The sequence below is a fragment of the Neolamprologus multifasciatus genome, chromosome 9, assembly GCF_963576455.1.
Source record: "Neolamprologus multifasciatus chromosome 9, fNeoMul1.2, whole genome shotgun sequence".
NCBI lineage: Eukaryota > Metazoa > Chordata > Actinopteri > Cichliformes > Cichlidae > Neolamprologus > Neolamprologus multifasciatus.
This window is the reverse complement of record NC_140447.1, coordinates 21,659,155-21,942,502: the sequence shown is the minus strand read 5'-3', so window position 1 is coordinate 21,942,502 and position 283,348 is coordinate 21,659,155. Positions and strand designations below refer to the sequence as shown.

At 40.9% G+C, this 283,348-nt stretch overlaps 12 protein-coding genes across 22 annotated transcripts; 4 read left to right on the top strand and 8 right to left on the bottom strand.

Annotated features, from left to right (window-relative positions):
• The first annotated feature begins 11,089 nt into the window (after positions 1–11,089).
• Positions 11,090–28,971, top strand: ankha (ANKH inorganic pyrophosphate transport regulator a). Of its 2 annotated transcripts, none has more exons than XM_085172790.1 (12): positions 11,090–11,679; positions 12,691–12,907; positions 13,119–13,237; positions 13,384–13,467; positions 13,552–13,722; positions 13,805–13,939; positions 14,539–14,631; positions 14,718–14,810; positions 19,687–19,816; positions 19,916–20,039; positions 20,231–20,330; positions 21,658–22,233. In XM_085172790.1, the coding sequence occupies exons 1-12, from the start codon at positions 11,584–11,586 to the stop codon at positions 21,673–21,675; spliced, it is 1,380 nt and encodes a 459-aa protein (XP_085028916.1). In that variant the 5' UTR covers positions 11,090–11,583; the 3' UTR covers positions 21,676–22,233. The 2 variants fall into 2 exon arrangements, with proteins under 2 accessions (XP_085028916.1, XP_085028915.1); XM_085172789.1 differs by lacking the exon at positions 21,658–22,233 and adding an exon at positions 22,368–28,971 and having other exon boundaries at positions 11,091–11,679.
• On the bottom strand, positions 24,404–50,394 carry LOC146511553 (uncharacterized). Of its 3 annotated transcripts, none has more exons than XM_085172787.1 (10): positions 50,271–50,394; positions 46,080–46,643; positions 42,842–43,060; positions 42,311–42,601; positions 41,858–41,922; positions 41,619–41,725; positions 41,360–41,503; positions 37,507–37,638; positions 28,418–28,687; positions 24,404–27,956 (listed from the first exon to the last, which is right to left on the bottom strand). In XM_085172787.1, the coding sequence occupies exons 2-10, from the start codon at positions 46,625–46,627 to the stop codon at positions 27,747–27,749; spliced, it is 1,986 nt and encodes a 661-aa protein (XP_085028913.1). In that variant the 5' UTR covers positions 46,628–46,643; positions 50,271–50,394; the 3' UTR covers positions 24,404–27,746. The 3 variants fall into 3 exon arrangements, with proteins under 3 accessions (XP_085028913.1, XP_085028912.1, XP_085028914.1); XM_085172786.1 differs by lacking the exon at positions 50,271–50,394 and adding an exon at positions 47,325–47,476; XM_085172788.1 differs by lacking the exons at positions 24,404–27,956; positions 28,418–28,687; positions 50,271–50,394 and adding exons at positions 34,615–36,937; positions 47,325–47,476.
• A 1,026-nt stretch (positions 50,395–51,420) lies between these two features.
• Positions 51,421–53,797, bottom strand: otulina (OTU deubiquitinase with linear linkage specificity a). Its single transcript, XM_085171841.1, has 3 exons — positions 53,585–53,797; positions 53,333–53,454; positions 51,421–52,091 (listed from the first exon to the last, which is right to left on the bottom strand). Exons 1-3 carry the CDS (start codon positions 53,696–53,698, stop codon positions 51,689–51,691), a joined length of 639 nt encoding a protein of 212 aa, XP_085027967.1. The 5' UTR covers positions 53,699–53,797; the 3' UTR covers positions 51,421–51,688.
• Positions 53,798–66,270: 12,473 nt separating this feature from the next.
• Positions 66,271–145,019, bottom strand: pou6f2 (POU class 6 homeobox 2). 4 transcript variants are annotated; one of them, XM_085172611.1, is made up of 11 exons: positions 144,922–145,019; positions 143,031–143,128; positions 135,324–135,511; positions 119,386–119,483; positions 114,026–114,245; positions 97,783–98,129; positions 84,935–85,072; positions 79,867–80,076; positions 77,983–78,136; positions 73,941–74,109; positions 66,271–69,578 (listed from the first exon to the last, which is right to left on the bottom strand). In XM_085172611.1, the coding sequence occupies exons 2-11, from the start codon at positions 143,114–143,116 to the stop codon at positions 69,071–69,073; spliced, it is 2,118 nt and encodes a 705-aa protein (XP_085028737.1). In that variant the 5' UTR covers positions 143,117–143,128; positions 144,922–145,019; the 3' UTR covers positions 66,271–69,070. The 4 variants fall into 4 exon arrangements, with proteins under 4 accessions (XP_085028737.1, XP_085028738.1, XP_085028740.1 ...); XM_085172612.1 differs by lacking the exon at positions 144,922–145,019 and adding an exon at positions 144,735–144,884; XM_085172614.1 differs by lacking the exons at positions 143,031–143,128; positions 144,922–145,019 and adding an exon at positions 138,174–138,360.
• Positions 145,020–145,059: 40 nt separating this feature from the next.
• Positions 145,060–165,846, top strand: vps41 (VPS41 subunit of HOPS complex). 2 transcript variants are annotated; one of them, XM_085172608.1, is made up of 28 exons: positions 145,061–145,237; positions 145,528–145,566; positions 151,079–151,186; positions 152,652–152,729; positions 155,238–155,312; positions 156,312–156,374; positions 156,464–156,529; positions 158,112–158,231; positions 158,317–158,463; positions 158,551–158,617; positions 159,359–159,456; positions 160,737–160,866; positions 161,002–161,117; positions 161,219–161,337; positions 161,701–161,782; positions 161,913–162,005; positions 162,089–162,216; positions 162,853–162,997; positions 163,098–163,139; positions 163,229–163,279; positions 163,364–163,501; positions 163,580–163,634; positions 163,715–163,855; positions 163,955–164,091; positions 165,038–165,137; positions 165,226–165,270; positions 165,364–165,443; positions 165,555–165,846. In XM_085172608.1, the coding sequence occupies exons 1-28, from the start codon at positions 145,217–145,219 to the stop codon at positions 165,633–165,635; spliced, it is 2,565 nt and encodes an 854-aa protein (XP_085028734.1). In that variant the 5' UTR covers positions 145,061–145,216; the 3' UTR covers positions 165,636–165,846. The 2 variants fall into 2 exon arrangements, with proteins under 2 accessions (XP_085028736.1, XP_085028734.1); XM_085172610.1 differs by lacking the exon at positions 145,528–145,566 and having other exon boundaries at positions 145,060–145,237.
• Positions 165,847–167,280: 1,434 nt separating this feature from the next.
• On the top strand, positions 167,281–185,955 carry LOC146511549 (uncharacterized). 3 transcript variants are annotated; one of them, XM_085173065.1, is made up of 10 exons: positions 167,281–167,390; positions 168,015–176,034; positions 176,115–176,181; positions 177,106–177,163; positions 177,265–177,373; positions 177,538–177,669; positions 178,227–178,316; positions 180,172–180,315; positions 180,597–180,781; positions 180,889–185,955. In XM_085173065.1, exons 1-10 carry the CDS (start codon positions 167,284–167,286, stop codon positions 181,055–181,057), a joined length of 9,081 nt encoding a protein of 3,026 aa, XP_085029191.1. In that variant the 5' UTR covers positions 167,281–167,283; the 3' UTR covers positions 181,058–185,955. The 3 variants fall into 3 exon arrangements, with proteins under 3 accessions (XP_085029191.1, XP_085029192.1, XP_085029193.1); XM_085173066.1 differs by lacking the exon at positions 167,281–167,390 and adding an exon at positions 167,393–167,472; XM_085173067.1 differs by lacking the exon at positions 167,281–167,390 and adding an exon at positions 167,507–167,826.
• LOC146511548 (uncharacterized) lies at positions 183,944–194,876 on the bottom strand. The gene is made up of 4 exons (XM_085173068.1): positions 194,728–194,876; positions 192,059–192,713; positions 191,492–191,648; positions 183,944–191,080 (listed from the first exon to the last, which is right to left on the bottom strand). The coding sequence occupies exons 2-4, from the start codon at positions 192,701–192,703 to the stop codon at positions 184,623–184,625; spliced, it is 7,260 nt and encodes a 2,419-aa protein (XP_085029194.1). The 5' UTR covers positions 192,704–192,713; positions 194,728–194,876; the 3' UTR covers positions 183,944–184,622.
• Positions 194,877–210,278: 15,402 nt separating this feature from the next.
• Positions 210,279–213,819, bottom strand: sox17 (SRY-box transcription factor 17). Its single transcript, XM_085172902.1, has 2 exons — positions 213,266–213,819; positions 210,279–212,941 (listed from the first exon to the last, which is right to left on the bottom strand). The coding sequence occupies exons 1-2, from the start codon at positions 213,561–213,563 to the stop codon at positions 212,046–212,048; spliced, it is 1,194 nt and encodes a 397-aa protein (XP_085029028.1). The 5' UTR covers positions 213,564–213,819; the 3' UTR covers positions 210,279–212,045.
• A 26,718-nt stretch (positions 213,820–240,537) lies between these two features.
• sox32 (SRY-box transcription factor 32) lies at positions 240,538–241,875 on the bottom strand. The gene is given in 2 exon segments (XM_085173614.1): positions 240,538–241,214; positions 241,363–241,875. Coding segments are annotated over 2 exon segments (984 nt in total). The 5' UTR covers positions 241,670–241,875.
• Positions 241,876–249,155: 7,280 nt separating this feature from the next.
• mrpl15 (mitochondrial ribosomal protein L15) lies at positions 249,156–251,972 on the bottom strand. The gene is made up of 5 exons (XM_085172903.1): positions 251,791–251,972; positions 251,499–251,656; positions 250,481–250,646; positions 249,716–249,839; positions 249,156–249,608 (listed from the first exon to the last, which is right to left on the bottom strand). Exons 1-5 carry the CDS (start codon positions 251,893–251,895, stop codon positions 249,271–249,273), a joined length of 891 nt encoding a protein of 296 aa, XP_085029029.1. The 5' UTR covers positions 251,896–251,972; the 3' UTR covers positions 249,156–249,270.
• Positions 251,973–253,132: 1,160 nt separating this feature from the next.
• LOC146511544 (acyl-protein thioesterase 1-like) lies at positions 253,133–257,245 on the top strand. Its single transcript, XM_085172904.1, has 9 exons — positions 253,133–253,493; positions 253,612–253,643; positions 253,748–253,813; positions 253,992–254,039; positions 254,131–254,201; positions 254,288–254,361; positions 256,069–256,170; positions 256,534–256,710; positions 256,800–257,245. The coding sequence occupies exons 1-9, from the start codon at positions 253,425–253,427 to the stop codon at positions 256,857–256,859; spliced, it is 699 nt and encodes a 232-aa protein (XP_085029030.1). The 5' UTR covers positions 253,133–253,424; the 3' UTR covers positions 256,860–257,245.
• A 670-nt stretch (positions 257,246–257,915) lies between these two features.
• On the bottom strand, positions 257,916–268,387 carry LOC146511543 (regulator of G-protein signaling 20-like). 2 transcript variants are annotated; one of them, XM_085172905.1, is made up of 5 exons: positions 268,216–268,387; positions 267,046–267,206; positions 261,300–261,383; positions 260,975–261,209; positions 257,916–258,824 (listed from the first exon to the last, which is right to left on the bottom strand). In XM_085172905.1, exons 2-5 carry the CDS (start codon positions 267,201–267,203, stop codon positions 258,630–258,632), a joined length of 672 nt encoding a protein of 223 aa, XP_085029031.1. In that variant the 5' UTR covers positions 267,204–267,206; positions 268,216–268,387; the 3' UTR covers positions 257,916–258,629. The 2 variants fall into 2 exon arrangements, with proteins under 2 accessions (XP_085029031.1, XP_085029032.1); XM_085172906.1 differs by lacking the exon at positions 268,216–268,387 and having other exon boundaries at positions 264,148–267,158.
• Between the last annotated feature and the right edge of the window lie 14,961 nt (positions 268,388–283,348).

Below are 283,348 nucleotides of genomic sequence, written 5' to 3'. Positions count from 1 at the left end.
ATGATTTATGCTGTAATAGTTTGTCACCTCACTTCACAGATATTACATAAATCCAAACCTAAATTCTCAGGTATGCACTTTAGATGTAGTATAAATATGGGTTCTTTTGTGCATCTGTCTTTGTATAAACGTGGGTTTCTTGGGGTATCATCTCTGCAATATAATGGCTAATATCTGGGGAATCACTGCCTTTAGATCCTGAATTGTGTTTACTAGTATCTAGTATCTGTGAGCAAACATCAAGCAGAATTTATAGAGGTCACCTTAAGCCAGGAAATACACTGCAACAGCACAGAAGTAGTACTCCTTTAGAAAAAAAATCACAAAGTTCCCCCCAATAAAACAACAAATAAAAGATATCACAACAGTGTAAAGCAAAATGCTACTTAAACAACAATTTAATTAAACGCTTGTCTATAAAAATGTCTTCAGCTGCTTTTTACAAGAGTCACTGGTGTCTTTACAGTGTGGAGACCGTGGAAGAGATGTCCACAAGCCCAATCCCCACGCGTTTTAAAGGTACGACCTTAGACGGTGTTACCTGATCTTAAAAATCTTAATAGCTTAATAAATATAGCAAAAAAAATAGAATAGCAAACATTAGATGGCATTAAGTGGCTCTCTATAAAACAGTGTGAAGCGTCGTGGACAGTGCAGTAAGGAATCATAATGTGTGTTCACATGTTGTGAGAGTGCAGGGCTGACATACAAGATGATTCTGTGTCGCATTATAGAGTTACTGCATGAGGTATGAAAGCTTTCCTCTATCTGTCCTCGTATCTGTTAGACAAGGTGCTTTCTGGTGACCTGTCCAGTAAGTGGGACAGTAGGTGGTCAGGATTATCCATGATGGACGACAGTTTGTTCAGTAACCTCATCTCCAAAAGTGCCCGGTGTGCAGCCAGTCACAGAGCCAGCCTCCCTGATGAATTTATTCAGTCCAATGCTGCCCTCCCAGAAATTTCTCATATTTTCATATGATTTCTCTTTTATGTCAGAGTGAAAAAAATATGCTTCTTCAATTCTTCCAGTGGCCAGGTTATTTATTTATTCATCTATCTGGTTATATTTGATCCATTGCATCAGAGTTAACGTAAAGCTAATTTGCACCTACAGTCCCTTGGGAGGTTACATGCAAAAGATCACAAAAATACGGAAAGTCAATGATAGAACAACTGCACGGCCATAAGCCTCGAACAACAAAAAACAGGCATCGATGTTTACGAGTCTGTGAGTCTTTCAGCAAATATTTCAGTCTGTTTATAAAGCTGGGGAGCCCTGGGTCTATTAGATATACAGTCTAGTATAAGTGGAGGTGTCTGCGGCTCAGGTGCTAGCCACAGACGCCTCATTTACTCGAACTGTTGAATTAATCGTGAGAACTGGTCTCCTTCTTGTGACCCACATCCTGCTCTTCTGGGCTTACCTCATTTCTGATCTGCTCACTCTCACGTGCAGCGCGTTCAGCAGAGGCGGGGATGTTGACATCTGCTTGTGGAGTTTAAGCTTTGATGGAAACTTGGAGCATTTCCTTTAATATAAACCTTTACCTGGACTTCACTTCACTTGCCTACATTTTACAGTTTTGGTTACATGATTCATGATGAAAATCAGTAAAAAAAAATTAATACAGCTAGCTCAGTTCAAAATGCTGGAACAGTAAATGGTTGCAAAGTTAATGAATGCAACTTGTTCATTATCCATCCATCCATCTTCTTCCACTTATTCAGTTTGGGATCACACAGACTGGAGCTTATTCCGGGCAAGTCATCAGTCTACTGCAGAGCTAACACAGAAAGCTACTCACACCACGTACAATTTAAGGTCACTGAATACTTGGTATGTTTAACATTGGCTGTGAAGACAGAGTCTAAAATGTCCACAATGTGGATCTAACAGCAGTTCTATTCTCTCTTTTATATTGGATCTTGGGGTTGTGTGACATAGTATAATACAGAAAAGTCAACGTCACTTTGCAGGAAACCAAAAATCCTGTATTCTACAGAAAGGAAAATCCACAAATGTGAAACACCGATGGAGTCTGATCGGCGCGACGCATAAAACTGCACTAAGAGATATAAAAAGAGACGGGCTGACACAAATAACTGGAGAAACCCAACAGCAGACACGCTGATAAATCCAGCATGTGTTTCTCTTCTCATGCAGCCGGGATGCCATTCAGCAGGATGATTCGGAATGAGGCGGGAAATCGATATCCGTGCAGCTTAGCTGGCGAGAGCAGGTTGCCAGCCAAGCAGTCAACAATGAGTTGACAACAGATGTGTCAGACAGCTAGAGAGCTAATTGTGTCATCAATTATTAACAGTGACAGCGGATGGTTATTGACGTAGCCTGCGAGAGCTAAACCACAGTGTTTTTGTGGCTTAGTCGTTGTTTCTTTCTTTTGCACTGGAAAAAACGATGACCCAAACTCCTGTGCAGGTTCAGGTTACTTTATTTGCAACCTGAAGGTGGATTTGTTGTGCAGGTAGGTGAGCCATCATTCCTCACATGGACATTTTCAAACAAACCCAGACAACAGATGAATACAAAGTAATCGAGAAGCAAATAAATAATAGATCAATCATACCACCATGTAGGATGTCAGTGTGTTTATCTGAGAGATTTTTATACATTCTGGTTCTGCTGAAGGTTTCTTCCTGTTAAAAGGGAGTTTTTCCTTCCCGCTGTCACCAAAGTGCTTGTTCGTAGGGGGACATGTGATTTCTGGGGTTTTCTCTGTGTTATTGTAGAGCCTTTACCTTACAATAAAGCACCTTGAGGTGACTGTTGTTGGGATTTGGTGTTATATAATTAAAATAGTGCTGTCAGCGTTAATCTCGTTAAAATGACGTTAACGCCATAACCGCATTAACGCGGCAAATCTCCGTTAGCGTTGATGCTAACAGAGGCATCGCAGTGGTTTCACTAGAAACCTATTGGCTCCCTCCAGAGTTTAAATATCTGCGACTCTCAACCTTTTGGTTTTAGAACTGAGGAAGCCTCTTGGGGTGAGGCAACTTCACGAAACTTAAAGAAAGTCCAGTTGCTTTCTTTCCAAGCTCCTTAGACTCCTGCTAACTGATCTAAAATCAAAACTGCTGCCAGCGTTCTTTAATTATAGTGAGTGAAACACTAGTGAGCATTCATGTCTGCTCACTCTTGTCTGACGAATAAGACTGGCGCAATCAGATAGCGCCCGAAACCGCATTGTGCAAGTTGCACCTCAGTAACATTCTTGCAAATCATTGCAGCAGCTTTAGCTTTGTTGTGCGATAGGTTTTATAAAAGCATGACATTTTCTACAGCTATAAAGGTCTGAATAATGCAAGCTTCCCTGCTCTTTGCACTTTATGGCTTTTTTACCTCTAGGCAAGGTGGATGCAGCATACATGACAATGGGTCATTTCTGCATTTCAATGAGTGCGCAACCTTTAGTGCAAACTGGGTCTGCTAGCTTGACAAAATTCCTCATATGGAGCTTTAACTTCTTCTCTGGAAGGAGGTGAAGTTGTTGTTCATGTGGGTGGTGAATAAAGGTGTGATAAAGATCCCAGCTATCACATTTTGCTTGTTTGGTTTAGTTTTCACACGCACACAAAAGTCAGAATGTGATGAATTGCAAGAAAGATTAAAGGCATGTAAACACAGGGGAGGAGGAAGAGAGAGGTGAGTGATGAACCTTTATTTGACACTGTTTACCCATTTCTCAGTTATCTTTGTCAAACATGTAGTTCCCCTCTGTGTATTTCAGTGCATGACTAACATGCAGTGACGTTAATGCCCGCTGTACATTCAACAGCAGCTGATTTTTTTTCCATACTAAATTTAGATATTTTGGTGAAGTTGGATGAAGCTCAGGTTTCCATTGCCTCGCTTAGACTTTATCGTAGATTTGAAGCTACATTCTTCATGCTGCAGTGCTGTGTAAAAGTCTTGAGCCACCCCTCTAAACCTCATTTATATTTTGCTGCTGTGAAGCTGGACTTTCTTGTTTTTTTTAAGGTGGTTGTGAGAAATAGTTCTCCAGGCCTTCTTTTTCTTTGGACATTGGCTTCTTTTTCACTCATTTTCAGTCCAGTCCTTGTACCGGACATTTTCTGAGGAATGTTTTTCTTGTTTCAAAGTTTCAAACTGAATCTTTAGGCACTAAAGTATATCTTCACCAGCAAGGTGGTTCCCAAAAAGCTATTAGCTGAAAAACTATTCTAAAAAACAACAACAACAGCTTGTGCTCATGTGTCTTTAAGTTTTAACAAAAGAGAGCAACACCAGTCTGTGTAACTTTTAATAAAGAGTAACAAGCACAGAGTCATTTACAGAGACCTGCCACAGTTACAGAATCACAATCAGAACATCACATGCACAAGATAGCTCATGTAGTTAAGTATATCTTGTATTAAAAGATTATATGGAGACAAAATACAATACTATGGATCTTTCCATTCAGCCAGGTCAGCATTAACACAGACAAGGGGACAATTTTACATGAAAAATTTCTCAAAATTGATGGAAATATGAAAGCAGAAAAGTATAATCAAGACAAGAAAGCTTATCTAAGCAAATTCAGGCTGTGTTGAATAATATAGGTGGCCATAGCGAATCGCTGCACCCATTTAATATTTTCCTAGCAAATAACAAGGTACAATAAGGTAGTTTAAACCCACTTATAGAGAGTTTAGCGAATTCAAAATAAGTTATAAAGACTAAAATAAAAGATAATAATAATAAATAATAAAAGTTATTAAACTAATATATGCAAAACTATAAAATAAGTTGAGTTTGGGACCAAGACTTAAACAGTTTCAGTCAGGTCAGTGTTCAGAACTGTTCGTCTGCTCCAAATGTGGCCACTAGGGGGCGAACTTTAACTTTACCATCCATCCGTCCATTCATTTACTCCTCTTCCTAACTGATCTAAAACCCAGACACATCGATTCAATGTACCACAACTAAATTCTTTCCTGTAAATATACATTAAAATACATCTTAGGTGACTTTGATTTGGTTTGATAGCAAAGAAATATAAGGTTTATGTGTGAAAAGAGCCCATAAAAGTGTATTAGTCACTTGTGCTCTTGAGCGTCTCTAAACTGTAGCATCATACTGCACAAAATCTCAAAAACCAATGAGTGTTAAGTATGGAAAATGTATTTCTTCTGATTCTTGCATAGTTCTATTATGTTTACAGTGCATCCATAATTTTACATTTATTTATTTTCCTTTGCACTTCCCATGCCTGCCTTTTTTTAAACATGACTATGTACTTTGTTGCACTGTGTGTGGGTGTAAAGCTTTTTATAATGTTTGTTTTGAAAAGTGCTTTGTAAATAAATTTTGTCACCCTTATATGTACACAGGAGCTACCAAGTAACAGAATTAATGTCGCAGGAGGTACATAAATGTCAAAGGACTGTCTTCATGTCAATATCAGAGATCACATCAAAAGTCACCAAATTGTTCAGCAACAAACCACAGCCTGAACTAAATGAAACCAGGTCCAGTATTTTCATACACAGTAATGTGCAAAAGTCTCGAGTCACCCATTATTTATTTATAGTTCATTTTTCGGTGAGCCAGACTTTTAGTTCTCCAGCTTTCTGAAGATCCTTCAAAGGTTTTCTTTGGACAATGGTTGCTTTTTCACTCATTTTCAGCCCTTGTACTCAGCCAGTTTCACAGGAGTGTTTTTCTTGTTTGTAAAACCACTGCGCACAGACCTATGAATCATTCAAGCATAAAAAGAACCACCTAACTCAAGAGATGAACCAGTATTGTGTCAACACATAACAGGCAACTTAGGAAAGAACCTATTTATTGTGTATGTATGCATTGTCTCTTTAGGCACTTTGTTACTAACAGCCTGTCACGAAACACACAGTTTCTTCCAATTTCTTTAGTTGAATATATGGAAAAATGAAAAAGAAAACACAGTTTGACAGGAATAAGTTAGTATTTCTGCACCAACATGGTGATTCCCAAAAAGATACAGTATAGTAAGTATAGTAAAGTAAAAACGTAGCATATCTCAGCATGTAGTGCAGTGAGTCCTTAAAAAGTTTGAGGAAACTAAACAAATGGAGGACAAGTGAAAAGGTGGCAGGCCTAATGTTATGTCTTTTAGAAATTATTATCTGGCCCTATATTTGATTATTCTACTGTTCACCAAAGCCTCATCACAAATGATCTCAATGGAAGAGCAATGACTCAGTTAAAGTAAAAGAGGTCAAACGGTGAGTGTCTACAGCCATCTGTAAAACACAGTGGAGGCTCTGTCATGGTTTGGAGATCTGATCCAACACCAAGAATTATGAAAGCAAGAAAGTACCATCAGATTTTGACCCACCATGCAAATCCATCTGGCAAACAGCTGATACAGTGAACGCATACCAAGATAGAAAAACATACAATGAGACACTATCAGTCACTCATTGACCTCCCCAGAGCCCGGACCTCAACATTATTGAAGCAGTGTGGGATCATGTTGACAGAGAACAGAATAAAAGGCAGCGAACATCCAAAAAGAAGAGCTTTGTATGCCCTTCAAGAATCCTGGAGAACTATTCCTGAAGCCTACTTAAAGAAATGACAAGAAAGCTTGACTAAGCTAAAGCTAGAATAAAAGTGGACAAACAAAATATTGACTTTCACACACCTTAAAATGGTAAAAATGCTGTTTTTCTTACCTTACATACTGTATTTCCATGTGTGTTTGCACACTTCAATAAATCGGTGCACCTAGAGTTTACCACAGTACTATAGAGTTACTAATCAGAGTATGGTTGCCCAGTCAAATCTCTTAACTTGACCAGCCCCTCCCCCACTATCCCTGTGAGGTCATGCACCTTGTTGAATAGAGTTTAGTGTGGGAGAAGTGGCTGATAAAGATGGACAAACAAAAGTGAAAATGTGGAGCTGACGGATAAATAGAAGAAGAAACTAGAAATAGATTGAGCAAAATGTGTCAAATGAATCATCATCTTAGCTGCTGCACTGTTAACAGTAGTACCAGGAACAGCTCATATAAAGCCCTGGCAGTCACAAAAAGGTGTTGTTGCTAGGTAGTTTTTTTTTTTCTTTTTGACTGATCATGGTGGGCCACCTGGACCAAATTGCCAGGGCCGTTTTTTTTGTCTGAGTCCAGGCCTGGTTGCAGCATTCACAAAGTAACACTCAAACACATTCTCAGACTTACCTGGTGACCACTCTGTCCTTTGTTATCCCACCCACTTAATGAGTCAGAGTACAAAGTTGGGAATACATTTCTTTACTGTTTTATCAAATAAAAACCCACAGATTTGTTTTATCATCGTGAAGAATCACGTGGACACAACTGGACGTAATGACAATCCAAATACAAAGTGCACTTGCAGATATGAGCAAACATCTGACTCTAGTTACAGCTGCATGGGAATGGCATGCCTGCTTGTAAATGGCTGTGTCAACTCTTAGAACCACCGCAGAGCCTCCCTCAGGCACCAATCAAAGGCACAAACAACTTTTGTGTTCTTTGACTGAGGATTACTCAGGCAGGGCTGCAGTCACGAGTCTTGACATTACAGGTTAAACAAAGTAAGCAAGAAAACTGAGGAATTTAAAAAGACAATGAGAGCAAGTCTAATTAACTATGATTGAAAATCTTAAACCAAAGCTAATAAGGTGACCTCAAGGTTTGGTTCTGTTTCCATGCTGAAAAAAAAAGCATCACATCGCACAGGCCTGTTCCTTTTAACCATATATGTCCTGGACTAAAGTGGCAAAAATAGATTTTTTTCCCCTTGTGTTACAGGTTTTCCCAGTTAATTAAAGGACTCATTATAGTGAAGCTGAGTCTGTTAATATAAATACTAAGACACTGTGTTTAAATAAAAAGTAACCAAATTTGACAGCTTAATATGGAGCTTAATATGGAGTAATATATTAATATGATAAAATGAAATGTCTCCCCCTTATCAGGAGCCTTTACTTTTAAAGGGATTTTGTCACTGTCACCAAACCGTACATCATAGCACCTCTCACTATTGGATTAGGTTTCAGCAGAAAGATCACATATTTGTGTGAACCACCAAAGCCTTCTGAAGAGTCAGCTGAATGGGAAGAAGGTGATTAGATGCCCTGCTGGGATAATAACCCGACCAAACGAGGAGATAGAAGCCGCTGACATTAAGACAAGGAAGCTCCTGACCATGCATGGAGGGTTTCAGCCCAAGTCCACCTCCCTGAGACTGTAAGCTTAGCGGAAGTAAGGTGGCCAAGGATTAGTCAGTGTCAAAACGACCGTCCAGGATGAGACGAACACCCGAACATACTTGAGTACATCACGAAGATGGCCACAACAGACCGCCTGCTTAGAGAATACTTCAGGGAGCAGAAACCTGAGAAAGAAGAGGAACAATGAGAAGAACCATGATGGAAGGACAGGCCCCTGCACGGTATGTACCACTGGCAGATAGAGTAAGTGGCTGGCATCCAGAAATCCAACCAGTGGCTGGACAAAGCTGGACTGAAAAAAGACAGCTCAGAGGTACTAATCATGGCAGCACAGGAACAAGCCCTGAGCACAAGATCCATAGAGGCTGAGGCCTATCACACAATTCAATTCAATTTTATTTATACTGCGCCAAATCACAACGACAGTCGCCTCAAGGCGCTTTATATTGTAAGGTGCACCCTACAATAATACATACGGAGAAAAACCCAACAATCAAATGAACCCCTATGAGCAAGCACTTTGGCGACAGTGGGAAGAAAAAACTCCCTTTTAACAGGAAGAAACCTCCGGCAGAAGCAGGCTCAGGGAGGGGCGGGGCCATCTGCTGCGACCGGTTGGGGTGAGAGAAGGAAGACAGGATAAAGACATGCTGTGGAAGAGAGACAGAGGTTAATAACAGATATGATTCAATGCAGAGAGGTCTGTTAATACATAGTGAGTGAGAAAGGTGACTGGAAAGGAAAAACTCAATGCATCATGGAAATCCCCCGGCAGCCTACGTCTATTGCAGCATAACTAAGGGAGGATTCAGGGTCACCTGGTCCAGCCCTAACTATATGCTTTAGCAAAAAGGAATTTTTTAAGCCTAATCTTAAAAGTAGAGATAGTGTCTGTCTCCCAAATCCAAACTGGAAGCTGGTTCCACTGAAAACTGAAGGCTCTGCCTCCCATTCTACTTTTAAATACTCTAGGAACAACAAGTAGGCCTGCAGAGCGAGAGCGAAGTGTTCTAATATGGTGATATGGTACTACAAGGTCATTAAGATGAGATGGGGCCTGATTATTTAAGACCTTGTATGTGAGGAGCTGGATTTTGAATTCAATTCTGGATTTAACAGGAAGCCAATGAAGGGAAGCCAAAACAGGAGAAATATGCTCTCTCTTTCTAGTCCCTGTCAGTACTCTTGCTGCAGCATTTTGGATTAGCTGAAGACTTTTCAGGGAGTTTTTTGGACATCCTGATAATAATGAATTACAGTAGTCCAGCCTGGAAGTAATAAATGCATGAACTAGTTTTTCAGCGTCACTCTGAGACAGGATTTTTCTAATTTTAGAGATGTTGCGCAAATGGAAGAAAGCAGTCCTACATATTTCTTTAATATCTGCATTGAAGGACATATGCTGGTCAAAAATGACTCCAAGGTTCCTCACAGTGTTACTGGAGGCCAAGGTAATGCCATCCAGAGTAAGAATCTGCTTAGATACCATATTTCTAAGATTTTCAGGGCCGAGTACAATAACCTCAGTTTTATCTGAATTAAGGAGCAGAAAGTTAGCGGCCATCCAGGTCTTTATGTCTTTAAGACATTCCTGCACCAGGCAAGACGCCCCTGAGAACTGGCTCCAGCAGATCCCAGGAACACATCAGAGATCTCTGTCCAAAAAAGTGCAGTCGTAGGACCTGACCAGCTCCCAGGCTGAGCCAAGCTTGAAGAATAAAGACCGGGTGAATGGGATATTATTTTAAATTATATTTAAATTATATATCTCCATCTCTCTCTCTCTATATATATATACACATATGTATATATGTGTATATATATATATATATATATATATATAGAGAGAGAGAGAGAGAGAGAGAGAGAGAGAAAGAGAGAGTGTAAAGGTATTCCTTACACAGAACCATATGCAGTATTTTACAACTACAGATAAAATTCATGATAGTTCATTGTTCAGACTGAGCAGAGAATATATATAGTTTTTGTTGTTATAAAGAAATAATCAGTTAACGACTTTGGTATAGTACGACTGGCATTCGAGATAGGTTCTTCTTCTTCACATTTTCCAGAGCAATCCAGTGGGCTGGATTGGACTATTAGCTGAGTCTATTCTGGTCCCTGAGCCTTAAGTTTCACACCCCTGGTTTAGAGGAATGTTTCCCCTCTTATCAGTTTTGTCACAAATTGTTTGTTAACTTGTCTGTAAAATTCTGCTGAACATGATCAAGCTTGGACTCACGTTTGGTAACTAAAGGGTCCATTCTGAAAGTGAGTGTATTATATTGAATTTATATGTGATTATTCGTTTTGAATCATATTTAGACACTACAACAGGTCATACAACTAACAAATTGCTAATTAGCTACTGGATAGTGCATTAAATTGAATCAAATGTTGACTACGTTTACAAACACCATATTATCATCCCATATATTACACAGTGAGCCAGTGGCACCCCATGAGAATGCTGTTGGTACACCCCTGTTCATCCAGTTGCACATTAAAATGTCTTTGTCCAGCAGGTGGCAGTGTATGTCTTTGTACGTTTACCCGTTTATGCTGCGTAAACCTAAGTGTCTTCAAAGCAGGTTTATTGTGCAACATAGAAGGATTTATGAGACCAAACTCCCCTCGTGGAGATACACCTGACATGCGTAGGTGTATATGATTGCTTTACTATGTGATTGCCCTCCAGAGTCCAGTTAGATTTACTTTCTTTTACGGTTGTGAATTTATTATTCATCTCTACCGAACCACCCCCTGCTGCTGGCTCTCCTGTGTGTCGCGTGCTCCGCCGTCATAAAAAGCCAGATTTATACTCGGCATGACGTCACGGCCGGGATGCCAGGCCCACGTGCGGGCAGCAGTGGGTTCCAGCCTCTGGGAGGGTCGAAAAGCAGCCGGACTGCTCCAGCACAGGCGCAGTGAAATCAAACACGACGCTGTCGGAAACTGATAATCCAGCCGAGCTGCTCCGGATTATCGCGTGTCCTTCTTCTGTTTTTTAAAAAGAAAATCCGAATCTACACCTCGGTTCGTCCCAGTCCCCTCCTTTTTTTGTTTGATGTCACCTCTCGTCCCCCCTCTCCTCTCCACCCCCTCGATGATGACGATTTTCGAGGAAGATGCGCCGGTGTGAGATTTTCATTGACCTTCGGATCCTCTCAGCAGCACCACAACCTCGTGAAGCGCAGCCGCTACCGGAGCGCCCCGGCTCCTCCCGCCGCCGCTGCCCCACTTAACCCCCCTCCGACGGCAGAAACACAGGTGGCTCCGACTGCCTCTCCTCGCCGCTAATCTTCTGCTTTTTCCTCCTCATCAATCAAGACCGAGGCAGATGCCCCTCGCTCTGTCATCCCGGCTTATACTATGGTGGAGTTTCCATCTCTCAGCCCTTACTGGCCTCTCATCCGCTTTTTGGTGCCTTTGGCTATCACCAATGTTGCCATCGACCTCGGAGAACAGGTAACGGCTCCGGCTGGCTTGTTTTCAGGTTACGGGAGGGGGGTAGGAAGACTCACGGCACCGCAGCTTTGGCTTTGCTAGCGGCGGCTAACGGCCGTTTTATTACTCCGCCGCTGTGAGGAGAGTGCTTCGGTGTGTCAACTAGCATCTTTTATTTATTTAGCGTTTTTTAAATGGCCCCAGAAAACACCGACCGCTTCCCCGAGCTGACACCAGTCATTTCGAGTCTCGTTTAGTCCCCCAAAAACGGCTGGTTTGGGGCTTCAACTGCGGCTAGCTTAGCCGTGAGGGGTGTCGTGTATGTGACTGTCGAGACATCCATTAGGTTTATGTACATTATTTAGCAAAAGAGGCGGATCTCTCACCCACACGAAGGGCCTGATGTTTTTTTCTTCTTCCTTTTTTTTATTCTGGAAAAAAAACAAACAATGTCGCCATTGCTGCCGTGAAACGCACTGAGCTGTCAGTGTTATTAACAGCACGCCTCTTTCCTGTCATTTATCAGTCAATCTGATCCACTCGCAGATGATAGAGAAAGGATTGAAACGCACCCGACATTTTCCTTTAATTGTCATATTTCCTGTCTGGACATTTCCTGTCCTTTCTTAGCCAAATGAGTGATCTCATGGCTGCTTTTTACCCCAGAGAGCCTGTGCAGATAGTGTGAGAATTAAAAACACACACACACGCACATAGAGGCTTGGAGATGTCAGGATTAAGCTTATGTAATGGCTCTGTAAATAGCACAGAGTCCTGCAAAAAGAGAAAGCAGCTGTAGTTGTGTTTTCTCAGGGTGACTGTGTGTGATCGCTTGTAAAGGACAGGCACATATTCCTTTGTTTTGTTGTGTGTTTTACTTATTTTTATTCATTGAAGGACGGTTAACGGCTGTGGTGCTGTCTGGCTAGAGATAAAGTTAGACCAAGTCACGCTCATGCGGGCTGGTCATGCCTCACGTGCTGTCTCACCTCTTCCTCTCCCCTCCCTCCCTCCATGCCATATCTTTTCCAGGCCCTCAACAGGGGCATAGCCACAGTCAAAGAGGATGCAGTGGAAATGCTGGCCAGCTACGGTCTGGCCTACTCCCTGATGAAGTTCTTCACCGGCCCAATGAGCGACTTCAAGAATGTGGGCTTGGTGTTTGTCAACAGCAAGCGGGACCGGAGGAAGGCTGTGTTCTGCATGGTGGCGGCCGGGGCCATCGCATTCATCCTGCATATCTTGATAGGTGTGTTTAAGGGTTCTTTGTGGACGCCTGATGACACGCTGTGCTTAAACCGCATCCTAAAAATGCGACGTTTTGGTGTTTGTGTGTCTGTACGCGCCAGACCTAAAGACTTCATTACTGCAGCTTTCACAAAACAATCGAGCATGGGAAGAAATCGTCTCATTAACCTCTTCTGACCCACCTGTGGCCCCCTTCCCCTTTTCTCCTGCAGCATACACAGATTTAGGATACTACATTATTAATAAGCTCCACCATGTGGATGAGTCTGTGGGGCATAAGACAAGGAAGGCCTTCTTGTACCTGGCTGCGTTTCCTTTGTTGGATGCAATGGTAAGCATTGGTTTAAACATACCAGGCGGGTTTTAATCAACTCTGTTTTGTTTTCTACAACACACCAGTATACGACCCGGCTGCGATTAGAAAATGGGCAAAATGCCGCTTTGTGTCTTAAGCTGACCTCTCTTTATTGTTTGAAGGCATGGATTCACGCAGGGATCCTTCTCAAGCACAAGTACAGCGTTATCGTCGGCTCTGCATCCATCTCTGACGTGGTGGCTCAGGTGACGAGACACACCCGCGTTCGCTTTCAGTCAAACTTTAATTCACCCGTGAGCGTGTTACGTGATCCCTCTCCTCTCCCGCAGATCGTCTTCGTGGCCATTCTCCTGCACAGTAACCTGGAATGCGTGGAGCCCTTACTCATCCCGATACTTTCGCTGTATATGGGGGCTTTGGTTCGTTTCAGCATCGTCGGGCTGGGTTACTACTGCAACATCCACGACAACATCCCGGACTCCAGCGGGCTTGACGTGGGGGTATGTGCTGACTTTTTTTTTTTTGCATGCTTTGTAATAATAAAACTAGTCTCAAGCACGTCTCCTCTCTCTGTCCCTGCAGGGCGACGCCACCATCAAAAAGATGCTGAGTTTCTGGTGGCCTCTCGCCCTCATCCTGGCCACTCAGCGCATCAGTCGACCCATCGTCAACCTCTTTGTGTCTCGTGACCTCAAGGGCACCAGTGATGCCACAGAGGTGAGCGCATCACTCGTGTTTATTGTATTGCTTTTAATTACGAACTTGCTGCAAACTGCTTCATATGCTATTCTATGCTAATTGTTGCGATGCTTTCACAGGATCGTAAAGAGAGACTTTCGCAGTCTAATTCCCCCCCCCCCCCCCCCCCCCCCCCTCAAGTTACTGCAGATGTAAAGCTAACAAACTCCCTCTGGAGCTTTCTGGCTTACAGAGATCCCCAACTACTAGAGACAATACAAAGCTGTTTACCAGAATGAACTGGAAATCATTGACAACACTGGCTGCCAGTGGTTTGGGTGATTCACCATGTACATGTGAAACTCAGGGCTTCATAACACTGAGTGAAAACATTCCTCCGTGGCTGTACTGTTCGCTGCCCATTGTTGTTCGGGACACAATAACAAGCTCAAGGCCGGTCGCAAACTTTTTCAAAACCCGAACGCTGCTGGGAAAGTGAGAGACGCATGTGCTCCTCTCGTGTCGGCTATTGTTAGGCCTCTATCATTAATTTAGCCGCGTGTGTGGCGCGGGTGGTATTTTCAGCACTAGCGCCGATGTGCTGATGACTTCTAGCTGTCGTGTCTTTGTCATTCCAGGCCGTTGCTGTGCTCACAGCCACATACCCGGTAGGCCACATGCCCTACGGTTGGCTGACTGAACTGAGAGCAGTATACCCAGCCTTTGACAAGGTAACTCAGACTGTCCCTGCTAGTGTTTACAGTAGAAATAAGTCTGCTTTTTGTCTAGAACACTAATGAGCTTCTCTCACTGGTAGAACAATCCCAGCAACAAGCTGAACGCTGGCAGCCTTGTCACCAAATCCCATATAAAGAAGTTTACATTCTGCTGTCTGGCGCTGTCACTCACGGTAAGATCTCGCGCTCTTTCTTTCTTTTTTTATGCGGGGGGCACAGTGCAGTCTTGAGCCACCCCTCACTTTATCATAATTTGCTTCCAAGGAGCCAGACTTGTAATTTTGCCAGAAGGTTTTTTGTTTGTTTGTTTTTTTGGACATTGGCTGCATTTTTTTTTTAAATCATTTTCAGTCCAGTCCTTGTACCTGACCATTTTCACAGGAATGTTAAGCCACTTGACACTTAGCTATAAATCAGTCAAGCAGGAAAAGGCACCAAACTCAACCAACTTGTTGTGTCTAGACATAACAGACCGCTTGGCAAACAACCAATGCTAGATTTTGTTACTAGCAGCTTTTCACGAAACATCATTTATTCCGGTGCTTTAACTTAAATATATGAAAAATGGCAAAGATGACACAGTAAGACAGACATTTTTTTCCACCAACAAGAAGGTTCACAAACAGCTATAAGCTGAAAGCTCTGCATGTGTTGGTGTGTTGTGCCAAAATTTGAGAAAATTGGACACATGAAGGACAAAGGAAGTGTCGTCTAATGTGGGGAAAAAAGTCTAGTAAAAACCTGACACAAGATCTACATCTGACCCTCCGGTCGATCTATCTATGGTTACTAAAGCCTCGTCAGAAATGGTCTCAGAAAAGACCAAGGTATGCTAAAGAGAGTTCATTAGAATCTTATATACTGTATTTCCACATGTGTTTGCACATGTTTCAATTAATGGCTGCAGCTATTTCTCATTTTCCTCTCAAAATATAAAGAAAAGAAAGGCGACTTTTGATTTTTGCACACCATACCGGATTATGTTGAAGCAATTTAACACATCCTTTTTTGTTGTTATTAGCTCAGAAACAAAAAAAGCACCTAGTTGCTCTGCAGGTGTTGCTGTAATTTAGCCCCACTATTACTTAAACGTGTTGCCTCACATTTCTAACTGATAGCTTGTATTGAGTTCCAGTGTGTGAGGTGCTGTTAGCTGATCATTACTGTGCTGCCCTGCAAAAAAAAAAGCTCCTAGCCCAAGCCAGGTATTCCTGTTTCACACACGGAAAACATGCAAATCTATATGGCAGCATTTCCTGATGTTTGTCTTTCAAAGACTAATCTTGAATGTGAAAGTGCAAACATCACTAACCTTTGCGTTTTTGTTTTGTTTTTTTCATTTTTTTGGCAGCCGCCTGCCTTGTTTGCCTACTTTTAATCTTGCCTCATCACGGGTTACAGATGCTGTCAGTCAGACCAACATGACCAACAAAACCGGTTCAGTGTTCTGCACAAACATGTTCAACATGGCTTTTGCATGTCTCTAACCCTGTTTGCTCTACACAAAGGTTCAGAGTGATCGACTTTTTAATGACTCATATGTACTCTTCCTTCGCTGTGCCGTTTTGGTTTCAGGTTGCAGGGAGACACATTAGGGTGGAATTTGTGAGCAGGCTAAGGGCCTATATTTATTTATTTATTTGTCCCAGTCCCACCCAAGTTTTAAGAGCATCACAAAATAGGCATTCACATAAAACATGTCATTTAACACATTTCAAAAGCCCCTTGCAGGTATGCTTTTTCTGCTAAATAATGAGTGCTCCTGCGTCATTATGCACGCGTCATTATGTTTCTCTGCTAAATGTCTGGACAGTTATGCCTTTAAATCAGCAAAAACGCTCTTCCTGATCATATTCGCCTTCTGTTCGGTATTAATGCGACGAGTGAGAATGAGCTTTTTCTTCAGTTAGCTGTCCTAACAGCTTGAATAAGAAAAACAGGAAGTTTGTGGCAAAGGTTGGGTCTTTTTTAAGGAGGAGGAGGAGAAGAATGGCACACCAGATGTTGAATCCCAGAGCTGTAAACATCTATGTGAGGGTGTGTGCTCGGCAAAGCACCATAGGCAGATAGGTACGGCCTGTTCTGCTGTGTCGAAAACAAGCCCTCGTGCTCTGACTTGTATTAATTACGCATGCAGGAAACGCAGCAGAGTGAAAACAACTGGAGGAGGTAGACGAGGCGTATCTGAGGAGGGGAGTGACTAACCTTACGTAACGGATAATTTCATCTTATGCAAACAGACCTTGCTGGGGTGTCTCACCTTGTTTAGAGTAACCACGGTTGAGTCAGGGGAGATTGGCGGCTTCGCTCGGGCCAGATAAATTGCTCGCCTCAAAATTTTTTTAGCTAAAGTAATGATAACTGGTGAGGCGACGCCAGGTGAAATCATCAAAAGACGTAATCGTCACCCAAACTTTGGTTCAGAGGATCAGAAATTTGAAACTTCCTGCGATGTTGAAAATACTGCAGAGCATTGTGTCTTACTATGTCTCCAACCCAAACAGCCATTAATCAAAGAAAAGCACCATGATGGTGAGCCACAGGCTTAAAGTGATGCATAGATAAACAGTGATTTAAATAAAGTGGACTGGTTGCAGTGATGGTGGGATTGGTCGTTATTCATTTTCAGATTAGCCGGCATGAGAAAGACCTGAGTGGGAGAATCTGGGTAGGTGGGTGCTGAGCTAGTGGCAGGTTTGAGCGATCACAACTGCTGGAACATCAGGTGTTGTTGTTTTTTTACTATTTGAAGTGTTTTTACTGGGCAAGAAAATCAATTCAATCTTGCACTTTTGACAGTTTTTAATTTTTAATTTTTGTGATGGTGTGTAGGGACAAATATCATGACTGACTCTGAAAGGCTCCATTCAACATGCCAGTGAACAGAAAAGGGACTTTTTACTCGTTCCTTGCCATAAATGAGCTGAGTCAAATGCTGCTGATTGAGAGCAATTATCATTGACCACAGAACCTAACTAAATTATAAAATTGTTGCCTTATAACTTTAATTTAAAAGCATCCAGACTGAGCGCCTTTCGCGTGCAAAAAGTTAGGACTTTACAGTCCAGTCGGCAACTTGGGGTGTAATTTCACAACATTTACTGTGTAATTCTTCTGAATCTGGAGGTGTAATTTTCAGTGCCTAAAAAGAGTAAACACTAGCTTTGGTAAGAAGAAGTAACAATGAGTACCTTTTTATTCACTAAGTTAGGAGGGGGAAAAAAGTCATCCTCCCTCCTTCAGTTTTCACAGCCATCCGCTGCACTGCATGTTTAACATCCTGGCTATGTAGTATTAATAATGTAATATTGAAACTTCTGGTTCCACCACAGAGTGCACCACACAGGACTGGAGTTTAAACCCAGAGTTCTCTGCATCTCTGTGGGATTAGTCATCATTCATTTTCAGATTAGATGGCATAAGAGAGACCTGAACGAGAGAATCTGGGTCGATGGGTGCTGAGCTAGAGGCAGGTTTACAGAGCGATGAAAACTAGAGCAGTAACAGGTGGGGGTTTTTTTTGTTTTTGTTTTTTTTCAGCTGGTGTTGCATTTTACATTTATCTGTTGAGACTAGTTTAGAGTGATAAGATGGGAAAAATCACTCTAAGATAGTGTGTTAGGTCTGTGACAATCTGGCAGCCTGTTCAGAGTGCACCTCGCATCAGAACTTCCCATGACCCTGAATTAGATTAATAGTTTTCACCTGTGGGTGAACTCTGTGGGGATTGAGCCCTACTGGAGATATTTCTTGTGTGTGATTATATCATTCTGCTTTCCATTTGTCAACTGTTTCAAAGTGTGGATCACCGCCTCACCCAGCAAGGCCAAATTTGTGTACGAGGAAGCTGGAATGCCCAGCAGAATTAATAGTCTGTTCTCTACTTATTCCGGTTTCAGAGAGGGCTAGGGTGACAGCATGTGACAGGAAGTAGTTACACAAAGCAGCAGGAAAGCATGTAGAGGTGAGCGAGGACTCCTCGGCTGAGAGTAGACTCAGCAAGTGAGGATGATTAAATATGACACCAGGTGATCGAGTGCATTTTATTGACATGCTGGTTGTCAGATGATCAGATCATCAGTGTTTTGTTCCAAGTTGAGACATTTCAGGAATCCTGAAAAACAGCTGGAGGACGGCAAGTACTTGTAGTTGGTAACAAATGGAGAGTGGCTGTTAGTTAGTCAAAACATGAATGCATCTCCGGGAACTCCAGAGGCATGAGCTATCAAGCAAATTTGACAAGGTCAGACTTTTTAGACAAAACATAAAAAACCCAGTCAGCGATGACTACGGGCGTGATAGCCTGTTATCAGCTTTCTCTGTTAACCCAGTCTTCCTGTTTCGGGCTCTGAGCACGCTCACATAAAAGGGGAGGAACTGAGCATAAAAAAATCTTTATTTTCTGCATGTGAATTCATTTGACTGTGCAGTGCATTTCGCTGCACTGTGCAGCATCCTTCTGGCATGACTTGGATTCAGCTCAACCGGTTGCACGTTGCAATCTGCATGACCTTTAAGGCATGCTTTAAGCTGAAAGAATCACTGAACACACACGACCTGTTCCCAGACCACGGTATGTGTTCCGCATTAGCTGTGATGACCTGCCACATTAAAGAGAGCGCTTGTGTTGTGACACTGAATACTCTAGCTTTAGGCTCAACATACCTCCCTCACTCATTAATCTCTCTTTATAGAAGAGCCCCTCTGATCTAAGTCCAAGTGCGGCGTGCAGAGAAACTGTTTTTACAATTCGAAACAAAGCGATGTATTATTCATGTTCAGATCAGTTTGCTGTCCTGTTTAACACTATTAATGATCCGCTCGCAGGGTAATTGCTTTGAGATGGCTACAGTAATGTTGCACGTGCTTCGGAAACGCCTTCTAGGAACAATAACGCCGTCCATCATGCGTTCGCTCGCTCGCTTGTTTTGTGGGAGCTTCAAAGGGGCCCGCGTCCGGTCCGAAGCCACTCGAGATAATGAACTAATGAAATCTAATGAGGCATAGCAGGGGATAAATTAATTTAGTCTTTGTTCGTTTCCTGCACAGCTTTGCTTTGTGGTGTTTTGGAGTCCTCATGTGTCAGAGAAGATCCTGGTTGATGTAATTGGAGTGGAGGATAGTTTCGCTAAGCTGTGCGTGGTCCCACTCAGGATTTTCTCCTTTTTCCCCCTGCCAGGTAAGACGTACCTTTTTTCTCTTTCAGCTTCATTTTTGCTTCCAGCTGTGTTTCGTTCGGACAAGCGAGGCAGTGTTTCTGTTTTCTGTGTGTTTGCAGTGACTGTTCGGGCTCATTTGACTGGATGGCTCATGACCCTGAAAAAGACCTTTGTGCTGGCCCCCAGCTCGGTTCTGCGCATCATTGTCCTCATCACCAGTCTAGTTGTGCTGCCTTATATGGGGTAAGCTGCCACTTCAGAGAGCACTGAGAGGTTCACAGAGGTCAGCGCTGTGAGTCAGGATTACAGTTATGCAATACGTAGCTGCGGTTTCTCACTTTTTACTCCTGACGGGCAAATTCACATCCGCACCGGTCCATGTTTAATTCACGGTGTTCAAAACTTAATCGGCTCCTTTTTTGTGCGTGTTTCAGGGTTCACGGGGCCACACTCGGGGTCGGATCCCTCCTCGCTGGTTTCATAGGGGAGTCCACAATGGTTGCTATAGCAGCCTGCTATGTTTATCGACAACAGGTGAGAACACCTGGACTGAGGTCATTCTAAACATGAGTACACACCTCTTTTTGCATTTCTTTTTCTTTTCTTTTTGCTTTTTACAGGTCTGTGAACCAATGGTGTGTGCCTCACTAATTATAATTTTCCTGTTTAGTCATTATCCTTCCATCAAAGCACACATGCGAGGAGAAGGCTTGGGCATTTTTATTTATCCCTGTGCATGGGCTTAAAGTGGACCTGCTATGCTTCTCCTTGCTTTCTCTCATTACTGTTGGATTACTGGTGGATGCTCACGTGAAACTTGGCAAGGTTTGAAATAACATGTTGGTGAACCACAAGCTCAGGCTTCAGACTGATCTCTGTGAGGTCAGTGACAGTGGCCATCCCTCAAGCTTCAGTCTTGCACTCTTAGAGATTAGTTAGCAACCACAGGTTGAATTCCCAGACCAGTTGGCAAGTGGCTTCTGGCAAAGACGGCGCTGCACACAAAAAAAAAATCCTCCTTGTCATTGCTTTGGTCACTAAAACACCAGAGTGACCCGTGGTTTGTTGGGAAGATGGCAACATGTCTGCAAACGCACTGCCCTCCTGTTAAACCGGAGTATTAACAGGATGATGAGTGATTGGTCATAAGGGATCATCTGATTGTTTGGATTTTATCTCTAATTTTGAAAATTGCATTACCTTTATAATATAAATTTATTTTTTTTTAATTTAAAGCAACAAATTAAATTGAAACTGTGAAGTCCAATTTACAAATTGAAAACAGAAAGTTTGCTTTCAAAATAAAAGTTTACTGCTTGCAGGTCAAGCTCAGCTTTTAATTTGAAGGTGAATGGTTTCACTACCAAAGCAGTCCAAGGAGGTTTTTAGTGCAGAAGCACTCTTTGTGATTTGTTACCTGTCAGGGAATTTTTTTTCCATAGCAACGAAGGTCACCGAGGGTCACGGTTTGTAGGCCTTTGTGACCGAGTCTAATACAGTCACCTCAGGTACAGAACTCACTGTTTAATGTTTCTGTTTACAAGGAGCAGCCAATCGGTAGAAAGCTTGCACAAAGGAGGAGGAGCTAAAACGACTTGTTGCAGACAGGTCGAACTAACAGCATGATTATTATGAAGGATTATTTTGAGCTGTAAGTTATGCAAAGCTCCTCTAGCAGAATTCTAGAATTAAAAAAAATATGAAGTTGACATCATCATAAAGTGTCACCTTTAATGTTCTGTTTGTCTTTAAAAAAAAAAAAGTAAAATTGAAAACGGTACAGCTTTAATAAACTTGTACTTGCTATTCTGTGACACCTCTCTGATTGTCAGAAATATAACATTCTCTTTGTTTATTTTAGGAAAATGTCAATTTGTGAGGACAGCCGGTTTCAGATGAACAACCTTGTTACTCCCGGCATCCTGTTGAAGCAGCAAGCTGCACCGTGTTCATGCTGTATTAAAAAAAAGTCTATCTGAAAACATGGCGTCTCTTCCATTTTAGGCAAATAAACAATCTCCAGCTTTGCTTTTTATGTTAAAGGAATATATATGCATGTCTTTCATGAATGGTGCATCATATTTTTCTACTCATTATGAATCAGTAGTCAGCCTGGCTTTGCATGAAGACATGAAGGAAAGTTGGTCTTTCCCTGTTTAAAGGAAACTAAATCTGCCTACAAGTAAGGCTAAAGCTCTCTGATTAACACCTTACAGCTCATTAATCCGCACAAAAACACCTAATTGGATAACATAACAGGCTGAGATCATAGCCAGAAGGCCGTGGTGTTTCTTGGCTAAAACGCTGTGCCCTCCTGGTGTTTGAGCCAGGCAGCTTCATGGTGAAATCATTGTGCTCAGCCAAGAAATAATCAGGCACAAACCTGCAAACTGCTTTTTTTACATGGTTTTTATCCAGATTAAACAGAGATGTAAGGTGTTAATTAGAGACTTTAGAGGTGCTGCTGGATGGATTTTGTAACCTCTGGACTCACAGTGGCTTCATTTTTACTCGTTTGATTCAGCACAGCAACGATTTTGTTTCCATTTCCCCCGTCTGCTTTGTCCGCAGAAAAACGAGATGTCCAACGAGCTGGTGGTGGAGGGCGAGAACTCGGCCCCCATGAGCGAGGTGTGCTCCAGGAATCAGATGGATGCCATCGAGGAGCTCCAGGAGGAGGATGAGGAGGAACAGGAGTGAGATCCGAGGGAGGAGGAGGAGGAAGGTAAAGCCGAGCTCAATATGGGACATACGGTGCTGGAGGAGAGGAGAGGGGACCCCCGAGTATGGTTTTGGTTTCAGAGGTCCCCTCGACAGAACTGAGGTCTTCTTCTTCACGTCGACCACCTCACCATTAATGCGCACACTGTAAAGAAAGCCATGCACCTCCACGTGTTCATCCATCAATGTAAATACCGTTAGCGTCTTCCGATCTTCAGTGCTCATAATCTGCGGGGCGTAATAATCATTTTCATGTGTTGGTAAACAAGGGAAATCGACACGGGAGAGCTCTTCCTCCTCAGCGGCGAGAATGGAAGCGTCTGTCGAGTGGTGGTGGAGTTGCCAAAAAAGAGTTCGTGTTCTTTAATCGACGATTAAGCAGCAAGGCCTGGCTTGGATTCAGATATAGACATACTGTGGGACTTGTTGGGTTGTGCAATCGTATTTTCCATACAACGGTGTACAGATTATTGTTGTTTTATATAGGTAATGCATCGTGTATATTTAATTGCCCAGGGGGGTCAGGAATCCCTCGTTATATATCACTGCGTGTTTCAAAACGAACCAAAACGCCAAAAAAATAGTTATGATTGTTCTCTTTCCATGCAGTCTGGGAGTCAACTTTTGTTTTGCCCAGCATTTTCCTGGTGGTATTCAGGCTGTCATATGTACTGTATATACTGTAAAGGCATTCTTATTTGGCAAATAAATTGCTTTATTAATAATCTTCATGCTTACCTGGAACTGGCTTTACCTTCTTGTTTCTTTGAGTCTAACAGATACCGCTGCAAAATCATGTTTATTTTTCTCCCCCTGAAGTGGATCTGTTATACATTTCTGTCATGTACACAGTGGTGGGTGCTCACAGTATCGATACACAGTACTTATTTGAAGCTTGGGCTATGTACAAGTAATCAATGAGGGTTTAATAACTTTAAAAATTATATTTTTTTCTTTCTCTTGTGTGTTGCTAAAGTTTAATAAAGGGGGTTTCCATATAAAAGCTACCTTTTTGCCGCTTCCTCGGGAGCAGGGTCGCTCCGCAAGTTTAAATTGATGGTTTTGCACCAGATGCCCCTCCTGATACAACCCCAAGGGGATCTGTCTTCAGCTGGAATCAAACCAGCAGCCTTTCACTTGTCAAATGTGTAAACAAGTCCATGTTATGTAGTCAGAAAATTTGGTTTTGTAAAATATTCCCACTACTCTGCAAGTTTGGAGGGTTTTAATTAAAAATGCCATTTTGGTTGTGAAATAAATTTTAATCTTGTGTTTATTCCTTTAGGAAAGCCAAACGTGGGAGACTGTTTTGTATGGAAGCTCATTTCTGCCACAGAAAAAATACATTTGAACAATAATTCCCAGGAAAGATTTTGATTCAAATATCTATATTTCGAGATAATTGACCTGAAATTTTAACTTTTCGATGGAAAATGTTTTTATTCAGTAGCAGAATAAAACTTCAGAGCTCCGTTTTCAGTGACCAGAGTCCAGACGGTGACTCAGTGACAGAGTAAAGTTTCACTCACTAGATTGCCATCAGTATTTTCAGAGAACAAAAGTTTTCAGCCTTTTTCCCCACATTTATATGCTTTTATATTTCCCGCTAACAGAAATATAAAAGCAGTTTCACACAACCAGTGAGTGAAAGTTAAACCTACTGTTCTCTCCCACAATAAGCAGGTAACCATTGTTAAATCTGCATTATACTCCGTCAGAGAGCGTGTATGAATGGATCCGAGAAAATGTAATTTATTGGTTACAAGTTCGGTTATGGCAGAATTTTTTTTTAGGCCTGTATTGTTTTATTTTTGGCTTTGAAAACTAAAGGGAACTGAATTTATAGTGGATTTTGGACTCTTTCAGCTTAGATTTTTTTTATTCATTATGACATTTGTGTCAGGGGTGAGGTTTAATAAGTTTAAAACATGTATTAAAATACAAACACTGTTTTCATAAATCTGTGCAAGTCTCATCGTGCGGGCTCTGTTGACAAATCTGACCAATCTTGCAAAACTTGTGATTACAAACTAATGTTTTTGTTGTTTTCCACATCTGAATTTGGTATTAACAAAATAAAAACGCTGGCAAGCAAAGGAAGCAGTGCTCACAAGCACCAGGTTCAGAAGTCAGGCGAGGGGCAACCAATCAGAAGAAAGTGGGCTTTTACTCTTTTCTGCCATAAAGACATCTGACAACCTCCCCCAGTACCCTAGATGGCCAGTGTTGACAATTCAGTATATATCTACAAAGATGTGGCTTTGTAGTTAAGAGTAATTTCCAGGTTTTTCCAAGGGTATAGACCTCTGATGCGTAGCCAGTCATTTTGTTCTGGAAGCAGGTCAGACACCAGTTCAGGAAAGAGAAACTAGGGTGACCCCAAGAAGGTATCCGAGGGTGAAGAGTTAAAATATGGAAGCCTTAAAGAGCTGGCCTGTTTTGCACAAGGATGAGCTGCATAAAGACCCAGTTTAAGATGCTTTTAAACTCATCCTCATCCTGTTTAACACAACTTTATTCTAATTGGCTGCCCCTTGCAAACTTGTGGGTGGAGCTTGTGAGATGACCATATTAGAGATATCCTCTCCCTCACTGACATCATGCAGAGCCAAGATTAGAAAAAAGAAAACTCGTAAATGGGATGAAAACGATTACTTGTGCATATGCTGAGCACACTGGCCCTATTTTAAATGAGCATCCACTATTGTAATAGTATACATAAGACAAAGAGGAAAGATCCACTTTAAGAACGTTTTTACACCGTTTTATTTTGTCTACAGACCTCAATCCAGAACTTTACCCCCACCCCCCCAAAAAAATCATTTTATTTAAATGCTGTCCAAAACTTTTGACAGTGCAAGAACATTCCTGCAAATGGCATAACATTTTCTTTTCTTTAATCACCTTTACCTGCTCTGGAATTAAGACATAAATGGCCTCTAATCACCAATATCCAACATTCATTCTTACTGTGCATTATTTCTAAGGCAACACGGAGGACCAAGCGAGCCTTTTCTGAGTCCAGCGGCTGGTGGTTGGGTCTGTTGCCAGTGTTAGCAGCAACATTGGCACATTTCTTCCCTTCAGAACAGCTTGGTTAAAAGGCAGCATGTTACACATTGAGTTTAACACACACATACACACAAAGTCAAACACACATGCACACACAGACTGCCACAAATCACACCTCTGACACAGAGGATGTGAGTAATCTTCTGATCGTCATCTGGTGTTGAACCTGATAAATCGTCCAACCCTTCATTGACTAATTCAGCTGCTTCACTTAATGAATTTAGACGGTCACACTTGTTTTAAAAAACAAAACAATAAATTAACACTCAAAGTGCCCAACATCCAGTGTAAATACCATCACCTAAAGTTTTTGGCGCTGTTGGCAGCTTCACTCAAAATTTTACATTTAAAAAACAAAACAAAAAAAGTCTGAGAAAATTTGGGCTTTTTTTCCTTCCAAAATGACACCCTGCAAAGGAATCTGCGTCTATCTCAGATAATCACAGGATATCCGATATGTACACATATCCAAATAGAAAACTGTGTATACAGTACAGTGTGTACAAGAACATGTAAACCAAATCTTGTACGTGGTCTTGAATCAGCATTTTGTTGTGTTGTTTTTTTTTTGTTTTTGTTTTTTTTAAAGGAATAGGTCAAGATTTTTGGGACGTGTGCTTATTTGCTGAGTTAGATATGTGAAGCAGGAGGCAGTCAGCTTAGCTTAGCATAAGGACTGTAAGCGGGCGGGAACAGCTAGCCGTTCTCTGCCAAAAACATAAACTGTATACAGAAGATGGACACAGTCACTGTGATGTTAGGTTTGCTTAATGGCCTTAAGCACTTTGGTTTTTGGGGCCAGATGTGTCAACATGTCAGCTAATGCTTGCAAGGTTATCCAGAAAGCTCCACATACAGACTGTATGGGTGCAGTGCATAGACGGATACGCTCCGTAATCAGTGCGACATTCAGGCAGTAACTCACTACAACTGCAGCAAAAACTTATTGAATGGGCCCTACTACACAGCAGAACATAATATTTGTCAAACAGTACCAGTTGACTAATTATTTAAATGTTGCCTCCCCGCTAATCAGCTGCTGAAATAGTGGGTTAAACAAGCAGCTAAAGCCAGGTTTGACCACATTCTGCACCAGGGTGTGCTTGCATGAATGAAAAAAGGACCTTTTCATTAACGCGGAATGTGTTTGCAGAATGAAAAAGGAGATTTTCATCTGTCTGGCCCACTTAAAATGAGTTTGACATCCCTGATTTAAGGTCTGCTCAATTCTAAAAGTTTTCTGAGTGATTTTTTTACCTTTTAGAAATGATGACTAGTCAGGAACATCTCTAATAAAAGGCCCAAAACAAAAATCATCAGTCTCTTGTGGACATCTGCAGGTTTCAGGTTACCACTTATTCCAAAGGTAAGAACATCCTCCCACCAGCACCTTTCCTTCAGAAGTATCTTAATTTAAGCCAACTAGCGATCACAGCAGAAGAGTTTGTCTTGTTTCTCTTTCCTGCTGATATTTAAACAGCTTTTTTATGATGGAGATTAAAACTGAGACCAGGCTCTTAATGTGCATTCACCTCTACGTCTGGTGGAGTGTGTGCACAGTGATAAAGATCGCTCATAATTTAAAGCAACAGATCTGTGATCCCTTTTTCATCTAACAGTCCAGACAGATGTGACCCATGCTCGGCACAGCTGCAGCAGCTGATTCGTGCTGATGCATGTGTGTCTGTCTAACCTGTTCTGCTCTCCTCAACAACATGGGTGTGTTTTTGCTGGCTTAGTCTCTGTTACATGAAATTTACATGTAAATTTAACAAAAGCCTGGCTTAAAATTTCTGAAGCCAATTATATAACCTGTTACTGATTTAGAAAGAGGATAAAATCATTGATTACCACAAAAGTCAATAGATAATAAAGGAAATGTAGAAAAGGCTAGCAAGGCGCCTCTGTCCAGAGAAGAAGAAAATCATAATGTGTCATTGATTTCTGTGTGGATTAAAGTAAAAAAACAAACAAACAAGTAAAAGTGCTGGTGGTTGTATGTTTGTACCCTTTACTTCCATTCTTTGTACTAAGCTAAGCAAACTTACTGCTGGCTGTCAATTAATAAGCACACTTCCCAAAACTATACCTTTAATTGATAAATCTTGATCAACCTGAGGGGTGTTTGTATGGCAGGAGGTTTTTCTGCAGTGGCAATCAGCTGGAGGGGAGCTCCTTTTGTGTTTCTGCAGCTTCTACAACGGGCACATTGTAGTGGCGATCATCCTCTGTGACGAGGCACACAGATTCCCAGTCGTCCCTATGGTCGTCCGGGTAGTAGGTGACAAACTCCTCTGTGTCTGCCTTGTACAGTCTGTAAACTTGAATGGTACATTGCAGGGCGTAGCCCAGCAGGAACATCTCCACCTGCCCAAGAGAGAAAACGCAAAGTGAGGGGGGAGGGGATAATTGCACAGTTACAGAGGAACTCCAGCAGACTTCTCAAACAGCTCCATGTTTGATCAGCTGCTTCAGCACAAAACATTTACGGGTGGAGTCTCTCTTTAGAAGCAGAGCTTGTAAAATCTGTTATTCAAAAAGTGAAAATAACAATTAAAACGCTCAGCAGTTGAAAACCACCTCCGCCCTGGGGCCAATGGTGCAACGCCACCATCACTCAAAACAAGCGGGGGAAAAAAACTGAGCAAGTGCCGGCATGTTTTACTATTCGGCTCTCACATGACAAAAATGTTAACACACCCACCTCGTGATGTTCAGCCCGAACTGTTGTTTTTGTTACTGAGTGTGACAGATGTTTACTCAGTGGGAAGAAAATTCCCAGCAACCTTTATCATAAAGTTGTCAAAAACAACAGAGACGCTTCCCACCTGCTCCAGACCTGCGGTCAGGCCCACGTGGCTGAGGTGGTTGGAGAGGAAAGAGCGTGGACAGTCGGAGGAGTCCCGCGCGAACAGCAGCCAGCAGAAGAGGGGGACGTCTTCACCGCCCTGCATGCAGCTGTGCAGCTCTGCTGCTCTGCTCAGCATCAGCAGCTTGAGAGCCTCCAGCAGACCGAGCTCCTCTTCTCCACCCTGAAACACTCGCTCACAGAGCTGCTGACGCTCAGCGTCGGTGGCACAGTCCACCGCTGCCTGCCACTGGAGACAAATGAAGTGTATCAGTCACTGAAGAGGTCTAAAACAGCTGGCTATACATGAGAATTTACTGCTTTTTTCAGACATAATTTCAGGTTATGGAACTTAAAGCTCAGATAATGAGGGCAGGTTGTTGGTAGAGATGGCACAATACCACTTTTTTATGTCCGATACCGATATCATAAATTTGGATATCTGCCGATATGATATGAATCCGATATAGTGTAATCAATAAAACTGTTTTTTAATATCTTGCTGCATTTTGTATAAGTTCATACTCACATTAACCCTCTGGTCTCTAACCTGGCCAACGGTGGCCACTTCACTTTTCGGTTTTCAACCATTTTTGTTCTGTTAATGCAAATGGAATGAAACTTTCCAAAGGTGTGCATTTTATTAAAATTTTTTATTTTTCAACATCAGCTCCTTAATAATGTCAATAATATTCACTATACACCACATTGTTCCCGTTTTACTGATCGTGGCCATTTTTGGCCAATTGAAACCCATTATAACCACCTTTTTTGATTCCTTGTTACTGGCAGTACTATAGCATGCAATTTAGGTAAAATTGCTTTCATTCTAAACTCAACACATGAAAATTGTAGTTTTTCATTTTTTCTACCACATGAGATCCTTGGCCCATTTTCTGCCAAGCAAGCAATTTCATGTAATATTCTTGGTTTCCACTAGGTGGGGTTGATGGGTTACCACACTCCAATGGACCAATATAATGAAACAATTTTGACATAGGTTTGGTCTTAAGGATCTGATAGTTTGTGTTTGTGCATGACATTGCAGCACAAACATGTATTTGCAAGATAGACTGGAATAAATAATGACGCATCAAACATTACATAGGCTGCAGTGAATTCCTGTGGATGCAGGATATTGAGCTTTGAGGTTCCCAGTCAAACTTAGCTTTGAAGCACATGTGAAAAGCACTTTTACTCTTGTATTTTTCATAAAAAGAGACCATACCCAAAATATTAACTCTAGAAACAAAAACAAAAACAAAAAAACCCCAATCACAGGACATTTTGCACAGTTCAAACCTGCAGCTGCAGCGCAAACAACAACAAACACTGTTTGTAAACGTGTCCTGGAGTTTATGCAGGTGCAGACGTTGCTACTGCTGTAAGTCAACCTAACAGCTTCCAGACCATTTATTCTGGCAATATGGCAAGAAGGTGGGAGTGTCCCCCCCCCCCCCCCCCCAGAGGGGACAAAGGGACCCCCTGATGATCCTCTAATCGCCTGAGCCAAGGTGTGAAACTGGGTGTGAACTCTGGCTGATTGGGAATCACACCCAGTTCAAAGCGTATAATATCTAAATTTGAATTATATTTTGGTTTTCATGACTAGGACTGGTGCTAATTTAAAAAATCAAGTCAATGAAAGTAGAAAAATGTTTTAATATATATGAATTTTATAGTATTTTGAAAACGTAAACATGGGTGGCCATTTTTGGCCACGAACAAAATGAGAGGGTTTTTTTGTTTTTCTGTCACAGCACAAAAAACCAAAGATACATAAAACTCATTGATACTTTTAATTATTGCTATGCATCTAACCTCCATCATGGTTAGAAAATAAATCAGTTTGCATGTATTATTTAGAAAAAAAATGGGGATTTTATGCTTTTATCCCTTTATCTCTTTATCCCTTTGTAAATCATTAAAATTATGTAATTTAACTGGTATTTAAAGGGTTAAAAGTCTGGATTTGAATTAAATTTTGGTCTTGATGAACAGCGCTGATACTAATCTAAAACATCAAGTCAATGAAAGTAGAAAAATGTTTTAATATATATGAATTTTATAGTATTTTGAAAACGTAAACATGGGTGGCCATTTTTGGCCACGAACAAAATGAGAGGGTTTTTTTGTTTTTCTGTCACAGCACAAAAAACCAAAGATACATAAAACTCATTGATACTTTTAATTATTGCTATGCATCTAACCTCCATCATGGTTAGAAAATAAATCAGTTTGCATGTATTATTTAGAAAAAAAATGGGGATTTTATGCTTTTATCCCTTTATCCCTTTATCCCTTTGTAAATCATTAAAATTATGTAATTTAACTGGTATTTAAAGGGTTAAAAGTCTGGATTTGAATTAAATTTTGGTCTTGATGAACAGCGCTGATACTAATCTAAAACATCAAGTCAATGAAAGTAGAAAAATGTTTTAATATATATGAATTTTATAGTATTTTGAAAACGTAAACATGGGTGGCCATTTTTGGCCACGAACAAAATGAGAGGGTTTTTTTGTTTTTCTGTCACAGCACAAAAAACCAAAGATACATAAAACTCATTGATACTTTTAATTATTGCTATGCATCTAACCTCCATCATGGTTAGAAAATAAATCAGTTTGCATGTATTATTTAGAAAAAAAATGGGGATTTTATGCTTTTATCCCTTTGTAAATCATTTAAATTATGTAATTTAACTGTGATTTAAAGGGTTAAAAGTCTGGATTTGAATTAAATTTTGGTCTTGATGAACAGCGCTGATACTAATCTAAAAAAATCATGTCAAAAAAAGTGGAAATTTTTCTTAATATATATGAATTTTATAGCATTTTGTAAATGTAAACAGGGGGTGGCCATTTTTGGAAGTTTTTATGTTTTTCTGTCACTGCACAAAAAAACAAAGATGCATAAAACTCATTGATACTTTTAATTATTGTTATACATCTAACCTCCACCATGGTTAGAAAGTAAATCAGATGGCATGTTTTATTTGGAAAAAAATTGGGGTTTTGTGATTTTTTTCCATTTATGAGTTCCTAGGATTATTTGATTTAACTGGTATTTAAAGGGTTAAAATTATGAATTTGAATGAAATTTTGGTCTTGATGAACAGCACTGGTACTAATCTAAAGAATCATGTCAAAAAAAGTGGAAATTTTTCTTAATATATATGAATTTTATAGCATTTTGTAAATGTAAACAGGGGGTGGCCATTTTTGGCCACGAACAAGCTGAGAGGAAGTTTTTATGTTTTTCTGTCACTGCACAAAAAAACAAAGATGTATAAAAGTCATTGATACTGTTAATTATTGCTATGCATCTAACCTCCATCATGGTTAGAAAGTAAATCAGATGGCATGTTTTATTTGGAAAAAAATTGGGGTTTTGTGATTTTTTTCCATTTATGAGTTCCTAGGATTATGTGATCTAACTGGTATTTAAAGGGTTAAAATTATGAATTTGAATGAAATTTTGATTTTCATGAACAGCACTGGTGCTAATCTAAAAAATCATGTCAAAAAAAGTGGGAATTTTTCTTAATATATATGAATTTTATAGCATTTTGTAAACGTAAACAAGGGGTGGCCATTTTTGGCCACGAACAAGCTGAGAGGAAGTTTTTATGTTTTTGCTCTCCCTGCACAAAAATAACAATGCATTATAATCAATGTTGATGTGGATCAATTACATGCCCCAGACTCTACTATTAATAATACAAGAAATTTCAGTAGCAATGCAATTATATAAAATTGCGAGATTTGAGGTTGTCTTCCAGCTAGTGCAGTGGACAAACAAACTGGTGTTTAAAGGGTTAAAAATGTAAAAAGTAATAATAATTTTATATTTATGAAAAGAACTGAAGTTACTTAAAAGCTTTATGCAAAAAAAATGGCAAAAAAACATAAAAATAATAAAAATTACAGACCTAATCTGTAGGTGGCCACTTTTGGCCACGAACAAGCTGAAAGGGTAGTGATTTTGAACAGGGTCAGAGGGTTAAAAAAAACAAATCAAAAAAACAAAACAAAACACTAAATCTATTCTGATAAACCTGTATGCAAAAAATACACTGCACCCAAAATATTTCATAGTTCAGCAACACTGAGCTAATAAACTTAAACCCACACCATCCTCCCTATTCTGGTATTTTAAAGAGTACTTAGCAGAAATATTAAACAACCCAACTAATAGGGTTGCCAACAAAAAAAAATAGGGAACCACCCTCCGCCTCGTGATGCTTAATCAACGTAATAAACTTTAATTTAATGCACGTGTAAAAATAAAATAAAATGCACAGAAATCAATTATTTTTCTACAATAATTAAATAGATTCAACATCTTTCTTCAACAGAATTGCAGACTGCACAGATGGTTCCCAAAGGAAAAAGTACCATAGCTTACTAGGGTATATTAGACTTAACAGTTACTATATACAGTAATGGACTTCTATACATTTTACGTCGGATTAAAACTTTGGGTGTAAGATTCAGATAATTATTTAATAAAAGCTAGACATTTTAAATGAGAATAAGAAAGAAAAGTATTTCATTGTGCCCCCTTTTCCCTGTTAATGCCCTATCTGCCCCCCTGGCTAAACTTTGCTAGATCTGCCCCTGCACAGTTACCATCCGTCAGCTACGTAGAAAAGGATCCTGGTGTAGAAAGTAATAATAAATAAATTCTAACAACAGCTTATCAAGCTTAAATGTGCTGCTGTTGTTTAGCCGCTGGTTTCCTCTTTCTGGTGCAAAGTGGGCCAAAAACAAACAAGAGAGACGGACTCGCGACAGAAAAGCCGATCAGCTGATCATTGATCAGTTTCATGATTGCAGTAACAACAGGAGAGGAGGGGGAGAGAAGAGGCAGTCGCTCCATATATCGGTTGTTAAGCTTAAAGTGGGAATGCTTTACAAACATTCAAAGATGAACTTACACACTTGCTTTACTTCTCTCTGGGTTAACTTTCTCGGAGATGAAATGCCGGTTTGGTAGCGACTGCCGAGAGGTCTCGCACGCCACAGCTGCTCTATCACGTGACACATACTGCTCCAACATGCTAGGGTCATGAGCTGAGTTACGCCGTGTCACAAGCAATGACCTTTTCTACAGTCATTGGTCGCAAGTTTTGTGAGGTGCTTTTGAGATATTTAATGAATCGGATTACATTTTTTATCTCTCTCCGATATCCGATCCAGTAATTTAGGTCAGTATCGGACCGATACGTAATATCGGATCGGTCCATCCCTAGTTGTTGGGATGGGGCAGCTGTGGTTAAGGAGGCACAGGGATGTGTTTGCTAATTGGAAGGTTGGGGGTAACTAGATCCTCCAGTCAGTCAAAGTGTTGCTGGTCAGGATGCTGAACCTCAAAACTGCCAATCAGAGAGTGTGTGTAAGATGGAAGTGCACTGCTCAAAAATGTTAAAGGAATACTTTACTTGTACAGACTGGGTAATGTGTTAGGAAGAAAAGGATGCCATGTTGTTTGATGGAAATAAGAAGTATCAAGCTACAGAGCGCTAAATTCAAAGAGTCCCCGAAAACTATTATACATACTACATATTGATGTGCCATCCTGCAAGAGTTAGAACTACTGTGCAACCTCTGTAGGGTCCAGGTATCACCTCATGGTACCAGTAGTGACACCTTGAAAAATGCTAAACAAGTGGAAAAAACTTAGAGAAGATGAGGAGGGGAAAAATTATTTTTGGGGTTGTCTAATTGTTGCCCCACTGGTAATGCCTCTTGGTAATTTCACGAACTCTAAAGCAGCTGAAACTAATTAACAACCCCCTCTGCCACTTCACTAACCAGATCAATAACACATAATTTAATTGACTTCAAGTGCTAGAGTAGAAAAGTACTGTAAGTCTTATTTGTTTATTTTAATCGAATTTTCTTTAAGGCAAAAATTCCTCTTTCTCTTATCACCTCCCATAATAGTATATAATCATTTTTGGCCAGACAGAACCTAATATCAATGCCATTATGACTCAAGAACAAACACAGGTGTCATGCATGATGGCTGATCAATAGAACACTAAATCTAGGATCAGTCATGATTTCCTGACAGGAATATTGGGACATTTTCTTTCTTTTGAGGTTTCTACAATGGTTCTGTTTTGAGTGTTTTTTTTTTTTTATTCTTCTTTTTTTTTCTCTCTCTCTCTTTCTTTCTTTCTTTCTTTCTTTCTTTTTAATAAAACCGGTCAGCAGTGTACAGCTGTAAACAAAGCAAACGAGAATCATGGTGCCAGTATAGTTGGGTGAAACTGTGGAATGAAGGAACAACAGTCAGACAGTATCATACAAATACTTCAGTTGGACTTGCTTGTTGACGTTTTACTGTCCCTTTTCCCCACTGGAAATCGCCAAGAAATATGACGTACATCTTTGGTCGGATTGTGTGATTGTGTTTCCAAACCCGACACAACAACAGAGGTTTTATTGCACAAGAATAGTGGGAACGTGTCTAGTGCCCTGAAGCCATCAGGAGACAGCTGTTTGAATGTTTTGTTACAAAGGAGATTACATCACCTGTAAGTAGGCAACAGGTCAAATCTGATAACCATCAAGAAGAAAGCATTGAGAGTCAGTGGAACAAAGGCACACTTAGTCACCAAAGTGTAAGCTGACGACAGTCCGGGACCTGGATGTTAAGTGTTAAGGATAAAAAAGCTTGATGCCCTTTATGACAATGCATTACTTTACACTCAACATTTTTCCACTTCATATAATTACTGTTACTATTTAACACTTGCTGTTTGCACCTGCCAAGGAGAACGGTTCTTAATGCAAATGTTCAGCATGTTAGTAATGATCCCTGGGTAACACAGACACACCCGATGAGCCTGTCACTTGTAGTTGGACTTCAAACAATCTGATCTTTGACTTTTCTCCAAATTGCACTAAGAACCCCTTTTTCCCTGCAGTTTCACATTTATTAAAATGCGTGTATGTCCTTCAGGTTTCTGTATCAGGGTGGCTATGGCTCAGAAGGTTGAATAAGTCACGTACAGACCAGAAAAATTTGGGGCATTTTCACCTTTATTGGATAGTGGAGCAGCGAACACACTGCTGCACTCTGGTCATGTGGTAGATGATCACTTGCTCATCCATTAAGCTAAACTGGCACCACAATGTCAATATTTTATAAAAAAAAATAAAATAAAAATAATGATAATTAAAAAACTCTGGGGAAACAATGAAGAAGAGGACTCATTTCGAGCAGATAAAATTAGCTAAGCAAACTTCAACTCAACCAAAAAGCAATCCAACACTGGACAGCTAAAGTTTAATTAAGTTAAACTCAAATACTACATATTAATTCAGAGCACGCCAACGGCTCAGTAACATGGGTAAAAAGCATCCTCCTTGCCTCTGATTGGTGAGTGTATTGAATTTTTTTCACATTCTGTAGCTGACTGCAACTTGTGGTGACTAAATGATTGCTCAGAGATTGAGGGTGTTGCACACTCACGAGCATCTTTGATCACAAGCTGATTGCACCTAAAGGGAATGCAACCTTTGTGCAAACAGTCACAGTCTGACTTGGACTGACTGCAGTCGCTCTCAGAGAGATTTTTGCACGTTTGCAAATAACTGCTTTCTAATTCATAAATGCAGGCAGATTGCCAGCATGTAGCCACCATCAGTCAGAATGAGTCTTTGTCAATGAGCAAATTGACTACTACGTTGCACGCACTCGGTAACTTGACATATCTTGGCTGAAAACATTTATTTGTTTGCATAATGACACATTCATTTGTTTACGACGGGAAGGTAGAAAAAAAATATAGGGCGGGTGTATTCAAATACAGCCGTCTCTTTGTGCAAAGAGACGGGTTCAAGCAAACCCGTCTCTTTGCACAACAGGTTTGCTTTGCCAACATTAGATGACCTAAGTAAGTTTTACTTTTATAGTGGCACCAAATAACTACTCATGATTTTACCTCAGAATCAGCACATTATCATAAGCATCCAGACTTTGACGAAACAATGTTAGGAAATGGGTCTGTCCAGAAGACAACACACCGATTTAGATGAGGTGATGTCATTTGTGCATAAAGAACTACAGCACAATGGACAGATTCAAGGATAACGCTGGACACCTTTGAGCTATTCAAATGGGATATGTGGTGCAGCAGGTCAATCCAACAGATTATTAAATAAACTGATCCTCACGGTGTGAAGCATCAAAGGGCAAAGTGTCGTAGGCGATGGCAGCACAGCAATAAAGGGCCAAATGCTATTTGACACATGGATTCTTGCGATAAATTGAAACCTTATGGTATAAAGATTAATGGCAGCACTGATGGTTTCAATAATTTTTTTGTATGGATGGAAGCATCAACAACAAATTACGACCCCAAGGTTGTTGTTGCGGGGAGATTTTTATTTTTTTTGTAAATACACCACTTTATAGTTTTCAAAGGTATGAAAATGACGCTTGTAGTTACTGATCTGTTCTTGACGTTGGTCCCCAGGCTGATCTGGTCAAAAAGGATCTTTTGTTGGTTATTTCCTTTATGATGATACACACTACGGAATCAGATATCACCATTTTTATCTATTGCAAAGCTGCTGTATTGAGTGTGTTTCCCCTATACACTTAAATGTACATGACACAAACTGCGCAGACTAGGAGACAGACCACAGATTATACTGTCAGATACACAGCTACAGCTACATCTCGTAACACAACAGAGGTCTGTAAACACCAGAATTCCTCATCCTACCAGGCAGCGACTGAATATAAATTCAACACCAAGCCTCAGACTGTTAAAGTGCTTTTATCAGTTCAGTTCCTGCTATTCCTCTAAATCCCCTCAGAGCATTACCAAGCTGCTTTAATGACACACAGGAAAAAAGAAGCCACACATCCTTTAGAAAACTACCTCCCTTTAACATATGGTAGCAATCAGCCAACCCTTCATGGTGAATATCAATACCCTCGAGTGTCCACAAATGGCATAAAAATAGCGCTGTGGTTTACGCTTATTATGTTTTCGAAATACTTTCTTATTGTGTGAGAGTTTCTGTGAAGGTCTGCAGCCAGTACCGTGTTACGGAGAAGTTCCATGTAGCCTTTAAGCTGCTGGACGGCATCTCCTGTCCCATCTCTCTGCAGGCACTCTCCAGGAAATGTCCACTGACTTATCAGCCCATCCTGAGCCTCCAGTTGTTTTGGCAGCTGTAAACACAAAGAATTACGTTATGTAACATTAACAGTGTTTACAAGAACCAAACCACTGACGGGGCGATGATCACTTCTGCAGTAAATTTTTGTTTATTTTCTACCAACAGCTGTATATAATTAATCATTCGATATTAGCAATGTGACTTCTCAAGCCAAGGAGTTAGTGACTATGTTGTCAGCATAAAATGGTGACAACTTGTGTCCATTTTTTGTTTATAAAATGGACACAAGTCGCAGGAAAATTGAAAACTGTTAACTAAGATATTACATTCTTAAAGTTACGCTGTGTAAAATTTTCACTGTTGGATTAGGTATATTGCAGATTGCAGTCAACCGAGGTTTGTTTTCTTATTCCTCCCAATTCAAATCAATTCAATTTTATTTATATAGCGCCAAATCACATCAACAGTCGCCTCAAGGTGCATTATTACTGTATATTACTATTCTTATTATATATATTGTATATCTTATTCATCTGTTCCTCTGTCTCTCCTGCTGCTTTGAGCATGTACATGACAAAAGAATTTCCCTCGGGATAAATGAAGTTATTCTTATTCTTATTATTCTTATTCTTATATTGTAAGGTGCACCCTACAATAATACATACAGACAAAAACCCAACAATCATATAACGCCCTATGAGCAAGCACTTTGGCGACAGTGGGAAGGAAAAACTCCCTTTTAACAGGAAGAAACCTCCGGCAAAACCAGGCTCAGGGTGGGGCGGCCATTGGCCGCGTCCGCTTGGAGAGAGAGAAGGCAGACAGAATAACTACAGTGCATAATACTAGCTACGGTGGCTGCTGTAGGACAAATAAGTTTTAGTTAGCCAAGACAGATAAAATAAAAAAAAATTACATTCAGACTGTACCCGGTAACGGGCACGGCCAGCCAGCCTGTTTCTACTAGTAAGTAAGTAAACTTTATTTATACAGCACCTTTCACAGGTCAAAAACCACAAAGTCCTTTGTAATAAAAACAGGCAAAAACAACAACAAAAAAACAAAACACTGGATGCAGAGCCACCTTGGAGGTTTTCTCCATCTGTAGAAGGCTGTTCTATTTTTACCTCAGCTATCAATGCCGGGTGAGATGCATCCACCTTTATTTACTCTGCAAGAGGCTCTTGCACTTTGTGAAATGAGTCCTGCAAGGACTCCATGAATCAGACAAGCTCACTTCTGACCAACAACAGCGATAATGAGGCGAGTTGATGAGGATATGCGGAAGTTTCTGCCAGTAAGGGCTGCTGTTTTTGCTGCTATTAGCTAGTGTTAGCCTCTGTTAGGTGCTATTTACTCCGGTAAGCCTCTGTTAGCTACAGTTAGCCTCTGTTAGCTACAGTTAGGTACTTTTAGCTGGTGTCGACATTGCTGGATCCTGACACTTAGTGAATAAACTCTTTTTGTGTGTTAGAGCTCTGACTTCAGTTCAGGAGATGAAGCTTGAGGTGAGGAGGAAGGGGATAGAAATTTGTCCCTTTCCTTCAGTTTTTCAGTTCTCTGCTGAAGGGGGCCCCTTCTCTGAGGTATGATGCTTCATGTCTTGAGTCTGAAGATCCAGGAACAAATATTAATGTCCTTTCAGAGCACACTAAGGCCTGAGACGTCTCTACTTCTCTGCTTTTGACACAATACTTATGTGCCCGGTCCCTAGCCCCAAATGTAAAACACCATGGGTAAGAAGGAAGATGTCATAAGGGAAATGCCCACTTTTATGTATTTTTTATTGATTAATTATATGTTTATGAGAACGCATCAAGTTGATGGAAGGTGTAATTACACACAGTTCTATGTATATTTATGAGTACAGTATCCTTTTTTTCTTTTAAATAACATACCTTTAACTATATGTGTACCAGTCAAGCTTGCAGGAGTAGTCACACCCCAAAAACCCATTCTGCTGCTGTGTAGGATGGATGGTTAACTCACGTCATGATGGTTAAGTCATGTATGACATTATACCCATACACACCCTGGGGATGACAAATGAAGCCACTTCCTGGTGTATACTGAGCTCTACCCTTGGAGGTGCTTATAGGTATAGGTGGTTTTTATTACCCTCAAAGCCCTGAGGCTGAATGCTATGTCTCCAAAAAGAAAAAAATAATACAATTTTAGCTTCCAGAATTTACTAAAACAACATATTGGAGACAGATTATTATGATCCTTTGTTTTGTAATAATTCTTAAACTATGCATTTCAAAACTTTTTGTGCACTTCTACCCCTTGATTAAAGTTCACATTCACTTCTCCTCAGACTGTAGCAGGATTACCTCAGCTGAACTTAATTTTGTTTATTCAGCTTGTTACTTAAATTACAACCAAAGTTCTTGGAAAGCCACGTAAGATTAAAAGAAAAATAAAACCACAATTTCTCCAGTCTTTGAACAACCATTTTACATAATCACAATCTCAGTATTGCGCATAAGGAAACCTAGTTTTGGTCTATAGCCAATTTCCCCTTTACTTTTATGAGCGGCAAATTTGATAAGTAATTAATCTAAACTTCATCAGCAGTTAAAGTTATGTATTATTAGGACTGGCTGCTTTGAGGTACAGTCTGGAGGACTTAAGATATTTATCTAACAAATACCATGCCATGACTAAGAACTCTGTTGCTATTCTTTGTGAGTGAAATTGTGTGGTTTATTACAAGTCTTTAGCACTAATTAGCAGGTAAGTGACATGGCAGGAAAACTACATATGCTTACCTGCTATTTCATGAGGTACAGCTGCTTGTTAAGAAAAATATCTCATCAGCCAATCACATGAAAGCAACTCAATGCACTTAGACATGATCAAGACGACCTCCTAAAGTCCAAAATAGGCATCAGAATGGGGAAGATTTAACAAACTTTGAAGGTGGCATAGTTTCTGGTAAAATGGTAAATGGCCTGTATTTATATAGCGCTTTACTAGCCCCTAAGGACCCCAAAGCGCTTTACACATCCAGTCATTCACCCATTCAGACACACATTCACACACTGGCGATGGTGAAGTCCCAACTCTTGAGCCACGATCGCCCACAGGCTGGTATAAGTATTTCAGAAACTATTGATCTGTTGGAATTTTCCCACAGAACCATCTCTTGGATTAACGGACACTGATCATTGGGTGAAAAATGCTTTGTTGATGTCAGAGGAGAATGGCCAGACTCCTCCGAACAGTAACTTTAATAACCACTCGTTACAAGCATGAGATGTGAAAGCGCATCTCTGAACGCACAACATGTTGAATCTCAAAGCAGCCAATTATCACCGTAATCAGCACTAACATAGTCACATGTTAGCCCCAGTCACATGGGATCCCCTGGTAAATCCTTGTGACTTCCAGGAACTGCTAAAAGACTGAAATTCAGATTGTCATTTAGTTTTTATTGGGGAATAGCAATTTTTCCTTAGCAACCAATGGTTGCCATGGAGTCGCCAAACTGCGCCTGTGTGACTGAGGTTTACGGTACATGGTACTTTTCTAATTCCTCTTTTGCACTGCTGCTGTGCCCAGTGTAAAGTCAGTTCTGCTTTGTTGCCTTTGGAGAACCGGCTCTCACACAAACCGGTCTGAACAGTTGCACAGAGCATGGCGGGTGGACAAAATGTGGAAGCTGCAATTTCTTACAGCAATCGCTGACAGCAGTGGTTTCAACTCTTGGCCATGCTGGGGCTGGTTTCAGCATGAGCTCTGAACGATAAGATGCAGAAGTGAAAATTTACCATGATGACGTCCTCATTCTGCAGCCACGCAGGCAGCTGGGTGCTGTGAGACAACACTTGGTACAGCGTGGCTCTGAGGGCACAGTAGTTGTCCCCCCTGACTCTTCGTACGCTGGCAAAGCTCTGGGACATCTCCTTATAACCCTGCACCAACACACGGGGACATTAGAGGAAACATCCTAGCCATTAACGTAAAAATAAATAAATAAGAACGGGCTTTAACCTGAAATGATTCTTCTGAGAAACTTCAGGCACCAACCTTTTTAATGAGAGCGCTTTTAGGAGTATTTCCCTTCCACTCCCTCTCACTGTACAACAGAATATTCACCACCGGTGACAAACTGCATCTGTCCTCCACCTTTAAAACTGAGCGAGGGATAGCAGAGAAAGGTGAGACGATGGGCAGAACAAAAAGACTATTGTCCAGATTTCAAATGACAGACAAAGGCTGCACTTGTTGAAAATCACTGATGCAATAGAAGCGGAGGATGTACTGACGTTTTGTCTCCAACTCGGGCTGTGACGCAGACAGCTCCTCTTCACCTCTGTACAAATCTTCTTCACTATGATAAAACAGAAACACTTATTTTTAATCAAACAACAACTTATTTTTGTGTATCCAAAGCCTGGTCCTGGATCTCCATATCGAGCAATTTTAAGTCAATGCCAACTGGGACAGGGACAACTTAATCTCACTAAAAATCCTCACACTTCAAATGTGTAAGTCCAGATTTCATTTTTCTGTGACATTTGCAAAAAAATTAAAAATAAATAAACATAACAAAGTTCACTATAAATACCAAACACATAATTTGTGTGTATTTTGCTACATTTTTGTCTCATAATCCCATCTGTTTCTTGGGTAAAAGTGGTTTTACCTCCTTTATTCTTTCAACAGATGCTGTGATTCAATTCAGGACTATAAAGTGAACAGAGGTGATCTTTACAGACCTGTCTTCCTTCTCCGTGGCCTCAGCCATAACATTCTTGGTTGCGCTCTCTGCCCGCTGCTCCTTTTTTCCTGTAACCTCCTCGCCTTCAGTATCTTTCACAGGTTCAGTCTCGGCCTCAGTTGGCCTCTCCTCTTTTATCTCTTCATCGTTCCGCTTGACCTTGGGGAGATCTTCATCGTTATCCTGCACTAACATTGGTTCCTGCTTGGTTTTCTCCACAGACACAACCTCCTCTGACATTGTAGGTGTATGCTCCGCATCTGACCTTTTATCTTCATCTAACGGCAAGCTGAAAAGAAAATGCATGTTTTGTGTATAAAGCCAAGTTTACCATTCAAGCCTTAAACTCAAACTTGCAAATGTGCAACTTAAGTCGTATTTAGAAATGTAAAGCACACATTTAGCTGTATGAAAACTGCAGGTATGAGGAGGGCTGACTGTCATAGAAGATGCAATGGTAAGAGTTCGCCCCCTAGTGGCCACAGTGCCACTCTGCCGCCATAAGTCCAGAGTTCACGTAAACAAATACCTTGTTTGTTTTGTTATTGCAAACTCTGAACCCACTGGCCTCTCTCTGGCGTCTGCTGGAGCTGTGGTTTCTGGCTCCTTCACTGAGCTGGCAGAGTCCTGTCCCTCACCGCTGTGGTCGAGTTCTGAGGGCTCCAATCCAGAAGACAACTGGGAGACATCATGGCTTTGTGGGTGTTCAGGACTGGCCTCCCTGCTGTTTGAATCATCTGTCCCGGCACTGAGCAGACAGCAATAAGAAAGGTAACAAAAATAAATGGACTATTGCTTGCACAAATGTAAAAGCAAGTGATTACACAGTCGTACATGTGTAATAATGTTCAGTAATAAAGCCATCCATAGAAGCCCCTATCACCACATGTCATACTTGAAAAACCAAAAGTAGTAAGTCAAGGCCTATAGAGCGTTAACAGCATGGTCATAAAATGTCCCTGATCAGTGATTCTGCAACAGTTTGATGGTCTAATGCGACCACAGATCTAAAAAGAAAAAAAAAGGAGGTTAATGATTAAAGGGATGGTGAACTTAGGACAAGAAGCAAACACAAAGAAAGAAAAGAGACACAGGATGCATGCCATGTCACATTTTAAACAGCTGTACTCCTCATTATGGTTCAACCTTTTTATCTGTGTTGGGAATAAACTGCATGGAAAGTGACTTATGGAGGGGACACACAATATAGGTGATGTATATACACAGGCGGGGTGGGTTTTTTTTTTTTTTCAGAAATCATGCTTAGATATGTTAAAAAACAAAAAGATAACTTTTGGAAATACTTACAGATTAGATGCTGCATTGTTAAAGATAATTTCATACACACAAAAATGTATGGATCTACTCAGTATCAAACACAAGGCATCCGCATTTCACAAATTATTTAATAGCATACAAACAGATGTCTGTAAAGCTCTCAGGATTATCTGGCAGAGGGACATTGGCTGTACAAATAATAATGATGGATGGTTAAAGATACTGTCACATAATAGGAAACATTAAAGAGTCATTATAAGATAGTACAGTTTTTTTTACTCCATCTAGCCTTTGTAGAACAGGTCTACTTACCAATTATTTATGTTGGAAATGTCAAGCAGAACCAGGACCCTTTATACATGCGATCTGGGACTGTAAATACGTTTCCCCATTTTGGAAAATAGAATTATAACACATAAGAAAGTGGCTGGGCATGGTGATACCCATGTCACCAAGACTATGCCTATTGGGGGAATCGGACAATAATACCTAATATTAAAACACCAAAATACAGTGATAGAGGTGGGAGTGGTCACAGATTATACAGATTATGTAATACCACTTCTGCTCCGGACATTAAAAACTGGTTGGAATTCATGCTGGAGAAAGTGTCATATGAACACCTGCTGGCCAAGCTAAATAACAATAGAGAACTTGAAGAAATCCTGGGAGTGCTTTCTCTCTTGCAACACTGGGACGATCAGTTTGTTTGTTTGACGATCAAACAAATAAAAACTTAAATGACAAAAAAAGAAAGAAAATAATTTAGCAGCTGTCCAAACCAGACACAGATGTGATTAGAAAATGTTACAATCCTCTAGAAACAATAAGACAGTCTTCTGTCTTTAAACCATTTTTAGGCCAAGCGGTTTTATCTGGATTATTATAATTGAGTAAACCACCAAAGTAAGACTGCAGCAAGCAGCGCTGGGAGTCACAGAGTAACTCACAATACTATCACAGTACTTTGACCCCCAGTGATTCTACAATACTTTATATATTGCAAGACATATGTGTAACAATACATCAGAAGAAAAAAATACCAGCGGTTGTCTGTGCTACCCTCAGCCTCCTAGTAAATGCACCTATGGTATAAATTTGAAAAATCTGAAAAGTTGATCTCTGACTCCGATGTCCGGGATTCACACTCGTCTGAGATTTAAGTAGCATCTGTGGTATCAGTTTCGAAATACTATGTTGCCTCGTTCTCCAATTATTGCATTCATAAACTTTTGTGTCCACACTTCACAGCTACCCGCCTGCCTGGCAGGGTGATCTCAATACCCCATCAGCTTTTCAGAGCTGAGAGGAGTAACCATGTGTTTATTCACTGTAATATATGTAATGATAATATTCACTCTAAACAGTGTGTTACTTCAAGTAAAGAGCTTTGTACTTTGTCTGCCTTCTTCGTAACTCCTAATCACTTGGAGGCTGTGTGCAGGTGGTAGTACAGTACTACTAACTGGAAGGTTTGCGGACTGCATGCTAAAGTATCCTTGGGCAAAATACTCAACCACACGATGATCCTGATACATCTTCTGGAGTGTGAATGTGCGTGAATGGGTTATGAGACATGTTGTGTAAACTGCTTTCTTAGTGCTTAAGTAGAAAAGGGCTATATAAAAACCAGTCACTTAGTTTACCCTCAATCGTTACCTCCAAAGGAGCGATTCAGTTTGTCTTTCTGTGGCAGGATTACTCAAAAAGATTTTGGCGTATTTGAAAGAAAATATGAACAGAGGTGTTTTTTTGCCCTCTAACTTGGAAGCGATTAACTTTTGGAACTGATCCCAATCTCAATCCAGGGATTTCACCACTGCTAGGTGGGACAAAATTGGACACTTGACATCACAATTCATATCAAACTAAAAATTTAAAAAAGAATAAACAAACTAATCTGCTTGGTATGAGAGGAATTTACAGCATTGGCGGAGCTATATCATCTTGAACCCAGAGTCATAAAGCAGATCCTCCGGTAAGTAAAGTTGTTGACAGACGTCTAGAGCAGCTTCCTGTTTTAGCAAAACGAACTACATTTGGCAGCAATGTATCAACACCTGTATGGCAAAGGGAAGTGATACAATACACATATCAATGTGTCCAACCACTAAAAGCAAAATAAATGTTTGGTGTTGCCGAAACTTGATTAAACAACCACCACGTGTAGAAGAACGTGTCGCATTTGTGTCACAATATTTTAATTTTAGACACTGGAGCTGTTAGAGAGAGTCTTACAGTATTTGACATTATACAGGTGCTAAGATATTGTGCAGGAAATGTCATGGTAAAACAAGCACACCAACATGTGCACACAACCAAGAAAGAAGCGCTTTAAGAAGTTCATATTTTCTTCTAAAAGAAATACAGACAATATATGACATTGAACTGCACTGGAACTTTCTATCCAGCTCTTCAGAATAAATATTAAAATCATTATAAAAGGGAAGCTAAATTCTAAGCTTACAGGTTAATTTCATGTAACTCACCATGTCAGAGGCTCAGGTTCAGGCTCCTGCTTTTCCACAGACACAGACGACAGCTGGGCTGCCGGGGCAGCTGCAGCCAGCATGTCTGACACTGGTGACACTTGGTGATATTCAGAAAACTCCCCTGATGGTTTAGCTGCAGCTTCAACAGTCACTTTTTCTTCTTCGTCATGATGAGTTGTGCTCGCTGCAGTTTGCTCTACTGTTGTGTTTGCCTCAGTTTGCGGAGTTTTTTCAAAGCAGACCACCTCAGGTGTCAGAGAGGTGCCCTCTGGGATTTTGTCCTGCGTGGGGGGGTTTTCTTCTATCTCTGGTGCTTTTAAAACTTCAGAATCCGCTTTGGCGTGCTCATCCTGCACAGACCCCAAAGCGCACTGCATTGGAAGTTGACAACTGTGAGCAGGAGATTCCTCTGTATCTTGTACTCCGGTGGCGTTTTCTTCAGACATCTTGCAGGGCGGAGGCATCTCTATTTGAATGACTTCCTGCTTCAAGGGTCCATTTTCCTGAGTGTTATTAGGCTCCTGCTCTCCGGTCTCAGGACTCATCTTCCGCTCCTCATCCCTAAGTGACGACACAGTATTCATTAGCAATGCCACAGAGCCTTGGCTACACCCTTTTCATGCCCAGAAAAACAATGTTTTGTGACCAAAGATAAGACGCTGTTGAAATGTTTCAGGATTCCTTCAACCCTGTAGGTGGAGAGGAAGCAGATAACCTTTGTTCAAAACATTATCTCTTTGATTACCAGTTAGTTCATGAAATGACAAATGTTTTGACTTCCACAAACACTTTAAGACCTTTGGAAGTCCCCCTCACCCCGTTTCTGATCTCAGTACTCTGTTTTGTGCTGTCATTGGGTCACATGGTGCATCCTACACAACCCACAGGGGAAAATCTAATCGTCGTTTTGTTTTCACCCATTTTCCAGCATTTAATGGTGCTTTTGTGACCACAGATGCAGGTACTGTCTGCATGTTTTAGATGCTTAAATCCAATATTACCGCAAACTCCAAAGCTTTCTTCAAGCATTTAAAAGTCTCAGCTGAAAGTGTTCTGAGTCAGCTCTAAAATTGTTTGTGGTCTGCTGCTTATGGAGGAACCTGAGAAACGAAACACTGCTGGGAAATCCTGTGAAAGTGTGTCTGTTGTACCAGATTAGGTCACCAAGTCTTATTAGCACCCAGCACCCTTCACACACTCAGACTTTGAGTTTCCCTGTCTGTGTTTTCCCAGTCATCTCACCTCATGCAATCATCTCCTTCAGGACCGCAATTGCCAGCCACAGCTTTACAGCCTGTGAACTGGGTGGCCTTCGAGTCACTGGTCAGCAAACCGCTTCTTTCCTCCAAACTGCCGCAAGGACTTTCATGGCGACAACAGCACCAGTTCCCCATCTGCTCGCTCCCTCAGCCTGGGAGGTCGGACAGGCTGTAGGCTGAAGAGGCCTCTGGTCCAAAGCAACCACAAGCGACCTGGCGAGTCGCCGAAACCTGAAGATTTCAGGACTCCATGATGACGACGGAGGGATAAGCTGCTGCTAACGCAAGGGAGAAACCATGTTTATGTCCTATAAAAAGTGTGTTGACAGCTAAAAGCACAGAATGAGTGATCAACACACTGACTGTGATCTAACACGTTACAGTTTGTTATGTAACAAGTTCCCGCTACTGTAATTACACAATTTGTTGTATTTAATAAAATACAATATTTTGGTACATGCAGATTTTGTCCATTATGAAGGATAAAGCTTTTATGTTCAACGGGGATTCATTTTCTCAAACACGATAAATATTTGGTTTTTCAAACATCCAGGAAACACAACACACAGATTTCTGTTAAATAAGGCAACAAAGACTTATTGTATTTACTGTAGGTGGACCTGAAAGGTCACATCCAACATGGAAAAACCCTGAGATATAACCAAACATGAATACCCCACAGTATTCATGTTTACATGTATAAACTATATAGAAAAGTTCAAGACTCCTTAAATGTTGCACAATGAGGCAATAAAGACAGCACCCAGCCAGACTGTGATAAAAATAAATAAATGAACAACAACTCTTATTTTTTTAAGTGAGGTTTAATTTACTTTTGTTTATAAAAATCACCAAAAATATTAGGAAAATCAATAAGCCACTCTTTCCTAAGGTAACAGACTATGTGCTAATTATATCTGAACCAATGAGTGTGCTCCTAAAGGCCCCCACTGAGCCAAGAAAAAGACCCAGAATTATCCCCTAACTGATGAATTTGTTAATAGATATTATTGGGTCAATCGCGGCTATATTGTTACGTCGCATAAAGAAGTTAAAATACATTCATCATGAGCACAAATGTCATGATGATTTTTGGCTTTTAATGATCTTTATGACAAGAATTGGATGTACAAGTTTGAATTTATTTGGGATTTTCTTTCTTTTTTTCTTTTAAATTGGCAAGGCCAAGGCCCATTAACTTCTGGTTAATGATCATGACCGACTACAATCGGTAGTTTCTCTTTGTCATCATAAAGAGGATTTGTTTGACAGCACTCATTGAGCTGACCTATACGCTGAACAACAGGAAAATCCAAGGAACTGAAGGTCTCTTGAAGCCATTTCTAAACAACCGCAGATTCCAAGATCATCATTTCAACCAGTTGTACATAAGTACCAGTTATTCAGATGTCACCATTTTGCCAAGATCTGGAAGACGACCCAAACGGACTCCCTTGGATGAGGGGAAATTGATTTGGATGTTCAGGAACCATGAAGGCTCAAGCCTGTCATGAACTGGAAATTGCTGAAATACCAGCATCATTCTCCACCATGAAGAGTTTTAAGTCTCCATGGACTGAGATGTTGCCGTCCGAGAAAGAAGCTCCTGCTCCAAAATTGACACCTTCAAGCTTGAATGAAATTTGCAACTGCCCACGTAGACAAGCCAAAAGCCTTCTGGATACATGTTTGATGGCCAGGCAAGATAGGGATTGAATATTTCTCCACAATGACAAGAGGTATGTGTGGAGGAGTAAAAGTGAAGCTTCCAGCTGTCAAGCATGGCAGTGATAGTATCACGCTCTGGGCTGTTTTCGTGTCAGTGGTAAATTGCACAAACTGAATAGAATTATGAAGTAGGACGACTACCTCCAAATTCTTCAACTCTACCTCAGATCAAAAACTAGACGATTGAAACTCGGACACAAGTCGGATGCTCCAGCAGGACAATGATCCCAAACATACATTTAGATAGGAAAAAGCAGGCTAACATTAAACTTCCTGAAAGGGCTTCCCAAATCCCTTATCTCCATCCTATTTGTGGACTACAACAGGTCTATGCCAGGAAACCAACAAATTTAAAAGAACTCTACGAATTCTGGCAAGAGGAGCGTTCACAAATCAAGCCAAAATTAAGTCAAATACTTGTTCATGGCAACCAAAAAGATCTGCTTAAGGTGCCACTTGTTAAGGGACAGTTTACCAAATATTAATGGGGTCAATGCATATATTTGAGGCTGAATGTATACTTTTGAGCACCCGATTCTTGGGTGGTTTTTTTTTTTTTTTTGCACAATCATTCCACCTTGGAAAAAGAAATCATTAAAAGCCCAGATTTAACGTGACATTTATGCACATGATGAGTGCATGCAAACCTCTGACCATATCTCCGTGTTGTCCAGTATGTGTAAACACTTTCTTTTCTTGCAGAAATAGATGTTTGTTATCATTTAGAAGTGATGTGATCCAACAGTGTGCCCCTAAGACCAATGTCCACAGCTGGGGGTGCACAGTCATGGCATGTCTTCAAGCTAATCAATAACATATAACATAAAAGAATAACACACAAATATTGATATGGGATTCTCTATACTCACTAGAGATTGAATATCATTCAGTATATAATTCAGTCCGACTGAAAATCATTCGGACTACAGACTGAATACATTACAGTATGGAAACGTGTGATCCTCACACAAAAACACCTTTTGGCAGCCTGTGATGAAGCACAGTAAAACAATGCAGTGGCAGTATGGCTAAAAACTCCTGTCGCGAGGGCATTTCTTTCTTCTTCTTTTTTTAAACCACACGACTTTATTAAATGAACACAGCTACACCTGTCAAACACGGCAAAGTAACGTTAATAATAACGGCTGCACACTTCTTAGCGGGTACAAATAAAAGACGAGGTCAGGTCGTGAAAACACACCTTGTTTTGGCTGTGCTGAAGTCAAACTCCTGGAGCTTTCAGCCTCGTTCCTGTTTCACTTTTGGTGAGCTGACGAGCTAGCCAGCTAGCTGCGGTAAACTTAAAATACAAGCATGCGTTCCCGGAGAGTGACTGGCGCTCACTGAAAACGCTGCTGCCGTGGTGGGTAGCTCTTCCTACGACTGCGCCGTTATCGCTTAATGCGGCACATTTCATAGGAAAGCGGGTTTTCGGAGCGTTTGACGCGGACCATCTGTTGGTACGAACCACCTTAGCTTAGCAGGAGCAGCGGGTCACGGCTTGGTCCGAGCGCATGACGTCATGCTCGTGTGCGCCGAGTTTTTTGATGCATTCAGGTGAAAGTAGGAATTTCGGAACACTTGTACAAATCGTTTTTTAGTCTTCACTCATCAAAACGTTTGACAGAAAATTAACTTAATTTAAGTCTTTCAAGCAGAAAGGCCAAACATTTACCGTTCACCGTGTTTAAATGTGAGTACGTGCTGCTTTTATTTGTTTTCATATCAAAGCCGATTTGATAAGGTTATGCTTTCGAGCTACAAAGGCAAGATGCAATTAAAGGCATCGCCGACAGCTCTCAGGACCAGAGTTGCTATGGTTGATATCTTATTAGTTTTTATGTTTATTTCCTATTGGCTTTTTGTTTTTAATTGATTTAAATTTTGCTTCAGTCTTTAATTGTTTGAAAACGTTTTATAAGACTTTTTTTTTTTTTAACTCACTCTCTCTCTCTATATATATATATATATATGTATTGACCTCCAACAAAAATGGAGGTCAATACTGATGGCTCTATCGCTGTCATTTTATTTGCTAAGACATTCTAGGATACTGAAAGTTAACTAAATTATTTCCTAAAAACTGAGTTCTATAGACCAGCGGTCCCCAACCCCCGGGCCTCGGACCGATCCGTGAGTTGTTTGGTACCGGGCCGCGAGAGTTGAGGCTCAGGTGTGAAATGTATGGTTTTCAGCGTTATTTTGTTATCGTTTTTCTCGTTAACTCGGTTTTCCTGGGTCTTTTCACGTGTGTTATGAATAAATCTTCTTTTTTTATTTATTTATTATTTTATTTATTTATTTATTTATTTATCTATTTATTTTGTTGTATTTATTCGCGACACCTTAAAGGCCGGTCCGTGAAAATATTGTCGGGCATAAACCGGTCCATGGCGCAAAAAAGGTTGGGGACCGCTGCTATAGACTATTCTCATTTTAGAGGCAACGATCCAAACATGCAGCAGGAAATTTGAGTTTATTTCCAAACGCTTTAAAATACAAAAATCCATAAGTATATAAAACATTATATACATCTTCATGTTTTTTTTGTGAGAAAGAGCTTCACACCAAGCCTATTTAGCGTCACAGTTTCAGTCATCACTCGAACCCTTTCAGTCACTACAGCTTCCTCAGTTCCTCTATGTGGCCGATGAGCTCCTGTGGCATTCCCAGTTCTGATACCAGGTCAACGCAGCACTGCAGGAGGAGGTGCAGCTCCTCAGTGGACCCCGAGCAGATCCTTTGTGGCCTGTGAGGAAAGTCCGAGTCCATTGTCTCTCCCTTCCTACAGCAGTCCGACTCTTCACAGCGCTGCTCGCAGCAGCCCCGGTCTGCCTGTTCCACCTCCAGGTCCTCCATGCTCTCGGAGACGTCGCTCACACTGGGCGGAGGATTCTCCAGAGCATTCTTGATACCGTTCGCTATTTTGTCTTCATGCTGCGTGACCCTGTGCAGAAGGTCAGTCACAGAGGATGGGACGGGCTTTTCCGGATGCTGGATCTGGCACCAGCACCATATAGCGCTGCGAGATACAAAGAAACAACAGAGTCACATTCAATGGCACACAAAGGACATTTCAATGACAGTCGGTACAAAAGAGACTCGGGATGTTTCTGTGCAAGAATGAGGCTGAAACCTCTGAGAGGATTTCCATGTGGCATGAACGAGCACTTCTCAATTACTGAGATTTTACTGTGGATGCTCTCTGTTATATTTGATTGTTTATCCTTAATATATCCTTCATTGAGCAATTATTACAATCTCGTGATTTTTTAGAAACTGAGGGGGAAAAACATAAATATCACTTTGTAAAAATTTCTCATTGGACAGTTTCTATTGGCAGGGACAATGACTGACTCTAAACTACATGATTATAGGCAGAGTCCATTCCTGTTGGTGCCTTTTTGGCTACTTTATACACATCCTATTTGAGTCAAGCCCACCTTTTATCAAGTATTCAGGCTGCTGCTGGTGTAACAGCGTGGTGTCATTTTTTTGGCACACTTTGGGCCTCTTAATACCAGCAACATTTAAATTGTTGTGCTTACCCAGCAGGATAACACACCATGCCACAAAGCTCAAATCACCTCAACTTTTCTTTCTCAAACGTAACAGTAAGTTTAGGGTGAAAATTCCCTCCACAGAATTCATGAATCTGCCAATTTTTGTCATTTTAATTTAATGTTTATTTGTGCAATACTGGTGGATGGACTGATAGATGAGGTCAGGCAGGAGTCTCTGTAATGAGAGGAGGGAGGTGGTGGAAGAGCCACCATGCCACCGTGTATGGGGCAATACAGTTAATCAAACTTTTAATCAAAACTATAATTTGTTTCCACGAATTATAAAATAAGGCAACAGATTTAATTTCTTCTTTTAAAAACTCCAGGGTAGACCCAGAATACTCTGGGCTGGACAGATTACATATCTGTCTGACCTAGGAATGCCTTAGAATCCCCCAGGAGGATCTGGGAATTGTGGCTGGGGTCTAGGAGCTCTGGGATTCCCTGCTTAGCCTACCTACCTACTCTCAACTCAACTTCGGATAAGAAGAAGACAATGCCTGGCTGAGATACATGTGCAATCAAGGAGCCCAAACCATGTATATCATGAAGTTTTAAATAGACATGTGTATAATCCCTTTAAAATGATGTCACTTTAATATGTGACATCTTATTAGATGTTATCATGTTATTGTAAGGAAAACAATATCACGTGACAAGTCACATGCGGGGCAGATGCATCATGTTATTGATGGTTTACCTGACGATTCCTCTGAGTCGTCCCACAGCCACAGTCTGAGCTGCTCCCTCATTGAAGCCCAGGCTGAATCCCACCTGAAGCGAGGCATCCTCACCGGTATCAACTCCGTCCACAAACCCGTCCTGAGAGAAAACATGAGCGAGTTAAACACAGAAGGGCATCACACCACAAACACACACACAGGACGTTTAGCACACAGAGCCGGTGTGAGTGAACATTTCAGGATCCGTTTTTGATGTGAGCTAACTTTACCCTCAGTCGCTTCTTCATGTTGGAGGTCCACTCCTTACTCTGTAAACTAAGCTCGTCCGCACTCTCGTCGAAGACATCGTCTCCGCTCACAGGCAGAGCTTTAACCCAGGACATGACGATTTAAAAGCAAAAACCCCGTTTTAAACGCACTGGCATCTAAGCTAGCTCCTGCTTCTTCTTCTACGGCAAGCGCGCTTTATCCTCGGTGGAAAACTGTATGTGCGTGCGCGCCACCCTCTGGCCTGGAGTACAAAAAGCCGTTAGTCATTCAATTCAACGGCAGTGCTACCGATACCAATACCGATACTTTTAATCTATAAAGGCGGCTTATGTAGGGGAGAGCAGTGTGTCATGATTTATGATGAGATAATCATCATCATTTTAATGACTGCTAAATCACGATTTAGCAGATTTAGCATGATTTTTACTTTCTACAGTACTTACTTAACATAGCAAAACACACTTGTCAGATTTTCGTGTATTTTGAAGCTGGGTTATTTGGAGACCTGGAATGTACCCATCCCTGAAGCACCTTGGTTCAGCTTGTATAGATTATCTACTATAGGCTATAAACAAAATACACATGAAAATCAACATAGAAAGGTTCAGACAACTTTCATAGTGTGTGTTTGAGGTATATGTGTATTTTTCCAAAATAAATAATTTAACATAATTCAATGAGCTACATAGTAAACTTACAGGATAGAAACAAAATATCAATCCTTTCACACTAATCTAATACCAGTACCAGTGTTGGTATCAATGCTATCGATATCTGAATTAATCCGCCTGCCTCTTCTGGGAGTGCCAAACTAATTTTAGTTCATGGGTGTCCAAATTCAGGAGCTGCGGGAGGAAATTAAAAAAACAAAACAAAAAAAAAAAACCACCACAATAACCTGTAAGAAAACAATAACAAAGAAGTCTTTGTATATGTATTAATAGGAAAAAGTTTATTGTCCATCTTGCAATGTCATGTCAGAAAGTGACACAGGTGATTGTGACATAAAGTAAAAAGTTAAAGTATATTGATCAAACTGGGCGTGATCTTAAAATTAAGAACTAAAAGTTAAAACAACAACAACAACAACAACAACAAAACCCACAAAATTCCAAGATAATGAAAACCAATAATAAATAAATGTAAACAAAAAACAAAGAAAGAAAAAAATACAGCTATCCACACCTTGGATAGGTCACCAGTCTATCCCAAGCCAAGTTACAGATAAGATGAATCATTCTGATCTCACATTCACGCTCTGCATAGTTACATCTTTGCTTTACTTGAAGGAAACAATTTGTGCAAAGGAACATTCTGAGCTTCTGCTTCACTGACAGCCTGTCTGTGATGGTTTGTATGCATACGCCTGAACCAAAAGTCAATTCAAGAAGGTCTTATTTTAAGGGAGGAATTTCCCTTTAAAGAACACTCTTCTTCGGTGGTATTGATGTGTAAAATGACATCCTAGGGTGCGCACTGCCACCTAGTTATTTTACCCAGCAGGCACTGACAGTTTGAGCCTGCAGAGGGCGCTGAAGACCTACTTTAAAACTGAGTGTGGTCCACACGCTACATCAACACCATCATCACCATCATCATCACTGTGGTTCAGCTCCGAAGGTTTCCTGCAGTCTGTTTGCTTTATTCTCGTCTTCTAATTCATTTTATATTTTATCTGTGTTTTTTTTTTTTAAATCATCATAATTACACAGAGGATGCTTCATCTGTTAGTACTGCTTATTTTGTTTTAATACTTAATAACGGCAACATACTTATACATACTTGAGTATGTAAACCATCATCATGTTTGATTGCAAGGTTTTTAAGATAAAATGGAAGGATTAAAAATATGGGTTTGGGCGTTTCTTTAGTGTTTGTAATTATGCACTGTCGAGAGGATTATTTGGAGAGGCAGCGATTAGCAAAAATTCTTACAGCATCCGAATTAAATCAAATAATAAGTCAAAACGTGGCTTGGGTGTGGCATATGTTTATATGTGACATATCAAGATCATATAAAAACCAGAACAACACAAAGAAGGAAAAATAAACAATAATGTAATTTTCCATGTAGCTCTTTAGGACATGTTGTAAAGGACTTTTTATTAGTGCTGTGCATTACTGCAACTTTTGGTATCGATCTGATACCGAGCACTATTGCCAATACCAGTACCAATATTGACACTTTTGACTTGGGAAACCAGCTTATGTAGGTGAGAGCAGTGTGTTATGATTTATCAGATGAATCATCATTCATTTGCAAATTGTGAACACATTTGATTGACCACTAATTCCCTGTGATTTAAAATTTTCACAATAATTATTTAACACAAACACACCTTTCAGCCGTCCATGCTTTTTAAAACTGTGAATGTAAATGTGCTACATACTATAAATAAAGTAGACCTGACATTCAACACAAAACGGTTCAGACATTTTTCATAGTGTCTGTTTAAGGTTTATTTTTTATTTAAAAAGATCTTCAAGGATAGAAACAAAGTATCGATCTTATCATGTTAGTATCAAACTAATACCAATATCAGCATTGGTATCATTATTTTGGTATCATTATTTGTATCGATCTGCCCACCTCTTCTTTTTTTTTCATTTAAAAAACAGCTGATTAGCAAAATGTGGAACAATATAAATGCAAAATAAATGAATCTTGTGTATTTCACAATAAAACATAATTTCAGTGTGAGAAACTGCTCAGACGCTGCTGCTTGAATCACAGTCTGGTGCATCTTTACAGCTTCCTGTTTAAGTTTTCAAAGAAAGAAATGTCATCCGTCATGACAAACACATTATTCACTCATCCATAATGCATCTCACCTCCCTTTTTCCCACTGTTGAGAAGAGAGAGTGGGAGAAATGGGGAAAAAATAAAACAAGCCCCTTGTTTTATTTTCAGATTTTCTCATTCTTCATGCCACGCTTTATGGAAAACACAGGAGAGAGTGGACAGCGGGTAAATGCATTTCACCTTGGTGGAGTGCATTTGCAGCCGTGGACAACAATGGCCTTGAGAATACTCTGAGGCCACGGTGGAGTTGTCTCTGTTCTGGAAATGGAGTCGGCCCGGAGGCCTCATTCGCGGCAGCCACACCTTCAGTCCCCCTCGCTCAAAGAGTCAAAACAACCAGCCAGGGCAATCACCTGACACATTTCCATCCAATTTCCACTGCAGAATGTGTTCATTTTCAGGCTAATGGCATGTCATTTTGCAGGAGCCTTTGGTCAAGAATTAATCCTGGAATCAAAACAGATTTTCCGGGGAGCAATCTTCCATCAAGTATTGATTTTTTTACACTCACAGAGCCTGTACTCCCTAATTTAACCTGACAGCCAGCAGCACAATGGACTGGGAGCACCTTGGCGTCTCACAGAGGGAGCTCTCCTCCTCCTCCTCCTCCTCCTTTTCTCCACGAAGTGAAAGAGAGATTGGGAATGGGGAAGAAAAAAAAAGGACTCCCTGATGTATAAAACAAAGAGCACTGGTTACAGAAAACAGAGAGCTAAAGCTTCCGTCTCTCTGTTTTACCTCTAATTATGTTTTCTAGGATAGTGCAACTTGGGCAGGTGAGGCTGAGAGGGGAAGAAGGGAGAGTGTTCTGGGGCCATCAGCTATCATTATGGGCCTGTTGACATCTGCCTGTCTTTGAGTGATTCTCATCTGTGATTTCCCCTGGTCATTTTCTGCAGATGCACGAAGAGGGGTTTCATCATGGCCCCATAAAAAAGGCCCAAAGTGTCCGCGCAGGCCTTCACTAATAAGAAAGCAAAGACGTGTCCGACCATGTCACACTCCTCTCCCATCCATATCCGCTCTCTTGATGCCTTCAGATATGCAATCATTCTCTTTTCTCTCCCTCTCCCCCTCTGTGTGTGCTGTAAGTATACTATACCCTACGTAGAGGTCAGTTGGATGAGAGGATGATGGAGGGCAGGGCCAGTCATTTTCCTCTAGCTCTTAAAGCTGCGATGACCCATGCGCAGAAGAGTTGCACTTTGCCAGAGGGCCTTTTCACGTGCTGTGTACAAACTACCTGACAGAAGGGAAACTGTTTCACTTTTTAATCTGCGGCGTGTAGCTCATGGTCGTCCATTTCAAGCAACATATGGAGCGACGTTTCTGTTTGGTCATGAGATTAGGTCACAAGTTTGCAGCACACGTCCCAGTGCTAAATGGATATGATGAGTCCCCAAACTCTTTATGCATAAATATGGTATACATGTTGTCCAAATCACCAGGGTTTCCAGTATACAGATGGGGGGGGGGGGGGGGGGGGGGGGTTCAGTATGGAAAGCAAAGGCAAAAGCTTGTGCTCATACATCTGGTGTTTTTTTCCCATTAAAAAAAAGGAAAACATCTTGATTTGGATTAAATTCCAGTTTATCCATTTTAAATAAAAGAAAGATCCGGTTAGTGTAGTCGTGACTTTTTCTGGAAAAAATCTGATGTTTAGAGAAATAAACTATTTTTTTCCCTTAGTTGCCAAGGCATCTGTCAGAGGACAAAGGATGCATGCCCTCAGCGTTGCTATGGCTTCTGCTCTAAGAGACTGTACAGACATAATTAAGGTGCAAAGTTCTTAAGTGTTTTATTTACATAGAGTATATATATAAATAGTCCTAACCCATTGAGATAAGAGATATATTGATACAGCAATTTAAATTTGTGACCAAATGTTTTATTTCATTTGATTTTGACTTATTACACAATTAAACCTGCTCAGAAAAAGTGTTACTTGTCCACTTTAATATCGGTCTTACTACTTATGCCAGCAACTTCTAAATGAATGGCACCAGATTCAGAGTAACAGCATTTTCAAAGACATCACCTGTGTCATTAAAATTGTAAAATTATGAGTGAAATTTTTGAAGCAAAGCATATAGTCTGTATACGAGAGATGGACATGGCCACTGTGACATCATCTGCCAGTTAGTGAAGTCACGTCATGAAGCCTTAGACTCACCTTTTTTTTGTAGTACAATCTTAAAGCATACCCAACTTTATTGTTTTTTTGGACTCTGGTGGGGTCTATATTAAAAAAAAAATAGATAACATGTTATGTTCTGAAGGACGTGAAACTAGTATTTACTAAAGTCATAGGCCGAGTGTGTCTTCTCATCAATCAAACTTCTTTTTGCACCTACAGAAGTCGCCCCCTGCTGGCACATTAACTCCACTTTTCAAACAAAGAAAATTGGATATATTTGTTTAAAGTTTGGAGGATTACACCAATCAGGCACAACATTTTGACCACCTGCCAAATATTGTGTTGGTGCCCCTTTTGCTGCCAGAACAGCACTGACCTGCCTATCCGGTCGTTAAGTCTGACGTCACTAGCCGTGTCTGGGCCTAAACTCCGCTGCAGGTCCATATATCAAACGATCACTATGGCATTACCGAGAGTTGAAAAACTGTCTAAAGTCTTTCATCTTTAATAAAATGATCAGCGTTCTGCTCTACCAGGTGTAACAATTGAGTTCAACATCCAGGCATCCATGAAAACGGAATTTATGACATTTAACGGAGTTAGAAGTTAGCAGGAAGTTAGCTCGCTAGCTTCTATCTAAATACAATATAGCATGTCCTGACTGCGGGGTTTTGGAAACAAATTAAAATGTACAGCTCTGTTATCACTTCCAACATAAATGAAGACAGAAAACTAAACAGCAGTGACGTTTGTAGGGTTCCTGAAGTTTGGCTAGCTGGTATATAATGATGTGCTACGTGACCGCTAGCGACACAACGATGTTAGCATAATATAAACAAGCTAACTTTTTTTCCACTCGATAAAAGTTAACGTGAGTGTTCTCGTTGGTCAGGAACAAATGTAATCGCATGGCAGGATGCTGTAAAAGGACCAAACTTCAGCCAGGAGAACAAGTGAGAAAATCCATCCACAATACGAGGTTAGTCATTCATATACTGCTGCATGGGCTGGGCTGTAGTTACATCCTAAGGTTTTAAAAACTGAGCTTAAATAAATGATTAGCGGTAATAAAAGCCGAGGGAGGTCAACGGTGATCACTGACTGTTTTAGGAGCTTTGTGAGATTAAATAGAAGAAAATACAAAACATTAAACATGTTAACAACACAAAAGCCATATTAAACGCAGACTACTTTAGGCCCGGAAGTAGGATTCGTCACGTCATCACTTAATGACCGGATTACTCCCTGTTCCAATTCTAATGCTCACATGACCATTGTTGGTATTTTTGGCGCTGCACAGCGGTCAGCATGGGCGCTCTGACCGGTCTCCAGCTGTGCATCCTCATACACAAAAAACTTTGATGCACTGTCTATTCTGACACCTTTCTATTGTTTCTATCAGAACAATTTGTTGGATCGGACCGGATGGGCCATCCTTCGCTTACCACTTGCACCACTGAGCTTCGACTGCCCATGACCTTTGTCTAATCCCTTTTCCTTCTTGGACCACTTTTCATCGATCACTTGCTCCCTAATATATCCTACTCGCTTCATAATCTTATGCCTGATTGGTGTAAGTCCCCTTTCTTTTTGTTGCATACTGTTAAATGTATTACTCTGTTTTCAAAAGTACTGCATCACCTACTTGTTACACCTACAGGAGCTGCCTGACCACGCCATGAAGCTCCCTGCACACAGTTTTTGTGCTGATGTTAATGCACAAAAACTTTATGCACAATGCACCTCAGCACTCTCATATCCCGCTGTGTAACTTTATGTGATCTGCAGTTTCGCACCAATTTGCTGTGGTTCCTAAACAATTCCACTTTGCAATAACACCACTTACAGCTGAAGGGAAGAAATTTCACAAACTGACTTGTTCCAAGAGCAGCATCCTGTTACAGCTCCACACTTGAATCGTGAGCTCTTTACACTAACCTATTCTTTCACAAATCTTTGTAAAGGTATAATAAAATATAACGCAAGGTCAAAGTAACATTATGTATTTAATCAGGAACAAAAATGAGTTTGTGATGGGGCCTTCAGCTATATTACACATAAAGCTTTTATTTTATTTTATTTTTACCAAATATCTAAGTGTCTGGCTGCTTACTCTGTTCAAAGTGATGCATTCAGTATTTGTATTTTTACGGCTAAAAGCTTGTATTAAAGAGCTGGATGTGAACTATTCATTGAAGCGTTATTGACCATTTTCTTTATAGATCGTGTTTGTGTGAAGCAGGTGGGAAGCAGAGTGAGCAGGCGCGCAGCTGCAGCTTCTCCCCAGGTTTGCTCGTGGTACTTTGCAAACACGCTCCCGCTCTAAAACAGAGACATCACAGCCTAAAGACATGCATTCAAAACCCGGGCTGCTAGAAAGTTAAATGGGCCGATGCAATCAGCTGCTCAAGTCAGACAGGTGTCTCTGTAAAGACCAGGCTATTAACTCCTCTACCTGCAAATACCTCGCATTGTGTCATTGCTAATAATGCTGAAAAAAAGGGCAGGGGAAAAAAAAACCCAAAACAGAAACAAGAGTGAAAGCAAAAGGGATCATATGCATGGCCAACCTCGATTGCATGTGAGGATTGGTAATTGCACCCCCAGAGGCATCTGGGTGTGCAGAGCAGCAAAGTGGGAGACGCCTGAGCAGCTCGGGCTTCACAGTCAGTGTACCAACATCTCAACCCCGAGGAGGAAGTGAAAACAAGAAGGCGGAGGAGCGGAGGGTGAGGGATATACAGACAGTTCATTTACCCAGAACATCAGCCCACCGCGCATTGTCTGAAAGATAAGGAAAGTGAATGCATCATGCCTGATGGAAAACAAAGGCAGCAATTTAAAACCATCTGCATCCAACACATGCACTCTCTCCCTCCACCTTTCTGTTTCTGTGTCCTGACTGATATTGAAACATAATCCATTTGGAGCGCCGACGTGTCATTATATTTCTGCTCCCTCTCCCCATTCAGGACAATTTCAGGTGGCTGCAGGTTGAACAGGAATGTTTTATTTCAACCAGTCAGACAGTCAAGAGTCTTCACTTTGAATCTGCTCAGAAGACAAAAAAAAAAAAAACCTCCCCAAAAAACTGAGATACAGAAACAGGACTTACAGTTTTACTTTAAATTCTTCTTAAGGAGACCTCAGTTGCTCCTGCTAGCTTCTGCAGGTTCAGAAATAAATATATATATATTTATATATAAAAAACAATCATTCACAAAGATTCCGAGATCAAAACTCGTCTTTACTGGGCGACTGTCTTTACTAGAAACATCACACACCACAAAGGCCTCTGACTACTGTATTCTGCACTTAGATCTTAGCAAAGAAAGAAGAAAAGAATCAAATGTAAGTTTTCCAAGAGTTTTCTTCAAAATGCGTGTTGAGTCTTCCTTTTGTTTTACTGTGTATTTCTCCAAGCCAGTGGTTCTCAAACTGTGGGGTGCAGGGGCCCCACTGGTGGGGCGTGGATGACCAGGGGGGTAAAACATGAAGGGAAAACGAAATGATATTTTACCAAAAAACACAACTTAGATGATTTTTTTATTGTTAACAAATGCTAAAAATTGGAGAGTGTGAACTTTTTTTGGCTTATGAATTTGGGCATGTGAGAGTTTGTGCAACACTGTAAAAGCATTTTCACTTATTATGCTTAATATCCTTCATTAGACACTCAGAGGAGTTCACTTATAACTCAATCTACTATAAAATCCTAAACGCTCAGAAGTGTTTGTTGGTGAAAAACATAAATACAGAACAGAATTATATTTGTTAACTCTTAGGTTTGGGAAGTTTAAAATATAAAAGATGTCAGAAGCTTGACCCACACTAAAGTAAGTATGTTCAAATTAAAATTTTAAGTATCATTTTAATATACTTTTAATGAAGACATTACTAATCCATGTAATCAGTTAGGTCTTTGGTCTTTTTCTAAAATATAAAGTTAGAAAGGAAGCTGGAAAAAAAGGTTAGATTATGGGAGCTTTTGTTTTTTTAAAAATCTACAAAAATCATTTTACAATAACTTATTTATTCGTTTTTTGACTAACTGTTTCAGCTTTACTGCATACTCAGTTACCAGGGGCAACAAACCTACCTTATTTTTCACCATCCTACTACCTGGTCAGGCACTTTTTTTTTTTTAAGATCTGTCTTAATTTCTAATCCTTGTTTAGATTCAACAAGGTGCTGGACAACATTTGTCAGAGATTTTGGTCCATATTGACATTAGAGCATCACACAGTTGCTGCAGATAGGTTGGCTTCATATCCAATGTGCCGTAGAGTTTTAAAAATGCTTAGTTGGTGCTAAGGGGCCCAAAATGTGCCAAGAAAATATCCCCTACACCGATGATATAAAGCAGGATGCATCCATGCTTTCGTGCTTACACTAAATTCTGACTCTACCATCTGAATGTGACAGCAGAAATGAAGACTCATTAGACCAGGAAAGATTTTCCAATGTGTTACTCTCCAGTTTGGTGACCCATAATGAATTGTAACCTCAGTTTCCTGTTCTTAGTTAACTGGAGTGTCATCTGGTGTGGTGTTCTGCTGCTGCTGCTGCAGAACACCACACCAGATGACACTTGTTACTTAACAAACTCAAATAGCTATTTGTTACTCTGGTTACAACGAGTGGTTATTTGACCTACCGACCTATCAGCTTGAAGCAGTTTGACCTCTTCTCCTCTGACATCAACAGGCATCTTCATCCAGAGAGATGCAACTCACTGGATATTTTCACTGGAGCACATCATGTTCAAAAGCACTTAAATGACCTTTCCTTCCCTTTCTGATGCTCAGTTTGAAATTTAGCAAGTCATCTTGATCATGTCCACATGCCTAAATGCATTTAACTGATGCCATGTGACTGGCTAATTAAATATCTACGTAAATGAGCAGTTGAACAGGTAAAATTGGCTGGCAAGCGTAGAAGAAGAGGTTGTCTTATGAAGATGATCAGCTTTGTAAATTTTAACCTTTGATTTTGCTCTTTTCTTTTTCTTTTTGTCTTCTGTTTTGTCTTATTCTGACATACAGTATCCCAAGCTGAAACTGAAAGAGCATTAATAAAGGTGCTCTAAGTGCATTCGTATCATTTTTTGAAAAGTTTTGTGAGTGTGAGGAGATTCCTTTGTATACATTCCTTTGATCAGCTAATAAAAAAACGCTTTCAAATGTTTATGATGTCTCAACATAGTTTGATTCCCTTTACAAAAAGTATGAAGAGCATCAACAACAGACAGGCTTTAGCAATAGGATTCAGCGTTCTTGATTCAACAAGATTTAAGTGGTTAAAACGTAAAAATTGCGCACAAATACGAACAAAACCTGTCAGCGTGACACATTCATACCCTATTCACGACCGATTCATGACTGATAAAAAGCTCGACATTTACTCCATAATATATGATGAGAGCTCCTTTTAACTGAGCCGTTAGACTTCAATCAAAAGCCGTGCGGTACTGCTGCAGAGAGAGGATGGAAAGTAAACTTTTATCAGCAGCAGAATACAAACAGCTCGAGAAAACAGATATGGGTCAGGAGCTGCATCTGCACAATTACATTGTTAATGGCAAAGACAATGAAAATGGCGCGGATGGAAAACAAAAGAATATCAAATAACTCGCTCGAGCTGCGTACACCTCAGCCATCGCTACTCAAAAATACATCCAGCGTTTTGAAATGAAGGGTGGAGAGGGAGTGAGCGAGAGGGCTGAAAGGAAGACAAAAAAGCATCTTGAACATCAGTTTTCAGTCTAATGTTAATAATTTATGTTGTCTGTGCTTTTTATTATTATTATTTATTTATTTACTACTTTCTTTTCAGCAGCCTGCCCATTTTTCAAAAGCATCATGGACAGGGAAGCTGTATCAAACTTTTGAGTTTAGTTTCAAAAGGCTTTCTCCCTGTTTATTTATATATTTCTCCTTCTTTACACTTGTCTTGTTGTTATTTGGTGAGGCGAACACATGAAGCTTTGATGAGAAGCAAACCTGACACGTATTCTTCTCTGGTGACCCCGAGCAAATGCAAATAAAGAGGTATGTATTAAGATACGCGACTCTTTTTTTTTACAGCGTCTTCTCTCATCAAAACACTTTAAATGGCCAGTTACATGCATTCATCCACTCTTCCATTAACAATAGGTCAAACGGGTCAAATAACTCTACATCACCTCTGATGTGGAAGTTTGTTCGGGGTGATTCAAGATGCACTTGACCATGACCTCCCAAAGAGAGAGTCAGGACAAGTGATTTTATTTGGCACTCTCAATAACTCCGACTTTGAAAAGATGAAAGGAGAAACAGAGATGTTTTTAAAAAAATATTTGTATGTTGCTCAAAACTTTGAACTCCACTGCACCTTGTACCCTGAAACACAAAATACGAGCTCAACGGTATTCAGGAGAAAATATAGTGTAACAAAAAAAAATTGTTTCAACTTGATGACATTTATTCAGAGTATTTACTGTCAATGATTAGTATCGTTTAAATATTTTGTGTAAAAATAGAGCAAACTGTAGCTACAAAGCCAAAATGGTTGCTGATGTTACTACCCTCTGCTAGCTTGTTACATTTTTTTCTCCATAATGACCTAATTTCAATTAAAAGATGTACAATAACAAACAGGTTAACCAACAGGGAAATAAATAGGCAATCTATCAAAATCAATCTAAACTGCATAAATTGCAGTAGAGACATAAGCTAATGTGGCTTATAACTGCCACTCGCCTATGCTAGTTGCCGTTAGCTGGACGTTAGCTAGAATTTTTAATTTAGCAGCAGAGCAGCACAGTGCCACGGTGGTTAATACTGTTGCCTTACAGCAAGAAGGTCCTGAATTTAATTCCACCATCAGGCCTGAGCTGTTTTATGTGGACTTTGCATGTGTTTGCGTGGGTTTTCTTCTGGTACAGTCCAAAATCTAAAAGTAGACAATTTTACCACTGTGAACATGTTCTCTCTTCTTTGTTCTCAAACATTGTTCTGTTATAGTGCTTATTGGGTGTTTTCCTGTCATCTTGTGGCTGCTGCTGCCTGTGGTCTCTGGAAGCAGGATTGACTCTGCTTGACATCCAACAACAGAAATCTTAGGTTAGTGTCTGAGTCCTGTTAAAAAAGGCTTGAGCTATTCAAGCTGAGAGGCTTGTTTGCACATATGCATTGTGGATAAACTTCCTGTATTTGATTGGAAACTGATGAGAGACCAGCATGCTAGGCAAGCTGCCACTAGCTCTACTTTCACTGTGCTGAGATCTGTTAGCATCTCTGCTTTGTGTGCAAACAGCATCATCATCTCAACAGATGAGTTTTCTCTTACTAACGACCTTGGTCAAAATGTGATGTAGAGAAGTTAGAGTGTGGCGCGAAATAAATTTTTATGAATTAATTGAGCACATTAGCAATGTCAGTTCCTGCCGATCATATTTCTAGTGGCTATTTTGGACGTCGTTTCATAGAAAAAGCATAACTATATTAGCTAAAACAATCACAGGTTCCCACACGTTACTATGTTCTGGCCTTAAATGACAGATTCTATCATAACACACAAACACAAAAGTCATGTCAAACAATTGTTTATTACTAATTATGGTACAAATCAATGTGACAGACTTGAAGCTTTTTTTTTAATTTTTGTTTTTTAGAAATACACAAAGTGCTGCTTAACTGACCAAACAGATATTGCTCTATAGATTACAGTTTTCAGTCTATATATAAAAACGAAAATAAAATAAATCAACCTCTGCAGGCTCTTCAGCTTTGGTTTCTAGTTCTTTGACTATGAACAAAATTTCAAGCCAGTTTGTCTGTGTTAGTAAAATTTCACAAACGTATTTAAGGGTGGTAAACAAATAATCCTAATTGAGCTAAGAGCAACATTACTGTAATCTCCTTTTTCCTCTATGTACGTCTACAGAGCTGTGGAAACTGAGAGGTGAACGTATGGCACAAAAAAAAAGAAAGAAATAATACTACAACAATATAAAAGAGATGACTCACATGTGGCTCAGGAGACCACTTCACAAAAATAAAACAATCATGTGTCACGTAATAAAAAGAAAACCCACAAGCCTCTCCTTCCCATTGAAGGTGAACATGGACACACACAGTGCAGAGTTGTCATCTTTTTCATCTTTTCTACTGACCTGCGGATGCTTGTATGGCATTTTTATGATTCTCACAAGAACAGTACTGAGGTAAACCTTGGATGAACTAATGTACAATTCTACTCTTCAATCCTTTTCTTCTCAGATTTTAAAGATTGTCAACATCATGAATCTATTTCTCTGTACAATGTGCATAACTATAGAGCTTTGGTCCAGCATTGAAAAGTTGAGCAAAGGCATGACTCCTTTCTGTGTCGTCCTTTATTTTTTGTTTTTGGTTTTGGTTACAGCTTTTATTGTTAAGCGTCACAACGGATCCACTGCTGCTTTCTAACATCTGTGCAGAGGTTTATTTCTTGGCCAAAGGTTTGCCTGAAGTTAAGTGTTTTTTTCTTCTTCTAGAAGCAAAATAAAAATGCACAAAATCTGTAAGTGTGAATGCATCGAAAAGAAAAACAAAACAAACATCTGTGAAAAGAAGTACAGCAGGAGCTGCTGTGGATGTGCAGATGAAAATTTAGTGAAATTCTCCACAGTCTGCGATTGCCTTTTCTGCCTTTTCAAGACAACCTCAGTGATTTCTTTAAAAACACAGACATGTAAAGCTTTTTCAAGTGTTTTTCTACCATTTACAGTGGGGGTGTGTTTTCCAGGCAGCGCAGAAGAACCTGGCAGTTCACAAAAAGGAGTGAAAAACTGAGATAACCAATGTGACATGAAAGGACATATATCGAGCAGACACATGATTCTGAATAAATTGCATCAAATTTCACCTCACTTCAAATTAAGTTCACTCACTCTGACATGTGACACTTATTCTCAGCATTCACCTATTTTTTTTTCATATGAGGGTTTTTGCAGGAGCCAAATATTTGCAGTGACGGTTTAAGAGGGTTTTCTTTCTCTTTTCTTTTTTTCCCCCCTGGATTATTGACATTTCTGACAAAGTAAGAGCGCGCAGGAATGGAGTGCGAATTACTCTAAAAATCAGTGGACTGAAATTGAACACTTCAAGTTAACCTCTTAAATTAAAAGGTGTAAGATAAAGGATGGTGTATTTTTTTGTTGTTGATTTTATGAGCATGACATTGACTTAGTTGAAAGGAATGCAAAATACAGTGGAAAAAGAGCAATTTGTCTTTGCAAAAGAACACACTGATGTTTGGTCAGTGGCAACAAAAAATGCTTCAACCACACGTTTGGCTCATTTCATGTAAAATAATTATGAAAATTCCGATTTTTAATGTTAATTTTGGCCTTCCTGGTGAAATTCATATACACTATCTTATCATGTGGTGCGATTTGAAGCATGCAGTAGCAAATCGGCTCAAAAAGAAAATACATTTTCATCACGGCAGACACTTTTTGGAGCTGTTTGACATGACAGTTTTGACTCTTTTTTTGTTGTTGTTTCGTTCAACTTGACCCACAGAATAAAACACTTTAGAAAAAGGGGAGAGAAAGTCGTGGGGACAGATAAATAAAAAGGTAAAATTTTCCCCCAGTCCTTGAGCTGAAGTTGTGTGTGTTCTTTGGCTATCAGGCTTTGGCAATAGAATGACACAGTAGCTCGAAACAAAGCTGCAGTAGACTTGACAGACACCGAAACCCCTCCTCCTCCTCCTCATCGTCATAGTTATCATGTGACAGTCCATAGTTTCTTAGTTTCTTTAGTCCATCCTTTGAATCCATCTCATTAACTTATTAATAAATACCTGTAAAAGTTGTACAAAGTTACACTGTGACTGAAAATATTTGCAGATGAAACACAAGTCGGAGGCAAACAACATTATTATGCAATTGTTTAACAGCAAAGGTTAAATTTTTTTTTTTATGTCCAAAAAGAGATTTTTTTTTAATCAGCGTGATTTCAATTTGAAGACAGCATTTTTCTTTTTTCCCTTTTTTAAATATTTACATACAAACAATGAAGAAAAAAGTAAGCGAGACAAAGATAAAATGTATACTCAACCTCACAGATATAGCTTAGATTCTGCCAGTACAAATGTAAAAATTTAGAGCACATTTACATTACAAAATTATTCAGATGCAACAGACTTTGGTAAATAGTGTTTCGATTTGGTATGATCTCTCTACTAAATCCCTCCTGGTGGGAACCAAAATTTGGGCGATAGTCTGGTCTGTAAGGCCAGAATCTAAAAACTCTTTGAAACAGCACACCGTATGTTTTTTACATAATTCTCAGATATTAATCTCTTTTTTCATGTTTTTGGTTTCGCCAAGGTAATTTACATAATTGTGGTAATCACACTGACAACACATAGTTTTTCGTTTGCAAACTCATGACTGTCCATCCGGGTGACTTGGGCAACATTTTGTCAGTTCTCATTTCGAGAGGAGTTCATCCACCTTTTGTTGTTTTTAATGGCTGCCACTTTTCCACTCCACTGTTTGGTCAGAGAGCTCGTTCATTTCGGGAGCTCCTCTAGAGAATCAGTGAGAGGGTCCATTGGTGCGGCAGCGCCGAGGTCGGGCTGTTTCAAACGCTTTATTGTGTTTTTCAAGGCTTGCCTCTTGTTGCAGAACCAGACACGCACCACCTCCCTGTCATAGTTCAGTTTCTCCGCTATTTCCGTCATTTCCTGTCCGGAGGGGTGCGTGTTCTTCTCAAAGTGGCTGTTGAGGATCTCGAGCGCCTGTGGGGTGAAAGAGGTCCTCCGCTTGCGTTTTTTCGAAGGTTCGCTGCCGATAAACTCAGTCAGGTTCTGCATGCCGGATCGGTGGCGGGCTTCAGCCTCGGCCATCCAGCGCTCCAGAACGGGCTTAATCTTCTGGGCGCTTTTAGGGGTGATGTCCAACTTCTCAAACCTGGCAGGATATAAAAGGCCAGGGTTCAGTTTGCCTGTAAGACTGTTACCTATAGTGTTCTCTTGGGCTTCCTGTGGTAGGAAAAAGTGGCTTCTCAGGATGGTGTGTCTGGGGAGAATTGAGAAAAAACAATCTTACTTAGGTGCCCTGCCAGAACAAGGGATAAGCTGCCTGCCTTTAAGTCTCCTCAACCAGAATGCCACAGGGACTGAGACTAACATCCAGGTGAACAAACTCTGCATCCTGCACCTGGACACACCTGAGCTGCAGCAGCTCGAGGCGATGCTTTGCCAGTGATGTGTTAATTTTCTGGACGAGGCTCTGGTTCTCTGTCCCAAACTGGCAATAGTGGAACAAGGAGATATTGCCAATGGCTAGCAATCGAAATATTTGCTCTTTTAAATATTTCTTATGAACCAAAATCACAAAACGAAAACGATCCAAATATCCAATTTCTTCTGCTCAGGTGAAATAAACCCCCACCCCACCTTCCCCCCCAAAAATCCACTTATGCATGCAGTTAAATATGGCACCATCATTTATTTACAAAAAGAGCTTGAATTATTCATCAAAATGTACATTTAATACATTTTTAACCTTTCTTTCATCTTCTAACAACCTCTCATTTTATATTTAATAAGAATACATTTACAAGTCCTGCAACTTTACTCATAATTCAGCCATTTCTCTGCATTTCTCAAGTCACAGGAAGTAAGACGAGAGGAAGGCAGAGTTTTTAAAAGCAATGCTAGCTGGCAGCTCAGCGACTGTCGGGTGCAGTTTGGACATGATATGAAGTCTGAATTAGATGATGTTTACTAAGAATGGAAGAACAGCTATTTAGGATTCAACATCATGTCATTTTGTTCAGGAGTTTGAATGGCAACAGCCCAAATATCAGTGTGTTCACTGCTTTTTTCCTTGTATGGAACTGAATAACAACAGTGCAGTTTGAGGTAGGTATTTGATATGAAAGACATGACAGAGTTCGGAAAATCTGTTAATAAACTAACAGCACATTTGCCTTTTTATTAAAGACACTAGTACTTTAACAAGTTTTTGAAAGAAATATCCATAACTGTGGACTTTGCGAGCCTTACGACAGTTTGTGTTCTGTAATCATTACAAAGTTGATCGTACGAAAATGTCCATGTTTCTAATAAAAGAAACCACAAACCGGGCAGCTAATATTTGCCGAAGATATTATTTGGACATAAAAACTTGATCCACAAAGCTGAAGTGACAATGTTTTGTGGCTATTTGTCACGTTGACAAAAAACATGAGAAGAAACGGCAGACGCTGCAGTTTTAATAAGTTTCCAACAAGTGTCCAATTACAGTACACCGCTATGAGCAGTTCCTTGACCACTAGTGATATTAGCATGGTAATTTCCATTTATTTCTTCAAAGTATGTCATAATTTTTTTAATAGCAGGTTATGGAAAGTGGCAGAAATTTAGATAGCGAGATGAGACATAACGACACACGATTCGGTTCTAATAACAGTTACTCTTAAAGGCCTTATTCCCAAACATTATGGGAACATGACAGGGACACAAGTGTTATTTTCAAATGTTTTTTAGTCTAAAAACCTACAAAGGTTAACTGTACCAAAAAAGTTGTAGTGCGGTTTTGTGGCTATTTCTCATTTTGACAAGAAAGAAAGTCACGGACACGACACTTTCAACATGTTTCCAAATGCATGTCCATTTAAAGTAGTCCAGTATCAGCAGTTTTTATTTAAGGAGAAAATCAGGATGTTTAATTACAATATTTTTATTTCTCTGGTCCAGGAAAATAAAAATCTTTATGACTTTTCTACCTCTTTCCATTAGTCTTTGCACTGGTGACTTGAGCATTCTATGGATTAACTCAGGATTTTTGCTTTTATTTGATAGCAGATTACAGAAGCAAAAATTTAGGTAGCAAGATGAAACATACCAAAATTTAGTCTCAAACCAGAGATGCTGTGGTTATGGTTTTAGTTAACCTTAAATTTAACTACATACCCAATAAATAAGGTCTACAGATGATTTGGTACTAACAACATCAACTCTTAAAACCATCACTTCCAAACATTATTGGATAAATGAGGACAGAAAGTGTTGGTTTCAAATGTTTTTCAGTGAAATAACTCTAGAAAGAAAGCTACACTGAAGCACTGCTCTCTGTGGAGCAAACAACGCAAAAAGAGACGGTTTTTAATAGCGAGGGAAACAGAGGCCCAGATGCCCATGCATGCATGAACTTTCTCTGTTTCTACACCTCGTTGGTGCATTCCTCTTTGTCGACAGGCGGTATTATTTATAACCCCGTCCTCCTCCTAAACACAGGAAAAAGAGGAGGGCTCCATACTGAGGGGAATACATTAGTAAATATGAAGAGTCACCAGAGACAGGACATTTCATGGATCAACAGGAACCGCGGATACTAAAATGAGTTGAGAGCTGCTCAGCTGGGGTATGCACTCCCCTCCTCTAGTGCATCAGCACGAGGGAGCGAGCCTCTCTGGCTCTTCTTAAAAGTACCTAAGGAGCTCTGCTTAGACATGCTGCATGTTTGGACTGAGTTACAGTTTGCTGCAGGGTTTACATTCAATACCTACAGAGAGCTATCTGAGTGGGACATACATACAATCAGGCTCGCCTCACTCTACTCTCATTTTTACATCTGGTTTATTACAAGTCCAGACTTTGTGTTCTTGTTTCCTTCTAAACTCTAAATGCAAAATTGTTGCAAAATGATGTCTCTTGACAGTTACCATCATAATTATTCAAAGACTAACACTGCTCATGTTGCTCGGCTTGTTTAGATTGATTTCGACTGTGTTGTTGTTAAGGCAAGTTTTTGCACGGCTGCATTATGTTGATGTTAAAATGTTTGGCTACTTTTGTTGAACCATTATGGAAATCTGAATTTAGTTTATAGCTATCATATGAGCCATATAAAACTATATATATGACTGGTGTTCTTCTTTCCTAAGCTTGTTATTTTTATTAACTGTTTGTTCACATCTGGATAAAAAATATGTTTAAACCATCAAATATTTTAAACCTGAGCTCAGCAGTTTGAAACAATTCAAAATATCCATCTTAAACCCTGTAATAAAAACAAAAGATAGCGATTTTATTTACTTTAAGTTTTCATTTAGCGTATTTTCCCAAAAGGGGCCACTCAGGCACATCCCTGGCTTGATGTTACCCTCATGTAAAGCCTGTGCCTGTTTAGATAAACTAATAAAGTGCCTGGAAACATTGTGAGCAATGAAAGCAGACAAGATGGAAGCATCTGTCAGTGTCTGTTCACTGTCTACGTCGGGAGCCGCAGCCCCAGAGCTACTGTGACGTCCCGTTTCCTCCTCAAACTTCATGTCTATGTTGATGTTAACTAAACTAAAGCATGTGAAGTTAGCCCCACTACTTAAAACATCTGGACATCATGTCGAGTGTCATACAAACAACAAAAAAATTGTCTTAACGGCATTAATAATAGCCCACAGAGTGTTTATTTTTGAAGCTAATGGCTTTTAATGTGTGTTATAAATATTTGAATTATGTCTGGCCGTAAATATTTCATGTGTGATTTGACGACTGTAAACATTAGTGCGGGCCTCATAAGAACCACCCGCTCCTGTAGTGTTTCACATTTTATCGGCTGTTTGATGTTGATGTGATGAAATTTTTAAAGGTGCGTGGCAGTGCCGTGTCACATAAACAGTACAGGTCATCAGCAAATGCACATGCACTTTGAAGGGACATTAAATTTAATACAGAAACAAGATTAGGGACTTTTATTGAAAGAGATGGATGCAAAACAGGAGAAGATTAGATTTGAGGAAAACAAAACCCAGTTAGCGTTAACTTCCATATCTAATCTGGACACTTAAAATACTTTTGTTTTCTATTTTACACTGTTTAGTTCTCTTTTAAAAGCAATATTTGGACACCATGTGGCCCAATTATTCTGTCTCAAAATGGAAACGTGGCTCATTTGGTATCTGCATGCAAAACGTCAGTCAAGTGGAACAACAGGAGGAACGAAACACTGATTGTCTGATAGTCTCATGAATGTATAATGTCCCATTTATGACTAAACTGTCCTCATGGAAGCAGTAAGACACGGCAGTCTTATTAATACATCATCGCCGTCAAGCTCCCTCATGTTCAGCCAGAGCGAACAGCACCGGGCCTTAGTAATTATTAAATGCTTTAAGTGCTCCGTGTAATACTTGCGTATGTATTTTGCATAAGTGACGGCCAGCTGTCATGTCAGGGGAAGGAGTTTAAGTAGAGACATGAGAGCTTCGTTTGTCAGCCAATTATGTATTTTAATATGTTAACGATGCCCGTTAAAACACGGATGAGAGCACCCGACAGCTCATTGAAGCTGCGCTGCTTTCACTGATTAGAAATACAGGTAGACAATAGTAGTCGAGTTGTTTTTATTTTTTCCCCCTGCGTTTGTCCTTACCTGCAGATGGCAGACTGGCTGTAAGCCGGCCCCTCGGCTGCGCTGAGCGCCTGGCCCACCTGAGTCTGTGTCAGGCCCAGGGACAGCCGGCGGATCTTGAATGCTTTGGCAAATTCACGAATCTCCTCCAGGTTGACCCCGTCCACCTCGCTGGGGGCGGTTTGCGGGTCTACAATACAACACACACATCTCATTTTATTAGCCCTCTGCTCACCTTATTTTTCAGAGTGAATGAGGCAAACATCCAACCATATGCGATCATGATGCCTCTAAACAACTTTAAAAAAAAATAGTCCTGCTCTGGGTCAGAACTTATTATTTCTCTCTACACATATCTGAGAAATGTTTTGAAGAATAAACTCATCTGAGGTTTGAATACAGGCGTGTTGTGGCTTTGGCTTTGGCAAGTGTAAATCTTTAATCTCACATATAAAAGCATATGGACAAAACACAGACGACACATGGCTTGTTAATTCAAAGGAAAGACAGATAGGTGCTGTGCTACTATAGCTCTCTGTATGAATACACATATATTTCGAAGCTGGCTTTCTCAGAAAAACATTAAAGAATGTATAAAGAAATTATTTCACCCATCTGACCCCCCAAGTCAACACAGTTCAAGCCTACAAAGCAGCGGCGAGCCTCGCTCACAAACGATACCCTGCTTTTACACAAAGAGAGGCTGTTTGTGAAGCTCCACATTTGAAAACTTCACTGAAGAATTTCCCCGCTAATAAAAAGTGATTTCACGTTGTACATCAATGTCAGGTGCCCTGGCATCCTGCTTACTAAAGCAAAGTTTGTGCCTCTGAATTATTCATCCTGGTCATTATCAATGAATTATTAAAGGAATCCTCCAAGCGTATTTAAGCAAAAATCTATGGGCCTGCCATCTCGCTGTGCCTCATAAGTGACGTGTAGCGTATGCGCCGTGCTCCATACGTGTGAACACACGGAGGACTCGCAGCTTCCTATCATCTTCACAGTGATGAGCATCCTCCCATCATTCCCACTGGAGCCTATTTGCGTAGCGGTTTGAAAGACTAGCGGCAGCCGGATCCATATTTTTCTTTACCCAAACACGATTTAAGATTAAAGACCTTCTCATTTACCTCACAATAATGAGAGGCCTCAAAAAAACAGACAGATTAGTGGACAAAAGGCTCAGTTTTAAAAGCACTGAAACAAAGAAAGGAAGGCTGACTTTTCTTTACAACAGTAATACACTTTTTACTCTTAATAATTACGACAGGACAAAAACAAGTGAAACAATCAATGTATCTGCTTGAAAGGAAAATTAGGAAGAAAATGCTGCCTCCATAAATTACAGGCTAGATTCGTGCTATTATGTGCCAATGTTTGTCTTTCAGTTCAGCAGAAAAATACTTCTTTTATGCTTTTATTTCTACTTGAAGTGCTAATAAGTGATGATGAAGTTTGTAGTGTAGAAATTTGGAAAACATGACTCAGAAAAGTGCGAACACCAGGCGAACCTGATGATCAGACATCCTATTTATCCGAACACGTGATTTGATCCCACGGGCCTCTGCAATCGCAAAAAGGTTTAGGCTATTTAAGCATCTTTGTTCTGGAAGCAGCTGTATGGATATGATGTAAAACAATGTTATTGTTGTTGCTTACGGTGATGAATCTACAGTATCTGCTTAATAGTACTCTGATTAACTGTTTCCTTTTCACAAAACCCAATAATGTCTACTTCAAATTAGGAAGGTGATCAATGATCATTACTCCTCCAAATAGCTGTCTGATCGCAATATATGCATCCGCACCTGCATTAGCTTAAATGAATCCAAACACTCTTCCAGATTATATTAAGGAGAGCACTTTTTTCTGCTTCAGTAGCTTAGCTGTCCTTCTCCACTCCAAATAAAAAAAATTAAAACAAACTCAATAAAAAATATTGCTGGCGTTAGTCCTTCTATTAAAAGAAATCCTGAGGTTTTCGATCTGTTTCTGGCACTTTGTTTTTGGCCAGCGAATGCTTCTGTCGCTCTGATTCTGTCACGGGATTTTGCTTTGCCTATGAATGCTGTAAGTGATATTGAGAGGAAGTGATATGGCTCGCACTCAGCATAAAACATTAATTTCATTTACCATACAAGTGGCCCGCTATGATTTTTGTCCTCATAAGATATTTTCTGAGCTGCAAGTAAACATAAACTAAACACAAGGTCCACAACAAGTTGATCAATGGCGACTTTTTTTTAAATTAGATTCAGTGGCATTGTAGCTGCCTTTGAAATGAGTTTACATGGAGCTTAAGAGAATCGACTCTGACAAATGAAATTTATCTGAATAAAACAGAGTTTTTAAAGGCAATAGCTGCACGCTGACAGGCTGTGGACCAGTGATTTATAAGGCCCTGCCAAAGCCCACGCGCTGGCAGAATGAAACTTATGCTCATTTTACATAACAGACGCCAGTTTGGATTGTCTAATAAACCAAAGAAATGACAGTAAAGGAAAAAATAAAACAATCCTAGCAGGCAGGGATCAGTCAAAAGCTGTCTACACTGAGAGTAATGAAGATGTGAAGTAGCGATGCTAAAGGTTTGTTTATTAAAATTAGAAAAAAAGGAGAAACATGTAGTTAATGCAGCAACGCAGACTTTGTTTTTATTTTCTCTGGTTTTAATATATTTGTTTCTGAGATTTCTGTCATTGATGTTGCAGTATTGGGCAAAAAATTTAAATTAACATCTCTTTCAGTGATTCTATTTATTTGAAAGGGACTATTTGTTAAATAGTTTTCTATTATATATATTTATTCTGTTCATATTAGATTGCAACAGTTTCCAAGTTTGAGTTTGTGTCAGCTTATGTTGACTCCTGATCGTTAAATCTTTTTATTATTGGTTATTCATATATAAATCCAGCTGCTTTAAATTCCAACTAGAACACCAAATGTTTTAATCCGCAGCTTTAAATTTTGTTCTCAATTTTGGTTTCTGTGTTGGATTTCCTTGTTTTGGTTTGGTTTTGATTGTTTAAAAATGCTGCTTTAGATCAGTTTTTAGTAGTCGTGTGTTATTGCGACTGGTACACGCCCATTTTATGGTTTTGTTTGCCCTGTGTTTTTAGCCTTTTATTAGGTAGTTGTTTTTGATTTTACTGTCATAAAATGAAAACTCTACAATGTTTTTATAAGGTATTATATGTGCATAAATGCTAGGCAATGTACTGCCATAGTATTGATGTACAGTATAGATGAGAACCTTCAGATGTACCTGTTTACCACATCAGGTTGCTCAGTTTGCAGACAGAGATTTTGTGTATTACAGAACGTTATGGTTGGTATTTCTTAAACTGCAAGTTCAGAGCATAGTCAAACTCTTATGGTTTTTTTATATATAGTTCAATAATGGCACTATTCTCTGTTTTTAATCATATTTATGCATTTTAAGGTTGTTTTTTAGTTCTTGCCTTCGCTTAGATGCTGACTTCATTAAGGTAGTATTTGGGAGAAGGCGTTTTTTTTCTTATTTTCTTTATTTCATTTTATCATTGTGACATGCTTATCTTCTCTCAGTTTTACTAAATTCTGTTGACATCTAAATATATTATTTCTACTTTTATTTCCTTATAAATGGACTTATATTGAGCAAAAACGTTAAATAAACATATAATAAATAAAGATTGTAGGTATAGAACAATGCAATAATGTAATGCAACCACACAAAGCATTTGATATAGACCTTTGTAGAGACCTTTGTCACAAAGCGCTGAGATGTGAACTAACACACGGAATGTTGTTACTTTTATTCTTTAAGAAAATAAGAGCATGCCTCAACTTGAAATAAAAACATCTCTGACAACTGGAGAAATCCGCAGTGTTATGTGGACTGAAACACTGGGGATAATGACAACACATTGCTCTTTCAGCGATCGACAACCTTCCACCTCGGCTGTATTGAATGACAAAAAAATATTTCCATGGCTACGTTCCGCTAGTTGTGTAATTCCTCTCGTTATAAATCACATTATAAAGCGCTGTGTTTCTCTGAGCTGTGTTGGACACTTACTGCTGACCAGCTGCCCCACGCTGAGAGCCGAGGAAGAGGAGGAGGTGGAGGAGGAAGAAGAGGCCTGGTGGAGAGGACTCTGTCTGTGGGGCATGTGGAGCAGGTTGGGCTGAGATGATGCGGGGCCTGTCTGACCCTGCTGAGCCTGAGGCAGCTGGACACAAACACAGAGAGAGAGAGAGAGAGAGAGCTGACACGATACACTGACAGCATGTTTTACTCTCTGTGCACATCGTCACAATAATCAGAATTTACAGTAATCATGTCATTATGGTGATTGGGCCACAATATCAAATCTAATCAATTAATCAGCAGCTATTAAATTAGCCACTTAGAAGGTGAATATAATTAGATTTATCTTGTACCTGATGATTACTGCCTGCAGTATTTGCACTGACAGAGCAAACTATAGTGCCAATAGTCTGCTCAATAGACTAGAGCAGTAGTTTACCACTGTATTTGGCAGTGAGGGTCTAAAAGGAAGCTTGTTCAGCTCAGGCACTCCACTGTCTCTGTGAGCTTTATAATCGCCTATCTGCAGAAAAACAATTAAGAATCTTCTTCTGCTCGTCATCTTGATGCTAATAACGGCAGCCTGAATCCAAAATAAAAACATGTGGACACAGCAGTCCCCGTATCAAACATAATTCATGATCTGCAGGCTACGTGCTCTGATGGAAAAAAAAAGAAACAGTGTATTTTCATGTTTTATGCACATTTGAATTGCTTTTACAAGATCAAGATGGTGTGTCTCCACTCTTAAAAGCTGTCTCCGCCATAAACTGGGCAGGCTTCTTCTTCTCCTTCTGTGCTATTAATTATTTTCTCTGTGGCATGTGTTTGTTTGGATGGTGGGGGGTGTCAACAGCAATGCACACACTGTCAGGACTGTTGACAGGCTCAGAGAATTATCTAGCTTCACTGGAAATATTCGAGACTGCAGGCTCTGACAACCGTAAATTATGCCCGCGGAACAATGTGTACATGCGGGGCTTTGAAGTGGAGACAAAAGCATAAACATTATTACAAATGCATTAATTCATTCAAGAGTATGATCTGCCATTCTCGGGGGGGAGGGACCCACAATTCGGTGTCCGCCCGCTAAGAGTTCATCCATCCTGGACTGTAGAGGCCTTCAATGTGAACCTTTACCCTATAATTCAGCCCTGACATCATCATTATCAAGTCAATAACTTTTCACTGTCGGCGTGAATGCATCTGGTGCTGCACGCGGAGGTGTTTGCTCGAGTGTTCCTACTTACAGTGTGAACTCAAAAAAAAGGGAAAAACAGAGCTGGGTTTTTGTGTGTCTCTCTTTAAATAAAACAAAATATTTCATGTTCAGGTCAGAAAGGACAAATCGTAAGGATGGAGAGTGTGACTGAGGCAGGAGGAGGAGGGTGAGTGAAACGGAAAGCAGGTGGAAAACAGAGTGAGGAGTGTTTCAGTTTTAAGTGGGGTGATGAAAAGTGGTGTGTTTTTTTTCTTATGTTGGGCTCTGCAGGGGTTTAGCAGTCTCGCTGAGACTGAAGCTGAAAGGTTGGTTGACAAGCACGCACACACACACATGTGTGCATTGTGAAAATTGTACCAGGAGCTACAATTTTCCAAGTGGAGTGATGCAAATGAGCATTATGAGTGTTGAAGCGGGAAAAATATGAGGTGTTTATCATAAAACAGAGCTGCCTTGGCTTTTGCTTTCATGAATAAACAGGCTAACTCTAGTTTGACTCCACTAGGTGTTGCTCATTCGACGGTTTTTAAAACACAGCTCGTGATCACTTGAGGAGTACGAGTTTAAGAATGTAATAAGCTGCTCTGCAAGCCTTCCTCCTTTTTATACGTGTGTGTGAGAGAGTGTTTGTACATGAGCATATATGTTACCTGCTGTCCAGGCTTGATTGGTGACAGCGTGATTCCCTGGGTGTTGATGACAGGCAGGATCTGATTGCCGATCACTGTGGCGATGATCTGGCCTTGAGCGTTGGTCAGAAGCTGAGGTGTAATTGGCTGTACCTGCAGTGCTGGGTTGCCACCCCCTGATTGGCTGGAGGGCCCTGCAGAGTTGGGCATCAGTGGGATTGTTCCAATTATCTACAAAGGGGGTAAGAGAGGAGACAAAATCAGCTGGGTGGTTTTAAAAAGTAGAAAGAGCGGAGAGGCTAAACGCTACTGGAGGTATCAGTTGTAATGATATCTACTGCTGTGAGTCTTTAGGCTTTTTTTTTATGTGTTTCTGATTGGAAATGAAGTCTAAACTGGTCATATCTCATGTTATGTGGTTAATGAGAGCGCTCTGCTTTTGAGCTGGTCTGTTTGTGATTCGGGGAGGAAAAAACATGCAGAAGTGTCCACTGATCATCTGTCACTGAGGTGGTTTTACAGCCTAGAGCAAGTGAAGCCAAAGCAGACTGCTGGGAGCGCACTGCAAAGGTCAGCGCTGAATACCTGTGTGTGTGATGGTGCACACCACTGAGTGTATTATCCATCACCAGGCCAAGACTGGGATGATTGTGAGTGTGTGTGTGTGTGTGTGTGTGTGTGTGTTTGTGCTTAAGTGTCTTTGTCTGTCTCTGGTGAGAAGCAGTGAGGCTGCTGAGAGACAGAGACCCCCATTTCACCCACTCACACACACACCAGGCCAGGCAGGAAGAAGTAGAGAGAACAAGTAAGAAAAGAAACAATAAGAGGAGAGAAGAGGAGCAGCAGAGAGTGAGACAGGACCCCGTGTCTCTAATTCAACTCTCAGGGTCCCAGGGGTACTTCACCCCTCCTCCTCCCTCCCTCCATCCCCTGCTCTCCTCTCCTCTGTGGCTGTAATCAGGAAGGGCAGATCAAAGGGGGCAGCAGAGTGTCACTGCAACATTTTAGCTCTCAGAGCTGCCAGAGTGTGGCCAAGAGTGGCGCTTTAGGGGGGACTTAGCGCCTCTTCACCATGATGAAGGTTAATGTCATCTGGGGACTGGTTCTGGGCAGCTCCTGAGCAGCAGTCGCCCTGGCCCCCCCGCTGGCCGCCCTCCTCCACCAAGCCTCATTACACCAGAGAGCAGCTCAACACGGATGAGACGCCCATCATTCTAAATTCTGTTATTTGGCAACCGGGCAAAGAGCTACTTTTGCTAAGATTGCACTGTCTTGGACGCTTTCTTTTTATGTTTATATTTCAGTCCGAACTTCTGCACCTCAGCCCAGAGCAAAGCAGAGGCACAGTCTTCTCTGGTCCCTAGCTCCTGTTTCCACCACCGCTAATGTGTTTTAGCGCACGGTCCGCCTCCCGCTACCCCCGTCTCTTTGACATAATAGGGAGGGATCAGCGAGAGAAAGGTGGGCCGACAATCTGTAATTCATCCCTGCCACGGCTCATTTGCTTACGTTGCTTCGCATTAGGGGAGAGATAATTTATCTCTCTCTCCGCGCTGGCTTTACAAATTCCCTGTAATGCTCTTCTGCCACTTAGCATATTTTATTGCCCTGCCTGACGCTTGTGTCTCCTGAGTCCCACTGATCCCGCTTTGCATGCCACGGTGGCAGGGAACTTGTTCCGCTCAATTATTCATCGTCATTGGACTAAGTGGTTGTTCTATAAGCATAATAAAAGAGCAGGCGACTGACAGCTTAGCTCTCATCCCAGTCCCGCTATGCCATCCTTCACCATCTGCATATCTCAGGCAGATGTTTCGTGGCGCTGTCACAACTCTTCACTCAGGCTGGAAGGGCAGGGCAGGGATGTGACAGTGTAGTGAAGTACCTCGGTGTTAACTTATGGTCAGGAGGGAGGGCTTTGTTGTATAAGCTTATGGGAAGTCCTGAATCAACTAATCCTATTTATTTTTCATTTCTGAGCACTGAGCCTCAATGATTTTTTTATGACCACAATTAATCTTTTAGCAGTGAGTGTTGAGCAGAACGCTTTGGTCAAAGGCCATCATTTAACCGTAATGCAAGAGACACTTTGTTATAGTAGAGCAAAATGAACCTCTCCTTTTCCTTATTTACCTTAAAAAACACGAGTCCCAAACAATTAGGTCAGTTTATGTGTGAGTAATCTCTGTCAGTCAAAACAACATTTTTCCTTCTAATCATTATCACTCCTCAGGAAACACCTGGAAAAAATGCACCTTTTCCTCCTCAGACACAGTTGTTATAGTTTCTTCAGTTCTCCTGCTTTTTTGCCTTAGCGGTGCAGGCTTGGTTATTGGAACAACTTTTTCCATATATAACAAAATGTGGGGATGGCATCGTGCAGACTGCAGGTAGCAAGCATAAGTTAATTGGTTGTGAACAAAAGTGAGTGGTGCACGTTTTACAAATTGAAAGCTACATTTTTTCCAAAACATACTTCTACACACGAGTGAATGAGTGAATGATGTTGTCTTTGGCAGTGAGCATAGAAGCCCCACCCACCAGCACTTCAGATCTTCTGTTTGTAAGGGACAGCCAATCAGAAGAAAGGTGGCTTAAAGAGCAGGGGGAGGGAGCTGAACTATGATTCAACCAAAGTTACTCTAGCAGTGAAGCTAGAAAATGTTTTCATGTGACAAACTAATTTATCTAGTTAACAGCACAGTTAAAGTCCTGTGTTTGAGTCTTTTTAGCAATTGCTAAAGCTATTATGATAATATATTTATATATGAAGCTACTCTGCTCATGTTTTCCGACTGTGTACTTCCAAACCTGCAGTCCCCTGAAGCAACCAGAAGTGAATTCTCTTACTCTACAGCTAGCCTGAATTTCATGGATAAATAAAATCATTTCCTATTTGAAAATGTCCAACTGTCGGTTTCTTTCATCACACAACCATTTCATAAATAAGCAGCCTTCAGGTACTCCTCCCATTGACTGCTAACTCCCTCTCCTCGCATGCCTTTCCGTTTTCTCACCTTTATTTGGCTTCCCATGTTTGCTTCCCTTTCCAGTTCGTGGAATGACATGTGAGAAACATGCCGCTATCCACACAGCAGAACTCATTAAGATTATGCTGCTCTTGTTTCCGCAGAAATGCCATCTCATCTCTCCGGCCAGGGCAATCTGTGTCTTTAGCCATGGTGGCCAGGCAATATCTCTGCCCATTTTCTCTCCACCACTGTTCATGCAGTGAATTGAAACTCGGGAAGAGAAAATGTTTGGGAAGTTTGGACTTGTGTCAACATACAAGTCTAAAGAAAGCTAACACTTACAGCAAATTAAAGCTTCAAACAGCAGACTAATAATGGTGCACCACAGAAGATATTTCCTGTTTCCTATCTGTCTCTATTCTATCTCTATTTCTTGTATTCATATACAATTAACTCTATATGGTATTGTGGCTCAGCTTCATCTGTTTTAACTAACTTTGCAGGTTAACAGCAAGTGCAACTCTTACCTGTTGCGTCAGTACATGATGTGAAAGGTAGAAGATGCTGGGAGAGATGTGAGGGAAGATGTTCATGCACAAAGCCAAGGAACCTGTCCTAATCATACCAGGATCATTTCAGGGTTTAAGTCAGGAAACAGCCCTTAATGTCCCCAGTGCTCAATGCAATTTTAACTGCATTTTAAAACAGCGAGAAAAGAATTTGCACCGAAGAGAAGAGGTTCACAAAACGGCCAGAGATTTGTTAAAAAAAAAAAAAAAAGATCTCAGGAGTGACAGTGACTTAATAATTGTGCCTTTTATCCGCAGCTGTTAATCACTGTTGCAGAGGCAGTGAGGATAAAAGAGCCTCATTGATTTCCCTTGGAGAATAAAAAAAAGCTTGGGCCAATATAATTAAGATTTAAAAACATACTGAACTCCAAACATCCACCAGGTCTGACACTTCTCAAGGTTCTCAGAGCGCTTGCTTATGAAAAGGTCTTTTGGGAGAGTTGGCAGAGGAGGTGGCACAGAGGCACAATTTAAATTCAAGGAAAGGTAACTTTTTACTCATGTATTACAGACATGACACATAACTTGTCCCTAAATTCAGTTTAAGACATATCTTAAAGATAATAGCTGCTCTCTAGTAAAGACAAAATAAAGCCGCTGTGTGTGTTTGTTAGACCTCCAGCCTTGTTTGAGGTATGCATTAGCCTGTATAATATCTTCTGTGGTTGGGGGGAAGGAGGAGCAGGACCTTCTGATAGGGCAGTGCATGTTTCAGAGCCCTCCGTCTGAATAATGCTGCGGAATAATGAGGTGGGGAGCAAAGGATGTAGCCTAAGGCTTTGACCGTCTCTGTGACCTGATTATGTCAGGGAGTGTCAGCCACCAAGACACTACAAAAGCACAGAGCATCCCGTCAAGTCCATATCCACAGTGATCTGTTCCCAGTGCTCCAGGCACCTTGTGAGCCAGGGAAGTCCATACTGTCTCATTAGCAACGTTTAGCATCAAGAGTTCGGACACACTTTACTATACGCAGTGAAGCGCGGTCGAACTGGTGGCTCTGAAATGCTCCTGCAGTCGGTTAATTTTAAAATCCAGCATGTTTTTGTGCTAAGAAATGTTTCAACATCAGCATACCGTGCAAGTGTGAAACAGTGATGAAACAGGGGTTAAAGTAAATAACACGATGTGGCACGAAAGGGCACGCGGTCCATACAATCTTCCTTTAATATGTGCTGTGTGCACCTGAGATAAGATGATTCATTAGATAAGGCCCTGCAATGACAAGCGTCATCGTTCAAGCCTCTGGCTACTGATGGAACAATTCTGCAGCCACCCTGTGAATATGACAAGGTCAGCATTTTGCTGCGCGTGAGGATAAAAGAAGGAAGGGTTTTGTTTATTCCCAAAATGCTTAACATGATGTGGGGTGGCTACTGGATTGTAGACAAACAACTTTAAGACTAGCTACTAGAAGTCTGCATGGAAAGATCAGACGGTTTATTCTGAGCTGCACTTTTTCATACGTGATAGATGAACTCCCAGCATCTTCTAGAGCTCTCTGGAGTTTTTATTCAGTCCTATATTTAAGCTCGTTGCACTCACCTGTCCTTGTGCGTTGGTGACCAGCTGCCCGGTGGCCCCTTGCAGGTTTGACAGGGCGTTGCCAAACACCTGTGAGCCGGCGATGGATCCCATGGCTGCTGCTGCCGCTACCGCCGCCTGGCTGGCCAGAGGATTCATCTGGAGAGGGCGAAGACATTGTTTGATGGCACCGGTGCAGATGTTTACAGCACAATACAGATTCCTACAGATGCAGGTTTACAGGCGTCACACTTTTGTTTATTGTTTGTGGGGCCAGAATAGGCCAACTGCAGTGAGGGCTGCACAGTCCATCATATAGTTCCCAGAGGTCTGTGCTCCTGGACCCAGTGGGAGGCTCGAGGGTAGGGAGGAGCAGCGAAAACAGGAGGGCGGTTGTGAATAAGTGGCCATTTTACCACTCTAAGTGCTTTCTCTGGCCCCCGGGGCTCCCCGCGGGCCGAGCCGAGTCTTTCCACCCGCAGCAATGACCCAACAGCTTCCCGCTCTCACAATAGAGCCAGGCGGCGTGGCCATGCATCACTGTATCGTAAAACCGCTTCAATATGCTTCGACTCAGAAATCCTCTGACTCACTGTTACAGCTGAAGCAGAGGAGGGTTAAAATGACCGTCTTTGCCCTCGCTGTAATGGACTCATCTGGTCTGGCCTGTGGTTGTGAAAAGAGGCTCGGTGCATCAGGGAGAGGTTGTAGAGCTCTGCCACATTGCTGAGATTACCCATATAAATCAAGCTAACCACTTATTAGGGGGCTGAAAATGCACTGCTGATTTGGTTGTAGTGCAGCAGAGCAAAGTCTTATTAGGTTGAGTAAGTAGATCAAAGACCAAGAAGAGATAAGAGACCTCCCAATTACTCAACAGAATAGAGAAATAATAGAAACACTGCTTAAGAAGCAGGCTGCCCGCTCCCCGCTGCTAATGCTGGTCGGGTACATGTTTAAATTAAAAGCAGGGTTTATTTACGAGATTTAAAATACAGCGTGCTGCGACAAAAAGTCTCCCCAGAAACATCAACTTTTCCACACTTTCTCTGCAGCGAATTCAGCTCTGTTCATGTGAGATCACCCAGTCGCCATTCATCTTTTACCGTACCCCACCACCATATATATATTATTACACTTTTCGAAATCAAATGATGAAAAAATGCCACCGAGCGATCGATACTTTTTCATTGACAGTAAAGGTTAAGCACATTAAGAATGACACTGCATTTGTCTTATGAAATCATATTTCATGTTGGTGGCCTCAAATTGGCCGTGATTGATATTGCCTCCTCTCGTCTGAAAGTCATCCAGTTTTTCCTCGATAATCGCAAGATTGTCTTTTATGTGTCCAGCAGTTGTTCTTTGGATATTAGAACATCTCAAAACGCTGAAAAACTGCACGCCTACTTTTAGCTCTATATATGTAGCATAAGAGAATTCAAGCTGAAATAAAGACTAACATAAGCAGCACAGCTACAGCACATCGACTACAGGCAGGATTATCTGAGTTTACAGTGCTGCTACATTAAAGAGCATCAATGTACAGAAGCAACAATGGGAGGTGCATGTACGTATCATATGGCAGCCAGTATTTCTTACACAATGTGTCATTTTTAGTATGTTTGAATCTCCATTATGTCTCCATTAGAAGATAAAAAACAAGAGTAAGACTTTACTCTTATATTTTCTCTAAAAGATGCATTTGCTTTTACTAAACTGCCCTTTGACCCACATCCTTGCTAAACACTGATAAATTATAATTCAAATTTCATGTGTACATTAATAATCTCAAGGGGCTGGAAGCATTTGGCAGTGTAAGCAATTAATTAGGTTTTATACATGACTACTTATCAGTGACATATTTAAAGGATTTTTCATTCAAAAATGTTTTTATTTTTTGCAGCAGTATTAAGTAGAATCAATAAAACCAACATTATTGTTATTTAACCAGTTTTGTTAATTGGGTTTCATTTTGTCAGACAGTCATAAATAACAGGGAAACACAGTAACACAGACTCACTGCCTTTACTGCATACACACCGATTGTGCTTAGGTACAAAGTAGCCCCCCAGAGGCTCCTACATAACCCAGGAAAAACCTGATTTATAACGGTGACTGTACTGACAAATGGCATATCCTGATAAAAGTGTAAGTGGTTATATTACACATGGATTTTTTTCTATGTACAGAAAACTTTGGCTCCCACTAAACAGGTTTTGGCTTTCCAGATGCAACTTTTAAGTGGGGTTTTATAATACTCAAGCTTATCCTCCTGAGGCCTGAGCTCTTGTTTGGGGTGCATTTATAATTTCCTCTAGCTATTTGGCATTAGTTGGACCTTATAAAGATAAAAACTGAGCATCAAATTTAAACAGACACAGATGGGGACAGTGGGTTTATTTTACAGCATAGCACAGCGCAGTCACCATTGTTTAAAAACTGTATTTATTGATTAGAAGTGAGTATAGGAGGCAGAAAAGCCAAAATGTAATGTCCCCATAAGAGGATGAAGAGTCTCGATGGGATAAGATGAAATTTTATTAATTATATAGCCAAAAAAATAACTGTGCCGTATGGAGTCCAATTTTGTGTCTGGATAAGCTTTGATTATACTTTTACCTTTATTACTGTCATTATGCAAAAGCAAAAATTGTAGAGAGATTTGTAGCAAAAGTACCTTTATTGTGATGAAAAAATAACAGCAGTAATGCTTTCCTGGAAGACGGATAAAAAGGAGTCATCACCGCTGACTTCGTATACGCTCAAAGGTGAATGTGAATTGATGATTGTTGTGGAAAAACTTTGAGAATCAGTCGAGAATGTTTTGAAAAGTCGGTGACACATGAAAGCTGAAACAGCTCCACATCCTCCTCTGGCATGCTGCTCCCAGTAGTGCTTTCTTGGCTTTTAAAATGTCTTTTCAAAAACAAAAACAAAAAAATAAAAGCAAAAAAGAAGAAAAGAAATGGAGATCACAGGGCGTGATCTATTTGACCAGCTTTGTCTTTCACACAGAACGCACACAAAGCAGCATTATCGCCCACATTATCATCAGCAGTAAAGCCTAAAAACTGCTAATCCTGAAAAATACCACAAGTATGAAGCGACTTGTAGCGAGACTGAGAAACTGAGAGGCAGACGATCTCCTCCCCTCGTCTACCTGAAGAAGAAATAAAAGCTGCTCCGGCCGCTGTGGTAGCCCAGGTGAGACAGGCTGTGAATGTAAAATGCTGACTTGAGAGTTCTTTGAGCCGTGTGGGTGAAAACACAGCACTCAGGGCGCTGCGATTGTGAATGGGGACACAGAGAAGAGCCAACACGGTCAGTTAAACAGAGTTAAACAGAGGCTACAGATCAACACACAGATAATGTGATCTGCTCAGGCGAGCACGCCCAGAGTCTGCCTGAAAATCTGCTGCGCTCGGCGTCATTGTGTGAGTGATGGGTTGTTGGAGAAGCTTTCAGATTTATCTGAAATATTATCATTGAGCCTCATTCGATGATAGGCCTTTCAGATGCTATGTTATTCGGGTAAATCTAGGTGAAAAGAGAGCAGGCTTTATTGCCGCGTCTCTGGCACGGGATAATATGGATAGCAGTTGGAAGGAGAGCAAGGAATAAGGAGAGGCGAGGCTGTGTTCAACACCTAAACAGGTGATTTTCCGCCACGGTGACTCCTCTCAACACCTCGGCGGGAGGCACAAAATGACAGAGCTGGCCTAGCATTTGTACTGATTGCATGTGTTGGAAGAGATAAACAGTGATCATCCAGTTTGTAGAGCCTGCATGTTAACCATTGTGGTTTATTCTTTTCATTCGCTACGAAAAAGGGCGTCTGAGAAGATTTTTGGCAGATCGGGATGCTCCGGTTTAACGCAAGTGTTGAAATAAGCTCACGTCGGTGTGTTTATTTAAAAAAAAAACAACTAACAGTTTTAAGGTAAAATTCAAGCCAGCAAATTCAAAGCCTCCATTATATCATGTGACAACATTTTGTCACCTTTAGCCCCCTCCAGCAGCTCCTGGTTTAATATAGGCAAACTTGCAAGGATACACGGGGATAAACACACACAAAATAAATGTGTCTGGCAGGGAGGAAAAAAAAGCCTGCAAATTGTTAAAAATGCATCTTTTTCGGTATGAAGGGGGGAGTCTTTAAACTCCGCCGGGCTCTCCGTCGCCTTGTTTGACCATGAGGGTCACCTGGTGCAGCAACCCATGTAATCTCAGGAATAGAGGGAAAAATAGTGTCCCCGCAAACCGTGGAGAGACCCCTGAAAATAAAATCGTCTGACACGAACAACTGGAGTTTATTCTTGGTTTTTGCTCTTTTCATGTGGCCGTTTTAAACTTAATTGCTTTTTTTTTCCTTTTCGGGGCCTGCACTAGACAAAAAAAAGAGCAAAGATAAATGGACAAGTGGTGGAGGTGCAAGCAAGGGGGGGGGGGGCAGATTTGTCTACGCTCGGGCTCGGGGATTTGTGCGAAGCGTATTTTCTGCTCATCTGTGAGTCAAGAAAAGAATCAAACGTGCGTTTAACCTAACAGGGAAATTTCAAAGAGAATTGACCTGATGCTGAAAGTGGTTACATATAAACTTTTTACAGGTAGAAACAATCATCTACAAAAATATCGGAAAGTTTTACCCTCAATCATCCAGCCACAGCTGAATCAAAGTGGACCCAGCAGGGTAAATCATCAGTCAATACCACTATTGTTTCTGTATGAGGAGAATGTCCTTTATCTGGAGCATCATGGAAGCTTCCCTCGTCCGTCCTGCCCCCACATTTCTGTCTCCTCCCTGCTCTTTTCCCACTCCGGAGTGAATGTAATCAGCTGTGACATGAGAAAACACGTTCTGTGTCTGTCAGGACTCTGCAAGTCTTCCGCTGACAGTCCTCTGCTGACTCCCCTCCTCCCCCAAAAAAGCGTCCCCCCCACCTCCCTGCCTCCCCTTCCTCACATCCGCTGTGCTTATGAACATCAAAATGCCATTAGGCCCTCCAAAACACCTCTAGTCCCTTGGTTGGCGGGATCCTCGTACCGTGGTCGTGCACTCTCAGCCCTCCCAGCGCCAAATATTGCTCACCACTGGGCCTCAGCTCCAGCCGTTGTGAAAAATAAACCCCAAAAAGAGCCATTTTTGAGGAGAAATATTGGAACGTGAAAGACAGATAGAACAACTGGGGCAGATAACACCCGGCAAAATACAATAACGCTGCATCCGGTGACAGTCGGGCATTGTAATTGCTTAAGGCAGCGTAGGGATGGTGGTGGCAGCGGGTGTGGACGTGGAGGTGGCCGAGGTGGCACGGCGGGTGCTAATGGAGTGATGTCATATGGAAGACCAGAATGACAGCTAGTTAACTGAGGCGGTTTGGCTGATCAAATAAAATGCATTAACTCCAGGAAATGGATATCGCGGGCGGTCTCAGAAATGGCCATATCTAATGAGGCGAAATGCAAATGAGGGAGGAAAAGAGTCGTGAAAACGTTTAAACTAACTATAAAGGGATGATGGAGTGTCGGACAGTGGCCGTCAATCTCCCCGCTCATTACCTTCATGTGAAATTAACAGCGGCTTTAATCATTACATAAAATCTGCTCCAGCCCATTTGTTGATAATTGTGAGGCACGGCGGTTCAGAGCGGGTTCCTTGTCATTAATCACCGCAGCAGTATATTTCCACTGGTTAGGGGACACTCGGAGAGTAAAAATATAAGTTATACTACTGTCCTCCAACACTATTCCTCTTCCTGGAGAATGATCTATAATATTTAGCTGTTTCCAGATGTATTAAATTTGAAACTACTTGGTGATTAAGTATCTACAGGAAAGTGCTGACCATTTCAGCTCATGATGTGACATATTTGGTGCAGTTATTTCTGTACCATACTAGCGCTGGGCTGGAAATCACAGCGGCGACCAGCGTTGCGGGAAAATATACTGCTGCTCCGGCTATGATTTCTTAAAGTGGGTACCTGGCCACGGGAGAAAATGAAAAATCAAATCATTAAGCGATCCGACTGTGGAGAATCAACAAAGACTCTTCTCAGCCTTTAGATGAGCATTACCTCAAATATTCAATGTTTAATAAACCATATTTCTTGATTCTTGAGTTGTATTTCCACTGGACTGATTACATCCCATTGCTTTTCGTTTAGGTGGAAATGGCATCTCTTTTCACTCTGCTGTTGTTTGACATATAAATATAGCATTTGAATGACTTTAATATCTTCCTAATCAATGTCCAGTGATCTTTTGATGTCCTCAATTCAATATAGGAAGGGTCATCCATGCCGCAGCTTTATAAACACAATAAAGGTAAATGATTACTCTCCACAGTGGTGTCCAAAAATACGGCCAGTAATGAAGAGAAATGGAGGAGTTTGAGGAGGAGGCCTGTCATGTGTCATTGGCCAACTCTGAGCCCTAAGATTAATCACGAGAGAGGGGCTCTGTGGCTAAGATGTGGTCACTCTTGATCAATAAATCCACCACCCTCCCTCCCCTCCGTCCATGTCTCCTTTGCTGCCCCCCCCCCCGCATCCCTCCCCCCAAAAAAGAAAAAAAAAGAAAGAAAGAAATACAGAGTTGTTGGCATGAGCTAAATCAGCATAAGTGGAGAAGTGAATTGATGAAATACTGCCGTATTTGTATTGATTATCTCAGTTTCGACTTCAAAGGCTTCCCCCCACCTTTGAGGAGTTGACTCAAGGAAGTGCACTTTTCTTGGATTCCAGTTGAGTCTATTTACAAAACCCATCAATTGTACATTCCCGCTAATAATGAAAAAGGGCAGGTAGACAGAGGAGGGGGGGTTGGGGTTGGGAGAAAATGCAAAAAAGCTCCTCAGAGAGTGCAGGTGCAAATGAGAGGAATTTAAACCCACACAGCCCACTTCATATTACAAAAATATACATCAAACCCAGCCTCGGCTTACTACGACTGGAAACACTGCAGAGAAGAATTTCTGATAATATTCTGCAGAGACCACAAATGGGACTTTTGACTTGCTCTATGAGGAGGGTATAATGCAATAACATTGCATTAAAAGGGCCTTTTTACAGCGTGGCAGAGCCGCGCAGCTGTATTCCTCGTGCGAGCCCGGTGCTCTGTTTGCGGTCACTAATGGGCATCAGAAATTACAGGCAGTGGAATCGCGCCCCGCGGGGGGACTGGCCTCCTCAGCGGAGCGGAGCACTTAGACGGTGTCTGGGAGGCTGCTGGAGGAGAAAGGGGGGAACTCAATGTCACAGCCCTGCCTCATAATTAAAGAAACCCTATTCCTTTTCCACTGTTAGGTGAGCCCTAGCTCGGTGCTCCATCTGAGGGCTCCCCTGTGGGCGTCTAATGCGTGTTGCCCCCAGTGTCTATGTGGGCTGATCAGGGAGCTGTGCCTTTCTGCTGGGTGTCTGAGCTGCAAGCCCTCTGCCCACCTCGAGAGTAATGGGGCCAGGCTTAGAAGGATTGCAGATTTTAAAAAAGAAAAAAAATAGAAAAAGTGACGGCAATATCAACTTGGCGAGCTCTGAAAACTCAACAAAACCAGAAAAGCCAAAAAGTAAGTGCAAGGTGCAATGTGGGTGCAGTTTTAAAAGTGAAAGTGCCCTCACAGTTTTCCAGAGGATCCTTGTGAAATATGATAAATTTAACTTTCGCCTTATTTAGAAATTCAAGGCTCATCGTCGCTCCTTAAGTCTCTAGATTTTCTCCCTGCCTAATCCCTCATTTGAAGTAAATAAAAGTAGTAGAGCTGTCATGGTCAGGTTGTTTTCCTCATCTAGCTCCCATGCTTTATAATTATTCATATGAAATGTGGTGCTGTTGATGGGCAACAGTCTTATTTTCTGCTTCAGTCAACAGTGCACATTTGTATTTCTAAATTGTGGAGCGCTTGTTATGTAAGGCAATTTTCTGCCTTCTTAAGAGCCGGATCTCCTGTGCATTAATAAGAGGCTAGGCTGAGCTGCTGGAGAGCCGAGGGCCCGCTCATGCTCTAAAACCACGCAGCTACCAGCAGCCATTTAAACACACAGCCTGCCATCATATACCGCGAGTATATATTTAAAAGTTTTATTTGAAATCTGGGGATTTAAAGCAGGTGTTATTGCGGATAATGCCAGGACGTGAGGACACTTTAAAGCTTATACATGAAAGTAAAATTAAAAGAGAAGAACCCCCAACGTTTATTCTCATGCATAAATATTTTTAAATGGTCTTTTTAATTGTCATTTTCCATTAATTGTATCTTCCTCGCCAAAACTGGCAGAAAAAAGACACTCAAAACACTTTTTACTGGAAGAAATAATTTCAAATAATGTGTTTTTGTAATTCTTTTTATTTCAACATTTAAGAGCGACTTTTCCCTTTTAACGTAAACGCTGCCCAGCGTGCCCCACTGGGCCCCACTGGGCCCACATTTAAGCATGTCATTTTAATTTTGATTTAATATCCTGCAGAATGACGGCGGCTCCCTCTTTGCTAAATTCAATGAGCACAGAGCTGATCTGGAAAATCAATTAATCAATGTGCAAGACTCATTTGATACACATGATAATATAATGGGAAAAATGTCCCCCCCCCCCCACCCCCCCCCCACACACACACAAAAAAGGGAGACATTTGGAGCAAATTGGACAGTGGTGATTTTAACAGTGGTTGACATAAGTAAAAGTGCACTGCAGCGGAAAACAGTGACATGAGTGTCTGAAGGGGCCTCAGCTGGAGACAAAAGCAGCAGTGATGGGCCCGAGATTTGAGGAGGATGGTGGAGTGAGCAGGAATGGGGAGGAAAAGGAGGAGGAGGAGGAATGGGAGGATGGCAAGGAGGTGAGGAAAGATGGAGAGTGCAGACAGCCAGGCCTCTGAAAGGCCGTTGTGGTTGGCAGCGGCTGACCTTGGTGACGATGGGTTTTCACCAGAGGCTTCTAATGAAGGCTGATTGCCAGGGAATAGTGAGGGAGCCAAAGGGGTGGAGAGGAGAGCGTGTAGGGGGGAGAGAGAGAGGAGAGGGAGAGAGAAAAGGATTGAGGAGAGACTCAGGTAATTGCAGCACTTGTGGGTTGAGGCCCTGCAGTCTTGTGATGTCGGGGTGCAGTGGGGAAGAAGAGAGATGTCTGTGGACGCTTTGGTGGTAAATTGTGGAGCACAGGGATAGGAGGCAGGCCCCTAGGCTGTAATTACCCCTATGAGTGTGTGGATGGAGAGTGGACAGGCCCAGTGTGGGGCTCTGACAGCGATCAAGGAGACGACTACGAAGGGGAGAGAGACAGACGGCGGGAGTCTGACGGAGGAGGAAGACAGGACGCCTCCACCTCCGCCAGGCCCCCCGAAAACCAGCCAGCCAGACACTGGACCAAGGTCAGAAGCTATTAGTGAACACACAACACGCTGGTGACAAGACAGCCATGACAAGAACAGCAGCACTGTAGAGGGTGCAGTTTCTGGATGGAGGAAGACATAATGTAAAAGGGGGAAAAAAAGGGGCAATAAAAAGCAACTAATTAGATTAGAGGCACAAAGAGGCGGATGCCGGGCCTCCGCTGGATGGCGCAGCAGGGTCAGGAGGGTCCGGGCAGACGAACTGGAATAAGACATTTGATAGGCTGGCCTAAGCTTCCCGCTGCCATGGATCAGTATGTACTGCCTCTCCTTTCCCCTGCCTGGGCTGATGTAACTCACTGGAGTGGCAAATTACACCAGACCTACAGCTGTAGCCCGACATTATGATTAATTTGATCAGTAATTTCTCCTGTTTTTCATTTTAATCGCCGAGACCATTCTGCTGTGGCAGGTCTTTCAGATCTAATTAAGATCAATTCCGGTGTAACAGACTTGGCGCGCCTTTACCCCGTCAAATCCCTGAGCTCTCCGGGCGTGGAGAAAACCCGCAGCTCTAATCAATCAACTTCCAGCAAAATCCAGCGGGCTCCCACAATCAGCCCATTAACGCACTTAAGCAAATTTCATAATCTTCCTCTGTCTATTTGTCATCACTGTGGTGGCTATTTCAGGCAGCTCCAGGCTGCCTCTGACTGCACTCTGCATGTTGGGGAGCTGCAGACATGAGTGTGTGAAAGGTGTAGGAAGGTAAATTCTCCCTTCATTTAACCACATTAGCTTCACTAATATACGTTTAAAACACCGACTCGAGGGGGTTCGGTCTGCTGCTGTACGATTTGTAGTCTAATACGAGTATTAATGAGCTAATTAATGAAATTTGACTCACAAATTAAAAAATGCGAAACCCTCAAAAACACCAGGGATGTAATGAAGGCTTAGGATTTCTTCTCTGTGAGTTTACAAAGAATATCACACACCTCCCATGAGAAGAGAATTACAATGGGACATTAATTGGAACATAATGAGTGTTTGTCTCTCTGCGGCGCTGCGCAGTCTTTTCTGCAAATAGTTGAATGGCTGAGTGATTCTACTTGTTTGAATAATGACGGTAGGAAATAGGGGTGTTATCTGCAAAATGCTCATTGTATTATGGTAATTATGACTCCACTTTACTGCACACACTGGTTCCTCTGGGTAAAACACAGAAACATCAGAAATGCCCTTCTGTGCTGTTCATTAAAACATACAAAAGCACGATCGGGGTGACGCCGCTCACGTGCGCACGTGAAAGTCTCCACTCGGGGAATTGCATTGAATTTAAAAACTTCTGTAAATGAACCAGAGATGTGGGACCGAAAATCCAATCACTGACCCAAGCGGCGGAGGGAGGCGGAGCTGCTGTTTAAATCCTATTGCAGCCATGAGAGGGTGCTGAGGCCGTGGCCTGTCCTTCAGAGAGCCCCTCCCTGTGTGACCCACTCTTTGAAAATCCCAGCAATGACCCAGAGAAACTAAACCTTTTATGGCCATTTTGCTTCTTCTTCTACACACACACTCACACACACACACTATAATCCTATTTGATGAGGCAATATCTTAATGATACCTGATGTGGCCCCTCTGGCCCCCTCAAAGAAGGTCTGTCCTCAGCCATTGTAATCAGCAACCCTGCTTCCTTTACAGAAACACCACCTCGATAAAGCTCGGGAACTCAGACATGCAGTGAGCTTGTTTCGAAATAACAATGGTTCTGCTGCTTTTGTTTAGATTCTTGGAAATTTAACCAAGTGGTGGTTTCCTAGCAAATTAAAGCTTAAGAGAGTATCTGTTACTTAAGGTGTTTACACACTGTCTGATGCAAGCTTAATGTGTGGTTCTGTGTGTTGGTCAGGAGCTCTTGTATCCACAGTCAGACCGGACAGCCTGTTTGGCGCGATGTAGCGGCCAGCCTTTGGAGCCCATTAAATCCAGAGGCTGTTTTTCCTGCTGAGTCTCACTAGGCCGTGACAGGGCCGGAGAGGGCTGCGAGGGGAAACAAATAGCCCAACTCATCCTGGCCATAAAGAAGCTTGCACCACAACCCAATAAGGGTCTGACGCTGATGAATGTGACCAGGGACAGAAAGGCGACCCTGGCCAGTCTCCACCAGAAATGAAACCACAGGGATATAAAATAGGTTATTATCGTCACACAGTGACAGGCAGACGGACAGAAGGGCAGAGATGGATGGACAGACAAAGTGACTAAAAAGGAGGTTGAGTGGGAAGAGCAGCAAAGATTAAAGGACTGATTACGACTGGAAAGCCTAAGGATAGATAACGTCAGAATCCCTCCTCGATCTGCAGCAGCAGGATACGATTAATGCGTCTCGCCTGGCTGTGAGGTTGGATGTGCTCAAGTGCATCAAGGCTTCAATAAAAACATGCATATTCTAATAGGTCCACGTGGACACCACTTGATAAAGATCATCTGCGGACAAACAATCGAGCGCCGAGTATACAGCTGCTGGTAAAGGCCACAATGATGCGATTCACATGCACATGTCAGCTCATGAAGCACTTTTCTTTTTAAAAAGAAACACTTCCTGGCCTTACTGCAAGATCAGTGAGCAGAGCTATTGTTACTATGGTTGACGTAGATAATCTGTATTAATAAAAAGAACAAATTATTGGGCAACGGCAATGACATGATAATAAATACGTTTTAACTCTGTTCTGATGTAATTTAAAATAGCCTTTAAATATTTACATTCTAAACCAAAACAGAACTAATAAAGACCAAAAATGAAACCTCAATCCACGTAAATATAAGAGTACTGATGCAGGTGAACAGGTTGGATTAAACCAAATCAGAAGTGCCAAATCCACTTTAGATCTACCCTCAGTCATACCAGTTGGCAACCCCCTGGCAACCTCTAGAGACAAGGAAAAATGTATATTCCCTGAATGGTTGGCGAGTGGTTGCTGTCGCTGGAATAAATAGATCTCAAAGAAAGTGCGGCACCAAAAACCTCCTTATGATTGTTTTGGTTACTAGAAGATTGATGTAGTTTGCAAGGAAGATGCCAACTTGCCAACTTCACCTTCAAAGTAAAAGCTCAGTTTTTTAAAACATGCTAGTTTAAGTGGTTTTCCATTTCCAGTTTGTTAGAGAGACTTTGCAGGCAAGTCACCATCTTACATGTGAATCTGCTAGCGGCCAAAGCAATCACAAGGAGGATTTTGGTGCTGCACCTTCTTTGCGATTTATTTAATCTAACGACACCAACCACTCGCCTATGTCTTTGACACTGCATATGTCTTTAAGACCGATTTTGCTTAGTGACACCAAGTGGCCTCCACCAACCACTCATTAATTGTCAGGGAGTACACATTTTTTACGTATCTGGGGCTTAGCAATTAATTTTCCAGCAAACTCCATCCAAAAATCCAAATAGAGTGTGCTGAATTATAAGTTGTTTTAGAGAGAGGAGAAGCTGGACCTGTGCTTTTCTACAAATACATGTTAGTTTGTGGACTCACGGGCAAAGGCATGGGCGGAGTGACGGGTGACGGGAGGCTGCGGGCCGGAGACTGGTTGGGTCGGTGCGGCGGGGACTGCTGCGGCTGCCCGGAGGTGGAGGAGCAGGTGGAGGCTGGAGACGGGACGGAGGTCTGCTGCTGCTGCTGGCTGGGTGGGGTCATGTGATGCTGGGATGACAGCTGGTTCTGGTTATGGGAGTGAGACTGTTGGTGATGGTGGTGCTGCTGTTGCTGCTGCTGATGTTGCTGTTGCTGCTGCTGCTGTTGTTGCTGCTGCTGGTGGTGGTGGTGCTGTATCTGTTGGAGCTGCTGCAGGTGCTGGAGCTGGGAGTTCAGTGATGAGGTAGCTGTTGATGAAAGGACAGGAGTTTGATTCTTCGTAGTGTCTGAGCGACACGCCGCAGAAGTGTTTCAGCACATAAACAAGAGGCCTTCATTATCTGAAGAATATTTTCACACCAAAGACAGAAACACATGCACACATAGAGTGTGGGATGCATAGGGTAAACAGTGAAAGACAGATGTAAATTGCATGGAGCCACAACAAGGTCCTCCTGGGTTTTTATCCTGCATGATGGAGTCACTGAATTCAATTTAGCTAGTTGGAGGACAAAGCTATCAAGCCTGACTGATATAATTGCTCTCCGGAGCCAAAAGTCGTCATTGTCACTCGGAGAAAGAAAGAATCTTTGGTTTAATGGCTCAAAATCTCATAAGAAAGAGACATCCATCTTCCCTGTAAGAGTTCAGAAATAAACCCATTAACTAATTGGATCCAATAATAGCGTGCCATTAGAACGTAATTCCAACATTTAAATGCTTATAAATTTTTATGCTGTTTTAAAAAAAATCAGTTAACACTCAAGCTGCAGCCACACCAGACATGCAGATACTACCAAGTACCCTGAGAGCACACCTGACATAAAACAAATGTAAAAACATGTTGGTGCGACCGCTGTGCAGTTCATTCCAAACACCCGAATACACAACTTGGTGGATCTTCTGTCATTTCACACACACAAACACACACTTTATGTTTGAATGTCAGACGAAAGCCGCAGCACAACACAGACAACGAATGATTTCTACTAAAGGAATCAACCGTAACACCATATGTGCGAAATGGGCTAAAAACAACAACATCTAAGCTGACCTTCACACCCTAAACAGAAGAAAGGACAAACTGAGTTTACACACAGATGTGATGGATAGAAGAGACTTTTTAAAACCTGTGTATGTCTGAACATGTTGACAGTTCAACCGCTTAAAAACAACAAATCTCAACTTTACATATCAGAACATATTGCTACACTTGACTTCCAGCAGACTGTTTATGTGTGTTTTTGCTGTGGACTGCTCGGTGATGCTACACAGCCTTAGACAGAAAAGAAAAGAGTGAAATCAACATTTGACTGTTTCTGTAAAAGATAATTTGGGTTTAGTGGAGACAGGACTGATCTGTATGGAGATATTTCATCTAGCTTTTTACAGTGTAGTGCACAATAAAAAGACATTTCTGCCCTATGTAATTGTTTCCACAGTTAAAGTTACTTTCAGCTGCTCACTTATTCAGAAGAGGGTGACCACAGCAGGTAGCTCTGCATGTTTGATTTGCCCTTCTTAACACAAACCACAAAAGAGTTTGTTTCTCCTCCCAAAATTGAATTCAGCCTCATTTGCTTGTTAGGCAAAAGTGTAAACCACTGCACTATAGAGCCGCTTCAGGTCTTTAAAAAAAGTAAAAAAAAAATAAAAACCTACAACTTCTTTGGATGGAAAGTAGACTCTGATCTTTCAGTACTAGCATTTCAATTCCATTCAATTCAGTTTATTTACAAATCCCAACAACAGTCGCCTCAAAGTGCTTAAAACATCCAGAAAAATGAAAATGTAAAAAGTGAAGAAGAAAAACACCCTTCAATCATGCTGTGAGTGTTGATGTTACATAGTTTGCCCACCAGAGGGCACTCTACAATATGTCTCTGGGTTGCAACAACCACAACAATCAGTTGATTCAAGAACTATTGGACGGTGGTAAACGAATAGTCTACGAGTTGTTGTAACTGCAAAATTAGTTTTTAAACTGCACTGTCGTTATCTTAGACTACACTAATAACTTAATGCACATAATTCTGCGATGTGTCTCTGAAAGAAAAACTATCGGAATTTTAAATCACCAAATATCGGTATCGGTCTTTAAAATCTCTATATCTATCTATACTAAAAAGCAAGGTAATTATAAAGTAAAGACTAAATAAATAATTCAATTAAACTTCTATTAATAACTAAATTAACTACATTTGCCTCTTTTAAGTCAAATGTTTCTGCTTTAAAACTAAAAATCCACAAACTAGGGTGTAAACTGTGATGTCATTCTGAATAACATATAAAGTGTAGCAGATAATGTATTTATACTATATTAACATACACGTCCAAACTAAGCTAAGCTAAATATTTACAGTGTTTATACCACAAAGGCCCTGATAACAAACACTGGTTCAGAAAAATGACTTGTGAGCATCTATTGATAATACGGCCCAGCAATTGTGAACACATCGTAGACAAGCTTGTACACACACCGAATCAATGCACTTAAATTATTTAAGTATGCTTGTCTCATAAAAGATGAATAAAACATCAGGGCAGACAAGTCTTTGATTAGCGTGGTCACTTCGTCTCCAGGACAGGCACAGATGAACATTTGATGAAGATCAGATCATCCTCCTCTTTCCTCACTCTGCAGAAGCCCAGCCAAAGAGAGCCGGCATCTCTCGGCCAGTAAACAGCACACTTTTACATTTCTTCTACCTCCTGACACATTGACACCTCTCTCACACCCCCACCATGAATTATATATCATCTGTGCAAACGGCAAGAGTCCAATTCACACTTGAAATGTTGGGGCAAGTTGTCTAGCAAGCGCTGAGCCCCTGACAGGACCGGCTCTTTTCCTTTGCAACTTCACAACGACAAAATGTTGAGCCCCATTTAAAGATGGAATAAAAGGGAACAAAGACGGAGAAAACAAAAGGGGGGCAAAATGAGATTTCTGTCAAAAAATTATCGAAACCAGGCGAAGATCAAAGACGATTGAAGAATTTCCTCCAGCGCCAACCATTACGCCAAGGAACACGAGGCACAACAAAAGAATATGAAGCAGAAGAAAACAAATACAGAGGGAATATGGAAGAAGCCCCATGTGGCCTTATTATAAGGGCTACACTGCAGGTAACTATATTCTTTAACAGCAGTGCTTTATAAATTCTGTCATCTTGTTAAGACTGTCAGGACCACTGACCCTCCCTTCCTCTCTAACTGGGCAACTGGCATTTTGAAGCTCATTCTTTTAACCACAGCTGTCTGATTGCTTTGGTTGAGCACATAATCCAAACAGCTTGTCTCAGCTAATTGTTTGTGCTCCTTCCTCCAGCAGACACAGGGCCGAGGATGAGAGCGGGAGCTTCACTTGTGATGGAGAGAGGGCAAAAGGGTGCCGGGATCCTATAGAGCTCATTATATCTCCCACTGTCTCTTTGTTGTGTTTCATATTCACTAGTTCTCGTCTGCTGCGATGCAGTCAGCGCTCCCACTTAGTCATCGCGCCTGAGGGGTGGAAGAGCAAGGGTCTCACTTTCAGTGTTGTCACAACTTGCCTATGTTAATGTTTCTAATGAGGAATGAGCCAGATCATGCGGCGCAATGATCAGATGCAAACGAAACTCAATTTTAAACTTTTAACAACAATCATTTGGGACTCCGAGACACCAGCGCTGAGAAGTCTCAGGCCTTCAACCTCAGCGCTTTGAGAAACTGCCTGCCATCTCTCTTTCAGAGCTTCTTCTTTTTCTTTTTTTTTTTCGCTTTAGTGCCACAGTAGAAATCAACTGTTATCTCTGACTGTCCTGGCCCAGGCTTCTGAAGTAGTGGAGGACGAAGCGAGACTGATTGTCAGAGGTCGAAAGGCTAGGTCAAAGCCGGCTCGTTCGTCAGACAAAATGCTATTTTTGTTTCCTGTGCGGTTGAGTAGTGGGGTGGGAGGGCGGGCAGTCTGCTCTCTCATTACCAGCGCTATCTCAGTAGTCACTGCCAACCCACCTATTACAGCACTTTTCTCTCTGGGGCTGATTCAAGCTCCTTGTTTTCCTCCCGATGTACAACACCTGCCTTTGTAACTATTTCCCTTGAATTGCCTTATACACCCATTGCCTGTGTGCTTGTTTGTGCATATGTAAATGAGTCTGGCTACCTGTTGGTATCGTGTCATCCTAACATCCACAGTGCATTTTTCGAGTTAAATGAAATATGAAAACATCTGTCGATGCATTTAGCCTTTCTGAAAAGCAAAAAATAGGTGGTCGTCATGTTATAGCGCTTAGAAAAGACCCGGGCAAGGCCAGCATGAAGAGTGATTGCAGGGTCATAGCAATCACATCTACACAAAGGGACTTTGACTATCATTCGTTCTGTCAAACCGCACGTGATCTGTGTTGCATAAAGTACGGACAGAAGGAGTCGCAGACGATGATCTCATGTTGGAGCCGTTAAAAAGGAAACGATAGTTCACAAAGCTTGGACAGAATGTACTGAGTTTCAGGACTGAATAAAATCTAATGGTACCTTTTGTATATTCATGCATGCACACTGGCTTTCATATGCATCTCTTCCTTTTAAGCCAAGAAAAAGTTTTTCATCTAGCTGCTTATACACTGCTGCACTCTCTGGATGTCTTTAGCCTCACTTAGGAGAGGAGTGCAGTAAATTAAGAGCTAATCAGAAGCTACAGAGGAGCCTTTCCAGGTTGATGAAATTGTCCTATGTGATCCACTCTGTATTTTTAGGAACTGCTCTCGTCTCTAAACACGGCTGTCATTCTCCGACGAGAGAGGTGAGGGGGGGACAAACAAGCTCCCCATTACTGCTCTGCCTCACGTTCCTCTATGGGAGTCCATAAACCACTGTCTCAATTGCCTTTTCAGTGAGTCACACTGATAATTACTCCACTGGAGGTAAGGAGATTTAGACTCTATGAGATCTGGTAATTATGAAGGTGGTCAAGGGAAGGTCATTTTTTACTCTGTGGATTAGATCGGCGCGCTCGCACACTGATGAAGGGGATAACATCGCTGTTTCTGCTCTCATTTCCTTTGCGAAATGTTAACTTTTAGTTCACTTTCATAACACTGATTACGCGTCAAGGTAATTATTTCTATCACTGGTCATTCTGTCTGTCTTTTTTTTTAATTCAAAAGTGATTTATTAAAACGCAGAAAGATGAAAAGAAAGAAAGAAAGTGGCATCAGAGGTGGAGCATTTAGTATTAACCTGATAAATGACAAAAGGCATGAATTTGTGTAAAAAATTGACACAGTTTAGCACAGGAAACATCTATTTTTGTTTTCTAAAGACCATACTGGTGAGATAAGCACACAATAGAGGTCAGTTATCTTAAACTTCCTGAATTTAGTACACATGCTAGAATATTTTATCGCTTTTTCTGGAAATACTTTCTTATGTTTCATAAAGCATTCATTTGCCCACTGAGTTCGAAATGAAAATCTGACTTTCATAAAACAATCCACTTATCATAACTATCATACTAACATTTAAATTCACCTACATCTATCTAATTTTTTGACAACGGACCACTGCTTGCATGAAACACGATACATTATAAATATTGCGTCAACTGTTTTACTCTGACTTGAGCTTTAATATACAGACCTGCATCGCTGAATCAAGTAGAAATTAGACTTACATTTACTATTTATGAATAAAGGAATAATGGATCATTTCTGAGGATCATTGCTTCCTTTTTTTAATAAGTAGCACAGACTCATTACAATCATTCACCTTAAAATTTATTAACACAATGGTTGGTTTTAGTCAGTTTTTTAAGACACTGCAGGCTGGATTGAGATGGCCCGCAGGCTGTTTTTTGCCCTTGTGTGGTTTGCAGCATATCTGGTTCAGTTTTGGTAGAAACACTTAGACCAGGAGTGTCGGTGTTTAAACTGTGGGCCACATACACCCATAAACTCTGATCTTAAATGTGCCGAACCAGCTAAACTCCCCTTTGTGTCAGTGTATAGATGTTTAGGTAAACATATAGTATATAGTTTTATGTCATTGAATTATTTATCGATCATTTAATTGCTTTGGTTTAGTATGAACGGCTATTGGGAAGGTCTTTATTAGTGGGAAAAGCTGTAAAACTGGTGAAAATACAGTTAAAACTTCAAAAATTCATTCAGTACCTTCCTTCACTTGTTCTAAAGCACATCCAGTGGGCCGAATTAGAGTCTTAGCCTGGCCAATTTTGGCCCCTGGACTTTATGTTTGATACCCTTGATTTAGACTGTCAGATAAAGGCAGCAATACTGAAAATACTTCAATACTAGCTCTGTATTAAAAAGTAAAAGTATGAAATACTTAATACTTCATAGTTTACACCTCATACAGTGGAAACTATGATAACAATGCTAATTAAAGTTTTATATATTAATTCTTTGTTGTTGTCTAGATCTCTAATGTCTGCTGATCAATACTTGTTGGCTGTACCTAGACCCAACTTAAAGAAAAAGGTGACGGTGCTTTTGAGTTTGCGGACCCCGGTGGACACCGTTGACACCTTTAATAATAAACTTTAATAATAAAATAATAAGCTGCAAACTGCTTGTCAAAGTTGTTCAGTGCGTTTGTACATGTTGCTGCTAAAGTGAAGGTTTTTCTTTCAGAAAACACTACGATTTTTCCATGCAGCAACCAGCTGGCATTAATAACGTCTCTTTCTTTGAGTAAAGAAATTACGAATCATCGAGTGGCCCATTTAGTCTTAAAGGTCATGAAACGCAACAATCTGGTTTGGTATTTTGGCAAAAAAATGGAAATAATCAAGTGAAGTATCTCATATTTGTGCCTAAATCCCTGAAATAAAAGTTAAGCTAGAGTTAGAAAGAAAAAGGCTTAGAAAAACAAACACACGTTCTCACTCAGAGCTTCTTTTTTTTTACAGCTTGCAACATATTTGTGTTACATTCCTTCACCGGCGAGTGCATACAGCTGGTAATCACGTTAAGGGGATGGAGAATAGATACCTGCGTTGGCAACGGCTGGAATGAACACGTGGAAAATGAAACGTTAAAGGAGCTCAAGAACTACTGAATAAAAACATTACTCAGAGAGCCACAGCAGGCAATATCAGCATTTCAGCTGCAGGAGGAACTCAGCGACTACAAAAAAGAAAGAGAGAGAAAAAAAATATAGGTAGTTAAGATTTGAGCGGAGTCGCAGTTACAGGATTTTGGAGAGTAAACCACATCGCTTGTAGGGATCCAGAGATAATGCTTTCACTTTGTGATGCAAGGCAATATCAAGCAGTGTTGCAGGATTCTCACTCTGGGGGAAGCATTTCAAAGAATCAAATCCTCTCCATGGAGTTGTTACACATACAAGAAAATCCCCGTGTGCTCGATAACGTTGCCCTTTTGGTGTTGCTTACGCTTTGTTATTGATTTCCAAAGTGTGGTCCGGGAACCTCTGGGGGGGTCCCGACAAAGTTCCAGGAGGTCCCAAGCAGAAAGAGAGAGACCAAGTTTATTTTCCCTCTGATTTCAATCCTTAAGATTTTTATTTTTTCATTTTTGTGCAGTGATCTTACAGGTGAGGGTTTTTAAAGATTAAACCAAAGCGACTAATTAGTTTGAAAGTTTCTTAAATTAAGTGGCAAACTTTCTGCACTAATCCTGGTTTCAAACATTTTTTACAGCTGTCTCATTAAAATCTCTTTGAATAAATAAAAGAAATACTTTATTTTGTCTAAAGCAACTAAAACGGCTTCATTTATGACCAAACCTTCACATTCTGAGATATTTTCAGGCTCCATTCAAACACACTCCACATAAACAGTATGTAATGCAGTGAAACCCAGTATGGGGTCTCCTGCTTTTGTCCTTCAAAGTCCAGAAGGTGTTGAGCCCCCCCACCCGTGCTCCCCCTTCCTGAAAAGAGCCTGTCTGCCTGGCAGGACAGACCGGGTTATTACAGCGTGTTCATGGTCCCATCATGTGTCGTCAGACCAAAGCGGAGGCCGCGAGTAAAAGCCTCATGCAAAATTTATGTTCATGCGGCTGTTTCAGTGGGTGGAAAAATCAATATTGCGGGCCTGATGCACGGAGATGACTGAGTGCTCTCTGACTGACAGTAAAAGCTGAGAGAGATTGAGGGGCTGCATTTACTGCTCTAGAAATGGAGTGGAGTAGAGTCGCCCTAATAGTCTAGTTCACCTTAAATTTGAATTTCATTGTGGATTATTTTGGTAACAACTTGAATACTGAGGGGTTGAAGAATTACTCCATTAGATTGAAAAGAGGACTAAGCAGGATTGTTTCCAAATCGTCTCGAGCACATCTTGCATCGTGACTTCTGAGCAGCTACAGTATTGTATATTACGGGGTTATTAAGCCTTCCCTTCCTTCCCAACTTACACAGATATAAAAATGATTGTAGAATAATCAAAAGACAATGTGGGTATGAGGAGGACATCACAGGGCTTTTGTTCTGCGCTGCTTCGCTTACATATGCTTTTGATAACGTGCCACATACCCACAGTGCATTTGGGGAGGAATGTGAGAAGAGAGCGAAAAGAAAGTGAGAAAAAGAAATTCAGTGGGATGAAATAACCCCAAACAATGGGATTTGCTTTCCATTCTTCTGCCTCCATCTTCTGTCTTTAATTATTCCCTTTGGTTGTCTGAGGGAGCGTGTAAGCACTTTCACACAGCACAACATGCCCAGCAGCACAACACTGTCTGCCTTAGTGATGTGGAGACTTCTGAGTGACACTGAGCCTCTTGTGATTATTAATGCTGTTTAATACAACACAGAGCAGCCACTATGACTGAGGGAAAAAACAGATTTCAAAATGCATGCATTCAAAATGCAATGTGAATGGAATTATGTACTACATGAGCACTGAGCACTTGAGATACCCCCCCCCCCTTTTTTTGTCTTTTCCTTGCTACATAAACAATGTGTACACCGCAAAATGAAGGCTAATGTTTTGTAGATGCAACGATAACAAGCGGCCCAGTGTGCTTTATTTTTGCACACAGCATTTAATGGAACCACAGCTGATCCTAGTGGGATCCTTTGTGCCGGTTTAGTAGTTTCTTCCTGAATCGCATATGAGATATTTGAGAGCCCAGAACGATGTATGATGAATGAAGTAGCATGCTACTTATACGCTTATCGTGCTCACTGACTAGCAACAGGTTCAGCAAAGGGCAGCGGCAGTAAATGAAATTCCGCACCAGGACAATATATCATCAAAAGAAATGTATGCACCCGAAACTTACAAGCCTTCTTCGGATGCGGACAAGGTGCCTGACGGGGTTGGGGGAAGGGAGAGGCGGAGGGTATAGTGAGGAGAAAAAGAGAGGGGGGTGGCTGAAGAGAAAAGAGGGGAGGGTTTTCCTTTTTTTCTTCTTCTTCTTTTTTTCCTGGATGGGTGAAGAGCAAAGCAATGGGAAGCAGCAGCAGCAGATTTTGTTGAATCAGTTCTATTTCCATACTGGCTGATCTGTGTCTTTTAACCATTTCACTGCAGCTGGAAAATGAAAGTACCAGGGCTAATTTCACAGTGAGAGCTCACTGAACAAAACCCCCCACGGTCTGTGGCAAAAGGTGCTAAGTCTACTTTGTCATTGTGAATTACGGCAGTGTAATTCAGGAAACAGCCTTGTGCATGACAGAGAAGAGTAGGAAAAAATGTCCAGAGGAAAAAGAGGAAAAAAAATGCAAGAAAAGCCTTTTTTTCCCCTCCCCTCTATACCCTCACATGTACTTAGTGAGTCTTTCTTATGATCTGTAAGTATCAGATACCTCTCTCCAAACATGCCGTCCTGTACTGATGCCACGGGATCCATCTGTGATGTGTCTGCAGTTAGTCCAGGAATAGCACCCGCGGGACTTGCGCACTCCTCAGGCCTCCTGCGGGACCTTTTAAGCTGCATTGATACTGATAAAAGCCCCCACAAATCTGGCCCCAAGATACCTCAGCCATTAATTAAGGTAATTAGGCCCTGGTCAGCAATTAGTAACCACAGATAGCTTTTAGCTGGTGAGGGGTTTGGTTCCACACCATCTGCTGACAAATGTCACCACGGACTCTTTGGTTTCACACGCGGGGAACCGGAGAGCTGTGTTTAAAAGTGACCTCTGTGTGATCCAGACTCCCACAGCTCCTCTACTGCCGCCGCCGCCGCCGCTGCTGCAGGATCACTTTGTTTGTTCTTCTCTCAGGTTTTTTGCTTCTTTTCTCTTTCAAACACGAAAGAGCGAGCTCTATGAAAATCCATACATGTTGTACACGGTTAGAGCGAGAACAGGAAACGTTCACTGCACAAGTTATTGAACAAAATTAAAACGTCTGGGCCCAGTGTAAGGAGTATTGATCAGCGCGTAATGCTACATTGATTTGCTAGTATTATTAAGTCCATTATAGATCTGTTTTGATAACATTTTACTTTATATTATAATGTTATGTGCATATGTACTTACTGTGAGTCAATTATGCAGATAGGTATAAAACATAACAGTGACAACACAAATACCTTTGGAAATCATTAAGAAAAAGCAGAATAGACCTGCTGAATAAATCTGGGAGAAACATTTGTGCCCTTTCTATTAATATCAAAACACAGCAGCGTGCATGCTTCATCCGGTGGCACAGGTATGTGATATAAGGCACCCTGACTGATAAAAAGGAGGCTGAACACACAAGTTCAACCTCAGAGGACACATCACGCAATAACTCACATTATTGGGGAATGGGAAATAAAGGATGCCGCTGTGCTGCTTTACACAATTCCACATTTGAAGCAATCGGTGATAACACCATTTTCATTCCAGTTCAGTCCCATAAAATTACCATTAACATTACAGCTCATGCAGAACACAGATAAATGTAAAATGTCACCCAGTTCTGCCAGGCAGGACTTCCAGTTCCACAAGATTACCATCTCTGTCTGCTCTCTCCCACTGCACCTTGTCTAATATTTCATTTACAACATTTCATAAGTTCATTTTCCCCTCACTGACCATGTAAATCACAAATCAATTTTCATTTAAAATGCTTGACTACAGATTGTTGCTGAAAGCTCCTGAATTGCGCCTCAGCAATATAGCAGACCTTTAGCAAATCTTTCGGAAGCGGTGTGGTCAGAGGAGGGAGGCTAAAAGTGAGATGTAATTTCCACAAAACAACTCTGGGGCCGAGTGGTCAAGGCATTTACTGGAAAGACTTTACAAGTGCTGAAATGCCACGAAAACAATGTATTGTAATTTATACCCCATTCAATATTCCCTCATTTAACTGGTCCACTCGATGGGAACGATTAAAACAGATAAACTCTATTGATTGTGAATAATTGTTTGGAATATTAATCAACATGCGCAGCTATCATGGTGTAAGATGATTTCATTGAGAGTGTTAGGATTAGATAATTGAGATTTTATTCAAAAACGGTTAATTTGGCTAAATGAAGCCAGCAGTGTGGCTGTTTCACATTTAGAAACTTAATTACAGCAGCTAGTGGGTAATCTCTTTTAGCTCCAGAGCTCGGGGAATAGCGAATAGCCGGATTGCTCCACGTGTTTTTGATTATTCACATAACTGGAAGCTAATTTCAGAATTTGCCATCTAGAAATTCCGCCTCCTAATTCGGAAAACGATCCTCTCCTAATCCACGCCGCTTTATTGCCACCCTGAGTAAAATCCATTAAAATGAATGCATCACACTGCCTGCACACACAGCGCAGACGGACACTGTGCGATGGTGAGCGACCGCCTTGTAGACTGTGTGTTTATGGCAGGTGGTTTTGCAAAGAGCCTCCCTCAGTGTTTACCAGTGAGGGCAGATGTCAGGGTTTGCTGTGGAGGAGCAGACACAGCCACATCTGATTAACAATATTATTGTCCTCCTCCACACCGCCATAAAGACTCATCCCCTCCCCTCTCCAAGCCTCCCCCTTTTTTCTTTCCTTTCTTTCTATTTCGGGCTCTGGCAGCGTGCTGTCCTGTGGCATGGCTGAACCAGAGTGACACCGCCACCATCCATAGAAACAAAAAACGAGCCAAGAGCCAGAAGGTTAACAGACACAAACACACACAAAACAACGGTTTCTTACCAGACACAAAACACAGAAATGTCTGGGGATGCATACATAAAAAAAATTCATACTGTATATTCAAGAAACACAGAGGATCGTTGTTTTTTTAAGCAATTATGGAAAATATGTAACTTGAATACAGAACAAATGATTAGCATGGCTGCAACAAGTGAAGCAGCAGGAGGTGAAATTTACTTACATCTCAGCTTGAAAACAGACATCAGAGTATAAATGAGCCTCATGGGAGAGAGCGAGTGTGTGTGTGTTTATATGTGCATCAAACCCGCGTGGTTGATCCTAACCCTCTTAATGCTCTGCTGTTTGTTCTGATTGGCGATTTTTCCCCTCTCTTTTCTCCTTTCTGTCGCCAAACTGTCACGAAGGCACTAACCCGGCACGTTTCGGAGCTTCTTATTGAAGACAAACAATAAACCACTGGCAGATATCAATGGCAGAAATGAGAACTCGGGTGCCATATCTGCTGGGACTGGCTGGCGAACCTGCCTCTGCCTGCGCTTCATCTCCAGCAGCACCTCTCACTCTCAATTATTTGGCTGCTGTCACAACAAATCAATCAAATTACCGCTCCAGGACTGTGTGCAGCTGCTCCTATTGCACCGCTAGTTGCATTAGCTTTGAAATGTATGAGGTCTACATTTTATCACTGTTATTTATTTAATGCGGCTCTCTCCCCTGCGAGTCATCTTACAACCACAGCAAAGTTAAATCATTAAAGGACGACGTGGAATACATACTGCTCGAGAACACTTCAAATTAAACAGTGATAAGGGAGAAGGGATGGGTTTAGCCTCTATTGTGTTAAGATGGCAGATGCGGGTGAGGAAGTGTGGACTGCTTGCGCGTGGCGCTTCCTAATGCACTCTTCTACTGGCTGAATGTGCCCACAAACAGCAGCGGCTCGTTTCTTTTCTCTTCTCCCCCTCCAAAATGATTTGAAACATACACAAGAGAAAAGCAGCCGCACAATGAACGGCTGCTGTGTTTGTAACAAGCCCAAAAAGAATATCTGAAACTCTCCGGCTCTGCTAATGTAATGGCTAAAGGGACACGGAGGCATTCCCACAGAGGACAGAGGAGGCAGAGGTAGTCAGCGGCCCGGCCCGGTGAGCTAACCTCTTAAAGGAGCAGCAGTCAACTGAGGCAGAAGAGATGCAATCTGACATGTCTAACTAGTGTGGAAACATTTGGCTCTTCCCCCCCAGGAGCCCACCCTTTGGTGGTGTAATGAGCAGAGTGATTTCCCTAATTTGTATCACGGCAAAACCCACAACCTGCGAACGACACCGCTGAGCGTTTTCATCAAAACGGCAGACATGCCTTTGATTGGCACTGACACGGGGTCTCATTACTGCAGGTGAGTGGGATGCCAACCTTTATCAGGAAGCTTGAGTGCTGTTTTGTGTTTCCTGCGGACGAGTACAGAGGAACAATGCTCTCACCTCACCATTAGAACTCGGCTCTCTGATGTGATGTGCTCCCTGGCTTTCTGCTGAGAGCAAATAAGATGGGATATGCTTATTAATATGAAAGCGCTCCGGTAAACTAGCTTCTTGCATTACCTTTGAGTGAGTCGTAGAGGAGAGGAGTAGACAGATGAGACTTTGTTCTGCTTCCTCCCAATGAGCATTACATGTATAGAGCTTTGAAACAACTAGTTTTACAAGTACGGTAATCATGCTTTGCTTGTTATGAAGTAAAGGCCTATTAAAAATGCAGCAGAAAGGTAGCGTCATATTCAAGACCAGAAATCTGCAGATGTCTGCATCAGTCGTGCATACTTAGATCTGAAATTGTGAAAATCGTGTATGATTTTCTTTTATTTTTATTCCTATCAGCCGTCATATTTACAGACCTCTAGCATGACCCAACCTAGTTTTTGCCTCTGTGAAGTCAGCTAGAATTGTGTGCACTCTGTCACAAAAGATAACTTTCTCCCTTGTTTAGTTTCATTGGGGATTTGTTTTTACTGCATGTTTGCAGGCATAAATCATTCTGACAAATAACCAGTTACACTGGTGCTTGTGTTTACTGAGTCTGCCACAAGATGCTGCTCAGTTTTATTTAAGCAACTGCTCCAACTTTATAGCACAACCCCATTACAGTGATAGTTATTCATCACAGTCTGAGAGAGCTGCCCTCCTAAAGCTAGTACAAGTCCAGTCGCTTCCCTTCTGTCAACATTTATTCTCACAGAGCCAGCTTTGATTAGCCTGATCAAAAACGCTGCGGTTACTGTTTCTCTTTTCACTTCATTTCCCTCATTAAAGGTTAATATAAAAATGCAAAAAGTGCATGCACTGAAATCCCTCATTTCATCTAATATAGCTAGTGAAACATGACACCCTGACAATGTACAGAGATTTAATGTATCTAATATCCTCTGTCCTAAACCGCCCACTCCACAAGACAAACAGCCTTATTAGTTGGTCATTAGCTGCCTCATTACATTTAAATACAGCCATTGGCTGGGCTCCTCCCAGAGTCTCATTACTGTGCCTCACTGTTGTCTTCTGTCTGATCTGACACTAATTAGCGAGCAGTGTGAACGCTGTAAACTACACTCGCTCCCGAAGTCGTGAAATGAGCCGACTTCTCCCTGGCGACAGTGCGGCATCGTATTATATGTGTGATTAATCAGGCCTGGAGGGTCTGGGAGGGGGAGCGAGGGGGACACGGGGGCAGAGGCCAGAGCTGCAGTTGTCTGACAGAGGTGCTGTGCCAGCAGGCCTCATTCAGCGGAGCTGTGATGAACTCAGACAGGGGAGAGTGGAGGAGCGCAGCGTGGCTAGAGGGGCCCGGACACAGTCAAGACATTTAGCTTCACTCGTGACTTGTGTCACTTTCTCTCCACGGAGGTCCCTTCAATGAATCCCCTTCAGATAAGAGGACGTGCGAACAGGCAGTCTGTCAGTCTGCACGCTTAAAAAAAGATCTGCCACAGAGGCATTTCTCCACAACAGTTTTTTTTCCCCCTCTGTCTCTCTCTTTGTGTCTCTGATGGCTGTAGAATTTTATCAGGACATTGGACTCAGATTCTTTGTTGGTTTGTTTGGCAGTGGACAATATGGATGACTGAGAGGTGTTTGTTTTGGTGTTCTGACACCCTGACAATGTGTTTGTCGATCAGTTCATCGGATCGCTGAAGCCTCTGGGTTGTCCCTCACGCACCACGAGGAAGATGTGTTGAAGTGTGAGTCAGACGGGCCTGCTGGGCCCATTATCGTCCACTACTGACGGATACATTGAAGGGCTCGCTGGATAGATGCGGGTTTATTAAAAGCTCTGCCTACAGCGATGGCTGCTGTTATTTATGCATGTTTGTGTCCATTAGGCCTCTACCTCCACATTTCCTCACTCAGGGCATCTGTCCATCCATTTCCCCCACATGAAGCGAGACTTCCCTGCACTTTGTGCTGCACTGGCATTATTGTAATCTCCCTCCTAAAAACACACTGCTTTACATGTAGCCTGGCATCTTTTTACATTAGTGCGGCTCTCTCATCTAAGATTTATGACTGACGGTTTCTCCATCCATCCCTCAATCTAATGGTATAAAAGAGACAATGTTTTAAACATTAAAATGAAAACCATTTACAACTATGATCAAAAGAGAACACTTGGGCATTAAAGTTTAAAAGGCAAGGATAAGTACAGCCATGTGGATGGACAGATGAGGTGGAAAAGAGATAAAAAAAAGTGAAGTACAGTGCACTCTTATGCACAGGAAAGAGGCATAAAGTGCTTCTGTGCTGCACTGCAAAACGCTGACCTGTAATTAATATGGCTGGTTCCTCTGGGCAAGTCGAGGATAGCTGCTTTTTGGGATCTAAACCCCTCAAGGACTCTTACCTGGCCGAGACCTCTAAAGCATTTTGTTGGGGAAAAAACATTGTTCAGTGGCTTAAAATGAATGCGCACAAAACTCTTACTTGTTTTATGTATTACTAATAATTCCCGAATCGTCTGCTCTACACGAATACGAGGCAATAACAATTCCTGAGAGTAGCTGAGTCATTTTTCTGCAGCTTCTTGTCTACAGCTCCCTTTTTCTCACCTTGCAGGTTCTGGAGGGGGAGCGTCATGATGCCCCCCGCAGCAGCAGCAGCCACCAGGCTCTGGATGTTGGCGGTGGGCAGGGAGAGCACCAGGCCCTGCTGCCCGCCCAGGTGCCCGCCTGCGTTGAAGGGAATGAGGATGGGCTGGTTCAGGCCTGGCGCCGCCCCGGACATCACGCCACCTACCGCGTTAGCCAGTTGCTGCGCCACCAGGAGAGACTGAAGAGGGCACACATAAAAACACACACACACACACGCATAACATCATAGGTCAGATAATCGCGGATGCTTTTCTTTAAAATGTTATAAAAGTGAGGTTTAATACGTCATTCGATATATTTCTATGTTTGTGTGAAATAAATTGTGTTTATGATCTTATTACTTTCAGTAATTTCAGATTTTACACACACACACACACACCCACCCACACAGACACAGACACACACACCAATGAAAGTCTGCGTGAATATTATAAACTTACATCAGTATTTTGATTAAAGTTGCAACTTTAAGCTATAGTTTTTTATTTAGACCCACTTTAGAAGACACTAATGCCAAAAATGATTTCATAAAGCAAACAGTAAAACATTTAGTGTGATATGGTTAAACGTATTGTTAAGACACAGAACTGTGCTAAAATCTTGAGGCCCTTGTTTCTTTAGATTTTGCTTCCAAGGTGTCAGAATTCCATGTCATCCTTTGAAATCAATGAAAGGATGTCAGGAGAAAAGCACAGAGTGTCTATAGCTATCTGTAAAACATGGTGGAGGCTCTGTCATGGCTTGAGGCTGCAGTGGTGTTGGAGATCTTGTCTAAACCGATAGAATTATGAACAACGAAAAGTATCATCTGATATTGATATACCATCCAGTACTATCTGTAAAGCATCTGATTGGCAACAGATTCATTTTTCAGCACGACAATGACCCCAAAGAGTCATGGACCGGCCTCCCCAGAGCTCGGACTTTAAGGTTATTGAAGCAGCGTGGGATCATCTTTACAGAGAACAAACTGGAGTTAACATCCCAAGTAGAGCTTTGAAGCCTATTTAAAAATTACAATAACAGCTGCCTAAGAGAGTTCAGACTGTGTTGGTCACACCAAATATGCAGTTTTAAGCTTGACTCTGTTTTTACCTTATATACTACATTTCCATGTATATTTGAATGTGTTTCAATAAATTACTGCACCTATTTCCCATAAAATAAAGACTCTGCATATTAAGTGATGAACATATGCGCTATTTTAAAATCCTGACATGTTTAATGGAGACAAGTGCAGCAGATGTTCCTTGACTTCATAACCAATCAGTGTGTTTTGATGAATGCAGCTGTTTTGCAGCTGAAAGCTGTGCTGCTTTGCTGTGTCACAGACTGACAGTCAAAACACACTGCTGTTGGTACTGACAGAAATCAAACCCCATCTTTGTGAAAGAGCTGTGATTTTTTTCCTTTCACAGAAATGCAGTGATTCATGTTTCATCCCACTGAACAAATCCCCGGTACCACGGAATAATGTGCTTGAAATACACAGTTTTTTTTTTATTATAACGTAGCAGTACTTTGCCCTTTTGATGAGTGATATAACACATCACTTTCGTCTCTTCATGTATCCATTCATTCATATTAGTTAAAGTGGAATCGCTGCAGTCATACCCATAGAAGAAAAGATAAGTTATCACAAGTATCGCTCTGAGATATTTTGCACACTTGAAGCTCTCTTCAAATGTATTTTCCGAGGAAGTGGGGCTGGGAAAAATACACCTACACATTTATCGTCGAGAGTTTTGAGCCCAAAGTAGGAAGGTTTGTGCCATGGCTCTACGAATACACACAAAATTACACATTAATTTGCATTTATTCTCATTAAGCATTGATTAAAATTGGACCGAAGACATTTAAACGTGGAATTTGAGTTGTTTGGGAGTCAAATAATAAAAGCGAGTTGTCACTTTGTGTTGTGTCCCCAACAAAGCAGGCTGCTTTGGACATTAGTAGGTGAGTCTGGGTGCACTGTGGTGCGACTTTAAGTTCACAAAGCTTTAACTCCAATTGTCAGCTATCTGCTTGTGTTTTGCATGGTGCGTCTGCAGCTTGCACAGGATGCAGAACGGGCTGACTGGTGTGAAGCGAGCCCACCCTGCTCTCGAGCCTGGTGCTCATAGGTGACAGGCGTGTCACTGTGATAACCTTGTGTGGTGCATAACGCCCGCTCCCACTCCGACGTACATGTGATCGCAGTTTAAGAGGTACAAGGTCACGTCGGTTTAAAACCAAAAGGCATGGCTAAAATATCCGCACTAAGAGACAAATGAACACCAGTTTGTGTTTCTGAGCTGTTAAAAAGAGAAAAAAAAAAAAGAGAAAAGCTTGTAGAGGTGAACGCTGCTGGCAGGAGTTTTCACACGCACGCTGTAAAGGATTCCTCTTTCTCAACATTTGCTTTGATACGCAGCAACAGTGCATAGCATATGACAAACTGACGCTTCTGACAGCATTCGAAATGACATTTGCCATTAACTTTAAAAAATGAATTAATAATTCGGGAGCTCAAAGAATCCTCAAAGGACACTAACAAAGGCGACGCGTTTGTTAGCTGCAAGTGACACGTGTTTAATCTCGGTTTTTTAACTCAATTTAATCTCAAATCGAAGCGGCGCATAATCAAAGACGCTCTTTGAACATTTCATCTCTGAATCAAACAAAATGAGATTGCCAGGCTTGACAGTAAAGACAGCCTCACATGGAAGGGAATAACATTAAAAGACAATTCTGCAATTATCAGATGTAGCCCTGATTTATTTATCATTACTGGCAGCTCTGGAGAAGCAGACAGCTGTTAGGCACAGAGGCAGCGCTGAAGAGAAAGCACTGTGGAGATTCTTTAAAGCACGAGTGAGCTCTGGGTGTTTAGGCTGTTTGTTGCGCCAGTTTAAGCCTGATTATGATCTTCATCTGCCGTGCGAGGGCTGCATATGTGCGTGTCAAAATCTGAGATGAGAAAGAAGTTAGCGAGAACATAATTAGCTCAGCTTTACAGCCACGCAGCGAGCGAATCCCCCGCGTCGCTTATCCGGATTTTACAGGCAGTTCACCCTCTGCCTTTTCACCTGATCCTCTCACTCGTCCTCTCCATAGGTGCTGCTGGAAAGCTGCTGTACAGTGCTTGGCAGACCTGACAGCTGAGTGTTGAGAAGTGGTCTCCCAGGGGCCGCACAGGCGCACGGACTGGGTGTGTGTGTTCGGCTCTGGAAGGGGAAGCAGCCCCACTCAGGACTCGATGTGGTACCCAGCCTCTCTGCCCATCAGGGGAGAATAGGCCCTTCTATCTGCTTGGCAGCTCTGGCACTGAGAAATTGCCCATAATCACCCAGATAGCAGACTTTTGTCATCCTAACTGCGAGTGGGAAACAGAAGGAAGGTAGATTCATGTTGGGTAAACTACCATCGGATAATGGTTGTTCGAACAATATCCGGCTCTGGAGCGAGAATCTATCAAAACATATTGATCCTGGAACAAGAGAATTGGGTATGGCATGCGGAGCCCCTTTGTTTCTGAAAAGTGTTAGCTTCACAGAGACTGTACTGACAGCATTAATATATTAGATGGTGACTGTTGAGAGCCGCCTGCTGAGGCTCAGACTGTAACTGCTGCCTGCTTGAGAAGCTTTCTTTCCCCTGTTTATTCTTCTGTTTATTTCTTATCTAATAGTAAAACAGCAGATTTGACCAGGGAGGGTATGTTATCAGAACAGCGCTTTTAATTAAGGACATTTTTTATCGCCACTTACGCAGACTGACTCTTTCACTCGAGATTCGTCACCCTGCAAACCTTCCCAACAGACCTGAATTGCTCTCCCAACGTCTCATGTTTCCTCTTTTGTCTCTCCTGATGAGGACTGACTGTCATTGACTAACACTGAGTGCAGGGAGAATGGCCTTATTAAAGCGGGTGGAGGAAACCTGACACTCTGCGAGTGTGCATGTGTGTTGAGCGGTGACATTGAGCAACGCTAATGAGATAGATGTTCATTAAACATCGCAGAGCCACCAGGCCAATAAATCCAATCAAATAAGACAATGCCTGATTGAGCTATTAACAAGGCTGCAGGCTCTTTGCTCCCAACGTTGTTTTGACAGGCCCTGTATTGTCAGCTCATTAGTGCCACAACTCAATAACATTTGAAGATGATGTGTGCTGATTAAATACTTCACAATTTCACAATTTTGCTGAAAAGAATTCAGAGGATTCAGCTCAGGCGTGTTTCAGTCACCACATGCACTGAGATAATAAGACTCAATCTCAATCTGGGTGTGTAATCCGAGTACGCATAACTAGAAGACCTGTGACTCTGATGAAAGTTGGTATACTTAAGAAAATAAAAGCGTGCCTTATAAAATAGATAGAAAGACATTATTGGCCACGGAAATTGTCCCGCTTATTAAAAATACAAAGAAAATAGATCAATTAATTTAAAAAGGGATCATTTTTAGAGACTCTGAGTCTAATTAAAGCTGCCAAGGACGTAGAGTTATCGCTTATCCATTGAGCTGGTTCATTTTGAGAACAGGCTTGAGAACTGAACAGTACACAGCATTATGTAGCAGAAGTTTTAGGCTTCATCTTTCAAACTGTTAATGAATTTCTTGCAGCAGCTCCTCCTACAGCCTCTGACATCATCAGCACCAGCGGCAAAAAAAATGAGTGGAAATGTATAGAACTGGTTGGAAATTTGGCACCGCAATTGTAAATACAGCAAAAATAAAGCCTTCAGCATCTAACTAGAAGAAATGGGGAGGTTTTTTTTTCTGTACTTCTGTAAGTTATCTAAGGTACCATACATATGCTTCATGCCTAATTCTTTATAATATTTAATTAAAGTGCAGTCAGTCAGTGAAAACTAATGAAACAGTCAAGATGGGGGAGACATTTGAGCGTTTAATTCTTAGCAAACAATAACTAAAGATCTCTCTTTTTTTTAAAGCATTGTGTCTGGATTATTTAATTAAACTGGATGATTTCAAGAACAATTAACATTTGAAGGAAGGTTCTCAGGGGGGTTGAATATGTTCTTTGTGCATTTGAAGAGCCTCGTTTACCTTCTTTTTTTTTTGTCAGCGTATTTCCTGATACTACTTCACCAAATGCCAGAAAAGTGCAAATGCCTTTACTTTTATTTGTCTAATATCTTATTAGTTTTCCTTTAATTAAATCCTACCTACAGTCTGTCAGCTTTATGAGAAATCCAACTTATTTAGCTGAGTATCCCAGCTTGCATCGTGTAAATGTCTTTAACTTTTAAGATAATATAGGTTTTCATCAAGCTCGTGTTCAGATTTATGTGTATCTTCTCACTCACCTGTGGACCCATTGGGTATGCTGGGTGAGTCTGGCCCAGCTGACTCTGCTCGGAGGGACTGCTGCTGGCGTCAGACTGAACCGATCCGTCACGAGCTCCTGAAAGAGCAACAGGCAGAGAGAGCCATGTAGCAGAGTCCAAAGAAAAAGGGAACAAAACAAACAAACAAAAATAAAATCCACCTGAGATAGAGGCAGGCTGGATAAGTAGATAAATGCACAGCACACGGCGCACTGCGATGTTACAACATAGAGTCTCGTACAGAACAGAAGAGGGCAGCTGGGGAGAAGGGGGTGGGAGTGGAATTTGTATTTAAGTGCTTTATCAATAACCGCTGTAGCACTGAATAAATTACCAACCAGCGGAGAGGCTCATTGATGGGGGATGATGCATACTGGCGGGTCCCCGATGGCCTAGATTACCGCTGAGAGATAGAGCTCCACCACAAATGCAGGGGCCACATTATTCAGCCATTTACATCACTGAGTATCACTCATCTAAACCCACCACCACCCCCCCTGCTCTGGGCCTGCAGCTATGAGACACAATTAGACCTGTTTGCTATGAGGGCAGAGTGGAGCGGAGCAGACAGGGACATGATAATAAGCTTGCTGATGGCTGCAGGGAAAATAAAGGGCACCAATGATTGGTTATCGAAGCAATCCCTATCTGAGAGAATCTCCCAGCAGTCCTCTGAGTGTGGACTGCTCTAAAAGGTCTAAAAGGCTGATTTGACCCTCACCCTTTGACCCTGATGATATGGAGATCATGTGATGCCTTATTATTGACACAAAGACTTAAGGGCACTTCTTGAAAAATCTTAAATGATCCTAAATATTTACTATCCGACTCTGGCGATTTAAAAAGAAAAAAGAAAAAAGAAAACAAAAGACCCTGCAGTAAAAATCAGGATAAAGTTCAGCGAGAAGTGCGGATTTTACAATTACACGATCTTAAAAACAACATCAAAGAAGCTGACAAACACCTGATAAACAAGGCCCAACACACACAGTAACCTTTTATTGATTTTCATGAGAAGACTTCAAATATGAGAGTTGAAAAGAAGCAGTTTCATGGTTCAGAGGATTAATGTGTTTTGAATAAGTTGGTTAAAGTGAACGTGTAGCGCTGCAGAAATGTAATCTTGCAAAACTATTGCAAGGTCCCTCACTTTCTTACATTCTTCCTGTCAATACAGTAGATTTCTACTCATAGATTAATCTTATTGATGGCACGTTTTATAATGTTAACCTTAACCTGAGTGAACAAAGCTGCCTCTGATTGACCTTCAAGCTCTTATCCGAGGTATTTGCGAGTTCTATTTGGAGACATCTTTATCAAGTGATGGTTCTTAGAAGATTTTTCTTTTTCCTTTTTACATTGTATAATCATTTGAAGAAAGAAAATGTCATCAGCGTGACATCCTGTCCTTTCCTTTTCAGCTCTGATTGATTTTTATGTAAAGGACATTTTTTTTTGTCTCTTTTTACAAAGTTTAGTTTAGTAATTTCTAAAAACTATGGGAAATGTGTGCGCTTCCTCTGAGTACCATGTGTGCAGATAATTAATACATGATTTTTTTAAATTAAAAGTTCCTTATAAATGTATTTAGTCTACAGGTCATGAAAACCATGACATGAATTTTCTTATTTTGCAACTTACCAAGAGTTGGAGTGTATGTGAGAACTTCCTTTTTCTGCCAAAGTTAAATTTATTTCACCTGAGAGATTTCTGTATTCATTCATTTTTTTCTGCTCATCTTTTTGAGTTGAAGCAGACACTTTTGGGACAAACTAGATGCCTCATGCTATCATGCATCAGTTAGGGTTCAGCAATATTTGATTCGAAACTGATGTCTGCTTAGGTTTCTCATTAGATCTGAACAACTGTACCTACCCTATCTCAATGAGGTGAAATGGCTCACTTCTTTTCAAGTCTGATTTTTCTAAATAAAGGCCTGAAAAAGCTTCACCGTGAACTGACAGCTGCTTATATTTAGTCACAAATATGTCACATTATGTCAAAGATGGTGTCATTTTTTTTAAATAAAGGCAATAATTGGCCTTTGTTGCACTGTGGCTGTGTCACTTCCTGCAATATTTCACATTGTCCACAGTGGAGAAATACAAAAAAACATAATGTTGATGTTATGTTTGATGTTTTCTTTTTGGATGAACTTAGGTGTAGGTGCTCGCTAATGCTATGCATTTTAAGTTTTGTGGCTAATTCATAATAAAATCCAGTCTTATTATATGCTGAGCATGAAGAAATTATTTACTTTGTATAAGCAGTACTTTATTTTTCTACACTCAAAAACATATTTATGCCCAAAATATGGAATCTGGAAGTATATGGAAGTATATTTTTATTAAAAAATAATCTTTTGAATAAATAAATTTTTGATTTTATATATTTCATTTGCACTCAGGATGTTGCGGGTAAACTGCTGTTTTTTGAACAAATCCTGGACCTAGCCAGCAGCCATGGTACCATGAGAGACAGCTACCATGCTTCCAAAGCAACCAGGCTTTGCTAGCTGGCTGGTTTGAAGGTCATTTAGAGCCTCGCAAACCAAACATTGACCACCTGCTTCATGTTTCCTGTGAAAATGATATTTTTCTTCATCTTGACATCTCATTGGATCTTCTTCTTCATTTGGCTTCTCCCTTTCCCTTTGCCTACATATCTCTCTATATCCCAAGCATTGCCTTCGGTCACATCAACTCTCTGCATGACTTCCTTCCCTACATCCATGAATCCTCTGTCTCTAACTTTGTCTCCAAAACACTTAACCTGAGCATCTAATCCTCTCCCAAAGAAAATCTAAACATTTTCAAATCTGTCACTTCCAGTTTTGCCTCTTTTTATTGGCTAGACAATATAAATCTTGTATCTCCACCACAAAAGAGACCGTTTAACTTTGAGGGTTGTAGACACTTTGTCAATTTGTCCACAAATGTGTCATATTTCTCTGGACAAGCATCAGTCAGGGGGCTTGCGTTATACCAGAAGTGACAATAACCATGATATTAGAAAATGAAATGCTGATTTGATGTTAACAATACAGTTATGATAATTATTGCTCTTATGCACTGTTATACTCACAGAATCTCTCCCTACACTCGTATTATGAGTGTGAATCACTTGCAGAAATGAAAGCAAATCAACAATAAACAACATTAAAGGTGACTCATCTGAGGAAAATGTTGTTTTCATGCAGTCTTTTGGCTACAAGAGAAAATCTGATATTCTGATATTGCCCTGCTAGCAGCTGTTGTTTGTTATGAGAAAACTGAATGAGTCTTGCTATTCTGCTGATCCTTAAACATCTGAAAGCTGAACTATGTGTTGAATATGTTGCAGTGCTATTGTGGGACTGGACAACCTGTGGTGGAAAGAAAGAAAAATACTTTTTTTGTAGTCTCTCAATAGACTAAAATGTTCCTGTTTTTTGGATGAGCTTTAAAATTGAAAGGTTTTCATACTTCTATTACTCATAGTTACCAAGTAAATTTACAGGCACAATAAAACTGACTTACTTATTTCAAAATCGCAGATGTACACAAAAAGAGGTTACATGTCATGTGGAATTTAATAAAACCGACCATGTTTTGAACATAAGATACAAAAGGCCTCACAAAAAGTTAACACATCTCTTTAAATGCACTTTATTCCTCATAAAACAAGTCTTCCCCTGAATATAATGGTAGATGAAATCAAACCAATCATGTGGAAATGGATTTGAAGGCCGCAAAACCTTGCTAAACTGCACAATGTCAGCAATGAATTGAAAAAAAAAAAAATTAATCACATTTCCACTCAAAAAATTGATTTTCTTCAATGGTATATCACAGCTTTTAAATAAAGAATACATCCCTGATGCATTGTGTCTTTTTATTCACGGGCTTTCGTTTTTTGTTAAATATACTGGGCATGCAGTGGTTTCTAGTACTTTTATAAAAGCCTCACACAAAACGTACTATTCAATAGCCTTGCCAGCAAGATCTTATTGCCTGTCAAGTATATTTATGCAGTACATTTTAAAACTCCCCTCCGCCAACTAAAATCATTTCATCTTTGCATAAAATCCAAATAATTGGTGAATGGCATGACCCAACAAATGAACCTCAAGCATTTGATGGTTGATGTGAAAGCCCAAGGGGGAGCCTGCTTTTCTAGCTGGTTTCTACCTCTGGCTGGCTGGCCCTGCTTCCCGATAAAGGTCCACATCCTCTCGCTTATCAACCTCGCGACGCAGTGGCTTTTTTGACAAGCCAGTCTCTTTTCACCAATTATTTCACCCATTACAGATCATGCCGTGCCCGGCCCCACCCTGTGCACTCAGTATCTGGAATTAAGATCAGTCTGAACATACAGGAAATACTTTGTGGCTGTATTACAGTCAATAAAAAGCAGAGATACTACAAAAGCCGTCATAATCTGCTGTTATTTATTTGGAAAAGCAGAGAATAAATATTACAGGACCATAAATTGTTGCACTGGATGTCATTAGCCGTATTGTCTCCAAGCAGTTAATTCTCAGTTTGAACCTTATCAAATGAAAGCAATTTTCCTTCCTCCAGACTTGAAACGGCCTTATTTTCATTTACTGCAACTCAAACTTTCCAAGCATCTCAAAGCAATTCTCTAAATGCAGCTGCCACGCTGTGATAACAATAACACACCCAGTAGTGCTACTGAGCAACTTCTCCGCCAGTGAATTATCCAATTACCATCATAACAAAGTCAATTAGCAAAATGAGGATATTCATCTAATAATGAAAGAACAACACTTTATAAAATCACCTATAAGCTCCAGAGAGTGGGGCTGATGACTGTAGTTAAGATACTGGTTGTGAATAATGGATTCTATCTGATAAACAGTGCGGGAGACTTAATGAATAACGATTCGTTGATGCCTTTCATTGCATCATTTCACAATAACTTAGAAAGCTTCATCCCCCTTGCAAATATCTGTAACGTTAACATGTTTATCGCTGGGGAAGAAATCGATAATAAATAAATACACATGCACATCTCCCCCCAAAGGATTTGTGTAATTTCTTTAACTAAATTAAATAGCTGACAGAAGAAATACCCGGGGAGTCAATCTTCAATTCTTCTTTATTACTAAAATCTCACGTACACGTTTGGCTTTTCTTTCCCTAAAATAAATAAATAAATAATAAAAAAAATCTTCTTGTCCGACGTGAATGATTCTTAAATGTATTTCCAGATGGAGACTAATGCAGAGGAGGAAAAATAGAGTATATCTCGATCAAACCTTTACTGAAAAGAAACGCCTTTGATGCCGTGATTATACACAGGTCACACAATGGATAAAATGGAATGAATGGATGTATTGATGTGAGGGGAGATGAAAGAAGAGGCCAGATGGATAAAAGAACAAGCGTCGTGCATTCAGCATAGCTTTACATTTATCTAGGACATTCAGGGTACATCTCCTTTTTTACTTTATGAATTCCTAAGCAGCTTTAATTGCCGTTGTAACTGCGCAAAGTGCCCTTAAAATACAGCTTCATCTGGAGGAACAAAAGCACCCTTTAGCCCACAAATGTACATACATGCATGGCTCCGTGGCCTTGACTGCTTACACGAAGCAGTCTTTATTAAATTCAAACTCTTTCTGACTGAGACATGACGGGAACATCAGAGCAAATTCGCTCTTTTAAAAAAATGTAAGCGGAATAATTATGTTTTTTACAGAGCACTGAGTGCAGCTGGATGTGAGTTAAGCCATGGAAATATTGCCAATATCCACCACTATATAAATTCTCTCTCATTGATCACCAAAGTGGCCACTGGAGAGCAACTTTCAATGCCACACAAGGCAGAAGGCCTCTCAGGGCTACGTGGGTGCTGTGGGAGGGAGGGTGGCGGGGGGGCAAAGAGCTATATTTATTTGACTTCATTCGGCCTGTCTTAATGCAGCGAGCCCCAAGGACTGCACCACAAAACAATTAGCCTGGATTTCAGAAAGCAATCAGCACGCCACCTTGTCTAATGCAACCGCTTCATACATTGACAGTCTGTATAAAGTGGGTGTTATTGAAAGCTTTGTGTTCACGTTAGCTTTCGCCTCAGTGCATTTATGAATCAATTTTTGCCCATAAAAGAAGCTTTAACACTTAAGCTATTTTAGTGGAAATGCATTATGTAAGTTGTCAAATGTACGAGAGGCCCGGTAACGATTCAGGCTCTTCAGAATGAATAGCCGGCCCCCATTTTTATAATGGTCCTTTTGAAAATGTCTGGCTGAGTGCGTGTGTTTGCTATTAAGATGTTGCCAATCATTTTTCCACTGAAATCTAATCCATGGAAAATAATTTCACATTTTAAAAAAACGAGAAAAAAAAAGAGTGAAGATTAAAAGTTAATTACGTCCTTAATTGTTTGCTCAGCGGCGCTGCGACAACACGCGACACTATAATACGGTTTTCATCAACAAAAGTGTGTTGCGCTGCTGACTTGGAGCATTTATGTTGGACGGGGATATGCGGGCTGTCGGAGCGTAAAGGATGAGCGCGAATAGACAACAAGCCACATCATACACAAGGTTTAATTCCATCAATACACAACCAATTGTCCCAGATTGTTTGACCATTGATTTTGTTAATACCACTTGGAAAGTTGATGTGGCATTGCGCTGAGAGCCGAGAGAGACAGACCATTTCACTTTCATTTTTCTATCTCAAGCAGCGTGGAATAAAGTCTAAAAAGTAATGTTACACCCAAGGCACAGTGCTTTATAGAAGAGAGCAGCCTGTAATATGCAGTGCGAGCTTTATAGTGATTTACTTAACTCCTTGTAGAATGCAAGAGAGCCAAAATCACCAGTGATTTAGCTCAGTGTTTCATTACTCCCACCAAAGCCCTCAACAATAACACAGGGCATAATCTGCTGCCAATAACTCCAGGTGCTCTTAGTCAGATGGCTCCCTCTGGACCTGCAGGGAAGTAATACTCTGTTTAGAGGCTGGGGTGGAGAAGCTGCAAGGGATAGGTCAATAGTGTTTCTGGGGATAGAAAATCACCAGGGACTGACTTTTGAGTGTCTGCCGGTAACACTATTAGCTACATTATGGCTACTGCTGCCGCTAGGAGAGCTGTCATTTCCTTAATTAAGAGCACAGCGAGGGGCAAGAGGGAGAAGAGGCCACGGCAATCTCTCCGGGCCTCCCGCATTAAAGCCTGATTCCTCATCGCGCAAGGGCGGAGACCTTACAGGGGAGAAAAAAAATCTACCTCATTCGTTATTCTGGCACAAAGTGGAATTATGGAGTTAGGGAATTACGTCGGAGGTGGTGCCAAACAGAAAGGATTTTACACCTCAGCAGTTCTGCGACTTGTTCTGAGGCCATGTTTAAGCCAGAAGCAGATGAGGAAGATCTCAAAGGACAGACAAAGAGGAAGTGGACGCAAAAGAAGGCGACAGGTTATGTATGAAAACAACAGAAAACAGTGCACTTCAGTTTGTAGGAGAATGCCTGCAGTTTGTGATGAACGGGTGAGGAATATGCATGTAAACAATGCTTAAAGCAGCGAGGGTCGTGTGCGCCAACACTTACGCTCTCACTCATGGCCACAGGTCTTCACCAAAAGGCTCTCTGACATGAGAGTGCTCTGCTTCGCCTCTTACCTGTCTCTCCCTTGATGCTGGAGTGGGGATGGAAGCGGCACAAGCACAAGAGGGACCAGAGGGAGGTAAATTGGTGAGAAGAGGCAATGCCCATTTCAAAGGTCAAGAAGGAGAGATGGTGTGATGACGAGAGGAAGCAGGAGAAGGGAGAGGAGGAGAAGAAAAAGAAGGGGAAAAGAGGGCTTTTGTGTTGCATCCTCACAGGGGACTCGGGACACTTTGCACATGAGCACATCTGTTATGGAGCGTCCTCCTCATTCCCAAAGCAATGTCAACCTGATTAGCTCAGGGTTGAAAGAGGCAAATAACAATCTAAATTATTCTTCATCCTTTTAAGGCCATCAGTAAAGGAGGGACGCTGCGATGAAGGCTAGTCTTAGAGAGCTGTAAGCCTTTTAGGAGATACCTGCTTCACTATTGCTCCTCCTCTTAAATTACTTAAATGATATTTGCTGTAAATAGGATTCTCCCGCCTGCAGCCTGCAAGCCAGTGATGAAAAAAGGCCTTCCTTGCACTCAGTATCATACCACTATACTTTGTTTTTTATAGACAAACCCACATAGTAAACCTACAGCTCTTCAAAGTGAAGCTAAAACATTTTAAAGCAAAAAATTGCAATAAATAAATAGAGACTTGAGCTGTTTATTGTGAACTATTTCAGCGTCTCTGTTTTTTATCATGTGAAACGAATAAATCTGGGTTTTAAGTCACTGGTTGAACAAAACAAGACATTTAAACCTTAATTTCTGTGATGACTCCTTTTTTACTATTTGCTGACCAATAAATTAGCAACTGGAAACAACCTTTAGCTGCAGCCTTGTCTTTGACTTTAAAGTAAACTGAGGGTAGTAAATAACAAAAACTTTGATGCATCCCACTTAAAGAGCTTCAAACTTGTATCTTCACACTACAATCGGGTTAAGAGGAGGCTTTTGTTTTTTTAAACCTGCATCTGGTAAACTGCAGGACATATAGAAGTAGCCGGTGGGGTGCGAGCCCAATCCAGCGTGGTGTGTATGAGTTGTGTGTGCACATGCAGGGGGCTAGACACCCACATGTCATGCCTGACACATCAGCCTCGGCCCCCCAGGCTATCTGGCGCTAATGCTGCCTATGTCCCACTTTCTACCCCTTGCCCCTCAATGCCTCCTCTCCTCCTCCCCCACTCCTCACCCGTTTCTTCTGTCATAGAGCTATAATAACAATGGATCACAGCAGCGCTGCAGCACAGGCTCAATCACCACAGGATAACATCAGGTGATACGGGCTGCACAAAAGTATATCTTACCTCCACTGAACCTGAGCTAAACGGAGTTTATCTAGAAATGAGTTTATCTGGCCAAAGTATTAGTTCTTACTGTATTGGCCTGTTGTGGCCATATTTACAGAGCTGAGTGGGTACAGGTGGAAACAAGCAAATAATCATACAGCTAAAAGGCACCCCACCCCAGCCCACCACTCCCAGCACATTATTCTGGTGGAGCAGACAAATAGTGGAAGGAGGGACGTCAGGAAATAGTATTGCTTTGAAGTCCATAACTCTGTTCTGGAGGAAAGAAGCATCACAGTGTTATTCCTCATCCTCAGATATAAAGGAAAAAAAACATAATAACTTCTCGATAGCCTGGATCTCCACTGCCCTATACTAGCTCTCCCCCTTCGCCCGCCCACACCCCTGCCTCATCCACCATACACCCACTTCTCCTGCCTCAATCTTTGGTTTCAAAGGAAGCGAATCAGCCAGAAGGACAGAAGGTTATGCATTAGTACTGGTCATTGCTCAAAGAGCGAGCGTTATAAATAATAAAGGCTTGTGAAGGACACAGGGGCTCTGGGATGCATCTCTAGTTCACGCCACACAAGTCAAAGACAAGACTGTAATTTCTATTCCGAAAATGTGACCCTTGCAGCTTCAATTACATCTCAACAGCACAAACCGTGTCCATGCCAGGAGATGTGATGCCTCTTTGTTAGCTCTACATGAAAGGCTTAGAGATATTGGTTATGGAGTGGATGCTACACATGCATGGTTTGTTTTGTTTTTTTGAAAATTATTTCCCAACTTAAAGAACGTGAATAACTAAAATAAATGCATACTCAAATTCAATTTATTTTCTCCCCAGATGCCCACCTATAGATCTTGTAATCTAGTCAATCTTCTCAACTTTAAGCCAACAAAGAATGGGGGAGAATTAAACTGGCAGATATTTTGAAGTTCTACATTTTGCTCAAAGTCATTTCTGCATAAACAAGCATCAGAAACGTGATGACCTTTGCTGCTGCTCGTAGCAAAAACAAGAAGTCCGCCTTGTGCTCATCCTCCCTCCTCGCCATGCACTGATTGTGTTGCGCTAGCCACGGGCTCTGCGGGCACATTAGCCAATGTATTACACCTGCTTTACAGGCATGCATTAAGCTTGTTTTAGAGTTTGCGCAGACAGCTGAAATCCCCATAATGAGATCCACCTCCCGGGGAGAGACTTGTTCCCTGTCGGCCTCCTTTATCCACTCTTATTTACTCAGCGTGGCCCATTCAACGGCGGGTTTGCGCCACTTTATTACTTAACCTCGCCACACAACGTTACGAGGCTCTTTGCATCAGCAAGCTGCCTTTCGCACCATGCATTCCGCTCGCTAAGCTGATTACACAAAAATAATAAGAACCCGTGCCTCGAGCGGTGTGCGCTTGTGCACGCCCCTTTGTGTGATTATATGTGTGCATGAAAGAGATTTTTTTACACAACACAGTTGTTTTGTCTCATAGCTGCAAAATATATCTAGCACCAAGTATGGAAGCATTCAGAGAAACAAGGTCCGATCTACAAATCCAGTTCAAAACATTATTTTTAGGTTGTTTTCTAAGAATTCTTGAAAGAGGATTCACCTCTGCTCGCTATTTATTCGTTTTAATTGTCATATTTTCATATGTCCACTACACTGAGAAACACTTTTCCATCAAAAGGACCTAAAATACATTTCAAAATGCCAACTTCAATTTCAGTGACAATTACAAGCATTTAACAATCAAGTAAAATTATGAATTTGGGGCAAAATATCGTCAAACTCAAAATATGTGAAGCTGACATCATGAAAAGGTTAAAGAGAAAAGCTGATGAAACCTTTGGCTTGCAAAATGTGATTAAAATAGGAGTACTACAATATCTGTAATGACACAAATCAATATTCAGTGGATATGATTTCTTTCCTGGATTCAAATTAGATTTGTCTGAGGGGCTCTATGGATGGAAAACATGAATCAGAGAACTGTGAGATGCTTTCTTTGAGTTTCTTGGAGATAACAGATATGGATATGTTTACCTATGATGCTGTAAATAAGCTGTATCTTAAGGTTATCTGATTACTGTCTCAATGGTCTGATTTTACCTTTATAAAAAAAGTGCGTCATCAATAGGTTTCCAGGATTAATCCATTATCTTTCCTAACATGAGGAATGAACAAAATGCAGAAAAAAAGGTGTTCTGGAAGAAATATTTTTTTTAAAATATTTTCATGCTTAATTTAATTTTATTGCATTTACTAAATGTTTACTCATATTTGCCTCCTACCTGACTTGACGCCCTGTTAAAGAAGCTTCGAGTGCGGCTTCATGTTTTTTTTAAAATTTGGACGCTTATTTTTGGAAATAGGCGTCCAAATTACAGCTCAGCGACTAGAATGGGAAAACATCTCAAGGAGAAATTACGATGTTCTTCCTTTTTACTTTAAAAGTGAACATATCAGAAATGGCACCGTTCAGTATGTTTTAGTACAAAAGTAACAACTTCCTGTGTTCCTGTTCCTGTGTCTGCAAGTAGCGGCAACAGCTGCAACCATAACCAAGCTGGATGTGAATTCCCTACTCTAGTTTGGGATTATTCCTAAATCATCCCTTTGCTGGGATCAACACTTGACTATAGGCTGCTTCACACTGTCTTTTTTAACATAGGAAGGTTGCCCTCAGTTATGATGGCCAGTGTTGTTAATCGAGCAGATTGGACCTCTTTCAGTTAGCTGAGACTGTTTTGTTTTGGTTGATGTTTTTGAGTATAAGTGTTAAATTGTACAGAATAGAGCCAAAGTGATTTATCACAGATTTGCTGATTCTAGTTATCCAACAATGCCACTGTCTAACTAAAGTATACTGAAGTATACTATAATTTTCCTTTCTCAATATACATTTAAAGATATGTTTCTATGAAAATCACATTTTTCAAAAGTCCACTAGCGGTCGAACTTTAGTCCAGATGAAATTAGCATCAGTAATCCAGAGTCCAATCTGATTATAGATGGGAACGAAAACACCCAACAGCACGCTGGTGCGTTACAGCAGACGTACCGTTCGGGTTGGACTTTCTGTTCCGGATGACCTCCAGCGCTGGGAATCAATGAAGATTCATTTTGTTCTTTTGGGGAGGGGGGCGTGCCTCTAGGTGACCTTTGTGAAAATGTTCCACCATTTTGCCAGAATCCGTATAAGTGCAGACCATTTCATGTAGACAGTAAGTGTATGAAATGAGTGCTCCTGTCGTTCCAGCCTGGCTCTCTTTGACAGCATGATGATAGAAGCGTCACATCCTTGGGAGAGTAAATGCAAACTGACAAGAGATGAGCCTTTGGTTGCTGAATATAATACCGAATTGTGCTCTGAGTGTCTTATTATCTTGTCTGTTGATGTCTGAAAGGGGGAGATTTGCTTGAGAAGAGAAGACAGAAACTGTACGCATCCAACACCATCTCGTCCTCTGGGAAAAAAAAAAAAAAGATTGCTTGCCCTACTAACCACAGCTTTCCCACCTAATGTCCACTTCTACTTGGAATAAATACAAGGCAGCAGGATGTTTGTGGTGCCTCGTAGCCCCTGTTACCTGAAGTGGAAGACTATTTGCACAGGCAAGCTTTTAGGAGGAGAACGACCCTTTCACAACTGCAGTAAGCATGTGGTGGGTGTAGAAGATGGACAATTTACTGTAGACAAACATGACCGCTACTGTCATTGTCTCCCCCTGACTTCTTCTGGCACAAACTCTTTTAAACACCATTAAGGCTACAATGCAAAAGTCATACACGAGGCCTACGGGAAAGAAAAGTTAGCTTTTTGTCGTCCTTACAAATATAAAAACACATAAATGGCACATGTAACCACATCTCAGTGCAGACGCTCATTAACATTGATACTCAGAGATGCAAAAGCTGTTGTTATCAACAATCTTCCCCCCACCCCCACCCCCCCAAAAAAACAGCAAACAAACAAAAAAAAAAAAAATCTTGTATAACCTGGAGTCTGTCACTATATTTCAAACTGTTTGAATCATGAATCGAAAGACTCAGTTAAATTACAGGGGAACAAATGAAGTCTCAACATGATTTACATTCCCTTAAAACTATTAGTGCGCCGTCTATTCGTGCACGGCTGTCAATCAAAAAACTGGAGCAATTCTGTCAGGGATTTTTTCAAAATAAGAGGCGTAAAACAGGACAAAGTCGTATTTTCTTCTTGTGAATGTGAGGAATGAAAGTATGCCATTATCTCGCTTCCTCACCACACAGAGTTGAAACACATAAAGAAAACCATTGAAAAATATAAGGCTGAGTTTAAAGTCCTGTCTCAAGGTTGGAGCATTTATAATCATAATAGAATAGTGAATTGGAGCCTTAATACAATCTCTCTGCAGCCACGAGAGCTCCCTGCAAACACGGGTATAAGCAAATGTAGCTCATAATGACAACAAAAGCTGTAGTTATTAATTACAGGTGAAGATCTTTCTCTCTTTAAACTATTCATCCACTCAAAATTGGTCAAATTTGTCACCTTTTAAGAAATTAAGTTAAACAGTCTAGTTTATTTAAACCTTTCTGGGCACATGTCTTAGGCTAAGATGACTTGGGAGAAACATCAGAGATGTTGCTATGAATCTTAATGGCAAATACCAAAAAAGAATTACTTAAAAACTAAAAAATACCAAAAAGTTACATTTGCAGGAGCATAAATTACCACCACACCATGCCTTTCCTTTTCAGTCCTGAAGCATTTCAAGAAAGAAACATGCTGATTCTCTTCTTCCTCTCCAACCCCTCACCCCTACCCTCACCCCCACTCTTTACACTTTCTCCCTCACAGCAGAGGACATGACTACGCCACTTCTCCTCGCCATTCCCTGACAGGTCGTGTGGGCAGCGGTTCCCAAACTCAACCTGCTGCTGGCACAGCCCAGGGCTCTGCCACCGGCCAGAGAGGAAACGTCTCCCCGAAATTCACAAGTTAAAGAAGAGCGGCTCCGACTAGACACATGTCCGATGATGACAGACCGTCAGCAAACATCAAGCAGTGCTCCAGGAATTACTGGATCTATTGCATGTTTGTTCGAAGCATTTGCTCCATTAACAAAGCAAATTAATAGCATCAAATAAATATATCAAAAAAAAACCTAGCAATGCATCTGATTATATTTTGGTGTACACACGTGAGAGAAAAAGACATAAAAAGCAGTGAGAGGACTCAGACAGAACTGATCAGAAAGGAAGAAAAAAGGGGAAACTTGATGCTTATTAAACCAAATTGCAACACTTTTGAGACAAATCCTGCAGAACGCAGTCCTTGTTTAGAAGACTAGCCTCGGGTTATTCTTGAAATAAGGATTTAAAAGACAACCGAACTCTCTCAGATTGGGTCTGAGAGTAAAATTTGGCTCACCCTCCTCCAAATTCATATTTTGTTTCATTCACAAATATTTGGCCACATCACTCTATAGGCATGCTGTTATACTTTCTTCCACACCCCCCTCCAACACTCACACACACACACATTCAGATAGAGACACACATATTCAACATATTAATGCCTCTTTTTTAAAAAAGTTGCACTGTTTACTGCACCGGAAAAAGCAATTACATATCAAAATCAGTCACACACAAACCCACTTCCACAAATACAGAGACAGCCTAACTTCCAGACCATCAAAAGCTGAGGAGAAGTTTGGATAAATATTCAGTGCCAACATCTGAAGCCATTAGAGGAGAATTTTGTCACTTGCTTTCTTCCACATCAAGAAAAAGGAAAAAGAAAGAATATAATAAACTAATATTAAAATAAAGATAAAAAAGGTTAAATACTAAGATGATGAGATAATCAGCTTTTTAAATCCTTCAGATGTGTTTCTAGAACATTTTAAAAGGTCTTTTGCAAAAAAAAAAAGAATCAAGCAGAATAAATAAACTCCATAATATAATCATTTAATATGTGAAGATGGATAAAACTCACAAATATGGATAAAAGTACATAATTCCCATTGAATTCTGTAATCTCAATTTGCCTCAGTGTGACAGAAAAAATAATAATAGATCTTCAAATATTCAGATAATAAAAGCAATGATGAAAAACAAAAGTTTAGAGCTAATTTTCATTTTTCATTACAAATTATAATTAGAAAACTAGCTAAAATGATTATTTCTGTCATTATGCTTATTGATTTATAACGAGGCTCGGTGATTGAGTTTTTAAAAAAAAAGCACACACTTATCTAAACACAGCCCAAACAGTCTCAACACTCAATTAATGAGATAACTGCAGAAATAATGAGCATGCTGACTGAGAAATTGTCTAATTTTGAACACAATTCCCAACTTCTAGACTAAAAACAAGCAGCATTAAAAAAATAGAAGTCTCAGCAATTATGCAGACGCTGTGATTTTATATTTGATGTGCTAAGAATTAATACAATAATTTTGGGAAGAATGCATGTTATAATTAGGATCAGTTGCATAAAATTCATCATTGTTTAAATTATAAATAATCAAGAGTTTCTCCATTTAGATTAAGGATGAACTGTATTACATTATCAGACACTCTCAGAGATGTGAAGTTGGAGTGAAAGCAAAAAATATTCTAACTGGAAAAAATTAGTCAGTTTGAGATCAACTTTTTAATTGATCTTATAATAGAAGAGACCCATAAAACGCTGCTTTCATAAAATACACAACAATATTAAATACTTTTTCCCTCCAATCATAACTTATTCAGGACTAACATGTAATAAAATAAAAATATACTGCAGCTTAAATACTTGTGCACATTTTCTGAAGTCTATAGGTGAATGAATTCTATTAACACTAATTTAACCATTAACAAATCTAAGCACTTGCTCGTTGCTGCACTTAGTTTGCCGCTGCTGACACCTGTCCCAGCACTGGAAGCCCTCTGCTTGTACTAGTTCTCACCCAGACCTCATCCAGCAGCTTTGTGGAGGAGAACGGACGGACGTGAGGTGTAAGTTGACTTACCGTAAAGCTTGTTGGGAGTGCCCTCTCTGTCCGTGGCCTCGGAGGGCAGGAGCAGGGGCTCGTCGTTCAGATCGCTGTCTGGGGTGGCCGCTTTGTCGTCCGCCCGGAGTTCTGCCACGCTCATGTCGCTGCGCAGGGAGAGCAGCGGCTTGCTCAGCTGCCCTGTAATCATCGGATCCTGGAGGGAGCTGAAAGCCCAGGTGGGAAACAGGGAGGAGAGGGGGGGGGGAAAAAAAGAGAAAATGCCCCTGGTTAGATGTGCTTCGTGGTCTCACCCTCACCGGCTCCTTCTCTATGCCTCTACTCACTCTCTCTCTACCCAGCTTCTCCTTTCTATGGCTCACTCATCACTCTCCCTCTCTCTCCTGCTCCCTCCCTCTCCAGCTCTCTCTTTTATCTGAGGCTGGTGCTACCCCGCTGATACTGCCGGCTGCTGCCTGGTGAAGAAGTGTTACGGATCGCGTGGCTTTGCCATTATACCCTGCAGTCCTAAAACGGTGATACATCCATCTCCAAGGGCTCATTACTACCTGACATGTGCCTCATCTTCAGCAAACACTAAGCTGACAGCAGTCTACAAAGAGGGTCCATGGGCTGTGCGCTGATAAATAAATGAAATAAATCTAATTCTACATCTAAAAGGAACATATGAGCGACAGTACACACCGCTGATTATATCAATTTTCACATAGTTTGCGACAACAGATGAGATTAAGGGTGACACCGCGCAGCAGAGTGGGACAACGTGAACTTAAGGCCTGATCTAAACAAGAGATGAAGTCGCCGATGTTCCCAAATTTTTATCCCAATTATTATCTTTTCTTTTGTCAGCACTTCAAAACAAGAATGAGAAGCATCAACGTAATGCGATTAAAGTATTAGCCTAAACTGAGGAAAATACACAGTGTGCTAAAAATACATAATTTAACGGCAGCACTTGCGCCTTTTTAAGTCTGTTTTTTGTTTTCATTTTATGGAAAACTTTCTTAAAAAGGAAAAACTTCTCTTACCAAGACAAAGCTCCAGCAGAAAAGATGGGAAAAAGTGTTTAAGGAAAGTCCAAATGTTGAAAAGAGTCAAAGCAGCAGCTAAAACCTGCTAAAACCACCACAGCACAGGGACTGGCTATTGCATGCTTTCTACTGAACCAGAAGCAGCCTCCTCAACCTTCCTGCATTTGAATGGCCACCACAGGTTCAAGCCTGAGGTAGCTTCCTAAGACAAACCCTGGAGATGTCACCTCCTCCCTCCCTCTCTCTCCCTCTCTTGTTCACACACACACACACACACTCTCCCTCCCTCTCTGTCCCTTCCTCCTTGTGTCTTCGCACTGGAAAGCTCCTCAGACAGCGTTCATCCCACCTCAGGCTCTGAGGCGCAGACACGGAGCAGCAGGACTACGGCCTTCTTTCTTATTTATGAATCGAGTACAACCTAAATACGTCTGAGCAAAGGACAGGTGACCATGCGGCTCATACAGGCGCAGAAAAGGAAAAAAAGAAAAAGAAGGGTGAGCCTTATCTCGCCCCCTGCACCCATCAGCAACCCCCACAACGTCTATTAGGGTGGTCAATGAATTCCTACCCAGAGGGGCCTTTTTAATGTGCTCATCACGAGAATCTGCCCTCTTTGATATGACACATGATAATCTATGAAAATGTTAATCAATAGGGGTAGTTTAGGCTGTCGTTAAAAAAAACGTGAGCCGACTGGTCAATACTCATATCCACGGTAACAATGTCACTAGTCATCAGGGCTTCATTTGTGCAGCACTTAAATGTGGGACACTGCGCATCAATGCACCTCTCGGCCCGCCGAGGTAAACACATTTTCCCCTCTGTCTGAGCTTGGCCGCACTCTGCATGCATGTGGGTCCACCCCCCCAACCTCCACCTCCTAGCTCCTCTCCTTTGAGTTGCTTGATAGGTCCACTGGAGGGCAAAATTAATACCTAATTGAATCTTGCAGTCATCAAAATAATCAATAGTTTTTTATTATTTATTCTTCACAGTCTGTTGACTGTTTGAAAGCTCAGAGGGACAGCGGAGAGCACAGGCAGCCCTGAAATTTCTACCGTTTCACAATGTAATTTTCACTGGGGCATGAGAGTTTGCAAGACCTATAAAAAATGAGAGCAGTGGTTTTTGTTAGGAGGTGGGGGGGGGGGGGGGGGGGAATAAAAGGAAAAATGGGAATCTTTGCCCCAGCAGCTACGATGAAAAATAGAATAAACAAGCTACTGACACTTCAGAGAAGGGCAGGGTCCTTTCTGTCCATCCCTCCATCTTTTTCCCTTTCCCTTTTTCTCCTTATTTCATCATATCAGGAGTGTGGCGCTACCTCTCTAATGCTGGCATTTCTCTTCCTGACAGACTCCAAACAAGTGCTGGGAATGAGATCAGAGCTCTAATCTTCCCCTGGCCTCTGAGGCTCCAGGATAAGGGGGCAACACATCTCTCACCATCTCACACAGCTGTTAATTACTTCAAAACAGCCAGCTTTGCTTTATTGCAGTCACTCCAACCAAAGTGCATGTTTTTAACTCGTTTAGGCTGAGTGAGTAATGAGATAATGCTAATCTTGTTACAATAATACATAATAAAAAAAGGGATATTTAAAAAGTTGACATCAGAAATTGCATTGCTGCTTCTAAGGACGTAACGGATTATCTTCATTATTATAAGTAGCCCTGAGACCTGTGATTAGCAATAACGTGAGCTACTGATGGCAAGAGCAGACATGGAGAGACCAGAGAAGGTTTGTCTCCTCACCCAGTCTGGCCTCGGCTCGGGAACAGGTCGCAGAAACAAGAAAAAGCACTTGATGCCCCGCTCTTCGCCTCACGCTCACCAAAAGCCCTCAGTGGGTGGAGAATCGGTGGTTAGCAGAGCGTCCCGACTGTCATCAGATATCCAAGCTTAGAGCTGGTGGTTTTACCAGTGCCGTTCCAGTGTGAGAGGTCACTGGGTGGCGGTCTTCAGCATGTGATCGAACACTCAAGGTGAACACTCCTGGTTCACGAAGAAAGAAAAGATAAATAAATAACACCCTGTGTAACTGTCATGGTATCATTTTATATTAATAAATGATCTCTGGTAGTTTTAAAGTATACCACATTATATGTGACTCCAAAACCGCATTACTTTCTTATCAACAGGGGAAAAAAGCAACAAATGAGGATGTTTCAGAAACAGGAATAGTGTCAAATTAAAACTGAACAAAAAAGATGTTACATAGTTACTGTGTAATGACATAAACAAGGGTAGAAAGTCCATTTGAAAAGCAGCTGTCTGATGGTAGATTAGTTTGATTAGTTCAGCAAAAATTTGCTGATCAGAATTTTTAAATGTAAGAATTGTATCCTGTTGTTTGCTATACACAGATTGTGAGACAGTTAAAATGTTCAACATGTGCATGTATTTAAAAAGCTAGGGGTCGCCACAGCAGGTAGCTCCTTTTTACGCCGGATGCTCTTCATGTCGCAACCCCAACGAGGATTGTGTCTCCTCCTGGGATTAAACTGGGTCTCTTTCACTTATTAGGTGAACGTGTAATATATCCCACTGTGGGACCACTCAGTATTTCCTTGCAATTAATATTAAAGGAAATAAGTTAGAGATATTAGAGATAAACTGATGATGAAAAAAGGCATCAGAAAGGCAAAGCGGAGCTACGGGGAAAAACTAGAGTCACAGCTACGACAGTGCGACTCTAGGAGCCTGTGGAAAGGACTGCGGACTATAACGAACTATAAACGACCAGCTTCTTCAATGATGAATGCCGATGCTTCACTGGCTGATGAGCTGAACACGTTTTATGCTCGCTTCGACGCCGCAGCAATGAAAACAACAAACGGCTGCGCGCGCTCGGAGTGCACCAGTGAAGAAAATGCATTCATCATCACAGAGCATGCCGTGAGGAACACCTTCAGGAGGGTGAACACCAGGAAGGCAGCAGGACCAGATGCAATCCCTGGCCGGGTCCTGAGAGCCTGCGCTGACCAGCTAACACCGGTGTTCACGGAGATCTTCAACCTCTCCCTGGCCCAAGCTGTGGTTCCCACGTGCTTCAAACAGTCCATTATAGTTCCTGTTCCAAAGAAACAACAGCCCGCTTGCCACAATGACTACCGTCCAGTAGCACTGACCTCAATTGTGATGAAGTGTTTTGAAAGACTGATGAGAGATCACATCACTTCTTCACTTCCTGCCACCATCGACTCACTTCAGTTTGCTTACCGGACTAATCGCTCCACAGACGATGCCATATCTCACCTGCTCCACACATCCCTGAGTCACCTGGACACTGGCAGAGGGAATTATGTTAGGATGCTGTTCGTGGACTACAGTTCAGCATTCAACACAATAATTCCCTCTAAGCTTTTCACCAAGTTGACGGATCTAGGACTCAGCTCATCACTGGGTCAGTGGATCCTCAACTTCCTCACAGACAGACCCCAATCAGTGAGGGTGGGAAAACAAGTCTCCCCCTCCATCTCACTCAGCACTGGAGTGCCTCAGGGCTGCGTTTTAAGCCCCCTGCTGTACTCACTGTACACTCATGACTGTGTAGCCACATCAGACACCACCTCCATTGTCAAGTTTGCTGATGACACTGTTGTTGTAGGCCTGATCTCCGACAACATCGAGACGGCCTACCTGGAGGAGATTAGGAACCTGGAGACCTGGTGCCAGGAGAATAACCTCCTCCTAAACATCAGCAAGACTAAGGAGCTGATCGTGGACTTCACCACAAAGCAGGCGAGGAATTACAAACCCCTCATCATCAGTGGCACGCCAGTGGAGAGAGTGGACAGTTTCCGATACCTGGGTGTCCACATCACTCAGGACCTGTCATGGTCCTGCCACATCAACACCCAGGTTAAGAAAGCCCGTCAGCGTCTCTTCTTCCTCAGAAGACTTAGAGACTTCCATCTGCCACTGAAGGTGCTCAAGAACTTCTACTGCTGCACCATCGAGAGCGTCCTGACGGCAAACATCTGCACCTGGTTTGGGAACAGCACCAAGCAGGACAGACGAGATCTGCAAAGAGTGGTGCGCTCAGCCGAACGCATCATTCAATCAGAGCTCCCTGACCTGCTGTCCATCTACACCAAGCGGTGCAAGTCCAAAGCTAGGAAGATTATGATGGACCTCTCCCATCCCAACAATGGACTCTTCTCACTGTTGAGGTCTGGGAAGCGCTTCCGCTCCCTTAAGGCCAAAACAGAGAGAATGAGGAGGAGCTTCTTCCCCCAGGCTATTCGGGCCCTGAACCAGGTGTAGGACTGTACTCTCCCACACACATCACTATAAGACTGGACTCTCACACACATCACATCACCACACGCACCACCACACATTTCCTATAATTTCCTATAATTTATAATCTTTATAATCTCTCTCTGCTGTTTGCACATTTTTATTTATTTTTATTTTTACTGTAAATTCCTAAGTTAATTTGTAAATTTTGTAGTAAATTGTAAATACTGTAAATCTTTTTTCTGTCATTTAATGGTCGGGCATTGCGCAGCTACAAGCATTTCACCCCCCATGTCATACTGTGTATGGTTGTGTGTGTGTGACAAATAAAATTTGAAATTGAAATTGAAATTGATCATTAGTGGCAGCCATATGTCTCAAAACAAACTTTTGTCTCACAAAACCAGCCTTGAAGTGAGACTGAAAAAACCCCGGAGATTAAATATTCTGTAATCTTCTGAAGCGCCTTTGTTTTTTTAAAAGTTGCATTGTGGAAGAAAAGTGCAAAAGAACCACACAGTCTGTTGAAACTTTAACAACTATGGTTAATTTTGTACATATATCAATATTTAACCTCCTGAGCTCTTGTTTGGGATGCATTTTTAATTTCTCCTAGCTATTTGGGATTAGTTGAACCAGAAAAGTATAAAATCTAAATATTATGTTTGAACAATGGGCACACGCTACTTAAAAAATTACAAAACACTTTATTGAGCAGCATTACGAAGAATATTCAAGAGGTTAAAACATGTTTAGAGTAATTATTAGGTGTGGAATTAAAGCACGGTTCAATAGCTTCAAATGATCTCCAACATACTGGAGGCATATGCAGGGTGATTTCAACCTGGGACAGGCTGCAGCACACCAGCCTGCTCTGAAAAACGCACGACAGAATGAGGTTTATAATCCACCCGAAAGACAAAATTCTCTTTCATGCTTTCTTTGTCCTTAAACATTAATGTAACGTCAAACCATCAGCTCGCTCTGTAAGTTAACATGACTTTCCGAGGTGACAAATGTTCTCCAATCTCTGAGAAATCAAACACAACAGCTTCATTTGCTGCTATGAGTGACGTAAAAGGCACGTAAATACTTTAATTATCTGATTTTTTTTGGACCTGTGTAATGCAAACAGACACATACGCTCAGATTAATAACGCCTGATATCGGCGAGTATTCATCTGCTTTAAGATTAAAATAAGGTTTCTTTAATATTTTGTAAATCATTTTATTTTGCACCTTAAATGAAACCTATAATGTCTACACTGAAAAAATGTATCAACACTTTTTGAAGCGATCATTATATATTTTATGAATATGTGGATGTGCTGTGATGGCCGAGCATATGGAGATGTGTAATGTGGTTTGTTAGGTGATGATTTGTCTCCCCCTTAGGGTTATTAACCAAACTGTTCTTCTGTCTATGCTTTCACTTCATGCCTTTGTGCATCTAAATCTCAACAAGTGCTGTTAATAGTGTTAAATTACACTTGGAAAAATGCAGCCAATTTGTATTATTTTATCTGCAGCTGATCTAACAGACTGTTATCGGGACTCATGGGGTCAGGGGTGTAAATATCTGAGACTTGAGATGATTTTTCTTTTCGCGCTCGTTAATATGATCAACAGTTATCCCTCTCTCCTCCACTAAAGCTAAAACGCTCCCCAGCGGACGGTCGGCGGGTCAGTGAAGGCTGAGGGCTATCAAAGCAGTGTATTAAAAGGAGCTCTTTGAAGCTTGTAAACCACGGTGCCCAGCAGGTCCACAACAGATAGACGCCTCTGATTGGTCAGGTGTGTGTGTGTGTGTGTGTGTGTTTTCTGCTGGATCGATCCACCGAGCTGACATTCTGGAGCATCAAAGCTTTCGGTGCACTAATCTGACTCCTCCTATGAGGGCGAGGGTTGTTTTTACTATTTTACTTTTTTGTCCATGAGGTGCTTAAACTTTAGATGGGGCTCTTGCATGTTTATGATGGGAGAGCGGGCAAAGCATATGTTTTGGAGGTTTGAAAGGGAATGAAAACAAATCAAGCTTGGATACTGTATTTATTGAGCGATAAATAATGCAAAACTATAGAGAGAGAGCTGGAGAGAGAAGCAGAGAATCACAGGGCCATCCATTGGGCGTACCACTGGCAGCAGCAGAGGAGCGACACCGCAGAGATTCACACACTGCTGCTCCTCAAAGTCAGTTTCCCCTCACACTGTCTCTGGAGACCTGCGCCACATACACACTCATGAAAGGTGTGAAAATCTGATTTCCCAAAAAGGATCGGTAATTCTCTGTGAGGGTGGAAGCCGCAATCAATAAATCATTGCTAAGCAGATTGTAAAGAAAAAAAAATTATTCCCCCTTGGTATCGGTGCATTAGGATTCTCCTGAGGATGGATGAGGCAAGACAGGGGTGTGAGACAATCTCAATAAAGAAGAGGCAAATCATACCTTTGGCATTCATCTGGACTCAGGCAAGTAGCTGTCAGCAGAGTGACGGAGGACCGGGCGAGTCGACCAATATCCGAAGCCCCCATGTTCAGAGAAGTCTGCAAATATATAAAACAAATAGCCTAATTATTACTGGAAGTCTTGCTGACTGTGTTTGCTTTATTAGTGAATGCACAGGGATTTCCTTTATTAAGGCAGGCATAGGAGACAACCTCAGAAAAGTACTGTACTTTTAATTGTATGTAAATCTACCACAGATTTTACTTCAAGAAGAGGCACAATAAATATTTTCAGCTGCTACTTCTCATCATAATAACGCACAATCTGGATGCAATTACTGCTTATTACCAAGTGGACAAAGTATTCATATTCTCTACCATCAAAGGTAAAGATGCGCCCATATACATATTTAGCTTCTTTCCTACAACTGTAACACTGCTAAACACCATGTGACAGTAATTATGTACAACCCTCATGTGCAATATTCCACTACCCAATTCCACATCCCATAACTCGGGACATACCTCACTGTGTACATTTTATAATATGTAAAATAACTCATGTAAAGTGCACTTTTTTACTGCTCAGCTTCACACAATTACAACCCTCCGGCATATACATTACACAGACAGATGCACAGCCTGTAAATAAATAACTCATGTTCAGTCCAACCATGCAATATTGAGTCCCAATACTTTTTACTCTTTAATGCTTGTCAGTAAATATTGTATTTTATATTTATAATATTTATATTATGTATTTATGTAAAATGTTTATTTTATCTAAGCTTTTTTTCACCATCTTAGCAACTATTACCTGATTTTGTTATGTTTGCTTAATGATAATAAAGTGTCTTGAATCTTCAATACAGTCTTGGCAGTAAAATGCATATTTAAAGTATTAAAAATATAATTTAATATTCTTCTGAAACCAGGAGACTCAAACAATAGCTGAAGGATTAATTTAGCCACCACGTTCAGACAAATCTGGACATACTTAAATCGAATAGTCTTAATCATGTCAGTTAGTGTTGTTTGTCCTGTTTTATTCAAAATGTCTTAATTAAGACAAAGAGAGATTGTGAATTAATTTAAAGTCCTGTAAGTTATCATTTTGAGATTATAGCTTCATTTAGTGCTCAATTACTAGAAGAACATTTTGTGTATTTTACCTTACATTCTTCTGTATATCTGGCTAGTGGCAGTAAATAATCAATATAAAAGGGGACAATGTGTACAGTAAATACTTTTGCCTAATAACTCTTGTAATAATACTCATGATTACTTCAGAGCCATTACTTTTGTAAAAACCACTTAATTATAAATAATAGTATTGATGGACTTTAAGCAAAAGTAGCATGTTTATGCTGTTTGGAACTGTTTGGAGCTATTTTTAATATTTACTATAAATGATATAAAATTCTCCTCTAGGGAAAACTACACTATTTGCCACTGATATGTTTCAGACAATTAATACAACAAATTAAAATACTCAGCTGTATACAAGGAGGTGGATTTAGCTGGCTCCTTTTAGCCACTTATTTGAATACATTTTAATGACAGCAGAAATCAGCCTTTTTATCATCCCCTTGGGGAAAGTTTGGAGGACTTTTAGTCCAGGTTAATTTATTGTATCTGGCGACCGTTCAAATTTTTAAGGTTGGTCTATTAATGTTGTCAGTGAAGATGTGCTTTATGGTTATACCTAGCTTTACTGCAGGTTATTTGGCTGCAGTTTCAAGACTGTTAGCTTCAACTGAAAAAAAAAAGACATTTTCTTCACAAGTTTGCCGTCTGACACTTAAGAAAAGAGACACTTGGATTGTTAAAACCGAATAAAACTTGCTACAAGTATTTGCCACGAAAACCATGAAAAACATATGAACGGTCACCTGGCATCGTTTTTTAAGTAATCGTCTCCTTTTATTCTGTCGGAGTATCCGCGTTGTCGTTTCTCTATCTGAATGACTTCATTACCCATAACGCCTTGATACTCGAATTCAAGTCATGTGATTTAGCTTATGACTGGAAGCAGGTTTCGACAACAAACATCACTTTGCTGTCACGTAACAGCGGGTGTTTCTGAGATTAAACAAAGCTTTAGCGGAGATTTAACGGATATTTTTAAAAATATTTGTTAAAGTATTATAGCTGTTACCTTTGGATATATCGCTAAATAATATCACAATGGCGGAAGTGGAGGAGCAGGTAAGCTCAAAATGCTAAAGCTAGCTAGCTAAATGTTTCTGTTTTAAACGCACTTGCATCAAAAATGCATTCAAAGTGTGCCTGTGAGAGCTGTCAGCTGTGGTTTCATTTGATTTAGCTTCTCATCAAGCCATTCTCTGCTTGGAAAGCTAACATTTTAGGTGCTAATTTAGCTTTGCAGTTGTTTGGTATATATTTAATCTCTAAATAAATAGTCATGGCCTCTGAAACCATGCTTTAACATTAATATATATATTTTTTAAAGCAATCCAACATTTTTCTGCTTTTAGGTCAGACATCCAAGTGAGGAAACCACAGATGAGTCTGAGGTAAGAATCAAAAATACCTCATCATTTTAGCTAATCTAAGATGAATTTATTTTAAAAAATCTTGATATATATTTAAAAATAATAATAACTGGAAAAAATGGACTTGAATGTGTCATGCAGTTGCACCAGTATGTCAGTGTAGACATGCATCACCAATAATATACTGTCAGTGACAGAAGTGTTCATATTTCCGTCAGGTTTGGATGCTTTTTGAAATCTCTGCCTACTGAAGGGGCTGTAATACATAACATAGCCTTTATCAGCACAGCTTGATCCCTAAAGGATCTTTGTCAGGTTCTGAGAGGTGTCAAACACTCATGAATTACATATAGCTTTCCAGATCCATCAATATTATGACTGAACTCTGGCATGTTACAGTACACCTGTGCTTTGGAGGATCTCACATGGGCTGAATAAAATATAACATTACACATCACGCTGACAGGAAGGAGAATTTTTCTTCATCGGTAGCAGAGGATGGAATCATATATAAGATATATGCTGCATTTTGGACACCTGCACCTTTCTCAAGCTACTACTTTTTTTCTCAAGAAAATAAACCAGACTTGTAAATAGTGGTCTGTCTGTGCACCATGTGTTCAGTAGTCATGGACAAACACTCACTGGACTGTGGGATTGCAAGTCTCCTCTGAGTGGCTGCTGCAAACAGGTGATTATTTGCTTACAATATTGCAATATACTGTAGCTGGCTGCTGTTGTTACCAGCTTGACAGCAGCCTCGCTAGATGAAGGCAGCGAGGGGCTGTTTGCTCTACACTCTACTAACAGAAGAGATGAGCAGGGTAACAATCTGTCTGAGCAGTGGCTCTGGAAAGTCAGAGGCATTCTCTTCATCAACGTCATGATTTGGTTAGATTAGTCTGATTTGTAATAACATAATGCAATAATAAGCCTGATTTGTAAGTGCTTTTTAGTATGCTCAGCGGATCAAACCCTTAAAACGATAGATTTAAGCAACATATTAGTCGACTGATTGCACCAATTTCCTCCTCTTTCTGCCTCAAACAAACTAACATGGTTAGATTTAACAGTTACAGCGTTCCCCTTAAAAGCAGACAAATGGGCGAGTCTTGCTTGAACCTTGAACATTAAGCTAGATGATGACACGAGGAGTCTCATTTAGCTCAGCTGTCAGTAGATGGAGAATATGGCAAAAATGGTTACAAATCAAAAGAAACCCCAGCAGCTGAAAAACGAAAGGGTGTGTTCCATAAAAGCCTGTCAAAAAATGTACTTTTGTGGTCCCGAAAGCACATAAAAGGTAGAGAATGAAGGGTAATAAATGGAAGAAAAGACATCATGCATTGTATTTTTAGCAACTTGCTGGACCACTATAAGGCTCTAAGTGCTCTACATGATTCTGCCACTCCTTTAGAAGCAAATGAAATGGTTTAATGCATATTTTAGCTTAGTTTAGTTTTATTCAGTCATCACATATTGCACAGACAGTGTAAACAGCACACAATAAATCAGGATCTCTGCACCATGTAGTGACTGAACAGAATCAGGCAGAAGTAACGCTTCTGTAAGCCTAGACTGCGGTCTTTTAATTCCAGAAAGATTAAAATGGGAACAACATACTCGTTCACACCCTCAAGTGTCAATAATTGATGATGTCTTTGTGCTACTGTTGGAAAAGAAAAAGCAAATTAATTAAATTCATTTGAGCAATTTTCAATAATTTAACCTCAACACTAGAAGTTCACTTTGAGTACCAAAATCTAAAAGCTAATTTGTTAAACAGCATTATGGACACACTTTAATTTTATGGACAAAGGACCAAGCTGATGTCAGCTGGGAAAACAGTTTAAGCAAAGTTTTTATAGCATGTTATATGCTGGTTTCATAAACGTAGGTCTTTGGACACGACCCATGCAAATCAGGAGTTTGGTGGGAGTGCCACCAGCATGCGTGCTAGGATTGAAATTCATAAATGCAGTTAAGTTCAATACAGCTGTTGATAATGACATCAAGACAGCCACTGTTAATATACTGCAGGTTGCGAGACTGACAGGAAATGATGATGTATGAATTTGACAAGTCTATTACTGAATTTGGGATTGTGGGCAGTATAAAGCTGCCACTGATGCTATGATCAGGATAAAGGTATGATCTCCAGTTATTTAAAAACAAGAACAGTCCTGCAAAAAATGGACAAAGCAAAGTTAGAAAACATTGGTTTCGGAGCTGTAAAGAAATGGCTTTAATCCAAACCAAGTGGACTGAAACAAGCAAATATAATGATGGAAAAAAATTATTACCAGACTCCTGATTTTGTTTGATATAGGCAGGAACCCATGCAAGCACTGAAACATACAAGGTGTGCTTAACTAGGGTACATGATAATGTTAACTTTGTGTATTTTATCCTGTACATGCCCAGGTGTGACATGTATAGCTCAATAGTTTGTGTCTAAATGCTACGTTTCTGAATGCCATAATTCATCAAAGATCATATTTTTAAATGTAAATTGATAGTTGATATATGACAGTTGTAAAACTGTTATTACTGTGTAACAGTGTGTCATAAGCACCTTGTCCTGAAACTGTCTGGTCAAAAATCTTCTTTTAGTGATATTCGTTCCCTTCTTAATCATCCGGAAAGAAACAAAACAAACTTTTATGGACAGCAAATGAGTGACTTTGGTTTGAATATTGTTTGCATTATTTTATAAACTGAATCATTCAGTGGATCAGTGTGAACCTAATAACCAGCCGTGTTAATAATGCATGTGGCTGTTTTCTGTAATAATGGATTGAATTTGTTTTGTTTTAAAGGTCAGTCCTCGCAATAAGAAATGTGAGGAAGTGAGCGATATGTTACGTAATCTTTTAATATACCCAGGTGATTACTGTTAATATCTTTTATTGTTGTTAACATGCAAAAAATGATAACAAAAAACCTGTAGCAGTGCGTCTTCTCTATCATAATTTATGATCAAGCACAATGCCTAGAAGCAGAAATACTCAGTGAGGTGGTTTGATAATCTTGGTGGAGAGCACTGTGTATGGCCTGCTGTGTTGTTTAGCTGTGTTGAGTTGACTTTAAAGGCTGCAGCATGTGATTAATATAATTTTTATATATACTATATGTTGATCTTTCCCTTACTTTGCCACCTGTGTGTAAACTGTGTTTATGACACATGATGATTTGTTGTTTGTCTTAATAATACAGGGTACACGCCTTCGTTTCTCCAACTAGTGTGGTCCTCGCTGTGCAGTATATTTAAAGCTGAATGTTTCCCTTCATGCTCTATTTTAACAGCCAATACTAAAAGAAAATGGCAAAAATGGTTACAACATCAAGGCCAGCTGAGTAGTTGACAAAACAAAGAGCAACTTACAAGAGATGGCAAAAGTTTTAAAATGGGTAGTTTCTCTGTGGGGATGAAGTTTGCCTTTGTTGTCTGATACGCCTTTGAAACCCGTGACAAATGCCCTCGCATCAGAAATCTCACAACCAGAATACACAGGAAATAGCCTAGATATGGCGTTGTTGAGTGGGAAAGGATTGTTTTTGAAAATAACATTTTTTCCACGCTATTGTCCCCCACCTCCAACCCAGTAGCACATAATGGCAGACAATGTTTTGAGTTGATGCACCCTCTGGGCAGCCACAGACTGTGCAGCATTGGTTATAAACTGAATTATGAGTAATATTCAGGCTGTGACTGGCCGCAAATGTTGACTCAGGCTGGAAAGTGTAACACAGTATAATACCTTAAGTTTGCTTTATGAAAAGACTATAAATTCATGTATTTCACTGGGGATGAACAGTGTCATGAAAAGATGTTGCTTTTATTGTTTTATCAAGCATTTCATGCAAGGTGATGGAAATTTTGTCTTTGTGCATACATCCCTCTATACACATATGTTCATGTACACAGGCTTCAAAAATGGATTAATCACAGTTATTGGAGACTGAAAGCAGCAATAAATGCTGCTGAAAGGAATCCCAGTTATGTTTATACAGTAAATTTGTGCATTACCTGCATATTAGAAATGGATAAATAGCAGTAAATTAAATTAGATCGGTTAAAGCAAAACCACCAAACATTTAGCAATTTTGTCTGCTTTTAGGTTCTCAAATGTGAGGATCTTATTCATCATTTCATCATTAAGTATAACGTAATTCAGTGATTGAAATAGCTGTTGTTATAGTGTTGTCATATTTTTAACTGTTTTCTCACTTTTGATGAACAGAATAATAATTCAAAGTAGAAAAACCTGATTGGTCTACAATAGAAATTTTGGCTGTTTGTGTCATTTTGTTGTTATTTATTCCTCCAGTTGTACCAAGGGAAAAGGAATAAAAGGAAATGCTCTTTATAATAAATAAAAAAACATTATTCAACTCTTTATCTCAGTGTCTTTTAAGGGTTAGGTTAATATAACCCTATTTGTTGATTTGCCATACTGTCAGCAAGGCTTGAAGTGGCATATAATGATAATAAGATGATTATATGATTATAGTGAGATAATGATATGTGGGAAAGAATATCGGTACATCTTTGTGTGTTTCCACATAATCATCGTCTCATTCAGCTATTAGGAATTCATGCAAAAACTAATAATTTGCAGCAATTTGTTGATCGGCTGTTAGTACTTCATTATGATAAGTGTGATAAGTGATAAACCCCAATTCTAATCAGTTTAGAAAAACATTAAGCAGGGATGTCACAATACAAGAAATTGAGTAGTTCCAATACCAAATGTATTAAATGATTCTCAATGCCCAATTAAATACTGTGCTGAAAATAAAAACAAAATTATTATTTCATTTACTTAAACATAAACTGCTTTATAAAAAGTCATTTCAAATTGTGTTGGTAGTTGACTTGCAGCCTATGTATATACACAGACTATGATATCTATATTATTTTATTTGTATCTTCTGAGAAGCACAGGTAAATTCACTGACCTTCAAGTGATTTTGCTTACATTAGTCATATCACTATAACCAAAACAAGTATTTAACCATTTTTGGTGCCCTCTTGATTGTTTTTGTAACAGTGACATTCACTGTTTCTCATAAAAACAAGCTCAATTTGTCTTCCAGAGTAATGGTGTGTTTCTCCTTCTCTGTTATCTTAGTTCACACATCACTGCATTTGTTTTCTGTCAGAAAGGATAAAAATGGTGTAAAATGGTCTTTATGTCTGTTGGTATTGTGGTGCACATGTTTTTATACCCTTTTGTGTGCTTGCATAAAAAAAGATGCAAATCAGGGACTCGCGTGTAAAAATGTTGCTCCATAGAGCCCCTAGTGGTCAAAAAAACTAAATAAGCCACCTTTAAGATGTAATGTTGGATAAATAGGGATTTTTGTCATATTTTGTAGCACGCGTTTCATAAAAATCTGATTTTAATATACAACATCAGGTTAGGTGGAGATTTTGCATATTTCTTTTCACTGCAGTGATGATTGGGGGGATTTTAGGAACAGGAATAGCAGTTGGAAAATATCATTAAGAGACTGCTTTCTTCACCAGGAGGAGGACAGCGAGGAGGAGCCCAAGCTGAAGTATGAGAGGCTCTCCAACGGGATGACAGAAATTCTCCAGAACGATGCAGCCAGCTGTATGACCGTCCATGACAAGGTAGAGGTTATGATCCACCACCCGCAGGGGCATTTCCGTGTCAGGTTCACCCATCTCGCGCAGACATTTCACATTGTTTAGGTACACATTTGAGAGATGTCAGCTTCAAAGTTGGATTTCTTCCCTTCTGTTGAATCTGTAAAGGCAGACCCATTATTTTCTCACCTTCCCCTGCTTTTCCCTCTCAGGGAGGTGAATCAGAAGGCATCAGGCACCATTGTCTTCTCTTCTTTTTATTCCCACTCTTACATATTTTTTGCTCCTCGTCTCCCTTTGTTTTTTAAGAGGGCCACTCTCGGCGAGATGGTTAATCATCGTGGCACCAGCGGCACACTTGCACGCCTGAGCAGAGCAAAAGTCATACCCAGTTATGTCTCCTCACCTGATGTTTTATTAACCACTATTGATGTTTGTGTATTTGTTTGTACTTTGAGGATTCTGTTCCCCCTTTTTTTCTTCTTTTAACCTAAAAACAGCAACTGTGCCACAGAGAGAGAGACTGCTTTGCTGAAAATTTAAATTTGATCTGACTTGTCTTTCTTCTTGGGATTTCTATGCTTATGTACTTTTTGCCATCCAGCTACCTGTGTGGTCACACCACCACTACCCTCCCCCACCCTCCTCTTCTGTGGCAAACTCCCACAACCCTAAAAGCCACCGACAGCACATACTGCCTTATGTTGCCTCATATTTTAAGTGTCTGAATCGGAATTTCATTTGAACAATTCCATTCTGATAAATCCCTTTAAAAGTCGCTCCGCCTCACAAGGTTGAACCCTTTATTTATTTATTTTTGGTTATTTTATTTGGGGAGATTGCAGGGGCTCTGTCTGACATGCTCAGCTGTGCCTGTAAATATAAGCATTTCATTATAGACTGCACTGAAGCATGCTGGCCTCGCCGCACATCCACATGCTGGTCTAGAAGGGAGGGGGATTAGGAGGAGGGCATGGAGCAGGGGCTGGGGTGGAAGAACACACACTTAATCTAATGCCAAAGCCCCCGGTTTCTATAATTTTTTTGTCCCAGTGGACTCGTGTACACACTCGCACGCACACATACATATGCACACGTGCGCTTCTGCCGAAGCACAAGACACGGAAACCAGTTGCTGCTCAGTAGAAATAATAGTCTTGTGCTGGGCAGGGAGGTGATTGGGTTGCATGGGAAGAAGTCAGATGTACAGTGCATTTATTATGCTTAAGCATTTTAATTTGAGGGGGGAAAAAATGCCATTTCACACTGTCTGCTTTAATAAATAGGGCTTTTCCACCCCCTGCAATTTCACAGTTTTGCCTCCAAGCCCACCCAATCCCCACTTTGCCCATGCCACTGCAGATCCAGGAAATATTTTTTTATCCTCTCCCACAGCCGTCATAAACACAAGATTTTTTTTTTCTGGAAAATCTGGAATTGATTTCAGGTGTCTTCTGGTTTAATTTACATTACATTTGTCTCCTTTCAGTTTCTCGCCTTAGGTACTCATTTTGGAAAGGTCTTCCTGTTGGACATCCAAGGAAATATTACTCAGAAGTTTGAGATTGTGAGTACATTAAAATTCTTTGGGTTATATTAACCAATTACTTGAATTTAAAACACTTTTTTAGCCTTGTTAGCTCAGTGGATGCAATGAGAGTCCGCTGTTTATGTTACTAACTACATTATATTGTTGTTCTGTTTGTTTATCAGTTGGCAGTCGAGGAAAAGTTTTAATAACGCTGAGATTTTCTGTAACTTTAACCTTTCATCCAGTGATGTCATCAGTTAGAAATCTGAATTTGCTTTCTTGTGTAACTAAATACCTGTAAAATCAAAGTGATACTCATCTGCTGTACTTGGAATTCAATTCTACTTTTACTCCAAGACATATTAAACACATGAAATAAAGAAATGAGCCAAAAAACAAACATATTAAAATAAAGTTAAAACAAAACAAAACAAACATGTCAGAGGGCAAGAGCCATAGCCTGTATATTAAAGATGGGCAAAGTCACTTTGACGTCACCTTTTGGTTGGTGAAGTCTGATGTTTGAAACTTCAAACTGAGCATTTTCGCCATCGCCATTTTATACTTAATGTACAGTACTGCATTAAATTTATTGCCAGGCTACAGCATCACTTTATACCCTACACAGTAGCATACAAAATCCTGTTTTTGGTAATGAAAAAAAATTGTTTTGCCAGGCTGAGCCAAGTCAACATTTCAGGTTATTATCTCAATTTTGAGCTTATTTCATCAGAAGTTTGAATTTGTTAATTGAAAAGAAAAAAAACAGTTGTGACAATAATACAAAACTTTGACTTCCGCATGAAAAAAATGTTTTTTGATTAGTGGAAACAAGATTGCAGATAGCTTAACCTGCACATTCTCAGAAATCTGACTACAAGTTGCAGTGATGCAAACCTCAGCATTTGTAATTAGTCTGTTTGGTACTAATATCTAGTATAAACACAGTATTTTGATTAGCACAAGGATACCTGTGGGAAACAAAATTGAGTAGGTTGTTGTTGTGTCTAGCTTGTCAGTTTCAGCCCTGAGTCATGCACACCAGCACACATGAATATGTAAGAGACATCACCATTAGTAATTTAAAGCAGCACTATAAAATTTTCCTTTAGCTTTTTAAAACATGAAAGAAACATGGATATTCCAGAGCAATCGAGTACCCTGCACACTTGTTAATAACAAAATAAGCACGTCATGCTTTGTTATCATTCTTGACTCTAAAAGGAGTTTTAGAGTCATTAGCCAATAAATAAGATAGGAAACTGACAAATGAGACCACAAACTCATCAAGAAAGTGTTTACTGAGGTCACAGCTCGAGGAAGCTGACCACTGGATAACATAGATTTTTGCAACCCCATTTTTAGCCATTGTTTTTAGTTCTGCTGTCTTCAGAAACTGTATTTTGTTATATGAATGACGCAGAAAGCTTTAGTAGTGAGACAGACAGTGCTGTGGTCAAGACTGATACTGCTGTTAAATCATTAAAGGTCTAAGTGGAATATATATGGCATCATAATAAAGGTAAACACTGAGTCAAAAACCACAACTGGCTGATCAGATACCCAAAGAGGTTTTTGGGGTTTTTTTTCATTGTAAAAATGCAATTCTCCTCCTGGCTGATGAAACTTTTATATTCCTGAAAAAAAATACCTAACAGTCAACAGTGTTAACTCGGGCCCTGCAGACAAAATAATACAGTTTAGATCCCATGTGGAAGCAAAAGGAGATATTTTGAGATTTCACGTAGTACCCTGAAGGAAGATTTCACACCCAGAAATGAGCTTGCCTCTCTCTAATTTACTCCTACTATTTTACTACATTACTTCCACTGATCTGGAGGGAATGAACTCTGAACAATAATTTAATTTACAAGTCAAAAAAACAAAAACAAAAAACACCCCCAAACAAAACAAAAAACAAAAACTCCGTAATCAGGGCTGATTTGGTAGGCAGGGAGGAGTGGGTTTACATTACTGTACCTGCACTCGTGTTTCCAAATGTCGCGCGCCTGCTGAGCATGTTGATTCAAGTGCTACTTACCAGAGAAACTTACTGCCAGTTTTTTAAAAAATCATAACCTGAAACAGGGAGGTTGTTTCACAGAACAGGAGAGACACAGCTGTGCTCTAGCTGTTGGATTTAATATGATTACCAAATAGCTGAAGCAACTGCTTTGGAAAAATTGGAAATCTATGATAAGCAAAACAACTTCTTTCCTCTTCGAGTCTACACCGAGGCACCGTCCTCACTTTAGGGACGTTTTTAAAGTAACATTTGCTGTAATTTATGCCATTTAGTTGATCCTTTTATCTTAAGAGCCCTAAATTTAAAAGCATCTGCAGCAGAGGGACCCCTAACATTTTCAGTATTAATGCACTCTCTATGCATTGACACATATGGGACCATGCATCCATTGCCTTTTTTTCTTTTTCCTGGCATTTCACTTAGTTGGGGTAAAATGTCAGCTAGCAACATTTGGCCATCCACTATGATACTCGCCCACCTCTTTAAAAAAACGATGCCGTGATATTGTGTCTCCGCAGAGTTCAGTGAAGATCAACCAGATCAGTCTGGATGAAAGTGGAGAGCATGTGGGCATCTGCTCCGAGGATGGGAAGGTGAGATCTCTCCACTCATCACCGCTGGCTAGTGATCTCTGGGCCTGCAGCAAAAAATGAAATCACCAATCAGTGCTTCTCATCTTTCATAATTCATCCTCTGATTCATATAAACTCGCCTTATCAGCCTGAAACTTTATCATAATGATTTGGAACTAGCAGCAAATTTTTAGACGGCACTTCCTCCGCACTCGGTGCATTAACCTGGAGTTTTATCTTCTCCATATCTACACATAAGCCCCATATTTTTTTCATGATGCGGGAATTTATAAAAAGCTTGTAACAATTTTGAAGCATGGGGAGGGGTGGGAGGGAAGGATTGCACTCAGATCCGTTGAGCTGTCAGTCAGCCATCAGCCCATCTATGGATACCCTCTCCATGTTCTCCACCTTGCTGTTATCTTGTCTCTTCTCATCATTACCACCATCCTTCATGGATTTTGCAGTCAAGATATGCTTTCTGATATCGCCCTCCCCCTGCTTCCAGCACTCTGGTGGCAAAAACAAGATCTTGTCGCGCAAAAAAAGTGGAGCAGACAATTAAAATCAATGCTATAGCAATTGTTTGCCCTCACCAATTCAGCTGGCTGATAATCCTTTGAAATCTAACTTAATCCTTAACCACTGCTGCGGTTCAAGAGATGAGATAGCGTCAGAGTTTTATATTATTTCCCCATCTTTTTTTGGTGGTGGTGGTGGGGCTTCAGGTAGAGGAAAAGTGGGCGTCGTGTACTCTAATGGTACATTAAAGGCTACTGTAGCCAACTGAGGCTGTGGTCAGTCCACGATTAGGATTTCTGCTGTAAACCCTGCAGGGTTCGAAGAATCAACTGGCTCCACTAATTGGTGACCCAGCGGAGAAGTAGGGAGCCAATCAAAAGTCTTTTCTGACCACACTTCCCCCCGCTGGCCTCAGATAGTTGCAGAGGCAGCAATTAAAGGAGAAATTTTGAGTTATTCACCTTTGCTTGCTGTTCTGCTGCACCGTCTCTGTTCCAGGTTCAAGTATTCGGCCTCTACACAAGAGAGGGCTTCCACGAGAACTTTGACTGTCCCATCAAAGTAAGTTTTTCTGCAGACTTGCAGTGTTATAGGATGGAAAAGAGAATGAATAGATTTCGCTCTTCTAAACTATTAAACGTTCTTCACAGGTGGTCGCATTACACCCTCAGTTCACCAGATCCAACTATAAGCAGTTTGTCACCGGGGGCAACAAGGTAGGTTTGAGTAGTACTTTTTACTCGTGCTCTTGTTACACCCAGTTTTTGTTTTTTTTTGTTTTTTTTTAAACCGCCATTTTCAAGACATTTCCTGCCGCAATAATGCGTCCTGATTATGTCCGGGTGAAACCGAATCCTGCACACCGTCTCGCTTTGGCTCGGCTGAGGGCGACGCGCAGGCCTTTGTCTGGTGTGAAAGGCTCTTACTTTTCTGTCTTTTCGCTGGAGTGCTCTCGGGAGAGCTGCCCATTTTCACAAAGTGCTGTTCGCTCAACAGTGTTTGAAAGGCAATGCTTCACAAGCACAGCAAATAGATGTCATTATCAAGAGGGTACATAGTCTTAGGATTTCCGGGCGCATACGGTGATCTCTCTCTGGAAGTTGCCTCCGCTGGGTATGTCATCGCGGAAGTTGAAAAGCATATTAGACATTAGATTTATCATTTTCTGCTTTTTTCTTCATCTTTGAGGTAAAAACAGCTACCTACTAGCGCTCGCCTATTACACTACTACAAGCTGCACAGATGTGGTGCCATTGCACAAACCACCTATAAATAAAGTGTGCTGACATTTATACAACAGGGGAGAGGAAAAACTTTTACCACAAAACTCCATTGTTAGTGTTACTTTGCTATTTTCTTTCAATTGGCACTGATTTCTCTCAGTTCCAAGTTGTGAAGGCCTCCACAAGTTGCCTGTGATGAAAATCAATACCCCTCAACGGGAGCCACATCCTGTCAAAGGAAATTCAATTTTGTTTCCCCAGTTCTTTTGTCATATCATCTTTTTGTCGAGCAAACTGTTTATTAACATAGGCCAAATGTTGAATTAAAGAGCCTATACAAATTTCTCCCGGCCGCCTTGGTAATAATATGCACTTTTCGGGGGCTTTTTGTATCACTTTATATAGTGAGAACCACAACAATGCAGGGAATGTGAACGAATTTGTCCTCCACAGAAGGTGCGGTGCAAGGCCTGAAAACTTAACTCAAGCTTTAATTCATGAAATAGCTCTCAGGGCCATCAATGCCACATTGCATTGTGGTTAAAAACACACAAGCCACGCACATCACTCAAAGCCCTCTCGGAGCTTTCGCAGCTTTTTCGAGACGGCACAAGAGTAAAGACGGTGCACGCAAAAAGTAATGAACTTACTTATTCGTGTATCTGACATTGTTATCCACGGCACCTTATGTTAATGCCGTGTATCCATGTTATGATGAGAAGGATGTATTAAATCAAAACTGTAATGCCTCATATTTTCAACACCATCTTCACAAATGATCTCGGCCATGTGGATGTTTAATGTTTTCGTCCACCAGTGGAGCTGGTGAAGCTTCTCCCTCAGGTTGACTCACGTTGAGCCATCCATCTTTATTTTCTTTGTGCTTAAATGCTCCAAAGTGGGATTAAGTCTGCACATGTGGAGGAAAATAGGGCTTTACTTCATGATTTTATCAGACATAGCTTCCTAACCTCTTGTTCCAGTATAATACACTGTTCATCTACTGCCCTCTGTAGGCTGGGGTGTAATATTGCACCCTTGAATTAAATGTTCTTACTTTTTTCCCCCCTTCAAGCTCCTTCTGTATGAGAGAAACTGGCTGAATCGCTGGAAGACTTCAGTTCTACATGAGGGCGAGGGAACAATCACTAATATCAAATGGAGAGCTAACCTGATTGCATGGGCCAACAATGTGGTGAGATCTCTGCGACAGTTAAGCAAACCCCGATCCTTCTGTATGCACAGCTTCGTATGTAAAAACGCTTCTTTTTTACCTTCAGGGAGTAAAAATATATGACATCAGCACAAAGCAGAGGATCACCAATGTGTTGAGGGATAATGTGAGTTTGAGGCCCGACATGTACCCTTGCAGCCTGTGCTGGAAGGACAACACCACTCTCATTGTCGGCTGGGGTTCTTCCATTAAGGTTTGCTTTGTTTCCTGCTCGTGTTAATATTACTCACAGGCGCCGGCTGTGGCGTGCGTTCAGTCTAATCTTCTTATTTCTCTTCAGATTTGTGTTGTGAAAGAGCGAAATCCAACTGAAATGAGAGACCTGCCCAGCCGCTATGTGGAAATAGGTACAGAGCACCCCATTTCGTCTTCCACATATGAGACCACTGAAAAATGTGCACACTCCGAGTCACAGAGTTAATGAAATCTGTGCACTGAGTAATATTTTTACATAAGTTAGAGATTGCAAACGTCCTCTGTGCCTCGTAATTTAGCTCTAATTTTACATATCATTGAAATCGTGTGGTTACGATATTGATCATCCTAGTTAATCCTATATTATTGATTGTGCTTCTGAGGAATTTATGTGCTCCTCTGGCAAGACAAAGGCTCACACTGCAAAAACATTTTGGGAGTGGCTTGGTTTTAAAGCTTGGGGCTGATCGGGGCACAAAGTATAGATGTAAATATGATATTATGGGAAACTTCTACCACGTCAACTGCAGAAGAAGGCAGTGCTGCAAGAAGCTTTAGATAAATTGAAATGGCGCTCAGGTTCAGTCTGTGCATACTGTTAAGATGGAAAAACAATTAAATGAAATAAATGCATTTCATCTCCTTTTTCTGCTTTCTAAAGTCTTTAACTGAGAAACAAAAAAGTTTAATAGTTGCTTACTTTAGTAGTTGTAAAGCTAAAGGCTGCGTTATGCACGTATCCTTTAAGTTCAATTGATGTATGAAAACAGAAGGACACTTAAGTATAACTACACAATAATGTGAGGCATTAAAGGGAAGAAATATTTCACCTTGTTCTCACTCACTTTCTTTAAATGTGGATTGTTGAAGAGATGATCTTTTGTTTCTTTTAGTTTCTGCTTTTGAGACCGAGTTTTTCATCTGTGGGTTGGCACCGCTGGCAGATCAGCTGGTCACCCTGTTCTTTGTGAAGGAAAACTCTGATCAAATGGTAACAATATTTTTTCTTTTAACATACAAGAAAGTCAGTAAGTTGTTAGGCATTTTTTGTGCATCTTTGCATCTGTCTATATTGACACTGGATTGTAAATGCAACAGTCAAGATGGAAGTGCATACTTTAAGCTTTAAATCAGTGGGTTTTCCAAAAAGGTTGTATTACTGTTTCATTCATAGTACCTAATTTTCAGAGTGACAGGGAGTTTCATTGCCAGGTGAGGCCTGTACCCCTCGTCACTCCATGAGAAATTAAGCAGATAAAAGATCTGTAATTGACTCCAAGCGTTGAACTTTTATGAGGTATCTTTTTAGTGGAATTCTCAGTATGAAGTCCAAAGATGTGCCAGAGTAAGTGGTCATCATTAGGCTAAAAAGCAAAAACCTTAGGAGTAACTAAATTCAATCTGGTTCATTCTTAAAAAGAAGGAATCCACTGTCCGGCTGAGCAGCACCAAAAGGCTGAGAGACCAAAGAAGACGTTGATGATAAGTTATTTCTATGGTTATGAAAAAGAACTTTGCGACATGTAACCATGTCAGAAACACTCTCAAGGCAATAGATGTGTCGTTGTCATGGTCTACCATCAAGAGATGCCTTCATGAATGTAAATATAGTGCGTTTACAACAAGGTGCAAACCACTGGTTACACTCAAGAAGAAGGCCAGATTAGACTTTTTGGAAAATCTCTAAAAGAGTCATGAAAAAGAAATGGAGATATGAAATCAAGATTAACTTTTGCCAGAATGATGGGAAGAGAAACAACTCATGATCTGAAGCATACCAGATCATCTGTCCAACACGGTGGAGGCAGTGTTATGGCATAGGCATGTATGACTGCCAGTGGAACCAGGGCACTAGTGTTTATTGATGATGTGACTGCTGATAGAAGTAGCAGGATGAATTGTGAGGTATACAGGACAACACTCTATATTCAGATTCATTCAAATGCTGCAAAACTGATTGGAGAGAACTTCATATTGCAAATGGACAGCGGTCCAAAGCAAACTGCAAAAGTAATCCTGCTTTTTTTTTTAGTCTTTTACTACAAAGGATTTTTACCCAGGTGTTAAAAACAATCCAAATTTTTAAATTTTTTTTTTTTTTTTTACAATTACTGTTGATTGTATAAGAATGGCTGTAATTTCTAAACAATTAATGCAAAAGTTTTTGTTAAACCCCTAAATTAAAGCTAAAAGTCTGCAAAAGTGTGCACAACAAATGTGTAGTTGTTCAAAAACCCAAGTCAGATATAAAATCATTACATCTGTTTGCAGGATGAGGAGTTATGTGCGCGGCCTCGCCTCGACATCATCCAGCCTCTCCCCGAGAGCTGTGAGGAGATCTCTTCAGACGCGCTGACGGTGCGCAACTTCCAGGACAATGAGTGCAGAGACTACCGCCTCGGTGAGACTATAAGATCTGCTCCCAGAGAAATGTCACGCTGCCTTTTACTGCAGCCTGATTTCATTATGCATCGATTATCAAATGTCCGCTGTAATGTGGGAGTACGCAGAGGAATAAATGTATTTTCATCAACAGAGCATTCAGAGGGAGAGTCACTCTTCTATATCATCAGTCCCAAAGACATCGTTGTGGCAAAGGAGCGAGACCAGGACGACCATATTGATTGGCTGGTCCAAAAGAAGAAATACGAGGTTTGTGTTGTTGAATTTCATGAGGGTTGCTAAAGGTTAACGGCTGCAAGGTCAGAGTTTGATTTTGTGTCCTGTTACTGCGCTTTTAACCATGACATCAGGAGGCGCTGATGGCCGCGGAGATTAGCTTCAAAAACATTAAGAGGCACGACGTTCAGAAGATTGGAATGGAATACATCGACCACTTGGTGAACACGAGAGACTATGACAGCGCTGCGAGGTAAGTCCTGCATGTTTGCAGATGAGCAGTGTTGGCATGAGATATGTAAAGAACAAGATAATGTTTTTAAAAGCTCAACCAAAGAAAGTGCTTAAGTCCCTCAGTGACTAATATATTGCTCTAAAATTTGGAGGTGATCCCATAGAACATTAAGCTTTTTCCTAATTTGTGTGACCCTGACCTTTGACTTAGAGCTTGAAGTATTACAAACTAAAATGGTGTATCTTTATTCATATAATTGGACCACTTATGCTTTCTCTTCAAAAGACCAAATGTAAAAAGCAGAATCTTCTTTTTATCATTTAAATGATTCAAGTGTTTTGTTTTTAATTTAAATGTATTTATTTATTTACTTTTATTCAGAAAGTGTCAAAAGGTCCTGGGGAAAAACATGGAACTGTGGGAGAATGAAGTGTACAGGTTCAAGACCATTGGACAGCTCAAGGTAGGTTTTAACGGCTGTGCTTTGAAGGCATCACTAAAGTGGTTATAACGTTGCAATGAAGTGCGACGCTTGCCCTGTGGAAAGTTGTGTCTCTTACACTGTATGTGGTGCCACTTCTGTCATGTTTCAGGCCATCAGTCAGTATTTGCCAAGAGGAGATCTGCGTCTCAGACCGGCCATTTATGAAATGATCCTTCATGAATTCCTGAAAACTGACTATGAGGTAGGTTACACCCCCACCCGTCTGCAGTCTTGGCATGATGAACGTACGACGGCTGATAGTGTGTGCTGTATTTTTCTGTAAAGGGTTTTGCCACCCTGATCCGGGAATGGCCGGGAGATCTTTATAATAACATGGCCATCGTTCAGGCTGTCACTGATCACCTGAAGAGGGATCCCACCAACAGCACGCTACTCACCACGTTGGCTGAGTTGTGAGTGGTCTTAACTTGAATATTACTTGAATATTGAATATTACAGCACGGAGGCCATGTTTTTAGGAGCGATTCCATGCGTGTCATTCAGTCTGTAAACACAATGAATTCTCATAAAACTTTGTAAGGGTGTAAACTGCGGTAATGTCAACAATCCATTAATATAACTTAGAAACTGCTATGGTTACACCTGTGCTGTGTTTTCTCAACATATACAAAGTACCATATGAAGATTTGACATGACATGATATTTTAAATCTTAAAAATATCTTTAAAACATCACTTTTGACCTCTGACCTGTTCTTCAAGGTTGATCTGAAGGTCAAAGTGATCATAAGGCTCTACAGAGCTATTTAAAACTATATTCTATATTTCTTACTGTTTGTATTAATAACATGTAGTATATAGAATGATATACGGGGATTGTAAATATCACCTTGCTTTGGACCTCTGACCTCTTCTTCAAGGTCAAATAAGGTGAAATTTTCAAAAAATGTCTTTCATCTTTAACACTTTGCTTAAATTTTGACTGCCTTTGTTTATATTGGCAACATTTAGGAAATGATACTGGTATATGGGGATTTTAAATATCATGTTAAATTTGTTGTGAGTTGCTGGTGTTCGATGCTGTTTCAGGTACACCTACGACCAGCGATACGACAGAGCCTTAGAAATCTACCTGAGACTGAGGCACAAAGATGTTTACCAGCTGATCCACAAACACAACCTTTTCTCTTCCATCGAGGACAAGATCGTACTCCTCATGGACTTTGACAAAGAGGTAAAAAGTCATCACCGACTGATTTCCCCTTCATTTGTTACTTATAGATGTTGTTCTTATACATTTAAAGCATTTAAACTGTATGACTTCATGTTGTCAGAAAGCTGTTGACATGCTTCTCGATAATGAAGATAAGATATCAGTAAGTACTCCTGAATTCTTTGAATCTTCTTTATCTTCCTGATTTAAACAAATGATTCTGAGTGACGTATTTTGTTTTGACTCCAACAGATAGACAAGGTGGTGGAAGAACTAGCAGACAGGCCTGAACTTCTACATGTGGTGAGTTATATTTGAGCACCTTAGGTTACTGAATTCAAAACAGATGTTATAATGCAGGGAGTTTGACCAGCCTTTTGCCCACAGTACCTCCACAAACTGTTCAAACGGGACCACCACAAAGGCCAGAAGTACCACGAGAGACAGATAGGCCTGTATGCCGAATACGACCGGCCAAATCTGCTACCTTTCCTGAGAGATAGCACCCACTGCCCTCTTGAAAAGGTACATGTCATCCAATCATAAATTCACGTCTTTAGAAGTGAAGTTGGGCAACATAAGTCATTTTGTTGGCGTCCTTAGGCTCTTGAGATTTGCCAGCAGAGAAACTTTGTGGAGGAGACAGTTTTCCTGCTCAGTAAGTGTTGATTAAGGATTAAGATTCGTACTCTCATTTGAAAAGATAAGGAAGAACCTAATCAGACATGTTTCTCTCAGGCAGGATGGGAAACTGTAGACGAGCCTTGCAGATGATCATGGAGGAGCTGGCAGATGTTGACAAAGCCATAGAGTTTGCTAAAGACCAGGATGACGCAGAGCTGTGGGATGATCTCATCTCTTACTCTATTGACAAACCACGTATGTCACCAAATCTCCTATCAACTCAGTCATGGTAAACCTGTGCATCAATAAATCTGAACTTCAGTTATTTCTTGCTTTTTACTTTATTTACTCCAGCATTCATCACCGGTCTCCTCAATAATATCGGCACTCATGTTGATCCTATTCTGCTCATCCGTCGCATAAAGGAAGGCATGGAGATCCCAAACCTCAGAGATTCCCTCGTGAAAATCCTTCATGACTACAATCTACAGGTCAGACATGCGTCCTGTAGATTAGCTTGAAATTTTTTCCACACCCTTCAGCCCATTTCAAATTTACTGGGCCGTTTATAAGATAAAGGACATATGCTTTAATATCTTAAGAAATAAGTGAAGGAAATTTCAACAGTTGTTCTGTTTGTCCACATTTTGTCAGTCTGCTTTCTCAAAGAAATACATTGCCACAACTCCTTGGCTTAACCATCTTACTTTGGTGTGGTATGGAAAGCTGAAAGTAGTTCTGAAAAGAAATCTATTCTTGACAACTCACATCGCAAAAGCCAATCACTAGTCCGGATTAGACCCCTTGGTAGGGCAATCGTGATTTAAGATCCTATCGATCATTTAAAGCTTAAAAGACAGTTCTTTTCAATAATATAGTTTGTTCTAAGTTCAAGGGATATATACAGAGTATAAAGAGATATAAAACCTAAGATGTAGATATTGGGTTTTTTGCTATTTCTATGTGCTCTGTGGAGCGAATTTGCTGGGACATCCAGTCCTGGGGAGATTAGCAGCTGTGATGAATGTTTTCCACTCACAGTAGAATGATGAATCTCAAATCTTTTGGAAATTGGTTTATAAACATTCCAACACTGAACTTTAAGGTCATGATTGTTGATGTCTTTCCTCCTTGGCATTAACTTACATTAAGCATTAACACACCTGAATGCACCAGACCGGCAAACTGCTCAAACTTCTGCTTCTATAGATATGCTCATACTCACTGATGATCAGTTAATCAAGTGAGTTTGATTAGCAGCACCTGGCTGCTCTCTCATCTTCTTAATTCAGTAAAGATGTATGCTCTTTTTTATATGACTCTACTGTTAGAATTTAATTTGACCTCATTCGAGGGTGGTTTTAAATTGCTCAATTCACCAATTTCTGTACCTCTTATCCTGTTTGTTGACAGCTCGTTTGATTTCTTGTTTCTAAGATTCTTTTAAGGGAAGGCTGCAAAAAGATCCTGGTGGCCGACTCCCTCTCCCTGCTTCAGAAGATGCATCGAACACAGATGAGAGGCGTCAGGGTTGATGGTGGGTGCTCTTTGGTGTTCGTGCAGCTCCTTTTAAGATTAGCTATATTAAACTGGACTCTTAAAAACGTTGCTGATTTTCTTTTCAGAGGAGAACATTTGTGAGTCATGTCATGCTACAATTTTACCCTCAGGTGAGTCATGTAATGTAGGTGTATTCATCTGTTTTTAATGTTGTATTGCATTTGAAAACTCTTCTTTGCCAATTTTTGCAACGTGTGTTTCAGACATGGCCAAAACCTTCAACGTGGTGGTGTTCCACTGCAGGCACATGTTTCATAAGGAGTGTTTGCCATCTTCAGGAACAGTAAGTGACATCTCTATATGCCGTATCACGCTTTACACATTGGTGCTGGGGTATTTTATCTGAGAAGCTCAAATATAACTTCCTGTAACTTTTCGCTCTTTCCTGTCTCAGATTCCCGGGTTGCAGTTTTGTAACATCTGCAGTGCGAAGAGACGAGGGCCGGGAAGCGGAATACTTGAGATGAAAAAGTAATGAACGGTGTACTTAGAGTCTTATTACTGAACTCTCATGTCAACTCAGCACATTGGTCAATAAATATTACTTCCCTTCAGTCACTCTACTCTAAACTTGCAAAAATCATAAATATTTATGTTTGACTGTCTCTGTACATTTACGTCTAATGACTGCTTGCTTCTGATGTGTGTGTGATAACCTGTATGAAAATTAAAATGGAATTAAAACAGTTTGTGGTTTGTGTCTGATAATTATACACATCTTTGTTAAAATCCACTTCAAGTTAATTGGGTAAAAATGTATTCAAAGGTAGAGATGCCTGCCACTCGCCGAGCCTGATTCTGCAGGAGGTTTCTTCCTATTAAAAGGGAGTTTTTATTTCCCACTGTCACCAAGTGCTTGCTGAAAGGCCTTGAGCTGAGTGCTTTTGGCACTATATAAATAGAGTTGAATTGAAAAGTAGAGTTTAAAATGTTATCAAAGTGCCAATAAATAACCTCAATGAGAAAAAAGATTTTTCTTTACTGACTTACAGTTTGTATTTCATTTACTGTAGTAGCAGTGGCGGAAAACATTTGCAACTCCAGCAGAGATTCAAACTTCTGTAACGCAATGTACTTGATTAATTGGAGCGCAGACATTTAAAACTACTTGAGGCCTGACAGCCTGAATACACTGAATCATTTGTGATAACTGGTTATTACAATTTTTGATGGATATTTTTATGAAATGACAGCTTCACTTTCGGGTTATGTTTTGTTTTTTTAAAGGTTTTTCATGTACACCTCACCACTGTCTCGCTGAACTCGGCTCATAAACTTTAGCAAACTTCAGCACTTCATTTTTGTTCTTAAAAACCAGTACCAGCACACTAAAGGTGTTCTCAATTCTCATCTCACTCTTCAAGATTGCATTAAACAACTGAATTAAAAATGCACCGGGCTATCTCCCAGACATCTTGATACCGCCACAGGTTTGTCATCTGAACCAACTGCCTTTCCACTTTTCATCCTCTCTGTCCTAACTTCCTCCCTACTAATCTTCTGCACTTCCTGTTTCACAAACTGTCCTCAAGCCATTCTTCTCTCTCTTTGATTTTCTTCCTTCATTAGCTCCTCAAAGTAATACTTCCTACTTCTCAGCACACTTTCTTCATATGTTTGTATATTTCCATTTCTGTCCTTAATAACACGAACATGCTGCACATCCTTTCGAATTGATACAAGTCCCTTTCTCCTTCCTTAGTATCCAGTCTCATTTAAATGATCATTAGAATTAAATAAGTATTTCAAGAAATTATATGCCACAGTAGAGATTTTTTTTAAATCATCATTCATTATATGAATTTCTGAACAAGCATCAGAATCTGCTCTCCCATTATGCTCTCCCGTTCAGTCCAACGAAAAGAATATTCGCAAAACACAAAAATAGAGTTTCAAATACAGTGTAAACAGTATAAATATATATATGTAGATGTAGATGTGTGCGTTTGAGTCATTATTTATGTTGTGTGTACGTTCGGTAAATAATAATAATAATAATAATAATAATAATAATAAGTAGACTGTAATTATCTGTATCAGTAGAAACCGTTTAAAAGCTGTGACTGAATTGGGTGATTAAATTTTCCCCTTCAAAAACTACAAATCTCGATTTTGCGGGCGCAATGAGCGCTCTACGTCATATCCGCCGTTTCCCTCCGGAAGTACAGTTAATTTTTATTCACGGAAAAAAAAGAAAAAAACAGCTGTTGTTGAAAAAGAAAACATCAAAGTGAGTTTCATGGACAAATTCCGTGCTTTACCTGTTCGCTGACTTTAGTATTGTGAGGACTACAGTGTGGGAGCTGTGCTCGGTGTGTCCCGCCGTTCTTTAGGCTGATTTGGAGCAGCGAGGCTCGGTTCGCTCATTTGTTGCGAGTTGGCTGCTGCTGCTGCTAGCTGTTAGCTGTTAGCTTCCATCACTGTGGACTTCCAGCTAGCACGCTAGCCACGCTCAGCTAGCTAACTGACCATTTCTGAGTGTCTGATGAACTCGAGTGACAGTAAAACCTGCTGGCTGCCAGACAGCTAGTGAAATAAGGCGCGTAGATGGGGAATTAGTGCGTGAAAGTAGATCGTACATTGTGTGACTCGTTAGCCTCCTAGTTTGCGATTTATCACTGTTTATGTCAAACGTTAGCCAGCTTTGTTGCTTGTGGAAGAAATAGGTAATAGTTGATGGATTTGCTTATAATTACCTTATCATTGCTTATCATTTCCAAGAAAGGAGGTGTTCCCATTTTACTGAGAAACTCCATGATGCTGGAAAAAAAGTGAATTACTTTGTAACTACAGGATTATTTTCCTTGTAAGTCCTCGCCTCAGCTTTATCATGTTTTTGTGAAATATTTTGCAGAATGCCGGCCTCAAAGAGAGGATCGGCCCCTCCAGACTCACAGTCCAAGATAAGGAAGTTGGATGAGGACGGAGAGGCTGCGCCATCCAAAACTGTACCAGCCGCCAATAATCAGTCACATAACAACACAGGAAATATGAAAGAAAAGACAGCAGCCCCACGGACTAAGAAAAAACTCTGTGCTTCACCGGAAGGGGGACATAAACTAGCCAAGTCCCCCAAACAGAGCTCGCCTCCGAAGGATTCCAGCAAAACTTCCCCTGACCCACCTGTCAAAAAAGCCAAGCTCCAGAAAGCCACAAGTGCCTCCTGTGGAGAAGCTCCCTCACCAAGAGCGAACTCCAAAACCTCCCTGAAGCGAACTGCCTCCACAGACTCTGACGAGATGAGTAGTGATGGTAGTAAGGCTGACTTCTTCAGAGAAAGGGATGATGAAGACAAGGCCCGCTGCATCAGAAAATACTCAAATCGAGTCAAAGCCAAACGAAAGACGGAAGAGTCGCCTTCTGTCTCAGAGGATACGAGTCAAGGTTTATCTTCTCCACCTAAGGACCTCATACAGATGGACCACAATTATGGTATATTCACAGATTCACCATGTCTTGAAACTACGGATGAGGCAAATGAGAACATTAAAAAAGAATCTGCAGAATCTTTTACTGAGCAAGAGAGACCACAAATATCAGCTATTGCACCACAGGAGGTGTCAAAGGAAACTACGGTCTCTGTAACAGACACCAAATTTGAGTCTTCAGCTAATGAAAGTAAACATAAAGAATTACAAAATGTAGAAAGCCAAAAGGGTGTAGATAATGAAACACCAGCATCATCACGAGACATTTCAGACCATCTCATATCCGAGGCTGAAAAGAAGGATGAGAAAGAGTTTGTTCAAAAGGGTTTAGATGATAAAACACTACCATCATCAATGGAAACACTAAGTTCGGCTGCTGGAGAAGTGGATCCAAAGTGTAAAGATGAAAAACAGTCTTGCATGTCAGAAAGTCTGAGAACTGAAACTAAAACAAATGAAACCACACAGTTTGTTTCTGGAGAGAATAAATTGAGTATTCAGTGTACAGCTAAGGGAACAACTGAATCTGCCATCGTATCTGCAGCCCTTAGTAACGAATTCAACTCTGCATCAGAACAGCAGCTTGTTGAAAGTGGAATTCCAGAGAATGAGACTCAAGCAGACATTATTGTCAGAGCTCTAGCTACTTCTGAAGGGGAATCAAATCTTGTAGACACGCAGGATGAAGTGCCAATTGCAGTTACCGACACGTGTGTTGATGTGGAAACAATGGTCATAAGGTCTGAGGAAGAGCTTCAAGAAAGCGATGGAAAAGGAGCTGACTTCCAGTTGACTCGGGTCGTCTCTTGTCCTGGAGGTTTGATTGAGAGACAACTGAGCCATGACTCTGTGACAACTGACAGCTGCACTGAAATATTGACCCCTGATTGCGAGGCTGTTCAAAGAGAAGTGATTTCCGAATGTTTTACAGTTCCAGACGGTCAGATAGCACCTAGCGTAGATCTGCAAAATCAGGAGAACCACAGAGTTTTTGACAACACTGCAGAAAAGCCTGATGATGGAGTTAAAGAAGATTCTGAGAGCACAGAAGGAGACATGAGCATGATTTGTGTCACGGCAGCAAGCAGCCAGATCAACATGGATATACAGACTGCAGCAGCATCAGAGGAAATTTCTGTAGTGGAAACACAAAGACAGGAAAAACAGGATGTTCCTGAACCTATCGCAGACATATCTACAAACTTTCACGAGGATCATGTGGGAGAAAACTGTAGTATTATGGAAGACAAACACTCTGTGAGCTTTGGACATAGTAGTGGAGCTGAGACTGAAAATAAAATAGAAACACAGAACATAGTGATTTCAGAAGTTTCTAATACAGAAGTGCAAATTCTTGAGACCCAGGACATCTGCAACGCTACTACAGCCGAATCCACAGAGGTTCATGATATGGATGATAAATCTGACAACATTAAAACCTCTGAATGTGCTGATGGGTCTGAGAGCCAAGAGAAAATACAAACACAGAGCTTATCAGCTTTGGAGGTTAGTAATCCAGTGGCTAAAGTGGAAGTACAAAACCAGGAGAGGCCAGACGGCGAAGCCACGAGTGACAAAGTTCAGGAAGATCTGAGGACTGCAAACTGTGAGAGCAGCGAAGAAGCTGAATATGTTTCTGCTGTGGAAAAACGAATGGAAACACCAGACGATGTAGAGGCTGAAACCACATCAGTGGAGATCTGTAACATTGAGCAAACGCATCAGATGAGCCAGGTGGACAGTGAATCTACCACAGCTGAATCACACATGGATCAAATTGTTGAAAATGTGCAATCTGTGGAAATGCAGACAAAATTAACAATGGAGGTTTCATATCCATCCGCTTCAGTGGAAATCCAGAGAAGTCAAACAGAAGTGGAGCTACAGACCACATTGGGGACGAGTTCTGACATTGCACCTGGAGCAGGAATACAAAGTCACAAAAATCATGAAATCAATGAATGCAACACAGACGACATCCCTAAAGAGATTAAAGAAGACCCAATGATTGAAAATTTGCAAACTGTGCAGAATGAAGATAAATGTGTGAAACTAACTCCAGAGATTTCTGAAGCAGCTCATTCAGTGGAAATGCACTGTGAGAAAAGTCCAGAAGTAGCGGAGATGGAGTCTGCAGCAACATCAGAGGAGGTTTCTAACATACCTGCAGCGCAAATACAAAACCAAGAGAATCAGGATGTTGGTGCACATATTACAGACACAGTTTATACAGAGTCTGTGACTGTCACTAAGAACGAAAACAAAACAGAAGATCAGCCTAAATCGCCAATAGAATTTACCGGACATGCCTCTACGATGGAATTACAGAGTGAGAAAAGTCAAAATGAAGTTGAGATGGAAACTGCAACAACATCAGAGGAGGTTTCTGACACATCTGCAGTGGAAACAGAAACCCAGACGAGTCAGGATGTCTGTGAAGATGGTGCAGGCATGCAGATCGACTCTGTGACTGTTGCAGAAAATGAAAACAAAAAAGAAGAAAAGGCTAAAACCACACCAGAGATTTCCGAAGTGGTCCCTTCAGTGGAAGCACAAAGTGAGAAAATTCAGAGTGAAGTGAGTATGGAGTCTACAGCACCTTCAGAGGAGGTTTCTAAGATACCTGCAGTGGAAATCCAAAGTCAGATAAGCAAGGTTATCACAGAATATAGCACAGATGTACATACAAAGTCAGTGACATCAATACCAGACTCCCCTAAAGAATCCACCTCAGTGGAAATCCAGCTGGTGCAAAGTCAAAATGAAGTGGATGCGGAGCAGAAAACACCAGAGGAGGTTGCTAACACACCTGCATTGGAAATAAAGGGCCAGGATGTCATTGAACATAACACAGACATACTCATGCAGCCCATCAGTGTCTCGGAGAATGAAAATGAAATGGAAAAACAAACTCCATCAATATCAGAGGCACAGATTTCAGTGGAAGTACAAAGCGGCAAAAGTCTATCTGAAGTGGAAATGGAGACCACAACAACATCAGAAGCGCTTTGTAGCCCACCGGCAGCGGAAACGCATAAGCAGAAGAGTCAGGATGTCAGTGAACACACAGAAGATTCATATACACAGCCCGTCGCTGTCCCAGAGAGAAATATTGAAATGGAAGAGCAGGCTAAATCGACACAAGAGATTTCAGTGGAAATACAAAGTGAGAACAGCCTAAATGAAGTCGACATGGAGTCTGCAGCTACATCAGAGGAGATTTCTAGCACACCTGCAGCGGAAATACAAAATCAGACGAGCAAAGATGTCTGTGAACGGAGCACAGACGTACATACAGAGCCTGTTACTGGTGCAGAGAATGAAAACAAAAAGCAGGATACATTAATAGCAGATATTTCTATTTCAGCATACAGCCAGGAGATACAGGAAGCCACTGAGCCTACGGGAGACATATCTAAAGAAGTCCACAAAGGATTAAGGAATCCCACAAATTACCCCAACAAAGCACATTGTGTCACTGCTGCTGAGAGTCAGGTGGGAATGGAGACAACAGAAGCACCAAAGGAGACATCTGAGCCAACAAATAACCAAAGCCAGAAAGGTCAGGAGGTCAGTGAACTGACTATAAACACTACAGTAGAGAAAGACTTTATTAATGCTCTGAGTGAAGAGGAGGATGATAAGGTTAAGGCCGACTGTGTCATTGCTGCTGAGAGTCAAAGAAAAGTGGAAGTGCAGACAACAGAAACACCGGAGGAGGTTTCTGATCTCAAGAATGTGCCAGAAACACAAAGTCAGAAAGATCGGGAGACCACGGAGCTCAACACAGACACTGAGGCAGGAAAAGATTTCATTAATACTGAAGAAAAGGATGACAAGGTCGATGCTGAATGTGCCAGTGTTACTGAGAGTCCAGGAGAAATGGAAATACAGACAGTAGAAGCACCAGAGAAGATTACTTATCTGACAAATAAACAAAATCAGAGAGGTCAAGAGGTCAGCGAACTCACTACAGACACTGAAGTGGAAAAAGATTTGACCGGGACAGAGTGCGAGGAAAAGGATGTCGAGGTTAACGAGGAAAGTTTAAGCGCTGTTGAGAATCAAGGAGAAATGGAAGTGCAGACAACAGAATCAGGAGAAGAAAGATCTGACGTTGAAGTACACAACGATGGAAATCAGGAGGTCGGTGACGTTCAGGAAGATCTTATGTCTGCACGCTGTGAGACTAGAAATGAGGAAGAGCCTGCTTCTGAATGTGTTAACATTTTAGAAACTACTGTAGAAGGGAGTCCTTATCTAGCAAAACAGCAAAGTAATGTTACTGAGGAAATAAATGAAGACACTACAGGCTTATTAGAAATTCAGAAACAGAGAGGGCCTCCTGCTGACGTGGATATAACAAGTGAATCAACAGAAAGGGAAGCTTCAGTGTTAGAAGAGGAAACCGGGAGCCAAATGTTTAATAAGGTCAAGGCTGACGGATCTGTTGTTAACATCGAAGGAGAAGGAGCGGACAGCAGCGAAGTAATGCTTTTTGTTTGTGGGCAAACTGACAACAACGATGTCGTAATTCAGCCTTCTGAGGAGCAGATTGAGATGGTTAATCAGTCAGCGGTCGGGCCCCATGAAAACCAGATAGTGTACGAGCCCATTAGTAGCCCAGAGAGTAATGATGATCGTGATGTGTCTGCAGCGGCAGCAGAGAAGCACGATGCCGTTTCTATATTAGATATACAATGCACAGAGGCTCAACAAATGGAAACAAACTTTTCCAGTAATGAAGACAACAGAGAAATTGGTGGCATGCAGCTGGTAAATGAAGCTGCTAAGGAGGAAATTTGTGTCCCAGACAGCCAGGCAGGGGTTGAAATGGAAGTACAAGCGCAGCCAGCACAGTTGGAGCAGAGTAACGCTACCGTGGATGTGAAAGAAGTTGCACCGATCAGCTCTGGCAGTGACATGAGCGTGGCAGAAGGAGGGTCAGGAGATGCTGCAGAAGTGAAGAGTGAAATGACAGTGAAAAGTGAAGGAAATGGCATTTCAGAGTGCATCAGAGCCACTGAGTTTTCTGAGCAGGTGCAGCACAATGCTGGCGTTCAGGAGGCTGCGGGCGTCACGGTAACAACAACAACTCCACCAACAACGACTACATCCTCCACTGAATTTAAGGTACCAGGTGGTGCATCTGAGGAATATGTGATTTTAGAGCCAGTCCCACAGAGTGAAATTCACTTTGATATCGTCACTCAAGCTGCAACCGAATCAGGTCTGGCGGCCTCTCTTAAAGAGCAGGTGAATCCAGAAAGTGAGTCGATGGAGGAGAAGGCGGAGAGTGAGAGGACTTTAAATGGTTCCGAGCAAACTGTGTTTACTGAAGCGGCGGCTAGTTCAGCTGAGGTAGCAGAGCAGGAGACAAACATTTCACCTGTGGAGGAAGACGTTCAGGTTATTCAGCCTTCTGGCCACCAGTCATCTCACATGGTGGACATGAATACCTCCCATGACTCTGAACCCCAAAGCGTGATTGAAGACATTAATGTAGTGATGATAGACGATGCTGAAGATAACCTGGACATACAAGAAGTGCAGATTCTAGAGGACATCGAGATCGGACATGAGATTATAGTGGTGGAGGAAGAGAATGATGAAGACAGTGACATTGCAGTAGTAGAAAAGCCACAAGAAACAGCCGAGGCAGGCCCGCCTGAGGAAAAGGTGAATGAGAAGTACATATGTAACACTAGTGGGCCTGACATGAGGCAAAACAGCACAGCTGAAAAGACCGAAGAGGAAAAGAAAGCTCAAGAGCCAGAAAAACCCAAGAAACAAGAAATGAACACGCAAGCGAGAACCAAAGCTCGCCTCGCAGCTCTGGCTGAGCAGAAGGCTGCGGCAGCTAAGAGAAGTGCAAACAGGCAGCAGCTGAATCTCTTAGCCCTGTGTCAGGAGATCGCAGAGGACATTGCCACAGACAGCATGCTGCTGAAGAGGATAGAAGAAGAAAAACAAGCGGCAGCAGCAGCAGCCAAGAGTGAAGCCAGCAAGAAGGAACGCCCGCCTGTTAACACGCAAGATGCCAACACGGTTAATGTCGCAACTCCTGCTGGACCAGAGGGATGCGCCCCTCCTTTGGTGACCCCTGCTTCTGAGGCACCCCCAGCCCAGCCCTCAACGGCTGATTCAGCCGAAACTCAGCCTTCCGCCGAGCCTCCGAAGAGACGTTTCTTCATCACGCAGATTTCAGTGCCGCTGAAAGTCCACGAGAAAAAGAAGCTGACTCGATATCAAAGACTCAGACAGGTCGAGCTGCAGAGAGAGAAAATGTCATGGGCACGTGTGAAGAAACTAAAGTCTGACCAAGCAAATCAGATGTTCTCAGACATGGATTGGCAGGCACCTTTTTCTGCTGCCTCTCTTTTTCCAGTGAGCCCTGTTACCACACCACCACCTCAACCTGCAGCCAGTCCAGCAACCTCCCAACTGAGTCCTTCTGCATCTAGCAAACCTGCTACACCGAAGGCAGAAGCTCCCAAGGATGAGCCTAAGGCTGAGCCGGCTAAAACCGAACCATCTAAAACTGAACCCACTAAAGCTGAAACCTCCAAAAAACAACCAACGAAAACTGAAACTCCTAAAACTGAACCCCCTAAAACTGAAACTGCCAAACCTGAAGCCTCTAAAACGGAGCCTCCTAGTACTGAAAACCGTAGAACTACACGGCAAAGCAAGGCTCAGACTACTAAAGCAGCAGCTACTCCAGAGCCCGCGCCAAAAGTCACAAGATCAGGAACCAAGAGAACCCTCCCAGCAATACCACCTCCCATGCCCAACGGACTTAATGCTCAGAAACTGAAAATGGAAGTTGAGTACAAGCCGTACAGACCCAGGCCGAAGTATTCTCCTGACGATTTTGAGCTGGATGATGACCCATTACCAGCAAAGCCGAAACCACCCAGCCTCCAGTCAAATCCTTCGGCTCAGCCTAAACCCACTCTACTATCAAAGCCCACGCTCACAGCGCAACTTGCCAACCAGGCAAAACTCAAAGCTCAGACCAAGCCTGCTGGGCAGATCTCAGGTCAGTCAAAGCCCTCTGTTGCAGCTCCAGCTCAGTTAAAGCCCGCACAGTTAAAACCAGCTGTTGCACCAGCAACACAGTCTAAGGCCACAGCTGCAACTGCAGCTTCATCCAAACTTGCTTCTTCAGCGAATAATCCATTAAAGTCTCCAGTCCCGACTGCAACTCAGTCTAAAGTTGTTTCAGCTCCGGCTCAGTCCAAGCCTGCAGCTTCTGTTTCACCTCAGCTGAAGACTGCAGGTGCCGATGCAAATCTAACACAGCTGAAACCATCTGCTTCACCTGCAGCTCTGCCTGCTGTTGCAGCCACATCTGGGATGAAGCCTGCTGCCTCTAAGGCTGGTGCAATTTCAGTGCCTCAGAGACCCACAGATCCCGCATGTAAAGAAAATGACAAGTGCAAGGTAAGTCAGAAATAAATTATTCTATGATCAGTGTCACAGGTGCTGTACATGTTACTTACCTTATTTTCTTTCATACACAGAATGCAGCTCATCCACTTTCATCAGCTCCACCTGAAGAGAGCGCCAAAGTGTCTGACAAGCTTACAGGTATCTGTGTATATTAATTGCAATCCTGACTCAGATTTACCTCCATCAGCTCGGATGCTTGATCCAGATTCAGATTAATCTGGATCAAGCATCCAGGGAGTCTGTATTTTCAGTTATGGTAGAGGGCTGCACTACCAGTGTACGATCCACAATTTTTTATGAGGAAAAAAAGTTAATTTTTATCATTCAGATTTGAATTAGGCCATAGACTAGAATAATTTATCAAAATAACGAGGCAAGCAAAACACATTTTAAATCCTGCTCTTTTAGGTTGTTTCTTACTTCACCTTAATCAAAATAAATGCATAGAAATGTTTAAAAAAAGTGAAATTCACATCTCTCATCTTTAACCAGTTTATTCTTCCTGGCAGGCCGACACTGTTGCATAAACGTGGTTCTTATCTGCCTGCTTATAGGACAGCAAACACAATATGCAGTGTTTGGATAGCTGTTAGGTTGAAATTCAGGCCTCTAAATACTGATTACATTAAGGTAAGCACCCCTGTCAGCATGCACTTAGTTGCGTCTGCAGCTTTGTGCTGGTAGTTTTATGTCTCACATTGCCGAACACTGGACCTGAACAGGTTACCCACAAGGTCACGTTTCTTTAAAGGGAGAGGCTAATAAAATTATCTGTCCACCTCAGATTTCAGCTTCTTTCATCAGTTAACCGCGAGTGCAGCACATGTTGTCATACAAGTCCAGTCTTGGATCTTTAACTAATGTTTCAAAGCATTAACTTTTCCAAGATCAGCGCTAAATGTTATTTATTTATTTATTTTACTCTCAATATGTTGTTTAAGTAAATTAGGAATTTATATTTTAAGTTATTTTTAATTTTATTTTGTCAACAACCTTCTTAAATGTGTGTATAATTAAGTTGCTGTGTAAAATCCTTTCTTTTATACGTTGATCTTTCTCCAGAGAGTAAAGCAGAAAGCTTGAAGGCAGCAGAGCAGACATCAGGAAAGCCTTGTCAAGAGTAAGAAGCTTTTCTAAAGTTGTTTGACATGTTTTATTTTGGGGGGTTTTGCCTCTTAGCGGTTGAAACCTTCAGTAAATCGATGTGTTTTTGTATCACAGCAAAGCCGTGAAGCCACAGGATGGCGGGGCTCCTCTCTCCGAAGCTTGCCTGCAAAAAGAAGTCAAGAAGCTAAAGGAGGCTGACAAAGATGGCACCCAAACAGTTATTGTGAGTGAACGAGATAGTTTCTTCTGACCTCATTTTAAATCCTGCGCTGTTGCAATGGAAAACATGGATCATAAGTTGGGTTCTTTTTGTGTTCTGTCACTCTGGAAAACTAAGTGAAATTGAATTCTTGAGAGTGAGCTTATTGCTTTGCTTTGTTCTCACAGGATGCAGGACAGAAGCATTTTGGAGCAGTGGCCTGCAGTGTGTGTGGGATGCTCTACTCTGCTGCCAACCCCGAGGATGAATCTCAGCATTTGCTGTTTCACAACCAGTTCATCAGCGCCGTCAAATATGTGGTGAGGGAAAGTCACACGCCTATGCCTGTTAAACTGACTCCCTGGATCAGGGCAATAAATGCCCACAAATTTATAGATATGGCTTACCAAAAATAAACAATGCAGCGCAGGGACAACTGAGGCTTCCTGATAAAGGGAGTCTTGACCCTCGTCTTCCACTCTATGCTGCACTACAGTGAGCAAGACTGCAGGTATTTGATGAGATTCCTCCTTAGGATTGCCCGTTGGACATTTTTCTAACTTCCCACCTCTAGAAAAGTAGGTCAGCACAGCTCTTTGTTTATTCAGCTCAAGTGTGATTTATTTTCACTGACTTTTCTGGTGGCAGAAGAGACAGTAAATAAAGTTAAATTGAAAATGTAATTTTATTTGGTTTACGTCAAATGATTCTGTCGGCTTATAAGAAGATTTATTACCTGGAATGTTTTGCGCCTATTTGCCAAAATTGTCCAAGATTGGGAGTGACTGCATATAGAAAGTGGATTAATACCTACTTAGGACATTTAGACGACATAATTAAATACTTTCTATTCTTTTTGCTTTCCTGTTTTTGTCAGGGATGGAAAAAGGAGAGGATTTTGTCCGAGTTTCCAGATGGCAAGATCATTCTCGTCCTGCCAGATGATCCCAAATATGCTCTGAAGAAGGTATGTTTACACCAGCGTTTGCTAGCGTGGACTGTTCAGGGCTTATGTCTGGATTGATAGTTAGGTCCCCAAAACAAGAAGTCCCCAGTTTTTATATTTTTTGGCTCTGTCTTTTACTGCCACCGAGTTAACATGAAATAGCCAGCATGCAGTTGAATTACAGACTGCTGTAATTCTACAGGTTGCAACAACCTCCTCAAGTGTATAAATGTATAAATACATTTAATGTATAAATACATTTAAATAAAATACTCTTTTGAGAATCCTTTGCAGGGAGTGACTGTCTGAGGTAGCAGTCACACAGGCCTAGCAAAAGGTAACAATAGGTACTTTTCTCCACTAGGGAAAAATGTGTATTCCCTGACATGTTGCCAAGTGGTTGCTTTGTGTTGCAAAGAGGGTACTCCCGTGATCACTAGAGGTGGGCAGATCAATCCAAATGTTGATAATGTCGATCCCAACACTGGTATTGGTATCGGATCGATACTAGCACGATATGATCGATATTTTGTTTCCACTCTCTAAGTTCAGTATGTGTCACACTGCATTGCGTTAAATTATTTTTGGGGGAAATGGAAAAAACACAAACCTCAAGCATGCACTAAAATTTTATTTATAGCCTATAGCACATTTAAAGAACAGAAGGCATTTAAATTCTACATCTCTAAAAAAAACACCAAACTGTTTCAAAATGCATGAAAAACTGAAAGGTGTGTGTTACTAAGTGGCTTGTACTTTAGTAAGTAAAAATCACAGAAATTTAGTGGCCATTAAAATATGTTCAGAATTTATAAATTAGTGATGATTCAACTCATAAATCACGACACATTGCTGTTCCTTACATAAGCTGCTTTTTTAAGTTAATAGTATCAGTATTGGTATCGCTAGTATTGGCTCTGTATTTACTTAGTATTGGTTCAATACCAACATTTGCAGTATCACACAGGAAGATGTTGACTTGCCTGCAAATTGATAACTGAGCACTAAGCTGAAGTTAAACTTGAGAAAGTGGGACGCAAACCAGAAACAGAGAATGTTCCCCTTCAAAGTAAAAGTCGTAATTTACTACTACTACTATTGCCCGCCACCCCTCCCAGGGTATGGGGTGCCACAGGTAGATCTCCAGAGATTTCTGTCCTGGGCCATTCTTTCTAGTTGGGTCGAGGTGCAACCAATATATTTTAAAGGGTGAAGGCTTTGCTTTGAAGGTGGATGTTCTCTTTTCTTTTTAGTGAGTTTTTGGTGAGTGTTTGCATTTCATTCAGCAATAGCCTGCAACAACTTGCCAACTGATTGGGTAATTTTTTCCCCTAGCAACGAGCAGTTACCTGGGAATCCCTTACCAGTCTCTAGGACTGTGTGGCTCGGGCCTAAGGTCTGAAACTCAAAGCTTTTACTGAAGCTATTTACTGTTGTAGGGTCTTTCATCGCTCAGTTTTTGTCTTCAGCAAGTAAAATGCTCATTCATGTTTGGGGGTCTCTGTGTGAAGTAAGCAGCCAACTTTGCTGCGTTTGTCTGAGTCTGAGCACAGAATTCACCCTTATGCACTTAATAATTTAAAGAGCTGTAAACAGCTGAAATGTGAGCAGACAGACTGCATAACCTCTGCCAAGGCTGAAAAGCACATCACAAGAATGCCTGGATCTGGATTAGCTCGTTATATTTCTCTGAAACAGTGTATCTCAGTTTTTCAGCTTGCGTTTGTAAATGTGACACCAAAACTCCAAGTCTGCACTGCCTTTGAAAAAAAAAATGCTGAAGTCTCACTTGGACTGTATCCTTAGATATTCTCCAATATTTATCATCCCTGCATTAGCATACTGATTCTTGGATGTACAATAATCTGTTCCTCAGGTTGAGGAGATCCGGGAGATGGTGGACAATGACCTCGGCTTCCAGCAGGTGGAGACCAAGTGTCCCTCAAAGACCAAAACCTTCCTCTTTATCTCTAATGACAAGAAAGTGGCTGGGTGTCTCATAGCTGAGCACATACAAGAGGTAAGAGATGATGATGATGAGCACATTTGTGAATGATCATCGTGTAAAAATTGGGATAAATGAAATTCTTGGCTGATACAGATGTTTAAAATAGCTTAAAATATGAACTAAAATATTGCTTTTTGTGTTTCTAATCTTTCTTTCTTCCTCATGTAACAGTTTTAAGGTATCTGAGCATTTAGACGGACCAAATGGATATAATACAATAAACAGATGTTCGACCGCATCAGTAAGTGTCCGTTTATTCTGTGACGTTTACTGAGGATTGTGCATGCTCACAGGGGTACAGGGTGATTGAAGAGCCCATGCCAGAGGGTTCGGAGGGAGAGAAGTTGATGTTTGAACGTCAGAGAGCTTGGTGCTGCTCCACAACGCCAGAGCCCGCCATCTGCGGCATCAGCCGCATCTGGGTGGTCAGCATGATGAGACGTCAGGGCATCGCCTCGCGCATGCTCGAGTGCCTCCGGTCAGTACGGCTGCAAACCGCCAGCCATTTCATCGTCATCATCTCACACACACACACACACAATCAAAGTCATATTAATGCAACTATTTGTTTGTTTTTTTGCACAGGAATAATTTCATATACGGTTCATACCTGAGCAAAGATGAGATCGCCTTCTCCGACCCCACTCCCGACGGGAAACTCTTCGCCACGCATTATTTCGGCACTTCCAAGTTTTTGGTTTATAACTTCGTGAGCGGGACACGCTCGCACCAACCCAAAACCCAAGCAGTATGACGGTCTTCAGATACCGTAACGATGGCTTCATCTGAGACGCTCACCGACCAGTGGGACATCCTCACCAAACACTGAATCTTCACGTGTGTTTTAAAAAGAAAAACCTCCTCGGAGGGGTTACACATTGGTTCAAATCTCAGGATGAAAACAACGAGGTGTTGTTGAAACATGATATTTCACCCTTTAATCCTTCCCCGCATAGTATTTTGAAGAAAAAGAGTATTTTCTTTATACATTTTTAAGTAAACAATTGGTTTTATTAGGAGAATAGAGTTTACATGCATGATCTGACAGCAATAGAAAACAAAGAGCATTTAATCGTTTTATCTTTTGAATCCTCGTGAAGCGTAACCATCAACCTGCTGCATTAAACAAATGGTTATTTGCAAGTTTGTTCCTCAGTCGGTTTTTGTCATTTTTACACCCGTTTCCTGTAGTGGAGTGTGTTAAGCTGCCGTTGTCTCCAGATGTGTTTAAGCGACGTCGATAATCCCTGAAGGGCACAACTGCACAATTTCTTTTGAGGGGTTAAGCTGTGTTTCCTACACTTTGATTTCACTGTCATGTTTTTATTGTAGTATTTCAGAAACAATTTCAACACCTTGATTAGAGCGATGTGGGTTAGAACTGTAGCTTGGGCATTATTTGTGTGCTCTGATCTTCTGAGATCACATTACCTGACTTTTTTTCCCTCAAGCCGAGCCATATACTGTACACCGTTTAGCGGGGCGTTATAGCCTAAACAGTATGAGTGGTGTCTTTAAATTTCACCAAGGCTGTCTTTTGCTTTGTTTGTGCCTGAATGAATCATGTGTGACTTAAGTTGTTGATTTATTTTCTTTACTTTTTTAGCCACATGTTCCTTTTAAGTAGCATCTGGCTTTGTTTTTTTATTCCAATAGTGTAGATTATCATCTTCCTATTCCTTAGTAACAATGAATTAAAATGTATATCAAATTATCATGTAGATTTATGCATAGTATAACAAGATTTATAATGAAAGATGGGCAAGTTCTTAAGTGTCACGTGTTAAATGGTGTTTGAGTGAAGGTAAATATCAACCAGGTTCAGCCTTTATGATTGAAAACAGGGATATTTGCTCAGTGATCAACATGAGGGGTTTAGATTAACCCGTCTCTCTTCAGATTAACAGTATCATCGTAATCCACCTCTTATTTTCTTCTTCCTCCTTGTTAAAGCGGTTGATTTTAGAACGATGTGGTTGTGTAAGAAAAAGACATTTGATTTATACGAAGCTGTTATGTAAATATTTATTTAAATAAAAGTAAAATGTAAAACATTTTTGGTGTTTCTGATTAGCTGCTTTTGACCTTGTATGGATTTTTCCCCATTTTCTGTCATGTAAATGCTGTTATAGTCGTGGCTTCTGATATTAAAAGAGTTTCAAATAACGAGGTCAGTATACACTCGCTGGCCATTTTATTGGGTACATCTTACCAGTCTTTTGCCTTAATTCTTTGTGGCTTAGAATCAGCGACATTCCTCAGAGGTTTTGGTCGATTTTAATTCAGCAAGCTCTTAATTAAGAGTCATGTTCAAGAATTATTTGTGATCATTTGAATTTTGTGACATGGAAGCAGCCATGAAAAGATGGGAACACTGGTCAAATGGACATGGTCAGCAGCAATTCTGTGGTGATTCGGTGATGCCCAGTTGCTATTAAAAGTCCCACATCCTCACATCATCAGCAGCCTGAAATGTTGCTGGAAGGTGGGATGGATCCATGAGTTTATTTTTATGTCAAATTCTGATCCTAATGAAAACTCCTAAGACCAGAAACCGTTTTTCTGATTTTGGTTAGACTGTTTGTATAGTCAGTTTCCAGAGTGTGGTCTTCTGCCGCTGCAGTCCTTCTGAGATGCTCTTCTGCATACCTTGCTTGTAATAAGTGTTTGAGTTATTGTTTCCTTCCTGTCAGCTCAAAGCAGTCTGGCCATTCTCTTCTGACCTCTAACAGACATTTAGCTTAACAAACAGTTGAACAGCACGTTCAAGTTGATTGTATGTGCAAATACTCGCTTTGAACCAACAGTTTAGGCTTAATGTCGTAATCACTCAGTTTTAGACCGTTTTTTTCTGACTCGACTCTCAGCGATGTCAGCGAGAGTGGATGTCCCTAATGTGGTCATCTCAGGCACAGAAGCCCCACCCACTTGCGGTTCAAACATAAAGTTGAGGGAGGTACAGACCGTGATCTGAGCTTAGTATAAGATAAACAAGGATTATTTTCAATAGTGAATCATGCAAAGCTACTATACTGAGATTGAAAATAAATATACGTAGCTGTAAATCAGCATACTAGGTCTGCTTTAATTGCCCGTGACCCTGTTTTTTTTATGAGTGATGCCATCTAGTGGTCATCGTCCTGGTGCATCTGTTTTCGGTGATAGTCGAAGGATTTTTACCCTTCTTTGCTTTGATGTAAAAATCGACTTCAGCAGAAAAGATCGTCTTAAATTGTCTCAAATTGTGGGAAATGTCTGGCTGCCGTGTTTTCTCTTTGTAGTTGCACATGTAAACACTCCCCTCTTAGCGCATTCCTAGACGCTCCTGTCACAACACGGGCCAGCTCGATGGCAACTTCTGAGAAACAAAACAGCCTTAGAACAACACAAATGCTTCCTCAAACAGAGTGAGAAAACAGAGGTCTCCGCTCCTCTTCAGAGATCTGCTGATGCTAATCAGCAAGAGAAAACAAGCGAGCTGAGCTTCTTGAGGTGTCTTTAACACAACGCCCACCTCAGCCTTTAGACTTTTACTCACCAAAAAAGGCTAATCTCCAAGACATTAATCACCCAGGATTAATCTATAAAAATAATCTGGACTGAGTTTAGCGTAAAAGAAGTGAAAAATAGAAGACGAACATTTGGAAACACATACTTTTAATTCTTAAATGTCAATTTTAAAAGACAGAAACGTCACAGCTGCCACATCGTAAACCATAACACAGTTTGTCCTAATGATAGAAACCAGGTTATTGCAAATATGCATTAAGCTATGGATACTAAGCGAAAACCAGGAAAGGTCCTATTTACACTTTAGTCAACTGATACAATATGTATAGTACAGAATTTGAGTTCCAGGCCACAAACTGACCTGTTCACTCTGCGGGGTTTCCTGACATCTGCTTGGGACTTAAACTGTTTAGTTTTAAAACGAGATTACAGTAATGCTCTGAGTGCTTGTTTTGACAGGCAACCTATAGGGTGAGAAGAGCTGCTCTGGAGTGTAAAATGGCAAATATACACTTGATGTGTCAAACTTTTGAACAAGCAATATAAAAAGACAAGTAGAAGCACAAGGTCTTGTTACACACGGGCAAATGCGATGGTTGAAAAGGGTTAATCCGCTAGCCTGCGCATCTGTGACGCATTGTTACACACTTGGCATTGGCTCAAAAGACTTGACATATGATAGTGTATCATGCCAAAGCTATGGCAACAGCAAAAAAGTAGGCACCAAAGAAAATATTTCTCACTGTGGCCTAATAATGAACACTTATTTTGTCCATATTCGGTGATTATGTGAAAAAAAGCTGCCCCTTTTACAGTAAAGGACAATGCTGTCCACAAAAATTGTACAGTACATCTAATACGTCCTGCTCCGGGAGCCTTCTATTAACGACACCCTGACCTTTTCCAGGCTGCACCACCACTACAACTTCGCCTTCAGGTTGAGGCTCCATCATTGGGTGAACTTTGTTGTCCATCATCTTAAATTCAGTCAGGCCGGGCAGCATGCCGTTCCTCTCGGCCCACGTCTTGGTGTCTTCTGAGCTGTCCTTTTCCTCTGTGATGCTGTCACCATTTGCGCTGCTTTTGCTCACCATGCTCAGCTCGTCCTGACATATGTCCGACTCGCTGCCGTGGGGCAAAGAAAAGTAGGTGCACTTCCTGGAAAGCAGTTTCGTCTTGTCTTCTTCTGGTTCAGGTTTTGTGGCGAACAGAGAATAGGGACTTTTCTCCTCTGTGTCCTCAAACGCTCCTTTGCCTTCAGGAGTGTTTGTAAAAGATTTGTTGATTCCAATTGGATCTGAAACAGACTTTCGGATGAGGGTGTTGTCTCTAAGCAGCCAGCGTCCGCTATCAATGGGAATGCTGTCGCCGGGCCCGACCTGTGCATTAAAAGCGATGCATCTCGTCGCTTCACTTAAGGTGTCGAGGGCATTTGTGGAGTAGAAGTATGAGAGCTCAGACACTGCTTTGGATCGGGCTGTGTGGAAGGAAGCGAGGATGCCCGACTGTCCACTTTTCTCCTGCTTTGGCTCAGATGGGGGCCTTTCACTTGCTTCCTCATCAGTATTAGCATCCTTCTTGCCATAAAGCCTTTCGATTGTCCTCCTCACGAAGCCTTTAGTGATGGATTTCCGCGCCGAATCATCTTCCCCACTCGACAGTTCGCTTGAAGTCTGAGATTGATATCCACCACTGACGGAGGTCTCGGCTCTTAGCTCAGCCAGCTCTGATGTGTGAGGAATTGGGAAACGAGTTTGCTGGATGTTGGTGGCGCTCCTGGCTAAGAACATCTCCCTGATGGATCTGACCCTGCTGCCTTCGGGCTCGGTGGTTATAACGCCACTGGAGTCGTAGCTGAAGGATAACGATGACTGGGGAGCTGATCGGGTGCAGAGAGTCACCTGAGATGTGGGTGATTCACAGGGTAAATCCTCGTCGTCTGAGTCCTGAGGGGCCTCTTTTTGCGAGTAAAATCTGACTGCAGAACTTTTTGTTGTGCTTTTTCTTTTCTCTGCATCAGCAACTCGCTTTTCTAGAAGAATTACTCTCTCTGCAACTGACTGGGAAATCATTTCTTCAGACTGGACCTTCTCCACAGACTTTTCAGAGGTAGTGCCTTCAGACTGTGTTGCCAGTGCAGGAGCTGCTTGGTCGGTTACAGTTTCTCCTTTATATCTGTCCACATGAGCTTTTTCCTCCTCTGAGCTGGACTCTTTTTCATAGTAACTTAACTCTTCAATTGAGCTGGTGATTTTTTCCTCTTCATCTGCGTGCTCTTCAAAGCTGTTGTGATCGTTCCCGCTATCATCGTCTGCATTAAACCTACAATGTGTTAAACTCTCTTTTTCCAAAATCTGATTTTCTATTAAATTGCTATGCGTGCTATCACTGTTTGTCCTGTCATAAATATATGTCTCCTCAATGTAAGGGTCCTCATCTTCTGAGCTAACCTTGTCTTCATTTGGCTCTTCAATCAAAGCTGTTAAAGACGATGAAGCTCTTTTCTTTTGCTCGCGATCATCTGGACGGTCACAAAGCTGTTTCGCCTCCATGTCCTCCTGCTCTTCCTCAGTGCCAGACATGCTTTCTTCAACAATAACCTGCAGCTTCTTGCTATCAACCTCTGGCTGCTCTTCCTCTGAAGATGGCTCGTCCATGTCTGAGTTTCCGGTGCTTTCATTAGTCAGTCCCATGCTGTATGTTTGGCTCGGATGTTCCTTCTCAGAGATGGGCTGACACACAGGGGCAGACGAGTCACCTTTGCTCATCTCGGTACACGTGACCTTCGTCCGATTTTCCCTGTCTAGGCTGGTTATGCTTTTCTCCTCTCTTACATTTAGTTCCACGTAATAGCTGGGGCTTGGTAGCTTGCTATCTTCCTCCTCAGAGGGACTTTCAGGTTTGGACAGGTCTTCACCCTCAATACTCTCGTGTTTGGTCTCCTCACATGAAGTTTCCGACTCGTCCCCTGAGCTCTTCAGCTCACCTGCATCTGAATTGATCACACTTTGCTTACAACTCCCTCTTTCTGCTAATTCTTTACTGGCACTTGTGTTCTTTTTCTGCCCTTCATCATCTGCACCTGAGTCCTTCTTGAAATTTTTCTTACTCCCGACTTCTCCTTTGATGATATTCTCCCGTGATGTGTCCCAACATGACTGCAAGTCCTCCTTGTTCTCTTGTAGAATCAATGCTTTACTGTGAAGCCACTTTTCTTCAGTAACAGTAGGGTTAGCTGGTGGATCATTGTCTTTAGTGGCTGGGATTGTCGGTTTGTCCTTTGCTTCCTCTGCCATCAGGTGAGGTTTGTCTGCTCCAGATTGTTGCGTTTGCTTAATGATGGACCTTACATCCACATCCACTTTATCATCTGGTGTGGAATCCAAAACAGTGGCGGCTTTCCCTTTGAAGAAATGATCAGCAATTTCTTTACTGCTATCTTTCGGTGACAACTCTGTAATGTCAGACTCACTTTTTGGACTTAATGAAAGAGAAGCCAGTTCCTCCTTCAGCTTCTCTGGTACATCGAGGTTATCCATGATCTCGTCAATAATGTTTTCTTCAGCGACACGCTCTTGTTCAGGGTTCTCTCCAGTTAGGAGTTCTGCCTCTGAACCATTTGGCGTTGAGCTGCGGCTTTTGCATTTGTCACTGAGTTCCTGAAAGCCCTTCCAGCTCTGCAGGAGCTGCTTTGAGGTCGTTTTTTGCAAATTTGACAAACTCGTCTGTAATCTGTGGGAATCCTCGATTTCGGCAATTTCTCTGAGCGAATCGATCATTTTTAAAGCCTCCGCACAGCTGACGCTGTTTGCGTTCAGCTCATTCCTATTCAGGTTTGTAAGCCCTTCCTGGAGGGTCATGACCGCCAAGAAAGCGAGAAGCGCTTTAGATGAGGAGCCAAACGTAGACGCTACGTGGGAGGAGAAGTCTGGCAAGCTGTTGGACTTTTCCAGACAGGATGGACGTTTGTTTTGAGTCATCTGTCTTATTGACTTGATTGAGTAGCAAATCTTTTCAAGGACTGGTTTCATGCTTGGCTGGTTTGCAGTGTTGAATGGCTTTATTATTTGCACGTTTGTCATAGGGTTCTCTTGATCTGCTGCTTCACCTTCTGTCTCGTTCTTTTCAATACACTGGTCAGCTTCCAGTGGCATGAAAGTGACAGAGGTCAGCATTTTATCCGGTTCAGCTTTTGAATTTAGTGACTGTGGTGTCTGGTGATTTTTTCTTAGGATTGATGTTTGTCTCATAGTTGTTTGCTCTGATGGGTTGTCAGAGGAGAGGTCTTTGGAGAGCAACTTTCTACCTGACTTGTGTTTGACAGGCGGTAACGCCATGTCCAGAGACTGGGAATATGGAGAGAGTCTCTTTTGCACTTTTGGTTTATTAGTCTGCTTTCTCTCAGTGGAGGGGCTACCATCTGAAGCTGCATGTTTTTGTGGTCTGATGTTTGGAGACAGAGTTTTATCCACAGGGCGGTTTTCGAACTTCCTCTCTGGAGATGGGCTGGTTTTTGCTTTTGCTTTTTTCACCAGGATCTTAGGTGTTGACGTCTCTTTTCGAGTTTCTTTACTCATTTCTCTCACTTTAAATGGGGTATTACTTGGCACTGATGCATCATTTGATGAGATACTGGGCGATGACAGCCTCTCATCAGATGTTAAACTAGATGGGGACACAGAAGTACCACACGACAGGCAGCTCGTCAGACCTGACCAGTGTGCCGCTTCTAGTTGGGCTTCGATTGGTCGCTGTGATGGTGTTGAACAGATGCCATCACCTCCCACAGTGTTGTTCTCAGTAAATGATGTGGTTTTCTCTGGAGTGGCCTCACTGCTTAAAGCATATTTATCAACAGAAGCCTTTCTCACTGACATTTTCCTTTCAAGAGACAGATTACTGACCAAAGTTGCCCTTTTAATAGAGGGTGTTCTTGAGAGCGATGCTGTTGTGTCATCTGTAAATGATACGGCCTTGTCAGACGTAGGACTGATGGGTAATGGATTATTATCTGTCCCTTCACTACTCACTGATAAGAGCCTGTATAATGGGCTGCTGTTCACTAATAACGCATCTTTCATGCAGTATTCAGTGTTTGATAGCTCTGTGCTTTCAGCAAGAGGAGGTGGCAGTGGTAGCTCCATTGAAAGCGTATTAAGTGGCGTTGCTTTTTGGAACGAGATCTGGACTGAGCTTGATTTATTTTCCACTTCACTGTCTAACAGTGTTTCTGTTGAGATCTTATCACTTGGTGGCACAGGATGGTTTATTTCTTCTTTTTGGGATTCGTTCTTCTGGTTTTCTGTGCTTTTTGTGCTTGGAGAATGATGAAGTTGCTGCCTGGATGTAGCTTTCTCGACGGGTGGACTCGATTTGTTTTCAAAAGACTGGACTCTAAGTTTGACAGATGTTGCCAGTGAACTCTCTGGTGGAGGTTCTGAAGTTTGACACATTTGTATTTCCGAACACTTTACATCTTCTGCCACATCGATCAGGTCATGCTTATTTTTAGGCTCTTTATACTTGCCATTTTCTGCTTCCAGTTTTTGACGTTCCTCATGCAGGTGAGACGGGTGGTTGAGGTGGGCTTTCTGCAGCCAGCTTTCTACATATTCATTTGTAACAGCGCTGGAGGTGCTAAAAGCAGGCAACACGCTTCCATTAATATCATCGGGCTCGTTTTCGCTCCTTTTCTCCACATGCATCGATGTCTGCCGTGTCAGTATTCCCCGTATCTGGCTGACCTCATTGGGAGAAACATTCATCTGGCTTGTATCAAAAGAAATTCTCTCTATGGATTTTTTTAATACTGATTGCACATTTGAATCTTTGTCCGTGCTTCTTGTTGTCTCATCTGACACTTCTGAGCTCTTTGCTGTAACACCTCTGTCCCTGTTTTGTGCTGGTCTCTTTTTAAGGTTTTTCGATGACTTAATTTTGTTTCCATAAATCCTCCTAATGTATCCGGCACTGGAGAAAGCTTTTACTTTTTTATGTGCTTCCGTTGCCTCTGCAGTATTCTGGTTTTGTCTTTTTCGTGGTGTTGCGAGCCTCCGAACCACCTTGGGCTTTGAGGATGCCCTCTTATCCATGCCGGGGTCTTTTTGATGGGTCTTTGTTTGGATTTTTCTGGGTTTTTGGAACTGCTGCTGTCTATTTTTTCCTCTCACGACACCATTGTGCTGCAACTTTACTGACATACTTTCACTCTTCCAGATACTAATGGACTCGGATGCCGTTGACGGTCTGCAGAGTTCTGATTCAAATTTATTATTCGATGACATCTGCCCTGTTTCTGAAGTAGGTGGACTTCCAACAGTCGTAGTAGTGTGTGCACAAACATTTGCAAGGAAATTGTCCTGGCATGTTTGCTGTTCATATATGTGTATGACTGTCTCAGTCACCTCCTCTCCGCTGGATTCACTCTGCACGATCTCACTCATTTCTGCAGATTTAAATCCAGAAACATTTTTACTGTTGACATCAACAGAGCTGAGTCTTCTTGGTTTGGGCACCGGTCTAGTGCTGCTCTGCTTGGCCATGCAATACTGCTCTGTCATTGTTCCATTTCCTGTCTGCTCACTGTAGGAATAAGAGCCAATAGTTCCTTGCTGAATCCCATCTTCTGTAACTGATATGATACTCTCCACAGAGGCATGCTTTTTGCAAATTTGCTTGTATCCTGGTGTCGGAGCTCTCCCAGGGGACAATGCATCTGAGTGGTTTTTGACAATCTCCTCTTCCTTACTGCTCTCACTTAAAGCTCCATTACCAAGCGATGGTGGATCATCGTCATTGTTGTCTTGAGTTTTGTCCTTGTGCCACTTGGTGTCGACAGTGGCAGCAAGACTCTGTAAATCCAGTGAGTTTGATTTAGGCGAGCAGATGTCCAGCTCTGCCTCAGTCTCCAGTAAAGAGCTCGCATTATGCTGGCTGGTCACGCTTGAGCGTGTCAGGGTGGTGGTCCAGTGGATGGCTTCCTCTTCCTTAATTGTCAACCTCACCTTCATCTCCACCGTCATGCTGCCGTCCTGATTCACCTGGAAGGACTTCTCAATATTGTCGTCGCTGGGCAGCATGTAGTCCTGCCCTTCAGCTTCATTGCCATCTGTCTCTGCTACAGACTCCAGGATGCGATTTGACTCCAACTCAACAGAGTTTGTGGGGTTGCTACGTATATCACAGGAACTCTCTGCGATGGTGCTGTGGATCTGATGAACGATGTACCTCTCAGATGACGAGGAAAAATTCCTTGACTTCCCTTTACCTTTTCAAGGAGTCAGGTGAAAAAAAAAAGAGTCAAAATATCCAAGGATTGAAGAGGAGAGGACACCCGAGAAGCATGAAGGGAGAAGAGAAAGAGCAAAAGGAAAGTTAGAAAGATGATATGAGTGCTGCTCATCAAGCAGACTAGCCAGCCAAACCAGTGATTGTGTATGTAGGTCATCTACAGTATTATGTACATATCGTTGCCTCAGCACTTCTCCAAGCTTTATCCCATGAGGCCAGGTAGATTACTCCAGGCGCACTGATTGTGTCATATGAAAAGAGCTCTGCTGAACTGACGCTACTCTTCGAATTGTGCCTGCAATGTATTCTCCTCATGTAAATACGATAATTTAGTCTTAAAAACCTTAAAAAAATAAAATAAAAAATGTTTATTTGAATATAAACTTACGATTCAAAGCCTTTTGCCTCTTGAGACTCATTTGCTTGGTACGCCGCCATGTTGGAGATGGAGATTTCTGTGCACTGTAGTTTGCAGGCCTGAATGGCTCCCTGCCCACAGCTACCACAGTTCCAGAGCACAATATCAAGCCTGGAACACCATCAACCTGCAGCAGACAAGGGATAAAGAAGTTAGTCCTTTCAAATAATCTTGATATTAATAACATGTTAAAAACTGGCAAATTGCATGCATAACTAGAAAAAAGTATTATTTTCTAATTATTATTTGTGAATCACCCACAGGTTCTGATTGTATTAGATCCTTGACCTAAAGCCTTACAGTGCAGTATCCCAGAAGGCCTTTCTGGGTATTAGGGTGAGTGGTCAAAGAAGCTTAACATTTTCTCTCCTCATGCAACAAGTATTTTATGCCAAGGTTAAATCAGTCTCTTATGGGAAGTGCAATCTATTCAACAATGATACTAATTTGTTTCCAATTAGAGGAAATGTTTTGTGAATATTCATTGATTCTTAAATCCTTTTTCTATGTGTTGCACTGACACAGAAGAACACTCACACGTCTGCCATCAGGAGTGTGTAATTTCACCACATGGAACTGCATGAGCTCTGAGATATATTCCAGGATAGCCTCGTAACTTGGAGAAGTCTTCTTGTGAAGCACCACAGTGTGTTTTACAGAGGGGTCCCCATTGCGGAAAACCAGTAGGTTCTTGGGTGTGCGAATAAGCACTGGCTCCTGTTTGTGGATGCTCTGGCCTGGGAAAAACCGACCCTGCTGAATAGTCCGACGGCGAGAGCTAACCGGTCTGGCGTGGTACCAGGGTGGCAGCTTCTTCCTGGCCAGTGCTAGATTGATGGGCTTTACCTTACGGCTATCGGAGCAAATGTAGGATTTCCCATCTTTAAGTTCATCCAAAGATTTGACTGCATGAATCCCCCGAGGAGTGGTGATGTTCCTCACCCCAAACGGCAGGGGCACCTTCTTGGAGAGACTGTCCAAGAGTGCATCAAAGGTCTTAAAGGTGCGGTTGTTGATGACAAGGCGCAAACCATTGAACTGAGGATCTCCGCTCTTGTAGAAACAGACCCGCTTTGATAAGATAGGGTCAATGACGCTTGGGTGGCGTGAGGTGGCAAACGTTTGCCCACTCCCCGATGACTGGTCAGGGAGGGCGTTCCGAAGTCCTGCCTCATTCATCATCGCTGATTGGCTGTGAGAGGAGAGAAAGAGAGGAACAGAAGTTCAGCAAGAACAACGGATTTTCCTTTACTGTTGTGTTTGACTGGTTTTGATTGTTGCCTTTTGGTACAAAAAGCTCCTCTAGTGTTGAGTTATTGCTCAGAAGCAGCCCAAACTTACTACATATGAAATATGAAAATATGAAACACCTTAGATTTTGATGTTGGCAGAGTGACTGGAATTCTTCCCTTGGCTCTCCCCGCTCAGAGTTTCTATATAAAGTCCATGTATGTTGAATTTTCCATCCATTGGACTCTTTAAAGTGGTTTCTGTGGTGTCAAACACTGCACTGCTGCTGTTTCTGAGATAGACATAAGGTATTCATTTTGCTGGTGCTGTGACACACTTGCCATGGTCATACAGCAACAATGTTGATATATGAAAGCAGGAGGGGCTGCGGGGTATAACTGCCAGCCAACAGGATGCTGGTCTTTGTTTTTGCATTTAATTCATTTTCACTTGTTTTGTTGGTTTCTTTTTTTTTGTGCTTGCTGTTTGTTTAGGTTTTGGGACCAGAAGTTAAGTTAGACCTCAGTCACACAGACCTCAAGACCCACAGTGACCCCCTGACAATCTATGGTGCTAGACAAAAATATGTATTTAGTGAGTGGTTGGTGAAAAATCGTCCCAGTTGCTGGCAGTTTGAATGGAAGACACTGACTTGTCTGCAAACGCTCTTAGTCTCTGAGCTAATCAGATTAGCAACCAGTTTCATGACACCCAGCAACCACTTGCCAACTGGTTTTCCCTCCTAACCAGTGATTACTGGGGGGACACTGAGTGTTCTCTGAGCCTATGGGAAAAAAGGGTTTCCTGAATTGATTTCCCACTTACTGCCATGAACTCTGTCTACAACTCACAACCATTTGGTGAATACACATTTTATCCTGACCGGAGGTTACCAGATGGTCTCCAACTGGTCTCTAGGCCTGTGTGACTGTTTGCAGTCAGAGTTAATATACAATCAATCACAAAGTTAACCCTGCACATTAAAAAAATGACACCATTAAGTACCCATGACTCCAATACGCCCTGAACACACATCTAAATGTGAGACACTGGGAGTGAGGCCCCACTGTAGTTTCCTGCTGATGTGTCAAAAGCATCTTCGCGCAAACAAACAACACTCGGTCTTCTTTGTGAATCAACTTCATATGTCTTTTTTTCTTTTCATCAAATGAACCATTTCCAGTTATTTATATCAGATGTACATTAAATTAACATTTAAGTATATTAATAATTATTCTTCCTCTAATTTTGGGAGCTATTGTTCATTGACAATCAAATGCTTTTTGTCCATTTAGACAGGTTTTCTCGTACTTTGTGAACACCTACTTGACCTTTTTCTTCTCTGAATCTTAAATACACGTATCCTGCATTCAGGGTGTATTTTATAAAGCTGCTTCATGAATTTGGATTAAAGATGACTGACTGGGATTTTTGCAAAGACACAAACAACTTAACGCCATGTTCGAGGCAAACAGCTGAATGACGTCTTCTGAGCATATGTTGTTTACTTTGCCCAACTGCTGCCATCAGGTAACATGATCTAACTTTTGGGAAACCAGCCAGTTGCGTGGCGTCTGCTTCTGATTACCTGGCTTAGCGGCGCATAAGTGACAGAAATATTTCACAAATAATTCCCTCTTACCAGTTTTACTTTGAGCATATACGTAAACATGCCACAGTTACATGTAATGTTCAAGTTTCCTTTTTAAAAATTTACGGTGCCATTTAAGCTATTTAATGTTGATTTATTATTGATAGTAAAGTTAGTTGGAGCAGACTATAAATAGATTTTTAAAAAAGCATTTTCAGAATGGAGAAAGTATATATAGGCTATCGGTACATAATCTGTTAGGATTTTTATGGTGTTACAAACACTACAAGTATAAACACAGTACACCTGAGTAAGTAAATAGGTTAAACAATAGCTCAGTAAGTAAAAACAAATGAACAATTGTATGATTTCAGTGGGAACTCACCTTCTTTGGCATCACAAAAGTCCCAAATGTTTTTAAGAGGATCCATGAAATGTTATTCCGTGCTCTACATTGTGACTGCTGTTCAACTGACTGCACAGTAACAGTGTATTTCGGGAGACTCCATCATAGTTAATTTGCTTAATCTTTGCTCAGAGTTAATCTGCGCTGCAGGTGCAGCGCTCGAAAATCCTCTCCAGAAAGGTGTGTCACAGAGAAACGTGGGGGTGTCACGTCAGGTTAAAGAAGTAGTCAAACAGATCTCAGGTTTATTAACTATGTGTTTTAAGTTGAAATGTAATTACACGTCATGCATGTGCGTCTTCACCTGGGAAAATTTTGCAAGCAGCTGAAGAAAATCTGAAAAAAATTGGTTTTCCCCACCACCATTTCAACATTCAGAGTGTTGAAACTTCAAACAACTTCATATTTGAAGTTGAATTATGAGGTTACACAGGTTAAAATGTTTGGTTTTCTTTACAAGTGGCAACAGATGGTCCACTGATGTCCACAATATTTGTGCAGGGTTGTAATCTCATTGAAGACCTCTTTAAGTAATAAGGATTAAGGGACTCTCCATTCACAGGACCCACAGAGACGATCACTTGTTTTTAATCAAATGGGTAAACATGCACCTTTTTTCCTTGAGAAATCTCATGACTGCTTTATAATTTATAATAGAGGTTAGTTTTGTCTTTGTTTTGAGCCTCTCTGAGCAGAACAAATGCACTACATGACACATAAAAGTACAATAACAAACACTCGCAGACTTTTAGGACTTTACTAAACAAAAATAGTGTTTGTTCCAGAAGTACAATTAGGTTTAGAAGGGTAATGGACTCCAGTTGTAGATCAGGTTAAAAGGTATTACTGCAGGCATTAGCCAGTCACGAATATCCTTAACCGTGAACGATCACGAGTTGCATAACAGTTACCAAAAATGGGCTGAACTGAATCTATTTCTGTAGTGAAAGGGATTAGTGTGCAAGGATGACTTAATTCCACAGTAAACCTGGGGCTGAAGTGAAGGAATCAAAGGAATACACAAAAGTTATCGGGTTTCAGCTCAGTACAAAAGGATAAAGTGATGACACTCTGTCGCACTGTTTATTTTACTGCTGTAAAAATATCTCAGGTGTGTACGAAACACACGATATGTGCTGTAGGAAAGAATTCCTGCTGAGCCCCGACCAGACAGGGATTCAGGAATGCCACAGGAGGCTCCCATGATCTCAGCCCATGACCTGTTCCCAAAACAACAACGAGCACAAAAATGTGAAAAATCCTTCAAAGGAAGCAGGGGGCGAACAATGGAGGAAGCCCTCAGTGTAAACAGGTAGGCCCGAAGCCTGAATGCCCCCCATTCCAGCCCTCCACTGCAGAGAGATAAGAGACAAGCATAGGCTGAAACGGAGAGCGAGGGTTAAAAACAGTCTGGTTACACTGATAGAGCAGTGCGGATCCCGCCAAACACTCACGAATTGGACTGAAAATAGTCTTGAGCCGAAGCTCTGCACTTAATGGAGCGCGGCAGGTAATAGCAACAGCTCTCTGAAGCTCCATTTGTCACATAACCTTCCACGTCACAGTCAGAACAAACCAGCTGGTGACATGAATACTGTTGTTTTTCCTTCACGTGAAATCACAGGCTGCCATGACCAAGACATCTGTCTCTGCGTTCCGGGTGTATTGCCACCCTTTGCCATGCTCTATATTTAAAGCCCGTGCGCCTATACTGCAACTAATTGGCGCCAAGTTAGATTCAAACCTATGCTGTTAATGGGAAAAAATGTGGGATATGTTTTGGCCCTTGTCCCCTTTCTATATTTGGCCCAGCGTCTCTCGTGCAGCTGTTCCTCCAGATCTGTCTCCCTGTGTTTCCATCAAACACCTCTCTTCAGTCTGCCTATATTGCCTCAATTCAAGAGCCTCTGCCAGCCTCCATCAGGCCCTGCTACACAGAAAATAATAATAGTTTTCCTCTGATGTTGAGCCACATTTGGGCTTTGTGTTATGACTTAAAATAAAATGTGCTGCATTTTATTTTAGCCTGTTTAGCCTTTGTAAGTTGTGGAACTCCTGCCGGCACTGCAGCTGTCAGAAATTCAATTAACAACGATACAGCTGCACTCTGACCAGAAACATTCGCTCCAAATTAAAGTCGTGCAACCGAACCCGCAACTATGACCTCTTTTAACTTTTCTTGCATCCATGCGGGCACGCTATTCCTACAGAAGTTTTAAACATGTGTGATAAAGTTGATGAATTCCATTTTCCTCCTCTTGGCGTCGATTGGTTTAACTAAAAAAATGTGGCTTGGCAGACGTTTACAGAAAAATGTGCTTACTATTCAAAATTCCATTCAAGCCTCATGATGTTATATCTATTTTCCCCTCCCAACTTCCAGTGGAATTCCCAGATTTTGAATGAATCCGTGCCAAACAGGACTCGTAAGGTCACACCACCGCCCGTTCCGACCCCTCCGAAACCCCTCGCGCAGCAGTCAGAGGTCCCCACCCCGTCCATTTTGAGCACTCCCTATCAGCTGTGCCAAGCTTTTAATCTGCCTGGTGACATCCCAGTGTTTCCTGCATAGGACAGAGGCAGAGATAAGCACACTCTTCGGTGCGGTAAATCACTCCGCACCCCCCCCTCGTTCACTGATATCACCATTATTCAATTAGGTTGTACTCAAACTCACCAACATTCTTGGTAATTACAGTAAAAAGCTGTGCACGATAATTTCATGGCTGGAATCTTTTTCTTTCCTTTCAACAGCATCCCCTTTAATTATAAAAACAAACAAAAATCCTGTTTAGTGGTAACTACACTTTTTTTTAAAAAACTTTTTATTTTGTACTTTTTCCAATTTTATAGTACATGCAAACAAAAATATGAAAAAGCAACACAAAAGAAACAAACTAAAAAGAATGAAGGACACCTAATCTGTGGAAGAGGAAAAAAAAAACCCACGAGGAGAGGTCCCTGCCTTATGGGGCTGAGTGAGTCTTATAGGCTATCCATTTTGTCCACTTTTTTCGGTGTTTGTCAGATTTCAGTCTCAAAGTGTAGGTCATTTTCTCCATTATATATATCAGTCCATTCTTCCAATTTTAAAGGGTGCTACGCTTTTTTTTTTTAACATATTGCTTTTCTGTAAGAAATCAAAAGCACAGGTTGTTTCTATTAACTGAAAATGTGCATTTTTATATTACAGTGCATCATAATTCTACCTTCCTTTTATTGTGACAAGAAAGTAGAAATCTTTGTCTTGTTATATCTTCCAGTTTTTCATCACTGTGGTTTTGAAATCATGGCCAGTGGAAAACTGACTTAATGCAAAGCATCTCTATCTCTCATGTAAACCTCATCCTATTATTCAAAAGGCCAATAACAGTTAATAAGGCTGATATGGGCGTGTACTGGTGCTATGCAACAGCCTATCTTGGGATTAGCTCTTTGGATTAGCATTAGCCTTATAGCTCACTGGACACTATATTAGGTACATCTTTGCAGTGAACTCACTGTCATGTTCAAGAAACCTGGAAGCACCCATCAGAGGATGTGCGCACTGTTGAGATAAAGGGATGGAGACGATCAGCAACAGTATTCAGGTAGGCTTTGGCATTTAAATGATGCTTGGCTGGTATTAAGGACCCCAAAGTGTGCCAAGAAATATCTCCCATATCATTGTATTGCCACCACCAGCCTAAACCACTGACAAAAGGCAGGATGTATCCTGCTGTTTACACCCAATTTGGACCATCCACATGATGCAGTAGAAATCGAGATACATCAGACCAGAAAATGTTTCCTGTTATTAGCTGACAGGAGTGATGAGGTCTTCTGCTGCTTCAAGGTTTGATGTGCTCCATGTTCAAAGATGCCCTTCTGCATGCTTGGTTGTAACAAGTGGCTATCTGAGTTACTGTTGCCTCCCTGTGAGCTCAAAGCAGTCTAACCATTCGCCTCTAATCTCTGACATCAACAAGACATTTTCATCCAGAGAACTGCCGCTCACTGGATATTTTTGGGTTTTCAATCCATTCTCTGTAAACCGTGGAGCTGGTGGTGCGAGAAAACCCCAGTAGATCTCGGCTGATACTCAGACCAGCCTGTCTGGCACCAACAACCGTTTCACATTCAAAATCACCTAAATCATCTTTCTTCCCTATTCTGATGCTCAGTTTGAACTTCAGAAGTTCATCTTAAGCATGTCTAAATGCCTAAATACACTGAGTTGCTGCCATGTGATCAGCTGATTAGTCTATTGGACTATTTCCATAAATGAAACAGTTGTACCTAATGAAGTGTCCAGTGGGTGCACATTAAAAAGAAAAGTTGAATGGGGAAATTTACGTAAACTGGTTCGGCACATAAATAGCTCAGACTTAATCTTTCATCTGAGCAGCAGAGTGTAAATATAACTATATAAACAAAGTTTCTTTCCAGTATTACAAAGACGGAGCCAGAGTGAAGGGAAAAAGTATTAAATAAGGAAATAAAGACAATATACAATGGCGGATAAGAAAATGTTCAGCGGACAGTGTCTTTGCAGTGTCCCCAGATTGTGAGGCTACACTATATCAGCATCCAAGCCTTTCAACAGAAATATAAACACTGATATGCACAGAATGTGGACTATTATTCCCCAGAGGACAGTGGCAGGCAGGGTCCTCCTCACCAAAGGGCTCAGTGCCGCATGGCTATTAGCTTTGGAGGGCCCGGGCTGAGGGCCAGTCCGCTGACGGGACACCCTGGCTACACACGACCCAGATAGCAGCCCAGGGTGAGGAGTGATTTATCCGTCTGTGCTCGCATCGGACAACCTTCCTCTGATTAAGGGTCAGTCACTGAGCGGCAGGGCTGAGTGGAGAGGGCGAGACAGGCGGCCTCCCTGTTTGAGACACTGGCATCCTGACCGCCACTCAAATGGAGTTTCCAGACGCTGCGAGCGGCACATGTACTGCACGCCTACAATAGACACACGCGCACTTATGCACATTATTACCAGCGGGCATATACACAGGAATGTGCACGTAGTCATTATTTCTACTCTTTTATGCATGACTTACACACACTTTAACCCTCACACACACACACCAAAGCCAAGATAAAGACTTATTGAGTTGGCCTTGACTTTCTCTGAACCTGACAACAAAAGGATGTGGTGAATCCAAGTCGCCCACTGTTTGACTTGTCTCTGTGGACTGTTAAAGATCAGTGCTCCTGATGTTCAGGGTTCACAAACAGGTTACCGCCTCAATCAATTTCAGCCGAGATCGTGTCTATTGTGTGCGTGTGAGAGAAAAATGACCCAAAATACTTTTTCATGCACTCATTGTTTCTTGAAATCAGCTCTTGCCTTCACTTGGGGATTATTTTAATATTTGTATTTGTATGAGGTTTTTCTCTCTTAAGCTCTTGTATGAAAGCAGTAAATTGGGTACTAATTGGAAACATTATTTAATCTGTATATCTTTAAATCTAAGCAACTTAAGTAGGTCCATCTTCCTCTATACAGTTGGATTGTTCTGCATTGCTATTGACAGTTTCCCTTTTCTATGTTGTGGTTGTTGTGGGTCCTTTCACCCTGAATACTTGTAAATAAGCAGCTGTTGAGCAGAATTTGGTTAACTCATATTTAAATCACACACCGTACTTCTGCTTGAGCGTGAAACTCAACTTCTCTTTTCATTTCAGCTGCTGAATGGTGAACTGAAAGAAATTACAGGCTTGTTCTTATAGTCAGAATTTCCAAAAGAACAAGGCGTGCCATCTGTCCGTCCTCTCTGACAGTCAGGCTAGTTTAAAATGCTCTGTCTTATTGTGGAGTTTAGTCAATCTAAACACATAAATCTGAGCTAACAGATTTTCTTTTTAATGATCAGTGGTCTTTTTTATCTGGACGTGCAGCAGACATTTTCACACAACAAATAGGCAGATAACAGTTGCCAGAGGAAACTCTAAACGATTATCACTGCAGTTTGAAACTTGAAACAATACACTATACACTATACAACAATCCTCTGCTTTTCCATATGTTTACAGCCGCAGCCCCCCATCTGATTTTTACAATCTCCCCAATGCTCAAGGAAACAGGACAAAACCAGGAAATGATGATGTCAGATATAGAAATTATGCAATATTCAAAAGGCTTTGCTCCACATTTCCATCAACTATTTGCTCAGACCAGCACATCCAGATGGCCCGAGCTGTTTGTAGCACTAAATAAAGAGCGTGATGCCATGTATGTAGTCAGGGATCCCTATTAATTCCTCCTTTTAGCTGTACAAAACATGGTGCGGCCAGCACAGTATGTCATCAGGTAGTAAATAGAAGCAGCCTGGACATGTGTGCGCACAAACACACACACGTACATCGCTGCATGTATCTGAGTTGCTATAAAAAGCTAATTATGATCACTCGATAAGACCTCTGTAACAAAAAAAGATGAATAATGATTAATCAGGTAAGACTTCTCAAATAATTACTGATTCTAGTACGATCAGAAAATAAAATGTTTTATATTTAATGCAGAATAATTTTATCGTGCAAGTCGTTAAATCTATACTTTCAGAACAGAAACAGACAACATTGTATTTAATGTAACAATACAATGTGAAGATTTTATCAGATGTCCTCATCATGCTTTTCAGACAGTCAAACTGACCAGCTAACTGAATAAATAATTAAATACAAAATGCAGTTTTTAAATGGTGATTTTATTTATTAAAGGAGGAAAATGATCCCCAAATTTATCTGGCCCTGTTTTTCACTTCACTGTGGGGGAATTTTGCGTGTAATTCAGCCACACTGGAGGGTTTTCCAGCATGAACAGCCTGTTTAAGGTTGTGCCAAAGCATCCCAATCTGATTTCAGTCCAGACTTTGACTGGGCCACACTGAAACCTTATATTTTTTTTATTACATTTTGTGTGTGTGCGTGTGTATGATTGAGAGGTGGACTTGCTGGTATGTTCATAACCAAAGTGTGCTTGAGCTTCGGGTCCTGAACTTCTTCTTCAGCATTTTCTGAGAGGAAGCAGAATTCATGAAGCAGCAAAGCAGTCCCGGACCATTACCTTACCACCATTATGTCTGACTGTTGGCTTGATGTTCTTTTTATGAAATGCTCTGTTAGTTTTACACCAGATGTAACGGGACTCAAACCTTCCAAAAAATGTGTTTTTGTCTCATCAGTTCACAGAATATTTTCCTAAAAATCTTGCGGATCATCCAGATGTTTTCTGGTAAATGTGAGATGAGTCATGCAATTTCCCCCCAGTCTCTTTCTGATTGTCGAATCATGAACTCTGACCTTAAATGAAGCAAGAGAGGCCTGCAGGTCTTTAGATGTTGCTCTGAGGTCTTTTGGGACCTCCTGGATGAGTCGGTGATGTGCCACGATGTGTTGGTTTTTGAATCTTTTAGCCTGCTTCCCTTTGTCAGACAGGGTCTACTTAAGTGATTTCTTGATTCATGGGTGGGATATTACTTTTTCACATAAGATCAGGTAGATATAGATAGCCTTATTCTCCATTAATAACTGAATTTTGTATTTTCGCTTGTTATATTTGGTTAAAATTTGCTTGATGATCTGAAACATCAAAGATGGACAAGTATGCAAATAACCAAGAAATCAGGAGGGGGGCACATATGCAGACTCACTAAAGCCATTTGTCTAACATCATGCTGCCTATTTTTAATTTTTATTTTCTAGGAGTCTATTTTTTTCTTTTTAAAATATGGGGTGGGCAGGTAGGCTGAGATGTCCAGGTTCTGGTCCTTGTGTTTTAAAGATTTTAAAATAATGTATTTTTATGAATATATTATTTATTATATATTATATTATATTATTGTTTGTTTAGCATACATAAAAAAATCTATTTTAAAAATCAGCATATTATCTGTATATTAAAAATTACAGTATAATCAAAACATTCAAGTAACCTTTATGTCTTCATAAATTTAAAATATTTGCTGTAACTTAAAATTTATGTGCAGCAAAACATTTTAGCGTGTAATCGTGTGCATGCTAGATATCGTATATATGTAATTATAATTTTTGTTGTCACGTTTATTTTGACTCGTGGTGTTAAAATAACAAGTTATTTCAATGGTGTGTTGCAAGAAATGCTGAAAGCAAAAGCAGAGCTGGAGCTTAACATACCAGGCCGTGCATCATCACTGCAGGGCTTCTGTCCGGGATTACCCGGCTATCCCACCTCACCTGCATCCACTGCAGGCTCACGTGCTCCCAACTAACCACACACTATGCTTTTTCCCACGCACTCTGCGGTAATCTCACACTGACTGGCTAAATTATCAGCCTTTTACTTTACAACAGGGGTCTCAAACTTAAATGTGCTGTGGACCACTGCTGGCACTGTCATCTTATTTGAGGGCCACTTTAGTCTTTAAGTAGTACATAAACAAACAAACATGTCCAAAACTGTAGTGTTTTGTTTGTTTTTTGAAAATTTAAAACATTGTATGAAAAGGCAAAACTACAAACATGAACACAATTTTTTTCTTACTCTGCTAACTGAAGCCTTTCATTGAACTACCAAATAAACAAACTGGTGCTCTCTCTTTCAGGCCAGACACGTGGCAGCACTTCTACTATAATTTTGTTTCGTATTTAACAAAATAAAAATGCAGACATAACTATACACATTAGCTTTTGACTGCTAGTGAAAATTGTTTTCTTTACAAATAACTCTCTGACTGAACTAACACAGCCAATCCCTCAACATGTTTGTGCTCTCTGCTCATAATGCCCTTATATTAAATGCTTTAGAACCTATTTTAAAATTGCACTCAACAACAAACAAATCCTTCCTAACACAAAAAGTAACTGCATTATATTTATTCCTGTTAATACACAGGCCAAGTAGGGGTGACATGGGCCACAAGTGGCCCCCGGGCCACAAGTTGAGACGCCTCCTTTACAATGTTCTGCATTTACAACAATGTTAACAGAGAAATTGCTAAATGTTTAATTTTTCATGAGTTACAACATTTTTGATCAGATATACTGTGCAGTTAAATTTACTGTTTAAAGTACATCAAATACATTTAAAGAGACAGGATAAATTAAAGGAAAAAATGGCATTATTTAGCCCTAGCCTTAAAAGCTTTGGAAATTGTGATCAACTTTATCCTATGAAACACTTCTATCCGGATAGGAGTGGTTTATTCCAGGATGACCGCTTACATGAGTCACAGTGGGTCACTGAGTGTTTTGATGGATATAAAAAAGTTATGTGAATCATATGCTTTGGTATCTATTATCACCAGTTACATTCTTATGGGAGGTCTTGGACCAATACCATCATTCAGGCCTTACATGGGTAAATGTCTTTTGAAGGAATGGTGTTTTTTTTACATATTTGTTTAGTAACAATCAGTATAAATGCAAGAGAAGTATTTTGTTATATAGTATATAAAAAACTATTTTTATATATACAGCATCTTTATATAGTATTTTAATCAATATGCCAATGTGTTTTACATTTATTTTTAGTTTACATACATACAGTGTTTTACCTGCCTAATTACATCACAACATCAATATTAAACTTTAATCATATAATGTTATCTTAGATGTTTTTGTGCTTGGATGTTGAACTTGCCACATTATTGTAAGAGTATGTGTTTTAAAGACACACACTTGGTAAAGGCTGAACAGTGAGCTTCGCGTAGCCCAGCACTCAGCTGACCCCTGGTGGCTACAACCAACAACACAGATGGCTTCTTTACAGCCTCCAGAAAACGCCTACCACTCTCTAACAGCATTCAAATATTAAAAACCTGTTGAATTTAAAAAAAGATTTTAAATATGTTAAAATATATGAACGCAGCACATCGTCACTAACAGATGGGGCCTGCCGAGGAGGAGACAGGGGCTTCAGGTGGAGGAATGAGCTCCTGAGGAACTGGAAGTGGGCTGTTTGCTATTTCAGTGAAAATGTGTTTGATGTTTGTTTGAAGTTCATAATCCAATAACACTAGCGCAAATACGCTTCCTGTGTAAGAGACAACCTTCAGACTCACAGTGTTATTGAAAGAAAAACACCAAACAATGTCTAGACAATGTTGTGCTGCAGTTTATTAAAATGTTTATCTCAAAATATGATATCAAAACTTTTTTCCAAAAGTTTCCCAAGGCCTCACTTGAGACGTTAGGTCTTTATAATGAAAACTATTGGAAAGCCATTAAAATAATTACCTAATTTAGCAGGCTGCCTTATTCTGAATGCAGTATTTTTAATTCATATCGAGAGATTAGCATTAAAACTGTTCTGTAATCACTTATAAAATTGAAACAACTGATTAAAAGAGATACTGAGCTCAAGTTTCAGTTTTCTAGGAAGGTAAAGTTGACTTGAATGTGGGTAAAATCTAAGATAAATGCACAAACAACAAAAACGTCTCATAAATTGTACAACCCCACAGTTTCAGCAGCTCAGACATACAAACACATACACACAAAGACACACTCATTCACACACAAAAACAATGAGACAACAAAGGCAGGTGACCTGGGTCATGACACTCTGCCCTCTCCTCCCTTTATTTAGACTATATTTTTATGTATTTTTATTTTTTAGGAAGTCCTACCGGTGATTCCCAAAATGGGTCCAGTGGTGTGAATTTCACAGAGCATGGTTTCCTCTCGGATAGAGGATGTTCCCAGCCAATCTTTCATGGATGGAGCAAACAGAAGTCATCGGAACGAGGAAGTGGGGACAGGTGCTCTCTGAAAATTCAGTGATTGAAAGAAAGAAAGAAAAAAACAGAGCTATAGACAATGGCCCACGTTTATCTTGAGCTGCAGTATTTTGGATGTTATTAAATCAGTTTGTTGTAGGATCTGAAAGATTCATGTCACTGTTTATTTCACTTTTAGCTGTTTACTCAATTTTTTACTCAAGTGTCTTTTCATTTTCACAATCCATGACCTAGCTTCTATTGGCTTTTAACTATAAATCAGTTACTTAAGCTTTTTCATGAGTTTTTCTACTTCTTTATTTACTTATTTACTTCTTCATTCTCTTTTAGCTATCTGCTTAAACTGTTTAGCTAAGGCCTAACTATTATTAATCCTTAGCTAAGTTATTTATAAACCATTTCTGTTGTTTTTAGCTAAGGGCTAATTTCTTATATTTAAGTAAGTATTTCTGCTGTTAGGTTTGCTATTTCATCTGCAACTGAAAGTTTTTGTATTTTTTCAGGTTTTTCTTTCAGAAATTATTATTTATTTCAGCAGTTTTTAGATTGTGTTTCAAACATTTAGTCCTCATTTTTCGGTTACTTTTCCTGAACTATTAATCTGCATTTACGTAGCCTGCTGCTTTTAATTATATTTCATTAAATGTTGTACTTTATGATTACCTTGTTTCAGTCACTTGTTAATTGCCATAAGCTAGCAATTACATCGAATGTTTTTAAAAAAATCTGTTTTACCATAAACATGTTAGTTGTAGCTAGCTAATTAAGCTAACCAAATAATGATCTAATTTGTTAGTATTTGTCTGTTAAATACTTTTAGCTATTAAACCACTTAAATTAAGCAAATGATTTCAGTAAATTGTTCACTGAGTACATTTCAGCTACATAACTTTATGATTTTTATCTGGGCTTTTAAGCAAAAACGAATGGCCAAGAAGTGTAAGTTTGCGTATGTCAGTTATATTTTATTTTATTGTTTTCAAAGCTTTAAGCTCTTGTAGAGCTACACAGGTTTTTTTTAAAAAAAGTTTTTATCTTTTATGGTAAGCACATTGAGTTTACATTTAATGAACTGTACAATATAAATAAGACTGACACTATTTAGCTTTTCCATGACAATATTTTAGGATATCCATTGTATTTTATCTACATTTCATACATTTTTGCCCTTTCAACTTTTCACTTTGCTTTTAAAGTGTATTTTAAATTCATGTTGTAATTTTCCACATTATATATTTGGATTTTGCATTCACTTCTCCTCAACGCTGGCATCAAATTGAATTACTCATTAATGACTAATCCTATTACACAATGTTCTTTGTTCATCATTGCTCACTTTCCTTACTTGTTTCTCAAGAAAGGAGCCAGCAGGGAATCCAGTAACAAGAGGACACAAAACTTAAAGAAAGCAAAGAGTGGCTGAACACTCTGCCAACACCTTTTAGCCTCCCAAAGAAAAAACACAGCCGAGAGGAAACTGACTGCTGATGTAGTCATCTTATACTCACTACCCGCCTGGACACGAGCTAAAAATTGTCCTGAATGCCACAAGGGGATTCAGACAAAAGAACAGTGAGTGCTGAGCTGATCAGGAGAGGCCTGGAGTTGATTCAGCTCCCTGAGTCAATTCCTGACTGTGAAACAAATGTGCTAGCCAGTTTGAAAAATGTTCTCTGGCACCAAACCACAACTTTATAATCAGCACTATCAGACCTAGCTTCTGTTGGCCTTATCTTACTTATTTCTGCTGCAACACTTTATCATTTCTGCATATTTTTTACTCTCTTTTGAAACACCTTTTTAAGAAACGAACCAAAACGAAACACTTTACGTATGTAGGCCACCTCTGCTTTGAAGCTAGGCTGAGCACCAATACTTTTATACCTGCATGCAGCATCTTCATGTCTCTTAATATTACTATACTCCTTCTATTGGCTTGTTGGTGTTTGAAATTACATAATGTATGCAATATAAAATGAATGAATGTATTATGCATCATATTTTGTGATTGTTTTAATTTCTCTAAATGTCCAGCTTTTTTTGCACGAAGCAAAAATCATGCAGTTGAACTTTTAACTAATTTATATAAAACAAAACGCCTTCCTGTGAAACATGTTAACATTGCCTTGCAACCATGCAATTAAAAAGACTTCAAGTCAGTAATCATTTATTACAGAATACCTGTTCAATTAATTAAAGCACAAACAAATTGCTTACATCTGACTTTGTCGTCATAGAGAAAAAAAAGAAAGCTTTTTAGGTCACAGCATTGAGTGGAGATTGACTGTATCTGTGAAACTATATATAGTGGGAACACAACTGGACGATGGTGTGACAGGCAGAGACCATAAAAGCGATCAGGCCTGAGAGGGATAGCATATGCCTGGGATTATGAACAACCAGCCCTGCTTTAGACAAAGGACACACCCTCTCATGCAGCTGTCTCGCATGCTGTATTTGCAATCTACTATCAATGACTTAATCAGTTTGCAGCCCCTATCTGTCGCTCTCTCTGAAACCCAGACTTTCAATAGTTTGCACACAGAGTTTGGATTTATGTGCGTTACTGCGTCACACTTGTGTTGAAACTGAACCCATTTCAAAGTTTTTATTTATTTGTGCGTCATTTTCATTGCTCATCAGTCTTCTTACAATCGACCGATTAACTGTTCAGAATAGAAAATGCCAGGAAATAGTGAAACTGTACCATTGTGAGTTGTAGCACAAATTGATGTAATCAAATTCCTTGTTTTGTTGGACCAACATTGAAAAATGTCAGCGAAACACAGCAGATCCTCACGTTTTTTTGAGCCACGGTTTCATTTTTTCTGTATGAATGGTATGAAAACCTAATAGGACAGTATTTTAGTACACTTGAATATAATAACTTTAATTACTTGATTACTTTATTGTTTACAAGCATTTAAAAAAAAAAAAAAAGAAGCAGCATCTATTGTTGTCGGTGTTGTACAGCTAAAACAATAAATTCATACAAAACAATTAGAGAGATTTTAAAAATCAAAGCACAAAACGAGAAAACTTCAGTAAAACCACATACGTAAAGTCGTGCCTGGCTTAAAAGCTGATGTGTACCTAAAGGCCTGATCTCCTTTATGTTTTTTGGCTTCAGATGAAGCAGACTTCAGGGATCTAGTGGGAGTGTACAAAGTTAAGAGATCAGAGAGGTAAGGACGTGCCAACCTATGCAATGCCCTAAAAGCAAACAGTGAAATCTTAAAATCAATTCTAAAACTGCCTGGTAGCCAGTGTAAAGAAACCAACATGGGGGATTTGTAGTTGTTAAGCACTGAGTCGCAGCGTTTGGGATGATTGACACCTGAATTAAACCTATTACAACAGTCAAATCAAGATCAAATACTTATTTATTTTAGGTGGTTTGTAAGGTCTTAATGGGAACCAATTTGGCAGGTTGTGAAAAGTCTCCTTGGGCAATGCTTATGCTGCAAATGCTGGTAAAATATCAGAAAGTCCAGTACTTTTTCAGCCTTTTTGCATAAATCTCATTGTATATTTGCATAGTTACTATAAAAGGTATTCTAGTCTATTCTATAAGCTGCTGAAAAAAGTCAAACCAAGCTGCAGTGAAATTGTGTTTTAAAATAAATACAATGAATGGATTATTTCTCACTATTAATAATGTGTTACCAACCTTAATAGAATAACTTTATAGAAAAAATACTTTTATATAATAGTTTATAAACTATTAGCTTTTTATTTTTTCTTTATAGTAAAATCTTATTCTCATTCTCGTGACATGGCTTTTTATTTGCTCTCCTTGTTACTGAATGGTATAATGTTAAGAGCGAGAACTCAATTAGGGATAAGTGCTTGCACCTGGAGCCAGCTCCTCAGGTGAGCTGTATTATCTATACTGTGCTTTTGCTGTTTATTGAGCATATTCACGCACTGCTGTGGTGACATAATAATATCTGCTAAAACCTCTCGGAGGTCAAATACAGCCGACGGTGCCGGTTTGTTGAATCAAACTGCAGCTGTCTCCTTTGCGGCTACACGAGGCTGTATTTGTCTGTGTGTTTGCGAAAGGCAGCTACCTGAGATGAGATTAGGGCAGTGCCATGATTAAGTGCTGCTGTGTTAATGCAGCCCGTCGTGCTGCTGTAATCTCTGAGTGGCTCCCTGCGCACTGCCTGGCAGCGAAGCCCCAGGACACACGGGTACACAAAAAACCTCAAACACACACACACACACACGTGCACACTACTGCTGCAGTGGGAACATCATGAAAGCCCTGATTTCCCGAGCTTTGAGCTGTGCTCTCTTTGCCCTGACAGAATTTCTTGCTTTTACCTGAAAACATTTCAGTGCTGCTGCTTGATACAAACATCACTGCTATAAATAGGCTGAAAAACATTAAATAGATGCTCTTCTTTCTTATATGTGGGACAATATGAAAACAACCAGTTGTATAGTATAAAATATTATATTAAGAAATGCTTGTTTGTGTTATTATGGGGTCTACCTCACAATATAAAATGCCTTTGGTGACTGTTGTTGTGATTTGGGGCTATATAAATAAATTTGAACTGAATGGCCTCTTAACACCATAAACTGTAACTAGTTTGTTAAATACAAAAGCAAATTCTTTTACTTTAGTAAGTAATTACATGTATTTATACAGTGTTTTTTTTTCAGGAGACCAATCACCACCTGTGTCACATCCAATAAAACCAACAAAACAAAAAACATAAGACCAGAAATAAAATTACAACATCTACATTCTACTGCTGAGAAATTTTACGTTTTTATAAATCTTGTTTAATATAAAAAGTAGAATGTTTTTCAAGCTGTTTTTAAGTGAATTTGATTCGATTATAAATAAAAATGAAATATAAACAAAAGAAATCAATCAAATAACTGATTAAAAGTTTCCATTATATCTTCAACATGTACATAATTTTATCCAACACCTCCCACATCTGTCTGAATTGTCAGATTTCCTTGTTGAGCTCTTCCTCGTCAATTAGCCCGGGTCAATTATCGTAATGAGATAATATCACGGTTGACGTGGGGGGTCTGCCTCTCCCTAAGTCCGCCCAGGTGACCCCCACCCACTGTGCTGATGCCTCGGGGATCGTGGCCTGAGCCTGTTGTTATGCACCTATTAGCGGTAACGACAGGGAGGATAAACCTGCCACTCAGCTGCAGACTGAATTTAAACACATTCAGAGCCATTACGCTGGATTCTCCTGCACGGCCTGGAGGTAGATACGTCGGTTTTGGGTGACAGAAGGGAAAGCAAAACACGTAGCGAACTGTGGGAAGAGCGTCAGTATTTACCCCGAGCCCAACATCTGTTTCTGCATAAGAGAATACTTAAAACATTCAGAGGGAACAAAGTGTACGAATATATATACACACCTCAGGACCATGTTTCCTCTGAAGTGCTAAAAATGGCTCGTGAGGTCAGGGTGATTGACCCCTGAGAGAAGAACCTCTTCCTTTTAAAATAGGGAAAACCTCTATTTATAAAATGGGACTCTTGCTGTGTTATAAATACATCAAATTACCCTCAAGGTCTGGGTTGATCTCTTAAAGATTTTAGCCCGATAAGTTTGATTCATGTCAAAGCGACACACGGGCATTAGTGGATAAATATATCATCGCCGTTCGGTATACCCACAGAAATAACGCCTGATGTCACTGCCATGTTATTAAGCATAGCTGGAGGATGGATATTGAAGCGTATACCTAATGCTCTGTTGTTAAACACGCAAAAAGAAACGGTCACCATTGTTCAAAAGACGTGTAGTTGTCCACGCGTAATTTTAATGGCCCCTACCATTAATCAGAAAAGACTAAATCATTTACAGACAGGATATCCGGAGCAGAAACTGCTCTCCCATGCTGCGAAAACAAGGCGCCATGTGTAACGCAGGCACTGAGATTGCCTCTACTGTGTCCGGGCCAGGAAGCCGGGTCGCAGCCCTCCGCTGCCCTGCTTCCAGGTGAGCAACTGTTTCTGCTGGGAACGCGTTCAGCTCCGTGTGGAAGTCGGAAAAACAAACAACCACATAATGAGGAATAAGGCTGGGCCACATAAAAAGGTGAATTTGTGCTATAATATATTTTTTTAAATAGCTAAATATTGACATATTTATGAAATAAAACATACCCCAATATAAAGTTAAAATGTGAAATCCGATGCACTTCATCAAATGTCATTATGAATTTAAGAATATAGACAAAATAATACGCGAGAGAACAAGACTATTTGCAAACATTTATTTCTCAAAAGTGCAAAAGTATAAAAAAAAAACATTCAGTATATACATAAACTTTAAAATAGTGACTGTACAATATTTATCATCACAAAATGACTTCATATCCCTGCGAGAGAGGAAGAGAAAAGTTCAAGCCAGTGTTCCTACTAAAATCCTCAATGGCTTTATTAACTGTTCTTGTACAGTACAAAGCTGGGTTTAAAATCTCCTAAACCTCCTGCTTCAGTAAAAAAAAACCAAACATTTTTTGTTCAGATTTAGCTACGGAGATTTGAGGTCAGAGCATGTGTCCTTGTTGCAGGGTAACAGGCCGGGCAGGAGGTTAGGAGTTGTTGTAGCTACAGTAATACACAGCTGTGCTGGCGTCTGACAGCACCGATGATATGAGGCTTTCAGGTCCTTGCATGCCTGCCTCGTGTGACCCGTACGGCAAGCCTGTCATGTCCGCACGCGCTGAAGAGGAACTCAAATACTGCTCGAACTCGCTGCGGTCTACCTCACCGATCAGGTCAGAGTGGTGCATCTGCTCCACGCTGTCTGCTGAGTGAGGGTGAGCGTCAGGAGGTGGGGAGAGCTGTCCTGCTCCACCGGGGTGCCGTTTGGTGTGACTGGGATTGCAGTGGTGAGGGTAATACATGGCTAAAGGGTTGGGGCACCCCATGTACGAAGGGGGGAGCTGAGGGGGCTGCTCTTGAGCCGAGGCTGGGTGTCGGTGCACGATGGCGTTGCTGTGGTGGTTGGAGAGGGGGTCCTGGGGCTGAAATTCTGCAGCTTGTGACTGGTAAGAGTATGCAGGCATCATGTGACAATCCTCTTGTGAATGGGGGGGAAAGAACATGGACTCTGACTCCACAGCGTCCAGGGGAGAGGTGTCAGGCGTGGGCAGGCTGTAGGTTTCATAAGAGGGGCCTCCAAGAGCCTGAGCATCACGGTAGTGACTGAGCGGCTGTGGAGGAACCTGGAAGCCGTGCTCATGGTAGCCAATGCCAAGGCTATCCACACACACCCTACTCTCCCCGGGCATCGATGAGGCTGTGTGATCTGACACGCCGTGGACCAGAAAGCCAGAGTCCAGCCTCTTAATCCTCTTCACCTGCTTCCGCCGCCGGGGCCGGTACTTGTAGTTGGGGTGGTCCTGCATGTGCTGGACCCGCAGCCGCTCTGCCTCTTCCACAAAAGGCTGCTTTTCTGTTATAGGAAGCGATTTCCATGATTTCCCTGCAGGTCAAGAAGACAGTACACATCAGTGATATGTCAGCAGATACTGTGTGCAGTCTGGTGATGCACACAAAAATAGCCTGTTGCCATTTTAGGGGACTGGGACAGTTTTTTGAGGTTACACCTACAGCCAACTCAGACAAGAGTAACTTTTAAAAACGTCACGTCATCTACTGGGAAAGGACTATTTACATTTATCTGAGAATAAAATTGACATAACAGTAAAAATGCAATCACGGAAAGACTGAAAATCAGTGGAAAATAAAAGCGTGACTGCACAGATGTGACAAATACAGTTGTTTAAAAAAGTATGAACGTCCTTACCCAGCATTTTGCTCAGCTCTGCGTTGTGCAGGTCCGGGTTTTGCTGCGCCAGTCTCTTGCGCTCATCCTTTGCCCAGACCATAAACGCATTCATGGGCCGTCGGATCCGAGGTTCGCTTTTCCCGCGATTCTGGCTGCCGGAGCTGGACGCGCACGGATCGTTTTTCACTTTTGTGTCCCCAAGAGGACTGAGAGGATCGGCCCACTGGCAGTGTCCCATTCCAGGCATCATGACTGACAGCGTACACCTTCCCTGGGTCTGATCGTCGCTGGCGTAACCCGCATCGGGACTACTCATCTCTGTCCAGCTGGGAGGATTGGAGAGAGCCACCGGACAGCTCGCAGAGGCGACAACACACGACAAGTAATAAATTCTTAATAATAAGTTTTTTTTTTTGTTTTTTTTAACAAATCAAAGAAAATTCAAATGCGCCTTGCTTTCAGAGTGGAATGAAAAATAATTAGTCACATCCATTAGCGTCTCTTAGAAGCCGCTTGGACCGAAAGATACCGACTACTCAGCAGTGAGCGTGAATGTCGGTGCGCTATAAACGCAGAAGCAGCCAATCGCCGTGTGGAGGGAGTGCCCACTACTACAAAGGTGTAAAAAAGTTCAGAGCACGCCCACGACCCTTGTTTGGAGTGGTGACATCCTTCAAAGGGGGAGGAGGGGGGAAGCAGCGGTATTTCAAATAGGTGCAGAAAGTCATGTGCAGCTAGATGTTGAATTCTGCAATGAGTTTAAACACGTATCCGGGCATTAGTGCAACATTGTCAGACTTTGCATTTGGATTTATGCGTTTGGATTAAAAAGACTTGAAACTAAACCAAAAAAACTTTTAAATCCACAATAAACGGAGAGGCAGAGCCACGCGCGCCGGTCGTGTTGTTATTCTCACCTCGCTCTCGCGTCAGACACCAATGCCTCATCACCAATCTGTGTATTTGCTCCTAAACTGCGTTAGAGGCTCTTGCAATCTAATGGACTTAATGGCTCATTAGCTTTTACGCACGGCAAACTTTCTTTGAGAGCAGCATAATAAGACGCGCTGGACAAAAGACGCCCATTGAAGATTCGACTCTTCTGAGAGTGAAATGAACAGGGGGGGGGGGGGGGGGAATAAACATTAAAACCACAGAGTGTTGTGATACTGGAGCGCTGCCAGCTTCTCTCTCAGCACCCCGATGTTCAAAAAGTCAAGAGTTTCTCCTGCTGTAGACACACCGACGGTCTGGGCTTCGATGTCAGCAAACAGCTGATTGATTAAACTGAGGTCTCAAAACTCTCTTAATCACATCCCTTAGCCAATTGAGAACGTGCTTGCTTGGCAGCCTTATTAAAGGGCTTTTTAATTTCATTCCCAGCTATTATACTGCACCCTTTTCAACATCGCAAGGAACTTTTAATCTGCAATATCTCAAATATCACGTCTAATAATTACTTTCATCTCATTAGGTGCTCATTCCTGTCATTTTGCTCTCTATTATACTTTGTATGAGTTTTAAAATTAAAGATAAACCTGATTTTACTATGCAAAGAATATTTTTGCTTTCTATATTTGCCCTTTCCTTGTGACTTGAAGTCTCATACTGAGCTGGAGGTTAAACCTTTGGCAAGCTTCTCTTCGAATATGGAGATGACATCAGCCAGTAGTCAAATATAAACTTTATAAACTCGCATGACATGCACGGACACACACACACACACACACACACACACACACACACACACACGCAGACAAATGCTATTGAATTGTGCAAGAATGTTTTTTTGTTGTTTTTTGGTGCAACCGACTCAGACCTGGGTAATGGTGCAAAGGTTAAAGCAACCTGTTGCACCTGAAATATCCAGACATGGTGTGTTTATCTCACAGAGAATGAAGCCCCATGTTTGTGGTCAGAAATCCAAACATCACCCCCAGGCCACAGGATTTCTTATCAGAGCCAGCAGACCCCAAACTGTCAGCTCCGTCTTTTCTCGGACCATTCCCATCTTGTTGTGGTCTACGGCCTCTCTGACATGTCAAAAGGGGCTGACAGAAATATGACAGATGCTTATGCAACCTTTTCATGCCCCGAGCAGACACCAGTAGTACTCCAGAGCATGCTGGGTGACCCTCTAGGGGTTAGGAGGAGGGTGTTTTGGATGGAGGTCCAGCTGGGAGCTGCATGGGACAGGATCTGGACTATAATACTGTCATCGTCTATTTTACCGCTGATGACCTGATAGGGTTTTCCCCCTCCGTTCCTAAGAGAAAAGAGAAAGAGGGACCCTGTGTGTGTGTGTGTGGTGGTTGCCTGTATGTCTCTGTGAATGCGTGTGTTGATATGGGCGTGGGGTATGAGTGTGCCCTGACGGCCTCTCTCTCTGTGTGGGAGTGAAAAATCCTGGCTTTTGATGGGAGAAGTCATAAAGTCTGGAGTCGTAGCCACATTTCCTCTACAAGGTGAGGTTCAGAGTCAACCCAGAGGAGGGGAGGTGGTGTTGTCGGTGTTGGGATGGTGGTGGGGGGGGGGGGGGGGAATGTGGAGGTGACACGCCTCATACCCCCCTCCTCCTTCCATTCCTCCCCAGTCCCTCCACCAAGTCCCCCACCCCGTGCCTGGGGAGTCTGGGGCTGGGTGGGGGCCAGGGCTCTCGACGCCAGCCTCTGGACTCTGCGCTCAGGGAGAGGTCACTTGGCTTGCTTACACAATGGCATTATCTCAGTTCCAGCCTCGGCTACTGCAGCGGTGAGCACTTCCTGTCCCTCTGCAAGCACTTCCTGTCCTTGGCGTAGCAGCACAAACTGTCCGCCTTCCAAGTGAGTTCTGAAACGCAGTTGAGCTGCTGGTCGCCAGTCTTGCTGTATAAATGTCTGTGGGTGGCTTTCTTGGGAATTGCACAATGTGTTTGCTGGCTCCTTTGTGCTGAGCGGCGAGGCAGGAGTGTTAGTTTAAATCACAGGAACGGAAGGTATATATATGTTAGCACTCCACGCTGATCCCCTGAGCCGCTGGAGCTGCACAGGCCACAAAGTTTAAACAATGCTCTGGTAATTAGCAGCAAGTGTTCTGAATATTCTGCCCTATCCTTATAAAGAATATGGCCATAAATGGGTGAGTGGACTGGAAAACTACATCAACTGATTGACAATGGTTTTGAAACCTGCTTAACACACATATTGCACAAAATGTGCCAAACATTGACTACTTTAAGCTCTTCAAATGTGAAAAATGTCTGCCTACAAGAAAGTTTATAAAGAAAGAAAAACAGCTTTGTCCAGTCTGGGTTCTGCCTATTCCACTAGTGGGATGAATACAATTAAATCATTCCTTTATGATGCCTAAGAACATAGATATATATATATGGCTTGTCATCCATTGTTGTATATGTAAACTTAAACTTGCATTAACTTAAATTTTTTTTTTCTTTTTAGCAAATAAAGGCAAAAAGCTGTAAAAAAAGAAGGACATATTGCCTCCGTATAAAACCACATTACCACTTAGATAATTATATAGATAGATAGTTACATAGAGGGCATTTTTACCAGGCAATTCAGATCATTATGCAAACTCTTTTGAATCAGATTTATAGTTGTTTTACTTTAAGACATATGCTAGTCTCACACGTCACACAACTCCAGAGTGTACCATATATTAAGTCTGACCTCAAAATACAGATGATCTTCTCCACCTTACCTGTATACCCCTGTGTGGAGCTGCTTCTTAGGGTCTGTTTCAGAGTCACCACAGCTGTATGTTTAGCATATGTATTAGCAGCATGCTATGATACTTAAATTAACACTGAAACAGGGAGAAGCAAGCAAAGAGGAGACAGGATTATTGGTTACCTATTTTGTACTTAGAAAGAGTGGGAAACTCAAGCTGGTTTGTAAAGCTGGGATGCTGTCTTGTTGCTCGGGGACTGGAGATATTCACAACTCATAGCTTACACCTAAAAGTTTATAAGAATATAATATAACTAAAAAAAAATCCCTGAAATGGGAGTTTTAAATCCATTCATCCATGCGCAGAGTGTTGGATGAATCTATGAAGGAGGAATCATTACCTTTTTTAAAGTTACCTGGCCACCTGTCCAGGGTGTACACTGCCTCTCGCCCTGTGGTACCTGGGATAGGGTCCAGCCCACTGCAACACTTATGAGTGGAAGACAACGGATGGCTGAATGGAAGTTATCATAATGAATGTGCTTTCTTAAAAAAAACAACAACAACAAAAACAACTGACATGCTGCTTGTGAAGTTTGTATTTTATCACAGACTGTATAGAAAAGATGGCAGTAGCTTCTGGGACTGATTCCCTCTTCACACGTACACAGCTATTTTGGTAGTCATAGCGTTTTATATACATTTTGGCCTAACTGCATGTTGACTTTTTTTTTTTTTTTTATCTTGTTAGGTATGTATCACCACCTGTTGCTTTAGCATGCTCTGGGAAGTTAACATGATGTTTTGTGTTTTCATTTAGACAAAGATTTTTTTTAAAATGAAAGTAGAAAATCCCCATTTTATAAAATACCCTTATGCGTGTGGACGTAGATTGAGCTTAATGGCTAAGTTGGGTGAGACAAAAGAAAGAAAGAAAAAATCGGGCACCAGTAAACACTGTCCTGATGTGTTAATGGTTTCAACCACAAGTTTCAAGTCTTATTAATCACCACATGATGTTGAGGTTGTAAATTATGGCTAGGGTTAGAATCCCATCTAAAATAGATGATAATGGAGGGTATGTTTAATGTGAGTACTACCATACAGTGTCACAAACGAGAAAGATGGTCATGGCCAAAATATTCAAGAAATCACAGAAATTACTTCACTAACCAGCTGGTAGTGTAGGTGATATGGCCATCTTTTATATACAGTCTATGCCTCTAATCTGTTTATATTCTTTATTTTAATTTTTTAGATTTTTTTTGGTTTCAGGAATTATGCATTACTTTATTGGAATGTAATAAAGCGCGAGTTTAGGGGAAAAGCAGTCTTTTACACTCAGGAGTTTAGTCTTATTGTGGACTGGCTTTAAAAGTGTTCTAATTTAAATTTCTGTCCAGTCATTAAACAATGTAATAGATCCTGTAACAGAAAATAAATAATACTGAAATTAGAGCTGCCCATATGGAAAAGATATATATAAATCTTATAAAGTTTTTATCCGTCTTGTATGAAACTTGTATGAAAAGCATACAAGAGTGAAAAAACATGTAAGATCCCTTGAAAAATTCTATAATGAAACTTGTATGTTTTGTATACTTACTAAAAAAATATATGAAAGTAATGAGAAAGTGGCCACTTTCATGAGTAAATCATATATGTTTTTACTATTTCTTTTCCATATGGGTGGTTTCGATGGTGTATCACACTTTCGGGCTGTAAATGTTTAGTGTCTGGTAATTGAAGCTTTGTTAAAGATAGAAAATAAATTGGAAGACATTCAGCGTTGGACCTCTTCACTAGTGTACAGACATCTGTTGTTATCAGCTGCGAGATAGCGACTGTTTAGATTGTCTGATTAGGCTATGACTTCCTCCAACACCTGCTCGGGGGTGCGGGAGGTGTTTCAGGATGGGGGGGGGGGGAGAGCTCTTTAGCTAAAGAGGGAGTGTGGGGGTTAAGGAAGCGAGCACATAACAGGTGTGTGAGGGAGAAAGGTGGAGACAAAAGTCAGAGATTGAATCTGTAGATAGAAATCACACTTTTTTCTGAAGCTGGAACATTTCAACTATAGTCCTTCCTCTTGTCACCTGTCAAATGACAGAAGCCTGCTGAGGACCAGACACGGGACTGTGTCAATAAAAAGCACAGTTCCACTTATTTAAAGCTCGTGCTGTGCTGCTGGTTGCTCTGTAGTAGCCTGAAAATCACCCCGCATGTGAGATAGTAGATATGAGAGATCATCCACAGGCTACGGTGGTTAAATTATGCGCACATGAAGGATGTGAGAGTCTGTGTTGGTTCATGTTTTTTCCAGAATCCGCTAAGCAAGACTGTTGGTTACAGAATTTGGGGACTTGAAATTATGGCAAATGACGCAAAAAAAAAAGAGAGAGAGAGAGAGAGAAAACGATCACGTTGTCTTAAATGTTGCGTCTCTGTCACATGCACTCACAGATGTTTTGTGTGTTATTGGTGGTATAGTCTTCCCCCTCCCTCTGGGGATTGCTGGGAAAGTTTCCTTGCCCGTGAGCACACACTCTAACCACACTGAAAGGGTAGCGCAGGGATGTTGTCTGCCCCAGACAAGAGGGGGGACACAGAGGAAGCCGTCTACGCTCTCGTCTCATTGTTCTGGAGGCGTTAATCTGTCAGGGATCTGCTGGGAATCAGGTGGGAATCTACTCAGCCCCTTTTTGTGTTTATTGGCCAGTTCATTCCACGTTTAGAAAAGGGGACATTTTGATATCTTCGCCACCCTGCCTCCACCCACCTCCTGCCTCATGAAGATGCTCTAATGATAAAACTATTTCTTGTTTGTCTCTGCCGCTCAGTTTGGAGATGAGCACATCCGCCTTATCTTCTCGTCTCGCCCTCATTCTCTGTATGTTTTACAAAACTGAAGTCTGCGTCCAAGACAAATCTTAAATATGCTTTTAGTCATGCTAACACGAGGATGTTTGGAAACTGTTCGCCACAAGTTGAGGTGACCTCTGGGTTTGCGCACTGCCAGGGGTCAGCCAACAATAAAGCGGAAGCAACAAGTAAAATAATCAAAGTCTCTTTCCTGAGAACATCCATAGAGCTGAAGTTTCACTCAGGCCACTTAGAGGATGCAGCAAAGCAACGCTGTAATATCAAGGATATTTTATGAGTCTTTGAAGGAGGGGCTGCAAACGTGGGAAGACTAGTAAATGAATGCATCATCCTGGCAAAAGTGGTAAAATTCACCTTTCTACGTGGTACCTTTACAAGCAAAGAAAAGGGAAAAATACTGTAACTCTTACCACACGCAGACCCGTGCATCACTTTTACTCACTGGATATCCTTTAGCATCAAGGTTGATGAACTTTATATCAATGGGTTTCATGTTGGCTGTCATCGAATTTGACAAGCAAGGGACTGAGGGACACTGCACAGTCATAATGGAGTGACTTGTCAATCACGAAGTGGACAGTTTATCTTCTGTCTAAATCTTCAGTTTAACTGTAATTTGACAAAATAAACATCATGCATTTTTTCAAAAGACTTTAGACCATAAATGCACCAGGAAAATGTTTACCAAAGACACAGGTAAAAGAAGCCGAAGACTCAGTTTCTTGTTGGCTTCTAAAAAATATTTCTGTAACCAGAGGAGTTATCCTTTGCTTCTGAACTAGCTTCTCTGTTCAAACATAGAAGCTAAGCTAAACAGTCCATTTTCTTACAATTTATCAACAACATTTCCTTAATTATTGCTCTTTTAACCAAGACACACCCTTACATATATTGCTAATTGTATTGTTAGTAGCATATTTGGTCTCCTTACCTGATCTTCTCCCAAGAAATAAAAACATCTTGTTGAACTGCATCTAGAAATACTTGCAGTTCATTTATAGTGTTTTAATTGTCGTTCATCCATCCATATTTGAAACAAATACGTGTTGGATCCATTCATCATATGGCAGAAAGAGAACTCCTTAAACATAGCACAAACCGTTGACATTGTGAGAGAAAATCCTCTTGTTTTCTGTGAGTTTCTGAAAATGTGGACGAAAGGCCAAAAAACACAGAGTTTTCAGAAATACCTGCGCCATATACTTGTGGACAGAGCCTTAACTGCAGACAAGAACGTGTCAGTGATGACCTCATCCACACTATTAACACCAAAAAGTCACGATGCTAAGATGACTCTCCATGCCGACATCTTAGGAAGCCACAGCGATTCATTGCTGTAATGCACAGCATGACGATCTAACTGGTTTCCAACATGTGAACAGTACAAATATAAAAGCTGTAACTGATGTTACAGCTCTTGAAGAAACACTTTTATCCGAAGATCGACACATCATCAACCCGGCGAGCTGATTATTATAAAGTTCTCCTGTATTTTCTATTAAAACAAGACACTTAAGCAGCGAGCAGTTTATTGTACTTACATACATTTAACTTCAAGCCACCCTTTGCTGTCCGGGTGACGTTTCCTTATTTTTAAAGTACTGCATTCCCACTTTGTTATCACAGAAAAATCTATTAATAAAATGTCATGATTGATGGATGAATTACAATTAGCAAGAGGGGAAAGGGAAAACCCAGGTTTCCTCACTGAGACGAAAAAGCTAGGTCAGCCACACGGGAGAGCGGACGCTTTCATCTCTTCACTTTTACTGGCCCAGCCCAAATCCTCCCCACCAGCGGTGCAGCTCATTGTCCCGACCGAGTCTAATTGAAACCAGTGTTTATCATTTTTATGACTTTATCCAAGAAGACAGGGGGTACGGCGGGCTTCCTGTTCTCCAGGTTTTCTTGACAGACCAGTCGCATTATTAGGGTCAAGCTCAGCTCCCATCTTGCCACTGCATTGTTTCCACTGGTGCTATGACCATTCCCAAACTGATAAGATTCGTCTATTTTGAGTCCGTCTTTTCTTTTTGTCCTTGGCACATGACCGTGTGCCTGAAATAACCTTTATTTTTCATCCACTTATTAAAAACTTGAACCACACGATACAAAGAAGTTTAGCTGTATAATAAAGAATTTTTCCTGATTAATTGAATTAATCTAGAAATGCTCCAAAACAATAACTAGTCCACTCCTGTGCCAACAATACCCAAACACCCAAAGAGCTGTTTGTCATTTTCAACACTTACATAAGCCCCACACTGACTGTAGTCTTTGTGTGGCAAAATAAGGAACTGCTTTGTAACTATTGGTGAAAAAACAAATGATAGATTATGTTCAAGCCACATTATTGTTTTCCTGACAGCCACCAGCCACATAAATACTACTCCCTGCAACTTGACCTGCATTTGACCCCACCGCCAGTAGAAGTCCCTCAATTCATCTAATCTGTTTTGCAGAGACGTGACGATGCAGTTTGAAGACGCTGCTCTTTCATTCTCCGATAAATCTAAATCAGAATATCATCGAAACTCTGAAATCAGCGTCTTTATAATGAAAGCCGATGAGTTAATTACTGATCAGACTCTCTAGACTCTCCAGATTTTGGAAATGAGGGAAGAAAGGAGACAGTGAGGCCTTTGTACATGACAATCAGAGCGTGAATTGATTCCTCAGTCGCTCAAACACTCCCGATCCTTTCATGTGTGGCCTTTGCCTTGTTGAGGCGCTAAAGCGTCACCGCGGAACAACAATGCTGATACCCCCGAGGTGCTAACAGGACGCCATGTTGGTCCAGTGTGGCCAGAGTCAATCAATAATAGCATGTGTGATCAGTGGCATCGCAGCCAGTAGGAATCTGGATCAATAGAGGTACGCAGGGAACTTCAGAAACAGAAGATAAGAGAAAATCCTGAGCTGTGGTGGAAACAAAATCATAAGACTTTTTTTTTTTAATGGGGGACTTTTCATAGTGTGTCTCTTGCTGTGAAATAATAATGACATTTCTGGAGATTACAGAACAAATACTCCAAAAGTCATGCCTGGAACTTCCTCACAGACTTTGCAACTTCTCCTTTAATGGACCGCGGTTGAGAGCTCCTTGAAACTGCTTTCCCACATCAGCTTTGATCTTTAAATGTCCGTTACTGATGTAAGCATGCTGTCGCTGAACAATCAAGGATGCAGATTTTATGCACAGAAATGAGCTCCCAATCAGCTTTACTTCAGACATACCAGAAGCTACAATAATGTGCAGACCTTGTCGCGTTTTATTGTGCAAAAGCGACAGAAATGGCCGAGGAATGCGCCTCGTGTTGTTTTTGCACAGCTGTGGTTTTATGGAGGAAATGCACTGTGTGTGTGAGTGCTTCCTCCCTGCGTTGTTCCCTTTACACTAACGCTGTATAGAAACAAGTGTCACTGAGAGGAAGAGTCTGCCCACCTTTTAATCGGATTCACACATATTTTCTGTGAAATTGTTTCTTCGGGTTGAAAGCGTACCCACCCACCCCCTCTTCTCAAGCTCAATCCTCCTGTCAAATTAATGCCCTGTCTTCCTAATTAACAATCACGAGGCAGATGGATGGGTGTCAGTGGAATAAAAATCAGCCTCAGGTGTGAAAACTTTGCCTTCACCTTTTTAAAAATGTTCCTTATCGAGAGGGCTGATATTAACATGTTCCAGGAACGCATCTTCACAGTGAAACCTGTCTGTTTTACCCACGCACGTCACTGTGAAAACTACGCCATGAGATCACTTTACCAGCTCATTATCTCACATATCTGGCCTATCTTAAACTTCAAGGAGCTCCGGTGTTTGACTAAACCTCTCAGAGTCTGAAATCACCTGATCAAGATTATCTCCTCTGTTCATTTACACACAATGGTCTGGATCATCAATATCTGCTCACTGAGGTTATAAGGCACCAAAGAGGAGCTGCAGCCCCAGTTTGCCCTCTGACCCATTTGAGGTTAAGTTTTAGCCACACACTAAACAAACACTGTTTTCAGAAATTACAAGATGTTATCTTTTAAATAAAAGATAACAACCTTTCTTAACTTTTTAATTTGGTTATGCCTAATTACGTAAAAAGGGTGAAAGTTAACCTGAACCTAAAGTTCTGTTTTAACGGCAAAACTTGATAACCTGGAGTTTAAAATGACTATCAAAATCTGACTTTAACCTCACCCCAAGTGAACTGTTCTACTCTCGACCAATGATTTCAAATGACTAGCCATCTTTGTGCCAAGCATTTAAATTGAATGTCATCTTTAAGCAAAATTCACTCAAAATTAGACCCAAATATGAGCCACTGGATTATCCGAACTCTAACCACTTGATTTAAATGTTTAAACTCAAATCAAACTGGATTTACAGCCAAACCAGAGGATTATCCTAAACCCTACAATTTCAGATGTGTCCTTAAACCAGAGTTATTCTCAAGTAAAAAAACAACAATCCAAAAAACAGTTGATGCTAAAACTGTTTTCTACATTTTAATCTTAGACTTTGAACCTATGAGTCAGACGTTCTTAATCTCTTATTTAAACATTTGAGGGAAACACAGGAGTGGACATTGGCCTTGACTATCCAGTTCACTCATCCAGTTGGGCGAGCCTTTGAAAATTTCACTTTCTATCCTAAATTGGTGAATGTTAAAAGGTTAGACTTGTGCAGAGAGTATGAAACCACTGGCAGCATCTGGTGGCAGAAAACAGCTACCCTAGCTTGGTCCAAAGGTAACACAACCCACCCATTAGGACCTCTAAAGATCAGTAACTTAACATGATAGTGTGCACAATGCGAGGTTTTGCAGTGGGTTACGTAGCCTACTGAAGAGCAACCTGTGAACACTTCACATTGATTTGTAACATGCACAGCCAGCAACCAGTCAGCTTAAAACCACAAATTGTTGTGCTTTAAGCTTTTAAGAATCAGGCTAGCTGGTTCTACTTGTTTATAGTTGCCTAGCTAAGCTAACCGGTTGCATGCACCAGCGTCATATTTACAGCCCCAATGTGCGTCATCTGTAAGCTAAGACTCGCCATAAGGTTAACAGTGATGCTATGTGGTAGATGCAGTTACATAAAAACAAAGCTAAAGCACATTTTAGCATTGCATGTCAGCCGATTAGCCTTCCTGTGAATACTTTGATTAGATAACCTGGGAAAAAGTCGCATCAGGAAACTCGGGGAAAGTCCCTCCTGATATCATCACTGACTGCATTCGAACAAAAGCCTGCTACCTGCGCTGACACGCTGCAGCGTGTGGAACAATGGAGACCCAAGAGGACTCTATATGCAGTTGAAAAATTGCATCCACATATTCTGATCAGTAGTCATGAAGTGGACTTTGAACTTTGCAGTTATTGTTGCATTCTGTGCAGCAGCAGGTTCAGCTCTTTTGGCCTGATACCATCCAAAACATGTGTTATCGTCGCAAGCTGTGCAGCATGAAGGCTTATCAGATGGCCTTGTGGCCTTACAAAAACAAGGACTCTATCATGCCTTAGCAGGCCCCTATCTGGCAGCACTGTCACAGAATAATAACAAATGCAGCAATTCACATAAGATTTCTCAAGATGCTCCTATAAACTGGGATAGGCTGATTGAATCTGAGATTTAATGCAGGAAATATACCAAACCTAGTCTGATACATAGGTTAGTTAGTGCAATCTTTTACTTTGATGAATGCTACGAATTAATGTTGTTTTTCAAACAAATTTAAATATGCGTCATCTCAAATATGTTTTTTCATATTTTCCCCTCCAAAAGTGGACTTCATGGCCTTGGAAGATCTTCTGTCCCTGACTTCCACGTCCCAGATTTTGTCTCAAAGTAAATCAAAGCGGCGAATTTCCTCAGCTCAGAGGAAAACCCCTTGGAGGAGAATGAGTTGATAATGTCCCTGCGTGCCCACGGCTTCCTCTCGGATAAATAAATACATAAATAAAAACACGCCTGGCCACTTCAGATTTATTGTTCCTCTGTAGGCTGTGAAGTAGGGGCTATATTGTTTATAGTAATTAAGTCCATTAACAGATTTGGCCCAGGTGGGTGAAAGGGGCCTCTATGACATCCTATCACCCCCTTGTAAGCAGCTAGTCCCCACCAGGGCTGGATCACTTCCATTTAAGGCAGTGATGGCCAAGGAAAAAGGGGGATTACAGAGGTTAGCGTTGGTTTGACTGGGCTGAGACTGTGTCACGTTTTCTGGAGTGATAAGAGCCGGAGCAGGAAGCTGTGAGAGGGCAGGAAGGAAGAGAGCTTAGGTCTGGAAGGAGAGAGGGGAGCTGTGGAGATGGAGGATGAGGGCAATGAGAGATGTAGGAAAAGGGAGTAGAGCAGGGGAAAAAAAGTAAAGAAAGAAAAAGAAACAGTGCTGTGTGGTGTATTTTCTCTGCACTGTTTCATGCACACAGAGAGGCTGGGGAGAGAGCTGTGCTCTGCTGGGAAATACAAAGGGAACCTGGGGTCCAGGGGGAAGTGAGTGGATGACTAAATTTGGTCTGAAAGGCCACGCTAACATACACCTGCTTCCCGCAATCAAACAGGCCACACAATGATGACAATATCAAGCATCAGGCTTTTGTCTGTTAGCAGACCCAGCAATATGAAAACATACAATGTTATACCTCAGCTTTTCCTAAAATCAGAGCTCTCAAGTGTTTGTGAAACTGAAATGTGCTTGAGCAGGCATGCAGTTTGTATTATATGCACAATCATGCTTCAAAATATGTGCAGCATGAACATGTCCTTTTACTGTAATCACTCTGTTTTTTCATTTCATTTTAACACAACTTAGCAAAGAACAATTTCTTTAGTTGACTCTATGAAAAATGCCAAAGATAACCCAGTTTGAGAGGCATAAAACTGTATTTTTGTACAAACAAATGATTCTCAAACAGCTGAGAGTCGAACACTTGACATATGTCAGAATGGTGTCAAGTGTGGTGTTAATATAATTGTGGAAACTGGACAAGAAGAGGACAAAGGAAGAAAAAAAGTGGTAGGCATAAAAACTATTTACAGCATATGAACAGCATCTGAATGTCATGCTCTGGAGAAATATGAAAAAAAATTCAGAAACGAGCGGGCCACGTGAGATGCATCTGGCACTTTGGTGGATTTCTCTACACCCTTCAGTGGAAGGGTGGCTGTCAAGAAGCCCGTTCTTAAGAAAAGGAAACAGGAAGAAAAGGTTGAGGTATGCCAAATTACACAAGAACTGAACTGAAAATCAGCTGCAGCAGGTTATGGCGCGATGAATCCAAATTTGAATTTTTGTTAGTTTTAAACCACCATTAAAATGCAAGAAGAAGGTCAGGAGAGAGGCACAACATGAGTCTGTACAGCCGTCTGTAGAACACGGTGGAGGCTCTGTCGTGGTTTACGACTGTATTTAAGCCAGCAGTGTTGCAGATTTTGTCAAAATAGTTAGATTTTGATCTGCTATGCAATATCAGTGTCATTTTTCAGCATGACGATGATCCCAAACAAACTGACCCTGCAGTAAAAGCATACCTGGATTAAAAAAACGGATCACTATCAATCATGTGTTGGCCTCCCCAGACTCCAGACCTCAACATTATTGAAGCAATAGTCTGGAATCATCTTGACAGAGAACAGAGTAAAAAGGAGCCTGGAGAACTATTCCTGAAGACGACTTAAATAAATAACAAGAAAGCTGACTAAGAGAGTTCAGACTGTGTTGAAGAATAAAGGTGGTCATACCACATATTGACTTTCCAGCTAATTAGAATTGTACAAACACTGCTTTTGCCTGTTGTATTGTATTTCCATGCATGTTTGCACATATTTCAGTAATTTGCAATTATTTCCCCTTTTCCTTGCAAAATATAAAGACATAAGAGGTAGTTCAAGACTTCAAGACAGCACTGTAGCACCAGAAAAAGTGAAATTTCAAAGGCCATATCATTAACACAGGATTTCACAAAGCAATGCATGACTTCATCTTTCACTTCTATTTTTTAAAATATGGTTTTCACTGTTCGAGAGCTTTAGAGGTGCTCGTAGGTGCATTTTGCTACCTTTGGACAGAGACAAGAATTTTCTGCTTGTTTCTGGCCTTGGTGCTAAGCTACTGGTGAATGTAGCTTTGTGTTCATTTTACTCTTAGAAAGAAAGCTCACCAGTGTATTTCTCAAAATGTATTTCTCAAAAGGTTAAACGGATATTTTGAGTAAAAGTTGTGATACCACAGAACTCTGCAAATAATTCATTATCAGCTCTGAGTGAGAGATAAATAAGGCTAACCTAAAGATAAAGAGGAAACCTTTCATTTGCCTTCAGGTCAAACAGGATTTCACCTGCAAGTAAAAACGACGCGTCTTGAAACGTTTGGGTTTTAAATCAGCAAACTTGCTAAGCTTTAATTTGAGAACTCCCAGGTGAGAATATCGACCGTACAGGTCAACCACGCGCTCATCTTTTCTCATTTTTAATCAACCTGTTCATCTAAAAAGGATTTCTCTATTTTGAGATTTTAATCCAGTGACTGAGTTAATCTCTGAAACTAAGGGATTGGAGGAGGGGAGCGGACGTGGCATCAAAGCCACTCAGCATCAGCTCTGCTCTCACAATTACACCCACAAGGCAACCAATAAATCACACTCTCATAATGCCTCTCAGAAAATTAATTTTTTTTTAGGTTCGGGTCTCGGTCATGTAGGTCAGATAGTGGAAGCTGGTTTGGTCGATTTACAGGCATTTTTCAGTCAGATTAAAACACAGGAAGACACAAATGTAAGCGAGGGTCAAGCATCTGTCAGGCTGTGTTTGAAAACAGCAGCTCGGCTGAATGCGATCTTTGATTTTTCACCTTCGGTCCAAAGATGATGGATTGGATTCACATCAGCACAATTACTGCTTCTCTATGCTGAGTTTTCATGGAAAACACATTTAAGTAAAATGTCTTTTTGTTCTCTGAGACCAGCAGCTCTGCTTCTCTGTTTTACATTTGGTTTGTTGAGTCCTATTGGGAAGGTCAGCACAACAGAGGAGAGCCCTCTGCTGGAACTCACATGCATTACACTTCAGGTTAGATTGAGCTTAAACCCTTTTAATCTTTTTTCTTTTTTTCAAATGCACATTACTAAATACATACAAGACATCTATCTATATCTCTCTCTATCTATTGCAGTAAAATGCACATGCAGAGGCCTTTTGTCCGTTTAAGTGCATAAATAAGAAACTTCCTCAAACGATAAACTGGTTAATCAAGTTAAGACTATATTACCATATTTTCAGCAGTGAAAAGCGCACAAAGGCGGTGGAGGTGGCAGCATCATCATCTTTCCAAAAGTACAAACACCAACACATGCTTTTTTTGAGTCACAATTTAGTCAATGAGAAGATAATTCAATGACAAATATGCCTCCGTTTTCTTCACAACTCTGTATTTTATAACACTGAAGTCTTCCACATTCAGGGCAGAGCCAGAGAGTCTAGCCTCTACTTGCCCTCTGATGTATTTATTAGTGGTCTATTACTGTAAAGTTGCTATCAGCAACTTGTGGGGGTTGGGAGGGGTCTCCCAGGCTGCCACTAAGCAGTAAATAAATATGAGGCTATTGTATTCCTGTAGGCTCACTGTCCTTGCTCTCCCATGCTGAGTAAACGCTCACGTACAATGGGAGGCCGGACTGCCTTGTCATTCCTGATCCCCCCTGCATTGCTCTTCTGGGTCCTCTGCCTGGGAAAGCGGCAGCGGAGGAAAGAGGAAGCAATGAAAAGGGGATCAGACGTTAGAATATGTGTCTCATGCCAGAAATAAGGCTGATCTAAAGGTGCTTTTCCTTTTTTTACGCTGCAACATCAAAGGAAACACCACCTGATCTCATGTGAAAAATAATACAAACTAAAATCATTATCCTATTGTTGTTTTTCATGCAACATAAGTAAGCATGTTGACTAAAGCAATGCTACTAGGTACAGTTTTGAGGTAGGTGTTGACGTCTGATACATTTTTAAGCGAGTGTTACATGTTTTATTGTATTTTATCAGCTATCAAGCAATCCTCTCTTTAATTAACGTGGTTTTAGAGGTTAGGTTAGGGGGGTTAGGTTTTAGGGTTAACCCTAAAAAATATCACATAAATTTCACTTGGTTTAATCAAGTGTTAACCTTCATTATAGTGTCCAGTCGAGGCCGTCTCCAAAGTGGGTCAAACTCCATAGACTCCAATGTTAATATTCTCAATGTGATAGTAAGAATTAGTTTGTCTGACAGCTTTCCAGATGGAAATAACTCTGGGTGCAAAAAGACTTGTGGTTCTGTATAAATCTATATGAAACTTTCTCCTCTGACCTCTGTAAACACTTTGCTGTTGAGTTTTGAGTCATTTAGAATAAAAAATGTAATGTATTTTATACATTCTGGATGTGCTATGTCTCAAGACAAAGAATTAGCAAACATATTTTCCACTTGCTGACTAATGACTTGTTGGCAGTTTCACTGTCAGGCAATGAACGACAGGGGTTTTTATGTTCACTTCACTTTTGTCTGCGGCTGACTCATTAATCCACACACCAATCTGATAGCAAACACTCTTGTATGTTTGGGCAGTGCGTGCTAGAAGGATAAAATAAGCAAAAAAGACCTTTTATAAACTTTTATATTTTCTCTGGTAGAAATTAATTATTTTAACAGTGCATTTTTAAAAAATGGTTTGAGCTCTATTAGCTCTTCGTTATATGAAGGCTATTTTTTCTTTAACAGTCATCCCTTTGACATTTGAAAGAGGAATGGTAACTTTGACTGATGTGAGTCACTAAAAGGAACCTCTTAATGCTGTATGCAAAGTTAGTGGCTTTTTGTACAGTTTGTTGTGCTAACAGTGCTAACACTTTCCAGAAAATTCTGTGGTTTAGTTTTGTTTGAGTGAGTTAATGAGTACTATTGTAGACTTTTTTTTACCACTGAAGTAGCACGTGTGGATTCACTTTGCTAACCATGGTAGCTAGCATTAGCACACATGGTGATAGCTATGATGCATAACGGGGTAAAGCAACCAGTCTTTGCTTTTAATTGCAGTCATCAGCTTTAATGAAATTTACTGTTGAAATTAAATTGTAATTTTTAAGTTTTGGTTGTTTGCATAGCTGCCATTTGCACCTAAATTATCTGCTACTTAGAAGTTAAATGTTCTGACAAAGTCAGGTTATAAATGCACGACTTAGTTTGTGCTTGAGCAGAGTCTGTTATCTTGTGTAACTGCTTGCTTTAACTAAACGGAAAAAAGCAAGAAATTGAAAGTTGGAGAGGTTTCTTGCCACCTCAGGTGGCCTGGTGGAGCTTCCTTTCCAGTTTCTCCACAGGAAGAGCGCCAACAGGGCTGCATGGTCACATAGAGTTCCTTGCATGAAAGGAGAAGTGAGGCCTTGAGCAAGGAAGGTTGCGCAGTACCGTCCCCATGGGACGGTATTATTCAGGCCTGACCCGGTCCCGAAGACCTGGGCATGAGGCTGCCAGTACCAGGCACAGGCGGATGCTGCCGTCCTGTAATCACCGATGACATACATGAAGTAGTTTTCCAGATCAGGTTTTCCTGTCCTTCCAGCTGAGAGTAGGGCAAACAGCACAGGAAGAATAACACAAGTCACAGCCCAGCACAGGGAATGTGGCCTTTACAAACACAGCACAAATAAAAAAAAGTTAAAAGGCGTGCTGCTCTCCTCCTGAGCGCCTCTGAGCGAGGGAAGTGAGGCTACGTCCTGAGAGAAGGCTCGGCCTTCCTCAGCACCCCCGCAGACTCAACAATAACCTGCCAATCAAACCGAAAACTGTTTACTCGGAGTTACCTGCCAGATCTGAAGCCCGAATCAAGACCACTTTTCTGACATGCTGGGCTTGTCTTGTATGTATTTTGTCTCAGACTTATCTTTATCTCACCAGCCTCTGGGTGTTGAATCAGGTTTTTCCTGCTAATATTTGCAAAGAAAACTTTCCACACTTTGCAGTTATTCTGACACCTACATGGTCAGATTAGTCAAGCAAAGTTGTGTTCAAAGCAGAAAATGTTGCATTTACTAGCATTAACACTGATTTTGCAGCCCAGATTCATGCCTTTTGTTTCTGACCAGATTATAAAGCTAATCAACTCTACAGTCATGTTGAAAAGAGAGTACACCCTCTGTCACGTCTAAGGTTTTACATACCTTGATGTAGTGAGCTAGCACTAGCAGTTTTTAAAATAAGGTAAATACAACTTCAGATGAACAACAACACATGACATTTTATACCCTGTTGTTATTTATTTTCAACAAAATAAGACCAAAATTCATAAGCAGTGTTTGAAAACTAATTACAGCCTTACTGGTTTAAGAGGGTGTTAGCAGCCAGGTGCTGTTCATAAGATGCACTTGCAGGTCTCTGAGGCTACGTCCACACTAGCCCGGATAAATCCGTGTCCACACTAGCGTTTTCAGTTGTTTTCATAGAGTTGTGCGTCCACATTGAAACGTCTGAAAACGCTTATGTTCCAGTCCTGCGCATGTGTGAAACGCAAGACGATTCAACCTGCCTCATTTCTGTCTGCCGTTTATTTACTTTCCAGCTCAAAAGCGGCAAAATGTCGTGGAAAAGCACCGAGTTTTTTAAATGGACTAACAATGAGGTGGAGTTGTTGCTGCGAGTAACACAAAAGTACAAAGTTGCAAAAGCAAGTGAGAATGAAAGAATTTCAAGAAAAGCTATCTGAAGCATGTACAGACTGTTATTAATCTTTAGGGCAGTCAAAATTGAGAGCAAACAAACAACTGCTGTATAATGCCCTCCGCTAGCTTAGTTTAATTGTTCACATGACTGCATCACATGACAAAAATGTGTCATGGTTTTTGAAAAGTTCCAGGTTTGCTGTCAACACCGCGATGCGTAAATGCCGTTTTCAAATGTATGCTTTTCGGAGAGCGTTTTCAAAACGCTGCGTTTTCCTTGACCGAAAACGCCGCCTCAGTGTGGACGGACGGCCAAAACGGATAGAAAAACGTATTAGTGTGAACATTGCCTGAGCATTCAGGTGTGTGTTAACACAATGACAAGGAGAAAAGACACCAGCAAAGATCTTAGAAAACTAATTGTTGCTACCCATCAATCTGGGAAGGGTTATAAACCGTGATTTATAGAAGTCCTTTGGACAAGCAAGAGCAAAGTTGAAATCTTTGATCATAAGCCACAGCACCACGTTTTGAGAAAACCAAACACAGCATATCAGCACAAACACCTCATAGCAACTGTCAAACTCGGTGGTGGAGGGGTGATGATTAGGGCTTGTTTTGCCACCACAAGACCTGGGAACCTTGCTGTCATCGAATCCACCATGAACTCCTCTGAATACCAAAGATTTCTAGAGTCAAGTGGCTGAAACTGGATCACAGAACAGCCCAATGATGACTACTTTAACTTCAATGAACTGAAGCAATGTTGCAACAAAAAGTGAGTTAAAATTCCTGCAAGTAGATGTGAGAGACCAATGAAGAAAACCATCACTTCGTGTTATTGCTGCTAAAGTTGGTTCTACAATCTATTAAATCATGAGCTGTTCTTAGCTTTTCACACACTTCTTCAGCGTTTTGGGTTAGTTTTTTTTATGTGGCAGTAAAGACTTTTTTTTATTATGTCCTGATATGCAAAACTGTAGAACTGAGACTGCACTTTCTTTTTACAATGACTGTTTATGTTTTGCTTTCCTGCAAATCTTGACCTCTCAGATATGCCTTGTGACCCTTTGTGGGGGTCCTGGCCATGAAGACAATGAGGCTTTCCCTCCACTGTAACTGTGATATCAGTGCATTATAACCAAAGCAGTTTTACAGCAGCAGCTTAGCACACAATGCTTTGCTGTCAGGTGCCACCAACTTACCTCGTGCACACAGTCCGCGACCTGCTGAGGGGCCTGGTGAGCTGTTAGGATTTAGACCCTGCTAAGTCAATCAGCGGAGGTGTTAAAGACGCCACCTCAACACAAACTTACAGGTTCCCTTTGACAAGCTGGAGAGAGGTGGAGGAAGTGCACAGAGGTGGTGGATTTTAAAGTGGGTTCAATACAGCGTTAACAGTGTGTGGAAATACTACGCAGGTGCAAAAGAGCTTGCAAACAAAACACATGTAAATGTGAAACAACAACCCCCTGCAGCTTTTTTGTGCATAAAACACAAACATAAGCATTTGCCATCTTACTTTACTACAACATGATCAATGCTACACTAGTATCTATTATGCTAATCGTGTTATATAAGTGCTATAAGTCAACAAACCAGGATTTTTCTACACGTTTAACACACTTGCACGGAGCACATATGTTAGAAAAATATGTCACATTTAAAACAACTAAAACACGACATGCCTATATCAGCTAAATAAAATAAACAAACAACAATGAAAGTGGAAATAATGGAAAAGTCTGTTTATCTGCCCCAACCTAGCATGTTCAGCTAACCGGCTTCTAACTAACAATGCACAAGTAAACAACCTTTACTTCTAAGGCTAAAACCTCTGCAGGATAATGCTAATAAAAGTCTTCTCATGAAAAAAAATGCTTTTTTAATTCCTTTATGCTAAACAAACAATAACGCAAATTATAAATCCAACCAGTTAACGTTCTGATATTACATTTGTCTAGCTAGCAAAGTTTGCACTGTAATTATAGCGTAAGAACAATGATGTTATTTTCCAATGGCTCATTTCCAGGAGGGGATGCGGACATGTGCAGCTTTAAATTTCAGCCTTGATAATGCATAATGCACATTTAGTCATCATGTTCATGTTTAAAACAAAAACTGTAATGTTTCAGCAATAAGCCTGTTACAGTCATACTCCCAAACTACATATATGGTCTGTGGAAGTTTGACTGGTGTAGTAGCACTAAGGTTTATGGACTTAGGTGTCGTGCAAAATGTAAATGAGCTTAAAAAAAGGGGAAATATAAGTAGAGTAATTCTTCCTCACAGCTCTGTTATTATTCCAGAGAAAAAACGGGGCAGTATTAAATAATAGGAAATGCAAAAAATGAAATGTGCATAGGAAAAGAAAAATTAAAAGCATGACATTAGGCAGCTCTGCGTCATTTAATTGGTGTCTCGCTCTCATCGCACACAAACATGCACGTGTATTTTGCAACTGAGCCTCTGGACATACTTGCACAGTGAGTCATGGAGCATCAGGAGACACTGAGGAAGAAGGTGTGACGCTATTTCCTCATGAAAAAAATAAATGGTATAAATGACGTACATGGCATTCTGATGACATTATCTGATGTGTTTTTAAGTTGGAAGGAACAGTAGATGCACATCTGAGGTGTTATACCTTAACAGAAGTATAAAAATCAGTCCAGACAGAAATAAACACACGTGTTTCTGGTCAGTTTGAGGATTGTGCTAATCATCCTCTGAGTGTTGTTGACAGGCATTAGTTTCTTTGCTAAGTGTATTGTATCTGCACAGCAGGTTACAGTGCCACACCCAGCAGCTCCCTTCTCAGTCTGCTTCAGCCTTTCCAGTCAGTTGTCTGAATCTTGGTTGGAATCAGGGCGGAGGTCATCATAACCAAATATGGGCCCGTTTTCCACAGAAAGGTATTGGACTTACTTCTTGCATCAGCCCCTTCATTAGGCACACCTGTTCAACTATTGTTAATGCAAATATCGGACCAGTCAAGGGATTTAAAGGCAGATAAGGGAGAAGCTCTGTAAATTCAGTCACATAGACATGGTCAAGGTGACCTGCTCAAGGTGAAACAGGCCATAAGAATGGGCGAAAAAAATGATTGAAGACACTTTGAATGTGGCATGTTGGTATTGCAGAAACTGCTGATCTACTGGGTTTTTGAGACACAACCATTTCGAAGGTTTAAAGAGAAAGATCCAAAAAAGAGAAAATATCCAGTGAGCAGAAGTTCTGTGGGTGAAAATGCCTTTTTGATGCCAGATATCAGAAGAAAGCGGCCAGACTACTTTGAATTGATATGAAGGTAATAGTAACTCAAATATTTACTTGTTAAAATTAAGGCATGGGTTTACAACACATTTCAACTTGCTGCAGAAGACCACACTGAGTGCCACTCCTGTCAGCCCAAGAACAGGAAACTCATGGGCTCTCCAAAACTGGACAGGAGTGAACTGGACAAATGTGTACCCATCTTCTGATGGCTGCCTCCTGCAGGATAAAACACCATGTCACAAAGCTTAAATGATCTCATTCTTGAACATGAAAATGAGTTCAGCGTACTCAAATAGCCTCCAAAGTCACCAGATCTCAATGCATAATGCAGTAGAACAGCAGATTATTGTCATGACTGTGGAGTGGACAAATCTGCAGCATCTGTGCGACGCTATCATCATCATTAACAGTGTTTCCAGCACCTTGCTGAATCTGTGCCATTAGTTCTGTAGGAAAAAGGACTTCCAACCGAGCTGGGAGGTGAGTATATATCCTCTCATGAGGATAGTTTTGGTTTTATGTAGACAGAATTTAAACATGTTCTCTCTGTTGTTTGCCGTTTGTCAGTATAATACAATAGGGGCATAGTTAGAGGTGTAGCATTATTGTTTTATTCTTGCATTCAGCTTCCGGCCTGCAGTAAATCCTGCTCGTGTGCTGGTCTACTTGAAGGTGACCAGGGTCTTGATCCTGCCTGTGAGCACACCTACTGAGGATGCAAACCTGTTAGACATGCTGGTGAAAAGCCCTTCTATCAGGACTACTCTGATGAGGTTATTGTAATCTGATAGTCATTAGACTGGATCATAATGAGGTGAACAGACAAACACATTAAATTCAGCTGGAAACTCTTCTGTACTGCCTGAAATGTCATGTTATTGGACTACATGTTGTTGCAGTTGCAGAGGGGGGAAATGATGAAGCCTTTATTATTTCTTTAGGATTTAAAAAAAAACCTGTTGAGTGTCTCACTTCATGGCTCTTCCTGTTTGAGTTTCCTCACTCTGCTCCGCACAGAGCAGACGTCCCTGCAGGATAATACTCGGATGAGCATTATCTGCAGAAAACAGCCTCAACTTAATCCAAACTGCACTGAGGGCAGGAAACTATTGACGACCCCCGTGTAGAAGGTGAGACGAGAAAAAAAGCTAATTATAGCTCACAAAATCTCAAGAATTCCACGCGTCCGTGAACACAGATCTCTTTTTAGGTTTAATATAAACCCCAGCTATTTCTGTGTCAATATTGAACATGCAGAGATTACATATTTAATCTCTGACGCGGATACTATTTTATGGCCGTGGAATGCTTTTGCTGAATTACAGCATGTTTGACATTTCGAGATTCCTCACATTCTTCACCGGTGATAAACTCCCAGTACGCTTCTGTAAGCCTACCGGCGCAATCCAGATGCAAAAATAACCGGGGAAGAAGATGACATAAAATATTTTGCAGATGGTCCAGAAATTCAGACCTGAGACTCTTGTAATCTGTGAACACTTCACATATTTCTTGCGGTTACTGTCATATGTGAAAATTGAAGCTTGATGTAGGTGATGATCTCACTTTAATTCAGGTTTAAAGATGATTTAAAAAAAAATACTTTCACTCTAATAAATCAGAAACCTGATAAAACATAGGCCTGTAAATATTTAAGTTTCATAAAACTAACAAAGATATCTGAATTGCCCATCTGACATTTCCACCGCTGTTTATTGTTGATGATATTTTCACCTGAAACACTGATATCATCCAGTTGTTTTTCCTTCAGGAAGTTCCTGCAACTGCTCATTAATTGTTGCTGAGGGGCCAAAGTTTGAGAAAAACAAGCTGCACCACCAGCTCCAAGTTTAAGTTAACTTAAGAGGGAAAATAGGGGCTGAGGGTAGATTTTATTGTTGCATTAATGGACCGTTCTTGCACCGAATGTTTGTGCGCTACCGTGTTTTTCTGCATTTCGCCTTGCCGTGTTGTTTTGCAATATTGTCATGGGAGTTGAACTGACATCAGATTTCTTCCTCTCATTCAGGTGGCGGGTGGACTCTAGCACTAGATCTTCATTTTCCTAATCAGCTCTTCTGCTCTCTCCTCCAGAACGGGTCGTCCTTCCCTCGACCTTTGTGCTCATCCATTTCCTTCCAACTCTTTTAAGATTTCTTGTCCTTTTCACTGACTCATGATGTTTCCTTATGCAGATCCCTTTTAGCCAGGCACATTTAAGTAAGGACGTATTGGTTGTACTTAGCCTGTTAGGGCCACCTTTAGTACTATGTTGAAGCTTTTTGCTGCAAAAACATCCTCAAATACTCTATAGGTTTCAGAGCCAGGACATTTTCAAGGAGCAGGTAAGAATATATTTGCTTTGGAGTTTAGTTTCAGTGGAGTCGAGGAGCATTTTATAAATAAACTGGGAGTCCATCCAGCGTATTTCACGTGTCTCACTCCTGTCACAGCTGGAAGAGGCTCCAATCCGTTCTGCAACAATGACCATTACAGGCAGCAGAAAATAAATAGATGCCTTATATTATTTTGCAACAATATTTTGCAAAAGTTGACTATTTTCACGTATAAATAAATGTTTTCAGTGTCTTTAAAGTGAGTAGTTACCTGTCAAATCAAGATGATTAACACTTGAGAATCTGTCAAAGTCTTATAATAAGTTTTGCCAGTGATCCAATAGTCTAACAACTACAGTGACCAGGTAGCAAGCTTAATGAGGAACCACGGCTGCAACCACACAACATTTTCATCCCTCTTCCCTCCAAACCAGGCTCACGTGACGCCTCGTGACCTATTACATGTTTATTATGTGAAAGCGGTGCAGCACAAGAGTTTAAACATAATTTTTGGTTGGATAATTGTTTTGAAACACTGAAAAGAAGTACTAAGTAGTAACATGCGTACAGATGAAGCTTATGCATAAGTCTAATCTAACTTTACATCACTTCCACTTTCTCATGCTGTCAAGCTGATTGTGACATCACTGGTATGGTCCAATCATCTTTCTTCTTCAAAGCAATCAGCCTTCACTTCCCGTACATTAAATCTCACTGCACATCTGTCATTCTCTCTTGCAGACGCCTTAATGCAACCCACCTCCTCCCCATCTCTGCCTCTCCCTCATCAGTCAGTCTCCATTTAAGCCTCCATCTTCATCTCCACCACCATTGTCTAGACTCTGGGGGGGTCCTGCCCTGATCCCTGTCACCGCTGGGATCACGTTCTGCTGTGATGGGCCATCATTCCTTTTAAAGATCTCTCCTTATTGAAGTACTTTTAGTTTCTGGAGATTTCAGGTTTCAATCTTGTGGTCTCGGACATGTTTTTGTTTGTTTTTTGGAGACTTCAGGCCTCTGTCCCCTCACATTCATCCAGCACAGAGTTCAACCTCGAGGCTCTGACACACAAAATATGGGACGGGAAGTAAACATTTTCCTAAATGGGTAAACATTTGGCAGCCAAAGTCATATGAGTTTGGAGATATGTCGATTTTTGGGGCATATTTTTAGAGCCTTTGTGAAATGTTTTAAAATGAAACAGGAAGTTGGGAAGTTTATAGCCCCGCCGCCCACCCTACTTCCTTCGCTCAGCCATGAAAGACATGTGGAGAGAGATAAAACAGTGTGTCAACAGACTGCCAGAGGCTGGCCAGTATAGCTCTGACACAGTTTAATGTTACAGATATTTAAAATAGTTTGTTATCTGCTTGTACACCAGTTTCTGCTGTGACTAAGGCTTACATGTGCTTTATAAACCATTATTAATCATTTAATTAACCTTTAAATGCTGATTAAGAATTATAAAGAGGAAAAATCACAGTAAAAAGTTGCAAGGTTGCAAAACAACACCGTGGCCACTTTAAAACCTCGGCCAAATAATACTATCATTGAACCGTTTCCTCACCTGGCTTATGTGTGCCCAGCCCAATTTTACTCTTTAAGTGTGTGTGTGTGTGTGCTTGTGTGTGTGTGTGTGTGTGTGGGGGGGGGTATGTATCCATGATCGTTTATGTTAATGAGAGTGTGGGGAGTGAGTTGGAGGGCGGGGTGTTCTGCTTTTAACCATGTAAAGCACTTTGTGCTACATTTTTGTATGAAAAGTGCTTTATAGATAAAGATTGATTGATTGATTGATTGATTGAATCAGCACTCTTTAAGTGTGTGTGTGTGTGGGGGGGGGGATATGTGTGTATTCACATCGTTTATGTTAATGAGAGTGTGGGGAGTGAGTTGGAGGGCGGGGTGGGATGGGCTGCTTTTAACCATGTAAAGCACTTTGTGCTACATTTTTTGTATGAAAAGTGCTTTATAGATAAAGATTGATTGGTTGATCGATTGAACCATTTGATCTTCATTATAAAAGGCTCAGTGGAGAATATGTACAAGCCAAAAATGTTTGTGTTTATTTAATAAAATAAAGACATTAAAAAAATGCCCAAAAGCACAAAGTTTATTTACCAGCATGGATTTTAACAAAATCTGCAGGATTCATTCCTCAAGTTACTGACATTGATTATTTTAAAGTTTAAATTAATGTAAAAATAATCATAGTTTTCTATCACCGTTTTCGATTTAAGATCTCAACAACAACATGATCATTAAAATGAATTTGTTAATTATTATTTCCATTATATTTTAAATGACATGGCATGGAAGGACAACACACTCAAGATCTACGAACAGAACTTGACAAAAAAACATTTGTAACATATATTATGACACCAGATGCTATCTGGCATTATAATTGGAATATAATTTAAATAAATATGCCATTCTGAACTGTTTCATGAGAGCAAGCGTCTGGGTATGTGACTGCTTTGCTCTTAGTAACTGCTGGGATCCACTGACTCGGGCCTCTGGAGGCTTGGACCCAGGTACTGTTCAAACTCGCTGCGATCCAGATCATACAGCATGTCAGCCTTAACCCGTTCTAAGTAGAACTCCAGGGATGGCCCAGGAAGGCACTGGGAGCCTCCATAGACCCTGAATTCCCTCTGATTCCCAATGGGAGCTGCAGGACTGGAGAAACCTTCCTGCATGTGGCACTGCTGAGTGTCAAAATACCCTTGAGCCTGTGCAGCGTACGCAGGAGGGTTTGAGTACATGATAGGATTATTTCGGGCTGTGGCTTCTTTTGCTTGGTCTGGGAAGTCAGCGGTGTTTGCATAGCTGCTGTGACAAGGGGTGTAGTTAGCTGAAGAGTTTGGGAAGGTGTGTGCATTTTGGAAAGGCTGCTGGTGATTCTGGAGCAGGTAGGTGAGGTTGTAGGGGGGTCTGAAGCCTGAGCTGCATAATGAAGGTGTCGATGCTTCTGAAGTCTTGGGGCTTTTCTTATGCTGCTTCCTCCTGCGGGGTCTGTACTTGTAGTTAGGATAGTCAATGGTGTGCTGCACTCTTAGACGCTCAGCCTCCTTCATGTAGGGACGTTTTTCAGCCAAGGACATGGCTTTCCAGGTTTTCCCTGCAGAATAACACAGCAGTAAGAGCTCTATACATTGACTAGCTTGATAAAACTGACCTTTGACTAATAAAATAAAATCCCGGTTTGAGGCCATATCTGAAACATGTTGTGTTATTTAAGAAACAAAAGACACAACTTATTATTTTACCTAGTATTTTGCTCAGGTCGGTGTTTTCCAGGTCTGGGTTGAGCTGTGCCAGCCGCCGGCGCTCCTCTTTGGTCCAGATAATGAAGGCGTTCAGGGGCCTCCTGACCCTCTGCTGTGCCGCAGCAGATTTGGGTTCGGGGCTGGTGCAGCTGGAGTCCGAATTCACCGACAGCGGGCTAGAAGGCCCTGAACCCGGGGAACACACCTGGGCCATCGGGTCTCCGTCTGCAATTGGCAACTCTTCGCTTTTGAAAGCGGAGCTGTTCGTGCAGAACTGGAAATCTGCGGGGTCCTGACCGAAGTACATGTTTGCAGATGGCTCTGTTGCTGGCTGTCATCCTCCTGATGATGAAGAGTGATATATGTGGGCGCTCCTCCAATGGGAGGCCAGGAGGAGTGGATTTAAGGTGTGAATTCCAGGTGTGTTCTCAGGTCTGTGACCCGGCGACCCAATCAACGATTTTACGATTTTACTTCAGATTGGGGTCCGTGTAGAGTCTGTCTAAACCCCACATTTTTAAAAAAAAAAATCGAATTAGAAAAATAAAGTTTCACCCGTTTTATTGCCAAACGGAATAAAGTCAACGTAATTTGTGTCTTTATCCACGTGTAGATGACACAATGGAGGTTCTGCACTGGGACAGGATTTATGTTTGTGAGGTGAAAACGTGACACTTTTATATCTTCTACATAATCAAAAAAGGTTTTAGACTTGTTAACATACTCAGATACAAACACGCTCTTTAACTGGACAAAATACACACACACAAACCTCATTTTTTCCTCTGACCCACCTATTAAACCCGCGTTAGTAAAACCAAATCACGCCTTTTGATCAATAGTGCCTGAGGACCAGGGAAGGAATTGATGAGCCCACATCAAAAGTTTTCATGAGGCAAGGCTGGTTACTAATTACACTGTGTCTTTCAGCTCTTATCGGCCATCCACTGTCTTTATCAAAGTTCATTTTACACGACTGAAACAAACGTGATCAAGGCGCGTTTATAACGCGATTACAGCTCGCAAATGTTTGCGAACACGCACGCAGAGAAAAGCGTTGATAGGCCCACACAAAGACCTATGATGAGCCATTATGCGGGACATCAAGAAGGAGAAATAGCCTGACCTTATCGGTCTCAGCGAAAAGATGAAATAAACAGTGGAACAGGCTGACTGGCTCCCCCTAAAAAAGTGGATTGAAATCCTCAGACATTCAGACGCACAGAAACCGCAGTTGGCGCATCGCTCTCCAATTCCAGCTCAAACTGTCTGTGCCAGCTTCTTCACAAAGTTTTATCCTAATTTAATTCCAACACACACACACGAACAGATTTTATTTAATTTGCTGCGAATATTAAGGCTTTCCTTCACACTTTATACAGTTTGTAAACGAAGAAAACTGTCAGGACCGCAGTTTCTTTACAATAACACACACAAAAGGATATAGCCACCAATTAAGTCCACGCAATGACATTATAGTGATAGCAGCAGTCATTTACAAGCACATTGGGATAAAAGTGACTTTAAATGAATAGAAATGACCAGCCCAGAAACCCGGGAAGGCTGGCGCTCCCTCTGTAATGCAATTGGATGACATTACAGGTGCTAGCTTCCCCTTTACGGTTTCCACGAATGTCTGCCTTTGCAACTGACGGCATACATTAGACAGACAATATGTGCATTATGCAGACAGTTGCAACTTTGAGTCTGCAATATACTGTGCATCCGTGAGACCTGCACCTGCTCTGCATTATCTCTTCAGCAGAGTCACTTACGCGCAACTTTAAAGTGTAAATGTTCTACGGTGCTGTTTAAAGTACAGAGGGTTAATACACAAGGGTTTGCACTGATCTTAAGGCGAGTTCTGCTAGAATACACATATTGGAGAAAACACAAGTCCCCACTTTAAAGGGCTTTCCAGTGAGCCTCGGAATGAGCCCGTAATAGGAGGTTTTTATTTGCTTTTGTTTTGGACTTTGTTTTAGCGTCGCAGTCAATCAGGTGAAATGGAGATCTTTAAGAAAATCAATAATGTGTCATGCAGGCAAACTCAATAATAGACGTGATTAAGGTGAGTTGTTTCAACCGTGTTCCCACTATTGGCGACCAAATATAAAACTAAGAGTCAAAACTGATAAGCTGGTATCTAGCTTTGGTAAAGAAACCAATAAAAAAAACTTTTAAAAAAAAAACCCATGACAAATGTGGAGGTTATATGTCAGATTTAAAGTCGAATTACTCGTCAGAATAACTGGTGATTTGGTGGTGGGGGAGGTGGGGGTGTCCTTGTTTCACAGCTTGTCAGAATTATAGGTTGAATCCACATCCGCGAGGGTAGAGCGGGACGCATGCTCCAACGCGCTGTGAAATGCGCTAATGGATTTAATCAATTACCTTGAATGGCGCAGCGTGAATACAATAATGTTAGTTTCGGCTGACTATCAGCGCGAACTGAGAGGGCAAAATATTAGCCTCCTGAGACCCAGTAATTAATTTTTTTGCACTGTAGTACACATTTAGTTTTTGCTTGTACCTCTCATACTCTGCTTGCCACTCTTCTAAGTCCTGATGTTTCTTAGAGAGGACAACAGTACCTTTAAAATGATATCACATGTGTGGGGGTGTGGCCTTGCCAATTGTCTTTTTCCCACCTTTTCAAAATGACTGGGATGCCCACAAGCACATTTTATGGAAGAAAGAAAGATAGATATTTACATTTAAAATGTTTATTTTAAATCAGATTTTGATTAATTTTCAAAAATAAACATCTAGTAAATAATTTGAGGGGTTTTTAAGAATTAAGCTTATTTAGTTTCACAGAGGAAATGACTAATTTATTAATGTGTACTCTGGTGCACGTCGGGACTTTGTACTTATATTTATTTCACCTTTTCCTAGTGTACAACTCTTTGACAAAGGCAGAGAGAATTCTTAACAGAATAATTGAGGGAGATTCAAACATAGATTTTTCAGAAGATGAGAGTCATGTGAGCCAGAGAGGGTGAGAACCCAGGAGGAGCCACACGAAGATTATCAAGATGCAGTGGCAGATGTAATAGAGAAAGACACAGGGCCACCTGAAATCTGTCGTCCTATCTGGTCCAAAACCAACATGTAGGAGAATCTGGAATTTTTGATTTTGAGTTAAAAATAAAATATGGGTAAAATGCAGAAATGTTTTCCAGTAAAGTAAAAAAAAAAACAAGAGTCGCAATTATAGCTGAATCCATGACACCTGATTGTTTCAAGATCACGTCTTTGCTGAAAGTTGTCAATGATCTCAATGTGCGACAAGAACTCACAGTATCTGGAGTTCAAGCTCCTCTTGGCTGAGAAACCAGGGACAAACATGTGAACAAGACATGAATAATACCAGTAATGAAGAGTTCTCTCCAAAAATCAAGAAAAGGAAACCCCAACCAGATGAGAGTGTAACAAAATATGGTTCACTCCACTTGCCTGAAATGGTTAACAGTCCAAGGCATTTCAGTTGTAGAATGGTTGGGTGCAACAGTAAAACATATGTGAGATGTGGGAAGTGCCAAATGTTCCTTTGTGTCTCCAAATAAAAAAAATCACAGTACTTCCTCAGATATCATAAATGAATAGACTTTTGTGAAATAGAAAGCCCAGTGCAATCACTTGTTCCTGATCCAATGGCTTACAGCTAGTGAAGTGTCAGTGACTTCTAAGTTGACCCATGATCTACATTTTTATGATATTGTTATATAAATAAGTTTTAATATCCTACTTACAAAAATTTCAGTGGAGCATTTAATTTTCTTAAATAGCTCTTGAATTTTGTTAGTTTCACATTCGTGATCAATGAACTCCCCTTGTGCACTGAAGTGCACATGTTGTAAAATTTAAATAAAATGAGTTAAAAACAATTTTGTTTTTGTAATGTGTTTTTTTTACCATCCCAACACTTGATTTATCTGAAAAAAATCAAAATCAAAATACTTTTTTCCCCTGGGTCTCAAGCTCTGTGTGTGTGTGGATGATAAGACGGACTACTATACTTGTGGGGTCCAACAGTTACTTATGGGGACAAAGTGCCCGTCCTCACGAGTTTGAAGGCATTTTTTGAGGCTCAAAATGGGGTTTTAGTGTCAGGGTTACAGTTAGGTGATGGTTAGGTTTAGGCTGAGGGTTAGGATTATGCATTCATTTTTCATCTTTAGGGTTAGGGTAAGCAGCTAGGGAAAGCATTATGTCAATGAGATGACCTCACTAAGATATGAAAACGAGTGTATGTGTGTGAGTTTAAAGTGAATAGATTCTATATTCCTTTTATTGTATAACCCACTCCAAACCCCACCACCAGCAGGGCTTTCCTTTGCTGAAAAATGTTTGAAAACATGTTAAAAGTCCTTTATGTTTGGCCTTATTAATGAATCCTAATCTATGAGGTGACAGTAGGGTATCAGTGCATTGTTTCATAGCCAAACAAGCAGTGAGCTGCCACTGAATGGGCACTATGCTTTCTGAATAGGGATTGTTCTCTGTGGCTTTCTGATCACAATGTGCCATTGTATTGGACAGAACTCATATATGGGACACTCCTCTCCTTCTCCACTGTGGATCAGTGATGATCAGGCTGGCACAGGTAGAGCTGTGCAGTCAGGACCTGTAGGAATACCAGAGGGCTACCTTATGAAGGGACAGGTCAGCAGGCTCTTGGAAACGCTGGATGATGCCTTGGTTGGATATTTACTATATGTGGAGCATGCACTCAATTGGTTCTGGTTTTGTGATTTTCTGCTTGTGGGCTCTAGTTTTCCGTCTCTGAAGGTGCTCCAACACCCATGTTCTTCTTGTACTATGGATATCAAGTCATTTAAGTTTGCTGACATGGAGACGCTTTCTTCAGGCTTCTGTCCAAAGGACAAATCTGATCAAAGCCACAGAGGTGCAATGCAGGAGGCCCGTGTCTTGACCTCTGACACTGCAGCACTGTATTCTGCCTCGGCTTCACTGTCATCCCATTGACTTTCCTTACAGTGCCTCATTCATAAAGAGCTGCATTGTTTTATAGCTGGAAGGTGTGAAGAGGATATGATGGTGTTGTCTCAGGTGACCGTGATCTTCGCGGCGAGAAGCTATATTGCATTGTTGAAGTATTGTATGGGCACAGCAGGCCAGCTTGAGATATACTCTGTCAAGTCTCAGACACCATTCTATGCAGTGGTCTGGTTCCCCCGCCTCCAGCTTCACTTCTCAATCATTTGAGCAAATTCAACAGCAGATGAGGCCTGCAGATTCCCGAGCGTCAGCTTCCACACTCCCCGTGTAAACAGCGCCCTGCCCGGCCGGCCCAACGTCAAGCTAGCTGAGAGGATTACATGCCCCCTGGTGTAGACAGGCTTAATGTGGCCTCATTAACAGAGCACAATGATGCCCCCACCTCTGAGCAGAGATAACAAGCAGAGCTCATCCAGACTTCAAACACAGCTCAGACAAACTCGGGAGCCCAGGCGAGGCCACGGAAGACGAAGAACTTCTGCACTTCTGCACTACTTTAAGTAGCAACTGCAGACTTTATCGCCCAAGTGTGCCAAAAAAGGAGAAAAAGTGCCATTTCAGCATCTAGAAATGTGAAGATTTTAATGAAAGAGGACATGCACATCACCGTGTAACTGAGAGTACGGCAAAAGCACAAATAGCATGAATAAAAATCCAGTAATATAATTTTTTATGGGACAAACTGTCTTGTAAAAAGTGCAAAGGAGGAAATTATTTAATGTTTTAGAGGAAGCCTTTTTAAAGGCCTTCTGCTTGTCAGTTGACTTGTGTGTGTGTGTGTGTGTGTGTGGCATTTTTGAATCTTATTTTATTTTCTGCACTAAGTGACTAATTGTAAGAAAAAATCACTAATGAGTAAATTAAACAGTGCTCTTGTGTTCACAGTATTAAATCACAGCCTCCAATTCCTCTGTCTATCTCCTTCCTCCTTAAACTGCTTTCTAACTTCATTTCATTTGTCTGTCATTCAGAGCTGCTCAGACTGAGACTGGCTAATGAGGCAAAGCTATGATCTCGCCGCAGAAGCAGCTCCATTCTTTGTAAATTAGGAATTGTATCCTACACTGATAAGAGCCTTATTTGCACAACTGAGTTGACATCTTTTACTTTCCAGAGAGCTGAGCTTTGGACATTGGATGTCCTCTGTCCCACGGTTTGAAACCAAACTTGATCCCAGACCTCCGCCTCACACCTGTGCCCGGCACACAGCGGAGAAGGAGTCGTGCATTTAACTGTAATTAGCCCTGATTATTATCTGAAACTGGCCTGAGACTTGCGAGACACAGCCATACACAGCGTCTGTCTTAAACGGCTCATTCAAGGCAGCAGATAATCAAATCGATGTGCCGTGCTCAGCGCCGACAACAATGTCTGAATGTTTAATTAAACAGTGTGAACTGGTTAGACTCAGACATTAGATTATTTGGAGCAGAAACCAGACACAAAACGCCCGTCTGAAACAAATCTTTTTAGCCAGCTGATTGAGGAAAATACTTGATTCCACTTTGTCATTGTTCTGTGCAAACCTTCAGGCAGCCACACGCTCACAGGGCCGATGTTTGTGCCTCTTTGCACATAACAAAAAAAAAATTGTTTAGCTCGCTCCTTTTCTCTCTGTTGCTCGTCTGAGACCTGATACAAATTCAAAAGGATCTGCTGCTTTGAAGATAAGAGCTGTAGTTCTGCCATAAACAATGATTGTGCTGTTTCTTTCCTGTGGCGTGATTTATTTAAAGTATTATGCTTTAAGGATTTGGGCAGGTTTTCCTGGCAGGGCCGGCTGTGTATGTATCCACCGGCCGTATTGGATACTTGAGGATTCAGGAAAACACTCAGGGAACCACAAGGAAAGTCATCAAAGTGAAACCTTTGGCTCGCGGGGTAAAAATTTACTATTTAACTGAAGCTCACCTGAAAAATGATATTTTTTTAAACGCTTAACGAAAACTTTGCATCCCTTTTTCTATTCTTGCATAATTAAGATCTGCCTGCATTTAGTAAGGTGGCAATGGGGGTGGGGGGTGGGTTTAAGACAAACACAAAGCTCGTGGTGGTGCACACACGCACAGGCATATGCTTCCTTTGATAAAGTGTTTTTATAACAGCACAAATTCTATGGCAGCCTCCCTCAAGACAATATCTGTGCAAAATACCAAGTTATTTATAGGGAGTGTGCCATTTCAACTCCAAAAAAATAAACACGAGCGTAATAGCGAGCTCAGGAGAGATGCGATGAAGCCGCAACCAGTGAGGTTACACTCCGGCACAGGCTTAATTTATAGAGTGCGAACAGGGGGCAAAATAGAAATCTCATCAGGATGCATTGAGTTTTATTAGATATGAATGATGTCTTGATTCAGCTTTCATGTCTCCAAAGCATACAGAGGCAAGGTTGTATGTATGTTTTTTGCCTGTGATTGTGTTCCAAAACAGGGGGAGGGGGAGGGATCTTTTGAACGTCCACACCAGGATACAGCTGCCTGTGACTAATTTCAAACTCCCCTTCTAGGGCCTAGGCAACCCATTTCACAAGTAACACACATCACCAGGCATCTGTTTCCTGTTTTCATTCTTTGAGTTATCTTATTTTCCTTATTTCCCCCTCACCTGTTACAGTTCACGTTCCTTCCATCATGCAGCACGGGCCACGGTCGTGCTTGGACATGAGGCCGTCAGATGTTGGCCACCGAGTAGTACTCATCATACGGTTTGTGGCATAAAATCGACTAATTTAACTGTATTAATAAAAGACAATACAGTGAAAAATGTATTTTTCAACATAAAGTTTAATGGCAACACACAGACTACAGTTTTCCATACAAAATGAAAACGCTTTCAACACCCCCAGCTCCCTGTACATAAACAGCATTTTTCTCCTAACACCTACGAGCTGTAATATTTCAGCAGTTTTTCATCAGTTGGTTTCAGGATCTTCTTCTCAGGCATGTTAACAACCCAGCCTGGAGAAAGGCCAAAGAAGATCTGTCGTATATCCTTCCTCATGGCCAGCATGTGATACAGTTCATCCTTTGAAATATCTGGCAGAATGTAACCATACTTCTGTGCCAGAGCTAGCCGGGCCTGCTGGATTTTGTCCGGGTCTGCCAAATAACCCCGGTTGTCAGCACTTGTGTAATAAGGGAGCATATTCTCCCCGGGCAACATTCGCTTTGGAATCGGCTGCCCGCGGACAAAAAACGGGACGGGCTTGATGAGGATATCTGCAAAAAGTGAGAGCACATTTTCAGGCCTTTTATCTTAAAAAAATATTTAAAAATAAAATACAACGACTTGGATAAGTGGATAAGATCAGTCATTAATGAGTTACCGAGACTTATGGGATCATAGAAACTGGTTGTGATGACCCCTCCGTTCCTTTCAATAGCAGCTATGGCTCCTTCAGTCGCTCTCTGAACCTCAATGTTGATTTTTGCAGCAAAAATCTCAGCGCCCTGGAACAGGACAAACACATGAGCTTTAGTCAGAACTGGCTAAAATAATAAACTAAATAAAAATACTGAGGAGTCAAGACCAGCATCTTAATCTGTTACTGTCACAGTGACAACACTGTCATGTGGTGCCACCTACTGGTATGTCTACTGAAATTCTTCAGTTCTAACCAATTAGATAACCTCACAGTGATTTTAAAGCCATTCTTACAGAATAAAACCTTTGCTGGTCAAACTATAAGCTGTTTAAATTGTTTTCTTTGTCTTGCAGCGGCTATGCATAAAGTCTTCAGCTCACAGGCTCTACTGATGACAGAGAAAATACATTTGTGTGTTTTCCTCATCAATATTTAAGATGTTCTGCTCATAAAACAGATAAAGGAAATGAAAAGGTTATCCATTAAGAAACCTTTTACTTTCAATTTCCATGGAAAGGAGATCCTTTGGTGTTTGTAGCATAGCATTCATAATTTATTTGACCTCAATAATCACGTCTCTCAAGTCTTGTTTTTGTGTTGACACTAAATACGCCAGGAAGTAGCTGTTTGTCCTCAGATGATTGTTAAATGATTTTAAAATCAGCTGTGATGAAAAATCAAGCTTCCTAATTTGATCTCTATGAAACAGATGAACAGATCAAAAACCTCGTCAACAAGCTGGACTCCATAGTCGCGCTTCAGGGGCTGGATTGTGACTCCTCTGGCATTGACGAGCTGAGTCAGGTCTATAGGCTGAGTCGGGTCGACTCGTCCCAGATCGATCAGGTACTGCAGCCGTTTTAGCGTCAGAGGGTGGTACTGCGGACGGCGACTGAGGAGGAAGAAGAAGTACAAATCAATATGCACTGCTCAGAAAAATGATGGGAACGCTCGATCAATCATAGCAGCGTAACACAAACTGAGTTAAACTTCAGGGATATCAATCTGTCCAGTTAGGAAGGGGAAACCGCTGTGAATTCATTCGAGGTGCACCTGCATCTTTGCTCTCTCCTTATCCCTCATGACTAACTTTTGTTTATTGCTACTGGCAGCATGAGATGGTAACTGCAGTCCATTCAGGCTGCACAGGTAGTCCAGCTCTTCCAAGGTGACAGATATGCAAGTGACATCGCGAGAAGGTTTCCTCTGCCACCCGCCACAGTCTCCTTATATCTCCTCCCTTCAAAACTGTGGAGGACATACAAGGGGATGGGACATTACATGGGGCAGTATTTGATCTTTTGAGCAAGAAGGAGAGGAGCAGCATTGCCCATGCTCTACAAAATGACCTCCTGCAGGGTGCTCAGGCACATTTCTGGCTGTCAGACTCCATGTATGTGGCATGAGGGCCTGATGTTCTTCAGTGGAGTCTGTGCTCTCATCTATGAACAGAACAAGGTGCCAGTGGCAGACCTGTCACTCCAGGTGTGCACTCACAAATGGCAGTCCAGCTTCACAGCATGACTCTGATGCTGGTATTAAGATATCAGTGTGGGTAGTGCTGTGTAGATAAGGTGTACTGACTGAGTGACAGATAAAACAGGTTATAAATAAAGCTTTGTTTTCTGATCCGAGCTTGATGGCAACCAAGTGCATCTGCCATTTATGCAAATTCGGCGTGCCTCTTACTCAAGCAAGCATTCATCGGTTAGCTTCACAGATAAAAGGCATTTGACGCTTTTACCTGTGCCCTTCATTGAATCCGTATTTTGGTATGGCCAGGTAAAAGGGAGTCTGCCCCCCCTCGAAGCCCAGCCGAGGTCGGTTCCCTCTCTGCCGCTCTCCTTTGTGTCCTCTGCCGCTCCTGTTGCCACCATACTGCCCTCTGCCCCGGCGTTTCTCCTGCGACACAGGACCATTTAGGACCATCTCCTCTTGCTTGCACATAGAACAACTATCTCCGCTGGATTACTTTAGCTGACATTAGCTGCGTTAGCCACAGATAGCTACAAAATTTACGAGAGATTAAAACTTACAGTTTGCCGGGCTCCTGGTTCAGGCCGTAGGTTCGCTAATGTTATCCGCGGGAGGTTCTGCAAAACATCCAGTGCTTTACCGCCTGGTTTCTTAGGGAAAGACATGTTTCGGTCGCTCACATGTCAAAGCTAGCAAACCAAGGGCATAGAGGTCACGTGACAAAGACGGCAGCGGAAGTATTTCTCGTTGACGCTGTTACGTTTCAAAATAAAAGAAAGGGGTTTGGCGCTCCTGTTTTCCAAAGTAATCCGTGTTAATATGCAATTTTTGTTATTTAGAAAACAGCCAAAATGGTCTGGCTCACAACATTAATTAACATATTTTGAAAATGTCCCAAGCAAAGGCCAAACGTTGCTAGAATTCTTACTAATATTCAACATTCAACATTCACCATTATTATTTTTTTTTTACAACCTTTCCCGTAGTATTGTCTCTGCACACCACCACTGTGGATTTTAAATCAAACAATCAATATGTGCAACGACTAAAAAGTGAAAAATGACTTGGGGAGGAGGAAAAAATTTCCTTGGGATTGCATCAGGAATAGCATCCAGTGTGAAAAAAGTCTTCCAAGTCAAACATGTAGAGCCACTTTCAGTTGCTACTTGTTTGTGGATGTTTCTGCATCCAGTTTTTCCATTTCATAGCCAAAAAGCATGCTCTGTTGGGTTGAGATCAGTTGACTGACTTGACTATCGAAGAGTATTCTTTGCTTAAAACCCAAACCTAAACAAAAACTCTTGAGTTGCCTTTGTAGCTTGCTTTGGTTCATCAGTAATCACTTTTGCGGCATTTGGCTGAATCTGCGAAGGGAGTATTTGTACACTTCATAATTCATCCTGCTGCTTCTATCAGCAGTTACATCATCAATAAACACTAGTGATCCATTTCCACTGGCAGCCATACATATCCACACCATTACACTGCCCCCACCATTCTTGACAGATAATGTGGTACACTTTGGGTTGTGATCATCCTGGTACAAATTCACCTCGGTTTCATCGCTCAAAAACATTTTTTTTTCCAGATCTGTATGGGCTCTTTTAGATGTTTTCTGGAACAATCCAATCTAGTTACCACAGCTCTGCAGATCATCATTGTTCTTGGAAGTAGCTTATGTTTAAATATGTAAAGGTTCTTCTTTTTTTATTATTATTATTTATAAAATTTTGAATTGTATTTCTTCAGCTGTGCAGTCACATTGTCTGTAATTTTCAAATACAGAAGTGTGCTGTGGAGGATTTAACAGCCCTCAAAGAGGCGCTCATCGACATTTCGCTCACCCAATGGCTGATGTGCATTTGTAATCGGGCCGCTAACGACATCTAATCAAAACGCGGAGGGGGCGGGACTACGAAGCGTGCCTGTCTTTAGCGAGTAGAACCCTAACCGTCGGTGTGGTTGTTTTTAACATCACATTTCAACTTCCAAGAAGAAATTCACGACTGCCAGCAGGGGCAGGGGGCAGCGATACTTTGACCTCCATGGTCGGTCGGTATTTTGTCCTTCAGCTGTTTTATATTTGAACGGCAGAGTTGGACAAATCTCGACACGGATTGACAACAAAGGGGGGGCACCGTTATTAGCTAAGAACAGCTAACTTCTCCCGACATAACAGCTGCCTCAGCGCTGCATGTGCGGCAATAACATGTCAGCGCCCTTACCTGCCATTGTGCCTGCTGCCCGTAAAGCCACTGCAGCGGTGAGTTAACAAGGCGACACAGGTCATTCACATGTTAGTGAAAAAAGAAGCTGTTATTAGACAATAAAGAGCCTAGTTTGTACCAGCATGTGCGAATAGGTGTTGTTTGTTTTGACAGGTTATATTTCTGCATGGCCTTGGCGACACTGGGTATGTAGAGAGATTTGTTTACTTCTTGTGTGTAATATTGGTGTTCATTAGGACCCAAGACACTTTTGCTTTCACCTTAACTATAACTGTGTCCAAAATGACAGACATGGCTGGGCAGAAGCTTTCGCAGGCATCAGGATACCACATGTGAAATACATCTGTCCACATGCGTAAGTATATAGAGCAATTATAACAGGAAAAGCAGGTTTTGGGAAAGTTTTAGAAAGTCCGTAAGCGCTTTATGTAGACTTGAATGCCGTATTAAAGGCTGTGAAAATGTATAAACCTGTTGACACATGTAGGGCAGTTAGGGCAAGCCATAATGTTACTCTTTTCCTTTGATTACAGTCCCATCATGCCTGTTACTTTGAACATGAGGATGAACATGCCTTCTTGGTAAGCCTCACAGTTAAGGAACATTTTTCAATTGAGAGTGTGGCTGTCTCATGTTGGATGAGCCTCACATGTATCTGCTCCCTTTCTACAGGTTTGATATCTATGGGCTGAGCCCGAATGCAAATGAAGACGAGGCTGGAATTAAGAGAGCGTCAGAGAACAGTATGTTGAAAGAAGGATTTTGATCCTTTTCAGGACTTTTCTTTAGTCACATTCAAACATAGGGGGTTTCCTTAATTTCATTTCAGTTAAAGCTTTGATAGACCAAGAAGTGAAGAATGGGATACCTTCACACAGGATTATCCTGGGCGGATTTTCACAGGTAAGTGTGGGATGTGCAGGAATGATATGTTATATAACCTTTGTGTGTGTGTGATTTAAAGGCAGTGTTATGATGGCGCATTACTGCCACTGAAAGTAAAAAAAAACACTGGGTGAGGGCTGGTAACATCTTGCGAAAAATTATTTTTCTTTTAAGTTTACTTACATAAGAGAAAATTGAGAGAAAAACTGGTGATTTTATAGGAAGAAAACAGCAGATTTACCAGAGAAATGTGTCAAATTGATGAGAAAAAACGTGGAAAGGTTGTGCATTTCATTTTTTTTTTGTTTCAAGGACAAGATATTTACAGATTTTTAAAGTTAAGTTGGAAAGAAATTCACAGCCATGAGAAACACTAAAAGAATATGAACAGCACTTCCTTTTCAGTCATATTTATCCAGGCAGACAAAAAGCTACACTCAATTCTAATAAAATATGTACTCCTTTGACCTGAAGTAACAGCACCAGTCGCTGCGTACAACTTTAATCTTGAAAAAACACTTGATGCTAGGTTATGTTTTCTTTCAACTGCAAATGTGCAGTGAGGAAGGTGAGTATAATCATACAAACCACATATTTTGGTCCGTTAATAGTAAGCACTTATCAAGGAAATATTAAAGCTACTTTTGGTTGCTCCCTCATGCACAAGGTTGCCACATTGGGTCACTCCTTATGTTTGATTTGGCTGATATTTTACACCGGATGCCCTTCCTGATGCAACCCCAAAGGGATTTGTGTCTCCTTTTAGTTGAATGTGTACATAACTAAGTCATGGAGCCATAGTAGGAGGCAGTTATTATATAGTGTATTATTATGCTGTAAGCAGTTAATACAACAGCAGTCATCAAACATAGACTGAAAATAGGTTAAACAGATGTACTGTATCTAAAGCTTAATAACTGTTTGTGTAATCTATACAAAAACAAACTAAAAATTTAACAATTTGTTCTTATGCTTATGCGCAGGACTATTTTTTTGCTAATCTGTTTCTTTCAGTTGGTATCAAACAGCACAATAACTGAAACGATTAACTTGATTATGGATGTATTTTGTGTCCAGGCACATCTTAAATTTAGGCAAGAAAAGCACAAAAAACAACTAGGTGCTGTTTTCATGTACTTTAGGCACTTAAAATACAAATAATTTATTTCCAAGTAAATTATTTTAAAAGAACAAAAGAGGACTAGAACCTTTAATCATGCAAACATACTCATGTTTTGACACTGCTAAATGAGCCTTGTATGTAAATGTGAATTCCCTTTATTTGACTGACAAATGTGTATTAATGAAGAAGTGTATTTGTCATGTTTCCTCTACAACCACATTCTTTGTATTTGTATCCTCTAACTGTAAGAGAGGCCTGTAGTGTCACAAACGTTCTGACTTAGACGAGTTACTTGTGTTTTCTTGGAGCTGTCATACTTGCACTGGGAGTTGTTTATTCTTTAGTTGGGTATGTGGCCGTTAGCTCCCACCCGTGGATTATCCCATAGATTTAAAATTCTGTTCAGTCGTTTATCCAATGAAAACTGACACACACTTAGGTTTTGCTATGAAAACTGGACTGTTTAAATCAATCAAGTGTGGATTAATCAAGTGCTGTCTTCAAGCTGAGGTTGTGTTGATGTGTAGTTGTAATCTGTTGGTGTTAGGTTTAGTATCTTTGTGAGAATGACGTTTTTTTTGTGTGTGGTTTTTTTTCCCCAGGGTGGAGCGTTGTCTCTCTACACGGCTCTGACGACTCAACAGAAACTTGCCGGTGTGGTCGCTCTCAGCTGCTGGCTTCCTCTCCACAAATCCTTCCCTCAGGTAGAAACATTTCTGAGGGTGCAACCTACACTTTTAGACAGATCCACCTGAAATTTGTAGTTCTTCCTTTGATAATTGACACTTCATAAAGTTGTGAATGCAAGTATTTTCTTTTGGACCGGTTAATAATAAGCACATATATGAGTGTTTTTTTTGTTGTTTTTTTTTACTTTGGGGATGATGTCTAATACATTTAGTAAGCACTGTATATATACATGTAATGCTTCAAATTTTTAATTAATTAATTTTTTTTTTTAGCAAACTACTCCTTCAATTGGATTACACTACCGGGATATCCCACAGCCAGCTCACATTCACTCATAATCAGATAATAAAAATAATCCTAATCTGTTCTATTCTCAGGCGGCTGCCAACAGTGCTAACAAGGACATGCATGTCCTGCAGTGCCACGGGGATGCCGATCCCCTGGTTCCCTACGCATTCGGCATCCAGACAGCAGAGAAGATGAAAGGTCTCATCAATCCTGCCAACATTACCTTCAAGTCATACCGGGGTCTACCTCACAGCGCATGTCCAGAGGTGAGGGTGGGAATAAGAAAAAAAAAATGGCACATTTGACCGTGGAGCTCCGTCTGAAATGCTTTTTGCATCTTTTTGTGTATTTACAGGAAATGGTGGATGTCAAGCGATTCATAGAAAAGCAGCTTCCTCCTATCAGCGACGAATGAACACGAGTGTGTCCGCTCACCTGATCAACATCAACAGAGTCCTTTGAGCTTGACTCCAGTGAGACTACACGGACTCGAGGACCACTGACTTACTTAATTAAAAAATAAAAGAAAGGAGAAAAAAAAAAGAAACCTGCTGCTACTCATAGATAAGAACGGGGCCGTCAGCCTGCGAGAGGCATGACTGTACTGATGCTGCATACTGACCTGGAGGCACACACAACCCTCAGTGTTACAGTAGAGTAACTAACAGTAGTTGCTTGATTGTGAAGCTACTTTTCATTGAGACGAGCCATTTCTTGCAGGAATTGTATGTATTATAACAACTAGGGCTACATTTCATGGTTTAATACCTACTCTCTCACAATAAATGGCCTGTTGTTAAATGTTTTTCTTTTTCATTAATGTAGCTCTTGTCTGGTGATGAATTATTAATTAAGGCACATCGGCAAGCTAAAAGGTCAAATATTTATTGCTGCCAGCTTCTCAGATTTCTTCTTTTTTCCTCCCTTTAGTGTCACCACATTGAATCATCTGCCTGCATCTCCCTCTATCCCAGCGTCCTCTGTCACACCAACCCCCTGCATGTCCTCTTTCCCCTCATCCATGAATCTTCTCTGATGTCTTCTTCTTTTCCTCCTGTCTTGCATATTCAGCATTCTTGGTCAAGCATATCCACTATCCTTCCACTTCTCTCGTGCGCTGTTCATTGCTTTGGATGGTTGATCCCAGGCATTTAAAATCATCCCCCTTCACTTTTCCACCTGCCCCCCTCTCATTTAAACACATGTAGTTTCTCTTCTGCTTTCTTTCATTCCTCTCCTCCTGCATTTGGGTTTACATAATTGTAGATACAATATTAGCACCTGGGATTTCATCAGCCTTCTTACCTGATTAAGTAGGACAGCCAATATGTTGTTGGCTGTCATAAAGTGTAAGTCGTTTCTGAAAACTGTTCTTAACACACTGCAAAAACTACAGTACTACATGTGCAATACATAATGAGGTGAAAGCATAGACTCTACTGTGAATGTTCATGACACGTGACAGGAGAAGCAACGTATGATTGTGCTTTATTTATGTGAGAATTCATATAGTTATTTCACACAAATTCCTTTTTAAATACACAAATATATCAGTGGTCATGGTCATGTATTCAGTTTGTTTTTCCCTGTTTTGCTTAAATTAAATATAGACTAGTATCACAGTATTCAAACACAAAGACAAGATCTATTTCTGGGTATCAGCTCATCAAGTTGTAAAAACTTTGATCTTTGAGAAGAGCTAAAAGCACCAACGTGTGAAGTCATTGTCGCACCATTCGTTTTAGACCAAAGGTGCTAGTGTAGAAGATCTTATTCCAAGGCACTTTCCTTCTTCTTAATTTTACCGTTAAATAAAAACTACTAGTTTCTACAAGAACTGGATATGCATTAAGGCTCACAATATACCTAAATACAAATGCAGTGCTCACAGATACATGCGTTCCCTCATTAAACAAGGTAGAAAAGTGCAATGTCAAGCGCTAGGGAGTATATAAAAATATAGATATGTTTTAGACAAGTAACTGATGCTGAACCGAGCATTTGTTCTTGTTTGCTCCAAAGGTTTTGGTAAGCTAATCGTGGGTAAATAAACAGCAGTTACAGCTGGATAAGTAGTGTTCATTTTCACGTCTGTCTTTCTTTAAATAGCAGGACTCCAACATGAACACGAAACTCCTTCGGGTGGGACGCATGCGCTAGAAAGCATTGTGTGGCAGTGGAGAGTCTATGGCTCAGAGGGAGACTGAGACTCCTCCAGGCTCTTCAGCAGATCTGCGTACGCAGATGAGTTTATAAAGCGGGGGTACGAGTCTCTCTGCATCAGCGTGTAGATCTGCTGCTGAGCATCGTCGAACGTGTGCGAGGTCGGCTCAAGCATATTGCGGTTTATCACTTCTCGGACGCGTGAATCCAGACTGACCTGGAGAGGACGAGGAGACAGAAGAATGTTCAATAGCACGGATGATGGATTAAAAAATGCACATATAAAAAGACAAAACAACTTCCACACGAGGATTTTATACTCTGCGTGACACTTTGAGATGCTTGTTTAACTGCTCGTTACTGCAAATGCCTTATTAGCCAATCACACGGCACCAACTCAACACATTTAGGCATGTCGACGTGGTCGAGATGACCTGCTGAAGTTCAAACTGAGCATCAGAATAGAGAATAAATGTGATTTAAGTGAATGTTCCAGTTGGACTGGTCTAAATATTTTAACTGCAGATCTACTGAGATGTCTCCACACAACCATCTCTAGAGTTTAAGCAGAGTGGAAAAGAGAAAAAGAGGAAATATCCTGTGAGTCTCAGGTCTCTGGGTGAAAAAGCCTTGTTGATGCCAGAGCTCAGAGAACGGTCAGCCTGCTTTAAGCTGGCAAGAAGGCGACAGTAGCTCAAATAACTGCTTGTTATAAGAAAGATATACAGAAGAGTGAATAAACAACATGCTGAATCTTGAAGCAGATGGCCCACACCAGCTGAAGACCACTCCGAGTGATCTGATGTCCGCTAAGAACAGGAAACTGATACTACAGTTCACACAGGCTCACCAAGACTGGACAAAAAAAGATTTAGATTTCTGTCGCCTTCTATCAGCGGTTCAGGCTTCTGGTTTAATAATGTGTGGGATATTTTCATCACACACTTTCAGTCTTTTAATAACAACTGAGTGTCGTGTAAACACCACAGCCTACCTGGGTACTGATGCTGACCACGCCCATCTCTTCATGACCACAGTGTTCAAATCATCAGAAACTGGTCTTTTTAACTTGGCAATAGATTCCAAGTTGACCAGATCTCGATACAATACAGCAACTGTTTGATGCTGTTGTGTCATTATGGAACAAAATCTCAGAGGAATGATTCCTCTAATTCCTCAAATAGCTGACCTGATTGGCTATCTCCCTGGACTTTTTTAGGGGGGAGGTAACAATGTTTAAAACAACAATAACAATAATAATATTTATATTTATAACAAGGTGCAATAATAATTAATGTGCAATAATAACAGTGTGCAATAAAAATACACTTATTCTTCTTTTTTATTACTAAGTTATTATACTGTGTTGTGTTGTTTGTGTTGCGTTGTGATGTGTCATATCGTGTCGTGTTGTGTTATATGTAGTGCCGACGTAGGACAGTTTTCCAATTTCATTGTACTATTGTACTATGTATGACTGTGCAATGACAATAAAGAGTTATCTTATCTTATCTATCTTATCTCTCCAGCACCCTGTTGAGTCTGTGCTATGATGAATGAAGGCAGTTCTAAAGGCATAGGGGGTCCAGCCTGGTACTAGCAACATGTAACTAATGGAGTAGCCAGTGAGTGTATATCAACGAGGCTTCCTGCTACCAGCTTGAAAATGTAAAATTACTGCTTTAACCACTTTTGACTCAAAAATATCTACTTACATGCCTTCTTTTGACATAATCCATAAATTAGTAAGGCGACATCAACCTGTCAGTTCACATGCCTTTTATATGTTGTTTAGTGGTCTCTAGCTAGTCTTTTTTCCTTTTTTACGGCTGTTGGCTGGTTTATGTTACTGGTTGCTACACCTACTGTTGGTGGGTTATTAACAATACTGTTCTTGCAGCCTGTCATTAACATGATATTTATAATACTCCACTTGTAGTCAGTGCTGTTATACTTTGACACCCCGACTCTATATACACTCTACACCCTAAAACAGCCACTGTGAGACTTTTGGTGAAGTTGATCTTAGAGCTAAAAAAAAGGGAACATAAAAGCTGCCTGCAAAGCAGCAAAAGCAATCTGCAATATTACGCCTCAGGAGTGAGAATGTGTTGAGTGTCAGCATTTGAACTGTAGTAAAACATATGCGATAATATGGTTGCTATTTAGGACAAAGAAACTGAGCTGATTATTCTTCCATCCAAAATTTATTTACAATAAGCTAATCTGCAGATTATGAAAAATGTTTTGATATTTTAAAAATGATAACTTATCATAACATATCTGAGAAGATCAAGGCTAGAGAACACATTTATGATTTTCTGTTGATAAACTTAGATATGATCATTCTAAGTATTATTTACTCACCTCTTTAGGGGAAAGGATGGAGATGAAGTCCTCATAGATCTGGCGGACTTTCTCCTCGACCACAGTCTTGTTCGTCTCCTTTTTGAGCTCCTCGCAGGCGAGCCAGAACATCATGTTCTCCTCGCTGAACTCTGTTCTCAGGAACTGCCTGAAGCAGCTTCGCCCGGCTGCACTTTTCATCACCCTTTCAAATGACATCGCCCAGGAGCGAGTGTCTTCCAGAGTAGGCTTTGGGCTGGAAAATAAAAGAATAATGGATGCGTTGGCATGTCACCGAATTTCCACAGCAATGTCACAGATTCTGTATCGCTGAACTGTTTCTCACCTTTCTTCGCAATTAGTGGTTTTGTCCGTCCTGCTCTCAAACGTGGACCTTTGTATTGTTTCGTCTTCGTTTCTAACAGTCAAACTGAAAGACAAATAACACGGAGAGCTTTGATGCTTTGATCATGAATGTTTTTAAAGCAGTTTGTCAACTGGTTTTCAGTTTTCACCTAGACATGAGCTAGACATTCAAAATTGGAAAATCTTCTAATGTGACCATTTGTTATCAGACAGAATAAATACATGTTATAATTCAATGCATGGCAAAATACATGTGGAGGCCCTTAAGGAGACATGAAAACACCCGCTGTTGTTTGAGTTTGTGTCACACTGGGCCTACGATCAGAACTAATGGGATCCGTAGCTACATTAGCCATGCAGTGTGCTGACATTACCATGAGAATTAAAAGTAATGCATTTGTTCCTCAGTCGCTGTGACGTGCATCACGACTGTATTTGTCCTTACAGCCAATAAGAGAACATTTTAAACATTTTGCTTGTGGCTAAACAATTTAGAAATAATGGCCGACTGCTCATAATTTGTTTGCAGGTGTACCAGCTAGCCTCAAAGCAGACATTGTGTAAATATGTTACATGATGATGCAAGTAGCAACCTCTGGAGCCGAAAACTGCATTTCCTCTAGTGGCCACTTGAGGCTGGCTCCATATTCGAGTCAATACCAACAGACTTCCGTGTTAAAATGCTCAAATTTAGAGCATGAAAAAATACGTTTATAATCTGGTATTTTTTAATATGTAAAACTCATTGTTCAGGATACTGGCATTAGCAGCCTAGCTGTGCAGATTCACAGCTGTCCAAAAGTCAATGCAGTGCACCGCGGTTGTACTTTTGTGGAAAATAGATTATCTGACTAATGTCACTAATGTCATGTCTGTGAGGTATAGCCATCCAAGATGTTTGTGCTTCAGCTTTGCCGAGTTAAACTAGTATTTTTTTTCCTTTTACTTTGGGCTTCAAATCAAATCAAATCAAAATTTATTTATATAGCACATTTAAAAACAACAGTTTTGACCAAAGTGCTTCACAAATTAGGAAAATAAATAATAGGAAAATAAAAATAAGACAAATACAACGCAAGATGAGACAAACATAGAAACCAACCAAATGATAATCAAACTATCTTACATCAAAGCCAGAGTAAAAAGATGGGTCTTTAAACGAGATTTAAAAGACTGAACAGTCTCAGAAGAGCGAATGGCAATAGGGAGGCTGTTCCACAGTCTAGGAGCTGCAATAGCAAAGGCGCGATCGCCTCTGGTTTTCAACCTAGACTTAGGTTACATTAAGAGCATCTGGTTAGAAGATCTTAGTGCTTTTATAGGATTATACAAATGAAGAAGTTCTGTTAAATAGCTAGGGGCAGTGTTATTTAAGATTTTATAAGTGAGTAAAAGAATTTTAAAATCAAATTTCACAGGAAGCCAGTGTAACTTGGCTAAAACTGGAGTCATATGATCATGCATTCTGGCACCCGATAAAAGGCGTGCAGCAGCGTTCTGTATTAATTGCAACCGGTGAAGAGAGGAGTGAGGGAGGCCTAAATAGAGGGAGTTACAATAGTCCAGTCTAGAGGTAATGAATGCATGAATAAGCTTTTCAAGGTCCTTGGGGGAGAGGAAAGGCTTAGCTTTAGAAATTTGACGTAGCTAATAGAAGCTGGATTTAACCACAGTAGATACTTGTTTCTCTAATTTGAAGGAGCTATCCAAGAGTACCCAAAGGTCTCTTACAACGTGGGAGAGGTAGCTAGCAAGTGGGCCAAGGGTAACAGTTAGTTGGTTCAATGGAATATGGCTGTCAAAGACAATAACTTCAGTTTTACTGTCATTCAAGGTTAGAGAGTTTTGAGATAGCCAGGTTCTCACATCATGAAAACAGTTAAACAATGTATACAATGGATCTGTGACATTCAAACCGCTTATTAGTAGATCCAAACTTTTCACACAACTCTATGCACTATTCATTGGTTTGACTGCAATCTTCCCTGCATATCAAAAGTATTCTAGAGTCAAATGTGAGGCCATCTGTTGAGCAGCTAAAGCTTGGCCCACGTTTGGTTCATCCAACAGGACAACAATCACAAGCACAGGAGCAAATCAAACAGGACTCTATGTAGTCCTGTGAAAATCTTCTTTTTCACATATAGCTAGAGCCTTGTAACCAGGCTTGCTAGAACTAGCTGATCACTTAACACTCCACCCTCTTGTCCAGATACAGTTACTTCTGGATCCCAAAAAGTGACCAATACACTAACCTTAAGGCCTCAAAATGCAGAGGCCAAAAGCAATGTGATGGTTGTGATGGCCACGTTTTTATGGTGTGCTTTCAGGAGCAGTGTTTTTCTTTGTATAACTCCTTTCGATATTACATTATAACTCTGCTAACTCTTTACATTCACAGGGAAAGTGACATACACCAAATGCATTATATGGACTTTAAAATTTCTCCAGCAGCAAACAATCAAAAACTTGAGGAACCATTGGTTTAATATTATACAGTCTAGCCTCATGACTTCCCTTAAATAAAACTAAGAAGCCAATCCCAAATGGTACACATTAAAAATGGGCTGGTGTCTACATACTCTATATGTAGACACTAGTCTGAGATAATATCAAAACCCAGAAATACTTTAAATTTCATGCAATCTGCAGTCAAAAAATCTATTGCAAACACTGATTTCCTACAGTGTAGTGTAGCAGGAGCACTATGCATTCTATAGTTTCTTCTTCATTTGAAATGAGAGAACATCAGTTCAGGCTGATCCACTGGGAACGTTTGCGTAAAAAGTATAGTGTGTCAACTGTCCAGCTCATCCTGTGAGTCTCACCTGTGTGGAATTAAAACGTTCCCTCTGCCTGAAGTAGCAGCTGGCTGTCGGCTAATTGGTTCAGGTGAGAGTCCATTGTGAGCCATCCCACCTGGGAATGTGGTGTTTGAAGCTGTGCAACAATTAAATTGAAGTCATACAGATGTAGAATAAAAAACGTATTACTCATCCCCAGTGGAGTGAATTATCGCGACCACGTTCTGCATACAACAGGTTGGCTGTCCTCAGAGGAAGCAAAAGCAAATAGCTGATAATTCCAAAACAAGTTTAACCCCCCCTGAGGCCTCCATCCGACGAGAGCCAGCGCCGGTCACGGGGCCACTGAGTTTCTGTTTTTCTGGGTTGCTGCGTGGATGGTGCTGCTGGTAAATGAATGAGAGGTTGGAGTCAAAAGGGAGGTGCATCTGTTGTTGAGCTGTTACTACAACATACGTCTCATTTTATTCCAGACGGAAACTATTAGATTTTTATTTGATTCAACGTTTTCTGGTTTATGTCTCTGCAAATTAAATATCATTGTTTGGACAAACCAAGACAGTTGGCGGCGTAAACTTTTGCTCTGGGAACTTGTAATGACCACTTTCTTCATGATTTGCTGTTTGTGGAAGCTTTTTTGGGAGCAGGGACCACTTACAGAGGACAAAATAGTCCTAATAACAAACTGAATATACACCTTCACTACCATTTGTACTCTTATGCTCAGCACTATTTGCGTTCTAAAACTTTTCAAGCAAAATACTCCAGAGATGTGATGTGATGGCTCAAAATCATATGAGAGTTTCCATAGCTTCAGAGTTAAAAACATTAAGCTCATGCTACTCCACAAAAGTTCTCTTTTAGAACATCAGCCAGAGATGTTGGCATCGAGGCTGATGGAAATATGAACACCAAACATTACCATCAGATTTGATCCACCATCACATTTGAATGGCAATGGCTTGATTTTTCAGTATTAAAATGATCACAAACACACTCCTAATGCAGTAAAAGCATACCTGGACAAAACAAAAAACACAAAGTGGTTGTCTGTGAGTCATGGATTGGCCTCCCAGTAGCCTGGACCACAACATTACTGAAGCAGGGTGGGGTCATCTTGACAGAAAACACAACAAAAGGCAGCTAACGTCCAAAGAAGAGCTTTGAATGGCCTTCAAGAAACCTGGAGAACTATTCTGAAGACTACTTAAAGAAATTACAAGGAAGCTTGTCTAAATAGTTCAGGCTGTGTTGAAGAATAAAGGTGTTCATACCAAACAATAACTGTCAAGCTCATCAAAATTGTACAAACTCAGTTTTTGTCTTATATACTGTGTTTCCATGTATGTTTGCACATATTTCAGTAACACATGCACCCAATTCCCATTTTCCGAGGAAGATATACAGACATGAGGGCTGGCTCAAGACTTTGCACAGTACTGTCCCTATCTGTAGATATACCTATTTTAATAATACAACAATCTTATTGGTTGCAGAGCTCTAGGGATCCTGAATCGCATTTCGAGAATCCTGCAGCTCTGTTGCGAAATGAGTTGTGAAAACACTGGATTAATGTGATGACTGGTTGTTTTCCTGGTCCACTTACTCAGCAATCAATAAACTCAGTGTTACATCAGTAGATTTTTCTGTTTAATCTATCATAAATGACAAAAACGCTATTATAGTCTGTGAAATCTATGTGATAGAATTGCCAAAAACCATAAACATTGGCATTGTGAAGTCACGAAACCAGAACACTTTAAGGTTTGGGTGTTTTTTTTCCATCAGGTGCTTATCAGCTGAACCTCTTCCTTCCCTCATGCCTCTTGACAGGTTATATGTAACACATTTTGTCATACTCGCCATCTTATTATAGAGCATGAGTGCTGTATTTTGTTTGTCATATTCTTGTTTTTAACTTGAACAGGAAATTCAAGGAAACTGCTGCATATTTTTATTTCTTTTTAAGACCGGTTTCATTTCCTGTGCATATTTCATTGCTTTTAAAAGAACTGTCCTTTTAGTCTTATTGCTATCTATTATGCATTGCTATAGTTGTGTAGTTGTGCTTGTAGTTGTGATTCTGTTTTAGATTTTCTTCTTTTCTTCTTTAGTTTTACCTAGGTGTAGATAAAATACAACACTGTACGGTCTGGCTACGCTTTAGTGCAGTTCACTGGGCAGGGTTGTTCAGCGTTTTTCGAGCGTGGCGCACTCCTTTCTGTGGCAACTAAAGTGATTTGTGGATCCCACTTTGGTGCCTAAAACACGTGTTTTGGAAGTAAAAATAACAATTGGTGATCAGTGGGAGACATGAAAGCAAAACAGAGATACTAAAATTGCTCAAAAACAAGATCCACTTGAGTGGGGCTGTGGCAGAGACATAGAATAATGCATGGAGACAATGGCATTCAAAGCAGCAGCTCACTCAGGACCAACAGCACCTTGCATTCCTATGCCCAGCCCTCCACTAGCTAAAGAAGGCAACTACCTCCCCTTCACTATCTGCTTTCACTGCGTGCAGCCCCCAAACAGCTGCAAACGACACCCTCCCTCCCGAATTGTACGTAGCCACAACATTTGACATCTTGCTCCTTGTACACACGCATGCCATATGCCCGCTGCTTGCTTAAGTCCCACAGTCTTATTAGCTGTGAAATTAGCTACAGCTGACCAATACAGCTGCTGGACCAATTTTGAGTGAGTTCAGGATTCATCACACAACAACAGCTAGCAACTCATGCAAAACTCATGAACCCGTGAAATTTAAGAAAATGTAATTAATGAGAGGACTTAAGTCATCAGTGTATAAATCTGTGTGTGGACGTCCCCCACCCTCCCCACTCAATATGCATGCCTTGGTCCACATCTTTCCTAGCTCCAGCCCTTCTGTGTGGGATTCAGTGGAGTGTTTCTCCTTACCAGGAACAGCTACAGCAGCAGCACCAGCAGAAGCAGCAGGCATTTGAGGCGTTGGTGGGGGTGTTTCCCATTCTGTGGCGCGCTTGGAGGACACTGGCAGCTGCTTCTTGATGAACCTGCATCTGTCTCTTACGCATCTCCTCCCGCTCTGAGCCCATGGGCTGAAAGCAGAAGACCACAGTGAGAGAGCTGCGCGGAAAGCAGGGTGGTGGTGATGGTGGTAGGAGAGGTTTCACTGGAAGATCATTACCGCATTAAGCGGAAGTATCACACGCAAAACATCACAGTCCAAGAAATCGCAAGAGATTAGAGATCTGACAGCCGGCGCGCAGCTCTAAGGAGGATTGAGAGAAGGAAAAAAGCGACTCAAGCCTAAATGATATGGAAATCTCGTGCTGAAATCCGTGCTTGGTAAATTGAAACTACCTGAGGTGAATAAACGTGTCTTGCGGAATGCGCGAACACTTCACGATCTGCAAGCGAGAGGTCAACTTTTGCACAATGCAACAGCAATCGACATGAAATAGATAAATATATGAATGCAAACAGCTCGAGAAGCCAGTGGATTTTTTTTTATCAAGGGTTTGCTGGATTATGCTGAATGTAACAAAACCCAATGTGATGAGCAACAACCCCCGCCCCACTGTTTCCCCCTCTCTCTCCCTCATCTCCCCTCTCCGTCTGTGAGGGATGAGCAGTAATGATAGCGACAAGGCGTTACTCCTGGACCGCAGCAATCGCATCCTCGGGAGGATACACGATACAAGGAAAACAGTCTCCCTACAGCAAGCAGCCATTTATAGGAACATAATGCAATCATTATGATCAGAAATACTGATAATTTCGCGTCCACTCACATTATTCTCTCTCCCTTTAGAGGCAAAAAGAAGCAGCAGATCTGCTAATATCTAGGTTCGTTTAATGATCGATGACTTTATTTTAGCACGGATGACAGTGTGCACGAATTGTCTAGAAATTAATTCTAATATTCCTGGTTGCTGGAGGAACATCCAGATACGAAAGCTTCAGCCTCACTGGACCCTGTAACTACCAGCCTTATTTTCCAAAAAAGAAAAGAAGAAGAAGAAGAAGAAAAACTGCACAAACAGTCGTGCTTTCAGTCGTTTTTAAGACGCTCTCGCTGTTATAAAAATATAAATGTGTACTCACTGTGTCACCATGAATGCCAGAATACAGGTGATTTTTGGCTCGATCACGTCCGTCTGCCTCGGCTTGACACAAACCAGTTGGTTTCCTCTATGCGCATGCGTTTCCTGCAAGTGTGAAAAGATTTTTCTGCGTCCATGCATTAATTGCCAGAACACAATGTGCGCTGTCTGTTACAGCAATGGCTTCTTCTTGACAGATGGGGCAGGAAGTCTATTGCGCGGCACAGATAATAAACAGAGATTCTTGTAAATTATTATTCATGGGGGGTTTTGTTTTTGAAGGCAATGAAATGCTGCTGGTATATAATCAATAAAGTTTCTGCGATTGGGTCAATTTCTGTTGAATTGAATTATGAAGAAACGTAATATATTCTTAAATCGTTGCCTGTGTCACTCATAATCTGGTTGGTAGTGCATTTATTTTACTGGGTTCATTTTTGGATTCTGGAGTCAGTGGTGGCAGATATTAAGACGCTGTAGACGTAGCCCTGACTAATTTAATCAAACATCTGGAAGATCCAAATCAACATCTGTACCTAGTGTGCTTCCAGTGTGGTCAGCACCACTTGAATCCACCAGAGGGCAGCGGCGCTCTATTTAAAAACGCCGGGCCTAGCAGCAGACCCCCAGGGGATGCTGAACCCAATGGAGGGCAAAACAGGAGAAGTAAAATTTGATTAAGTGACTGTTAACTAAACTGAATCTAAATTATAAAAAAAACAATCACTGTACTTCTTCAGCCATGACAAGATTCTGCTTTATGTAGAGAGCAGGCTGCATAAACCCATCTGTCCTCATGCTGGGCTGAAGCCAGGATTTTAGATCAGTTTTTATCGCTAAAAATCTCTGGCTTTTATTAACCATTTATTCTACACAGTTCATTTAACCACTCAGTTATTTGTCTTTTCAGAATATGCAATTGTGCTGAAAATTAAAACAGAGTCAAATATAATGCTGCAGTTACGAAAATGCGCTGGAGCTTTTTAGATAAATGCTACTTATTATTGTACGTCAATCCATGTAAACCTATGTAATTTAAAATCATTTAAAATCACACCTATTGTTTTTGAGACTCTGGTGTCAGTCTCCATACTTTTGTTGCAGCTTCTGAGTCGGGTTGTAACACCATGTACTGCAGTGATAGGTGTACATGGTGTCACAGTGACAGATGGGTAAACATAGGTGTATTTCTAAATGACATCACCTCACTAATGCTTAATAGTGTGACTGGATTATAAATTGCTATAGAATATAGAATATCTCAAATCATACTTTACAGCCCTGTAAAAAGTATTTTATTTTTTTGCATATTTCTCACATTTAAATATTTCAGATTATCAAACAAATTAGAAAATTAGACAAAAATAACCAGAGTAAATCCAAAATGCAGCTTTTAAAGGATGATTTCATGTATTAAGGATTTTTTTAGTTATCCAAAACCCACATGGCCCCGTGTGAAAAAGTAATTGTCCCCCAAATCTAATAACTGGTTGTGCCACGCTCAGCAGCAAGTACTGCAATTAAGCCTTTTTGGTAGCTGGCAGCGAGTCTTTCACGTCACTGTAGAGGAATTTTGTCCCAGTCTTCTTTGCAGAATTGTTTGAATTAAGCCACATTGGAGGGTTTTTGAGCATGAATGACCTGTTTGAGGTCACGCCAAAGCATCTCAACCTGGTTTAAGTCTGGTCTTTGACTTAATTACACTCTAAAACCTTCCTTTTTACTTTTCGAGCCTTTCAGAGGTGGACTTGGTGGTGTATATTGGATCATTACCTTTCTGCATAACCCAAGTGTGCTTGAGCTTCGGGGCCAAACTGTCATGTTATGCTGTGTTAGTAATAAACAAAGCAAGCCTGGGAATCCAAGGTTTCCAGAAATCATTAAACATATAAATATGGGACTAGGAAACTCTCAGCTTAGAGGGATAACTTGACAAAGGACACATGGAGACTCATACAAAATACACAGAAGGTAATGAAGGAAGAGAAAACAGGTGCACAGCTGTAGAAAACTAACCAAACACAAGACTGAAAGAACAGAACAGGAACACTAAAGGGAACTAATAAATCTGAAGCCATCTATAACGAACACAAGAAAATACAAAATAACACCATTAATAAAGAAGTATAAAATAACACAGAACATAAATTATTTCTCAAAACTCAAAAGGAATAATGAACTAACAGAAAACACAAAATCAAGGGCATGAGACCCGGGGACCGTGACACAAAATGATGGCTGGACTTTTGCCTTCAGGTAGAGCTTCTATTAGAGAGCATAATTCATGGTTCCATTAATTACAACAAATCACCCATGTCCTGAAGCAGGCCCAGACCACCACACCACCACTACCATGTCTGACATCTTGGTACGTTTTTATGTTGTACATAGAAAATATGCAGGAAGAAATCAGGACTGTAAATGTATGTTATTTATCAGTAGTTTCAGCAAATAGAGACATTCATTCTAGTCTTTCTTAACACAACTGTCACATTTATCCAGGGTCTGGACCAACTCTAGTAGTACGCTGGCTTATGACCATGTCAGGTTGGGGTTGTGTCTTCTTTTGCTTTTGAACCAGGGATCTATTGCACGTAGAGCAAATATGCAATTAACTATTTTGGAGCTAAAGCTTCACAGGTAAATACAAACTTCAGAAATAGCGTTTCCTGCCACATTTATCATCTCATGGCGACCATTTGTGTAAGTATTGCCCTCAAGTTGTGAACCATTGGGTAAAATGACCAAACTGCATATAGTTTAAATCAGCTCCAACTCCTACAGCAATAAAATGCTGTGTTTATACCTGTGAAGGATCTTAGTGGCTCTTTCAACACTGCAATTCAAAGTTTAAAGGCAGAGTTCAAAAATAATTTCAAAGTAAGCCTTAAATAAAATTTTGTGTTATTTGCAGAGTGCAAAACACCCTGGGTCACAAAAAAGAACACAAAACAAAGTGCAAAAGGTAATATAGAAAACACAGTTTTGTTGTCTGCAGTTGTAGTCTTTGAACTTGTGGACACCAATTTAAAAGATAAAATCTATTCTGGAGACAGCAGCTTTTCATGCTGTTTTATTCTGAAGTGTTGCGTAATCTAACCAAAAGAGAACGTTTTCCTGCATTAGAGTCCTATCCTGCAGTGACGTCGCAAGGCTGCAAAAGTTAAGCCAAACCACAAGTGCAAAAAAAAATGCTGTCCCTGAATGGCCACTTGAAGCTGGCAGTCAATTTCCATAAATGAGAGTCAACCATGTTTATGCCCTGGTACAAGTAGGCACAACTACATTGGGGTTATTTTTTGCTTATACAAACTGTCTGGTAGGTCTCACCTCAGGTAATCTAAGTCCTAAAAAAGCCCCTAAACCACAAAAGACAACATGACAACAGCTAAAATGCTAACTTTGAGGCCTCTCAATCTTTCTGTCCAATGTACGACCTCAGGCGTCTTCCATACACGCAAAGGGGAAGAAAACTAATCACACTGAATATGCTTATTTTTTTACTGTGCAGCACATTTTGTGAAATGAGATTATGCATTTCAGCTGAACTGGCATATGCAGCTGTGGAAATATGCTAGCTAGTTGGCTCGCAGCAGAGGGGGAATGCCCATGCCTTTCCACTTTGTATGTGTGACGCAGCTATAAAACATATTCAACACACACAGAGTCTCTCGCCCTAAGGTTCGCAATAAATCAAACATCTCGTCGCTCTAGTAATCTTTAAGAGGAATTGCCTCTTTAATGCCGCCTGCTCTCCGGTGAGATAACTGTTACTGTGATCTACTGCTGGAACATGCAGTTATGAGCACATGTGTGAATCTTTTAATCTTATCACATGGATGCAAGCGCCTGTAACCTGACAGCCAATAGGGCTCTCCGATATGGGCATCATTTTCAATTCAGTATGGTATCAGTCTCAAAGCTTGCAGCCCTGTACAAAATGATCCAGCCTTCCAAAAGACATTCAGTAAATCACCCACCCAGCTGTCTGTCGAGGCAGTTTCCAGCAGAGTGGAACGCACGAAATGTGCAGCTACACTCGCTCCGGTTATTATGTCTCTCATTTCACCATCTTCATTAAAAGTCATTACTCCTGCTTTGGCAGTGAGTAAAAAATCTTCAAATGAGCTGAAAGTAATTGTTTTTCTCTCAGTTTTTGCTCAGTGATTTAAAATAGAGTTACACACTGCGAACTCCTCGCCAGAGTTTATCTCAGAGTTGCAGAAGTTTCCACTATAATGACTTCACTTCCTTTTTTTTTATTATCAGCTCTGCAGCTTGACTGGCCATGTTGGGCTGTTGCATATCTGAGTGAGTGGGAGCCAGAAATATCCTGAAGGCCCCTGCAGGGCACTGCTGCACAGTATGTTTTTTTGAAGAATATACCTGAATGTGTCCTCGGGTGAATCACATCCACACAGCTGACGGATGTGGCTTAATCCTGGGACTTTAAGCGAAAGTAGACATGCAGAAGCAGAGTACTTAGTAGCACATGAAAGCCTTGCTCATATATTACTGGATGGGAATTACTTGTGGATTTTCTCATATATAACTTTAATGTTGCAGCTGCTAAAGGTTGAGCAAATTTGATTAACTTTATCGCACATTAATGTTCCCCCTGGGATCAGGAATGCCCGTCTTAATCTATAATAAACGTGTATTTAATCTTTTCGGCACCATAGGGAAAGGCTGGTTAGCGCCGTTTCCTCACAGCAAGGAGGTTCCTGGGTTTAAATCCACCAGCCAGCAGGGGCCTTTGTGTGTAATTTGCATGTTCTTCAGGCCCCATGAGGGCTTCCTTCGGGTGTTCCAGCTTCCTTACATAGTCCAAAGATGCACATGTTAAGTTAGTTGGTGATTTTAAATTGGCCATAGGTGTGAATTTCTGCGTCTGCATGAGTTCTAGGACAGGTTGCTATTGGTTACTCCACCACTCATTCTATGACAGCTGGGACATGCTCCAGCATCCCTGTCACCCTGACATGGATAAGTAGAAGAAAACGAACGGATCGATTGTTAATATTTGTATTATTAAACTATAAGTAACCAAGGACTAACGTTGCCAAATATTTTTTGTGGTGTAGTGGGATCGAATTATAAAAAAATATAATTAAAAAAAAAAAATGAAGTACTGCAAAGTACACCTGAGTACAAGTGAGATCTTTTGTGGCTGTCTTGCTATCTTTGGTTTCCACCACATTGCCAGAGTCACCCACAGATTGCGTGGAAGATACTGACTGACATTTGTTAACTATCCAACAAACTGTAGTGAAACTTGAAAGAGTGCAAACTGCAAATGGAGAACGTCAGACTTTAAAGTAAAAGTTGCACCTTTTTACAGTTGAAACCGTCATGTTTAAACATTTTGAGGTCTCCAGGTTTGTGTAATATGGGCTCGAGCAATCATTTTAACAGGAACTGCCAGCAACCTCTAACAACCGCTCACAGCTGGTCAGAATTATAAATTTGTCCACAGTGACTGGTGGGTACCAGTTGGTCTTTAGGCCTGTGTGCCTTGGGCCTTACACTGACATCAATAAATATTGTCTGTGCCATGATATGGTGATGTTTTAGAAGATTTTATGTCTTTTACGGCCAAGGTCACTACTCATATTACATAATATCCCATCCCAATATTATTACATAAAAACACTTTCATTTAGGGGTGTGACTGCTTGTGAGCTCCTTGACTTCTCAGTACTTCACATGTTACAGTAACCTGTGAATTGTGCTGAACTGTGGGCCGGATAAGATACGAAGACCCTGATGTTTTGGCCACTTGGGGACATTAAATACTCACCATTCGCATCAAAGAGACGACGTCTTTTAGGCTAACATCACATCTTCTGCATTATAAATCTGGTCTTTAGTGTACAAAATAGTCCACTTACAGATGAGTGAAAGTTTTTTCCTCTCTTCTTTGAACTTCAGTGCATTTATAGAAACACATTTCCCTCTGTCAGAGAACTGCAGCTGGTTTCCGGCAAACTGTTCTTACTGGAGGAAACTGGTTTGCTACAATGTTAACCAGCCACAGGCAACTACAGGGACCAGAAGAACAGAAGGAGCAGAAGACCTCCGACTGCATACAGCTTAAAGGAGGGGCGTCATCAGTCGGCAGACACTTTCATTTCGATGAAATGAAAACTTCAGAAGTGTCTTAATTTGTTTTCCCTCCGAGCCCTTCTTAGATATTTAAAGTTTTGGGTGCCGCTGTGATTTTCTTTGTTGTTGCGGAAAGCAATACCCTGTGACAGATGCTTACAATGAACATCCGCTATATGACTCTTTGCAGAAGGGAGGTGGAATCATAATGATGAATATTACCTTTGGAGGGCTTCCAGTAGAGCGTAACACTTTTATTTTTTATTCAGGACCTGAATTAAAAATGTATGTTTACTGACAGTGCAGGTATGCTGATTAATGCTTCATCCACCTTCCAGATCCCCGTGTGGAAGACCGTGCTATATTTCTCCTGTATCTGTGTGATATCATGACTTGCTTGACTTGTTTTGACACATCTGATGACACCTATAGCACTGTGGTGACAAGTATATGTGAATACTAAAACTAAACACAAATGAGAGTTATAAAAATCTCACATTAAAGCCATGGGCATAGATCTGCTCCTCTAAAAGCTTCCACTCTTCTGTGAAGGCTTTGCAGAAGATTTTGAAGCCTTGGCTGCAGGGATTTGCTCTGTTAGCCGGCATTAGTGATGCTGGACACTGATGTTCAGAGATAAGGACTGGCTTACTATCAGAGTTAAGACTTAAAGAAAAAAAGTTTTCTTTTCTGGAGTTACTGAACCTGCTGTGGCATGACCTTAAAAAGGTGAAAACCCTCCAATGCAGCTGAATTACAACAATTCTGCAAAGATGAGTGGTTCAAAATTTCTCCACAACACTGTGAAAGACTCACTGCCAGTCATTGCAAACACTTGATTGCATCTGTTGCTGCTAAGGGTGGCCCAACCAGTTAGGGGGCAAACACTTTTTTCACACCGTTGCATTTGCATTTTTGCCACTGCTTCTTGCAAGTCTAGTTACAGTTACAAACAGAATTCGACATTTTTCAGCACTTAAACCAACAAATACACTTTCCTTAGTCCTCTAATGACACAATACAGCCACAGTGTTAAATATACATTATATAATATAGTTGTAAAAACTCTGTTTTGTGCTTCTTTTTTCCCTTAAAAGTGCTTGTTGCTTATATATACACTCATAGGCAAAGAATAACAGGAACAGCTAGCATAACACAAAGCTTTTGAATACACTCGCCCTGCAGTGAGAATGCATTCCCAGGGGAAGGAGTTGTAATGAGAAGCACAGAGAGCAGGTAATGGAGTGACAAGTACCAAGGTACTTCATATTCACGCCTCATTCGCTGCCAAAGAGGAACAGTTTCCAGCAGAAGGTGGAGGAAGGCAAACACATAAAAAGGCAACAGCAGACGACCCCCCTCCCAAAAAGAACCCCCCAAAACTGCAGCTCTTTTGCGTTTGGCGCTGATTCCTTGGTGTATTTTTGTGTATTTTTTTCTCTGCAAACTAAAATGATTCACTGCATCATTCTTTGATTTCTGTGTATACCTCCTCCTTCCTCTCCACCCCCCATCCTTCTCCTCCTGCTCTCTGTCTCCCTATGCTCACACATCTTGTGCAGAGGACTGTAGTGACACCATACATTTTGGTGTTTTCTTCAAAGTCGGGCAGTCATGTGGACTCGGGCTGTTTTAAACATCTTTCTGGAAGCCTGTTAAGGTTTAATGTTCTGCCACAGCTATTACTCTATTACAAGGCTCACCTCATCTGCTGCGGACAGTGACTTGAAAAATATGGCAACTAATTAGGGATCCCTCTCAGTTAAAATGAAGGTCGGGAGAAATGGAATATGTTCCTCCAAAATAATTGGACCGAGAAAGTGATGGCTTGCTGCACTGACACAGAAAAAAATAAAGTCAGTGACTCGGCTTTCACCTTTTTGGTTGGTAGGATTTGTCGAGGATCCATCGTATTTGTTCTCATGAAAAAACATTTATATACACAGTACTATAGATGTATTATATATAGTACTGTACATTTAAAACAGGCTCCAGAAACACATGTCAAGTATGACTCTTATTTCTGCTGCAGCAGCATGTTTGGCTCTACCCCCTGAAAATCATTGTAAATGAAAGCATGACAAAATATTAAAAGTGAAGTTTTTCAGGCAAGACTTTAAACTTAATGTTCATTTTTTGTGCATTTCGGGTCACAGAAATGATTCCCTGAAAGCTTTTTGCCTGGAATTGCAAGGCACTTCTACACAATCTGCATAAAATGCAAGAGGAAGTCAGTAGGTTCCAAAAACAAACAAACAAAAAACTGGCAGCAGTTGTTAAGTTAAGGGGGGTGGTGGTGGTGGTGGTGGGGGGCTCATTATGCTCAATTCTACCCTTTATTTATATTCCAGGACTCCATAAGAGCTTTTTAATTTTATTCATGGCGAAAAAGCCCCTCGGTTCATTATCCGTCTGAAAAAAGCCTTTTTAGTCCGTGCCTCTTTAAGCCTCGTCTTCTTGACTAAAAGCCAGCTGTTCTCTCTCCCAGGTTGTCAAATATGCTGTTTTGTCACAGTCACTTGCATCTCGGAGTTGCTTTGGTGCCGCCATACACATGCTGTGGCAATACTGGACACCAAGTTCAAATGTTGGGAAGGTGTGGTGGTGCAAATGATTGTCTGCCTCAGGGGTCTTGAACCTGTGGTTCAAGACCCCTGTCATCTACCAACCAGAAGATTGGTGGTTGGACAGTCTGCATGTCTACGTGTTTTTAGGCAAGATACTACACTTCAAGTTGCTCTCCATTGCATTCATCAGTGTATGAATTTGTGGGAATGTTAGATAGATAGGTGCAGACACTGCATTCAACACTGCTTGAATGAATGGGTGTGAACAGGTGAGTGTGGCATTTACATAAAGGGCTTTGAATGCTCAAGTAGATCAGAAAAGACAATTTTTTTAAGTCACTTAACATTAATCTATGAGTCATTCAGTCACCTGATTTAAGGAATGAGCCAACACTGGTTCTACATGCATCAGACAAATTAAGTTTATGTGTAAGTTCAATAAGGAAGATCTATAATCATTCGTTTGCCTGCTTTCCTGGGTGTTAGGCTGTTTCTTGTTCCTTACATCACCCACAATCTTAATACTGTCCAGTCATCTTGTTGCTTACCTTCTTTGGGCCGATCAGCCTCTGCTATCTCCTCCACCTGTTGCAAAAACACATCATTTATCACACTTCCTTTAGTTGAATCAAAATGTCTTTACTTGAAAACCCTCTCAGCCATGGATTGCCCTCCCTAGATCTCAGACCTCAACATTATGGAAGGAGTGTGCGATTAGAAAAGAACAAAAACCAGCCGACATCGAGGGAAAACTTTGAATGTCCTTCGAGAAACCTGGAGAACTAGATTTGTACAAATTCAGTTTTTTCCCCTTATATATGCTGTATTTCCATGTATGTTTCTGCATGTTTCAATAAATTGCTCCACATATTTTTCCTCTTCCTAGCAAAATTTAAAGAAATGAGGCATCTGCATCATAGCCGCTGTCACCCAATGCCTCTTAATCTTGCTCAATCCAAGTAGTGGTAGCAGTGATTAGCACAAACAGTGATAAAAGCACACATACATTTCTATTCCCCCAAACTATGGAGTCCAAATGGCAAAAAAAACCCCACTAACTGTGGCTGACAATAAAGAATTTAACAGGACATGGGTTTGTTACTCTTTGCTAAATATTAATGGAAACTGTTTCATTTGTACAAACACATTAAGTTCACAAAATTGCTTTAATAGCTCCAGAGTTACTGTTTCAAAGTCAACCTAAATATGCTAATAGATTTTCGTCCTTCACTTCAATTACTCCTGTTGAACAATTCCAGTTATTGTGTTTCTATAATGCTGTAACAACAAAGCATTATTGTGATAAAAATGCGAAGTCATATTGATAAAAAGCCTTCTTCAGAGTGTTAAAACATTTTAATTAAATCGTAAAGAGTCCCAGAAATGTTGTTTTCACTCAAGGTTTTGTCACATAATATATGCATGTTGTTTAACCTCACATACATATATTAAAAAAAGCATAACTCATAAGTGTATCCACCACATTTAAACTGGTTACATTTAACAAACTGTCAGACAGAATACACCTGTGTAGTTGCAGCTCCAGTAACATGCCACTTGTGTAGGTGGAGGGATGTAAATAAAATGACATGTTCTTATACAAAAAAGCCCGTGTTGTTGCGTCCATGGACTCAAATGTGGTGCAGATGTTCTTGGTTTGTTTATGTAACAGAGACAATCGTGAATACTCGACACATTATTGTGGAGCAGTGTTACATGCTGTAGTGTTAATAATGCATCATCAGTGGTCTGCGCTGCACTGAGCAGTGCACCGAGTCCACTCTGTAGCAAACTGTGTACAACAGATGAGGGTGTGAGTGAGTGAGCAAGGGCATTTTCTCTGCTTTGATTAAATTTATCAGAAGCCTCATTCATATTTATAGAATAACAAGCTGAATATCCAGACTGTTAAACAAAATTACCTTTTATATTTACAGACAACAGCTTGCAGGGAAAAACACACCAACCAACTTTGAAAAGACTTTAGGGCCAGACATGCTTAGTTATTGTCATTTTGCTGTTTCATGTCTATTTTTCATGAAGTTTTTCAAACTCTTGGTTTAGTGTTTCCCTACTAATTCTTTCCTCTCTGACTTTGTGTTTATTTTCCAGTTTTGCTTTGTCTCCGTCTTCATGTTCAGTGTGAGTCTTCTTGTCTCTGTGATTACTGCCTTTTGGATTCTTACATTATTTATATTGACGGATGATCTTCTTGTATGCTTTACATTAATTTTGCTTCCTCCCCTTATTCCCTGATTGTTTTCATCTGTTGATGATTGTGTGCACCTATATCTCACCTTTATCCTTGAACATAACCTGGTGTCTCTTAGGCAAGCTTTCTTGTAGTTTCTTTTGGTAGTCTTCTGGAATAGATCTCCAGGCTTCTTGAAGGACATTCAAAGTCTTCTTTGGGTGTTTGCTGAAGTTTAGGTCCTGGGGAGGCCAAACCATTATCAGTCTATGTGTGTTTTTCTATCTAGGTATTGTTTAACTGCTTTGGGTGTTTAGGATCATTGTCATGCTGTAAAATGAAGTAGTGGCCAGTCAGATTCTTATATCTCACTTTTAAGCCAATATCTCTTTGGGAATTAATGTTGTTAGTGAAAAAACATTATTTCATGCTTGTCTATCTGTGCTATGTTTGGTGTTTTTTTTGTAGAAAATTTGTTTTTGAATAAGACAGCTAGTAAAAAAGTGCTAAAAGAGCTTTATGTGTAGATGCAATAGTTCACTGACTGATTCATGTTCAGTGTTAACAGTCATAAAAGTCTTTCAGAAAACCTGGAGAACTATTGCTCAAGACCTTGGAAGACAAATATAAAGAAACAAGGAGTGAGTCAAGACTTTTGCACAGTACTGTAGCTCAGCCTCTCCAAGTTCTTTGTTTTGTTCTCTGTTATGTTCTCCTCTTGCACGACACACTTAGTCTCTGCTTCTGTGTTTGAGTCTGAGTGTTTCTTCTTCACTCACCTCGTTTCACTCTGTGCGCTAACACACCACTTTCCATTTAATCATTAGGTATTGTTAATCTCTGGGTCTCTGCCACAGTGTGTCTTTTATCCTGTCTCCCTCCCATCCCTGAGCCCGATTCTGTTGGAGGTTTCTTCCTGTTAAAATGGGAGTCGCCAAGTGTTTGCTCATAGGCGGTCATCTTAGGGTCTTTTACCCTACATTATAAAGCAACTTAGGGTAACTGTTGTTGTGATTTGGCATTATATAAATAAAACTGAATTTATATGAATTTGTTTATGGTCCTTGTAAACCATTTTTTAAAAATTTATTACTTACTGCTTTTTAATTTGTTTTAGTTAATATTTTGCATCATAGTATAGTATACAATCTCTTCTATATTGCTGGATGCAGATCTTTTCTTATTTTACTTTACTGCCTGGAAAAATGCCTTGTTGCATCATCATGAGCGCCCACAAAACAGTAGGTAATTCACAGTTAACACCATTGGCATTTTCCTGTTATTTTCAGCAGTCTGTTTATGACAAATGTAGCAGGAGGACTCTGGGTGGCAGATACATGCCCACTCACATGCATCAGTTCCTTTACTAGGCTGGCGGGCCATAATCCTTTATTATCACAACAGAAAAGCGTGCCTCTAATGACACAAACACACATTTTCTATAATCTAAAAAGGGAGTCTGTGAAACAAAAAATAGCACATTTTAAAAATATTTACAAGCTTTTTGTTCAGGAACTGTAACTCTTAACGTTTTAGTTATTTTATTATTAATCAGAATGTCACATGCCAAGATGGCAATAAAGGAAAGTGGACTGAAGCAAAACCCAGGGCAGACTGAGAGAGAGGAGAGGTTAGTCCAGGTGAGGAGTTCCACAGAAACATTCCAGAGGATTATGTTTGATGTGGGTGAGGTGGCTCACTTGGTTTGTCTGGGAAGAATAGAGGGGGGACTGCTAGTCTCATTTATGTCTGGGAACTGAGGAGGGTGAGGTTTTCTTTCTTTTCTTTGTGCCTTGAGATGTTATAATGATTTAGCATTATATAAAAAAATGTAATTGAAGGGTTCTCTGATGAAGGATGTCAGAGTTAAAGGACCAGCTCGATGGGAACAGGTAGCTTACGCTGAAGAACTAGCTGCTCTTTGGCTACAGAGGTAACACTGGGAAACAAAGAAATAGAGATGTTAAACTTGAAAGTTTGCAAATCTATGGAAGAGCAAGATTCCCACTAATGAAGCAGAGCATGTGGTGGAAACCTGGTGTTGGAGCTGGTCCTAAGGACTGGCTGAAAATTAGACTGATGCGCAACAAGGGAGTCAGCCGAACAGCGGGAATCCAAGGCGGCCCCTCATCTGTCCAACCCTACCTGCACTTGAAGAGAGTTGGAAGACCAAAACATGCAAATGGCTGAAGGTTATGGCGTGTAAAAAGTTGCTGCAGTGTTTTATGGTAAGCCAGAGCTGTGGCTTCCTGAATAACTTCAAAACTGCTAATGGATGCAGGGTCTGTGTTTAGACTTTTGTGACATGCAGCAGCCCAGTGTCCTGATTATTTGTTATTGTTTTTATCCTTGAGTGACTCACAGTGATTCATGTTCAGTCCTTTTAAATGTTTTACTGTAACTGGTGAAACTGGCTGCTTATTTCTAAAGGCACGAGTTTTCTTTTGGATGCAGACATTCAAGGACTTGTAGACTCAAATTTCCTGTAGCGTGTTATTAATTATTAAATCTCCATATTTGATTTACTTTCAAGTGTGGAGCAATGTCTCAAAATGCCCGTCCCCTCTGAGAAGAAAGATGTAATATACATCTTCACGGCAGGAAGATTACAATCTTTTTTTTTAAATATAGTTGTGAACGGATGGCCACACAATGTCTCTGGTCTCCACATACACAAAGTGTAGTGTGTTTTTAAAACAATAAATAACACTTTTAAGCCATTACACATATTTTACATGATAAACTGAATGTTTTTGACTGAAACAGCCATCACTTCTCTGGCCCTGGTGTCAGTGTCATAAGCCCGGGGATGGACCAGTTGAGCTTTAAGTCAATTAGAAATAGGCACGAAAGCCTGAGATGATACGTGTTACATTTCTTCACTTTGCTCGATTCAATAAAATGATAGTTGAAAATTATTCTTTAACACAAATGATCACTTGCTGGTTTAATTCAATGAAGACATTCAGTGACGTGACTTCAAGGAGTTCCTCGGACTGATGCTGAGGTCTGCAAAGTGGGTCCACTCTTTCATTTTAACAGCCAAAAGTTACTTAATGCTGAACTAATTCCTGTGAGGTTTCTGTAGAGAAGATATGAAGTGTACAAATCTTAGCAAGCTTTCCTCGTGCCCAAGTGACAGCTCTCTAGTTACAGAATTAATTATGATGAAAGTGACTGAAAATGGAAAAACTCACAAAGGAAAATAATTGAGGTGGAACGATGGGCCAACAAAACATTCAACTTTAAATTGATTGCCATCATTTCTTCAGCCTTTAACTGTATGTTATTATTGCAACCTTGATTCATAAATAAAAGTACATCTTTAATTATTTTAAACAATGCACTTTTCCTTATGACCTCATGCTCATATCAGGTGTTAGGAGAAATGATCCATAGGGTTATTTAAGTATCTAGTCCTCTGTTTGCCTGGCTTAGATGAATAACTTTGTGATTTTACTGTGAGTGAGAGCTCAGGCAGCGTCGTGTATGCTGAAGATCATTTCATGTTATCAAGATCATTTCTTGATAACATTTACATTTACAATAATTGATTACGCAGCAGTGGAGAGTGGACTTTATCAAAGTAGATGTCTTTCTGAAAGCGCTGTAACTAAGTTTAAGAATATAATCCAGCCACTGTTATCATCGTCAATGCCCTGTACCAACACAGAGCAGAGCAGCTATCTGAACGCTACCCCAACAGAGGTCGATTATCTTGTTAATAATTTCACCTCCTCACTACGTACGACTCTGGATACTGTAGCTCCTGTGAAAACTAAGGTCTCTAATCAGAAGTACCTGATCCCGTGGTATAATTCTCAAACACGTACCCTAAAGCAGATGACTCGTAATCTGGAGAGGAAATGGCGTGTCACAAATTTAGAGGATCATCATTTAGCCTGGAGAAATAGTTTGTTGCTTTATAAGAAAGCCCTCCGCAAAGCCAGAACAGCTTACTACTCATCACTGATTGAAGAAAATAAGAACAACCCCAGGTTTCTCTTCAGCACTGTAGCCAGGCTGACAAAAAGTCAGAGCTCTTTTGAGCCAACCATCCCTTTAACATTAACTAGTGATGACTTCATGAACTTCTTCACAAATAAAATTTTTATCATTAGAGAAAAAATTACCAATAATCATCCCACAGATGTAATATTATCTACAGCTACTCTTAGTTCCATTGATGTTAAGTTAGACTCTTTTTCTCCAATCGATCTTTCTGAGTTAACTTCAATAATTACTTCCTCCAAACCATCAACGTGTCTTTT

What these genes read in the sequence shown, in the direction of transcription:
- LOC146511543 (XM_085172905.1), bottom strand. Translation starts at nt 267,203, where the DNA reads ATGGGCTCAGAGCGGGAGGAGATGCGTAAGAGACAGATGCAGGTTCAT. An exon ending in TGCTGCTGTAGCTGTTCCTG is followed by an intron (nt 261,384 to 267,045) that starts GTAAGGAGAAAC and finishes TTTGTCTTTCAG; the next exon opens with TTTGACTGTTAGAAACGAAG. An exon ending in CCATCCTTTCCCCTAAAGAG is followed by an intron (nt 258,825 to 260,974) that starts GTGAGTAAATAA and finishes CGTCCTCTCCAG; the next exon opens with GTCAGTCTGGATTCACGCGT.
- LOC146511549 (XM_085173065.1), top strand. Translation starts at nt 167,284, where the DNA reads ATGAGCGCTCTACGTCATATCCGCCGTTTCCCTCCGGAAGTACAGTTA. An exon ending in CCAAATATGCTCTGAAGAAG is followed by an intron (nt 178,317 to 180,171) that starts GTATGTTTACAC and finishes TCTGTTCCTCAG; the next exon opens with GTTGAGGAGATCCGGGAGAT. An exon ending in TAGCTGAGCACATACAAGAG is followed by an intron (nt 180,316 to 180,596) that starts GTAAGAGATGAT and finishes GCATGCTCACAG; the next exon opens with GGGTACAGGGTGATTGAAGA.
- LOC146511548 (XM_085173068.1), bottom strand. Translation starts at nt 192,703, where the DNA reads ATGATGAATGAGGCAGGACTTCGGAACGCCCTCCCTGACCAGTCATCG. An exon ending in ACACTCCTGATGGCAGACGT is followed by an intron (nt 191,649 to 192,058) that starts GTGAGTGTTCTT and finishes TGTCTGCTGCAG; the next exon opens with GTTGATGGTGTTCCAGGCTT. An exon ending in GAGGCAAAAGGCTTTGAATC is followed by an intron (nt 191,081 to 191,491) that starts GTAAGTTTATAT and finishes CTCCTTGAAAAG; the next exon opens with GTAAAGGGAAGTCAAGGAAT.
- vps41 (XM_085172608.1), top strand. Translation starts at nt 145,217, where the DNA reads ATGGCGGAAGTGGAGGAGCAG. An exon ending in TTGTCACCGGGGGCAACAAG is followed by an intron (nt 156,530 to 158,111) that starts GTAGGTTTGAGT and finishes CCCCCCTTCAAG; the next exon opens with CTCCTTCTGTATGAGAGAAA. An exon ending in CAGCCGCTATGTGGAAATAG is followed by an intron (nt 158,618 to 159,358) that starts GTACAGAGCACC and finishes TGTTTCTTTTAG; the next exon opens with TTTCTGCTTTTGAGACCGAG.
- pou6f2 (XM_085172611.1), bottom strand. Translation starts at nt 143,116, where the DNA reads ATGGGGGCTTCGGATATTGGTCGACTCGCCCGGTCCTCCGTCACTCTG. An exon ending in CATACCCAATGGGTCCACAG is followed by an intron (nt 114,246 to 119,385) that starts GTGAGTGAGAAG and finishes TGCCCTCTTCAG; the next exon opens with TCTCTCCTGGTGGCGCAGCA. An exon ending in CGTGGGGCAGCTGGTCAGCA is followed by an intron (nt 74,110 to 77,982) that starts GTAAGTGTCCAA and finishes GTTGTATTGTAG; the next exon opens with ACCCGCAAACCGCCCCCAGC.
- sox17 (XM_085172902.1), bottom strand. Translation starts at nt 213,563, where the DNA reads ATGAGTAGTCCCGATGCGGGTTACGCCAGCGACGATCAGACCCAGGGA. An exon ending in AGAGCTGAGCAAAATGCTGG is followed by an intron (nt 212,942 to 213,265) that starts GTAAGGACGTTC and finishes CTTGACCTGCAG; the next exon opens with GGAAATCATGGAAATCGCTT.
- LOC146511553 (XM_085172786.1), bottom strand. Translation starts at nt 47,476, where the DNA reads ATGGGGAACTGGTGCTGTTGTCGCCATGAAAGTCCTTGCGGCAGTTTG. An exon ending in GAAGGAGATGATTGCATGAG is followed by an intron (nt 46,644 to 47,324) that starts GTGAGATGACTG and finishes GTCGTCACTTAG; the next exon opens with GGATGAGGAGCGGAAGATGA. An exon ending in GCCACGGAGAAGGAAGACAG is followed by an intron (nt 41,923 to 42,310) that starts GTCTGTAAAGAT and finishes GTTTTATCATAG; the next exon opens with TGAAGAAGATTTGTACAGAG.
- mrpl15 (XM_085172903.1), bottom strand. Translation starts at nt 251,895, where the DNA reads ATGTCTTTCCCTAAGAAACCAGGCGGTAAAGCACTGGATGTTTTGCAG. An exon ending in GGATTCAATGAAGGGCACAG is followed by an intron (nt 250,647 to 251,498) that starts GTAAAAGCGTCA and finishes CTTCCTCCTCAG; the next exon opens with TCGCCGTCCGCAGTACCACC. An exon ending in GAGTCCAGCTTGTTGACGAG is followed by an intron (nt 249,840 to 250,480) that starts GTTTTTGATCTG and finishes GTCCTGTTCCAG; the next exon opens with GGCGCTGAGATTTTTGCTGC.
- LOC146511544 (XM_085172904.1), top strand. Translation starts at nt 253,425, where the DNA reads ATGTGCGGCAATAACATGTCAGCGCCCTTACCTGCCATTGTGCCTGCT. An exon ending in TAAGAGAGCGTCAGAGAACA is followed by an intron (nt 254,202 to 254,287) that starts GTATGTTGAAAG and finishes ATTTCATTTCAG; the next exon opens with TTAAAGCTTTGATAGACCAA. An exon ending in TCCACAAATCCTTCCCTCAG is followed by an intron (nt 256,171 to 256,533) that starts GTAGAAACATTT and finishes TTCTATTCTCAG; the next exon opens with GCGGCTGCCAACAGTGCTAA.
- otulina (XM_085171841.1), bottom strand. Translation starts at nt 53,698, where the DNA reads ATGTCCTGGGTTAAAGCTCTGCCTGTGAGCGGAGACGATGTCTTCGAC. An exon ending in ACATGAAGAAGCGACTGAGG is followed by an intron (nt 53,455 to 53,584) that starts GTAAAGTTAGCT and finishes GTTTTCTCTCAG; the next exon opens with GACGGGTTTGTGGACGGAGT. An exon ending in CGACTCAGAGGAATCGTCAG is followed by an intron (nt 52,092 to 53,332) that starts GTAAACCATCAA and finishes TGTATCTCGCAG; the next exon opens with CGCTATATGGTGCTGGTGCC.
- ankha (XM_085172789.1), top strand. Translation starts at nt 11,584, where the DNA reads ATGGTGGAGTTTCCATCTCTCAGCCCTTACTGGCCTCTCATCCGCTTT. An exon ending in CCATCGACCTCGGAGAACAG is followed by an intron (nt 11,680 to 12,690) that starts GTAACGGCTCCG and finishes TATCTTTTCCAG; the next exon opens with GCCCTCAACAGGGGCATAGC. An exon ending in GCTATGTTTATCGACAACAG is followed by an intron (nt 20,331 to 22,367) that starts GTGAGAACACCT and finishes CTTTGTCCGCAG; the next exon opens with AAAAACGAGATGTCCAACGA.